This window comes from Pelmatolapia mariae, linkage group LG16_19, assembly GCF_036321145.2.
Source record: "Pelmatolapia mariae isolate MD_Pm_ZW linkage group LG16_19, Pm_UMD_F_2, whole genome shotgun sequence".
NCBI classification, from domain to species: domain Eukaryota; kingdom Metazoa; phylum Chordata; class Actinopteri; order Cichliformes; family Cichlidae; genus Pelmatolapia; species Pelmatolapia mariae.
In genome coordinates, this window is record NC_086241.1 from 28,023,279 (window position 1) to 28,310,142 (window position 286,864).

The 286,864-nt window shown below is 40.0% G+C and overlaps 4 protein-coding genes and 1 pseudogene across 9 annotated transcripts; all 5 read right to left on the reverse strand.

The window, feature by feature from the left end:
* Window positions 1-10,480: 10,480 nt before the first annotated feature.
* man1a2 (mannosidase, alpha, class 1A, member 2) lies at window positions 10,481-144,707 on the reverse strand. 4 transcript variants are annotated; one of them, XM_063497087.1, is made up of 14 exons: window positions 144,460-144,707; window positions 142,469-142,979; window positions 113,817-114,078; window positions 94,300-94,396; window positions 79,209-79,327; window positions 66,554-66,634; window positions 44,387-44,481; window positions 38,469-38,592; window positions 38,141-38,234; window positions 29,145-29,260; window positions 28,303-28,522; window positions 26,772-26,944; window positions 18,008-18,123; window positions 10,481-14,274 (listed from the first exon to the last, which is right to left on the reverse strand). In XM_063497087.1, exons 2-14 carry the CDS (start codon window positions 142,780-142,782, stop codon window positions 14,139-14,141), a joined length of 1,947 nt encoding a protein of 648 aa, XP_063353157.1. In that variant the 5' UTR covers window positions 142,783-142,979; window positions 144,460-144,707; the 3' UTR covers window positions 10,481-14,138. The 4 variants fall into 4 exon arrangements, with proteins under 4 accessions (XP_063353157.1, XP_063353158.1, XP_063353159.1 ...); XM_063497088.1 differs by lacking the exon at window positions 144,460-144,707 and adding an exon at window positions 144,281-144,405; XM_063497089.1 differs by lacking the exon at window positions 144,460-144,707 and adding an exon at window positions 143,814-143,985.
* A 32,570-nt stretch (window positions 144,708-177,277) lies between these two features.
* On the reverse strand, window positions 177,278-193,963 carry trim45 (tripartite motif containing 45). Its single transcript, XM_063498712.1, has 8 exons — window positions 193,264-193,963; window positions 190,959-191,247; window positions 190,541-190,686; window positions 189,226-189,542; window positions 181,475-181,604; window positions 180,549-180,663; window positions 179,240-179,366; window positions 177,278-178,601 (listed from the first exon to the last, which is right to left on the reverse strand). Exons 1-8 carry the CDS (start codon window positions 193,749-193,751, stop codon window positions 178,447-178,449), a joined length of 1,767 nt encoding a protein of 588 aa, XP_063354782.1. The 5' UTR covers window positions 193,752-193,963; the 3' UTR covers window positions 177,278-178,446.
* Window positions 193,964-196,628: 2,665 nt separating this feature from the next.
* vtcn1 (V-set domain containing T cell activation inhibitor 1) lies at window positions 196,629-199,789 on the reverse strand. The gene is made up of 5 exons (XM_063497585.1): window positions 199,758-199,789; window positions 199,145-199,209; window positions 197,481-197,831; window positions 196,973-197,224; window positions 196,629-196,747 (listed from the first exon to the last, which is right to left on the reverse strand). The coding sequence occupies exons 1-5, from the start codon at window positions 199,787-199,789 to the stop codon at window positions 196,629-196,631; spliced, it is 819 nt and encodes a 272-aa protein (XP_063353655.1).
* Window positions 199,790-242,571: 42,782 nt separating this feature from the next.
* Window positions 242,572-260,615, reverse strand: LOC134644232 (MAGUK p55 subfamily member 4-like). 3 transcript variants are annotated; one of them, XM_063497058.1, is made up of 21 exons: window positions 260,251-260,412; window positions 258,759-258,816; window positions 257,672-257,793; window positions 257,505-257,582; window positions 256,950-257,033; window positions 256,705-256,836; window positions 252,740-252,821; window positions 252,217-252,302; window positions 251,848-251,919; window positions 251,386-251,582; window positions 251,022-251,080; window positions 250,474-250,491; window positions 249,598-249,639; window positions 249,462-249,482; window positions 248,405-248,443; window positions 247,944-248,111; window positions 247,349-247,429; window positions 246,819-246,912; window positions 246,523-246,631; window positions 246,262-246,396; window positions 242,572-246,116 (listed from the first exon to the last, which is right to left on the reverse strand). In XM_063497058.1, exons 2-21 carry the CDS (start codon window positions 258,778-258,780, stop codon window positions 245,931-245,933), a joined length of 1,827 nt encoding a protein of 608 aa, XP_063353128.1. In that variant the 5' UTR covers window positions 258,781-258,816; window positions 260,251-260,412; the 3' UTR covers window positions 242,572-245,930. The 3 variants fall into 3 exon arrangements, with proteins under 3 accessions (XP_063353128.1, XP_063353130.1, XP_063353129.1); XM_063497060.1 differs by lacking the exons at window positions 256,705-256,836; window positions 256,950-257,033; window positions 257,505-257,582; ... (1 more) ...; window positions 258,759-258,816; window positions 260,251-260,412 and adding an exon at window positions 253,882-254,079; XM_063497059.1 differs by lacking the exons at window positions 242,572-246,116; window positions 246,262-246,396; window positions 246,523-246,631; ... (10 more) ...; window positions 252,217-252,302; window positions 252,740-252,821 and adding exons at window positions 253,963-255,131; window positions 255,578-255,872 and having other exon boundaries at window positions 260,251-260,615.
* Window positions 260,616-264,909: 4,294 nt separating this feature from the next.
* Window positions 264,910-265,839, reverse strand: LOC134644499 (olfactory receptor 52D1-like; annotated as a pseudogene).
* Window positions 265,840-286,864: the final 21,025 nt, after the last annotated feature.

The window sequence follows — 286,864 nt, forward strand, 5'->3', positions numbered from 1 at the left end:
AGTACTAATCTGTATGTAGCTTTAGACACACTAAAAACTAATCGCTAACAATTTAAATAGACTAAATGTGAGTTGCAGAGGGTTTCTGAAATCAGGCTGCAGGTTGATTGCATTCTGGTGGCATTGTGTTGACATGTTGAAGGCTGTTGAGCAACATTGTTGAGAACGGTGTAACGGACGTCTAGGCATTTAAAGTTTGGACCCAAACCTGTAAATCAGTCTTCCTGGCTCTCACTGAGTAAAAAATGCCTGATTCTGATTCATATTTTTGTCCTTAAAGATAAAAATCCAGTTTTTTCTTTTAAGGAGGAGTGACCATGTCACTGATTTACGTGACTCTTTTCTTCCCCTCCTGTTTTTCAAGATAAACGTCACTGTCCACATTTTAATCCTCATTCATATGTGGATTAAAACAGAGGATCTGCTCTCTGTTTAGTCATTTCTGTGGTTAATACTTGTGTCAGAGCGCCACTGATGATGTCTTTCATTGCTCATGCACACACTCGGCGTCAGCTCGCTCACAGTTGACTGAATGAACTCCAGCCTGCCCTGTCTGGAGCAGGGCGTAGGTATTATTAGTATCTGGGTGTGTTTCACTACTTCAATGCTACAGTGAATGAGGTAGGGCAGAACTGAAATGTGCCACACTGCAATAACCCCATAAAATCAACACCCTAACCACTTCAACTGGTTTCCACCTTGAAATTGTTATAAATTATTTAATTTAATCCTAATTAGAATGGGTCACTTTGTGCGGCACCATATTCATTCCTGAGTGTACTACAAAATCACAAAAGGACTTTTATACTTTACTCATCTCATTCAGTAAACAGAAAACAGTCTGAACACGTGACATAAAAAAAAATTAAAGATCATGCTCTGATAACTGTTCTCATGCATGTTTGTATAAATCATATCTTTGTTTTAGCACTTTTTACACTCATCATTGTTTTCATCGAGTCGTCTAAAAAAAAGAAAAAGCATATTTGTTTGGATCATCAGTGCTGTAAATGACAAAGACTGATGGATTATTGGTTTTTAATGGGATGAAAGTGACAGAGGCCCATTTTCACCAACCACTCCTCCCACATATGAATGACACATTGTCTCACTTGCTTCCAGTTTAAAGTCTTTTTGGGTTGTTTTGTTTTTTTTTTTCCAAGTTGATTCATGCTCACACGGGCAGAAAAGCAAAGCGAGCGCTGCGCTGACATGGTGGCGTGCTCCGGTGTAGTTCCTGCACAAGGAAGGAAGAGACTTCAGAGCGAAATCTAAGACTGCAATGTTTTCATAAAGCGAAACAAGAAGCTACAGCCATTTTTGGAAAAACAAAAAGCGTTAAAACAAAGAACAGCTCACCTTTAAGGGAGCGTGGCAACCACTCATACTGAACACCAAAAATCTACAACAGACTGTCAGTCAAGAGAGGGACACTGAAGAAGAGCCACAACAGAACTATCATCCAAAGCAAAGTCAAAATCCAACATGAGCTAGCTAAACAAAAAGTAGCAAATGCTAGCTAGACGATAAAAGGGCTAAAGAAAGCTTTTTTACATTTAAGCATCAACTTCTTCCTCCACAAAGACATTAGATGGCCTCCTCTGTACCCCTGATGACAGGTTCTGACACTTTCGCATACATCAGTAAAGATGTGGTTTGATGAGCATTAGGATCATCATTGAATTAGGCACCGAGCTCAGGGCTAAAAGGGAACTGACAACTGTTGCTTCTCAAGAGTGCTGATTCCAAAAGCAAGTCAGTCCACGTAAAACGGTGTTTAAAAAAAACCTTTCTTCTGTTATTGCTTGGACAATTTACAGCTGTATCATAAAGATAAATGTGAGAAAGCAAAGCAATTCTTTTGCAAAGCACTTGAATGTTGTGGCGCTGCCAGCTGAGGAGCTACGGGAAAGTTAAACTGTGCAAATAGCAGCGGTGAGTCATGTTTGTTCATTTTCCATTACAGCAAAATGCCACCGGCAACACTTAACTACATGCTTGTTTATATCACTATCTTGACTTGCCCGTGTTGTTTTATTGCATGTGTCACATCCAGTTAACACAGTACTCCCTGCACTCTGCTTGCATTGTTTGTCATACGTACAGTGCCTGTTTCCTGCTGGTGAATTTATTTAAATGTGCTGCTACAGTGATCTGATTCTTATCTTAAATTTATATGAAAAAATGGAAAGTTTCTCAGTTTTTGTGAACCACAGCATTAAAAATTACTATTTTAAGAAAGATTTTAATGGCAGCAATACATCAGGGCCATGTTCGCCACTGTGTAGCATCACCTTCACTCAGGCCATAAAAGTCTGGGATCTGAGGAGACCCGCTGCTGGACCTCAGGGAGAGGAATGCTGTCCAAAGGATTGCTCAACAGTCCTGTGTCTCCTTGTCAAAGTCCTCATTTCATGATGTGCCAAATAAATGATTTCATTGGGTGAAAACTGTGGACTGCAGGTGAGTTCAGCACCCAGACTTTTCTACTACAAAGTCATGCTGCTGTTATAGATGCAGTTATGCATGTCCTTGTTGAAATATGCAAAAAAGAAAAATGACCCAAAGTCATCTGGATGGGAGCATGTATGAAAGCTCTATGTATCTGACAGCACTGATGCTCCTTTCCAGATGTGCATGCTCCCAATACTGATGCACCCCCATATCATCAGAGTTGCAGGCTTTTGAACTGATAACAAGCTGAACTGCTGATAACAAGCTGGATGGTTCCTCTCTTCTTTAGTTCAGAGGATGTGGCGTCCATGTTTTTAAAAAAGACTTTCAAATTTTGATTTATCTGACCACAGAACAGTTTTTCACTGTTCTTCAGTCCATTTTAAATGAGCTGTGGTCCCTTAAGATGAAGTCACATATGACCGCTTTCTATGATAGACCTGCATTTTTGGATGGCACTGCAAACTGTGATTTCTGGAAGTGTTCATGCACCATTTTCCACAACAAAATCATGCCTGATTTCAGGGTCTAACACAGGGGAACAGGTTTTAGATATCACCCTGGGTCAGCACACCTGAATCAAATGATTGGTTCAATACTAGGCCTGTGGAGAACTTCAAGACATGTTGTAATTTAGCCATTTAGATCAGCTGTGTTGGATCAAGGACACCTGCAGGACACCGGCCCTTGAGACCTGGAGTTCCCCACACCCACAGTCTAAAGATTTTCAGCGTGTCCTTTTTTGCAGTTTTCTCCAGATTCAGAATCCTTTGATATTATATGCTGTGCAGACGAGAGATTCAAAGTCTTTTTACATTTTTTTTATTCAGAAACCAGAAATTTGTGCACAATTTGTAGACACAGACTCCAACATCCAGTCATGTTACTGACCTGTTGTAAAATAGCCTAATTAATGATCAATACGATGTTTAGGGATTCTTCATCACAGATTTGTAAATGTGCTGAGATTACTGATTTCCATCCACACAGCTTGTGGACAACCTTTGGGATTTTCTAAGTTAAAAATATTTGAACGTTACTTAAAAAGAAATTGTCAGTCCCATCAATCGTTATCTGTTAATCACTGAACACCCACACATACAGCCATACAGTCGAAGAACAGCAAAGCGTGGATCATCCGGTTGTTACCACACACCTGCAGACATGCAACAGGTGAAAATATTGTAGTCAGGTTTTGACAAGTTCAGACCTAAATGTTGATTCACATGCCACCTGCCAAAGCTAGAAGCTGCTCTGGTGGTTACATGGTTTTGGCATGATTTGGGCTCATAACAAGAAAGCACATTTAGCTTAACAACAACAACAAAAGGAGTTACAGGGAACAATCTAAAGTGTTGCGAAACTTCATGGCAGAAAAGAGACACTTATTTGTGAAATATCTTGGCACAATAAGGACATCTGAAGTTCTCACAGTCAAAAGCAGCTGTCAGCTAATTCATGCGAACAAACTGTTTACTGTGCACTGTTTGCGCTGCTCTTTCACATCTGACTGCATGTATGTGGTGTTGCATGTGTAACAACAGGCATGAGTAATGTGATGCATTGTGCACTCTGTGTATCCTTGAGCTCTGAAAACATCCACAAAGTATCATTTCCACCCAAGGTTGCAGTCAAATAGTCAGTTTTACCTCCTCAGGAAGGCTCCTAACTGAGGTTTTTGAATGGCAGCCATGATAAGAGCTCAGTGGATTCTCTGCTAAAGAAAGGTGCTTCAACAAAACTTGAAGTCACCTATAATCTGATTGCTTACGAAAACAATCAACAGCTCTAATGTGATTGTCAGTCATTGTTTCTGCTGTATCTTATGCCATAACTTGATAACATCTAAATATGCTTATATGTCTACAGAGTTCACAACCATACCAGGGCTTACAAAGAACTATTTAAATGTGGTTAAATTGTACATTGTAAGTTGGAAGATCCAATCTTGTGTGCTCTCAGAAGCTAAGAAGGGTCAGGCCTGGTTAGTAGTTGGCTCGGAGACAGCCTGTGAATATCAGAGGCTGTAAGCTTGAGGTGACTGTAGCTCAGGTTAGCTGTTAACTGGAACATTGATGTTTTGATGCCTGGCTGCTCCAGTCTGCATGCTATTGGACTGTGGATGTTAAATAGAAACTGGTGAATGAGGCATGTTGTATAAAGCACTTGGATAGACTAAAAAAGTGCTATACAAGAACCAGCCCATTTACATGTTTTAAACTATTCTGCCATGAAATGTAGTACATTTGGAAATGTGAGTTGAGCTCTATATGATTCATCAATGATCAAAGTTAAGTGAAGGGCGTGTAACTTGGTTTGCAATGGTTATTTCCTCATTTTGGGTGTTCCAGCTTTTAGGATAATCATTAATTCTTAGATGTCAGAGATGCTGAAAGTGGATTATGTCTTCAGTGGGAAAAAACAGGAGTGGACAGCAGGATGAGCAACATTTGTTAAGGATTCATTTCATTGTTGAGACTGTGAGCCCTTTGTTTTAATAAAATGCAACACTGGTACTAAAGTCATTTTTCTCCTTGGTGGTTAAAACTTATACAAGCTATATGAAACAGCATGGCAAGAACTCATTGGGTAAAGAATTTAAGATGCACTTTTTGTAGTCCAATGAGGAAACTGTAGTTCAGGTGTGGCAGAGTCACATCAACAACAGCAATTATGTGAGGACAGGAGTGCTCTTTTCCAGAGTCGTTATGAACTCTCCTTCATCTCATTATGCTTCAGTCCCACAGCAGTGCAGACTGCTTGGTGATACACTGCTAACAGTCGTTAGGGAAAAATCTGTATTCCCCAACTGGTTGACAAGTGGTTGTTAGAAGCTGCTAGCAGTCACTGTCAGTCACAAAGAGGGTGCTGCTCTAAAAACCTACATGTTAATGCTTTGGTTGCTAGCGGTTTGCATGGAAGTTGCCACACTGATACATTTTCATTTGAAAACGCATCTTTTTCTCTCCGTTTTGGCCTTCTTTCCACACTGAGACGGCGTTTTCGGTCAAGGAAAATGCAGCGTTTTGAAAACGCTCTCCAACGCGGATACATTTGAAAACGCAGTTTTCATGTCGCAGTGTGGACAACAAACCCGGAGCTTTTTCGAAAATGATGACACATTTTAGTCATGTGATGCAGTCATGTGTCCAATTTACCTAAGATAGCGGAGGGCATTATACAGCAGTTTTATTTGCGCTCAATTTTGACAGCCCTATTAAAGATTAATATCAGTCTGTACATGCTCCAGATAGCTTTTCTTCAAATTCTTTAAATCTCACTCCCTTTGGAACTTTGTACTTTTGTGTTACTCGCAGCAACAACTCCACCTCATTGTGAGTCCATTTTAAAAACTCTTTTCCTCGACATTTTGCCACGACGTTTCAAAGAGCTGGAAAGTAAATAAACAGCAGACAGAAATGAGGCAGGTCGAATCTTATTGCGTTTCACGCATGCGCAGTACTGGAACGTAAGCGTTTTCGGCCGTTTCAATGTGGACGCACAACTCTATGAAAACGACTGAAAATGATAGTGTGGACGCGGAGCGTTTTCAGATGAAAATGCCGCTTTCAAATTTATCCGGGCTAGTGTGGACGTAGCCTCAGGCTACCGCCTGAATTTACTGACTTTTCTTTAATCCAAACTAATTTAATTGGGCCACAGGACACACAGCTGACAAATATACATGACTTACTGTATGAAACCCCCCTACCCCATTTCATATTTATGCTTACAACCAACAAAACACAACAGAGAAGAGCTGTCTTCTTCCCCAACTCAGATATCTGACCGTCCCATTGATCCTTACCTAGGAATCACTGAACACCCACACGTCGAGTGTCGAACAAGTCAACCATAAAATACATTTTAATGAAAAACAAACAAGTGGGGATGATCGTACTGTTTCCAAACATCCACATATATTCAACAGATGTTTGGAAATGTTGTTGAGTCAAGTTTTGACAAGTTCAGATCTCAGTAATGATCCTGTCAGCTGTCAAGCTCAAGCTAGTAACCAGCTCAGACAGTTAAGTATTAACTTAACTTTAAGATCAATAAAAATGTGTCACAACAAGGTTTTGGATATGACTTAGATTTTTGCCTAACAGAAGGAACAATCTAAAGTGTTGCAAGATTTAATGGCAGAAAAGACACTTAGTTGTGCAATTTCTTGGCACAGTAAGAATATTTTGTCTGGTCAGAAACTATCTGCCAATGTATATCCACAAACATATCTAAGGTGACATTTGATGGCGTCCCCTGTACCTCTGACAACTGAGTATGTATCAATAAAGATGCCGGTTGACAATCATTAGGATGGGTTCTGGGTTTTAGCCCTAGGAAGCTGCACAAGAAGAGGCCTCCCTCAATTGATGATGGACGCCCAGTCATTTTGTTCTATAAGGCCTGAAATATGACAAAAAAACCACTAACTTATAAAAAAATATTTCTTTCCTGTGCACTGTTTGAGCTCCTCTTTCACATCTGACTGCACAGTTTGTATGTGCTGTCATTGTTCCACGTGTAACAAAAGCCAAATGTAATGTGAAGCATTGTACTTCGTGTTATCTTGAGCTCAGAAAACACTCAGTATCATTTCCACCCAAGGTTGCAGTCAAATAGTCAGTTTTACCTCCTCAGGAAGGCTCCCAACTGGGGAATCTGAGTGGCAGCCATAAGAGCTGGATCAATTCTGCAGATTCAATGTTAAGGAAAGCACAACATGTAATATTGTCCACTCACCCTCTTTTGCTTTGAACTTTTGTTTATGTCTAATTGGATGTGTTCAATTAGCTGTCAAAAGCTCTAAAGAGTTGAAACTTTTGTCAGCTGGTTATGTCACGGCCTCAATACATCAATAGAAAGATTTAGTTTTCTGCACAAGCAAAACGGAGGATGTTTCAAAACCCAAACAAAACTCTTCTCCAAGTTATGCACGTTGGAATAAAGAAATTATACTTGACTTCTCTATGGTATTTGGCTTTGTTTTAACAAGGGACGAAATTCCCACTCAACCATTTAGACTCCCAACCGCTGGTTTCTTGTGAATATATAATCAATTTAACTTTCCAGGACAAACATGTGGATGAATGCAGGCTTGTGCCAATATGCAACAGAATCAATGTACCAAGGAAATTCTGAGTAACAGTCAATAAACAGGGAGTGGTTTATCTGATGTGTAAGTGTGATGAAGCATACTTGACGCTGGCCACACAAACCAAAAACCAAAAAAAAAAGCACGTCTGAGTTGCTGTGCACGTTTAGCATGCACACAAGCTCTGGGATGTTGAAAGCTAAGAAGTCCACTTTGATGTTTGGTCTGCAGTGCAGGGATCTTCTGCCTCAGCATTGTGGCATGGGGCTTTTATTGTAATCCTCTGTTAGTAAGAACTGTGTGCTGTATGTACCAACTTCCTTTTTTGACTTACAAAAGCAGATTCATAGTTTTGCAAGATGAAGTGAGTGTTGTTGCTATTGTCGCTGGTCATTTAGAAATGCAACATTATAACAGGGAAGTCGGGGCTGAAGGTCTGATTTCTCTTTGTGCTCAGACTCAGATAGCAACCAGTCAGGCATGCACTACTACTGCCTGCTTCATATGATTCCTAAAAGGTAACTGGAAAAGGAAAAGAGGAAATAACACAGCATTGCTCTCCACTTCCAGTTAAAGCTTTCACTTTCTGCTTTTCCTCTGAGAGATGATTGAATCTGACTTTTCATGTAAAACATTTCATTTTCTCATTTCACAATTGATTTGATTTTCAGTTTTTGAACATTTTATTGTGAGCTTATTATTAAAAAAAGAAGATGAGAAGGAGGAGTGGCTGTATGAGAGTGTGTTTGGCAAGGTGGTGATCTGAGCTAAAAGTTGTTGCCGCTATGCTGACAGGACAGGTTTCTACTTGTCACCGTGAGGTCGTGCTAAACAAGTGCAGCTGAGACTACAGTCTGATCGGTCTGCAGGTTTCTGGTGACTTTCTATTGATTACATTCACATTTTGATCTGATGATGGTGCCAGAGGAATAGTTCAGCGATCACCAATGTGAGAGGAACAGAAATGACCCTTCCAAAGTTGAACCTAAATGTATATTTTGCTTTATACTGGGCCTTGATGTGTCCCATTAGTTAATACTACGTCTGAAATATAGACAGTATAAAAGATGGAGACAGCGACTGTGATGTTTGGTTAATAAAATCAAAGGTTTTAAAGTCCTGAGCTGAGCGTTGTTGTTCTGGATTTGAAGAGAAAAGGCCAGATCTGAGTGTTAACCCAAACACACCGCCTACTACTGATAAGTGACAAGTCCTTAGTCAGTAAGCATATGCTGGATAATCCTTGCTGACTCTTCATCATTCATCATACAGTTTTGTCTTTAATATGACCTGAAACCAGTGACTGAGCTCATTAACCTCAGGGGTGTCCAACTCCAGGCCTCAAGGGCCGGTGTCCTGCAGGTTTTAGATCTCACCCTGGATCAACACACCTGAATCAGATGATTAGTTCATTACCAGGCCTCTGGAGAACGTCAAGACATGTTGAGGAGGTCAGTTTGCCATTTAGAACAGCTGTGTTGGATCAAGGACACATCCAAGACCTGCAGGACACCGGCCCTTGAGGCCTGGAGTTGGACACCCTTGGCCTGTGACGAGTTGAGCGTTAGGGGAGATCTAATAAATGTGCTAAGCACTACATGTGTATAAAAAGAAAAGCATTTTAGGTCTAGTTTTAAAGCATCAGTGCAGAAGTTGAGATATTTCAGTCTAACCATAAATATGAGCTTCACATCGTCACTAGAAGAAAAGTCAGAGAACACATGGCTGTGATATATGGGGATGATGAAGACTTGATAAGTGAACAATGTAACCTGCTTGCTTTTGCAGTATCTTTCTCTCAAACCAATGACTATGATGTAAACACTTCTACATCTCTATATTCAAAGTGAAGTGTATTACTTGACAACAGGTTAAAAACATTGACCTCTGCCGCGGGTGGCTGTTGTTCAGGGGGTAAAGCAATCATCTGCTAATCAGAAGGTTGGTGGTTCAATCCGTGGATGCTCCAGTCTGCTTCCAAATATCCCCAAGTTTCTATGAACGTGAATGTTAGACAAAAATCTAGAAAGAACACATCACATATAATTTGATTCGCATGTCACTAAGTGAAATAAGTATTTGATCCCAACCCAGGCAGGATTCTGGCTCCCACAGAGTACTATCAATCAATCACTTACCATGAGGCATGAGCTCCAGGCTGAGGACAACAGATGATCATTTCACATGTTCATCTAATTTTTTTCTGCATTACTTCTGGCTGATATTCTGTCTCCATTAAACAGTGAACAAACCTACAAATTCAGCAGAGGATCAAAAAATTATTTCCCTCACTGTGTATGAGGGGACAGCTCGGACGCTACCACAGTGAACCATCTGAAGGAAGCAGACTCTTCACTTTGGACACACTCACATTTACTGTAGATTAGTTCACGTTAATGACACTGATGCTTCAGCATCTTATTAGCTTTATAAGTTCCATAGTTGGAGTCGAGCAGCTGGCCCCCAGTGACTGGTTCTTGGTTATAGACACTAAACTTTGAACAAAATATTTAATGTTTCCACCTACATGGCAGAATTACACACTAATCTGTGCATCTATAATCAAGCACAGCTCCAACCACTGACAATGGTGTTGTCTTTGTAGGTATTTATTATTAAATAATGATCAAATTCAACTTTTTGGTAAACTCAGAAGATCAAAGTGACTGCCCAAAGAATGTGAATGTGTACCAAAACTGAACTGGCCTTATGATTTAAACTTCCACCCCAGCAGCTACATTTCTGGGGTGACTAACAAAATTCTGAGGTCAACAAAGAGACAGTCATTAATGAAATATCCTTTATGTTTAACCAAAGTGAAGTATACATGTCCGTGATGGTTTTTTACTTTCTAAAAGAAACTGCTGCTTAAAGTATCATGACAACATGATCGAGTTAAAGCAAAAGAATAAATGTGCTCCTGGTTTCCGATCACTTTTCATAACATCTTTATTGAATCTGTGTCTCAGTTTTAAACATATTTACAGATAGTTTCATTTCATTTTGTTTTTTCGTTTTTTAGTTCAGTAAAAATACAAATACAGAACACTCAGTTTTCAAAATCAGCGCCGCTCCCAGCGACTCGATGGCCGTGCAGGTTTCAACTCGGGCTTCCTCCTGGTGACATGTAGGTGGTGATGATGTCAGTGTGATGTCAGAGACTGCGCTGTAACTACGGACTCTTAATGGACACGATTGTTGAATGAAGGAAAATAACACGGAGGAAATAAAACGCAGGAGGAATGAAACAGTCTGACTACGACCTGATCAACACCACAGGAATGCTCTGAGAGGCCTCTCTGAAATTTTAAAGGGGGAAAAAAACACGATGGCTGAAATTTTGCTGCATAAATAAAATAAACCAGAATAAAAGTTACCAACATTTCTACTTCTGCGTTACATTTTGTCCAAAAACAAACAAACAAATACAATTTTCTAGATTGATCAAACATGAGCAGCGTTACGAAGAAGATCGGCTATGACTGTCTGACATCACATTAATGTAATCCCCGTTGTCTGCTTCCACTCCCAGTGTTAGTGATGCTAATCGACTCCTTCAGCCGACATCTGTCTGTGTTTGTGCTGTAAAAGCAGCAGGAGCTGTTGGTTAGCAGTCCCACATCACACAGTATGGCTTTACTGACAGACGACCAGCAGATCTACAGTCTGCAAATCCTACTTTCATAAAAGGAAATGTTTGTTTCTTACATTTTGGCGAGAGGAGGACAGGGAGGAATACGCAAAGCTGTCACAGCATTTAATAAATGTGGCTCTTTTTGTGCTGTTATCTTTGTGTCCCAGCAGTTCAGGGTGATTTCTATAAGAGTCTCCATAATGTGTGTGCCATCACAAAACCTACTGACCTATTACAAAACAGAAGACGAAAGCATAAATGCAAAACATGAAGAGCTCCTGGCTAACACAAAATGACGTGGGCTCTTTAGCTGTTTCCTGTTTCTGTATGGTGCTTGGCTTGTTGGTATGTTATGTCTGATGTTTATGTAAAGACTTAGAGCAGGGGAGTCAAACATAAGGCCCAGGGACCAGAATCACACCAACAAAGACTCCAATCTGGCCTGCTGGCCTGCTTTGGAAAATGGCAGACATACATTTTGGACTTTTAACTATATTTTCACAAGTTTCACACCTTCTCCTGCTGACATTCCTTCATGGCCATTCATACAACACCAAAGTAATTAAGTAATAGATAAACAATTAAATGACAGAATGTTTTCTTTCACTTGAGTCTACAGTAAAAGAATTTTGTGTGTCATTCATTTCTTAGGTTTCCTTCATTTACTACAGCTGCACTTTTTACCATGTAGATCAATGACAAACTTTCGTGAGTGAACTTCCTTTCTTATATTAAGATATCTCTGGGATTAAATGTGCAGGTAAACGTCTTTACACTGACTGAGTCCAGCCCACTTAAGATCACAGTGGGCTGCCTGTGGCCCAGGATGTAAAATGAGTTTGACATCCCTGCTTTAAAGCATCTAAACAAGTCTGTGATGTTTAATACTGCTGTTGTCTTTCAGACGCTCTGCAAATGAACCAAAGCAGGAGCGGTATCTGGTTCTTGTGTGTCAGATAATCGCTTGCACTAACATTGCTATGATATGAGACAAGCTTACTCACATGTCTGCTGCCCTTTAGGACTTTTTAATGAGTCAGAGAACGGCCTTTAAAGGTAGCAGATCACATCAAACGTTTAAACCCTTTAGTCAGATTCACATGGGAGAACTGTATCATTCTTTTTTTTTTTCCAACATACCATTTTATTTATTTTTTATTATTTTGCAGACTGCATTACATTATCTGAGCAACCCGAGCAGTAAATCCATCACGCTGCATTAGATGTAGCACAAGGAGCTGCGTTAAGAGTGATAACTGGAGGCACTGCTGTGCTGCTAACAGAGCTGCACAAACTTCCATAAACAAGGTCAAGATCTTGACGCGAGTCAGAGTAGGGAACGAGCCCTGCTGTGACTTTCAAACCCTCACAGAGAACAATGGCTCTAAAATCTGGTCAAAAGATGTGCATCTGGAATGAAACGCATCCCTTTACTGGAACTTCAGGCTTGCCCCTGACCTCAGGCAGCACTTACAAGTCTGACTCTGATAAAGTAACACAATTGCAGCTACATACAGAAAGTATTATGATCTAATATTAACTGAATAGCTTATTGTGTATGTAGTGTAGTAACTCAAGCGGAACATGTTTGATTCCTTAAAAATGCATGTTTTTAAGAGTCCGACCAAAACATGTGCTTTAAGTATGAAACTGAAGCAAAGATTTAGGTGGCAAATGAAACGCATCCAACTTATGAGGTGGGGTGGGTGTAGATATAGGATGCCAGCAGGGAGACCATAAGGTATTCTAAATTTATTCACCTTTCTCAGTGCCACTCCTCTACCAACCTCTTCTTCATAGTCTTCCCATAAAAAATGCAAATAAATGATTTTCACCAGGTTTCATATTAACCACAAAACAAACATTCTTATACATAAAGCATGGTTACCCCATCACAAAACATAAGGGCCTGAACATAATGTGCCTGATTGATGAAAAGCTGGAAAATAAGATGAGACAAAGGTTTACAGAAGCTGCGAGATGATGGGGGAAAATGTAAAGGACAGAGATTTAAAAAAAAAAAAAAAAAAAAAAAAAAGCAGCATCGAATCCTATAGCAGCAGAATGTTTTTTTTAAGGAGGGGAAAGCTGTGGCTGTGTCTCTAAATGGAAGAGGATCAGGACACATGTGGAGTGGCGAGAAAAGGGGAGGCCTGCTGTAGTCCTTGTCTAATTACTTCCACTTATCATGGCCATTTTTTTCTGAAAACTGAGGATCAGAGGAGGCGGTGACCACTGCCACAAACTGCCCTCGCTTTGATGATGTGCCCATCTGCTAGCAGTTCCAGGTTGAAGTTCATCCGATGGAGGTTAAACAGGAAGTGGATTTGGGTGGGAGAAGCTGAGGGCTGTGATTCAACCCTGTGTCCCCAATATTGATTTGTCCAAAAGGAAAAGAAAGAAAAAAAAAAGTTGTGTTAACAGACCCTGTAAAGTCGTGAAGTCTGTCTGCTTGGAAGCAAAACAAAACAAAACATGACACTTTCATCAGTTTAAGTGTCAAAGTGTTTTTGTAATCCTTCATAAAATCCCAAATGGACTGTCAGTGTGTCAGCTTGAGTCTGCATTGGAGTTTCTTCAAATAAAGACTAAAAGTGATAACAAAAAAAAGCTAATCACGCCTCTGGTTTGGAGCTCTGTCCTTCAGTAAAAAGAGTCGATTCAAGCCAAACACGAGGCTGAGCAGCACACCCACCATCCTTAAGATTCGAGCAGAGAAGACAGATCGACAGAGTCAAAGAGTAAAACATAGAAGTAGAGCGAGTAAAGTAACAGGTCCTCTCCGCTCTGTAGTGGTCTCTCCCCACCCCCCCCGGTTGATGGTCTCAGTTAGAAATCAGTTGAGAGTCTGAATTGTAAGTTTGTCTGGTGTTCGTGGGTGGGTTTTTCTGGGTAGGCAGGCAAACAGGCGCAAGCCCCCTGGTGCCGTGGTGGACAAAAAAAGTGCCAGCCCATTTACCGCTGAGCAGGCTCGCTGCCGGGCAGGGTGATGTTTCCCAGGTGGAGGACTGGCAGTGGGTGAGCCTCCGTGTTGAAAACCCAGTTCTCCAAGGGCAACAGGTCATCGCTGGAGAACAGCAGGTACAGATACCTGAGAGAGATGATGCGGGTAAGGGGAAGGACGTGTGAGGGGTGGTGGGTAACGGGGTGAGGAAGAAGAAAGAATTGAATGAGTTAGGTGAATATAATGTCAACAGTTTCGTCATATCAAAGTGGGAAGTGTCAGCCTAAACCAACAATTTAAATCCTAAATCTGTTTAATTTAGTGTTTTTACAGCTGTTGATTCACATCTGTTGTCATGGTCAGACAAAAAACAGCCACAAAACCAAAACAATTATTATTATTATCACACCCAAACAGCACAAACTGCTCCACATGTTGCAGGAGAAAACTGAAGAAATACACAGAACGACTCTATATGCAGTATAAAGAGTTTACTGCAGGAGGCTGAGAACTCGGTCCTAAACACAGTTTACACTGTGACTGAGAAGCTCTCAATTTCATTAACATCTAAGATTAATTAAATTCTCATCTAATTTTTTTTTAAGATTTCAACTCGCTTGTTCGCTTTTTAGCTCCTAAATTCTTAACATAAACTCAGACGCTGGATATGTGTGACGATCAGCGTGACTGGCAGCCAATCAGCATCCTTAGCTGACACTTAGCTGCTGTATTGCTTTGACGCGACTGGCTTGAAGCCAGCAGAGACAAAGATTGAGAAGAGACAGACACCAAAGTCTGCATAACACTGAACCATTCAAATGTCATCCTCTCAGAGTTAGCAGACAGTGTGGCGTGTGACCTTTAACGACTTCTATACCAAAGACGGATTTTATTGGCATCTGATGCTTTGTGGGTGTTAATTTTAAACCGGTTATACTTGCAAATGAAGAGCTGATAAATAGCTTCGTGTAAACACGAGCTGACAGGACCGGCAGTAAAACTGAGCTTGCTTTGTTTTATGATTTTCTTTGGCCTGTCAGGCTGTCTGAGTGACAGTCACAACCGAATTACATCAGGTTATAAATACTGAACATTGTCAGGAGGAGATGGCATTCAAAGAGCAGCCAGCAGAGGGAACCAGAGAGCTACATCAGTATTCAGTTCTCCCACTGTGTACCAGCCTTCAGTCAGAGCCTCTTCTCCCTTCATCCATCAGTGACCACGATGTACCACAGAGCCATGGCAGCTTCCCTTCACGTTAGATGACTTTATTTATTTGTATGGCTGTAAAAATATCTTGATACCTGTTCACTGTGCCCAGAGAAAAGAAATCACAACAATAACCTGGTGAAATGACTGGTTCTTTGTGTAGGAGCAAAAACAAACAAACAAAAAAAGCGAGTCTCTCTTGTCCATACTATAGACAGTAAACAAAAGTTGGATGAAGCCTCTGAGTCTGAAAAGTGAAGCCAGCTAATTAGTGCCTTTAACCTGCATAAATACCTGTAGCTGCAAAAAGACGTCTGGGGCTATAGATGTCTATGGGAACGTGTCCCTTTGTCTGGATGTCTGTAAACACTTTGCTGTTGAGTTTATGCCCTCAGTGGTCACTCTGCAGTGCATTTGGAAAGCATTCACAGCGCTTCACTTCTTGCACATTTTCTCATGTTACAGCCTCACGCCAAAATTCATTTTTCACCTCAAAATTCTACACAAATCCCCATTATTGAGAAGATGAAAAAAGTTTGCTTGAATATTGTTTAAATGTATTAAAAATAAAAAACAATTATATAACATTTACATGAGCATTCACAGAATTAGCAACAAAACTCAAAATTGAGCTCAGGTGTATCAGGTGTTTCTACAACTTGACTGGAGTCTACCTGTGGTAAATTCTGTTGAGTGGACGTTGTTTGGAAAAGCACACACCTGTCTATATAAGGTCCGACTGCTAAAGGTGCATATCAGAGCACAAACCAAGCCATGAGGTCCAAAGAATTGTCTGTAGACCTCTGAGACAGGATTGTACTGAGGTACAGATCTGAGGAAGGGTGCAGAAAACAGCATTGAAGGTCCCAGTGAGCACAGCGGCCTCCATCACCTGTAAGTGGAAGAAGCACCGGGACTCTTCCTAGAGCTGGCCGCCTGGCTAATCTGAGTCATCAGGGTAGATGGGCCTTAGTCAGGGAGCTGACCAATAACCTGATGGTTTCTCTAACAAAGCTCCAGCATTTTTCTGTGAAGCGAGGAGAACCTTCCAGAAGGACAGTCATTTCTGAGGACTACACCAATCAGTCCTGCATGGTAGAGTGGCCAGACAGAAGCCACTCCTCAGTAAAAGCCACATGACAGTCCGCCTGGAGTTTGCCAAAAGTCACCTGAAAGATTCAGACCATCAGAAACAAAATCGTCTGGTCTGAGGAAACAAAGATCAAACGCTCATCACTGCTCATCACCTGGCCAATACCATCCCTACAGTGAAGCATGGTGGTGACAGCATCATGCTGGGATGTTTTTCAGCAGCAGGAACAGAGATTAGTTGAAGTCGAGGGAAAGATGAGCGCAAACAAATCCTGGATGATAACCTGCTCTAGAGCGCTCTGACTGGGGCAAAGGTTCATCTTCCAACAGGACAATGACCGTAAGCACACAGACAAGACGACAAAGGAGTGGCATCAGGAGCACTCTGTGAATATCCCAGAGTGGCCCAGCCAGAACCCAGACTTGAACTTCTTGGGGGAAATCTAAAAATGGCTGTGCATTGATGCTCCCCATCCAATCTGATGGAGCTTGTTGGCTTCTGCAAAGAAGACTGGGAGAAAATAGCCCCCCCCCCCAAAAAAAAACCAAAAAAAAAAAACCCCCAAAACTTATTACAGCCTGTCTTTGTGTATCATACTCAAAAAGACTTCAGGCTGTAATTGCTGCCAAAGGTGGTTCAATAAAACATTGGGCAAAGGTTTGCAAGAATTTCAAGCAAACTTTTTCACTGTCATTATGGGATATTGTGTAGAAGTTTGAGGTGAAAAATGAATTGAATCCATTTTGGAATAAGGACGTTACATGACAAATATGGAACAAGTGATGCAAATACTTTTCAGATGCACTAAAAGTATCAGTAAGAGGCATTATTAATGGTATGCTCATTGGCCAGCAAATTGTTACTGACAAGTCGGTAGCCAATGAGCACGTGGTCACACAGTCAATAATTGACCTCTCTTTCTCACATTTGGTTTTAAAGCGTCAAGATGGAGACTGCAAAAATGTTCCATGCCTCTTGGACTAAGACATCGCAGTAGCTACAACTATTTTTGACAACCTAGTATGACCCATACAGACTCTGTAGTGATTTGATAATTTTCTAATACTAACGAGAACAAAATCAACCATTTTTGTTCTGAGCAAATAAAAAATTCAGCAGTAACAGATGGGCAAATCTGCTGGTTGCATTCAGCCCCTTTCGCATTCAGTTTGGTGGGTGTTCACTGCACCAAACTATTTCTGAGGCAACACAACCACAAGAGCTTGTAGAAATGCTGCAAACTTTGCAGGAGCTTCACTCAATGTGATTGAGACTATTGATGCAACTGAGAATGAACACTTTGAGTTCTGCCTCAAACTTACCACATGTTTCTACAATGACCAAATAATACTTTAATAAATAAATAAGCAAACATCGGGTTAGAAACTGACTGCTTTTATCTTCTTCCACTTCTGTTTAACAGATAGTTTAAAATAACTGCAATCACTTTTCTCTGGTAAACCCCCTCAGTCAGCACCAATCCACCCACACTGAATTAATCATAAGAATCATTAATTAAAAAGCATATTGACTATTTATAGCTTCTGCCAATTGATCTATCCATTAAGACAAACTTACTTGAGTGTCTCGGCCAGGAAGAAGCTCTGCTGCACGTCGTCATAGGTTGGATTGGATGAGTAGACGTCCTTCACTCCCGAGAAACCTCCACTCACCCTGCAGTACTTATCAATGGCCTGGAGAAGACGGGGAGACGGGGGGAGGATGAGAGGTAGAAGGGGGAACAGAAGAGGAATGAGAAAAAGATGGAAGGCAAGTTGTAGGATGAAGTGTAGAGCAGAAACAAGGAAGTTGAGGAGACAGAAAACAAATGAAGGCAGAACAAAGAGAAAAAAAAGTGGACAGAAATGAGAAAATGGTAGAGGGAAGGTTTACATGACAGAAAAGCAAAATGAGGAGAAAGCATTAGAGTGGAGGAAAGGTGGGGGGAGGGGAGTACAATTTTAATAAGCTTCTAAAAAGCATGGTGTAATTAATTTCTTTGCGTGTGACAGATTAGAGAGTGTCCTGCGGTGACATACAGGAAGCGGCGGCTGCACAAAATGTGAGGAAAAAACAGATTACCACAACTGCTGCCTTTCTGTTTTTTATACTTCATTCAACTTTTGTGTTTTGTTTTTACAAAGCAGTTTCATAATGAAGGTACACACTCATTTGGCTCCTGTTATCCTTCACCCGTGGGAGCTGGAGTGCAATGACAAAGGAAACGCTTTCTTACGGTGAAGTAAAGCCCGTGGCCATCCCACAGGGGTATTTACAATCTTATAATCAGGCTCTTTTCACCTTTATCTGCACATTTCTACTGAAGGCAGATTTACTGTTTCAACTGGAGATATTTTTTGTTTTTTGGGGGGTAAAAATGTCTTTGTTCTCTTTTTTGCCTGTGCACGATTCCTTTCGAGACACACGGTTCTTTCAGGACAAAATGACAACACAATCGTAGGTGGTTGGGATTGTGATGTAAATCCCCCGTTTGCTCACTTTCGAGGGTTTATCGCCGATTCTTCAACCGTGAAAGATGTGATGTGTCAGTGTTTCAACAAGCGCAAAACAACAAACACGGAGAGCAGCCGGGCCGACAGCAGCAGGAGAACCGGGTCTATTAAATGATCTGATATCTGAGTATTGTGCACTGCGACTCACACAGACAGCCGAGTCACTCAACACTTTGAGTTTAAACTGTCGCCAGATTCTGATTTCCATTCTAATCACGCTCAACTTACACAAGTTATGCATTTATAAATCAATCTCTTGAGCGCAGGGCTATTAATGAGTCCTGTTTGTGTGGATTCAGCAAGCACGCTCAGCAAGTCAATTCCTTTTCATTCCTTCTATCGAACAAAGGGATCCAGATTAGAAAACAGAGCACACTTTTGTAATCCTGCTTCTCAATATTCACATCTATTGACGCAAAACAACAGCAGCTAACACATATTCCACATATCACAATGCTTTTCCAGACAGCTTAACTGGATGATTCCCTACTACAAACAGTTATGGCTCATTTGCGAGCAGGTGCTTTCCCTGCCTGCACACACAAACCAGAAATAGCTCATTAGAAATGCAGCAATCATCCAGCTGGCGATACACACAGTCCATTCTTACCTGCGCGCTCTACTGATTTGTGACACTGAAAATTGGTGCTTCTGCTCATGTCTTATTGACACAGACAGTGCATGGAATTCAAAGTGTGATATCTGTCCTTGTCTTTCAGTTTGCCCCTGTCTCACTCTCTCACTCTCACCTACACACACACACACACGTTTCTCTATCCTGTCCTCGAGTGACCGTTTCACTGTCAGTTTGGACCATAATTCCAGATTTTCACGGGCTGCTGCGCCCGGCAAACGTTTGCCCTTCCTGATCTGCACTGCAGTGCCCTGCAACAGCCAGTGTGGCACACGAACACGATAATAACAACCAGAGTGTATCATAGATTAGGTCCAGGCACTTAAAAGACACATTTAAACACAAGTCACATAAACACTTGAGCTAAAACTCAACAGTCTGGAAATTTCAGATCTTTCATATTTTACACAATGGTAGGGGTATCTGCACCCAGAAACATAAAAGACACATGCGCGCGCACCCACACACACCCGCACATACACCCACCCACACACCTCAGCACCATCTGTGCTATATAAATTATCCGATAAAAAGTCTACCTGTAGGGAATGGAGTGCAAGGCGGAGCAGTGTTCCTGCCACAGCCAAGTGAGGACACACTGCACATAACAGCAGCTGGGCTTCACCTCTGCATGCATACACATGCACGCACGCACGCACACAGGTAAAAGCCAGCCAATGTTAATAGCTGCTGTGAATAGAGGAAGCGTGACAAACAGAGGCAGGTTTGGTGTACCAGATGGATGCAGCTGGGGTACGGGTGTGTGTCTGTGTGTGTCTATGTGTGTGCGTGTGAGAGAGAGAGACTGAGAGCAAGAGGAAAGGAGGAGCTGAACTTTAAGGCAACAAGCAGAGAAGAGCACAGGTGTTTGTGAAGAGTGGTTGCTGGGGTTAAGAGAGCAATACAAGAACAGAGTAAGGTGAATGAGGAAGGAGAAAGCCTGAGGTATTACGTCAGAAAGAAACAGGTTGAGAAAAGCAATAAGATATAGACATGGTTAAATACAGGCAACGTGTAAATATTAAGGCTACGTCCACACTACTGTGTTTTCGTTTGAAAAAGCATCGTTTTCTCTCCGTTTTGGCCTCCCGCCCACACTGAGACGGTGTTTTCGCTCAAGGAAAACGCAGCGTTTTGATAATGCTCTCGAAAGTGCATACGTTTGAAAACGGTGCTTTCGCGTCGCAGTGTGGACAGCAAAAACGGAGACTTTTTGAAAACGATGACACATTTTAGTCATGTGATGCAGTCAAGTGAACAATTAAACTAAGATAGTGGAGGGCATTATACAGCATTTTGACAGCCCTATTAAAGATTAATATCAGTCTGTACATGCTCCAGATAGATTTTCTTCAAATTCTTTAACTCTCACTTGCTTTTGCAACTTTGTACTTTTGTGTTACTCGCAGCAACAACTCCACCTCATTGTTAGTCCATTTAAAAAACTCGGTGCTTTTCTTCGACATTTTGCCGCAGCGTTTCAAAGAGCCGGAAAGTAAATAAACGGCAGACAGGAATGAGGCAGGTCGAATCTTCTTGCGTTTCACGCATGCGCAGTACTGGAACGTAAGCGTTTTCGTCCGTTTCAATGTGGACGCACAACTCTGTGAAAACGACTGAAACGATAATGTGGACGCAGAGCGTTTTCAGACCAGGCTAGTTTGGACGTAGCCTAAGAAACGGAAACTCAAAAAGACAGCATGAAATGAAAAAGAAACTAGATATAAAAGAAGGCTCTTAAACCACCCTACATAAAAACTCCAGACAGGTGTTAAGTATGCGGTGCTTTTACACAGGAAAAGTGAGAGTGGAAAGTAGTGCTGAAAACTCCAGTATTTTGTTAACAAGCATTGATTCAGGTTTATTATGAAGGTGCATATTTAACATACTCAATTAACATGCAGCATGAAATAACAGATAAGTATGGTTGAGCAAATGGGGCTGACACAGAGTGGAAGAGTTTCAGTATGCAAACAGAAATGAAACTCTGAGGACTCTCTCACTATGTGCGCTGGTTGCCTAAGTTAATGCCTGTGTATAATATTCATATATATATAATATAATATAATATAGTTCATTACACTTCTGATGCCTCTAAGGGCAAAAGATATGATAACCAAAACAATGTATAAAACACAACACTGTATAAAAATTAGCAATTTAGAGCATAAAAACTTCATGCAGAAAGTCAACCTCTTTCTTCCGCCCACATAATTTAAAAACACTTGCTAAACATCACCATTCATGATTAAGCTTAAATCTGTCAAAGTAAAAGTATTTTGTTCCACATACAGAGAAAATGTGAAACCTTGACCACTACTCAAAGAAAGGGGATGACAGCTCTCTTTTGCTGTAGGGCATGTCCATTTATCCGTGCAGGTTCTCAATCATCCAGGTCACGGTAATCTTAAGTACTTGATTCTTCTTCTTTTTCAGATTCAAAAAGATGTTTCACCTCTTCTTCTGTTCCGACAGCTGATGGGCAATCCCAGGTCTTTAATCACAAGTGGGGTTGTCACCTTGGAGGTAGTCCTGAGAGTCAATGACATATGCTGTCATTGTGTCAGTCAGTAAGGTCACATGGGTCAAAGTGTAAAGGGAGGTTCAATTGCTTCGGAAGGAATCTCGAGACTGGGCAATAGTGGCTGCTAATTGGTGTCATAGGCCACCACAACACTGTTCACTGATGGTCGTTTACACTGGACAAAGATGTCTCCTTTACCCCTCTGTCAAACCATCCGCCTTCTTGGTTTAAAATGTGCACAAGTGTATCTTCATGTCCTTTCTCTTTTAAGTGTAGATGTACAGCTGAGTCTTTCCTGGCTTTACTACACTGGGACATGTGTTTTTGGAGTGGTTGTGTGGCCTTTCTTACATAAAGGCTCAAGCATTCTCCACTGCACTGCACATTTTGCACAGCTCATCTTGAGTTAGGATAGTTTGTCCTTGGAAATAACTGGTTTTTGTCTAAAGGTTTTGTTAGGTCTGTACACTTCTCAGACAAACTACCGTAATTGTCGGGCTATAAGCCGCTACTTTTTGCACAAGCTTTGAACCCTGCGGCTTTTAGTCAGGTGCGGCTTTTCTATGGATTGTCCATGATTTTTATCATATCGTAAGACGATTTGTTTTGTTTGTTCCGCTGTTGTACGGCACTACGTTGCCTGGTGGAAGGGCATGTGATCAGACACACAGTATCGGGGTTCAAGAGTGGTATGTTGGTCACATGTCCATCCGCCAGGCAACATAGTGCCGTACGAAGTAGCGCGAAAAACAAACTTCAAAGTAGCGCTACGCGTTCAGCGGGAGGCGTGGATGACGAGCGGCGATAAACTTGCGAAAAGCAAGTTATGCTCAACTCCACCGGTGGATTCTGACAGCGTGGAAAAGTGTGAAAACATCCATGACCACCAACGGATTTCGAAGGGCTGGACTGCTGCATGATGGAGAGGAGGACACCGCCACGGCCCTTCTGAGGGTGTTCGACTCAGACACTGACAACGAGGATTTGTTTGGTTTTGAAAGTGACAACGAAGGAAAGAAGCTGAGAGTGGATGATGTAGCCATCCTGAGCCTGTTCGTATCCGACACTGGAGAAGAGGACTTTGGTGGTTTTAGTGCGCAGGAAGATGGTGGTGAATGACTGACTTTTCTTCTTGTTAAAGCCATGTCACTGCACCTGAGCCTAAAAGGTTGGCTGAATCTATTTTTCTGGTGTGCTGTAGGTTATTGTTATGTACTACATTTGTTATCATTTATGAAGCACAGCACATGTTTCGTACTTGTAATTACCGGTACTTGTACATATACCTAAAAAGTTATGGAAATATGTACCCCTAATTTGTTTTTCAAAATATTAATAAAAGGGGTGTGTCTCCAAACAGCCTGACAATTCCCTTTGTGCATATTCTCTTACATATGATAAGTCAACATTGAAACACCTGCGGCTTTTACTCAGGTGCGGCTAATGTATGTACAAAACAGGATTTTCCCCTGAGTTTAGCTTGTGCGGCTAATATTCAGGTGCGCTTTGTAGTCTGGGAAATACGGTATATTAGGAGCAATAATGTTGTTCCCCCAGTTGTTCTGTTTCTCCCCACTTAATGTCTGACACTCACTTAACCCCTTAGTGGGAAGGGTCACAGCAAATCAACACAAGTTTGTTAAGAGTGATCACTTTTATCTTAAGATGACACATTTCCATCTTGTGGGAGTGGTCTCTTCCAGGACAACAATGGTCTTCTCCAGAGAGTTTGAGGGGGTCACGGTTTGATGAGGATGATGATGTTTTGGCCTTCACAATTTCCAGATCTAACCTCAACTGATCGCCAGCTTGCCATTGGCAAAGAACACTTCAGCTCAACTACTTTTTAAGCTACACAATATCTGAAAGCTGTTACATGCTTGTTTGTAGTTTCCCCCCTTTCATCTAAAATATGACATAACCACAAGACAGAATCAAAACAATCTAATTAACAAAAAACAATGTTTAAACTGTTTATTTACCTGTTACCAAAAACTTAACTGAAACTTCAGGATATTTGAATCAATAAAACTTCTTGATCAAGGGCAGTACGACGTAAATAAGCTGTCATATTTATTAGCATTGCAGGCTGTATATGCATTATTAAAAGAGAGGCAAAGATGAGCCTTTCAGCACCAGCTCTCTTTAGTGTCAGTCACACCGAATACAATCACACTTCATAAACACACCTGCTAATAGATTTGTCTGAAACATGAGCTCGAACACACTTCCTCCCACTCAGAAAAACAAAGAAAAGGTGACAAGAAGATTGGCAGGACAAAAGAGAAAAGTAAAGAGGGAAAAAAGCAGTAGCTGAAGATGACAAGCAGGCCAATAGAGATTTATACATAGAAGACACACCGAGTCCTGTATAGCGGGTGAACTCTTTAATCCTCTGTCAGAAGAAGTGGAACAGAGGGGTGAAATGTATAGAGACACTTTCATTTCTCTCCCATTTCCATATTGAAACACCAAAGGAAGAAGATCTAATAACACATCAAAACATCCCACCAGTACATTTTTCTCCACATATGGAATCAAACTGAAATGCAACAAGACATTTCTGTCCAGCTGCATGAGCACAAACCAACCATTAGTGGTTATTATGGAGACATTTGTACACGGTGTTTACTGTAAGGCCAGGACCTCACATCCTCGTACAACACTCTACATTATGCATCAACTTGAGGAGACAATCAAAGAAACCTGCGAGATGTCAATTTAAATCCCTTCATTGTGCTCTTTGAAGTTTGGTGAGACCTGCACTGCTTTCATTTCACATATTTAAAGCTTAAAAGAACAGTCTACCATAGGTTGCTGATGATGCTCTGTTAAAAGCACAGGCATGGTGAAAATGGTTTGAAAAGACGCATTTATTCCGTCGGTGACATGCTTTTAGATGAGAGGCAAATTACTACTAATAGTATAGCACAGTCTGACCTTCTGACTCAAAAGTCGATATTGAATATGGTTTCTACTGCAAAAAACAAGCTCTGTTTACTGTTTCAATATGCTATTTACCTTCTAATGGACGCAAAGCAAAGAATATTTAAGCAAAGAAAGAAAAATGGAGAAAAAACCCTGCAATGGGAGTACTGTTAGTTCATAATGAACAGCTAGACAGCTGGAGAAAAATGGAGCATTTAGTTGAGATTAAAGATCTGGTTAATAACGTTAAAAAATTCAACAAACCTAACTAAAAACTAACTTTGAAACATCTTTGATAAACAGTACCGTTTGCTTCGTGAGTATTTGCAGTCACCTACCTTAACCACTCACACTCACGGTTCTTCTCACACCGGTTGTTGGTAAACTTGCATCTTCCCACTTACTCCTTTTCTTGTCCATTTTCATTTTCATCAATTAGCTTTCACATGACGTCATTATTGGCGAGCCCACCAGGAAAGGAGAAACAAGACTTTTCTCTGGTAACTTCCAGTTATTTTTACCAAGTTTGTTTCACCAGAATTTACGGTTGCTAGCAAAGCATTAAGTATGGCACTGTATGTAACAACATTTATCCTGACTGGGGATTTTTGCTTCAGTGGAAAATCTACACCATAACTATGTCACAACCGCAAGCCATCTGAGACCCTACAACGTAACCTCCCTAGAACTGTAACTACATATCGCGCCGACGCAGCAACTATTGTGATTGGCCTGTTCAGTAACCACCGTCTCCACAACAAACAGGGCTGACAATGGCAGGTCAATAAAGTGACATGGAAATAAGTTTTGATTAGACTGATGTTATATAAATGACCCAAAATGCTCCTGTAAAGATAAACGGCACGGTGGTGCAGTCGTTAGCGCCGCTTAACTTTCCATAGTCCATGATCAGTTAAGTGGTTATTCTAAATTGGCCAGAGATGTGAGACAGATAAAGTGCTTGTATAGCATAAAGTGCTGCATGCAACATTAAAGAGCTTTGAGTCATCAGTAAGCCTAGAATAGAGTCTAATCTTGCTGACCAGGACACCAAATTAGTGAGAACTAAACTAGAAAAACAAGGTGACAGTAATGAATGAGCAAATGAAAAACAAGAAGGAAGAAGAAAAAGAAAAAGAAAAGCAGCTCCAGCTCCAAATAAGACAGTTAACGAGACAAGCTGTCCTCTGGCTGGGAAACCTGTTACTCAACCTCCACTTGTCCAACTTTCAAAAGTTGGCTGTTAATTGTCTGCATCCAACAGAGCTGTGACTAGTGCTGCGAGGCACCAGTGCCAAAGGACACCTTGTGCTTATCAGAGACATGAGCAAAATAAACGCTGACAAAACAAAAATATTTAGTCCCCCTGAGATGAGAACGGGTAGAGAAAGCTGCATAAATCTTTGGTATAGTCTAACAGATACAGAAAAAATGAGTTTCATTTTGTCTTCCGTTGTCTTTTATTAGGAACCACGCTATGCACTACAAAGGATTCTTCCCAAATTAATAACACGTGCATGAATCCAGAGGGACAGCGTTTCTAATTGTTTGCACGTTTGTGTGTCTATGTGGACTCCACGTTTTCACTGTATTCCTGTTTCAAGGATAAGACTCAATTTAAAAATGCAAAAACATTTTGTTCCACATCCTCTCCAGTAAGTCTTTAAAAACTGCCTGCAGGTATTAAAATCTAACCAAAATGATAATCAAGACTAAGATTTATGCAAAGTCTAATCTCTTTACCTGTGCTGCTTCCCAGCCCCACTGTCGGTACTTGGGGTCATGGGTGAACCTCCACATGTACCAGTAGGTCTCGATGACCTCCGGCCGCAGGATGTAGTACTTCTCATTCTGCCGAACAGCCACCGCCTCCAGGCCACTGTCGAACTTGAAGGCCTCTGGGCCGAGCTTCAGCACTTAAGAAAGAGAAAGAAAGGTGAAATGTAAAGGAAAGGCCAGGAGGTAGAAGAGAAGGGAGTAAAGGTAACATTGGAAGAGAAAAAGAGGCAAAAGGGACAAGAAGAAAACGACAGAAAATAGTGGAATGAATCAAGGATGTGATAGAACAGAGAGAGGAAGGAAAAGAGTGATCAAATAATTAATGGTTGAAAAGAACAGAGAGGAGATAAAGATTATCTTTTGCTCCATGCTTGTCTTAATATGAAATAGTGCCTGTGTGTGTAAGCAATAAAAAGCATCCCACCCCACTGATTTTACAGGCTTTTCTTCTTTTTACAACCACTGCTTTCTGCCAATGAAGTGTGATAGGCATTAAGAGCCTGAGTGGAAAATTACAGAGGCTGACAAAACAGTGACAGGACTGTCCCTGAAAGGATTAAACACACTGACATGCATACATGTGTGTTGACGCACACATTTAATAGCTCCCATTAATGGCTGCTTATTAAGAAACAGGCCAACTTTAGACAGCCTGACCACAGCTATCAAATTCTCACTCTCTCCTTTTCTATTCTTTGTCTCTTTCTCCATCTTCATTTGTTGCCATGGTAACCCCTCCTCTCCTCTCTGTCAAGTAAATAGTATATTTTTATGCTTGAAGGAAATGACAATAAATGAAGCATTAATAATAAAAACGAGCTGAAAAACAGATACTTTACTAACTGCATAGTTTCCAATTAGAACAAGCAGAATTAATTGTTGGTTGAGTCACTGGGAGGATTTTATAGATGGATTTACTGCATGGGCAATCTCAGGGCCTGGTGATAAGATTTATTTTTTATGTGTAAAATGTATCAGTGTATATAAAATATTTGAGTAACTGGATCTTAAAATACAGTATGTGTGTAAAATATTTTAAATGATTTGTAAATTAGTTGCTTAAACCATAAATAACGATTGGATCAAGTCAAATGGAAATTGTCAATCTGCTAGCAGGAGTGGGTGATTTTCCGAGCTATAGTTCTGCCTCCAGTGGGTGACCTGAATGCTAATGCTGCTAGCCCGAGTTTACAGGAGAACAAGTGACAGTGATGCTAGCACTACCAGGTTGTGCTAAGAGGGAAACTATCTGTGTCCTCTCACATCTACTGTAGAGGATAACGACACCCATTCAACATTTTCCTAACGTATATAGTTAAGACTATTTAACACTACCTGTCAGCATCTGATCCACACCAACATGTAAATATTTAGGATATTAGAAAGTCACTAAAAAATAAAAAAGACCCTTTAACAGTCACAGTGATCACTTTTCTCTAGCCTGTATACTTGTGTATATTGTGTTTGTGTATGCAGCACTCCACTGCTTCCTCACCTGTCCTGTCATAGGATTCGTGGCAGGTGTGCGCGATCTCAGCTCCTAGCTGCAAATAGTGTCCGGCCTTGTCGTCAGGTGAGCCATCGGCGCCCAGTGCAAACATGCCTCCGGCGAAGCAGGCCAGGTGGCCCATCTTCCTCTCCAAGTGGCCATTCTTCCACTCGCCAATGAATGTTAGGCCACCATTGGATTTGCGTACGAGGTGGCGCTCGATGGCCTACAGGAAGAGAGAGCGTGCAATTGTGGAAACAGCAAAGCTCTAATGGTAAGTGTCAACATTTCAGAGAAGATGAAGACCCAGAAAAGTAGAATATAGCAGTTTGTTTTCAGTAACAACATGCCTGTATATGAGTGTATTTAACAAGATAAGGTGGGAAACAGGAATGACAATATTAATACTGGTATGTGGACAGAAAAAGGTTACACTGTTTGAATGGGGCATTGACATTGAGGGCAACTGCTTGAGGGTGAGGAGGGTCAAACAGAAGAAAACTAAACATAGCAGTGACGGTCACATTTGAAATCCAGCCACATTCTTCACCCTTTGCTCCGCAGCATCTGCTCTGCTCAGTCTCTGACGCTCTTAATGATGAGTAGACAGCTTCATTAACATCTGCTTTCTACTAAATCCACTCTTAGTTTACTTGAAAACAAAGCAATGTCTTCCCTTTGCAAAGGTGGATACTGAAGCTGGTCAGCGGGGACTCTGTGGTTATTAAAAAAGAATAACTGCTGACATTTCCAGTTACAGCTCTGACTCATCTGCATGCAGTATAAGATTCTTCATAAAAGAAAACAATCTGTATTTAAACTTTGCAGCATAAGTCACTATTCTGTACCTCGATGGCGTCATCGTAGGTCTTGCGAGCCTCTGTGTCAGTCTTGTCTGACATGAGCCAAGCCTTCAGCAGGTACTCATAAAAACTGTCCCCGAGTCCTCCAACAGACGTGTGATCTGCAGAGAGAGAGAGACACAAAGAAAGCTCCAAGTGTCACCGCGTGAGCGAAAGAGGAAAACCAGCAAGAGCCAAACAAATGAGAAAGCCAAAGTGAATTATTTATTTTTTGACTTTGCCTCAAAGTCCTTGGCAGAGTGTAGCATATGGCATCAAAAACATTTTTTTTTTTAAATCAAAACCTTGGGCATTTTTCTTCTCTACATCCACAATATATCAGCAGTGTGCTTCCTCTCTCGTCCCATTTTGTTTACCCTCTCCCTGATGTGTGCGCTCACATTTCAGTGTCCCCAATCGTCCTCGTCAACGTTTACACAGCTTTCATGTCTGCCCTAATTTGCAGGACAGCACAAAATGAAAATAGGATGCCAGAATCTGGCAGTCTGGGATCACAATAAGAAAATAACCCCCTGAGAGCACTCAGGGCCCACTCTGATGGCACTTTGGTCAGTTTCAGAGGCAATTTTACTGACCCACAAAATATTACTAAAAAAAACACGGGGCTTGAATGACTGTGAATTATCCCATATATACTGACCTTTTCTACATTGGTTTTGTGAATGACAATACTGCAAATGAATTGGTGCCTCAACCACTTTTGCACAGATGAAATGTTTATTCAGCTCTGCCTTCACTCGGGGAAAAACTAGAATATTCCTCATCCTTCAGCTCTGTGTAATCATAGCTGATATTTGAGCAGATGCTTTTTGTCTCATCATCAAGGAGATTCTTTTCTTTACGTGATTAACATGCCCGCAGGTAAATGGAGGGATGCACAAAAGACGGGGAACAAGGAAGATGAAAAAGCAATCTAAGCAATGAATTATTCATCTTTAGTCCCAAAGAGTGCGCAAATCTCACAAACAACCTTGAAGACATTACCGAGGCCAGTGTGGGCTGACGCATGAGTTTTTGTCTGGATTTCACATGTGTGTGCTTGAGTCAGTATTTACACAAAAATGACAGCAAAAAGCTGAGAGCTTATGTCTATGAAACTACTTAAAAATGAGCACAGTCAGGTAGTCAGAGCGTGGAGGACCATTTCGAGGGTTAGATGACAACTACTCTGATCCCCCAAAGAGTCTGGGCACTCTAACGTACATGACAGGGTGCAAAATGAAGACTGGAGCCAGGGGAAACAAAGTGGACTCACATTACAAGCAAGTCCACTTTATGTTCTAGCGTTCATGTTTGGGGGCATAACAAACAGCATGTCTGACCTTTAGGAAAATGAACCTCAGATAAAGTAAACGATCAATGTAATGTGGTATTTTGCTTACAAAAGAGGCATTTGAGATGGTTGACACAAGTCCTCTCTGTCCTTCTAATGCAAAGACCCACTTTTTAAAAAATTTGGTTATTGATGAATCCTAAACTACTGATAGCTTTAACAAACTATGTGGACAAATGATGAAAACTGCCAGATTCTGCATATATAGGACTTCCGTATATCTCTATTAACTGCTATTTCATTGTTAATTATTAATCACTAAATAATTATTGTCTAATTATGACATTTTGCTCTTGTTTAATTTTGTGACTATTTGAATTACTCTGACATTTGGAGGGATAGGTTGTCTGAAAAAACAAAACAAAACACAACAAAACTGGACACTACCACCCAGAAACATACGGTGTGTGCCAAGTTCAGTCCATTTAACTCACTGTTTGTGCGTTTGAGACAACTGAAATGTAATATCTTCATGAAAACATCTGTCTCACTGTCCTAGGATCAACCATTGTTTTTCTTACATTTTCTTGTTTTTAAGAGTCTAAATAAAGAGCTGAGCTGTTTGGAAGTTTGGTGAATGATGAGCCAAACCTTTTCATCTGCTGTAATTAGAACCCGACTGATATATCGTTCGATATTAACTCTTTGCAGATTGCAGATTTTGGAATTTAAAACAGCCAAAAATAAAAATGTAAAAAAGTAAGAAAGAGATGAAAGAAACACTGTGTTGTTAGTGTTGATGTTGCATAGTTTCTTCACCAGATGCATTTCGAACTTCATTGTTGGTAACACATATTTGACATTCTACAAACACAAAAATCAGCTGATTCAAGCAGTGCTGGGGAGAGGTTAAGCAAGTTAATCCATAACTTTCTATTTTCAGAAAACTTGACCTCTGACCTTGACCCTGAGGTATGGTATCAAATAATTTACCATCTACTTATCTACTTTCAAGGGAAAAAAACAAAAATAACATTTAATTTGAAATTAAATTTCTTGGAAAAAGGGTTGTACAAATTAAAACACGCCAAGCTCTATCAGTCTTTTTCTGTTTTGGTAGTTTTATTACAACTCTTTACTCATACTCTGTTTTACTGTCACCGCTCACACTTTTAACTTAGCATCCACCCACATATACTCCCTAAGCTCCCATCTCCATTACTTTCTGTCAATCAAAGCATCTGGGTCATGCAGAGAGGACCTGCCAATCAAAGGCAGGGTCTGCTGAGGTGGCAGCTTCAAACACACAGACAAAGGCGCATGTGTAAAAAGACGCCTTCACAAAGCTTCACACATTCTGTTTCAAAGCAGAGGTCAAGGACACAGGCTGCTGGGATAACACAACATCTTTGCATCTTATCAAAAGCGACAGTATAATGATTTTATGGGAAGGACCCGAACCAGCAGAGATTTTTTTAAAAAACTGCAATAACAATATATCAAACAACTGTCTTTGCATATACAGCTACAATGAAAAGTGGGAACTCTTTAGGATCACCAGGATTTCTGTACTAATTTCTCATACAAAGTGACTGATCATTATTTATTTCACAATTACACATTGTTGTCTGTAAACTGTTGTACTTTTCATGACTTTATTGAACACAGAGTGCTCACTTATCGTGCAGGCTGTTAGTGCACTCTTTAATTTAGCATCCTTTAAAGCCTTCTTTACCATTTCAATTTAATTCAATTAATTTTTTTTTTAATTATAGAGCGCCAAATCGTAACAGTCCCCTCAAGGTGGTTTATATTGTAAGGCAGACCCTACAATAATACAGAAAACCCCAACAATCAAATAGCCCCCTATTTGAGCAAGTACTTGGCGACAGTGCAAAGGAAAAACTCCCTTTTAACAGGTAGAAACCTCTCACAGTCTGAAAATCAAGACCGAGCAAGTGTTTACCCTTCTCCTCCCCAGAGGGTTCTGTCCTCCTTAGCTCACCTTAGGACACCTGTGTTACAGTTTAACAGATTTACCACCAAAGTCAAACTTCCCACCGGAGCGAGTTGCACTGCGCTTCACACCAGAAGCGAGAGACCACTCGGGGCTCTCCTCCTCGCCTCACTGTAAACTTCAACTGTAAACTTTTGGTGGTTTAAGATTTTGGATCCTGAATTTTTTTTTTTCAATTAATCATTATTTTAATAACATCTTTACTGATGTTCTTTGGGTCTTGCTGCAGCATCTCAGTTTTATTAAAGCCAGCGAGTCTAACTTGTTCATTTCAAAATCTAAGTTTTTGACCCACTCCACGTGCTACTCCTGCAAAGCAGCACAGAGGTACACCCCCCATTCGGCACTGTGAGAGACTCCTCTGTGTTTTTAAGAAGGTGAAATAAAGTATATCGATTTGTTATGTCAGGTTGTGTCTATAATTGTGAGCCAGATTTAAATTACACCACAGTACACCCTGGAATTCTTTGTAATTGTACATAAACTGTATATAGAATATGGTCGAGTTATACTGAAAATGATGGATAAATTGTGGCCACATTATGGACTTCAAAAAAACGCAGTTCACAAACTAGTCGGCAATGTTCCATTAGAACACTGTTGGACTCGGCACCACAGTTTACTTGGCTATGATATACGCTCAGCTCCAAGTTCTTTAAGCAGTAGTGACAGCATCAGAAACAATGGAGCCGGAGCCACACAACTGGATGATCCCAAACAGGTTTTCCAGCATTATATTGTGTGTAAAACATTTTCACGTAACAGAAACATTAAGGTGACACAATGTAACTACTCTTACAAGAGGTAACCTGTTCATAGACTAGACTATTTTGATCAAATAAAGAATATAGGAGTCAAAATCGAGGTGGCGGTTTTCCTAAAAAATTCAATGAATAACCATTTGGGCCAAGAATAAAATGTTTTCACTCATCAACATTCAGTCTTATTGAAAGGAGGAGAAAGGGAAAAAAATTACAAAACATAAATAGGCTTCTTTCAGTGACTCGATGTCAATTCAAGATGACATCAATGAGAATGGGAACGTTATTTTCTTGTACACGAGCCAGAAAAGTTGCAAGAAAACTGGCAACAAGTGCAGAAGCAGTCAACATAGCTGCTTTATCCAAGCTGCTGTACACTGCATAAATAATAACTTTTTAAAAAACAATTTAAAGAGAGCTCTGAATAAAGAGTAGTCTGGCAAAATGCCAGCCAAAATAAGTAATAAAAGAGTTTTAAAACTTTTATCAAGCTGCAGAAAGACACCGATACTGTTGGCAAAAAAGTCTTTATAGGTGTAAAGGCAGTTCTCTTAATCTTCAGGTTGTTTCTTGCCTACACTCCATCCTTTGGGAGAAAAGAGTAAGGACTGAATAATAAATTTGCCAACTTTTACCTGTAGCAGTGTGTACAGCCTGTAGATACTGAACCTATGTAAAACACTATTCTCCCAATGACGTTCTGTTTGGGCTATATTTAACTCTGATACATGAAAATCTAGAGATGAAAGACAAGGACTGTATACACAGGAGCAAAGAAGAGTCACTGCGAGGTTCCAAAGAGGGAGTGGGTGCTGTGTGTAGATAGGTAGCACTGTGTTACGCTAAGACAGAACAGTGTGTGGTAATAACACTGTCAGTCACAGCTGGATCTCATTAAGAAAGGGGAGCTCAGACTCATTCCTCATTAGTCTGGCTTAACTACTGTCTACACACCTACACATTAACATACACGGGGCAACACTGCACATGCTGTCAACACACGCTTCCAATCTTCAAACGGTCTCATCCAATACCAACATTGGCAGTGTTCATAATTCAAACAGAGTTATTGCAAATAAACCCCCATCACAGAAAAGAAAGGTGTTTTTCATCCTGTCTGTTACAGTTAGTTTCACCCTGAAATAAGTACAAACCAATTAAGCTTTTTAGGAAGATAACAGAGCCTCCAAATAGTGGTTGTCTACTTGTCACAGAAGATAATACGGTAAGAAAACCCTGCAGCTGCACAGATTTTAACTCATGGTCTCTGTTAGGTTTGTTTGCTGATAGCGGCACATGGTATTAAAGAGAGAGACAGCCTCACTGCCTCTCTGTTCTGAAAAGCTCATTCTCGTAATGAATTAAACAAATGTATCTCGTCTCTATTTGACAATTTCTGTCTCCATGTTCTGTTTATCTTACAGGTTTTCTAAATTACACAAAGAACAACCATATTTGACTTTATGGCAATTTACTTTAATTTAATCTTAAACATAATTCAATAGGTTTTTTAAAAAAAACCCACTGCTGTAAAGAAAAGAGTTACACACTCGCGCCAAAACAGAAGACAGGATAATAATCAGTTTAACTTAATTAACTAGAGGCAAAATTCGCCTTTGGTGTACCTATCAATAAATACACATTTAATAAACAATAAGTGATTGCTTCCAAAGTTTGAAAGTGACAGTAATTTTATTGTAACAGTGATCATTAAAGATCGATTATATTTAAGAGTTTGTGTGTGAGAGAGGCTTTTATTGGATGATTGAGCTAATACTGATGGCTCTGCATTTCCTTACAGGTACCCACAAATATTCCACTGTTGATAACCACTTATTTATCTACAGTTAGTGTTTATCAATCTCTGAGCCATAGCTAAGCCTCGCCAATAATATGCTATAAACCATAAAACAGAACTGTGCAGTTTAAAGTGCATTTAATTAATTCAATACTTAATTGTCCCACGAGGGGAAATTAGATTAGCATTGATACAATTAGAAAACTGCTTAGACCAATAAAACATGCTTAGTTTGTCTATCAGTCCCTCCTACACATTGTCTGGGCCAATAGAAACCCTGGTATGATGGTAACACATTATGTCATGTTATAACGACTTTGCTCACTTCCCCTCACGGTTCACTGAGCCTGCTGTTACATAGCGTGGCTTATTAGCCAGCTAGATATCAGGTGAGACATGAAAATATTTTAGTTACATTGTGAAGTGACACTAAGCCGCAGCCAGCTAAATCCCTGTTAGGATTACGAGGAGGCCGTTGGAAAGTTTTCTTTCCTGCAAGTGCTCCTCAGTCCCAAAAGGTTTCAAATTCCTGCTATAGATGACTGGACAGCAACATTTTATAGCTTCATGGAAAATGATGACTGAAGTGAAAATACAGTGAAATCACTCATACTTTTTTTAAAATTTTATTTTCCTATATTTTATTTATTGTATTGTTGCTGCTGTTTGTACTATTGTAAGATGACCTTGAGGGTCTTAAAAGCGCCTATAAATAAAATGTTTCATTATTATTATTATTATTATTATTATTATTATTATTATTATTATTACTTTGCAACAACAACAACAACAAAAAAAATCACCAGTCAAGGATGTTGCTGCTCAAAACTACTTTCATCTACCTGAAGTTTCATATTATATTAATTACACTGCTCTCACATAACTCCCTATAATCAATAACACTGCTAAGGCAACAAGGTCAAATAGCAGCAAATTAATGTGGCCTGGCCATAAAAATCACGACGCAGACACACAAGGAGCAGCATGCAAGGGTGAGCAGGAAACAAACTCTGCTCATATATGCAGACTGATCTACACTGAAGGCACAGAAATACACATGTGAAGAAAAAGTTGTTGTTTTAAACATTTTATTTCGCAGGAAGGTAAAGAAAGGCTCATTTCCTGACTCATGCATGCCCAGAAGCAAACATAAAACATCCATCATCACCTGCCTAGTCCTCCAGCTTGCCAGTTGACTATCCATCTGTTAATGCATTCATTTATCCATCAATCAATCTGCCCACCCTCCATCTTCAAACCATTTATTTCTCCCTGCTTTTGGCTCATAGTCTGTGCACTTACAAGTGCATCAGTCTGACTGCCAAGCCACCTATCCATCCATTAATGAGCCTCTCCATTTATCTATCTGTCCCTGAGTGCTCTTCATTTGTTTTGTCAAGTAAAACAAATAAAATGGAGACTTTGAGTGGCACCATCACCTCATCTGTTTCTCTTTTTTTCCAGTTTCTCCATCTTACTTTGGGTGCTGTAAAACTGAACAGGCTGAATATGGCACTCTCTTACCATGGCAACTATACCTAGGACAAAAAACCCAAACACTATATATTCAATTTGAAACAGATTTCATCTTTTCATTTCCTCTCACTGAACTAAAGAGCAAACCCCGAGCAGATTGTCATATCTGATCTTCAGGCAAAAACTATGGTGCTCCATAATAAAAGTGTGCACATCGAAAGGGAATATTTTAAAAACCACAATGTTTTAATATTCTGTTGGAATTCCTAGATAACAAACACCAGACCCATATATAACTACATATCAGTCAACTAGCATCTAAGTCTCTGTAAAATGCACTCTCAGGTTCTAAAGTCCTGTGAAAGACATGCTTAAAAAAATGAATGAACAGATAAATAAACAAAAAGAAATATTTAGTAGTCCTTTATGAAAGCTTGGACAATAAACTGAAATACTCTTAAGTACTGTTAGGGGTCAACGTGCATACATTCAGGGCTGTGTGTGTGTGTGTGTGTGTGTATGTGTGTGTGTGTGTATGTGTGTGTGTATGTGTTTAGACATCTTTGTAAGGGCAGAAAATTTGCACACTACTATACTTGTGGGGACCAAATGTTGTTTTAGTGTCAGGGTTAAAGTTCGGTTATAGTTAGGCTTAGGCTGAGGATTAGGCATTCATTTTTGATGGCTAGGGTAAGCGGCTAGGGAAAGCGTTATGTCAATGAGATGTCCTCACTAAGATATGAAAAGGAGTGTGTGTGTGTGTGTGTGTGTGTGTTTTAACCAGCATTACATTTACAATCTGCAGAGTTACTGATTATAACAAGACAAAAGTTTAAATTAATACAACACTCTGTTGGCCTTCTGTCCAGCTAAAAAACACTTCTCCTTACTGCTTGCTACTATAAAGAAAAAAAGCAACAGAAAACGGTCGAGTGACTCACTTTGTGTCCAAACCCACATTTGAGTTAGCATTTACATTGCCTCAATACAACAGCAATCATTCTTTCTATTATTATTTGTGCTTTACAATGTATAATTCAAAACTTGATGTGCCCCTGACTAATGCTTGCTGTCTCTGCAGATCATTTTTCCAGCAGAGATATAATTAAAGAAATGACTGCTTTCAGAGAAAGAATAGTTGCCACTGCATGCCTAACTTTACTTCAAGAGTTCTTCATTTCCGCTGGCTGACTGCCGAGTGTAATCGATATACTGGGAATACTACATTCCCCTTCTTCCATTTTCTTCTACTCCATTCAATTTGTTCTCATTAAACAAGATTCATTATACTTTTCATCTTTCCTTCGCTTAGTGTTAATCTGTTCTCATTCTCTTCATTGCTCTCCTGATTCCATGATCATTTCAAGCTCACAAGAACATCGACACTTCCTAAATGCAGCAATGCAGGAACTCGAGCATTAAATCATATTTAATGCTTAAAAGAAATGCTTCATTACAACACTGGAAAAGCCATTTCACCCTCTAAATGGAACACTGAAATGTATGAACAGTTCAGCAAATACAGGATTTAAGCTAATGTCTAATCATGAAAAAGTAAAACATCAAAAAAAGTCATAAATTAATGCTAACAACTAAAATGCTTTAATGAGAGCCCTGAAGCTATGCGATAATGTCAACACAAATACATGTACTTACGCTGGCCCCAGCGGCCCGTCCGGGGGTTCAGGTAGTTTGGGTAGAGCCCGTTGGGTCGGTCCATTTTGGCTAGTAGCTTTCGGATGTGCATCACCTGAGAGGAACACCAGTCGGATCGGTTTTAATCCAAACAGGAAATGTTCTCCTTTTTAATCTAAATATTTCAGCACTTCTATTTTGAATGTGGTTTCTCTTATTTAAGATACAAGGCTATATTTTTTTTCCTCAAACAACTGTTGGCATTTTCTAGACCGTTATCCGCAGTTAAATAACAAATCAGCACGCCAGCATGAAAATTAGGACATATAGTGTACATTCATACTATTACCTTCTGATAGTAGGCTGGGTTTCCTGTCAGGTAGGTGAGGTGAACAAACTCCATGTGGAGGGTCCCAAACTCAGCCAGGATGCTACTGCCTGCTGACGCCCAACCCCAGTTACGGCCGACCCCACTGAAGAAAACAAGAACAAAGAAATGAGACTTGGTCATGGTGGCAAAAGACAGAAAAATATCGGAACATAGAGGGAAGTTAAATAAGTGATAAAGATTTTTATTGGCTCACTGTAATATTTCTGTGTAGGCTAATTGGGTTTCAACTTAAACCAATGATGGATGGACAGTTTGCCTGGTTTGAAGTTTGAATAAGGATTTACGTGTCAGTTTTTAGGGCAAGGATTTTCAGATATCTGCCTTATTCACATTATCAGAGCCCAACAAGGCTAGCCAGGCCTTCATTCTTATCATCATCATGGTTTCCTCTAATGTTTCTTCCCTTGGATCTATCAAGGAATTTGTATGACCAAGACATATGCTAACCATTTCCCTACTGTTGCCTTTAACAATGCGAAAAAAAAGACAATAAACACATTTCTCATGTCTCATGTGACCAGAACTGCACCACATCATATCATCAATGGCAACACCAGATTAAATTAAACATGATATAAAAGTATCATGCCACACATTTTAATTCCACGCTGTGCACACAAGACGAAACTCCCAGGAACATCTGAGAGCCAGAGCCACATTTCAGCCTCTGTTAAGGATTTAGTATTTAAAAAGGAAGCTACTTAAACTACCTCCAACAGAATACGTAAGAAAACAGTTTCTGCTAAAGGTGAAAACAACAAACTTATTTCACTACTTGAGGCAAAAACACAGTCAAGCACAACCAGACTGTGAAGGCATGCATAATACCAGCAGCTGCAATAAACGTTAGCAAATGACTCCACTCATCCTTGGAGCTCTCGCTAGCTGCACTCCATAAGACAGGAAGAGCACATGGTTCATGGAAATTATTGATGCGGTTACACTGAAGTAAAGAAGGGTTTAAAGATACAACATGCCGGAAAAAACACATTTTCATTTTCAATTTAATTACGTTGCAACCGATTTAAAAGCTACAAGGTTGCACTACTTTTGTCACTGTTAAACCAAAGTGTTAATCAGTCATGTTGCACTTTTACTTAAAATTAGAAACCATGCAAACTAAATTTAAGAATGTTTTAAATTTTTCATCTTCATAACAACCATATAAATCTGCTAATATGGTATATAATCAATTTAAATATCTTTTGGTCTAGGGAAACACAGCAGAGCTTCTGGCTGTTGATATACTCTGAAGTAAGAGTTACAACCAGTAAAACATCATCTTTTCTCAGTCATGTGACGCAGGAGGTGGATGGGAATGCTTCAGTTTTACATGACAGGATGCAACATTAATAGGCTGTGACTTGTGTGTTTGTGTGTAAAGCACCTTATATAAACAGGTTTGTCAGTTATTGTTTTTTCTGGTTTGTTTAAATTCCTCTGTGTACAGTTCCCAAGAGTATTTCTGGTGTGTGTGACTGTGTAGCTATGGGAAGGTGATCTGTGTACACGTACACGTACATACACACACACACATAATAACTGAACATGTAGCGACCAGCAATGATGTAATTTGATGTCATTGTTTCATGCTAAATAAGAAAATGTAAACTGATAATAGAGAGGGCAGGCTAGGACAGGAGAGAGAGTACACATGAGGCATAAAACTGCACAAAGTTTCTCATTCTATGCATGGGTGAAATGAAAGGGAGGAGGAAAGAAAATGAGAATAGAAAACGCTAACAGGAACAGAAAGAGATGAATGTTACAGTGACATACATCAGGCAAGCAGACCACTGTTAGAACCTGCATTACAAACAGGATGGCTGCATGTTTCTAAAAGTTGAATTTAACACTGGTTCTGGATTTTTTGCAGCTTTTTATAAAACTAATTTGCACAACTTCCAAAAATTTCCCTCAAGACTTGGACTTGGCTTTATTGAGATGCACACACACACACACACACACACACACACACACACACACACACACACACACACACACACACACACACACACACACACACACACCCTTTCTGAGTTTGGAAGACCTAAAAAAAAACAAACAGTCAAAGCCAACTTTTAAATACATTAAAAGCAATGATTTTACTTGTGAGGTCCAAGCAGCAAAACTGTGAATGTGTTTCTACCTTTTATTAACTCTTTCAGTGGATTCATCAGCACCTTAAAAATGTGTATGTTGGTAAGATAAAACACTGCACTAAATACTCAGTGTCAGACGGTATTTTTTCTACTCTTACATCTGTATGATATCGCTCACAGGGGATATTGCTAATACAGTTAACATAGACACACAGCTCTGGCTGTGAGCACCATCTCCCTGCTGGTCAAACCTTCTGTCTGCAAGGAACTATAAATCACAGCAAAGCTGACCGAAACTGAGAGGCAGGGAGACTAAAAAGTCTAGTGTTTAAGATACTGGATAAATGATCCCAGTATTCCAGAGTCCAAAAAATTTGCATAATTAAGGTATGCTAAGAGAGATTTAAAAATACAGTGCATCTTTCTTTGTGTACATTTTGGGGTAGTCTTGACTGCTAAAAAGCAAGCAAATGTGTGTGCTTGTTCTCTTGCACAATTGTTGAGGTGAAGTTTTATTCTCACTGAAGGCATCAAAACTATGAATGAACACATAAAGAATTACGTAGTAAACAACAAAGTGGGAAAAAAAACTCCAAACATGTTTTATATTTTAGATTCTTCAAAATAGCCACCCTTTGCTTTGATTACTGCTTTGCACACTCTTGGCATTCATGAGGTCGTCACCTGAAATGGTTTTCAACAGTCTTGAAGGAGTTCCTAGAAATGCTGAGCACTTATTGGCCCTTTTGCCTTCACTCTGTGGTCCATCTCATCCCAAATCATCTCGACTGTGTCAGGTGACTATGGAGGCCACGCCATCTGGTGCAGAAATCCATCACACTCCTTGGTCATATAACCCTTACACAGCCTGGAGGTGTGTTTGGCGTCATTGATGATGTCCAACTAAACGCAAACCGGATGGGATGGCATGTCGCTGCAGGATGCTGTGGTAGCCATGCTGGTTCAGTGTGCCTAAAGTTTGAATAGATCCCCAACAGTGTCACCAGCAAAGCACCATCACACCACCTCCTCCATGCTTCACGGTGGGAACCATGCATGTAGAGACCATCCATTCACCTTTTCTGCGTAACACAATGACACGGCAGGTGGAATCAAAGATCTCAAATTTGGACTCATCAGACCAAAGCACAGGTCTTCCACTGGTCTAATGACCATTCCTTTGTTTATCTTGGTGAAAACAAATCTCTTCAGCTTGTTGCCTTTCCTTAGTCGTGGTTTATTAGCAGCTATTTGACCATAAAAGCCTGATTTGCACATCTGGGCTCTAATCTGAGGTACTGGAAACTTGCGTTTTCTGAGGCTGGTGACTCAGATGGATTTATCCTCAGCAGCAGAGGTGACTCCTGGTCTTCCTCATGTGAGCCAGTTTCATCGTAGTGCTTGATGGTTTTTGTGATTGTACTTGGGGACACACACAGTTTTAGCAATTTTCCAGACTGACTGACCTTCAGTTGTTAAATTAATCATGGACTGTCGTTTCTCTTTACTTAGTTGATTGGTTCTTGCCATAATATGAAATCTAAAATTTGTCAAAAAGGGCTGTCAGCTGTGCACCAACCTGACTTCTGCACAACACATCTGATGGTCCCAACCGCATTAAGAAGGCAAGACATTCTCCAAATGAACCCTGAAAAGGGACATGTGAAGTGAAACCATTTCAGGTGGCTACATCATGAAGCTCACTGAGAGAAGGCCAAGGGTTTGCAGCGCTGTCAACAAAGCAAAGGATGGCTACTTTCAGGAATCAAAAATGTAATGTATTGAGAGTTATTTATCAATTTTTCCTTTACTACATAATTCTATATATCTTTCTTCTTATATTTGATGTCTTCAGTATGTATCTACAATGTAGAAAGTATTAAAAATAAAGAAAAAGCATTAAATGAGAAGGTGTGCTTTTTGACTGGTAGTGTATGTACATTGGAAAACCATGTAGCCAGGACTTGAATTATATTTTAGTTGGCCAGTTAACAGAATAGTTACTAAATATGAAAAAGTGACTCTCCTGCCAATCTAGTTCTATCTACATCAGTACAGTCGATACAATAACTTACTGATAAAGGTGTTAGTAGACAACCTGTCACATTATGACATACTGTATGGACTAATTGCCATTCTTTCACCTGCCAGATTTAAACAAATAATTAATGTGTGCCTGTGTCCAGACTAAAGGAAAACAGCAGTTAGGGGAGTTGAATACAGCAATGGGAAATACACTTTCAGCAGCTACAGCCCTGACTTGGAAGAGCTGGACAGTTTCCTTCGTTCTGAGCTCAGACTAGAGCCTCAAGCAATCATTTTAGAGGAAAGTGTGCTTCCTAAAATAATGTTATTTAATAAAATAACTGTTTAATTATTTTATTTTTTTAACATGTCTTTTTAATTATTTTTTTTAGAAGGGGTCCTTTTCCAGAGTGGAAGGATTGTGGAGAATACATGTTCACTGACATTAGAACAAGAACTGAGCGCACAAGTTTGAATTTGTTATGGATCGTCTCCAATTCATACAGGGTCAATGGTATACATAAACTCCCACGAGCATTTGGTTAAAATTCCCTTTTGGTAGCGATCAACACGCTTCTGACATAACTCTAGCTTTTTTATAGGATTGGTTTAAATTAACAATAATGATAATAATAATAATAATAATAATAATAATAATAATAATGAAAATACATTTTATTTGAGGGCACCTTTCTAAAACCCAAGGTCACCTTACAAAGAGAAAAAGATATCAATGAAACATAAGATTAAATTAAATGAATTGGTTTCCCTGGATTTTAAGTGTTCAATTGGGTGCTCAATAGGGAAGGCGAGAAGTTTACCATTTGCCTGCTTTATCTATTCCAGAACCGGTGCGTGCTAATGCTTGTTTGGGATTATTGTCCTATCAGAACACCCTCTCAGCTAAAGGTGATAAACTGGCTTCCCTCTGAACTATGACGTTGGTGTTCCAGGTCATGACAGGCTTGAGTCTTCATGGCTTCTAGGTTGTTCCTTAAACATCTTAACCAATTTCTTCTGATCTGAGGGTGAAAGTCTGGCTCTTCTTTCAGACAAAGTGGTGGCACATCTAAGTAACATGTACTTAGTTGTTTGAACTGATGCTCAGTGTTTGTAGTCGTTTAGAAATTACTCCATCAAGCTTCTGGAGTGGTGTTTCTAAAGCCCCAAACTCAACCATATTGAAAATGTTTCGACTACGCTTAAATGACGGGTCAGTGCCAAGACACCAACCATTGAACTCTACCCATTCTGCCAAGAAGAGTGTCAAATATCCAGACAGAATTATGCCACAAACTTGTTGATGGCTATCTGGTCAAGATTCAACTTCCAGAGTGGTTTTTAACCAAATATTAGTGAGGTTATATGTATGTAACTGTGTCAATTAGAGATAATCCAAACCAAATTCAAATTTATGTGCTTTATTCTTGTTTTTTAAAGTCATTAGAGATGTATGCTGCCCTAGAAAAAGAACACTTCAAAGTAATCAATAAAACACCAAAATGACCATGACATTCGTGCTCATGATGACTGGATGTAAACTTCCAACCACAACTGTAGTTGTTAAGTAAAGCAAACTGATATCTGTAAACTCTTCATTAGTATTCTGGTGAAATCTGTTAAATCTCGCAGTGTAGTCTCAAAAGAAAACTGGCATTTCTGATCGTGTGGAATTTATTTCATACTCATTTCAGCATTTAAGAGAACCTAACAGATGATGGGATGGTTTTTAGTGGTAGTGTCACTAACCTCTTAAGGTTGACCATGGCCCAGGGGATACCAGTGGGGGTGTTGAAGGCAGGAAGCAGCTTCTCAGCTAGCTGGACTGCCTTCAGTTTGAAAACCTAGAGAGTGTGAGAGAAAGGGTTCACTTTAAACATATACGCTTCATTCATTTCCCCGGCTAAATGTTCAACTCAAAAACCAGACAAACACAAGCATAAAACAACTGCCAACAACCAAACAAATGCAGACTGTTGGATACCGGGAGAGACATTATTGCTAAATGACGGCCACAGAGCTGAGCAGATTTTTGGAGAATACAGAAATCTTAATATATGCAAAACCTCCCTTCAAACTGTGCTGCAGTTTGAGAGAAATACCGATATGTCTAGGGAGAAAACCTTGCAGGGCATAGGACACAGTCTAGATTTCTATTATCATGACTGGCGTCTAATTTCTACAGACTGATGCAGAGAAATGGACATGTGTTCGTTTGGAGATTACACAAGTTCTGCTGCTAGTTTGACAGATGAAGGCTCAGAAGCCCTCGCTGCAGCGCTTGTTCTTTTCTCAGCTTGCCAATCAAAGAGATAAAAGGAAACTAAGGTTATTCTGCTGCTGAACTAACTGAATACAAGCAAATGCTGAAAGCTGAAAATGCCACTGTGGATGTTGTGATTCTGCTCAGCAGCGACTGAGACGACAACATCTACTGAAAAGACCTTTTTCCAGCAGCAGACGTTTACTTTCATCCGCGGTCAGTTGACATTCTAATAAACCATCCTACACATTTTACATCATATTTGAATAGAACAGAAAGAAGACGGCTTTTGTTTCCATTCTGAATTGCACAGGGCCTTTTTTTTGCTTTTGTTTCTGTCACACATACTGTTGCAGCATTGGAGTCTCATATTCAATACTGGGTTCACTTAATAAGGTCAGAATCTGTGGAAGTAACTCTGCAGACAGCAGTAAAGTAATGTCTGTTTGATGTCAGTGAGATGGGATATTCTTAATATGGTCATCTAAAGGACACGGATCCAGCTGTGAGCACAGAAGCACACCTGCAGAATGGGTGGGTGGTTGTGGTGGGAGTGTGGGGAGAAAGTGGTGGAGTGTTGCAGGAATGCCAGTGAATGACGATGTTATGGCCTTTCAATAGTCAAAGTAATGAGTGAAAGTGATTTATTGTTTACTCTAATTTTCTCTTTTATGCAATTAAAGTAGTACAATTACAAATCCTCTTTGGGGGTTGCGTCAGTAAGGGTAAACTCTGCTAAATCAAACACGCGGTGCAACCCACTGAGGTGACCTCCTGTGGCAGGGAGGAGCCAAATGTAGCCTCTTTATATATTTTATTATAAGAGTCATAATAAATTTAATCTGCCTTGCAATAGTTTTACATCATGTTGTATGTTCACATATAACTGACACTAGGAAGACAGACATGTTTTGGTGTGCACGGGTTTATGCACACAAGTTCAATCTCGTGTCCTGACTGATTTTTAAGCTACTTTTAAAAAAAATTTTCAAACAGCAATTTTTGTAAGGCAACATAAAACATAGATGTAGCTTCTGGGTTGAAAAAATTAAGCCAATGCACAAGTGCCTAAAAACCTGCATTCTATCTGAAAACCACCACATGCCGATAAGAGTTATTACCAACCCCCAGTGGTTGGTAATAACTCTAATAAACATTAACACAAGAGAAGAAGACACCCTACAATGAGTTGAAACATGAACTTGTTATTTATTACTGATTCAAAATCTTAGTTGGTTTTCATATGTACCCATTTTCAGTGATATCTACTTTAATAGCAGGAAATTAACTAGGCTTATAATTCCTTTGTCTCTCTCTTTTCCATATTTTTTAAGAAACCTATATCTGACAACTGCATAATAAAACGCGAAATTCTGTTTTTGGTGTGCCACCCCAATATTTTTAGTGCCCCCCCATATGGGAATCCCTAAGAAATAATTCTGGAGGCGACGCTGATCATGTCTGCTTTTTGCAACCAAGATGGCGACTGTGGAAACGCTCATCTCCAGGCTTCAAACGGAGCCGTGAGAAACCAGTGAGTGATCATGCCACCTACATATATGTCTTATACTGTCTATGGCCGAAATCTTGGCTGCGTGTAAGGAAGACACGTTTGAAGGGGTCAGGAGACACAGGTTAAATTTATATAGAAGAAAACAAACAAATTGGACAATATTGTAGAGCTTATGGTCTGAGTTGAAAAGATACAGTAAATGTAAGGACTTAATACAATATTATATTTTCAGTTGATATATGCCCACTAATTATGGTAAGCTACATTAAAAATGCTGTATAACAAAAATGAACTGTTGTGCTTTGTTCTTTTTTTCTTTTTTTTAAACCACACATTGTACATTGTGGAGGGTGGCTAATAGCATCTGCATGATTACAGTCATGTACAAAAACTATCATTCACTGTTACATGCCATGATAAGTGGCACTGCTGCTGTTCTTTTTCTCTTGTCTTCCAGGTGTAGAGCTTCCACCTACTGGTCCATTCAAATTGAACTGGTACGCATTTATTGGCTGATCTGAGCACAGTAAGCCAATTACATAACATTCAGTATATTAAATCGTGCAAAGTTAGAACAGTTAATCATAAAAACATGATTACTGAACATGTGTGCTTATAGGAGGTGGAAAAAATATTATCACAGAGTCAATAAATGAATTAATAAATCAGTAAAGTTCATGGAGTATTTGCACTGAGACAAAGAAATCCTATGAACTTAACAGAAGTTTCCACAATAATCAACAGAATCCATGACATGAACTGGGAGGTCTGGGTGATTGGATATGGACCGACTCAAATCTGATCTCACTGCAGCACTTTAGTAAAGTGTGAATGGCAAACATGTTGCCAATAAAAAGAAAATGGTTCAAGAATGCCAGGCCTGTACAAAATTTCAATTTCCAGTTTTGCAATGTGTATTTCACTCATGGAGGACAGTTGTGGGACAAATGCCCAAAGAGGCCTTTATATAACTAGTAGACAGCAGTGCCACAGAGAGAAGTGGTTCAACACAGGGCAGACGGAGGCTGATTCATCAACACAATCTGTCAGGGCTGAACAGTTTTATAGAGAGACCAGATCTATGGAAAATTCCTGCTGTCTCACAAAGTAAGAGGGAGCAATAACACATGCTGGTGTTTGCAGAATACTTAAGCAGCCAGGGGACACTGTACAGAAGACTTGGAGGTCAAACTGTGGAGTTAAACATGAAACAAATAGACAGAGACAAGGGGAGGGAGAGCGGGAATGATGCCGTCAAGCCGATGCAAAATAGGCCTGCATATGAACAAGATATGAATTGCATGAAAGGGAATGAAGAAAATTTACTCAGAAGGCTGAGAAGGGATGAAAGAGGCAGAGAGAAAAAGAATGATGAAAAAGTAGGCTGGTATAGACGGGACCACACCCAGGACAAGACTATCACATCTCATCTGAGGACAGATGCTGTCCAACCAGTACTAGTGGGATTTTTATCAAACAGACTGAATTATCTCAAACCAAACACACACACTACAAAGTAAAGGAGGACGGCTGACAAAATAAACTGAGACCCAGCTGAGCAACACTTATGTATATATGCAGATTTAAGATTGTCTCACAATACAAGTAGCAACTTAAGTACTTAGAGGGGAGTGAGAAACTGTACAACTGAACCATGTTTGTTCTGTGTGTCTGAAAGCTTTCTTCAGAGACGTTGCACACTGTAAATGTGAATTTTACCTTCCACAACAATAAAGACTATTAAGGGCAACTTTGCTATTCTATGCCTCTTCTATACACATTAATATTTTTATAGATATACTGGTTTATTTTTAAAACCCCAAATAAAACTATAATTTCAAGCAGGTACACTGTACACTTTAGGAAACCTATGACACTAGCAGAAAATGATGGCAGTGTTGTTTCACTATGCACGGTGTGTAAACAGCCGGTTAACTGCTGGGAATCGCTTATAGAACTGTGGGCGTACGTGGAACTGAAAAGCTGTTTCTTCACGCAGTGATAATGGCACGCCTATATTAGCAATTCCTATGGAGAGATTTGCCTTTACCTTCTGAACCCGACTGACTTTTTTTTTGTCAGGTTGTGAAAGTTGCACTGTGCATGTACTCAGCCGTCATAAACCTTTCCATCTATCCGTGGCCTGTCAGCTGGGTGCACTGAGGCCCTTGACAAACTTTTATTGGCAATCTTGCTGCTGATGCCATCAAGCAGGAACAGGAGCCAAACGACCCACCGGGGAAACAGTCAGCCGCGTTCACAGATAAAATTGGACTCTTTATGATAATCATTTCCCTCCACTGCCTCCATTTACATGCAGAGCTACAGGGAAAAAAACGCTAAGGAAAAGCAGCCAGAAACCAGATAGGTTTACTTTTCTAACGGACAGCACCAAATAGAATCAGAGACAGATGTAGTGTTTCTGCTTAATAACTATCCGTACATTTGCCTGACTGAAGCAACGCTACACTTAATACATGTGATGTTTGAGCCATTTTACTTGTTTTGAGGCAATTAAGCCTGATTTGAATCAGTCAATGTATGACTGCATTATTTAGTGAAAGTCATGTGGACATTTTTGGTAATAAATTTGTAGAAAAGTATGACAAGTGTAGCTTGATTATCTATTTATCACTTACAGTATACGAAAAGTTGTTGTTGTACCAACAGATTACATAAATGGGGCCTGTGTTGCTCTTTCCCAGCTTCATATTTTTAACCTTAGGTTCTCCCAGAGTTAGTAAAAATGATCATACTAAATACTACATGACTTCCAAACTTCTTGATGCATGCTCAATCATCCAGGTAAGTAAATCTCCAAAGTTGATTCTGTTCATCTGGACGTAGCGTTTTGTGGGAGAAACGTTTCGTCACTCATCCAAGTGACTTCTTCAGTCTCAGCTGACTGCAGTTTTCCCCAATCTTATTAACAGTACATTTGCATAATGACTGAAACCAGCCCACTGAAGGAACAATGGGCTGGGAGGTCAGTTCCTTAATCTTAATTATGCAAATTCTCATGACCATTGATCAACAACCACTGACCAAAACCCACTGATCAAAGCCCACTGATCAATGGCCATGAGTACCATTCACAGAGAGTTGGGGAATCACAGCATTGTAAGATGGCGAAAGATGTACCCTTAGGCCCCCTCCTCGATTCAGAGATGGTCTTTCCCTTTTCACGTAAATGGCCTCCGTGACTCCACGCTCAAACCAGCGTTCTTCCCTGTCCAGGATGTGTACATCCTCATCCTTGAAAGAGTGTCCACTGGCCTGTAGGTGTAAATAGACTGCAGAGTCCTGGCCTGACGAGGTAGCTCTTCTGTGTTGTGCCATCCGCTTCGCCAGAGGTTGTTTGGTTTCCCTGATGTATAAATCCTGGCAATCCTCCTGGCACTTAACAGCGTACACTATGTTACTCTGTTTGTGTCGGGGGACCCGATCCTTGGGGTGGACCAATTTTTGGCGCAGCGTGTTTTGGGGTTTAAAAGCCACAGAGACCCGGTGTTTAGAAAAAATGCGTCTCAACTGGTCCGATACTCCTGACACATATGGGATCACTACAGGTTTTCGCTTGGGTAGCGGTTGTCCTTCTCTCCTGGATCGGCTGGAGCTTTCTTTTGGCGCCTTCCCAGCTTTGACAAAAGTCCAGCTGGGATAACCACATTTACTCAGGGCCTTCTTGATGTGCTGTTCTTCTGCCTCCCTGGCCGCTGTGTCAGTGGGGATGGTGTTCGCTCTGTGTTGTAGCGTCCTGATGACACCCAGTTTGTGCTCCAGTGGATGATGAGAGTCAAACCTTAGATACTGATCCGTATGTGTAGGTTTACAGTACACGTCAGCTTTTAGATGTCCCCCATTACTGATGGAAATCTCACAGTCTAAGAAGGCTAACCTTCCACTTTTCATATTCTCCCTGGTGAATTTGATGTGTCGGTCCACCGAGTTAATGTGATCTGTGAAACGTTTCTCCCACAAAATGCTACGTCCAGATGAACAGAATCAACTTTTGGAGACTTCCAAACTTGCTTCTGCCTTATATACTGCATTTCCATTTTTGCTTGCATGTTTCATTTATTCACACATAGTTGCCATTTCCTAGCAAAATACAAAAAAACCAATGAGATGTGACTCAAGACCTTTGCGCAGTACAGAAAATAGAGAGCATAATAACAGGTCCTCTTCAACAGAACAACAGAACAAAAAGCCTCAACATTAAAACTGCCCTCGAACAGGTTGCTGAGAGATTTGGCATTAAGTAGCTCCAAGAGCGCGTCCTCATTTCGTATTCTTCGTGTCTACTGAAAGTTATTCAACCTCGACTTTGACATTCTGTCCTATTCTCCAAATGATTACTTAATTGTGAAATGTACCACTGTTACATCATCAACAAACCAAAAAGAGAACCCTGCGTCCTCACTGCAGCGGAGTACCCAGAAGGCCTATGTGCATCTATTCTGTTGACATCATATTTACTGTAGCAAGGAGACAAGATTAGGATATTGAGAGCTGTGAGGTAAAATCCTTGGGGAGGATGAACCCAGACAGTGTGTTGTCTGGCGTTTCCCAACTTGTTTCTGTCATTCTCCCTCCAGGGCTGACAGCTTTAGGGTCCGGCCTTTTAAAATGCATTACAGAACGCCTGGAAAATCGATCACTGAAGGATGTAGTCATCCAATGAACACACATGCGCACACACACACACACACACGCAGATGTGAAACACACAATCTATAGGGAAAAAAAGCGCCAAGGTCAGGCAGTGAATTTAGGTCTGGCACATATATTTTGTACCTGAATATAAAGCTGGAATGGCACTACGCTAATTTGAACTTATCACTGATCTAGCCTTTGCTGTATGTTAGTTGCTAAGTAACAAGGCATTGTTGTACAGCAAAGATATGGGACAATGTGGAGACAGTGATGCCATTACATAGTTAGGTAATAAATCCTGGGGATCCTTAAAAATACTTGCTGGGTTAGTAGTGGCCTGAGGATGTGTGAATGTTTGTTTCAGTGGGTCAAATTCGCAGAGAGCAGGTTCACAGTATGGCAGGAGAGGCTGGAGGTTTATAGGGGGACACCAGCTGGTTTTGTGGTCCTCGTGATAGACATTAATGCTGCTTGGACGAGAGGTTTCATTCTTACTGGGACCAGCTGTGCTAAGCATGTGCGCAATGGTCCTGTATGCCCATTTGAATGAAACTACCTGCCAAATGGGGCATCTATGTTACATCCTAGGGACTTGGAAAGCCGCTTCCACCACTCAAACACGTCTTGAACTCTGTCCGTGATCCAGTTATTACACGTGGGGATATCAGTTGTAAGCTGCCGGCAGCTGGAAGAGACTAGCATCACTGCAAAGCACTCTGATAGGAGATATCAGAGTACAGAAGCACAGTGTGCACAAGTACAAAAAGGAAAAAATATAAAACATATACACAAAAACCATGAACAAATACACAACGTATAGCTTTAACTTTTATATTTGCAATTAAAAAAATGCAGCTGTCATCGACAGGTGGCAAAATAACATCTAGAACCAACAGTTAAGCCATTAGAAAAAACTGGAACCACCCACTAGGCCGAGGCCTTTCTGTGCAGAATTTACATGTACTCCCCATAGGAGCTGGTTACGTCACACAGCCTGGAGACATGCTTGTTAGGTTAATTGGTGACTCTGAGCTGGCCATAAGTGTGGATGTGGGATTGGATGTGGCGACCTTTCCACCTCTAACCCTGCCCCTCGCCCTGTAACCACTGGCATAGGCTATATTCACCGACCATAAAGTGGTTAAGCAGTTCAGATTGATGACAGTAGCCCATCCCTTGAGAATAATAAAACAATGCTAATATTTGCGCAGTATTCCTGCTAGACTTTTTATCCACTGCAAAGGAAAACGCTAAGTTAGACATCTGTGTTGGTGGAACAATCTTTGCTATTTCAACATAAAAGTCTTTAATCTGATGAAGAAGGACCTTAACTTTGTGTCCAAGCATTTTGAAGGAGACAATCTGTCACATTACTATGAGTGCAATGAAAGCTCCTGATGGCAGGGAAGCTAGTCTTGCACAAACAATTCTGCTGATGAAAATCACCCCTGCACTGCCTGAAAAGCACAGGAGGACAGGCTTTGACCCAGTCCTCCTCCTGGCGATATCAATAAGGCTAAGTGAAAAAAGCTAAATGTTCCACTCCATGCAATGTTGTAGCAGCTGGTACATGAGCATTGCCTCTGAATTAACTGCCCTACATCACAGCAGGGTCTCTCTGCATTCCTCTTTCCTATATGTTCCCCATAAATATGAACCAGTGATACTTGCCCACTTAAATGTGATGTATGGGAAATTCCACTGCAAAAAATAAATGATCAAACTGCCCTGTGAAGATTAACTCTTCATTTAGGTCCTTCTGTAAAAGAATAACTACACATCACTTACAATACTAATGCTATTATAACAAAGTAAAATAAAACTGTAATTTGCATCATTCAGCAGGTACCGGTATGATTAATTATATTAAGCACCAACTCATTCCCCAGAAATCACTCTGTGAAAAGAGCTACTGTACAATTAAGTGCTTGCCTAAATGACTTAATAAGATCAACATTTCTCATACTGCGATACATACAGACACGCACTCGCTATATGCAAGAAGATGCACACGGTCTCTGGTGTAAGCAGCGGGCCACAGTTGACATGTAATGGAGCCTCCTAAAGGGATTAAGGGGTAGACTGTGAAATGTGCTGAATGTGCCTGTTTGGTAAGAAGGGGCCTGGGGGCCAGCAGGAGAGACAGGATTAAGTCACCCCCACCCCATGTGTGTGTGTATTTGGTTACAGTGTCATTTCCATACTTTGTCTTGCCACTTTGCCATCACTTGATCCATTTGTTTATATTGTTTCGCACCCAATGGGCCAGGATCAAAGGCAGGAGGCACAAAGATGAGCTGCTGCGGAGAAAAACTCAAAGGCCATCATCAAACTGGCTCCATGACAACTTCATTTGTTGCCATCGGAGTGAATCAAACAGACTGCCGTCAAATGTGACACATTTCCCGTTGAGCATTAACTGAAATGCTGCGCTAATGCCTTTAAAAAGAAGGTATGACTGATGAGTTACTCTGCCTTCAGCGGGTCTTGTTCTAGTGTGTCGTCCCACCTGACACGTTTAAATAGTCTCCACTGTATTTAGTATTTAGCTCCAAAGGCAATTCTTTGTCAAATGTTGCCATATTTCCCTGGAGGACAGCTAAAAATAGAACAAAGCTGACTTGTTTTTCCTATACAGGAAAACACTGAGTGAAAATCAAAATGTCAGAAAGCCACAAATAGCTGTAACTGGATGTTATGGTTACGTGATGTTTAAATAAAGCCAAATTTCAGATAAGCTTCTCATAAAACTGAAGCACAACTTTCATATGAACTGTACACCTGCAGGTCTTCACTATTAATTCATACAGACATATCTTTCCCCCCCATTTCCCATTCTACATCCTTCTCTTCTTTCCCTCATTAACTTAATTCTTTTAGCCTCTATCCTCTTTCTTTTCCTGTCTTCACAGCATGGTCCATTTCCCCACATCTTTCTGCTTGTCATCTCTGCTACCAAAATCTCTCACTCTTTTTCTGTCCTCTACCCCTCTTTGCACCCATTTCTCTCGTGTCTCCACAGCTCTCTGGCTAAATCTCATTTGGGCCAACCTTGTTCTCCTTCTAGCTCCCCTCCTCTGTTTGAGGTTGCGCTTTTCCCCCCTCACTGATTTGCAAGTTTTGTTTGCAGAGAGAAATGCGTGAAGCTGTATTCAAATTTAAATTTCTCTCCTGTTTGTTACACCATCTTGGTTTCCCTTCCCCTCCCCTGAAAGTGTGCGTGCCTGCCTGCTGGCACAACAGCAGCCAGTTACTGAGCATGTCATCACAGCAATATCTGCAACGGAGAAAAGGATTCTTGGGGGAAGCTAGACAACTGCTGCTAGAAACAGCTGGGGTGGCCTCGATATGCACTGCTATCTTATGGTACCGAACGTCAATATTGATGCTACTTAACTTGAATCCAGTATATCTGCAAAAAATATATATTGTAATCATTTTTTAAATCAACCTTTTTTCAGTGTTTTACTATTTCTTATCATATAAATGTGTATTCCATGTGATTTTGTGCAGAGTGCATTATGAGCCCCAATAATGTCCATACATGTGCTGTCCAATAATAATGACAACTGTATGGCATTATGACATAGTCATAGATCAACGTCTGTAAATGAAAGATGGCTACAGCTACTTGGTTTGAAAAGTAAAGCTGGTGCAGAAGTGCCTCAAACTTGGCTTTGCTTGTAATGACCAGCAGAGGGCGACTCTTCAGGTTGTAAAAAGATGCTGACGCTGGGTGAAATCACCTGCACAATGCTGCACTAAAAAACTCATTGTAATTGCTTTGGTCACAAACAAATTGCAGTGGTTGCCGGGGGTTTGCATGGAAAATGGTGATTTGTTTGCAAACACTCACTACTGTACTCTCTGAGCTATAATGAAATTTGGTCAAGTGGAAGACACATCCTTGCAGCTGCAATCAACACATTTCAAAAGTGAAGCTTTTACGTTTAGGTGAAAATTCTCTGTTTCTGATTTGCATTGCACTTCACAGTCTCATGACTACTTGATGAGCAGTTTGCAGTCAAGTTGGTGTCTTCTATAAAACCACGGGCAAGCACGGCAATCTACCAACCTAAAGTAACCACAAGCAAGTTTTCAGTGCAGCGCTGTACACCTATTTGTGATCAATTTCACAACATTGACTGTGACTATGCATTTCCATCCAAATGGTCGCTAACCAGGTTCTAGGCCTGCCTGCCTGACACCTAATGGGACTGAGTGACCTCATCGAGGCTAAAACCATGTTATAAGTCTACAAGTTAGTTTGGTAAACATATTTATCCCAGTTTGACACGGAGATGAAACTTCCAAATCTCACGGTATGCGGTTACAGCACACATACATACATGTACTGGTCAATTCTTCTGTGTAAGTCTGTGCGTGTCCATTAGTCTCAAAACTGTTCATTCAGTATGTCACCTAGAGCTGGGCGATAAAACGATAACGATATGTATTGCGAAATAACTTTTTCTCGATAGAAAAATTTAACTATTGCGATAGGCCTCATCTCTCTTGTCCTCTTAAAAAAAACAAAAAAACAGTCAATCCAAATTGAGTAGCGCAGAGCCGAACCAATCACAGTGTCACGTCACGTGACTTGTTACGTACAGCACAAGTGCCAAGCCGCACGTGTGTATTTGTTTGGGAAGCAGGCAGCCGCGCCGCCCGGGTAATGAAGGAAATGAGTTTGCCGACTAGAGAAAAATCAACCGAGAGCGTGAGCGAAGGTTACCGAAGAAAAAACCGATGATGGTTCTAATGCCGGAGAGCTTATCGAACGGAAGGGCCATAGAAGTTCCATAGTGTGAAGGTATTTCAGCTATTTCAAGTCGAGTAGCGCGCACTGTAAATTGTGCCGAAAGCAAGTCTGGAAATACAATAAACCGGTGCATGCTCAATCTCTGACTGAAAGCGCTAATTCGTCATTCGGCTTTTGTCAGACTAAAGTAACTGTTACAACTGTTTGAAAAGCTAAGCTATACAATAAGGAGAGATTGAGAATTTCCTTTTAGTTCTCAGTTTATTTGATATTGACAAAAGTTAGTCAATTTTGTCTGTTCTTCTGTAAAACGAACTAAGATTTATTTTTAGAATGAAAATTTTGTTTCTAAGTGGAATTGACAATTTAGTAGTCTGTTTTGTTTGTTCTATTTTGAAACTTAAACGCTTTAGCGGCTGCCTTTTGTGTAGTTTGCAATATTTGCCTTTATTTATCTGAAACTGAAGTCTCATGTTCCTTAAGTACATCTACCCTGTTGAACTTATTATGGGAAATAAATATTTAAATCAAAACAAGCAGATTATTTCACATTTTACTCATGAGCAACGGCACATTTAAATCTTACAAATATAGTTATTTGGCTTATATTGTGATATATATTGTTATCGCTTGAAATGAAAAAAACATATCGTGATATGAAAAAATCTTATATCGCCCAGCTCTAATGTCACCATTTGAACAGTGCACTCAAATCACATTTAGGCTATGTCCACACGTACACGGGTATTTTTGAAAACGGAGATTTTCCGTTTTCGTTTTAAAAAATAATCCCGTCCACACGTAAAGGCAGAAATGAAGGAAAACGCTGCTAGGAACATGCCAAAGCAGCAGGTGGCGCTATATTCCTAACCGTGTAGAAATGTTGGCCAATCAGAAGTCTAGAAGCCTCGGTGGGAAACAGTAAACAAAGCTGGGGCATAGAAGCAGAACTGAGTCGTATGTGTGGAGGGACAGTAACTGTGTGTGTATATGTAAGCATTTAAACACTGCAGAGAGTACAATTAACAGTAACAGTATTGTAGAAATTCATTTCACCGAAACAACAACGTGGCGCACACTGTGACGTCAAAAAAGGCGCACACCTTTGACGCTGCGTTTTCTCCGTTTTTCTCGTCCACACGTAAATGCAAAAACGGAGTTTTAGAAAATATCCACCCTGGCCGGAGTTTTTAGAAATCTCCGTTTTCAGTGACCGAAAACGCCGTTTACGTGTGGACGAAAGGTGCAAACGCATAGAAAAATCTGCGTTTTCAAAAATACCCGGGTACGTGTGGACATAGCCTTAAAAGCAATGTTCCTCTCAATTTAAAAACCAGACAAAGTAACAGCACTCATCAAAATTTGCAAGATGCAAAAGTGACTCCTCCTAACAGCAAGTGCAAAAACACACTGAACTTGTAAATGTGTAGTTGTTTTTAACTAAATCTGAAATTTAGATTTTGATGGAACTACTGTGTTGTACAAGGTTAGCATGCTGTTGTACCATACCTTGCCTCTTAACGCCAAGCATAACTAATGTGTTATTGACAAAACCACAACAACCTCATTATATTAAATGTGGCTGTCCTAATAAGCTCTTTTTCTATTTTTACCACATCATCTGCAACCTCTAATATTCAACATTAATGAAAGGAGGTTGTTGTTAATGAGTGTTTTTTGTTTGTTTTTTTAATTTTTAATCTTAGACTCACCTGATTTCAAGTTTGCTGCATTTGTGCATCTCAGTGCCAAGTACTAAGATCAGGGCAGCTCGTTCCTACAAAGTCAAACAAACCCTCCCTCTCCAGTTGACCCCCTGTGTAACCAACTCCCCTCCTGCTGGGCAGCACAGCAACAGCAGCCATTCACGGAGAGAGAGATGCCCCCAATTTGTTTGATGGGTTAAATGAGGTCAAACAGGCAGCCTATGAATACTGGAGTCTGCAGAGCCTGGACAAGAAGCAGCTTAGCTCTACATCAGTGTGCAAACAGAGAGTGAGCAGGAAAGAGGTGAAGACTGGGGCAATGGTGGAGAAATGTGAAAAAACTGGATGAAGGAGAAATCTTGCAGGGATGACGTCTTATTAGGTTTAAACTAATGCGTCTTGGTTGCAGATACAAAATAAACAGTATGTATGTAGGCACATTTGTTACTTGTCTCCTATCCATTTTTAAGTTTCTGTCCCCTCCACACTTCTTTTGCCTGTTGTTTTTCTTGCCATCTTCTTTCTGCCTCCATTCTAGCATTTCTTCTTCATTTGTGATCTCTCTCCATTCGAACTCATCTGCCTTCTTCCTTCTTTTTGCCTGTGTGTTAGATTTATCCTTTGCCCCAAAACCAACCATCTCTCCTTTCCTAAACTTCTTCCCTTCCTCAATTTTCTTCTTCTCTTCCCTGCTTTTTCTGCCCTTACCATCATTATCTCAGCCCCTCTTCTGTCTCCACCACCCTCAGCTTCATTTCATGTTCCACTGCTGTCATTCTCCATCTCTTTATCTCTTTCCCCTCCCTCCACCCATTCGCATGTCCACAGGGTGGCTATGGCCGTTTATGCCTGCAGAGTCTTCGGCTTTTCTTTTGGATGCTCTCATCTCATTATCCTACATTACAGTGCTTTGCTTGCTACCCCCTGACCTTCTCCCTTCTCTGTGCAATCTGGTGTTCCTTGCTCAAATCATCCCAGTCATTGGACTTTTCCCTCCACCCTCTCCCACTACATTCCTTTATACCTATATCACCTCCACTTTTCAATAACATCTAATCTTTACCTTTACCTCTTTCCTGTTAATTCCAATTTTTCTTCCATATGACTTCATGTTGGTTTTTGTAATGTATGCTCATTTAACTGAAACTCTTGCTACCCAGCTTCAAAGGGACAAGAGAGAGTAAGTAAGAGGGAAATAGTTTTCTTTAAGAGGACAGATTTAAAAAGGTTAATGGAAATGAGTTATTAAGTGAACAAGGAAAAAGAGGAAAAGGGTTTATAAAGAAGGACACATGGGCAAATTATTTACATCCTTTTAAACACAGTAAAGTACTGCATTTAATTTTATTTTACAACAACAAAGATATTATATCCTATTGAAGGCACAAGTAAAAGCAGTTAACTTCTAAGTCCTTACCCTGCTTTGGTGCTTCAACCTGTTAAATGATTAGCAACATAAAGAAGCAATCTAGAACTACAACTCCACTATTTCATGATTTTATGAGGGCTATATTCTCAAAGTCCTAAAGAAACTCAAAGACATGACAGAACTTGTACAGTTGTAAAGAGCATTGGAGTCTCCATGACAGATATCACTTTCATCGATAAAATCTTTGATCTAATCTTGCCTAACAAGCAAAGGATCTCTGGTTCGATCCCGGGAGGAGGCATGAATCCCTTTGTGCATTCATCGGGAAGGGCATCCAACCTAAAAATCTGCCAAATCAAATATATATGAAGCTACACACTGTGGCAAACCCTGATGAATAAGGGAGCAGCTGGGAAAAACTGCCCCGTCTAGGAGATACCAGCTGTAAAAATGTCTGCCTTCTCTTAACTATAACAGAATTGAAAGACGCTTGCCATTTGGCTAAAATATCTGTCTTCAGACATCATGAGCAATTTAGTCAAATAAATAAATAAATGAATAGTTTTCTAAAATCTATTTTTTCTACTACCACACTTAAGTTACACCCACCAACTAAAAGATGCTAGCTAAGGCCTCAATCGCATAGAGAACAGTTAGCGACCGATTACAACAGGAAATAGACAATGGTCACCTTCAAAGGGAAAATTGTGCATTACTGCAGACTATAGTAGCAACTTCTACTTTAAAGGTTTTTAATGCAGGAAAACGCTTCCTGCATCAGGTGGAAACAACAAACTTGTTTCACCATTTAAGGCAAAAGCAAAAAAAAAACAAAACACACCAGGCTATGAAGGAGATGCTAGCAGCTGGTGATGTGCAACCCCAGAAAATAAACATGTGAATGCACTGGGCAACAGTTTTTCTAAGTCATCAGAAATTACTCACTTGAAACAGCACAATGTAATTTTGAGGCTACCACTTAGCGAGTAGTCTGCAAGTGTTTTCAAATAATGACTGGCAACCACAGAAATCTACTTGAGAGCATGTAATTGCAAGGATTTTTCTCAGTGCACCACCAGATATGTCTTTGTGACCCATTTCACCCAGCAACCTCCAGCAACCACTCACTAGCTGGTTGAGGAATATGCATCTTTTCCCTAACAATGCCTGACCAGTGGGGTCACTGACTGGTCTCTAGACCTACATGACTGGGGATCAGTCAATCACCTAGCATCTGTTAGCAACCACGAGCAACTTGCAGCTACTCAGGGAATACTCAGTTTTAATAAAATAAAGATTTTTACGTTTACTTTAGGTGTTTGTAAAAAATGATCAGATGATCATATTTAATAATTTTAACCTTCCCTGAACTACACTTAGAGACAGGATGAGGAGTGCATGTTATTGAACTATGAATGACTTCCCACATTTCACCATCCAGTGGGTCACACTGGACTCTTTGTTGGACTGGGCCTGCAGGCTGTATATTTACACCCTCACAAAGAAAATCCAGAGGAGTAAACATTACTACAGGCCAAAGGGGAAAACACACATTTGATTTTAAGGTGAACTGGCCTTTTAAGTTCCCCTTGCTAAATCAGGTGCAAAAAATTGTTGCAACACTCACTACAGGAGCAATGGGAAACAACTTTGCATAAATGCAGAGACCACTGACCTGTTTCAACACCACTATAACACATACACTACACAGTTTATTTAACTGACAGCAGAGGCCAGCACCAGTACTCTGTTACGCCATACACAGTCTCTAAAGCCTTACATATCCACTGTAACAACCAGACACTGTGTTTTTTGGCAGGTATAATACCAGGCAATTGTCATTTTAGTGTGAGTATAGATACTATGTTTCAGTGGTTTGTTTTCTTAAGTACAGTAAAACTACCAGTGCACTAGGCAAGTTTGAGAAAAACCTAAAAAAAATAAATATTTCATACATAAAAATAACTCCAGAACAAAGTATTGTGTTTGAATACAGCCATATCTTTGTTCTTGTGTTCGAGCCTTTTATTTTCATACTACTTGCCAGTGAAAGTAACTGATGCCTTTGCAGATTTATTAGCAACTTCACAAAGCAGAGGAAGAAGCTGTCCTCTAACTGTCAGCAGGGCTGCAGCCATAGATTATTTTAGTAATTGATCTATTCCCCCCAAATAAAGGCCTCAAACAATTCCTTCAACCTTAGTATTGAAAAATACTGGCAGCCGCCAGTGCCGCCCTTCAGCCTCTTAGTAGAGACACCTTGAGCTTGAGGTCGAGTTAAAGTTCACTGTGATTCAAATTTGTCCAAGATATTTTAGTGGTAACACCTATGGTAGCAATTTTAATCCTACTTTCTCGAGTTATTGCATTCACAAACTTGGGTGTCCAAACTGCCTGCCTGGTGGGGTGATGACTATAGCCCATGAGCCTTTTATGGCTGAAGGGTAAAAACCACCAAAAATACCAAAATGTATTTTTCTCCTCTTTCATGAGCTGAAAATGTTCAAATTTATATCCAATTATAAAAGGAGTCTATGTGAAAACCGCTGATTCAATTGTTTTTACACTGGGCTGGGGTATTGCTGGATACATAAGGATGGGGCAGTGTCCAGTCTCAGGAACATCCTTAGATACCATGGTCACACCAAGGGATGCTGACAGCATGTTCACAACAGTCCCAAGCAAGGTTGCCTCACTAAAGCCCTTTTTCTATTAGTACCTACTCGGACCTGCTCGACACAACGTGAGGCAGTACGGCTTGTTTACCATTACAATTGAGTACCACTGAATGTGTGTAACTCATTATAGCAATGTAGCCAAACTGACATCATTTGTACGCAACATGAACACTAAAACAAAGGTGGCAGTTGAGGCAATTTTATACCTGCTGCTCGGTTTGTGGCTTTTAGTCAGACTCAGGGGCATTGGGATTGCTTGGAAATCCTGTTGAGTAGGTACTAAAAAAAGTACCTTGTGCCAGGTACTATGACCTAATAGAAAACCCTAAAATGAGTGTCGGGCCGCACCGAGCCAACCTGAGCAGGTACTAATGGAAAATGGCTCTAATTGCAGCCAATTCTAAACGAAAGTGTACACAAAATATAATTTATATCAAATTCCTTTAGAAGAACAGACAAACAAGAGAGAAGCGAAAGATTGTGGAGACTATTGCAGACAGGCGTTGAGTAGAGTAGGACAAAAAGAGTGACTAAAGACAGGAGAGGAGAAGGTTGGAGGACATAAGAGAAAAGGAGTAGAAAGAAGGAGAGTCTAAAAGAATAAAGCTGGGGACAGACGAGGAGTAAACACAATCCATCACTGCTGCACTGTTTCCACTCTCTCAGGCAAACACCTTCTGAATGTTGATCTCCAACCCTCCTGCTCTTTGTTCTTCTACATTTGTCTGCTGCACCTTCATTTCTGTCTTTATCTGTTTCTCCCTGGCTGGCTTTTATCACTTTGGTTTTGCTTTCTGTCCTTTATTCAATCTTCCTGAGTGTTTTCTCAGATTCTCCTTTTGTCTTTCTCGTTCCCTTGTCTGTGTTTATATCTTTTGGGACTGCACTGTTGGAGACTGACAAATACAACCAATAACTAGGAAACCTTATCTGACGAGGCTGCCCTTGGTCCTCTTCCACATATAGTAAACTCTGTGTTTTCCTCATCTACATCGGTGGGTGTGTTTTGTAAATTGCTTGTATTGTTTTGGCTTTCTCTACTAGAGCTTCTTGGAAATTTAGAGATTAGAAATTTGCACATGGAGGTTACCCAAAGAAAAAAGAGCCAGCATGGTGGCTTCTGAGGAAACTTCAAAGCTCTCAATGTGACAGAAAGCTTCTGCAACACGACAAAACCAAATTCAGCTCAGCAATGTCTTACATTCTCGCCAGCTGTCCCAAGCAGCAGCATGCGTTTCTAATATCATTACCCTCTCGTTTCCTGTATGGCCCAGTCTTGCCGTTCTGTGATGCAAGGCAGACTCAACCTGAAGCTGCGAGTCTTCATACCTTACTGGTCTGAAAATAAAGCCAAAGTGAGCATGCTTTAAATCTGCTTTTTAATGGCCGGGGGGACTGCTGTGGTTTTTACAAAACAATGTCTGAATGTATAGAAGTCAACAGGAAAAAAAGACTCCTTAGATGCCCTGATCTATGTCCTCAAAAAAGCCAAAGCGCTCATGAGCTTAATCGCTATTACAGCCATACTCAATGTTTTTTTTGTAAATTACAGTCCCCACTGGTGTCCAAAGTGATAATAATCCTCACTGCCACCCCAAACCATGGTTTCCAAAAAGCTAAGATGGCAACAGCAGACGCTCAAGGCTTCAAAAACAAGACGCAAACCAGATGATGTCCCAGTGGCTATAGCCATCATTTATAAACAGTATGTGGAACTGAACAACAAACACTGGTTTAACGTCCAGTAAGAATTGTATTGTATATGAAAACAGAGTTTGAGTATTCAAATTCTGTGTTGGAAGCTGTGGTAATATTAAAGTCTGAGATTTGCAATGAGCGAGATGAAAGTGTGTACAGACAGATAAAAAAATAGAAATAACTCTCTATAACAGTAAATATATATGTTGTGAAGCTGTATTCTGCGCAGGAATATACAGTATGTAAAAAAAAAAAAGAATTCTTAATATAATCAAAAAGGAGAAAAATAATAACTGAGGTACTAGTGTCCATGTTTGCGTACTCACTGAAGTTGAAATTAAAACAAAAAACGTATTTTTTTTTTAAGTGAAAATAACTTAGTTTTGTATAGTTAAAGAGCCATTATAGAGGCAGTGAGCTCTGTAAACGACCTCTGGAAGATAAGTACTTCTGATCTATAATTATGCTTATTTATCTATACATGTGGGCTCAGATTAGAACAAGCAAAATGTATACAAAACCAGAACATCAGTGTTTCTATGCATTTGTTTGGAGCCATGTGTTTTCTTGCGTTAACTTTAAATCTATCCATCACTATCTGTGACTGTCCCACACGCATACAGCTTCACTACAAGGATATACTAACATCCAACATGGGATAGACCTTTAACGCCCAGTTCATCACCAATCCTAAGCTGTTGTTTTTTTCAATCATCTGTTACCACTTTTTGTTTTTATAACAATCTGTATTTATTGTACTGCTGCCTGATTGGAACAGTAGGAGGGTTAAATGCCTTGCTCAAGGACATGTTCAGTGAGAGTGAAGAATGAATCAGACTTGCTTTTTCCCCCCCTGTGCCATTCATCATCCTCACTCCCCACTCACATCTCTTTATCTGTAACAATCACCTCCAAACACCCTCCACTCATTTTCAGTGTCCCATCGCACAGGTTTCTCCACCCTCTCCTCTGTTACCTCCATTACTGTCTCTCCTCTAAGCCCTCCCATGCTCGATCTCCCTCTTTTTCCACCTCCCACTGCTTCTATTATCACTCCAGTGGGCTCTGATGAATGACTGAGTTTGATTTGGGTGGGGGAAGTGAAATTGAGCAAGGGAATTGGAGGTGAAGTGCAGTGTGGGGAACAAGAGTGGCATTAAGTTTTGCTTGTGAGCCACTTGGGCTTCTGTTGTTATTCGCAGTAAATTATCACAATGTTTATCGGTTCCATAAATCCAACCCACAACCTCTGGACACTCAGTGTGTCTGAGTAAAGTTTGTTGGGCATTTTTCAGTGAGTGGGCAGAACAAGATTGTTTTTTTGTTTCTTTTTAATCTGCTTCTGAAACATTGCAAATGACTAATCTGTTCTCTTCATGGCTTTAATTACTCAACAAAACAAATGTGTTACTTTTAGGGTGTTTAACAGTCTTTTCAAACCAGTTTTCTGGATTTCTCCTCAGCTGTTAACCAGAATCTAATTGTAAATAAGTGTTAGTTTATGCTTATGCTTTCTACTCTCTCCACTAAAAAAGAAATACAAAACTTGAACTTTGAGACACTCACGTCTATATTTACCCTCTTTTTAATTCAGCCACAACTTCCCCTTACAGCAGGGATGTCACATACAGCTCACTTTAAACTTAAGTGGGCCAGACCAGTGAAACTGCTGCCTTACCTCTGTGATATTATTTTGATCTATTGAACCTATGTAAGGAAGCTTTGGCGACATGCAAGCAACCAAGTGAAAGCCTCCAGGTCTGAAATGAGGCCAATGTGGAACTGCCATCACTTTTTAAATCGCCACTTGAGTCCGGTTCTAAAAGTGAGTCAATGTACCCAGCATCCCATAATACAAAAGCCCAACTTTGCAGCATTAAAAAGTTCGCTAACAGCCTGGTACAAACAATAGTTTTGATGTCTCTGCTACATAGTACAGTTAATGATTACATTTATTAGAGCCATACAGTTTAAAAACACATTTAACTAGCTGACAAATTAGCAACCCTGCCTCTGATCTATCATTTATATGCAATCTATAGCAGGTACAAGGCCTTTATCAAGAGCAAAAGAATAACTGCAGTTATTGAAATGCATTTTAAAACCACTGGCTATCATCTGATTGAGCTTTCGTCTTAGCAGTTAAATGACTGGCTCACCCCACACACATTCTTTGACCAGATGCCTTCACTGCAAAAATGTGCTCTTTAGACATTAGCACAGCAGACTAAGCTGATGGTTTCCCAGAATGAGCACAGCATAAAGGGCAAGAAAATGCCACAAATGTCTTGACCACTAGCATCAAATTAATGTGAATGGGGTGTCTGCTACTAAACTGATCTTATTTTTCACAAATGTCACTTAAAAGACCGGATTTTTTTTTTCTTCAGACTACGTCTTGATGTACATGAAAGGTACGAAGAAAACAATATTAGTGACAGGACAAGACAATAGCACTGTCTTTACAAAAACAATCTTCACCTTTAGATGAACCACAGCAGCCTTCATCTAAAGGTGTGGCCCTATAATCAATGCAAAATGCCTACTCAGCCTAGCGTGGTTTATTTTGAGAACTTCACTGGCTGTCTACTCGCACAAAACACCGCTTGATTTCTGTATCTTCAGGGTGTACTTGTAGGCACTTCTGACAGCTGTGGTTTGAGAAACAAAGACTAAAGGAAGGGAAATCAGGATTTATAGGAGACAATATTGAAAGTTAGCGACTGTGTCAGAGTTGTATTTGTGGTGAAGTGAAAAGGCTAAGAAAAGCACTGATTTCTTTCGAGATCTGTTAGCCAGCAGTAAACCCCCCCCCCCCCAACACACACACACACACACACACACACAAAATATTCTTGGGAGCACAGTCGTAGTCGTGGAGGTTGTGCTGAGCGAGTTTGATGTATTTGCTCCTATTATAGAGGGAGCACTGCTCGGCTGGGCATGAAAGTTGGAGCGGATTGGATGGACAGAGAAGAGGTGGAAAAGAAAAAGAAAAAGAAAGATGGATGGTTGGATTTAATGTTCACCAGCTCCTTAAACCAAGAAGCAAAATTTGCCTGTTGGCTTTAATAGGAGAGGAGAGGAGAGGAGAGGAGAGGAGAGGAGATATGAAACAAGGACACATGCAGATCATTTTTGAGGATTATAGCCCAGGTGATTTGAACTAACATCTATTTTTCATCAATTTTCTATTCAATGTAGAAAAAAATAACATCAAAAAAATTCTTACACTCTCATATACAACACACACAAGCAAATAAGTACTTACTTCCTGTCCAGAGAGGTAGTAGGCAGCCAGCAATCCTCCTATGAACCGAATGTTGACCTCAAACACTGACACCTCAGCATTCTGGAAAATTAAGGCAGCACAAAAATCATTAAATAAAGCAGCTTGCTACAGGAAATGGCACAAAGTAATCACTAATACCCAAGATCTAAACAGAACAGGCAAAACCGCAGTCTCCTATTGGCTCTATTCTCTGGTGACACTGGATGAGTGTCTGTGAACAGTATTAATTTCTGGCTTTGGTGAAGCCCAGTGGTGCTGTTTAACAAAACACTATGATCAATGGCTTCTTAATGTTATTGCTGATTTGCATGTCATGCAGCAAAAGATGCAAAGTGGAAAGGTACTTTCAGACAGATTAGACAGTAAAAGCTGTCCAAGTAAAACAAAAATCTTTGAATCATTAGCACTGAGCAACAAGTCAGTAACCTGCCAGCAGATATGAAGTGGAACGTGTGAGAGCCACAGGAGAGAAAAGACGTCTTAAGGATTAAACACTGAACTAAAGCCACCACGAGTACACAAAGTGGTTAAGGTGATTTCGCACATTATTTGGGTCTAAAGTTGTTACCATGGTTATTGTTTGCCAATTCGAATTAGTTGGCTGCTCATCCCAATTAATGTGCCTCCAAAGGAGAACCTAATTAAGACTTTCATGTACACACTTGACTGATTTCACTCTGTGCAAAGCTTGTATTGCTGGCCTTGCAGCTTCCTTCAAACCACAGCATTCCTCGTGTTCTTGGGAAATTGGAATACTGTGACTGACAACATGGTTGATGACACAGCGACTGTGATGCAGAAATGTTATTCACCTGGAACGCCTTTTGGTCCTGTACATTCAAATGCTGAGAGCTCCTTGCAATTTACAACATGACCTTGCACTATTATTTTCACATTAGAAATGAAAACATACCAAAGATGAGAGAACTCTGCCTACACATTTTTTAAAGTGCAGGCTGAATGACCTCTGTTTACAGTAAATGAATAGGAGAAAGAAGCAGAGGAGTGCAGGAACATTGTGTGGCTATAACATGTTAAGATCAGCCACAGAATGGTTCAAATAAATACATAAAATATTTATGATTGAGCCTTACTGATTACAGTACTCACAGTTTACAGCGCTCTCTTCTGCAACTTGATGAGGTAACTCTAACCTGGAGTCAGGAGCACAAGTGAACAAGAACATTCAAAGACTGGTTGTGATGCTCAGCCCTGAACACTCCACTCCACTGGTCAGCACCGGTACTCACATTAGCACAAATCTGGCCCTGATGTCAGCCTAGCTTCATCTAATCCACTTAATTCATTCAAGAGCCTCTCTCGGCTTCTTGCATTTCCTTCAGTGCAAAGAGCTGTCATAACCTGTCAGATAATGCTACTGCTGGGAAGTCTTTTCAATAGAGCTAAACAGGGAACAGTGAGCCTTCTTGGCATGCCTTCCCCCACAGGCACATTTCCCTAAAGAATGCTTTTCTTATCTACAGAGGCATACAGTGTTACATCTAGCTGTACAATACTGTGGTTCATGTCTGAAAATCTGAGCATCTTTTGAAGGTAAACCCCACAATCTCTATAGTATCTCTTGATCTATGGGCTGTTCGCAGCAGGGTGGATTTTGGCCTCTCAGATATAACAGGTCTGATTTGCTCCTGAAATAGCCCTACCATTGTTGAGGCTTTCACTCGAGTATAAGCAAAAAAAAAAAGAGAGAGAGAGAGAATGTAGCAGCCGTACACTCGATGTTGAGTTAATTTTTATTTTGCAAGCTGTTTGAATGTGTCTTAGAGTACCAGAGTTGCTTCCTGCCTCAGATCCCATGTGTGGATTAGTGCTGGAAGGGAAAAGTGTTGAATACTGCCTGCATAAACCTATTTTCAACTTGCACATATTTTCTCTCTGCACCCAAAGTTTTCAGACTAAGCCCAACTAAAAAGGTTTTCATTTTTACCGGCACACAATCAGCACTTCACAAAACACACTGAAAAGCAAGACGAGCTACAGGTTTGTGTTAAACCTGATGAAAGGCGGCGACTGGGAAGCTCTCATCCAGCTGAAGGTTGGCATCCGTCTACAGCATCAGTCAGCCTTTACTTGTTAGCCATTTACAGTTGCAGTTTAGAAGCACTGACCCCAATGAAAAGCAGGAATAAAACAACCCTGATTTAAAAAAACAAACAAAAACAAAACAAAAAAGCCTGAGGTGAGCACAGAGGGGGAAGTGGGAGGCTACGTCCACACGTACCCGGGTATTTTTGAAAACACAGATTTTTCTATGCGTTTGCACCTTTCGTCCACACGTAAACGGCGTTTTCGGTCACTGAAAATGGAGATTATTTAAAAACTCCTGCCAGGGTGGAGATTTTCGAAAACCCCGTTTTTGCGTTTACGTGTGGACCAATGACTGTCTCCAATGACTGTTTCTACAGTTTGACGTCACACTGTGCGCCAGGTTATTGTTTTGGTGAAATGAATTTCTACAATGGCGGACTTAGACAAAATACCGTTACTGTTAATTTTACTCTCTGCAGTGTTTAAATGCTTACATACACAAACAGTTACTGTCCCTTCACACATAGGACTCAGTGCTGCTTCTATGCGCCATCTTTGTTTACTCTTTCCCACCCAGGCTTCTAGACTTCTGACTGGCCAACATTTCTACACGGTTAGGAATATATCGCCACCTGCAGCTTTGGCATGTTCCTGGCAGCGTTTTCCTTCGTTTTTGGCTTTTACGTGTGGACGGGATTTTTTTCCCAAACCAAAACGGAAAATCTCCGTTTTCAAAAGATACCCGTTTACGTGTGGACGTAACCGGAGTTACACAGGTTGTGCAGTGAGGCATGAGAGCGGCACAGGAATATACGGTTGGACTGAAATCATTTATTTTGTCATGTCACTGTTTCTAACATTTTTCTATTTATATCCAACATGTATCAGTGTATCAGTATAAACAGATCTGTCAGCTCTCGGTCAGCATTTATTTTTTGTGCCATTTTCTGTTATTGATAATGAAGGTTTGTTTTAAATGAGTCTTGAATATTCTTGATAAAAAAATATATTTTAACCAGCTTTATGCTTTAAGGAAATGTAGAGAAGGCAGTGACAGATTTGCTATTTGCGACAGCTCCACATGCCCCCCCCCCCTTGTAATTCTCAAAAGTAATTGGACAATTGACTCAAAGGCTATTTCATGAACAGGTGTTGGCAATTCTTTTGTTATGTCATTATCAATCAAGCAGATAAATGCCTGGAGTTTATTTGACTTGGTTTTATTTTGCTGTGGACAGACAACATGCAGTCAAATTAGCTCTCCATGCAGGTGAAACAAGCCACCCTTAAGTTGCGAAAACAGAAAAAAAAACCATCTGAGAAATTGGTACATCCTGAGAAAGAACTCAGGATGTACCAAGAACATAAAAAGACCTGGATGTCCAGTCCACAGAAGACAACAGTGGTAGATGATCGCAGAATCATTTCCATGGTGATGAGAAACCCCTTCACAACAGCCAATCAAGTGAACAACACTCTCCAGGAGGTAGGCGTATCAATATCTAAGACTACCATAAAAAAAAGACTGCATGAAAGTAAATACAGAGGATTTACTGCAAGGTGCAAGCCACTGATAAGCTTCAAGAATAGAAAGGTTAGATTGGACTTTCTATTCAAAAAAAAGAAAAAAAGAAAAAATCTCAAAAAGCCAGCACAGTTCTGGAGAAAACATTCTTTGGAAAGATAAAACCAAGATCAACCTATGGAAAAGGCGCAGAACAGCTCATGATCCAAAGCGTACCAAATCAACTATAAAACACAGTGGAAGCAGTGTGATGGCTTGGGTGCGCGTGGCTGCCAGTGGCACTGGGACGCTAGTATTTATTGATGATGTGACACAGGACAGAAGGAGTCGAATGAAATCTGAGGTGGTCAGAGACATACTGTCAGCTCAAATCCAGCTAAATGCAGTCAAATTGATTGGGCAGTGTTTCATAATACAGATACATAATATAGCATGCATTTCACTTGTTGAAGACTAAACCCATTGCCAGCAAAAGGTTTTCAACCAAGTATTAGAAATGAAGATTTTATTTTTAGTTACTGAATTTGTCCAATGACATTTGAGCCCCTGAATTAAAGGGATTGTGGTAAAAATGCTTTAGTTCATCACATTTTTATGCAATCTTTTTCAACCTACTCAAAGCCTGCACTTCAACCGCATTGAAGTTATTTCCTTTAAAATTCATTGTGGTAATGTGTGGAATCAAAATTAGAAAAAAGGTTTTCTCTGTCCAAATATTTACTGACCTAACTGTACATTAAAGCGTATAGGCATGTGTGCCCCCATGTGTTAATATGGGAATTATTAAATCCTTTATAATCAACAGTGGCTTCAACTCTGTAAACGCACCATAAACATGCTACATGTGTTGGTGTCATGTTCTCAGTATTGTCTGCTGTCTACTCTGTTCTGTACACTGAAAGCAAAGAAATAGCCGGAGCCCAGTTCACACATACTTGTCAATAAAGCTGATTCTGAAAGGTTCTCTATTAGCTGGATTCTAATCATTATATTAACAATAAAAGATAAGAGACACACAGGTTAATGTTTCACACCTCCATGAATGTATATTTGTAGACTGTCGATTTTAACATCTCTCCCAACCCTAACTGCTGTTTATTCCCAGACCTTTATATGATGTTAAAACGTCCCTGGTGTAAGATCCTTGGATGAAACAACATATTTGAAAACATTATGTTTTAAAAGCTCAACAATAAAATTTTACAATGTATTTTAAAAAAAAAAAATCAATTTACAAAAAAATATTCATATTAAAACCTGGAATCTCAACAGCTGGTGAGAATGCATCTTTTTGTTTGTTTGTTTGTTTCATTCACAGTATGTGATTTCACTGAAGTATTCCAACAAATCTGATGACAGACCTTCAAATTTGATAAAACATGTCATCCAGACGATTCAGCTAAAATATTAACGTCTGTCATTGGAAATGACACGAGAGGAGCCAACACAGTAAGTCACTGCTTTCACCTTCAGTAAAAAGGCTTCTAGAAGAAGGAAAACTGATGGGAGAAGATGTGTCTAATCATGCCAAACATGACAGCTTAAAGTGAGCAGGACCACAAAAGCTCAGCAATGGTATAAAAATTTTAACAGCAGAGTGGCCTTTTCTACCTTGTCAAAGACTGTGAATCATGTCTCTGCATTTCTTATTGCCAGAAACATCATATGAAACTGCTAGGAAAAAAATCTGAATAAAAAACTCTGCATAAATGAATCCAGGAAATCAGACTGGGCTCAAAAACAGCTAGAATTAATCAGTATTTCTATCTCCTTGTTGCATGGGATCAGATCAAATCCTCATTTTGATTGGGGTTATTAATGCATTAGTTAACAAAGTCTATTAGTTTTGCTGGATGTTTGGGCCTAGCATGGATGCAGTTCGCATGCCGACACATCCATCATCTGAGGGCAAGCTGCAATGCGGGGGTCTAACCAGGACACTAGAGAGTCCAACAATGACTCACTGCTTGGCTCAAACTGACATGGCAGCTATTTAATCATTCATTAGTGGTAAAGCTGGAGCTGGAGGATGTGTTGGTGGCAAGTGGGTGGCTGAATTGAGAGGTAGATGAGCGCAGGTGTAACATATGCAATAAAAATGTGCATAAATTTGCTAAAAGCACACAAGAACCACACAGTTACTTTTAAGCAATAAATACTGTGTGTACACACAGACACACAGAGAGAGACCAATTTACTATGTTTAAGCAAGATGAAGACAAGGGAAATAATGTCAGGACTCTGCAATCACATATTTCAAAAATACTTGTTATTTTCTCATGTATGGTATGCAGTCCACTTCAAAACAGCTTACAGCACAATTCAGCTTGAGTTTTTGATAACTTGGATCTTATTTTCATTGTTTAGGCTAATGACTTTATTGCTCACTAAACTAACTGGGTTCTAGGAACAGGGCAACATGTTACAAAGATGTCAGGTCATTCAACTTTAGAAACAAAATGGTAAATTACACTCTACATATTTCTAAAAGACTAAAGATTACAGTTAGAACTGAACCATCCACTAGTTTTGATGCCACAGGCTAGGGCTGCTCGATTATGGCAAAAATGATAATCACGATTATTTTTTTACTGAAATAGAGATCTCAATTATTTGACGATATTTATTTAACAATAACAATGAATGGCTAATACATCGGGTTCCGTGTCGGCTCGTAGCCGAAAAATAGCTTTACTTTGTTGTCTGGGTCAAGTTTTAGAGAGAGGATTTTAAAGGCTGCTCCAACGGAACTTATTGTTTCGGAGGAAAACACGAACACGGTGTACAGTCGAGTCTTAATAGCGTACTTACAACTGGGCTCATCAGGCACTCTTCTTGGCTGCAGTGGTTATTATTATATTTACATGCTTTCAGCTCCCGTTTCTGCTTGATGACAGCTCGTACTTTTCCACTCTCCTTTTTCTCCCTCCTCGCGCTCACAGACACATAACGGGTATGGCAGTCCATTCTCCCTGCAGTATGGACTACACTGCCCATGAGGCTACATTCTTTAGGACTATGCCTGTAGCATTCTGCCTATTAGATTAGCACAACAACAACAACAAAAAGGCGCTCTCTCACCCAGGAAACACACAGAGAGAGCGTCACCCTGTTACCATGGCAACCGTAACGCTGCCGCCTGGAACAACAGAACATAGCTGTCAAACAAAACCCAAACAGTCCTGACCCGCGACAATATGAAACAGGAAAATACCGCCGTGTAATCCATTTATTTCAACAAAGTAACTGTATTCTATATACCACCTTTTTAAACGGTAACTGTAACGGAATACAGTTACTCATATTTTGTATTTTAAATACTTAACGGCGGTACATGTATTCCGTTACTCCCCAACACTGTTTGTAGTGTTGCTCTGTGGTGCAGCTACGACACCGTAGCAAAGTTTCCACACTATGTCTACTTGATCTACGTCTGACTCCGCGAACCCATAATGTTTCCACACCACTGAAGTAGTTTTACCTCGCTTTTCAACCAACGGCATTCTTTCTTTAGCAGCCATTATCCTCTCCTCTCCAAATAACATCTGCTTAGCTTTCCTCGGGTACTCTTAATTGATGTGACGCGTGTTCGAAACGCAGAGAGGTGCGCTCGATTTGCCACCTCGCGAGAGTAAAGCACGAGGGAGGTGCTAATAATCGGCTCAGTCATTTTTAATGATCGTTGAAAGCCCAGATCGTAATCGAGATTAAAATTCGATTAATTGAGCAGCCCTACCACAGGCACATGTTCCTGTGTATTGTTGCATGATGCACTGAACTCTTCTCCCCCGCATATCAAACTAAACTAAGAAAAAATGGAAGACAACATCTTTGGATGAATTTGGAGTTGCAGGAACTACCTTAATGAATGCTATGGAATAATGAATAGCAACTATTCTTAGTACAGTGGCTATAAAGGGTGTACACATACCTCTTTAAATACCAGGTTTTAGTGAGGTTAAAAAAATGAGACCACAATAACTCACTGACAATGATTTCAAAACAATTCAATTATTTCAACAAACATCTGTTAGTGGGTTTTTTTTTTTTTAACAATCAGCTTTTTGCATAAGTCGGCACACCTTTAAACTAATACACTGTTGAAGCAGCAGACAGCGTTCTGTCTTCTTGGGTACACACCTGCTATCAATTAAAGAGACTCTGATTAACCCCAAATAAAGTTCAGCGGTCGGTCCTAGCAGGACCTTCCTGACATTTACTTAGTTGCCTGCTGCATCAAAAGCTGTGGTTCACAGAGAGCTTACAAAGCATCAAAGAGATCTCACTGTTGAAAGGTATCAGTCAGAAGAAGGGTACCAAAGTTTCCACAGCACTGAGTATACCAGGAACACAGTGAAGACAGTCATCAAAAAGTGACACCGCAAAGAACTGGATGTCCCCCAAAAACTGATGAAAAGACAAGGTGAAAACTAGCTCGGGAGCCTACCAGAGGATCTAGAGTAACACTAAAGGAGCTGCAGGAATTTCTGGAAAGTACCAGTTGTGTACTATGTAACAACAATCTCAATATGTATTTTCCATTTGTCTGGACTATGGGGTAGGATTGCAAGACGGAAGCCTTTCTGGCAAAGAAAAGCATCCAAACCCAAGTACAATTTGCAAAAAAAAAAACCAAAACCAAAAAACCCCCAAAACAAACCAACATAAGCATAAATTCTCCCAAAAGCATGAAGGAAAATGTGTGAGACTGAACTTTAGGGCCACAATTCCAAAAGGTACTTTCGTGCAAAAACAACACTTTCTTTGTTGCATAACCAAAAAGAACACCATACCCACAGTCAAGCATGGTGGTGGCATTCTTACACTTTCAGGATGCTCTTCTTCAGCTGGAACTGGGGCTTTAGTCCCATATAATCCCCTCCTTAAGTGGATGAGATTATACCAGTCAAATACCAATCAAATAGCAAAAGTGCCAGAATGCTGCAGATGAAGAGGACTTATACCATCCAACAGAACAATGACGTCGATTACACATCCAAATCAGTAATTTGGATTAGACCTAAATCCAACAGAAAAATCTGTGGACTGACCTGCACAGGACTGTACACAAGAGATGCCCTCTCTAGCAGACAGATTTGGAGTGCTTCTGCGAGGAAGAGTGGCCAAATATTGCTAAGCCAATAAATACTGTGTACACACACACACCTATCTAAGAAGACTGAATGTTGTGATTAAACCAAAAGGTGCCTCAATAAAATACTGGTTTAAGGATGTGCACACGTCTACAAGTAGCTTATAGTACTTGTAGTACTATAGTACAATGATGGTGCACACACAGAAGCAGCTAACCTCAATGTAATATTGGGCAACTTGCACTCCTATATGCACCGGAAAGTGATTAAACTTGACTAAGAGTGATGCATTTAATCTCCCAAATGGAAATGCAGACTATGGCCTGGTTCCAGCCTCAGTGCTCTGACTGGGGAGGCTGGGTACAGCTGCACTCTTTAGGTTGAACAAATCTTTGATATTCACAAGGGCCAAGTTTAATAACACTTTTGCTGCCAATTACACTGCCAGGCCACTGCAGGCTTGAAGAAAAATATGGCTCACTCCAAGCTGGGATATTACCTGTTTTGTAAAAGGCCCATGCAAAAGCCAGAGTAATGCCATGACCATATTTCTAAGGTTTAGCCTAAGCTAGCTAAACCTTTCCTGAATGTTATAGTATAGCTGGAAGCTTATGCCTGAATCCCTTGCCTAATGCACACAGGTATAAGAGCATCAAACCAGGCTATTAATGAAAACACAGCGACACGCCTCCCTCCTCCTCTCACTTGTTAACAACAGCAGCTTCAAATCTCATCCTCTCTCTTCTTCTCCTCCCTCTAATCTCCACTTTCCTCTCCCTCCTAAGTAACCAGAGGGCTCTCCTCTCCTGCCTGATTTTTATTACTTCACACGAGCATATTCGCAATTTTGTTTCCTCACGCTCTTATCTCCATGTCACTGTCATTGCATTTGTTTTACATTTAATAATTCTCCATCTTTTTCATAAGGCACAAATATCATACTCATGCTGCTAAGGGAACTTTTATTACATTAGCTGCTCCAGTGGGTATTTTGGATATCACTGTGCTGGAGAAGACACTGCTACTTTTATTTAATGAACCCAAATGGGACAATTGTAAGATGACTGGGCCAATTTTCATCTCTTTCTGTATCCTTTTACTGTTTTCTCAGGGTTAAAAACTATAAAATCTTCTGTTGTATCTCTCTCTCTTTTCCTCTGTCCTTTTCACTTCACAAATATCCACCCTTCTTAATCCTATATTTCTGCCTGATCATATAGACATGATCCCTATATTTAATCATTCATACTTCTATCACGTACCTGCCATGTCGACTGCTGATGAATGTCTCTAAATCCTCTTAAAAATGCTTTATATAAACGAGTTGCCCTTATGGACTGTAAATAACTTGTACCATATAGTTCCATTAAATATGGTCCAAAATGCAACAACAGCACAGTGAACAGGCCCAGTTCAGTCATTTAATTTAGCAGAGGTGAGGCCGAGTGACTCTCAACCCAACGCCTATCCACAGAGCTTGAAATAGTTTGTTTTATCCGGGTCTGATGCAACCCCAAACTGATTTGTTTTTACTACTACAGAGTCACTACTATATCTTTATGTATAATTGTCTTTTCTCCCCATCTTTTCTTTTCTTAACCCATATTTTTTCCTCCTTCCCTTGCCCATCTATTTTACCCATATTGCGGCCATTTTGTTCTCCCCCCTAATCTTCCTCCTTCCATTCAACTAAACTGTGACTGATCTTCACCAGTTTCAGTTTCTCTCTCAGTTGCATTTCTCCTAACCCAATTTCACCCATGTCCTCCATGCAATCTAAGCCTTTCTCCTCTCACTCTCTCCATTCCTCTTTTCTCTGCAGAACCACAGTGATCCCGAGGTTAATTAGCCCTCCAAGGGTCAGGCTGTTAGATCCCCTCTACCTACCTGCTTGGTGTCCTGTGATTGGCTCAGTAGGGGTACTAACAAGTTTGGGCACCAGAGTTTGGTGCCGGTATAAAGACAGGAATAAAAAGAGAAGAGGATTGCCAGAATGTGGACAGAATAACTGAACTGAATTTAGGGAAAACTGATTAGAATAAACAAGACTACATGTAGATTCACATTATTTAGAAATACAGAGGCACTTTTAAAGGCTGAGAATGCACCGAGGAGCGAGTAGTGAAAGATGGGGAATGAGTGACCTGCTTTGGCTCAGGATGTAGAGCAGCTCATCTACTAATCGGAAGGTTGGTCAATTCCTGCTTCAGGTAGCATGCCAAATATCTTCAGCAAGATACTAACTCCCAAGTTGTTTTCCAACTTCGGGGGTTATGTACGAATGTTAGATAGTAAACACTTAGGTAGGAAAAGCATAGAAAAAAGTGTTTATGTCAATGTGTGTAAATGGGTGAATGAGGCGGGTTGTACGAAGCACGCTTAAGAGTAGAAAATGCTAATAATGGAGTATATAGGAATATGCGAGGAGAAGGGCTGCAACAATTCATCGCATAATTTGAATAATTCAATTACAAAATAATTCTTAACACAAATTCTCTGCTTCGATGCTTCCTTTAACACATGGCTCCGTAGCGTGCCACTGTCACCATGGAAAGGCGAGCCACGTTTGCAACTAAAAACAGACCTGCAATATAAACGCATTTAGGAGCAGCGTGACAATAAAACTTTGACATTAAGGGCACACACACTGATAACACAACAGCAGAGATGATGATGATGGTGTCAAAGTTTAAGGTGGAGCCAGAGTCTGTTTACACAACGTGAAGAGCAAAGCGGCAGCGGCAGCGGCAGAGACTGAGTGAAAGAAAACATGTTTCTAGCATCCTAAACAGCAGCACAATTCCTGTGATCACCACTACAGGTCAATTTATATGCCTTAGGTTAGATTCCATGTATATCTTATTTTATTTTGACTTTGGCTGTATTTGAAATTATTTATATATTTTTGCATTTAAGAAAATATTTTCTTTAAAAAATGTAATTTGATTGTATTTACGTGCCATTTTAAAGGGTTAAGTTGTTTTCTTTTTGTTTTTTGACTGCTGTTCGCTTTAAAAAAAAAAATTGGAAACCAACGAGTAGTTCATTTTGAAAAACCTGTGTGTTCATTAATAAGAGAAAAGCATTTCTTATCCAATTACTCGATTAATCGATGGAATTATCGATAGATTACTTAATTACTAAAATAATCAACAGCTGCAGCCCTAGGAAGCAGCACAGAAGAAAAAATATTAAAGGAAGGGGGTGATTGACATCTGAAAGGAAGGAAAGAAAAGCTGGTGATGGGAGAGGAGGACTGAAGCAGAGGAAATAAATGAGGGGAGCTGCTGAACTGATGGACAAGACATGGAAATGAGAAACACTTAACAGAAAAGGCTATGAGGAGAGGAAGGGAGAAGAAAATGGATAGAGAGGACAAAGTCACGATTGTGACTGCAAAACACAGCCTGAATGAAGCAATGTTTGAAATCATTATTACTATAATGTTCGATATGAGGATAAATACTGAAAATATTCTCGAGTCTAATAGTTTCCAACAGCAACACTGGAGTGATACAATCTAGATGAATTAATTGGTGACAATTCAGTGCCAACATTCGCAGGGAATTTGAGTAATGTTTGCATATTATTTATGGTCTAATAGTGCTGATGGGCTGATGAAAAATCATGTCAAGAAAGCATGCATCAGATCAGCTCATTAATCAGTCAAGGCTCTATCAAAATGATTGGGCAGATTAGGCATATTGCTATTTTGGATTCTTCAAGTCTTTCTTCTATTTTTCTTTTTCAGGTAATCAAACTACAAACTGTTCAATCCTGAAGTTTGGCTCAGTGAGCACTCCGGTGATATTTATTTAAGTGCAAGTCATCTCTTATGACAGCAGTGCATTCTTAAGAGCATTATGTGGACAAGCTGGAGACCATCATTAAGATATTAATAGAAGGCTTAATTATACCCAAGTGTTCTTGGGTATTTTATGTGTAGAGAGGGAAGGTGGGTACACACCACACTGAAGTCCAGATTCTGTTCAATCCACTCCTGGCCATCCTTGAACTCCTCGTGCAGACCCATGATGTACAGAGTATCTACTGCATCCACGATGGTTGCCCCCAGTTGAGAACTACCTGTACAACACACAAGATCAAACAATTGAAATTCTTCCATCAGTTATTGCTCATATGAATATTTATTTATGCAATTAACAGTGACATTGGTTTTACATCCATCAGAGGCTCTCCCAAAGACGCATGCATGGAAAAAGCTGCAAGCTGCATTGCTTTTTTGAAGAGACGCACTGAACTTAAGAGAAAGTGAAAAATCAGTGCAGATAACAGTTGGATCTATTTTCTACAAAGATTTAGTCTGTGCAATGTTATCCCTCTAACAACGATGATTTACCCTTAACCTGAGGCTAAGCACGTCACATATCGCACTACCCAGTCCAAGAGGCCTGCATGTGTGTTTCTGTTCTTTGCCTCTGTTGACAACAGCTCATCCAATCCACTTTAAACTTGCTTTACTGATTATATTGTGTTTTTGGAGTGTAAGCCTGTGTACGTCTTTGACAGGACATTCACTGATCACATGGTCAAGATAATTTTCTCTCTGATTAGCCACCGTCTCATTTGGCTTTACCATTGTTCTTCAGGCTCGCTCAATGGGTTCGTCTTTATTAGCACCAAACCTTGTAGCTTTCCTTTTTCCAAAGTACTAACAATTTGTGTGTCTGGTGGCTTTTAGAAAAATTGAGTGTGTGGCGTTAACTGAAATTTGTCAAATATAGCTACAATTACACACTCTACTCTCTCTTACAGTTGCTTATACTGTAAATTAGTGTATTTAACTTTAATATAATTATTTATTTATTTATTGTAATTTATTTATTTATTTATTATTACCACATAAACCTTCTGAACAACAAACCTAATAAAAATCCCTCTCACGCAGTTCAAGATGGATCTTTTAAAGCTAACCAGAACTCAGATCATGAAAAAAAAAAGACCAAGAAGCCAAGGAAGCTGCAATCAGTGCATTTCTAATAAAAAAAGAAGGGGGAAAAAAAAACAGAACTTGAATTAATATTTTCAGAAAGATGTGGAGTGGCCAACCAATGGGCAAAAGGTAGCAACCCTCTGGGATAAAAAAACATCATCAGTTTGCAGCCACAGGAGCAGCTCTGTGTGTTTGTCTGTTATTCAGTGACATTTTAAAATGTTTTTTCCTTTGCTAATGTGTGTTCATATAAAGCATGTCACAGTAGGACTAATTCAAACACATTGCCACATTTCATTGCTTTTTCCATTCTGAGGAGGAAACTAGTAATCATAAGACATTACAGGAACAGGGAACTTCTTATTATAAGTTATTAAAACTGACTTTATGCCAGTAAGGTTCAACTTTATGTAAATCAAAACCCTCCTTAGAAATTTAAGGAAAAAAAGGAGTTATAGGATATTATAGGAAATATCATCAAAATGACTATTTCATCAGATCATCTACACCCTTTCTACTATTGCCTTCCAGTTTGCTTTAGTTCAGCTTGCATACATTACCACCATATTTCAGAGGTAAAAGTCAGTGGCACTGCCCTTTAAATCCGTCCCCATTTCATATCAGAAACTGCGTGAACAGCTAGAATTCCTGAGTCTGCTCGCCATCCCTTCTTATCTATGAATCCATTCAAAAGGAGAGTGTCTGGCTTCATGCAGGAGCTGCAGTGTTATTATCATCATAGACAGGAACCTCTAAATCACTCTAAAAATACACTGCAGTCAGGCGGGCGGAGCTGATAGCAAGATGCCCTGGCTGCCTGCCGGATCTTGACAGATTGGCGCGACCGTTGGTAGAGCAGAGCCCCTCTGCTGCACCACACAACCCCCATCTCCCTCCCTTCTGTCACTTCCATCACCTACAGGTACGCTTGAGGCTCCCATAGCAATGTGACACTACTGACGCAAAGACAGAGGCCTGTCAAAGATACCGTCTCAGAATACTCCTCTAAAGGTTTTGTGCAATAGCTCCTAAATGCAGTGCTTCCTATGTGTTCACAACAATGACACCTCTGCTCTGTCAATCATTAACACTGTTGTGTTATGAAGCAAATGAAATGTGACACTAACATTTTATATATGGACCTGTTTTCTTCTAAAACAACAAAAGGGTAGTATCAAACCTCTTGTCTATCATCCAGAAAAGAGGATTTTAATACCAAAAGGAGTTTTGGTGTTTATCAAACATCTTGAACGGAACCTAGACATCCCAGACAACATATGTTGTGTTAAAATGTCTTGGATTTAAAGATAACAATTTGGGTATTGATCCAGAAAGAAATAAAATAGCCCTTAAAATCCTCTGTAAGTGATTATTCAATCCTTATGTTCATGAAAAAACCTGCAAGTGATACTTTAAAGAACTGGAAATACTGTAGAGTCTTTACCTTACAATATAAAGCACCTTGAGGTGACTGTTGCTGTGAATTGCTAACATATAAACAAAAAGGATTGGACTGGATTAACTGATTGGGGACAAATTGCCCTTCTGTATGTAGAGCAGAAGCTCTTAGTGAAAGGCTTTTTTCTTTTCAAGTAGTGAAGGTGTTCTCTGGGTTTTTCACCTTGTCCGCGTTTGCCAACATGAAAACCAATGACAGCGGAGCATTTCTTTGGCCAATCCAATCTAGCAGCAACCTCATCAAATGAATCACCCTCCAACTTCTAATCCCAACTCCAAATTCAAAGCAAAAGAAAATTTAAATTTGCAGATTACTTATGCGTATCCCCCGGACTCTTCTGGGTGTGTTTCTCTAACCTTGAGAAATTCTGCTCGCTCTCATCTTTGGAAATAACCTTGTTATCACACCTGGAAAGTTTCTCTCTCCAGCTCAGCCTCCATCTTTTCATCTGCCCCTCCCTCGTATACCGAACCATCTGCTTGCACTCATTCATCACTGTCTTGCTGCGTTCTCCCTAATCTTTCCTTGATCGCTCCATTCAGAACCCAGATTTGCGGACACTCCATTCACGCTTTTTTACATACATATCTCATTCAAAAATGCAATTTTTGTTAATTTGACTCAACAACATCTTTACCTACGAACGGTCACCATGCATCTTCCTGTATCATCTCTGGCATGTTCTGTTGCCATGGGTTTTCACGACCTGACTGCTCTGCAGCCTTGATATGAACAATACCAAAGGCATCACATGAAGTTGAATTGGCGCTTCCAGGAGTTGATTTTAGGGTTGCCAGGCGCTGCTTATCAGAGACAAATTGGCCGGGATGAGGTTTATTTATTCAGGGAATTATTGCCACTGCCTCGTGCACACAGACCTCGCCAGCTGCAAACCAACACACACTCTCATCAGCTCTCCTGCTCTTTTAACATAGATTCATGTACTCTCCCTTTCCTTCCCTTTGATACACCACACAGCTTCTCACTACTTCAACTGAACTCCACCCCCCACTCTTCAACATGCTCTCTCCATCTATCACAATTTCACACACCTCTCTCTCCCTCTCCCCCTCCATTATCTCTCTCTCTCCCTCTCTCGAACACTCACACTCTCCGTCCCAGGCTCCGTGCCGGTTTCATTAGACGACAGGTTTCAGAGGTATGAATTCACACGAGGCACGAAAACGTGATGCCATTATTCAGTCTCCATTCTCCCTGTCTTGTAAACTGTCGTCTCAGGGAGAGTGGGAGATGATTGAGAGCTCAGTTGTGTGTGTTTGTGCGTGTGATGCATAAATTCGGTTGGTTTGGCTCTGAATTGAATGAAAATGGAAGAAAGTGTAGAGGTGATGTGTGGACATACATGCAAAGCATTTGTGTTTCAAGTGTCCGTGTCGTGCCTTGTGTTTCTTATCATGACCTCTACACAACTCTGTGGACGTGCAGGTCTAGTTGCAAGTCTACTCTTCTTACTCCTGTACAGACTATTTCTCCCTTACATCCAGGGCTGCCCTCCGAAAGTTGAAGTCAGAGATCCCAGATTTAAGTTGCAGTGTGTTTGAGGACGTGTGATGAAGCTGAAATCTGAGGTTTAAGTGTTACCAGAAGAGCCGTTCCCTTTAACAAATCTCTGTATGATGCTGCGTTTACTGACCTACAAGAAAGTAAATAAAGGCCTGGTTCTTGCCAAATTATGAGACCCTTCCTCCCTTCAGTAGAGAAGAGCTGATCCAAACAGAACAAGCTGACAACGTACCATGCTGCTTGAAGCCTGGTACATTTAAATTTCGGAAAAAGTTTTAAAATTCTAAATGCAACCTCTGAGGAAGAGCTACTGCTACTACTACAACAAACAGGAAATGTGTCTAGTGTTCTACACTGCTGAAATTAAATAACACGTGTTATAGGTGCTTGTTATTCCAGGAACTCATTAAGATAGATGGACACATCAGCCATCTATTTTAATTAACGTTGCAGCTAGAGAACTGCAGGTCATTAAATATTAAGCCGTGGAAGTGCCGATTGCAGCCACATGTAGAACGAGGCAGGTTGCAGGCTGAGCAAACAGAGCACTGGGGGAACTATAGGTGAACTGAATAGAGAGTCTAGAGTGTGGAGAACTAATCCGAGCAAATAAAAAGTAAAATTCAGAGCAGAGCAGCAGGATTATGCAGGTTTCAGGACTGAAGAGCAGAGCTGAAGATGTGAAGAGCTGCAGAATGAGGTGGATCAGTGTGAACAGTGAGAGGTTGCAGACAGGCATAGACAAAATCAGAAACTTTAACTTTTCTAATTTGTAAAACGAATAAATCTTCTAAACGTTTTCTTAAATACCAGTGTTTTAAATCTAACTTATAATTTGGAAACTATTGTAAAAAGTTATGTAAAATTAACAATTTTACATTTACAGGAAATGCCTTTTGTTGCCATTATGTCTGTTGTTGCAGGATGGGGCCAAAATCTTTCCCGTGGTATCAAAAATGATATTGAATATCAAGTATTTTTCTGGGTATTAGCATTGAATTTGAAAGTAAAGTATCATGACAACCCGGCTCCATTTAAAGAACCAGTATTTTCTCTGGAGTGTTCAGGATCCAGTAGCCGAGTTCAGTTAGTGTCACAGGGATTTAATCTACTATCTAACGCGATCATAAATGGCATTGTTTCTTCACAAAACGCTGCAGCTGTTACCAGCAGAAAAATAAATTCCTAACATATATGTGGTGCAATTTTGGGAGACGTGAAATAGGGGTGGGCGGTATAAATTGTATACGGTAGAAACGATATAAATTTGGCCAACGGTAGAGATTTTGACTATACCGCTCTACCACGATAGCGCATGTTGATGGTGTCATCAAGCTGCGCCTGTTTTGGTCGAAAGCATTGCAGCGGCTAAAAACAACATCATCTGCAAATTATGCCTGGCGACAGTAATAGCAAAGAGACAAAGCACTTTTGGAATATGGGGAAAGCCAAAAATTGCGCTTCCTCCACTTCCGTACCATTAATTCATTAATGCTGAATTCTCTCGCAGCTGCTCTGTTCCCATGTTGTTGCAGTACATTAATGACTAACCTCGTATTGTGGATGGATTATCTCAGTTGTTCTCCTAACTGAGGTTTGGTCCGTTTACAGCATCCTGCCATGCAATTGCATTTGTCCCTAACCATCAGGAACCTTCACGTTAACTTTTATAGAGTGGAAAAAAGTTAGATTCTGTTTTCATGGATGCCTGGATGTTAAACTTAATTGTTACACCTGGTAAAGCAGCAATGCTGATCATTTTATTAAAGATGAAAGAATTTAGACAGTTTTTAACTCTCAGTGACCCTGCAGTGTTCGTTTGACTTTGGGACCTGAAGCAGACGGAGTTTTGGACCCAGTTTTGGATTACTCCGCAAGGCTCCTGACTACGGCAGCCGTAATGCTCCGGCAATCCATCAAGCGGTACGCCTTCATAGCTCTCCAAAGTCGTACTAAAACATTTTTTGACAGATTTCTGTGCGCCGTGTAACACATAAACTCGGTTCGAGGTCAGTAAGCACAACCAGAATTCATACATAAGGCACACTGTCGATTTTTGAGAAAATTCAAGGATTTTAAGTGCGCCTTATAGTGTGTAAAATACATTATACAGAAGAAAAGAATATATCGCGATTTATATCGTTACCGCACATGCTTCAAATTATACCGTGATATGGATTTTAGGCCATATCGCCCAGCCCTAACGTGAAATAAAATGAGCTGGCGTCACCAAAGTCAAGATTACCATGATGCCTTTTGCTTTAAAGCCAACCTTTGTTCCAACATATCACTCAGTTTAAAATTTAGCAAGCACAGTTAAAGCATCCTGCACAGTTCTGGACTGTTTCTCCTCTTCTATGGACCCAGGTCCTCTGTGGCCCTGCAGCCTGTCCTGTAATATGCCCAGTGGCAATTAATGAAGCCAAATCAAACTCCCCAGGCCAATTCAGACCAGCCTGGCTGGCAATGAGTAAGTGGTTACCAACTTATCTGGCAGCAGAATTAAACATCTGCTGTGTTCTGTTTTCTGCCTCAGAGTGTTACTGGTCAGACTGGGCTTTTCAGCTCTACACGAGCTCCCTGGCTAAACCTCAGCCCGGATGCCCGTTTCCAGGCTTGGTGCCAAAGAGCCTCAGTCGGCACTGGTCTTAGTGTAAAGGTATTTGCTGGCATCCCCTTGCTCCGTGTGCAAAGAAAATGAAACAAATAACTTTGACAACAGTGTCGGTTGTGTTTGCAAATGAAGAGATGAATGGTCAAAGGATTTCAGCTCAGTTAATGATGTCACAATCGAATTAGATAGGCCAACATTATGAGATTATATGACAATATGTGCAACTAAATGCCTGCACTACGGGCGGAGCTAGGATTATAGGGTTACTGTGAATCCCTATATCACATATATATCCCCACATGGCTACTGTGGCTGTTTGTTTTTCACCCTAAAGCCTAGTTTGAATACAAAGTTGTAATAAAACTGCTGGTATTATTTTCTGTAATTTGGCCTGGCCTGGCCTGTCATGGACAGAACATCACAGGTCTGTCTAAAAGAACACTACTCAGAACTGAATATTCGACTCAGAAGAAAAACGAAAACAGATTCAGCAAATTTGATCTACACTACATTTTCCATATCCAACAGACAAGTTATACAAAGTTTAGATAGGTGTCTATGCTCTTTTGGTGACTGTGCTAATCTTTGTGAAAAATAATTTAAAAAGGTAATAAAACAAGAGATGTGAGATGTGAACAATGTTCCTTAGCACTGCAATCAAGTTAAAAAAAATAAATCTTCTTGTCAAGAGGTAATAATCTCCCACAAGGACAATGGAACCAGAAAAACATCTGCAAAGCGTATTTTTCATCACTCCATGTTATTAAATCTTAATGACTAAAAAGGTCATCTAAATGATCCATCTGCTCAACTGTAAAAAGAGAATATATGGGCGTTAAGCGGGTTACTAGGGCAATTATCGCAGCCTTTCTTGTACAAAGTTACTGCAATCTAGCCTTTCAAAAGCTCAATTTATGTTTCATAAGTCAAAGTGTCCTTTGTTTAAAACACAAAGCATAATGTCAAATGTGGGTCTTTGTCACTGACAGACAAAAACAAAACAAAAAAACGACAAAGCTGAGGAAAGTCATCTGTATGAAAAGAGAACGTTGGCCAAGATGTGTAAGTGTGGGCAATGGAGAGGAAAGAGGAGTGTGACCTTTCCTGAAGTATTTTAGTTAAATAAAAGGTCAGCAACTCCTACAAAATCTAAATGGTATGCACATGAGATTTGCTGGGAGACAGAACTATACAACCAATTTATCTGAAACAAATTCACATCAAAACAACTGGGCCGCCGAGTACAACTTTTTCACAGCTTTGCACTGCCACCAAACCTCCCTGCACTGTACTGAATCAGATTAACAAAAAGTAACAACCCGACTGGTTCCAATGTGCCCAAACCAATTATTCAGCAGCAGTTATACAACCTTGATCATCATCTGCTCACATAGATGGCAGACAATAAAAATGCCAAAGCCTGTGGGTACAAACCTACAAGGTAATGTTTTGTTTAAGAACCTTCCCCTTTTTCTTCTCTGTTTGAGAGGCTTATGCACATTCCTGCTGGACTCAGCAGCAGGCAAATCCTTCTGTTTCCTGCTGTCCAATTTGGCACTGGCAGCCCTGCTGAAAGTTTAATCTGAAAGGGAGGCCCACGTCAATGTTCTGAAGATTTGATGCCTTGTTTGAGAGCAGAATTCAGGTCTTACTCTTCACTCTCTTTCCACATTGTAATTGTTCCAAAGCCTGTCAGGGTAGGAATTATGTAACAAGCTCAGTCATAAATAGAAGTACCAATTAATTCTAGCAGGTACAGATCAGATCTGAAGTGGTGTCAAGAGGTTACAATTACTAATAATACATTTTTAGAAGCCATAAAAAAAACAACTGTACTTTGCATTTATAATAACCTTAACCACTAATGTAAGCATTTCCATTTGCTTTCATGGTTATGTTTCACTGCTATCAGATTACAATATATCCAATAACTTACTAATAACTTACTTCCAACTCGGCAAATCAAGTCCATTTGGCAGGTGACTCTGTGGAACATAGTGATAGTTACTGCTGTAACTACAGCCTGACATCATGAACCTGTGATTCCAGAAACACCAAGAATTTCAATGAGCAAATTTGCTACCGTTACCACTGTGAACTCGAAATGTGCAGACAAGCATGGCAACAGTAACTAAGAGGCATGGGGCTTAATGAAGCATCAGCTGGATTTCTCTCTGTCTTCCCCTCCACAATCCCTGATCTCTGCTTCACTCTCTTCCTCTGCTTCCTACTCTGCTGCAGAAAGCAGTCTCGACTCTTTGGGCCATCATTAGGAAGCAATCATCAGGCAAACCTTTCACCCCACTCCACTCTTTCTTACTGTCTCAGTCATCAACACATCCAAGCGTACAATGTGCAAGCTTTGGGAGAGAAATGTTCAGTTAAACAGCATGGCTTCTCATCCAACATGGAAAATCACTTCAGTTACTAAGTATTAACCAACAAAATATTAGTTTCCCATTATTTCCAAAATATGAGATGAATAGGAGTTTCCTTTTACAAACAAACAGAATAAATGTTTTTTTTTTTAAAAAAGCTTGTGTTATAAACCCTCGGCACTGTCAAGTAAAATTTTCCCACTTGAAGCACACATAACCATGGACAAATTTTCAGTAACCTAGTTAAACTGTGGTTGTTTGGAGGTAAAACTGATATTTTGTCTCATTAGAACCTGTACAAGAGAGAAGTGTCTGCAAATAAAATGTAGAAGGTGAGTGATAATGACACCCCGTCATCTGAAATGTTAGGAAGGTATTTATGTATGCAAAACAGATCTAAGTTCGGCAACTCACCTATGAACAGTAAGAGTTTAGCTGACACTGTTTTACACTTACTTGTCAATGAAATACGAGCACCAAACAAAGACTATGATAATAGTGTCATAAGATTTCTGGAATCAACCTTCGTGAAAAAGGCAACAACAGTGAGGAGTTTTGGATAACAGCTTACAGCTGACATCTTTTTATGGATGCAGCATGCTAACTAAGGAAGTACTAGAAGTAGGCTCTTATTCAATATCTTGCGATCAATGCTGACAATACACCTAGAGCGGAGTAATATGCATCGCATTGCTTTTGTTTGTATACAGCTCCTAACCCACAGAGACTTTATGGACGTGCACAAATACTCTAACATATCATGAATACCCCAAAAGGTGTAGTCAGTTCATCTGGACGTAGCGTTTATAGTGGGAGAAACGTTACATCACTCATCCAATGTGACTTCTTCAGCTGACTACAGGCTTCCCCAACCTTATAAACAGTACTCATGGCCGCTGATCAATGATCGTTGATTAATGATCAACGCGCTTTGATCAGTGGTTGATCAATGGTCATGACAATTTGCATATTAATGATCAAGGAACTGACCTCATAGCCAAACAGTCAAGGCACACTTTGGTACAAGAACTCAGTTTATGGCACTAGATATTACTTATTTAATATCTGCACATAAATATGTTATTTTGCTTACTGATCATGAAACCATCACATAAAGACATGTAAGCAACAGGGTCAAGTAAAGTTACATGACACTGAGTGAAAGTGAACTTCATGGTCATTATATCATCCACACAAACCCTGCACAGATAATGTGAGAAGGAATGAAAATCCAGTAGCTCTACAGAAGATTACATGGCTGAGTCTACTGATTAGTAAAGCTTGAAATCAAAGTAGGGTTTGATCTGGTATTTTTACAGGATTCTGAAAGTGACCGAAGCCAAAGAGAACCTACTGGTACACAGAGGGCCTGTAGATAATCAGATGTAGATTTCTTCTTACCCCGCCCCAAAATGACTCGTATACTGAAAATCCTGTAATAATTCTTTTTGCTTTAGTTGAATGCAGTAATTTACGAGCTTTAATGCCATTAAGAAAAGCAGCAAAACAAAGATAGAAACAGCACCAAATGCTTTTGAGATTACAGAGAGTGTGTTGTTGAAAACTGAGTTTAAAGTGACAGATCATCTCTGTGGGCAAACAACCAAAGTAATCTTGTAATGGAAAAAGCATGCCATGAATAATGAGGCAGCTCTCTCCAGTACTGAGCTGACAGTGGAGCCAGGTGTCCAAGCCTCATCCCCGCTTTGCATCATCCCCATCGCCTCCAACCTAACAGGCCTCTAGCAACAACATGCCTGAGGCCTTCTGTAATATCATTTACTGTGAGCGTGTCAAACTGCCGCTGGGAAAAAGCCATGGGGATGAGATGTGAGCAAATCTCCACTTGCAGGTTTAGATGAAAATCGCTGGACTCCAAAACCAATAAAGCAATAACAGCCACTAGACAGAGTATGGATGGCAGGCCTCAGACTCACCACTGAACTCCCTCGCATGTCGCAAGATGAAACTAAAGCCGCTGAAATTGCTTCAAAAAGCCACAAATTAAATCTACAGAAAGTAGCAACCCTAAGAAACAACACTCCTCAACTTCTACTGCAAGTAGGGCTACAACGATTCATTGGCATCATCGATGACGTCGACTACAACAAATAATCGACATTTACATTGTCAATGTGTCGTATACTAATACCACGTAAATGCATGTTTGTAACTGCAATACACTACAGGAAGCTATGGGGGCAGTATCGCCTCTATCGTCTGCCAAGACTGAAGTCAAAACTAATGAAAAAGAACGCACTGCAAACGCAAAGCACGAGGACGGAAGAAAATAGAAATAGTGATTTTAAAAAAATGTGACAAATTTCACAGAAAACATTAATATTAGCATATATATATTTTAAATTTCTAATTCTGTTTTGTTCTGTTTTAGTAGTATTAGGCACAGGCATATACTAGTTTAAAAAAATCCAGTGTATTTGCTACTTTTATCTTACAGAAAGGTCATGAGTTATAGTGGCTTGAACTGTGTAGCCTCAAGACAAAGAATGTGTTTGGATCTGAACTCAAAAATCAACTCAGCTCATCTCAACAGAATAGGGTGGAAAAATAAACGCATCAGCATCAGCGCGAGGCAGAGGAGACAAGGTTATCTGAGGCACAATGGGAGCCCTGGTCCACTTGTTACCATTCCGGCCAGCCCTCTTCTCTCAGGACAGATTAAGGCTGAGCTGGAAGGCATGCAGTGAGCACAAAGAGCTTTACGCATTTTCTTTTTTAACAGCTGCGTGGAGGGCATGTTAAATAGAAGCAAGCTGTATACAAACTGTTGTGTATGTAATGCTTTTGTCGGGAACAGAACGCTTCTCAGTTCTAGCCTGACACAGGACGACGCTGCGCTCGCTTGGTCGGAGATGAGAAATCTTTCCACATTGCCCTCCAGTCAAAAAGTCAGGTTCAGAATTCAAGTTTAAAGAAATGCAAAGGGATACTTTTTATCCCAATGTGCAGTGCATCAGGGTCTAGCAAAATATGAACGTGGTTTAAATCCATAACTCGCACTATTTTCATCCAGTCAGCCAGACTTTTTGGATGTCTGAGTCCCCGTGTTAAAAGCAGTCAATGTTAGTAATAGCTAACACAGCAGGAGGTCCACTGCATCTCTCAAATACTGCTTTTTCTTTTTTGCATTCTGCACTCTTTCCAAACCACACCAAAACATAATCAATACCGCCTGTAAGAAGACAGGATACGCCTCATCAATAATGGAAGTGTGTTTTGTGAGGAGCGCAATGCTTGATTTTGCCTTGTGTCTTGCTTGTATTTTATTGGCCACCCAGTGAATAATAACGGCATCTATCCAGAGTCAGCTATTACAAGGCAGCAGGGGAAAACCACCCAGACAGACACAATGATAAAACACAAAAGGACATGCTGCAGATGAACAGTCAGACACACATGAATACTAACAAATGGAAGTGCGCACACACACAAGCAGCATCTATCTACCATTTAGCAGCAGCTCATAAAATAACAGAGGCGCCTCCGGCCAATTTGCCAGACGGAACGTTCCAATTTGACACAAACGCCTCATAAGCATGCGCCCTCACACCACACACACACACACACGCACATAAACGCACACATCCAGCAACATTAGCACCAACACACAAGTCAAGCTGGCAACTCAAACAGATAAACAAGCACAAAGCCACATTTTCACAGGTATAAGCTCACAGTATCCAATGACTTAAATGAGATTTTGCGTATTATTATTGGCAGTGATTATTACTAACACATCTATCGATATTAACCATAGCTCTCCTTATCTTTTCACCATTTACTTTCGTAATTCAAATGAATCAAACACGACACAAAGGCAAAGGCTGCAGCCTACACAGTCATTCCATCCAGCTATTGTTTAGCAGGTTATGTGCTAATTGCCTCTTCTTTACAAAGCTATGACGGAGGGCTGTATAGCTCTGGATAGCTGTGTGCCTACTTCATCAACTCTGCAAGCCATAGACCACAGACGAAGACATGCAATTGACTAACAACACAAGAAAAAGCTTGGGAACCCTTTGGAATAACCTGGATTTCTCTATTGATTACTGACAGAATGTGGCCACCTAAGGCAAGTGTGGACATGCTGTATCTGAAAAAACTAATAGCACACAGGCAGTTTGAAGTGGCCATAGCAAAACTGTAGAGATGCAAGAAGCCTGAAAATGCTACACATATATTTCTAACATTCTGGCTGCAACAGAAACATATTTCATTTCTAAAGCATGGTAGAGGCTTGGGTTTGATTTGGGTGGCTTTCAGCACTGAAGAGAACACTGAATTACGCACTGCATCAAAAAAGCTCAGGGCCACCCATAGTACACAAATAAACTACTTTTCCAGGATCCACCATGAGCACCAAACTGTTGCTGTTACAAGTTCAATCTGATTCACATTAAGATCTGACCATTTTTATACGTATTAAAATGAGAGATCTTCATAGCTCCAAAGGATTCACAAATGTACAAATGCTGTACAGCAACATCAAATATGAGCACGTATGAAAAACAGCTTTGCTAGCGCAATTATTTTGCCCATTTATCAATTAAGAGAAATATTTTCAGAACTTTTGGTTCATAAAGATACCAGTAACATTTTCTATATCACAAATTTGGACAACCTTGCTGACAAAAATTCCATCTTAACTGGGCACTGGTTATTTAAAACTACTATTATTTCTTCACTTCAGCAGCTTCTGTTTTTTTAAAATGCCTCAGCCACGAGCTAAGCCAGGTATAAATATTGTATTTGTTACAAGAATGAACTCAAGAACCTTTGTGCTCTCTGAGCTCTCGGGGAACTGAGGACTCAGTTAGCTGGGCTGCACTCGTACTAATAGATTTACAGTGTATAACCAACAGGTCAAATTAGCCAGGCAACCCGACCAATCAAAGCAATCTGTGCTTTTAGGGAGGAGGTTTTTAAGAGACAGAAGCTAAAACTGAGCATTTCTGGTACAGGATATGAAGAGCTATTGCAACAGACAACAGAAGTCAAAAAAAAAAGAAAAAGAAATTCTGAACAAGCATCCAAACATATCCCAAAATAAAATGATAAATCTGCAACTGAGCATAATACGAGCACTTAAAGTTTGCATAGTTATGAACTTGCAGACTATTCACAGCCAAAATTTATCAGCTCCCATTTGCCCGAAGGAGCTTTGCAGTGAGTTTCGGCCCCCTGCATAGCCTGTCTAGCCTGCAACTTTAGTATTTTGGTTAATTGTCGCAGTTCTTAGTGGGCGGCCCTTCTCAGTCAATAAGTTCTAAAAAGCCTCTGTACACTTCAGACTACACAGCAAGCAGCAGACAGGCAGAGTGGAGCATTAGCTGCTGAAGAGCCAGATATTTTTGTACAAGTGCTGGCAGAGACCAAAAAAGAAAGACTTCACAGACTTCCAAACATATAGATATATAGATAGAGATAGATAGTTTAAGCCATAATTCAGTCATTTTAACATTTTATATGAATCGTTTCTGTAAAACATATTTAACTTGAACAGCAGGTAATGTTGTTAATGTTTTGAAAATGTCCAAAATGTTCAACTACAACGAGTGTAGTGGCTGGATCATTGTGATCATCATAGATGGCAAATAAAGAGGTGCATACCAATAAAATCCCGATTGTCTCTCCTTGTACAAAAAAGAATTTCTCACCAAGCATTATCAGCTACACTGTCTAATTTTAAACCTAACACTACAACTTTACTGTGATAAGGCTGACACATTGGAGTGTTAGCCCAACAGTGAGATTATTTGAGTGTTTATTGCTCACTAACAAAGTGCAGATCTATGCACTAAATAAAGACTTGTTAAATATCTGCAGTATCTCAAATACATTTAGATTTCTCCTGTTCGTCACGTGCATCCTCTTGTTGCAGCCTCAGCGATCTTATGCTCGTGTTTGCAAACATTTTTTTCCCCTAATGTGATATGCATCCTGCTGGAGGCACTATCGCATGACCTTGTCCACAAGAGAACGAGCCGTGTGTGTTTGTCTGAGTGTTAGGAAGATGGTGTGTGTGTGCACATCACGCATGCATCCAAGTGCGACTTATGACTGTGTGAGCAAACTGCCGATGGGTAGAGGCGGCAGTATCTGGCTTACCAAAGATATTTGTGGAATGTCCTTTCTTGGCGATGGGCTTTAGCTCGTTGTGACCCCAGCCGTACTGTCTGTAGCTGTCCCAGGCATGTTTCATCATCTAAAAAAAACAAACAAAAAACAAACAAAAAACAGTATGTTAGAAGAAGCAAAGTCCTTTGACATGTGTGACATCACTGTCACAAAAAAAACAAAAGGGACACAATCATACAGTCATCATGGTGGTATGATTTCAAGTTGCACTGATATAATTTGCATTTGAGCATTACATTGGTTTATTTACAGCAGCTGTTGTAGCCTGGGTTAGTTGTCATAGGAACGTGAAATCCACCAATCAATTCAATGCAAAACAATAGTGTTTTTCTACACACAGGCCCAATGGCAAAGCCTCGTCTTCTCTCTATATATATAAATCATTATATTGCATTACTTACTTTCAACCAATCATACAGACATCGGTCTACTGGACAGAGCTGAATAAGACTCTACTTTTCATATGAGCTTTGAAAAGAGGCTGGAAAAGAGGAGACTCAGGGAGGGGAAGGAGGATAAAAAGAGCAAGAGATTGGGAGATGAGCCCTGACATGGAGGCTGATGCTGTGAAGAGGCGCTCCAGGGCAAACAGAGAAGATGACACAGCCAAGGGAGGAAAGAGTGCCAGCTTTTACTGAATCAGTGCTGCTCTCTATCCATTTCAAAACACCTCCCCCCCTTCGCAACTCTTACACATGTGGCATCGACAACCGAAAAAAAAAGGCACATTTCCTGTCCATGTGGCCGTGTATTGTATATCACAGTCTCATTTTTATGGATATCTGCTGATTTCTTCCCCTCTGTTGCAGTCTGTCTACATGACTGTTACCTCATCATCATTTCTGGTTAATGACGATCTCGGTTTTGACAAAGTGACTAAGATGTAGAGCTCTTCCCAATACCAATTGAAAACTGGGGTTTCCCCAACTACAAGCTACAAAATTTACAAAAATGACAAAGTGCATCCCTGGCCCATAAAATATAGACCTGTCATTTTACGGCCACCAAGCTACGCCAGTTTCCCTCTCTGTCCAACAGCCTGCCTCTTTATGCTACCATGTGCAGATGAGCATCCAAATCCTCTTCCAACTTTCTCTCTCCTTGGAGCAGGCATGCAGCCAAGCTAATAAAGACAAGGGCCAGGAGTTTCATTGTGTTCTTGGCTTTGTGGCTTTCCATGACGCACTCCGTTCACGCACCGAGGATTATAAATCAAATTAATACGCACCAGGACATGGACACTTAAACGTTGGCTGACTCCCTCTGATATGTGTTGATTGGACGCTTCATCAAATTCTGATTGGCCCATATGCCAAGGACAAGCGCTGCAGTGCGGGGAGCTTGACAATGTTGACAAACTGCTTATTTAAAGGACCTTGGAATACTAATTGGACATTAGGCTACAAAATTCAGTGATTGATTCTGACAGCTACCGCTTGCCATCACAGTATCTTGGGAGATACATGCAAAGGATTGGGGGGAAGGGGGTGGATTGGCTTGCACTGACCCAGTGGCTGATGCACTCTACAATCAGAAGTAAAGCTCCTAAGTAATTTGCTGCAGAGAGGAATTAGCAGCCAAAATGAACACTCCTGTGACCTGTATTCATCAATATCCCTATGAAAGGGCACTGCAGGATGCTAGAAGGTGGCTATTAGCACCAAAGATATTATTATTATTATTTGGCTTTATGTTGTACTATGTAGTTCAGAGTAGGGAGTAGGAAATTCTGTTAAATTATCCATGTTCTTGTTCCACACTTCAAGTGTTGCTGGAATTAATCTGTTCATGGACATCTTTATAAGAACTTACAAGTATCACAAATACCAATTTCATAACGGAAAACATGAAAATGTTGTGTGTTTAAGCCAAACTGAACACAAAGCATCTGACACCGTGATAAACTGTGCAACAAAGGGTATGTTTAAGTTAATAAACCGTGTTCACACCCACACTGCACCAAAGATTCCTCCACAAAATGTGCCGTGACACACGTCTTTACCTCTAGTCAGTGCTGCTGGTGATTACTTCTCTTTTCAGTTAGTACCCACTGTGAATTACTACATCTCGGAGTGTGGAGACATCCAACAGCTTGTGGTGTAGGATAAAGGGAGCCTGTTCAACTCTTCAGAGAAGCACCAGTAGAAACACAACGCTGTTGTTTCACATGATTCATCTTTTCTGTGGCAGCTGCTTATACTCATTATTATCTTGCATATACTTTTAGTTTTAAAATCCCACTTCTATGCTATTTTGCTTTTCCCCCCCTCCAACTCCTCAATTTGAACTGTAACAAATGGACAAGCTAATGTTTTCGTAAGTTCTCTTATTGGACAATGGCATTTTGCTTAAACCATTACTTACAAGAAAAGAGGATTTTTTTTCCCCTATAAAAAGTATAAAGTTGTAGCTTTCTCATTTGGAGTCTAGGCTGAATCTTACTATCTGCAAGTCTCCCAGATCCTGCCTCATTAGTACTTGTCATGACTTGGTAAACATCCTACTGCTTTTTTGTTCTGCCAGGTCTGAAGAACAAACTACTTCAGAAAATGCAGAAAAATATAGCATTTATCCAGGTATAACAACCTGATGTGTTTGTTGTTGCATTGTTTTTTCCTTTTTCTGCTGAAGACAGAAAACTGAAAGCTGCAAGATGATGCAAGGGGTAGTACATAAGCGTTTTATTTATTTATATCCGTTATCTGTCCAAGTATACATCTCACAGATTAAAAATCTCTTTTTCCAAGAGTGGAATGAGAGCGCAGCAGAGTTTAGAAACGAGGAGGAAAATGTTTTGCGTTTGTCACTTGGAAACAGCGAATCAGAAAATGTCTTCACTCACGATCAATTATTATTGCGATTTTTGCAATATGCTGAGTATTGCAACAAGATACATTGCAATTTATCAGCTTTTTAAGCTGTAAATTATGTCCTCAAAGTTAGACTGTCAATATTTCGTTTATCCAATAAAATAAAGAGATAATGTTATCTTACTTGGTTATTTTTTTTGCTACAAAATGGCATTATCAAGTATACCAAAACTGCAACCAAAACCTGCCATAAATGTTTGTCATAGTCTGCAACTAATGAGGTCAAGTTGGCAATTATGTGCAATCTGTTTCTGATAATTCAGCAATTAACTGATAACTCGTTGAAGCTAAGTGTGCACAGTGTTGGATGCTCTTTGAGTCGAGCCGATTTCTTGCAAGTCTGCTCAACTAACGTCATCTCAGGATGACTGTGCATGGGATGAGCCCTCTTGTTCATAGTATTCATTCAACTATTTAAATGTATTTTTTGAAATCCTGATATTTGGTGTATCAGCATCCCTTGACATGTATCAAGATATGGCACGTTAATCCAGAATACCAATATAGGAAGACAGTAACACTGTCAAGGAATATGAATATGTCTTTATGTTCATAGGCATCTTTTGTTTTGCAGTTATTATTTCTGAATGGCTACATTAGCCAGTGATTGAAGCGCTCACTTGTAGTATAGAGAATTTTTAGAAACAATCTCCTGGCAATTTCTCCTTATTTTTCCAAATCCAGGCCATTTTTTAAAAATTAAAAAGTCATTAGTCATAAACTGGATCATCATCAATCAGCACACTCGTCTCAGTAAGGCAGCCTGTCCCCATTTCAACTGCATAATGAAACACACATTCACACATGGTTTCAGTGTCTGAAGACCAACTTAATAAAATTGTGTCTTGTTGTGTTCTGTGCCTAAGGATCGAGAAACCTGTGACTGAAGGTTTTTATTATCGCCCTCTACAGTGTTTTGCTTATTTTCATGCTTCCCAGTTTCTATACTGCAACTGCAAAAGTATTAATCATGCAACATTATACACTCCAGCTCACTCTGGAATGAACTGGCAGCCCAGGAGTGGCCCTGTGTTATTAAGGTCAGAGCCAGAGAGAGATTAAAAACCTCTCTTTCCCTCCCACACCCTATCAACTGATGAGCTCGAAAGTAAAAAGTGAAGTCTCACACACGGTGAAGGGTTCGATGGAAAAGGCAGTGGTATTTCTCATTTGAGGAATTTATTTGGCCAGCCCACAAAAAAGATTTGTCTTTCCATTTTGGTTGAGGAAAAAAAAAATGTAAAAAGCAGTCCGAAGTGTAAAAGGATTTAAAAGGTTAAAGCAAATGGTGAGAAAATGTTCCACTGTGAGATACATTACCAGTCAAAACCTTCTAATTTAATGGTTTTTCTTTACTTTTACTACTTTCTACATTGTAGATACATACTGAAGACATCAAATATAAGAAGAAAGATATATGCAATAATGTAGCAAAGAAAAAATTGATAACTCTCAATATGTTCTACGTTTTAGATTCCTGAAAGCAGCCACCCTTTGCTTTGTTGACAGCACTGCAAACCCTTGGCCTTCTCTCAGTTAGCTTCATGATGTAGTCACCTGAAATGGTTTCACTTCACAGCTGTGCCTTGTCAGAGCTTATTTCTTGCCTTCTTAATGGGGTTGGGAGCATCAGTTGTGTTGTGCAGAAGTCAGGTTGGTGCACAGCTGACAGCCCTTTTTGACGAATGTTAGATTTCATATTATGGCAAGAACCAATCAGCTAAGCAAAGAGAAACGACAGTCCATCATTACTTTAGGAACTTAAGGTCAGTCAGTCTGAAAAATTGCTAAAATTTTGAATGTGTCCCCAAGTACAATCGCAAAAACCATCAAGTGCTACGATGAAACTGGCTCACATGAGGAAGACCAGGAGTCACCTCTGCTGCTGAGGATAAATCCATCCGACTCACCAGCCTCAGAAAACACAAGTTCCCAGCACCTCAGATTAGAGCCCAGATAAATGTCACACAGAGTTCCAGTAGCAGACACATCTCTACATCAACTGTTCAGAGGAGACTGGTGTGAATCAGGCCTTTATGCTCAAATAGCTGCTAATAAACCACGACTAAGGAAAATCAACAAGCAGAAGAGATTTGTTTGGACCAAGAAACATAAGGAATGGACATTTGACGAAAACCTGATGGAAATCTGTGCTTTGGTCTGATGAGTCCAAATTTGAGATCTTTGGTTCCAGCCGCCCTTGTGGGACGCAGAAAAGGTGAACGGATAGTCTCTACATGCATGGTTCCCACCATGAAGCATGGAGGAGGAGGTGTGATGGTGTGGGGGTGCTTTGCTAGTGACACTGTTGGGGATTTATACAAATTGAAGGCACACTGCCACAGCATGGCTAAAACAGCATCCTGCAGTGACATGCCATCCCATCCAGTTTGCGTTTAGTTGGACCATCATTTATTTTTCAACACGACAATGACCCCAAACACACCTCCAGGCTGTGTAAGGGCTATTTGACCAAGAAGGAGAGTGATGGATTTCTGCACCAGATATCCTGGCCTCCACAGTCACCTGACCTAAACCCAGTCAAGATGGTTTGGGATGAGATGGACCGCAGTGTGAAGGCAAAAGGGCCAACAAGTGCTCAGCATCTCTGGGAACTCCTTCAAGACTGTTGGAAAAACATTTCAGGTGACGACCTCATGAAGGTCATCGAGAGAATGCCAAGAGTGTGCAAAGCAGTGATCAACGCAAAGGGTGGCTACTTTGAAGAACCCAAAATATAAAACATGTTTGGAGTAATTTCCCACTTTTTTGTTTACTACATAATTCTTTATGTGTTCATTCATAGTTATGATGCCTTCAGTGAGAATCTACAATGTAAATAGTCATAAAAATAAAGGAAAACCATTAAATGAGAAAGTCTGTCCAAACATTTGACTTGTAGTGTATGTAATAAATTACTGCAGCTTTGTAGGAATCTCTCAATATGTAATGCATTTAATGCTGCTCCAGAGTCAAGAATGCAAAATAAAACCCTGATCTCATGGTAAATAGGCATTATTAAGACTGAAATGTGTGAAAACAGTCAGCAACCAATTTGTATTCTTATATAGAGATAAAATTGTAAATTTATCCCAAAGACACGATGTCTTCTTAAATGTTCTTTATTCACAGAATTCAGTTCCCTAAATCAAGAAAATTAGCTGTCTTAGTCAGAAAGGCAGGTTTGGCTCCATCTTCATGGGGCTACACAATGTGTTAAACGCTATGACCTTCACAATGGCAACCTGGTAGGCTGTTTGTGCCTGCCCTACACAAGAAGCACAATGTGCCCGTGGCCATTTCTTACCCAAAGTACCAGCAGCCATCATTCAGACACCCTTTATGGCTCATGTGCCGCAGTCTCATACACACAAACACAATTACAATGTACAGTCATGGACAACCACAGGGCAATGAAATATTCGTAAATCTCTCTCTAGCCAGCGGCTGCAACCAAGGCCATTACTTGGGGAAAAAATAATGTATATTAAAAAAAATAATACAAAATAAATTATAAAAAAAAAAAAAATCAGCTCAGCTCACACAGAAGCGGGACACAATGACAAGCTTTTGGAGGTTTGGGGAGCTGGAGAGTTATGTGCTGCTTAGAGTGACCTCCAGAGTCAGTCTGACTGATTTAAAGCACCCGTCTGCCTGCCCTCATCTTTCTCATCTCCTTCCAACTCACCCCATGGAGGCCTCCTATCTGGCTTAACGGAAGTCCTTTCAGAAGACGCATTAGGGTGGTAAGAGTGTGACATCTGAATTGCCTCTTGCAGTAAATACATTCATGGCACTTAAGCAGAGGGTGGCAATAAATTCCCCATGAAATTGAGGCAGTAAAAAAGTCAAGATAGGCTGTTTTCAAACAGCTCTGAAGCCAAGAGTTCAAGAGATGGTGGCTCATAATATGGTTACCTCTGTGTTATGTATGGAACCTCCATCCAAATCAAACAATTCCCCCCATCATGACGACAATCCTATCAATCTCTGGACAAAAATCAACGGGGGCCATGTTTCCAGGAGACAATGAGCATGTCTCAGAAGCCATATTTTAATCCAAGTGGTGATTGCAAGTTATTAAAGGCATTTATCAACAAGTAGAGATTACTAAACTCTTGCCTTATCTCTATTATAGTGAATTAAATGACTATCAGTGAGAGTAAGGCTTCCAGGTCCACCGGGAAGATAATGGCACCCTCTCACAGCAGCAGCCTCCCTCAACAAGACAACAAGCGACAATCCAAAAGCTTTTCCTGAACAGATTAAGGTGCTGATCTTGCCAAACTCCAAACATCTCGATCTAAGCAAACATCCAAAAAATATACTAGAAAAGTCCAAATCACAGAGGCCCGGCACCCCAGGTTAACCACAGAAGTTCTGTGTCCACGAGTTGTAGTTTAAAGACATAATAGCAAACTGCAAATTATTAGGCAGCTAGTTTTAATGTTGTGACTAACAATTGCATATGGAACTACCAATGAGTAATGGCCTATGAATAACTAAACATATGAAATAACTCACAGTTTCAAAGGTAACGCATCATATTGACATTTTCAAGTCATAAAGAAGCTGCAATGTTTATGGATTTTACACTGATAATTTTTATCAAAGCTAAACTAGAAGAAATGACTAAGATTACAGGTGAGAACCAAGAAGATGATATTTTCCAGTGAGATATTTTAAAGGGAAGAGGATGACTCACCATAAGTATTAAGTGCAGAATAGAGTAAATATTGGACAAATAAATCAGGACTTTTTACATTATCTAACCATTTTTGCATTTTTTTTTTTTTTAAATCAACCAAGTACACAAGCTAAACAAGCCTAAGCTTTACCGCATCAAACTTGGAAAAGAACTGTGTGAACTTGACACTGTTACCATTTATGATAAACTTGGAGGCAAACATTTTCCACTATTTGAACATGGACCTCATTTTCACATCCAAAATATTTACTACATACTGCTGACATAAAGTGTTTTCCAGGTGGATACATGAAAACGAGCTGTAGCCTTCAGTCTCTGAATAAATGTATGAAAATACAGTGAAAAACATACTCTTTATTTAACAGTGTCTTTAGCAAGAATAAAAAGCCTGCAATCAGTATCTCAGACTAATCAAATTGAATGTACATCACACAGAAGAGGTCAGTCATGGAGTTGTTGCTCATGATTCAATACCAGTTCACAGCATTTTAATATCTCTGCTTTGTGTTTTTGTATTGACTTAGAATTTCATTTCCTTGCGACACGAAACCTGGTGATTCATTACTCTTGATGGTTTTGGGAGCAGGTGGCTGAAAGTCTTTTAAAGTGGGCTCTGTTTTGGTTTAGTGTTATGGGCAAGAATGCACTTTGCACTGGAAATGTTGAATCATCATCCTGTTCACATTTAAATGCAGTGCTTACAAAGTGTTCTTAAAGAGCAGAACTGCTGAATAAATATGAAAGTTCAGGTAATCACTTGCACTCTGGAGCTTTGTCCATGTAAGCAGATGTCTGCAAAGCCAATGCAGTGAGGCCCTTGAATGCATAATGATCTGCATAGTGTATTGTAACAATGACTTGGATAATGGCTTTCAACCTGTATTTTATCTGACTACTGAGTGATTTGTAGCTGCTATGATAAGCGTAACTACTAAACTTAGCACAAAAAGTAAGGAAATGTGTGTTTTATTGACTATTTCTTTGCTCTAACAATGCTTCTTGGCAATAAATGTTGTAGTGCTGGAAAACCTGTCATTTCCCCTAAATGGTGTCACATTTGCATTTGTGGGTTGAGCAGCAGAGTTGAGTATGCGAGTTGTGCCCAAGAAAAACTTGCCAAATCTTCTCTTTTGATGCCAAACAGCTTGTTCTGCTATTGGCTTGTTTTGTGCCATTTACTGGACTGAATGATTAAAGACTGAAAAAACAATTGGCAATTTAACAGTTTATTTATTTGATAACCAGAATCATCCACAGCCACAACAGCCTGGCATTTGTCACAAGTCTGCCGGTGTGATTGTTCTGGTAACTCTGGCACAAACAGAACGCCCAGGCTGATCCCACAAGAGATCAATGGGGCTGAGGTCAGGACTGCAGGCAGGCCATTCCATACTCTCCACTCCCAAATTCTGGAGGTAGTCTCCGATAAACCCTGTCGTGTGTAAGCGAGCGTTTTCATCCTGAAGGACAGAGTTTGGCCCCAGACTGTGGAGATATGGGACTGACACTGTTTGTAGAATCTCATTCTGATCTCTCTCAGCATTGAGATTGTCTCCAATGATGACAGGCCTCATTTTTCCCATGACTGAGATGCTGCCCCACACCATCATGCTGCCTCCACCAAGCCGTTACCCTAATGGTGCAGCAAACAGCATGGCCTTCTCTGTGTCGTCTCCATACTTGTGTTTAAGCCACTCTTACAAGCCAACTGCTGTAGGCAGAATTTGGACAAATCACCGAACATAATGTTCCTCCACATGTTCAGATTCCAGTGCACATGTTGCTGACACAAGCACAATTGGGTCTGACGGTGAACAGGAAGTCATGCCAGGCCTCCTGGTAGCCCGATGAGACTAGAGATTGGCTGTGTGCAGTCTGTTCTGGATTCTCTGGGTAGAGAGCCATCAGCCATATCATCCTGCAAACTTTGATAGTAGATCTGTAGACGACTACCTACACTTCTTAAGTGCAGACAGAGTGAGGAAACTGTTTTCTTATGTTGTCAACTTATTGTACATCCTCCGTTATATGGAACTTGGCTTTCAATTTGTAGATGATACTAGCTCTCACTCCAAAAAATGCTGCGTGTCTTGGTTTTGCAAAACTCCAGGCTGAAGTTGCCCTATGGGCCATATTAAGATCAGTCAAACGTGGCAGGGTTTATGCTCACAGGTGCTGCTAATCACGTGCTAATCAGGCACCTAATAGTCAGCACCTGGGATATAGAAAATCAAAACAAGAGTCAATGACAAAATAATCTGTTAATTACCCCACAAATGCATTTTTCTTACAAATGTGGCACCAATTAAGGAGAAGAAGCATTGTTACAGAAGTAACACAGAAGTTATCCAAACACAAATTTTCTTACTTTTTGTGCAACGTTTATATAAAATATTCATCAAATAAAGCATCCACTGCAGAAAGGTTGTTTTGGAAAAAAAACATACTTTCCTTCGCTTGAGCAGTAAGAAAATATCTAATATTTCTTGGGGACAAAATCCATAAAATGTCACTTGCTGTAAATTTATGTTATAGGTTTGATGTGAACTAGCAACCTTGTAGTGCTATTTCTATCCCCAAGAGAGTATGAAGTCAATATTATTGTGAACAAAGCCAAGATAAGACTACAATTGCTTTGCGATAAAAGACAATTACTGGTGAGTGGAAACTTTAATTATGAAGTAGCAACATAGATGTGGTAGTTTGCCCTGGATTCAGGTGCACGCTTGATTACAGCTGACACCGGAGCTTGAAGGAAAACAGTCAGATTTTTCCATTCATGTTTCTCTGATTGCTAAGCTTTGAGAAGGACTGAAGAATCACAACCTAATTCAATCTTTTACATAGAGGAGAACCACACAATTCCCCCATGAGAAAGCACTTTGAGACAGAAACTGCAGTCCAATTGCAGCTTTCTACCTCTCTCTTTCGTCAATTGAGCCAGTTCTGAAATGTCAGACAGTTTCCTGAAAGTACAAAAAAAGTTTTTTGCCATTCTTGCTCACTCTTAGGGGGAAAAATGCAGTTTGATGTATGATGCTCATCCGTAAAAGCACAAGATATCCACACAAAGACAAGTGATCAAACACACATACACAAGGCAGGCAGATATTTTGTAAACAGACAAGATAAGGAGGGGGGGAAATCACATGACTGACAGTGAAAAACAGATTTCACTGTCAGCCCTGTGGTTTTACTGGAAGGGAAGAGATGAAAAGATTAAACTGCTGTCATTTAGACTTTTCTATTGTTTAAATGATAGGAAAAAATATTAGAGATAGAGCTGTTGTACTTTGGCAGCAGCCCAAAGGGATAGATGACCATTTTAAGTCGAGCCTGTCCTCTGACACTTTCAATGTCTCTCTCTCTCCATCACCTGAGGTCTAATTGAGGCTCATTATGCCTGTCCTGTACTTAAAACAATCAGGATGCTCTCTGCCTTTCACCCGATAAAGGTATTCAACACCAGCTCTCCAGCAAAGTGCAGTTAAGCTCTTAGTTTTGGCTGACAGACATGCTCTACCATCAGATATTTCCAGAGGTATCAGCTAATGAATCAGCAACGCGAAACAATATACTACCAGCATTGGCTACTCCTACACTTCCATTTAACCTTCTTCAGAAAAACTGTTTACAGCATATTAGCAACCCAAAAGAAAGAAAGAAAAACCCTGTGTAAGGTAAATAACAGACCTCCAAAACCGAGGAGCCTAAACTGCAAAAGCCTGGTTGTGTTTAGATTTTAAGTGTAAGTTATCAGGTTCCTGTCCGAGGAGCTCAGGCAATGGGTCTCCATTTAATAGGCAAATGGAGGGGGGAGGAGGGAACAAACAATTTACCAGAACTTACCAGAAACAAGTACAAGTGAGATTAACAAATGACAGAGGAAAACACACACACTTAATTTTTATTCAACCAGCTTAGGATGACAGGGCACATGGCAACATGGCCAATAACTTTAAAGCTGTTGAGACAACGTTCAGTAGAATCTGAATGTTCACTCTGTAGGGTTAAGGCTACAACTGCTTTGCGATAAAAGACTATTACTGGTGAGTGGAAACTTTAGTTATGAAGTAGCAACATAGATGTGGTGCAGCAGTAGATTTTTTTTCCTTTTCTATATGTGAACAAATCTCAAAAGTACCCTTTCTTGAGAAAAACTCTGAGCTTCATCTTACTACTTTAAATTATTCTTTTCACACTCATCTGGTAGCAGGACAGTGAACAAGTACGAGTTAGAGCAAAGCAATACTGACAAGTGGAGCTGGAAGGAAGAAAACAAGGTCATCGTCAGGGATCGTCATGGTTACTCTTCATTTTTTCAGTAAGGTACAGTACCTCTAAACTACAGTACTCTAAACTATTCTGTGTACATGCACAGTATGTAGACATACCTGTATGATATTTTTAATTACTGAAGAAAGAAAAGCCTAACTTTGAAAAACAAACGTTGGCTAGTACCCAACAAAGGTTTGTGGTCAGGGGTTTGTAACTTGATGATCTAGGTGTGACAACATAGCAATTCCTTTACTTGCATTGTTGCACTGTGATATGAGTGACTGGACCTCAACACATTTGACACAAGCTGTGACAAAATACTGCTGTCTCATCAGATCTCTGTTCCTCAAACTAGGAGAGGGTCCCGTTGGTGGGGAATAGATCCCCATGGTGGAGCATGGACTACCAACAGAAAATATTGAGTGAAACTAAACTGAAGGACACTATTGTGCAGACATACATTTCAGAGCCTTTTTAATTTATTTTTAATAATAGACTCAAACAAATTGTTTTGAGGGTATTACCTTTTAGCGTGCTTTAAAATGACGCACATCAGACAAAGTTTGAGAACTTGACCTTCTCATGTGATTGAGAAACTTTACGTAAGCAAATACTATGAAGACATGAGATAGGAAGAAGGACTTTTTTCCAGGATAAAACATCAGAAATATATGGAAGAGGATTAGAGCCACTGAAGAAAAAAGTGGGCACGTCTTTTTTTCTTCTTTTCCAGAATTCTGAGAAAAAAGTCAGAATGCTGAGACAAAAGTCAGAGCATTCTGACTTTTTTCCTCTGAATTCTGACTTTTTTCCTCAGAATTCTGACTTTAATCTCAGAATTCTGGAAACGGAAAAAAAAAAAAAGACATGACCACTTTTTCCCCAGTGGCCCTAATCCTCTTCCGTAGAAATATCTAAGCCAAAAAGATGAAATGAATGAGTGATTTCTGTACAAAACCTAAACAAATGACAGCAGCAGCAGCAGCAGAGTAATGTTACTTACAGGTGCAAATCAGGAAAAGGCACATGACAATCAAGGCAGTACGGACAATATTGACCAAAAGGAAGACACACACGAACAAAAGAGGAAAAGATGCAAAATGTCTATGTCCCTGAAATAGTTTGACAGAACCTTTGGCCTTAAAAAAAAAAAAAATCAAAATAGGCAGAACCTCTCCTCCATTTCTATTTCTCAAAGGCATGTCCACCTGTGTGTTTAGAGTTGCCTTCAGCTATGGCCCTGGACCTCTAACACTTGTGCTTACTGCCAATACGGTTCATCGCAGTAACATCCAGATAATGAAGCAGGGAAAAAGCTCTAATTATTCCAGCCTGGGAGCATTCGTGTATATTCAAAGATGGTTACCTCCAGTGCTAACATTGTGCTGTTGAAATAATCTATGCTGTGAATTATAATATAAATTATGTTTCTTGCTAATGAGCTCTGCTTTCCAGACGCTTGCTTCCATTGTCCTGACAGGAGATGATTCTGCAACTGGGGAATTTAGATTTTATGTTTTACTATGTTTCAGTTATAGAAGACAAATGGCTTTAATGATCAACACTCTCCCCTCTGGATTAGTGTTCTGTTTTTCAGAACCTTTCTTCTGCCCTTATTATTTGCTTGCACATATCATGTGGATATTGCTGCCTTCTCCTGAAGGGATGGATTGTCAAATGTCACCACTTAACCTCGTGCTGCAAAAGGCTGGTTACAAGAAAGCATTAAGCCTTACACAACCAAACATGATTGCCTCAAAGAAAAAACAAACAAACAAACAAAAAAAAACAACGCTTGTAGCTCAGCCACAATACATGCTCTAAAGGAAGTAAAACACAGATAACACTTAGCCTGTTTATATTGTGTAGATTCTCTCTTTCCCTGTAGCCTACTTGTTGTGTTAGATACAAATAATACACAGTGTTGTCTGAAGATGAGAAGTGCCCGTTGTTCAGCAAATCAATATGGAAATCATTATGATTTTATTAAGACTTGTAGCTACCAGTGAGGGAGAATCCTTCGAGGGGACTTTTAAATAATGCTGAATAAAGGAGCTGAGTGTTAAGGGGAAGGATTTAATAGTAAGAAAGAGACTGAGGTGGAAACAAAAATAATTGAAAAGAATGATAAGATCAAAATAGAAAGAGAGAATGAGGGCTAAGAGCAAGAGGAGGGGAAGACTTGGAGAGCCAGAGAGAGTGTGAAACAGAATGATGAAAGCTAAGCTGTGCCCTACCCCGGAGGCAACTGTGCTACAAACACACACACACTTGCAGTATAGACCCGGTGTGCAGACAACATATGAGGCCATCTGCCAAACACTATTAGGGCTTCGAAAACACGACTGGGGGAGGACACCTGTGAGAAAGAAAGAGATTTGACACAAGGGATGGAGGAGAGGACACTCATGGGTTCAACTGCAGATTTTTCACGTCTCCATCGGAAACCTTTTCTGTGTCTTTATGGGCCGATGCACCTGGATAGCGGCACCTTTTAGACAGCACTTAAAGAGGGCTGCTTTGGTCATTGATTTATCTGGGCTTTACAGCCGCAGTCCATAGCTCTGTAGGGAAACACACACAGGTGCTACCTCCAATATCAGCCACAAATCTGTAATCGTTTGCTTTTGCTCTGCAGTCACATTTGAGCGACTGCTAAGCCAAGTCGCCAATCGCTTCTATTCCCCTCAGACAGTACATTGTCTGCTGATGATCCAAAAATACTACATTATTGACTGAACATTTTCATGTTTAATCTATTGTCCACTTAGATTAGAGCTTCTGAAAATAGAACCTGTATTAAAATGGGCAGAATTCCTAAATGCTTTGGACTGGACTTCAAGCCTGGAAGTCTGCGCTTCAATCACATTTTAATTTTTTGATATCAAATCCATTGTCCAAATACTTACAGGCCTAAATAGAGCTGGGCGTTATAAGATTTTTTCATATCACGATATGTTTTTTTCATTTCAGGCAATAACGATATATATCACGATATAAGCCAAATAACTATATTTGTAAGATTGAAATGTGCCGTTGCTCACAAGTAAAATGTGAAATAATCTGCAGCTTGTTTTGATTTAAATATTTATTTCCCATAATAAGTTCAACAGGGTAGATGTACTTAAGGAACATGAGACTTCAGTTTCAGATAAATAAAGGCAAATATTGCAAACTACACAAAAGGCAGCCGCTAAAGCGTTTAAGTTTCAAAATAGAACAAACTAAACAGACTACTAAATTGTCAATTCCACTTAGAAACAAAATATTAATTCTAAAAATAAATCTTAGTTCGTTTTACAGAAGAACAGACAAAATTGACTAACTTTTGTCAATATCAAATAAACTGAGAACTAAAAGGAAATTCTCAATCTCTCCTTGTTGTATAGCTTAGCTTTCCAAACAGTTTTAACAGTTACTTTAGTCTGACAAAAGCCGAATGACGAATTAGCGCTTTCAGTCAGAGATTGAGCATGCACCGGTTTATTGTATTTCCAGACTTGCTTTCGGCACAATTTACAGTGCGCGCTACTCTGTTTTTTGTCAGACTTGAAATAGCCGAAATACCTTCACACTACGGAACTTCTATGGCCCTTCCGTTCGACAATCTCTCCGGCATTGGAACCATCATCTGTTTTTTCTTCGGTAACCTTCGCTCACGCTCTCGGTTGATTTTTCTCTAGTTGGCAAACTCATTTCCTCCATTACCCGGGCAGCCCGGCTGCAAAAACAAATACACATGTGCGCCTTGGCACTTGTGCTGTACGTAACAAGTCACGTGACGTGACGCTGCGGCTGTGATTGGTTCAGCTCTGCGCTACTTAATTTGGATTGGCTGTTCTTTCTTTCTTTTTTTAAGAGGACAAGAGAGATGAGGCCTATCGCAATAGTTTAATTTTTCTATCGAGAAAAAGTTATTTCGCAATACATATCGTTATCGTTCTATCGCCCATCTCTAGGCCTAAATGTAAGATACTGTAAGCCTTTGTATGTTGAGCACTGTGTTAGCAACTCTCTAACAGTAACATCTCAGCACATAGACACTGTGACAACATGTTAATATCACTTAACAACTGGAACTCACATCTGTGCCCGTCTCTCATCTCTAGCAGCTACAGTACTATAGATTAAGAAGCTAATCGTGTTTTTCACCCTTTTGCTTTAAAGTGTTCATGACATCCTATTCTATAACATGTCTAGAGGCACTAGTGTTTTTTTAATATTATTAATGTACAAATTTTAGTACTCCTTTAAGTGAATAGTGCCTTTGAGCCACAGTCTATTAACTCCAGCCACCTTATTTCAACAGCTCTGGGCCAACAATACCTCATGATGTGACAGGAATAGACGGCAACAGTCAACAGTCAAATTCATTCACTTCTTTTTCTTTCCATCTCCAGACACAGGTTTAATGGCTGCTGATGTCTGGGTCACATAATTAGCTAAATAGCTAAAGAGCCCAGAGCTCTGAGCTACTGGATGTTGGGGTGGGGGGATGGGGGGTGTCAATGAAATATGCATTTGGAAGTCATAAAAGCAAGTTCTTTTCTATTTCTGCAGCAACAAAGAGCCTGAGCAGCATGACAGGTCAAAAAAACAGAAAAATTACGACGTTGGAGCTGACTGATTTCTCTGACTGCCAAACCCTGAGCTGGACAGCAAAAGCTCAAAATTGTAGTCTTTAGCGTTAACCAGTAAACACCATGTTATTTCCAAATTGCAGTGCTTATGGAAATTATAAAGATCCTTTATTTGCATTTTTTAAAAGTACCCTTTCTCGTCTATTAGATTTGGTTTTAATAATCTGGTATTCCTGTGCAATGAAGCACCAAATAATATTAACCTTCAGCTTTAGTCTGTCTTAAATCTTCACATTTTTGTCAAGACCAGCAATTAACAGAACACAAATCCATAATACAGCGCCTGCTGATGAATTATAAGTGTGGCAACAGCTATGGAAAGCCAAAAACAACAAAAAACTGAAAATGAGCATGTTCCATCTAGGAAAGCTGTCGCCTGTCAATACAGAGCAGAGGGAGAGAACTGAAACCTATAAGTACATTTAAATACAGCAAACGATTTAGTTTACTTTTATAAGTGGACAGATAACCGGTGAATAGGTAAAATACTATTAAGTTATAACTTTTGTCTCATTCTTTAATCCTTTTACTACACTACAAACACTACAAGACACTGAGTCTTGTAGTGTTTCCAAGTCGTTTAAATGTGTAAACAGTGAAACAGTAGGCAAAAACTTTGTATGTTGCTTTTATTGACGAGTGTTTTATGTCGAAGTTCTATTTTGTGTTGGCTGGTTTTTGTGAGTAAAAGAAAACATTATTAGAATATAATGTGCTTACATTTGCTTAGATGAGAGGGTCCAGTAGTAGATCAGAGGAATAGGGAAGGATTTGTCTGTGTGTTTTAGTTTGGTTTAACTGTAGGCCTGTGAGTGTGTGTAATTGTGTAGAGGGAGAGGAATTTATTGACACTGGGGGTCTGCCTGTCATAAAAGGAGACAGGAAGTTACAGTTGGGGGATGTTGATGCTGATGCTTGTCCCTGAATGTAATAAAAGCTCATAATTGTCATAACTTAGAAGTAGGTTTGCAGGAGACTCTCTACATGCTTAGCTGTAAAAGTAAGATAACAAGAGGCCAATGGCCCAGTGGATGCAGAGTGGGGGTCTCAGTGCTTGTAATATGTTTTGTATGTTTTGTAGAGGAATTTGGTGTAACTTGGCTGAGGGGAGATGGACTTTTATGACCGACAGGAAGTCACACACCCACACTCACTCACGTGCACTCACATACACACACAGGCACTCACGTGCTCGCGCATACATACACAAACACAGAGTTTACAACACACCATGTGGGTTTTACGATGGGGTCGCTTCTATAAAACTGGTTGTAACAAACAAAGAAGTGAAGATCTGCAGAGGGACACCGGCCCTGTACATCTCCCCTTTAGAAGGTGCATGCGTAACTGAATATGAATAAAGGTTTTGTGAAATGACTACTGAGTCCGGTGTAGTCTCTGGAGGCCTGAGGAATAAAAAAGAACCGGGGTGAAACTGTTTTACGTAACATTTTCAACAAATATATATTTAAACCACAAAACAAGAAACTTTTATTTTCTTACAAGTGGTTGCTTGAGTTTTGAGACAACTTGTGCTTACTGCCAGACAACTTCTTACCCAGAAAACAATCCAAACTGATTATACAACCGGAAACAATCATTTGCAATCAGTGATCCTTCGCAGCCACGGACTGAGCGCAGATGTCAATTTGAAGCAAATCAAAATAACTTCGAAACTGATGCAGGAGAAACACTCAGAAAAAAGGTCAGGCGGTTGAAATAACGCCATGTAATCTGGGTGGTAACAGCCTGCTGACTGTCTACATACAAAATGAACAATGACAAGAAGATGGATGCTGAAACATCTCTTTGGACTTGAATTCATGGCAGCAAAATGCAGGCCAAATGGCTGCCTCTAGCTGGGATTTAAAAGAGGAAAAAAGAAAAAGCTCCAGCTTCACAGTCACAATTGTTTTGCAGAGTGTGATTAGACTTTCTCCTTGGAATCACAAGGCAATCAGGAAAAGGGGAGTGTACTGTGCCGTAGCCCATACAGCTGCTACTTTCTTGCTCATTTGGGAGTGTTCGGCATTCTCTCTGAATGGTAATTATGAAAGGAACAAAAAGGGGCCTTTACAGACAAAGGCGGGTTTGGAGTGAATGGGCCCTGCTCCCATACGCCACGAGTGTTCTGACTCCAAGTGCTGTTTCATGGGAGACGATATGAGGCAATTATGCAGGAGAACTTGCAGGGGGCGAGAAAGGAAGAGGAGCACAGAGAGGGAGATACGCTGGGCTTGGCATAGAGAGCGGGACCAGATAGCACCATCTGCATTCTGCACATGCACTGTCCGTCTGGCTCGCTGTTGCTTTCAATAAAAGCTGGAGCTCAGGCAGACAGGCAACAGAAAAAGTATTCAAATATACAGTACAGAGGAGGACTCACTGGGCCGCACATACACCACACACCAATCCTGTACTTTACTGCAAGACTGGGCTTCATGGGATTTAATGGCATTGATTTAACTATGTTAACCAAAGCTGCCACAGTGAAAGGATATAATATCATAAGTGGTATTATACTGTAGGTCCCATGCTGGCAAACGCATACAATGGCACCTGCGTTTCTCAACACACCAACAAATCTCCATTTCCTGCAAATAAAATCTTTAGCAAAAACTAAGATAAGATGTATTTGCTTAAAATGGAAATATGTGATTAAAAGTGCAAATGTTTTGCAGCGCTGCTGTCAAAGAACTAAAAAAAAACAAACTAACTGTATGTAACAGCTGAGTCTAATAAGCTATGAATATGAAAACGAGTTCTTTCTTCTTGCTGCATTAACATAACCATATCAAAGCAAAAGGGCTTGAAATCGTTTTCATCTGAATTTCTAGATCACTGATGTGCACTTTACATTTTTTTCCACCTTTCCCTGCGTGGGAGGGCCATTTTTGTTTTTGCTCTCAGTGGGGGGTTGAGAAACAGAGATGAGTTCTTATTTAAAATGAAATCAAATCAAGAAAAGAAAGAAGAGACTGATCACGTTACCTCTCTTATCTTGTCTCGTTTCTCTTTGACGTCGGGTTCTGGGGGCTCGCCGTCACTCACGCCCACCACCTTAGGCATGGGTACCGGCGGCAACGGTTTGGGCCCTACGTCCTTCTTTTTCAGGTCCTCCATCACTTTGTTCTTCTCCGTCTGAATCTCGGCCTTGAGCTCCTCACGTGACTTTCGCAGCTTCTCCTTTGCCTCCTGCAGTGCTCGCTCGTGGTCTGCACGGATCTTATCCCGCAGGCTCTCCTCCTCTTCCCTACAGGAGGAAGGAAAAAGATAAGCTTTAATTCTTTATGCTCTGCTTTGATTCCCATTAGACCTCACAAGTCGGTTGCTCATCCCCACAGTGAAATTAGAAGGGTTACTTTAACCATAGCTAACACGCACACAAAAAACATTTGGGGAAGAAAGGTGTACAAAGGGACTTGTGCTTGAAATTAATTAAAAATGGGCATTACAAACAAACTCTGACCCTCTAGGAAGTTGATATTTCATTATTTTTGGAAAATAAAACTAAAATATTTAATGTTTACCTTTTTTACATTGATATTTAATAAACTATTGAATTTCTTTAGGTCAGCAGGTTGAGGATCACTGCAACGAACATCTGCAGGAAACCATTTTACCCAGATGATAATGAAAACACAAACAAACATCATTTTCCCACGAGAAACCTAACCCCAACCCCATTAATCTGCAGTTACATCAGCTCCAGGAAATGGGACAGGTGTGGAGGAACACAATGAGGAGACCAGCAATGGCAGAATGACAAACATCATCTGTGGTTCCACATGACGGTACAAGCCCTAGGGGTGTTGACAAGGCTCTACCCCGCGAGGATGTGCTTCAGTAATGAAAAACAAACATAGTGGGGAGCTGAAGCAAAGGTGACAGGAGGCCGACGACACTTTGCTGTTCTTCTGTGGTCACTGAAGTAAGGAAAAACTGAAAGAATTTCTTTGAATCTCTCCCTGCCCTTATCCGGATTTATACAAATATAATTTCAGCCACATGTCAGCTGATATGCAGCAGAGGTTAGCTCTTTGAGCTGCTGACAAATGAAGACACAAAATGAATGACCAGTTCAGCTGGAAATAACTAACCACCATTACATTTATGAATAAAAAAGTATATTTCTTACATTTGAAATAACAAATTTCATTACAGTAAATTCTAGCTTAAAAACAGCTTTTTCCCTTTATATGCTACATTATTTGATTTTTGTTTTACCACATTACATGCTACTTATCAAATATGAAAGAGATATGACCCATCTTGAAATCAAAACTAAAAAAAAATATATATCTGCACATAGGACACACACTACAGACTCATTGCCTTGACACTTGACTCTAATATTTTCATTACTCCTTGATGCACTGCTTTAGTTGTCAGTGTCCTAAATGCTTTAAAAAAACACAATAAATAAGGAATCTTCAAACAACTTGCTTGCGCTTCATCTGACTGCAAACACGTGCGACTGTTTATTAATGACCTACAGTGTGACAAACACAGGAAATGTGGGAGGAACTGATAACCTGCTGAGCTCCATGTGGACTCAGCTGCAAGTCTCCCCAGAGTTACAGTTCAACATCTCTAAGAAGATGAGAAAAACAACTCACTGGGTGTGTGTGTGTGTGTGCGTGTCCATGTGTGTGTTTCCCTATCATGGAAACATGCATATTAAAAAAACCTTGAGCCTTCAACACTACACTATGTATTAGTTTGATTTCAAATAAAATCAATAATCCTGTAAAGTGCTGCAGCTATTCTACAATGACTACGTTACTTTACTTAAAAGTCTGGTGAACAGCGTTTAGCACAAATGATGCCAAAGAATTTTCTTAAGTGTTTGTAGAATGCTTTTTAGTGTTTTCTATGTCAGCAGTTAGGCCATGAATACAAATAGGTCACGAACAAGAGAAAAATAAAAACCTAAATGTTCTATATGCGGTTGTGTTGTTTGTAGACCTGCGCGTGCTCATTAATTTCCTTATTTATTAACTTGTAATGTTTCAGCGTCCAGTTCTTAGCCCGTGTGGTTTCTTATTTGTTATCAATTTCCGGTCATGACTTGGGTATTTTTCCCTCTGTTCAGGTGTTTTTCATGCACGTTTACATGCTGGCGTGTACATCCATTCTCAGCCTGAGACTAAAATTACTGCTAATCAGAAAAAGAAAGAAATGGTTAGCAGAGTGAGGTGTGAGACAGCCTGCATTAGAGCAGATGTCTTTATTGTACACCTGGTTGATAAAAGGTGACGATATAACGTGAGCTAACTTCACAAAGAGAGGAAGCCTGTCCAGACCCACAAGAGCAATATAAGGAAAGAGTTTATGTTTAGGTTTTGGTCCTGTATGAGAGCCGCCATACTGCATGAAGCCAGACTTATGCTCCTTGTTTTGCATCCATACCAAAGATTTAAAAAGAATAGAAAAGAAAGAAAAGAAAAAACTACTGACACAGTGGTAGGGTTGCTTCATGGATGTGCTTAGGTTATTTCTAAGCATTAATCACACACACACACACACACACACACACACGTCACATTAGTCTGCTAAGGAGGCAAATGTCAGCAGTGCTAGCACCAGCAGCCTTTTTTCCTCCTCCTGTGCAGAATGCAATGCCTAATGAGAAGTGCAGACAATGGCTGACAGTTTTAATTGTTTTCAACGTTAGGTTTCACTCCACTACAAAGGGATCCCCCTGTCTTCCCTGTTTCTGGGGCTAAGCTAAAGGACCAAAACAGCACAAACATGAACAAGAGCAGCGCATACACAGGTTGTTAAACTAGATGTTAAACACATTTTTGACTCTGCTACCAGGTGCAAATAAACTGCTACTCCAAAGACTGAGTGTCAAATATGGATGAATCTATGTGCACATATGAGTTGCATGCCTCACTGCACGCAAGAGAATAGACTGCGTACATCTATGGACACAAAAAAAAAATTGAGGCAAAGCTGAAAGATCAGATGGACATGGAATAAAGGCAGTAAAAAAGAACAAATGTATTAACCCTGTGATGGACTGCTGACCTGTCCAGGGAGTCTCCCCTCACTCTGTGACAGGTGAGTTTAATTGGACAAACAGTTAAGAAAATAGGCAGGTGAAAAATTACATAGGAAAAAGAACAGGGCTATAAGACAAGGCTGGATAAACCCTGGCCAGTTCAGTATATCCCACTGTGTGGGTAGGAGGGAAAAAAGGTGCAAAAGATATGTAGAACAATAACAAGCAAACAAAGTGTGAAGGAAAGCAACGAGATAAGAGTCTGTGACAGAAAATAAAATGTTTTATACTAATTATCCTTCAAACGGCACAGTGTGCATCCATTTTCTAAGTCTGTCATGATGCTGGATGTGTGGCCAGCAGAGACCAAAATAAACAGCTCCAAGTTATGCAACATCGCCCTGGAAACAACTCATAAATATTCATTATTGTAACTCAGCGTGTCTTGACTTTAATTGATAGAAAACACATTTCGAAACAACAACATGGCATTTACTGTGAATGCAGGTGAATGTACACATTGTTAGGGATGCTTCAAATGTGCTGCTTTTGCTTTGTAGGGATTTCATGTATGTATTGTACTTGTACAGACTATAATCCTGCCTGTGTGTCACTATATTATCTGTGATTTGTGTGGGTGTATGCGTGCACATCTGCTTCCTTTATTTTGGGCTCTTTGATTAGGTCTCAGTGTTACAGAGCCTGCACTCTTGGATTTGGATTTTGAGTGCACGTACAGCCAAATGGATGACAGTATAGTCAATAGTACAAGGCTTTTTCTGCACACAAAGAAAAGTTTGCCTCTCTCAGGATTGTGGTAGCATTTTTATATGGGTTTTCATTTTTCAGGAATAAAGTTTTTGTATCAAATGGCCAGAAATTCTCCAAATAATAAGGAAAAGTGCTTCAGTGGCTCCTTTATTGCCTTCTTTAGCTGAAGATACAGTGTGCCATCCTTTATGAAAGGAGTCAAGATAATGCCATTATCTTGACTTGATAATGCCATGTCAGCTCTAAACACTCAAAATGAGGACAGACCTAATATGTTCCTCCTTCTTTAAAATTCCAACTTTTGCAATGAGATGTTATTTTTTTAAACAAGTTGTTCTGTTCTGCATAAAATAAGGTCAAATAAAGCTAGGGTGAAGTAAGTTTCACATTTTGTACTCAGTCTTCTAGACACTGTAGTTTCAACAAGCTTAAGCATAGTGTTAAGGAGTTTTCTGTAAGTACAGTTGGATTCTCTGTGATTCAGATTTGTCATGGTAAAATGGCCTGTATTTGTATAGCGCTTTACTTGGTCCCTAAGGACCCCAAAGCGCTTTACACGCTCAGTCATCCACCCATTCACACACTGGTGATGGCAAGCTACATTGTAGCCACAGCCGCCCTGGGGCGCACTGACAGAGGCGAGGCTGCCGGACACTGGCGCCACCGGGCCCTCTGACCACCACCAGTAGGCAATGGGTGAAGTGTCTTGCCCAAGGACACAACAACCAAGACTGTCCGAGCCGGGGCTCGAAGCGGCAACCTTCCGATTACGAGACGAACTGCCAACTCTTGAGCCACAATCGCCCCTACTTGTCAGCCCTTGTCATTTCCTAAGTCCTCGTCTTTTCCTTGATCTCATGATGTTTTCCATCAAAGTCAAAGAAAAGTTTTTAGGGTAAGGAATCATTTTGGGACTTCTGAAACCTACCAACTGCACACAATTTGAGGGAGGAACATCTTGCTACAAGTACGTAAGATTGTTAAAATGTATTTGTCCAATAACACAAAAATAAGACAATAAGACAAAAATAAACGTGTTCATTAGCAGTGATGGGAATAACGGCGTTACAAGTAATGGCGTTACTAACGGCGTTACTTTTTTCAGTAACGAGTAATCTAACTAATTACTATTCCTATCGTTACAACGCCGTTACAGTTACTAACAAGGAAACGCGGTCCGTTACTATTTTTCAACAAACAGACGGTTGAAGCTGTGTTCAGCTTACCGCATCTTATATCAGTTGCACGGAAGTAGCTGACTACGTAAGTAATCTGGATGCTACAGCTTTAAGCAGCTGCGCGCGCTCCCGCGGACGGTAATCATGATCAGTTTTGGCACAACACCTGGAGCTAAGGGGGCAAAACAATCGCATGAGTGCTGCTGTTTGACTGAGGAAGAATAAAGTAGTCGTGGTAAGCCAATCACATGACCACTTAAAGACAAAGCAACAATGTGATATATACCAGTTTATAAATTGTGTTGAGGCCACGTAAAACCAGAGTCATGATAAACAATATATGCAGTGTTTTTTCCTCAATAGTTTCGTCACGTTTACTGTCTAAGGACAGCACTAACAAGCACTCTCTGCTTATGAGCAAAAAAACAACAACAAAAAAAAAAAAAAAACAGGAAGTTTTAGGAGTGATGGCGAGAGAGAGAGAGAGAGAGAGAGAGAGAGAGAGAGAGAGCGAGAGAGAGAGAGCGAGAGAGAGAGAGAGAGACAGCAGAAAAAGAGAGAGAGCGAGTTTTGAGATGTGAGAGATTTGTGACGTTTAGCGTGTTTGGAGTGTGTAGTTAATGTGTTGTCTTGTGTAGTTAGTGTGTAGTGTTGTGGATAGTTTTGTGTTGTGTGTCAGAACAATGAGGTGACTGCTGTCTCCAGGTAGAAAAAGGAGTGATACACCTGCTGCTGTCAGACCTGCAGGTATCAGGCTGTGATGTTCTCCTTTATAGTGGACAGAAATAATTTTTTGGAGTGGCACAAATAATTTGTGTGGCATCTTATTGAATGCAGAACAGCTGATTGTTCTGTAAATAGTTTGAAATGGTTATTTAAATGGATGCAAATAACTTTGTTGTTTGCAAAACTTGTGCATAGGATTTTAAAATTGACAATTTATATTTGCATTTAAAGTTATGAAATATATATTTCATTAAACATGTTTGTGGTTGTTACAGTAAAAAAATATAACCTTTTCTACTCTGATTTTATGTTTTTTGTCTGATTTTAGATCAACTGTGTTAATACAGTATGTCAAAATGAAAACATAACTGTAAATTCAGACACGTGAGGTTGTGCTGAAAAGGATGATACCAAACAAGGCAAAGTAAATAGTTTTTAAAGGGAAAATGTGGAGAGAAAATCAAAAGTAGTTAAAAATGGCCAATTATACCCTGGACCCCAGAGGGTTAAACGTTTTTTTTTAAAGTAACGCAATAGTTACTTTTCAAGTAATTAATTACTTTTAGAATATTGTAACTCAGTTACTTTTTTGAAGTAGTAACTAGTAACTATAATTAATTACTTTTCAAAGTAACTTGCCCAACACTGTTCATTAGCATGTTCTACAACTACGCATATGTAAAATTGCATAGCATTATGATTTCAGTGCAGCATGATCAGTCTCTGACTACTCCAACCAGAGCACTACATGCTAACTCATGTTATTGACACAGTAAGCCCAGAAAAAATTAAGCACACATACCTACTTCTTCACTATAACTAGTAGGTAAGAAATTACCTCACAGAAGAATCTGTTGTGAACTTCAGATGTACACACGGATCAGAGGCCGAGGGCTCAATGTGAACCTGGGGCAGGACAACAATCATCTTTGCCATTACCCATACATTTTTTATTTAGCATTCTTTGATGAGACATCTCCCTCCTATAAGTCTCTGTTTAAACTGGCACCACCTCTGTTGGAGTAAGATTCTGCTCCATGCGTTTGCAAACACAGAAAGTCAGAATGCTGTCCCTGAGGCACAAACACCAAAAATTACAGACCAGTGCACACCACCACTTCTGCTGAATTCCTCCAACACAGACATAAGCCTCCTGCAAACTCCTATCCCTCCCTGTGCATACCCCTCCTCCTCCTCCAAATTTCCTCTCACGCCACTCTTTCCTCTTCCTGAGCCATTATCAAGACTCACTCTAGCATCACCGGTGAATCCCTTTGAGTCTCATATAATGTCAAACATGCAATTAAGATCAAATCAACAACTGCCTGACTCAATAACCTCAATTACCTTGAGAAAGACAAGCACGGACTGAAGATACTGTGTACCCAAGTGACCGTGCTGTGCCTCGCCTATAGTTTTACTCATCTGCTCATGTTTCTCGCCCCAACGCCTTAAAATATGAATGAATGAAGGCAGGCCCCACCTCCCTGATCAGCTGTTGCGCTCATGTCAGCCTAATCACTTCCATATATCACCAACCTTCCTTGCTGTCACTGAAAGTTAATCTTCAGTGGCTTCATGAAATCTGCTGCTCAGCATCCTTTTCCATGGCAACTGAAGAGAAGCAGCAGTTGTCCAACTGCCTGGTGGGGTATCTAGGACAAGTTTTTTTTATTTTCTTTTTTAAACTGAGGAAAGACAAGGTTCTGGGGAAAGCAGTACAGGCTACAAGCCATGTTTCCATAGTAACACACACACACACACACACACACACACACACACACACACACACACAGCAAGTCAACACTTAATTACTTAATTGACTCATTTATTCATGGGACTAAGACTGCTGGGCTATTAGTGACTGCACAGTGCCTGTGCAGCTGCAGGGGGAGAAATAAATATGAAGACTGCTTTTAAGATGACAACTAAGAGTTGCAGGGGATTATAATCAAGCCAGATTTTACCTTATCAGAGCAATAGATTATGTATTGATACGGCTGGGCAATAAAACAATAAAAATAATTATAATGAAATCTCTTTTCCTGATTAGGAAAACCAAAAAACAATCATTTTTATCATCTGAAGTTATGCCACCTTTGTAAAATGCAAAGCACACACACAACACTAGACTTTACAGTCCCAGATACTTTTCCCTCTCACACCTAGCCATGTATATTGATAATGTGAATTAGTTAAATCATATTTATTGAAGTAATTAACCCCCCCCCCCCCCCCCCCCCCCAAAAAAAAAAGCAGCAGCTGCAAAATATGCAAACAGTATGTGTGCCACTTGCTGAAAAACAAGAATGCAACAAGCAAGACTGAAATCCTCTTAGCTGGCTGCAGTGACAGAGTTTCATTTAACACCATTAAATGAATCTCTGTCACTGGAGCCAGAAAGTGACATTGTGAAGGAGGTCAAACTGTCTATGAGAAGACAGTTTGACCTCTTTCACCGAGCGTGACCTGCTCTATGTCAGCTCGTGTTCATCCTACAGTTCATCCCTTTCATGTGAGACTGCAGCACAGATAACTCTTCAGTAATTACTGTGCAGAAACTGAAGGCTCCAGCTTTAGTGCCACACACATCACTGATAAAAATATTGCACTGCATTAGATATCAAATAAAGCACACAGAAAGTTCAACTGCCTGGAAAGCCTAGTTCTGTATTGCTAGAGAAAAACCAACTAAAGAAAGCACTGAGTGTGCACAACTGCAATATCACACAACTCCACTAACATTCCACTTAGGGCTCCCTGACTTTACTATGTGGTCTATGGAAATCTGACATATTTTACCTGTGTTAATCAGAGAATCAAATGAGTCTTTTTTATTACAATAAAAAAAGTTAAATGAGACTGTACAGTATTGTGCAAATCTGAGTTTTTAGAATTCTAACATTCTTGAAATTCAACATTTGGTACGATCACCTTTATTCCTTGTTGTGAAACCTTGCCTGATTTCTTTTAGGCAAGGTGTTAATCTCGTTAAAATTAATTAATAGCACTAATTTAAACCCAAGTGGGCGTTGACCCACTATTAACCATGTGCCACATCATATAAGCCATGGTAAGGAAAAGGGGCATGTGTCATTACCAACACGGGTTTAGGGTGAAACCACTGTGAGACCTTGCCTCCGTACAATTACAATGAGTAATGAGTTCTCACTCAGATTTTGCCAGACCAAACACAGAGCTAATCACGTTTTCATAGTCCCTTGTAAATAAGGGAGCATGAAAAGAAAAGAATATGACGTGCCATCTATCCATCCATCGCTCCTCTTCCACTTATCAAATTCAGGATAGCAGAGGGGCTGGAGCCTATTTCAGCTGCCATAGGGCGAGAGGTGGGGTACATCCTGGACAGGTCGCCAGTCTGTTGCAATGAAAGCAGGGAAGTGACATTCCCTACAGATAGGGTATACTGTCGTTCTGGAATAGACCACACCCATCAGGATAGAAATGTTTCAAATCATAAAAAGTAATCACTCAGAACAACTTTATTTTGATTTGTAGGGACCCATGCCTCTAAAAGGGTCAAGCTGACCCAAACCAATGGTTCTGTTTTTTCCTTTTAATTTGTCACCCATCGCTATAAGCATAAAAGAAATACTTCTGAAATAGTCTTTATAAAGTCAATAAGTGACCATTCTTCCTGGCCTTTTCGCAAAAAGTTAACCTAGTTTACCAAAAGTATTTTCATGCATCTACAGTTAATACAGTCCTGTCAAAATGTTGGCCTTACTGAGATACATGCACTAATGTGCTCCCAGATGATCACAAAGACACCAAAGCCAAGGCCTCTGATGAATAATTCAATCTAACAAGCCCCCCCTTCTGTTCACATAGGTGTTAGCTACCTGACAACCCAAGGAAAATCTAAATCAACTGCTGGCTGCTAGAGATCAGAGATTCCACAATAGTCGCTAAGCTAGTCACTCATCTGCATCAGTCTACTGTGTGCACAGACAGAGAATGGTGTTAGTGCCATCTGCACATATTAAGAGTCATATCTATTCTTCAAAGGAGAGAAGATGAATAGAAAGCAGTTTTGGGGAGGGATGTTTTTAAAAATGTTGAGATGCTCTGGTAGCTAGAGGTGCACACATCTTTACAGACTGAAAGTTTCAAAAGAAGAAATTATATGAAGCTATGTTGAATCATTTAAAAAGAAAAATGCATATCCCTCCCATATGTAACTATATTTCTGGGTTTCTGGTATTTCACTTCAACCAACTTCCAGGTAGGGCTGCTCGATTATGGCAAAAATGATAATCACGATTATTTTCACTGAAATTGAGATCTCGATTATTTGACGATATTTATTTAACAATAACAATGTATTGAATAATGGCTTTAAAGATGTCAAAAAATAATATAAAATAGTGTGCAAATACTGATTACAGTGCAAATGTTTGCAATATAAAAAATAAATGAAAAATGTAAACATCTATGTTTAGTGAACTTCAAAATACTGCATAATACTGGTTGTTCACTGTATTAATTGAGCAGTGGTCTTTGGCGAGGAAAACGTTACCGCGTTTGTCATCTCCTTGTGTCTCTGGGAGCTGGTGGGATATTTAGTCGCGTTGTACAGGGTAGCGTGAATGGAAGTCTGTGAGGATGAAGCAGGTGTCGTCAAGAGTTTTTTTCTCTATGTTCCTTCATTGTTTGATCGTATGTAACTTTGTGAGCGGTCTTCAAATGATTGAATAAATTTGTAGTGTTGCTCTGTGGTGCAGCTACGACACCGTAGCAAAGTTTCCACACTATGTCTACTTGATCCACGTCTGACTGCGCGAACCCAAAATGTTTCCACACCACTGAAGGTTTTTTTTTTTTTACCTCTTTTCAACCAACGGCATTCTTTCTTCAGCAGCCATTATCCTCTCCTCACCAAATAACTTCTGCTTAGCTTTCCGAGCTTTCCTCGGGTCCTCTTAATTGTTGTGACGCGTGTTCGAAACGCAGAGAGGTGCGCTCGATTTGCCACACGGAGCAGCGCGAGAGGAGGAGCTAATAATCGGCTAAGTCATTTTTAATGATCGTTGAAAGCCCAGATCGTAATCACGATTAAAATTCGATTAATTGAGCAGCCCTACTTCCAGGTAAGTCAAACAAATAACCTCTAGTTTCCCTTTTGTATTAACCCAACAAATATCTAGTCTGGGTGTATAGGAGTAGACCTAAATCATTTTTTGCCATTCACCAAGGAGCTCACTTAAAAGCAGAAAAAGTCTTAAAGCGATACACTGACTCAGAACACATATCTTATAATATGCAGTCATTTCACATGATATGCACCCTGAATAGAAAAGTGCATCCAATTAGCAGCACTAAGAGAAGTCCGGACCAAAGGAATTTCAAATAGTTACTTCAGCTTCCTTAACCCTGCATTTTTATAAATCTGCAAGTAGTTTTCCAAGCTTTACTCCATCCAAGGGAAAGGCTTGACACTGCCACTGAACACATCCTACACGGGACAAACAGTAACAGTGGGCTTAGATCAAAGTTAACACTTTGTGTGGGCAATTCAAGTCAAGAATCTCTTCATTTCTCCAGTAAATTTTTTTCCATCTTGGACACAAGAGTAGAGAGTACACACTTCTTTTCAAGTATTACTACACCAGAGTCCTCATGGGAACAGTGCCTGTGAGCTTCAAATGATACTTCTACCTGAGAGACAGCTGTTGGGAGCTTGTGGTATGGCAGCTGAATTTTTGTTTCTCCCCAGTTTTCCTTCAACATAAACATACATACACACTTTACTTGTCCTGGTTTTTCCCATGACCCACTTGGCTCAAATGGAGGCTGTATATGTAACTGCTATCCTAAGCTTAACTGTGGGTTTGTAATAGCATCCTCTCCCTCTCTTACTCTTCAAATTCTCTCTCTGCCCTAACAACCATATAACAATAGCTACAATCTCTCAGCTGCAAACATGTGAGCACACACACACGCACACAGCCTTTATTTCCTTAAATATATTCATATTCTCTTTCTGCTGCTCTTGCTCTTACTCATATCAGCCATCTTCGACTATCCTAGCCTTTTTTCCATCCTCCTCATTTTCCTCCCCCGTGTCAAGTGTTGTATCAATTAGTGTTCAGTTACGTTCGTGCTATGGCAGTTTATCTGCCTGAATGCATGTTCTTATTCTCCTTTCTCTCGTCGTCTTATTTCTGCATAACTCCTTCATAAATGTCTGTGCAGTTATGATGTATTCTTGATAGTAACTGCATCAGGTGAACACCTGGGCACTCTAGCTCTACCTTTGATGACCTGCATCGTGTCTGTCTGACTCATATCGCTATATGAAACACAGGTGCCCGTCTCCATCTCAGCTGCACAGGAAGCAAACACTACAAATGGTTGCATGAGCCCTGTGAGACATTGAGTTCTTTGGTGTGAAAAAGTGTGATGATGCAAGTGATGCAAAGTTCAATCACCAAGCCTTTGAAAACATGGACTCTTTTTTTTCACTGTAAAAACTAATGCACAACAGCAATTTTGTCAACAATAACAGATAAATGGTGTTGCATTACTGTCATTCTGTTTACAGTGCACTAAAAGGTAGAGATGATAATAAAATGAAATCAGGACAATCTGAAAGTAGCATTACAGTAAGAGAAAATGGGAGCTAAATTTATTTTATTATTGGTCTGCTATGGAACAGCTACAGCCTCCATCTTTTCCCTTGGTCTTCTTCGTGCTGCAAAAATACACTCTGCACAAACAAAAAGATGTTTCAAATTTCCATGCAACTTCAAACCCTTATAAGATGCTGTGCTAGTTTAAACAAAAATAGAAATTAAAAATAAAAAAGGAGGGGTCTAAGCTCCCTTATTGCGCCTGATTCTGTCCAAATTTAGGACAACATCAAGGTATTCCAGCAAATCTGCACTGACTCAGAAATCACCTTTAGAGCAGAGATTACATTCCCCATCCCGAAGCAGATCATAAATCCAGGAGTTCTGTTACAGGGCACAGCACATTATTATCAAGCTGGTACAGCTTTGATACAGCGAGCTGAGTTTTGCAGGTTTTGGGGAAAAAAGGGCCTTAAATCACATCTTAATTCAGAACGGTCTTTTTGAAATTCAAGCCTTTGGAAACCTGAGTGCCAAATCTTAATTTGGCGTCACGTGATCCCACTTTGATCGCATTGCTGAAACTGACAGGGATTGTGGAACAGGGCTGCCACTCCAGTGTTTGGCAGGAATGGGACTTGGTGTGAAGCTTTGTAGTAAACATGGCCACAACTACAAGGACTACAAGGCCTCATTCTCCCTCTTTACGTACTTTCGTATTTTGGGGTTTTTTCCCCCCTCTCTTTACTAACCTGCTGTGCTGCACTCATGAAAATCAATTCAAACAAGTATCTTTCTTTTGTCTTTCAAGAGGGCTTGTAACCACTGCCACACTCCAAAGTGACAATAAATGTGAGACAGAGTTAGGCACACTCCACTGGCATTCCTTGGCAACAAAGACAACACTTCATCTAACTTTTTCTTATTTTAATTACCTATTTTCAGCACTAGTGCTGGGCGATATGGAAAAAATATTTATCACGATATGAATTCTTTTATATCACGATAACGATATATATCACGATATACCACCTGACCTGTGGTCATCTGGAAAGTATGCAGTCTGTAAACAGGGAGTGGAGAGGGTGCAGTCTTTGTTTTGAGTTACCGTAAAGCATGTCGCAAATCCGGGTGCACGTAAAGCAGCACCATGTCGCAAAACCACAAGACAGAGTTTCTTTGCGAAAAATATCATTTTTTTATACTTTATTTTCTCTTGCATAAAGTTCAGAGTATGTATAGTGAGAAGACAACACTAATATATTTGCCACAGGCTATTTAACCCTTTAAGACCTACCACAGAACCAAGTCCGCCAGAGCTTATGTTTACATTTTACATGCTGTAGTGCCATTTGTGGGAGCATTTCAAGTTGCTATACATCAATACAACCGTTATAGCCCAAATTTTAATAATATGTATGCATTAAGTCCATAGAAACTACATAAATTGCAAAAAAAAGTGCAATAAACTACAAAAAAAATTGAAAATCGTTTTTGTTCTGTTTTTTAGATATATTTCTAGTTAGAGAAATTTAAGAGGCTTATCCCTCAAAACTGTAAATACAAAAAAGTTGCACAAAATAGTTGCCAACCACAAGAAATTTATTTTGAGTGTCTTCATAGTTTTATGTTTGAGATACACTAATTTTAATATACTACAGGAAAAATGAAAATAAATATCATAATGCAAATTTGCAAAAAAACAGTAAATAAATAAACTATTTTCAACAGTGTAATTTGACTTCTAAGCATCCCAGAAACGATACAGAAAAGCATAAAGTCAAACATGACTTTTAAAAACACCAACATAGGCTTTGAAGGTAAAAAACTAAATTTTCCGCGAAAATGACGTCACTTCCGGTTTCGGACAGGTAATGGCGGACATGCGATAGTTCGCGCTGACTTATTTTCCAACGTAGGAAGTGTTTTGAACAGCTGATCGGATCGGCAAAGCATGTTTCTGGAATATTATGTTTTTGTTGCTGCAAGTCTGGAATATTATGTTTTTGTTGCTGGAAGTGCTTTTTATGCAATTTTTGCAAAGCTATATGTGGAAGGAAACCGTGACCTAGGACAAGCTAATGGAATAAGATGTAAGTACAACTCCTACGGTTTCATATGCAAAAACAATTATTGGGCTACCTTACGTGGTTCCAGTTCTACAGGGATTTAAAAATAGTTAGGCAAAACGGAGTGTGCCTGCTCCGACCGGTTGTAAAGGGTTAATGATATATTTTATGTAATAATTTATAAAATTAGGGTTAGAAACAATAGAAGACAAATGGCACGATAGACACTTTTCTATCGTCCACACGATATATATCGTCATATCGCCCAGCACTATTCAGCACTATAACATTTTGTCCCCCTTTCATTCCAAAGTACTTCCTCCATTCACTTACAAGTTACCATGCAACTACAGCAACCAGCACACCAATGCATCTCAAGAGCTGCATTACTTCTTGGGTCTGTTCCCCATCAGTGGATATCAATTCAAGTTTGTTCTTAAATTATATTATTCATGCTACACATCAATAACAATGTGTAAAAGCCGTCACTTTAGACAAATACCAAGCTGCTATCCATGCAGGTTGGTATTTATAGTAGAGGTACCTCATCCTGAAAAGTAATTTTACTCAGAGCAGTGATTCATAACAGCTTGCTTTGTCCCGTTACGCCTTTCAACATCCGCAATAACTTTCAGAAATCTGAAAAGGTCTCCCTCAGTTGCATTGCCTCTGAGCGATCACAGAGTGGCTTCAAAGAGTAAATGATACTGCAAGAAGACATTTCTACATCTCTTTCACACACACATGGTGAAATTATAAGTCAGGAGTTCACATTACAGTTTGTTGCGTCACAGCAGTGAAAACCCACACTTTTAACATACTCTTTAACAAAGAAAAACTCAACCTGTTTTTTGAACTAAAAAAAAAAAACAGCTATTAATTAAATTTTGTAATTAACATGTTATGATATGTTACAGGAGGAAAAATAAATAATAAATTACTAAACTCCTAATTTCTTTCCCGGAAAGTTTGCATGCATGATTGATGAGTGTTTGCAATCTTCTGCTGAGTCTCGGGAAATGACAGTGCAAAAACGATGACTTCTGTACAGATTAGGGGTAAACTATAAATGCCTCTCTGCAGTTGCATACTCCTGCCCATTAGTCAAGTTGTAGTTTATATTATGGTCTGTCTAGACTCATAATATACAGTAAGCAATGAAGACTTTATCTTGTGGGTACACAATATTATTTCGGGGGGGGATTCACAACAGACTGACAACCAGAAACAAACACCAACCTCAAACAGCTACTAACTATAGCTTTCCCAACAACTTGGATTCTATCTGTGTTTGGGAAAAGGAAGTATACTAGTGTGTGTTCACAACAGGAGGATTTCTTTAATGAATTATTAAAAAGCCTCAAAATTACGTCAGCACCCACCCACTCCGTTATCGCTTGCATCATCACTACAGGTAACTAAATTTCACTGACACTCTGTGGTATCGTATCGTTACACTGCTGCTACTCTCTCCCTATGTGGGTGCTCCTTAAGACTGGCCATCCTGCTCCTCCCAACAGTTCTCCAGAGAGGAATGAGGACTACCGTCAGCAGTTTAAGTCCAAAATGGGGGAATATGTGAGAGTGTGAAGAGACACTGAGAAAGGGGCTGAATGGACAGCTACAACAGCAACTTGGCCAAAAGGAAAATTAACTGGCGGGAAAATTAACATGAGAAGGGCAGGTCTGGTTATTCAGCACTGATTGAACTTTTATAATAAAGGTGACAAGAAACATTCACAATTAAATTAACAGATGCCGCTCTTCTCCTTCTCTCTCTTTTTTTAAAGGCTAAAATAAGTCCACAAATAGGCCATTCTTGTACTCATGAGGCCCAACCACGTGAAGTCTATATGTCAGATTACAACTTAATCTGCACAGGTTTGAGTTATATCACTACAACATAATTTCCACAACATTAAAATGGCCACTCCAGCTTTTGCCCAGATGCCTGGAAATTTTAGGCTTTTGTACCACGTTTACTGGAGGAAGGCAGAACTTTTCATGTCACAGCAACAGATAACCTAGAAGCTATCTGACTCATCACTGCAAACTCTCCTTTAATTCCAAAAGAAAGACAGCACCTGTAGCAGAGTTCCCCTGTAAGGACATAAATGTAGGTCCACTGGCCACAAACACATCAGCGCAGCTAAGAAGTTGGGGAATGAGAAGTGTGTCTGCATTATTAAGATGCTATTGGAACCAGTGATACTTGCCCAGTGATAAATACTGCATTTAAGATCTTGCTGATCAAAGTCAAAGACATGTTTTTATAGAAGCTGTACCTTTGGGATGGCTTTCAAGCACTGGAAAATAACACGATGTCTGACTGCCACTATAAAACTTTTTATTGATGTTGTTTTGTTTTGTTTTTTAAAGGGAGGGGTGGGAAGACTTGTAAATCATTATAATACATCATTAAAAGACACACGAATAATGTAATTTAAGAACAAACTTGAATTGATATCCATTGATGGGGAACTGACCCAAGAAGTAATGCAGCTCTTGAATTATTTTGAGCAATTAACACTGATCACATCAAAGAAATATCTGGAAAGACCTCCAACACGCACAAACATTTGACCACACATCATGCAATCAATTGGCAGTATGTAATGTCTTTGATTCCCTCACTCAGCGATGACTCAAAGCGGAGCCAGTGAGAATCGATACCAAATCGAACTGATAAGTGATATTGATAATTTAATCCAAATAAATTCTTATCAATTCCCATCCCTAGTAACCACTGCCCCACTGTGATGCTGAGCTGCACTTAATGACAGCAATAATCGCCAGTCTGTCTTTAGGCATCAACCTTTTTTTTCCCCCATTTTCTCCATTTTTTTAAAAACACATTCAAAACTCAAAACCAAAAGCTTATAATTAAATTTATCATTTTTACCTAACCAGCTCCAGATGTACACTCACACACAGATCCGTACTTGCCATAAGGAGATTTTCTAAGAGGACACCTAATCCACCCTTTGTAAAGCAGCCCGGTTCTTAACGTGGGGAGCCATGCAGTTACACTGGATGCACACACTTATCAAAGATGATGGCTTGCTGCTAATTTCCAGTGATTTACCAGATTCAGTCTGGGAGTTATTCCAGGAAAAATCTAGAACAGAGCCATCAACAGTTGAACTGCCTGTTAGTGATCAAATGTCGTTGTTATCATGTTGACTTTGTGCAGCATCAGCTACATGAGAGCCACCAAGAAATGTAGAAACTGGTCGAGAAAAAAATAGAAGAAAAAAAAAATCTAGCCCATACACCATCTGTATCACTTAAAGAAATGCTGAAAATGCCACTACAGAGGTGGTGAAGAGAGAATTGTCATTTGTGAGTCAACTAGACTGTATCAGTCAGACTATAAATCAGTTTTACCTGGTGTGTGATTCAGAGAAGACACACACACACACACACACACACACCACACACACACACACACACACACACACACACACACCACACACACACACACACACACACACACACACACACACACACGTACACACGTAAAGGCTAATGCCGTGCTGTTATTACAGAATAATCATATAAACATCGATGTGGGGTGTATAACAGTCTACCGTTAGCTAAGAGACATTATTCAGCCCTGACTTAAAACACACTTCTTACTTCTCCTGAACTCTGCCTGATAAATTCCTCTGCTTTGATTTATTAAAAGCCACTTCTTTTTTTTCTTTTTTCTTTTTTTCTTTTTTTTTAAATGCACCTTGTATGACTTACTCTTGCCAATATGAGGCTTAAATCAAAAGCCCACTTTAGCAAGAAAAATGCCTTGTTTTTTCCATTCAGAAATTACTATTAAACATTACAAAATACATAAAAGGTTCAAAGTTGTCTGGATTCAGTCATTTAAAATAAAATTAAATAAATACAGTGCAAAATCATCTCATTTGTTACTGCAATTGAGTGATACGTGATGGAATCATTTTAATATAACTAACCATTTATTTCATATTTCTTAATACTCAACCTATGCCAGTGAGTAAATGCATGTATTCACTGACTTGCTCCTCCTGTTAACTTAAGGGATACTACACAAAGAAACCACACGCCGTGTTTTTGGCACGTAATGCTAAAAAGTTATATGGAAAAACTGGTTTAACAAACAATACAGAAACAAGGCCTGAAATCTCTGTTTCACATGCACAGCTGCAGCCCTTCAATCAATCTGAAGGGCTGCAGCTGTGGTCTACAAACAAAATATCATTATGATGATATGAAAAATGGAAAATTAAAAAAAGAAACAAAGACAGAAAATGTAATTTACACTAAGCAGGTCTGACTGTTTTCCTTTTCTAAAGCAACAGTCTCATGTTTGATGGAAGTCCATTGTATTTCTGCAGTCTAGTCACTTCTTAATACAACTAGCAGATGAAATCTATGGACAACAGACAAATCATTTGGCATCAGCATTCGTCAACATGGATCTCAAGGATGGACTTACATTTGATAGAGTATTCTGCATGTTTTGAAATCTATTCTGAAAGCAACAGGGTGAAGACATTAAAGGGGAATAGTAACAAGAACCTGTAAGCAGAAGGGTCTACGGGTTTAAAGTATTTTCTTGACTTTCTTGAAGGCACATTTGATACAGTAAAACAATTCAGACATTCAGTTATTTAACTGTAACTTTAATTTTTAATTTCATCTTATATGCACCAACAGTTTTTTTATATAAGGGAAATTAAACATTTTCAATGTATTCAAAAATGTTGAATCTAGCAAGCTGGAATTTGAGAGCATGTTCGAGTTACTGGAAATCAAATATACTGGCTGCAAGGCAGCTGCTACTGCAGTGATCATTACTTTTAAAAAAGGCAGTACACACCACAACCACACTTAGACTGAGAAAACAGTCTTGCAAAACCCTTGTGCTAATGTGCTAGCCAGTGGCAAGAGGGTACTCACGCCCTAATATACTGGTTTAGAGTATACTAAATAATACTAGGGTTAAAGCTTAATGCCAATACCTGGGGGGAAAAAACACCATGAGGCCAACAAATGACTTTAGAAAGATTAGATTAGAAAGATGTACTTCCTGACAGAAACCTTACAATTATCTGGACTTGAGATAGCACTAGGAGTACACTAGCCTGTGATACCTTAAGGCTGGGGTTGTGACTATCACGTAATTTCTAATGTTTAAGTGGCTATCATCAGCTTACATAGTATCTGAGAAACATTTTTTTTGACAACTATAATTTTAGACAGAAAGGCAGAATTAGCAGTTGCTCTAACCATATATAACAGCTTCTAACATAACTGATAGGCCAAAACAATATCAATTCTTTCATCTATTTGCAAAACAAGCAGGGCCGTTTGCAGCTGAATTTCTGACTATCATTCAGCTACGGTTGTTGAACTTCTTAAAGCAATCAAAATATTGGAAAATTACACTGATGGTAAAGGCTTAAGGCCATTATAGGTCCATTTTTAGCTTCAAAACTTGAAGCCCCATCGACTTGCTTTAGATCTAACTTTTATAACTGTTCTACATTGTTTACTGATGCGTAAAAAACCCATTTTGTCTTGGCAAGGTACTTTGCTTTCCTTTTAGCTCTAAACAACAGAAGCCACTATTAAATAGCTTCACCCCTGTTAAATCCACTAAACAGTACGGATGGTTTCACGAGCTTCTGCAAAACTGCAGCCCCTAGTTTTAACAGTGTATGTGCTCAAGTAAGTGATAGGTGGGCCTGCAAATACAAACAAGCACGCCTTGATTATCACCAGGCATAAACACACGCACACATACACACAAACAAAAGAAAAATAAATAAATAAAACTACCTAGATTTACTTTGCAGCTGACAGGGAAATTAAGCATGAAGACACAGGAATGATATCACACTAAATATGATAAATAAAGGTGCTCCTACGTTGGCTTGGGCTTTAAATATGATCTTCTGCGCTGCTATGTTGATTTATGGCCCTATCATAGTGCAAAAGCAAAGCTACGGCCCTGCAACACTAACAATAACTGGCAACGTAATAAGTAGCAAAACCAAGGTACTAGTGGTCACATGACTAAAATCCATTGTGGGAGGGATGCAGTACAAAAAGGTTGTACCTGTAAATTTTCTGCTACTTACACGTGTGCCTGAATCATAAACTCACTTGTCTCATCACACTGTTCACAATTAAACTACTTGTGTTGTATTTGTATTGTTGTACTATTTCATTTGAAGAATTGAAACAGAAACTGATGCATAACACTAACAGAACATCAGGGAGTGTCCATAACAATGGTTTCACATCAACTTTAACTGTAAAAGTAATGACATATTAAATAAAACATTCACCACCAAACTGAAAGACAATTTAATAAACTTAGTCATCTAATACAAAGCATTCTGAACTTTGCTTTTAGCTTCAGTTACAAGAAAAGGTTTATGTTCCTATAATATACTAATAATTACACTGGGCTAATGACACCCAAGAAGTTGTATAATAAATGTATTTACTCAAATCAATAAACAATCCAGACTCCAGAAAGTACAACTTCACTGAAAGTTAACTTCAGTGATACAAGTGGGGATTCTGAGGTTGAAGGCATGTACTCCTGTTTCTACAAAGTTTGGTTATTCACAGAGCCTGATCATTTCAGACAGTGCACAAGAACAGACAATGCTTCCAGCTCCAGAATCTAATAAGAAAATTCCTTACATTTTACTTCTGCTGGCTGCAAAAGAGACTTCCAGTATAGAAGTTTATGGGGAAATGACCATCAGCTCCCTTTGCTCTGTGACTTTAATAAACTCTTTCCTGATGTCCTTAAGGGATTATTCACTAGCTTCAGGTCAACTGAAAAAGGAACATTGTAAATTGTAGTCCAAAACAAAAAATAAAATAAAACAAAAGAGGATGAAGCTGACAGGGAATGAATGACAGTTGACCAATGAGGTGTTTATAAAGCCACAATAAGAAACAAAGGAAAATCAGCAGGCACACTGCTCTCCTCAGGGGTCGGAGTCCTGCAAAGATCACAGGAAGAGAACAATTTGACCTCTTAAATGAGGTGAAGAAGAGCCAAACACCTGCAGGAATCTCTACAGCCGTTGTAACCACTGGTTTTCTGTCCTCTATGGAAAAAAAATACTTTATATTAAAGATTTAAGGCAATACATCTGAAATTTACAAAGACTCTTCTGCATTTTGTAAGTAATAATTTTTGTTTTGTTTGTTTTTTTTGTTTTTTTTAATGTCCTGGCCAATAGGGCTGCCAATTATAAGAGGTAAAAATTATTTATTAAACCTATCTTTTCAGATAAACAAAATTAAACAAGCTACAGCCTTTTCTGGACTGAATTTGATCAAATGGCCTTAACCCACCCAGTTACCCAACTCTAAACCATGGTGAAGGGAGCATCATGGTTTGTGGGTGATTTGCTATGTCATGACCAGTACATTTTAAAATCATTGAGAAAAAGAAATGAACAGGTCATAACTGTATGAAGACATTTTAAAGCAGAATGTCAAAGCAGCAGTCCAAAATTTTGTAAACTGGAAAGCTTTGGTGCAATGTACAATGATCCAAAGCACAAAATGACATCAACAATAATGGTATGGTTGGACAAAAACAAAAATTCAAGTTTTGGATATACCAATTCACCCAACTGAAATGCTTTTCGATTGTTTGAAAATGCTGTTCAATCAGTAATATTAATAATAAAGTTTTGTAAGTTTTGTAAGGAGTGGTCCAGAAGTGGTCCTCACTGTTGCAGAAGGTTCTGTGAGTTACTAAATTCACATAACAAGGTCACATAATTTTATCAGTGTTTTGAAGTGTGCCCTGTTGGTGTGTTATGAATTCAGTCTGACTGCATCTGTCTATATTTGAGACTTGAAGGTGAAGATTAAATCACAATTTAAGAGGAATCAAATCTTAAAACCCAATAATTCCAAAGTGTACAGAAACTTTTTCTTGCAACTGTGTTTGGTGACATGGGGATATGACACTCATGATGTGAGATTAGTAAAGAAATGACATCTTCCACTGCGGGAGAGGGAGATGGAAATAGTCCACACAGATGGTGCACCTAATACCTCCAGACACAAGCCCTTTTTATTAGTTTTTATATAACACTTTATGGAAAAAGACAGGAAGGTGCCAAAATGCATGTGGATGCCGAGGCAGGTTCACTGAACCACAGAAGGAGCTACTGATAGATGATCTGATATTTACCAGACCATAAAGGCAAATAATCATTCAGAGGACAGGATATTGCAGTATTGACTTCGGCAATTCCCAAACTACAGGAGGCCTGGATGGACCAGGCAGAATTCAAATCTTCATTATAATATAAAAATGATGCCTTTTTGTCCAGGTGAAAGAAAATGTGTTGCTCTAAGAAAATATAGATACACATTATAAACATTTTTCCTCATAAATGTTTACTGTAGATTCACTAAAAAGTAGAAGACCACAGCCAAATAGAGGTTAAAATTGGTGGCAGATGGCATTTCTGTCAAACCCCACTGAACACCCTGGTAAGTATACAGTATGAATGTTCATGTCCAAACCAGGACAACACAATCATATTATTACTCACACCAAGTCTAAATGAATAAATTTGTTGTTTCAGTCAGAGTGGACGAAACTGTTTAACTTTGGATTGGGATGGCCAATAAGGTTTAAACTGATCATATGTAATAATAATAATTAAAAAATAACAACAACAAAACAATAAGGTGCAAACTGATAATTCATTATTTTTCATTATAAATTGTTTCAACTAAAATGTCATCACAGTTTCTTCATCCCTTCTGCAATATTTTCAGTCTGCTTTGTTATTCAACCACCTCTTTAAAGTCTAAACACATTCTAAATTTGTCTTGTAATACCTAAAACCACTATCCATCCAGTCAACACTAAATACCAACCAGGATGTCTGTATATGTGATCATAAAAGGTTAGAATAAGGATCATTTTTCTCTGACTTCTACATTTCTACTGTAGCTGATAAAATGTCACTGCTTCTGCCAACATGCCCTCTTGTCCCTTTTACAGATTACAGTGCTGCACCTGGCTAGTCCTATGTTGTTTGAGCCAGAACAGAACAAACCCAAGGCAGGATCATTACTGGCCTCACAGTATGTTGAGCTCAACTGAGCTTTATAGCCGAGCATTCAAACGGCAAAGTCTAAGACTTAAACTTGTAAACATCCATTCTGATTTCAAATGTCTATTTACCAAAAGGATCTTTACATAAGGCAAAAGATTTAATTCTCAGGTATTATGGCATCAATATAATAAACCAATATAATAAGCAGCCATGGTATAAGTCAGAACAGAAATGCAAAGAACTTCCTTGAATGTTCCACCAATCTAATAACTCCATTTTTTAATGTCTGCTAAGCATCTTGTTACTTGTCTTCAGTGTAGTTTTAATAAGATAACAGGTGGAAGCTCTAAAATATCTTCAGTTTTAAAAGCCAACTATTTCAGTGCTGATCTGAAAACCTCAGCAGAGAAACACCCTCTACTGTTCAGGTAGAAAACTCAAAATTACGCTGAAAGATGCTAAATAAACACTGAAGCATCATACTAGCCAAAATACAGACGCTTGACCAGAAAATAATGCCTTGCATTATATTCAGTGACACGTATTTACAGCAACAGAGCAACTTTCAACTCTTAAGTGGGTTATTTTATTATGGGCTGTTTTTATTTTCAAAATGTTAGAAACTTAACAAGTTTTTCTTATGTCTCTACAATAAACTCAGGCATGCCAGAGTTCATCAGTCACATAAGGGTCCAGTTAAACCAATTTAACCTGCAAACCCACCTACTGGTCATGCTATGTAACTACCAAAGCGAAAAGCATCAAGTAAACTAAAAGTTAACTTGTTTTTGAATAAGCCCACAGAAACCAAGGGAAACCCTGGAAGCAGCACAACTCCTCCTGGGTGTTTACAAAAACTAACACTCAAAACTCAAAAAGATGTTCAGTCCGGCACCATGTGAGCAAGGCTACACATACCTCTTCCCCGTTACATTTCACTTCTCCAAAAGTTCAATGGCTGGATACTGGCATAGATTAATAACCTTTTCTCCCTCATAAGCTTTACAGGACTATTAACAGGTTGAGCTCGTGAACAAAGAACTGGTTCTGTGGGGGTTTCTGCGGCCGAATAAAGCAAAGGTGAAATTATTATGAGCGTGTTTGGGTTCCTGCGGGTCTCTTTAAATGCTAGCACACCTCATTTTCCTGAGGCTGTCTGAACCCCGAGTCCTCTGGAGCACACAATAACCACTTTAAGAACAGCTGAGGCAGCTATACCAACAAGCAAACTGAACAGATTTCAATAAGCTGTTATAAGAAGGGGTGGAGAGGATAAAAACACCTCACATGAATGCTTGTGTAAGGTTAAAATACACAGAGCACATATTCCTGACTTTGAATTTGCATAAAACTAATTTCCAGACATCTCTAAGGTTAGGATTACTCTTCCTCTGTAAAACACAGTGACATCTCAGTGGCTGTATTTTAATCACATTTCATATACTCCTCTTAATTTCCGTCAAATGTGAAGCTACGTATTTATATTTTTTCTGTCCTTGGTATATCCTTGAAAATGGATGGCAGTGAAGATGCTCATAACTGTGTAGCTTTTTTCCCCCCTCTCACAGCCATGTTATTAATTCCAAGGAGTTGCTCACTAAGCAATTAAAAATCCATGAATCTGAATACAAAGCTGAAAAAGGCTATAAAAAAATAAAGAAATATAAAAAAAAGTATTCAGTTCATTAAGAAGAAGAAGAAGAAATGCCTTCTGCCATCTGTGACTGCACACTGAACCTACTGGAATCTCATTTAAACAACTTGCCCAAAACATGAAGAGTACGTTGAATGGGATTTATTTCAAGCCTGCAGCGTGGAAGTTTAAAGCAATGTTGCCGAGCCCTTGTAATGCATATCAACCCATTTTTTGAAGGCTATAATTCTTCCTGCGAATGTCAAGTTTCTTTTTCTATCTAACTTTCTCAGAAGCTAAGTTTATCCCCCATGACGATAACCTCAGTTAGTATACTGCTGTGTGTGTCTGATGCTACGTCACGTTCCTCTGTAGCTCTGGAAAACCAATCGCTCGCAGCTGATTTAAAATTCATCCAGACCGACACACCAGTGAGGAAGCGTTGAAGCAGACATCAGATTTCAAAGTCTGATTTACTAAAACATACTGAAACATACTGATATGTATAACATAAGGTGATGAAATTTGAACTATCCAAACTACTAGTTCAAATTAGGAAAGGCCTAAATGTAACACACGTTTAATTATATGTAAAACTCCCATGTTCCAGCTTTACAGTGACACAGATCACAAGATTAACTGCGTTCACACTAGGCATGTGCACGGTCAACAAGACATTGAAACACTGCTACTCTTGCTAGTAGGCACCAGAAATACTAGTCGGTTAAATCTATTATTGTTGTTTTACTAAGTTACCTGCTGGTTCAAAGATGTTACAACGCCACCTGAGACCAACTAGCGCTGCAGCCCTGACAAATGCCTGAGACCCCCTCGCTCTCTGTGAGGGAACTTGAAATGAAACAGATTGAAAGTAAGAAGATGACAGCTGCGTGAAACACCACAGCTCTGCAGTACATTGATGAAGAAAATGAACTTTTGTATGTTGGCTGTGTGAGAGCAAACTGGCATATAACCACACTGAAGTGATCCAAGTAATTTGTAACCACATTATGCACAGACGTGTGGATGCTAGCCTGCCAGAAAAGGGGCTACTGCTGCTAGCAAACATTTATCAAACTAATCTGACACTGTGTGGCCCCAGCGCTATACACAGCACAAAGTACTACACATTTCACCAACATTCATAACAAGATTTGAATGTTGAGGAATCTGTTAATGGTCTCAAATGGCTCGTAAATTCATACACAGTTATTCTAAGGTCAGTGTTTATCCTTGTCTGTTAGATTGCGCCCAGTGTCTTCTGCCTTTTACACTAGTTAACTAGTCTGATTTTTGACTCGTAAATTAGTCCCCAGGAACATCCTGGGGACCCCCAAAAAGTGCCCAGAAATGAAATATAGGAGTAGAGTCGAGAAGGACTCAGTGACGAGTACAGTAGAAGTATTTGAAGCAAAACATGACTGCCACCTGTGGCGAAGCAAGAATAACTCCAAGCTTCCCACCTCCACATTTCAAAAAAAACAAAAAACAAAAAACTTGATAATACGCAGCACCATTTGAGCCCAGCACTGCCTGTTCTGTTTGTCTGAGTCGTTGGACAACAGCAATTACGTTATTTCAAGCAGGCAGCATTGAAAGAAAGGCTTTCAGAATGAAAATATGAACAGGCACCACAGGGAATAAGGAGGCAAAATGCAACGTTGAAACTGTGGGACAAACTGCTTGGTAACACCCTGCCAAGATTTCAGATAAACTAATGACGTCCGTTACCGGCGTGCAGATGACCTTTTCTATGAAATTGTTCTTCTCACCTGCCCTTTGGCACTCATGCATGTCATAAATATTTTGTGGCTGCAAAATAATATGCATGTGCTACATGATTCATATGTGAATGAGTTATGCCAGCGAAAGACCACTCCAATAGAAGGACAATAACTACTATTAGTTCTTTGGCTACACTGAAAGCACAGTAATGTTTGTGGAACATATGTGTAGCCGAGCTTCTTAGTGGATACACCTGAAGAGCACGTTCTACTTAAGATTATGTTAGTTAACAGGAAAACAAGACTTGAGGATTTATTTCATGGGTTCTGTTTTGTTTTAGCTTTTGAAAACAGCACAGCACTGTGGAACTGTCACTATCTACTGGCTGTTAACTGGATTTTGGTGTCAATTCCTCAGACTGGTCTGATTTTGTGATTGCTAAATAGATCTCCGCAGCATATTCCCACTTCTTACACACTACTTTTATGCAAGGTGTAGCCACTTTGATTGAAACAGTGAAACTGCACCATTGCAGCATGTGCACTGGAAACTGCCTACAACTGTTAGACAGTTGTTCGGTGTAGTGTAATTTTGAAACAGCATGTTAAAAATGAATCTATGTGCATTTTCACTAGCTTGTGTTTTCTGTCCATTTTAGCATGTTATTCAGTAAAGGAGGATCACAGCTGTGCTTGTTGGGTAATTTACCTGGAACTCAGCAGAAGAAATGCTAGTACTCTCATGAGAACAAGCCTGCCATGAGATCTACATACATTTAGTGTTGTATGGTGTCTTTCCATCTTAGTTGGATGAACACTTGTTGGGAAACACTTGGAAAACCACTTGTCATTAACCTGACTAACTCCATCTTCACTTCTGGTGTTGTACTACGTGTTCTACTCCACCCTTCCCACCTCATATGTACACGTACACAGTGAAACCCACAGATTGCAGCCTGGTGACAGAGAGAAATTATGAGAGAACCTGGCGTGACTAGAAATGAATGCAGCAGAGGCACTCACACTGCTCTGAAATGAACACAGCAGTACAAATTAGGTAAATACAAGGTTTAGTTTCTTTTCTATCATTTAAATACTGATTTTAAAAAAGTAAATGTTTCTATGTCAGTGTTCCCGAGTCAGTTGAGATGTCATTTGATAGGTGCACATGAACCTTGTGCAGAGCACTGCATTCCAAAAAGCACAATACTATTAGAGATGCCAAACACTGACCCTGATTTAGGAGGAAGAAAGCGCCTCAGAACGATAGGTGGACAGAACAAATGATAAATGTCAACACTGAAGCCCAAAGTGACCAGTATGTAGCTCACTGCTGACACTAATTTCCAAGCCTGTTTAAGCAGTTACTAAGGCTTTTCAAACAGCCTGTGTGTTCTAGATCATCAAGTTCAACAATGTCTGCCTGCGGGACAAAACAGCAAAACTCAGGCCAAGGTGATAAAATGCCTGCTGTTAAAGAACTAAAACCATTAGACCTAGTGGAGAAACAAAGGGCGAGAGAGCACAGAGCACACTCAGCTGTGCAAAGGAATACGGAACAAAATGAAAGGAGCATTTGTGCTGACGTGTATCACTTGGCAAACAGTAACACACACCCAGAGGCGTCAGACTGTTTGAAAAAACGTGTCAAGACACCTGGTTGAATGACATAAGCTATGTAAAGAACCAAAGATAAACTAAGTACTTACTAATATGTAAGAAAACCAGTTGTTTCTGATCTCCTTATTCACTGTCAAATACACACAGAATATTTTTTTTTTTTTAAATTAAGACACGCTAGCTCTTTCTTTTCTACACTTAATAACACTTCTGTGGGCCCTTACCTGTGTCTGTGCTCATCGTGTCCTCCCTGTCCATGTATGATCACCTGTCCTGAGGCGTGCTTGCCCTCTTTGGGTGTGTCAATATGAGGGATAAGCACATCCTCCAAGCCCAGGTCAAAGCGCTTGTGCTTGGAATTGTCTGGGAGGAAAAAGAAGGCCCCGAAGCATAAGGTGATGAAGGCACTGAGGATGAGGAGGAGGATGAACTTCTCAGAGAGCCTCAACGTGGCCCTATGGTGCGGGAAAGAGGAGGCACCCGGCGACAGAGTGGGTATCCTGCGGCCCGACAGCGGTAGTAGAGCCGGCGTCGTCATCTTTTGACCGTTTGAAATGAACTTTACTAGGGATGGGGTAAGGTGGGTTTCACAGGTGCCACGGGTTGCTGTAGCGGCATGCACCGACTGGTTGACTTTATTATCTCATCCCTGCTTTGGTAGGTCCAGAAACCAAAAAAGGCAGAGATCCCTCAGTAACAGGGTGACTTGTCAGCAGGAACATGGTCATGATGGTTCTGAAAAAAAGTACACAGAGGCATTCAGTTAGAAAAAAACAAACAAAAAAAAAAAAAATCAAATGAGAGCGTATTTAACAGACTAAACACCATTGTAGAAAAACCTTGCCTTTTCCTTTCTTCGTTTTTTACCATTTTTTTTTAGATAGTCAATGCTCTCTATGCACTGGCAGGATAGAAGAGTTGATGTCCTTTATAGTCTTTCCTTCAGTTGTCATTTCTCCACCTTGGCAGCATGTCTTTTGTAACCACTAGTATCCTCTCACCATGCACTCTCCCTGACAGGCTTCTACTGAGCCAAACAGCTCTGAATTACAATCAAAAGCAAAGTGACAGCTCAAGTAAATGGCATGTCATATATCAAGCAAGAGCTGATATATTAGAGTAATAAACAATCCTCTTGGCTTGCTATGGTGATTTTAACAACATGTCATCTGGAAAATAAATACCTCAGGATGTCTCTCGCTCTCTTTCTTTCTCTTTCCACAAACACTCACACAAAAGACTTAATCCTTTGGCCATGAGAAAAATGATAGATTTTCCAAGAGGCTTAAGGTATCAAGAGTTTGTGCAGTATCTGTTCGATCAACTGTCCTTTACGCATACTGGCTTTAGTGCCACTGCAGAGTGAGCACATCTTTCTTTCTACAGTTTTATCTTATTGCAGTGGTGTATTTCTTGCTACCACACATGTATCATGATAAAAAGCACAAAAGTGACCCACAATGCACAGTTGTGTTCCAAACCCTAGCCAAAAAAAGGGAGTAAGCCGCGCTTGCTAAGTACATTGCATGCCTGTTTTCTGTGCTGTATTACATCTGAATATCAACCCACCTATTAAACACCCGTGGCTATACTGGGAAAGATAGAGGTTTTATTCCCTCGTGCCGGCAGATGTGGAAAGAAGACGTGGGGCAAATGTCTGATTCGGCTCAGCAGCTGCTCCAAGTGCGAATGTAAAGGATGGATGTAAATGAAGCAAGTACCCCTTTAAAGACAAACATTGCTAATCGTACTAAAGCCTGCGGGGTTGGAGCTAGACAGTGTTAACAGAGCCCTTTTTTCCTGTACTTTTCCATCATGTTGGTATGGAGCTGCGTCTCCACGCAGAATACCAAGTTCATTCTGTGACAGTGCCAGCCTGTGTGAGGTGATTAGCCAATACAAAACGCTAGCTAACAAGCAAATGCGCTAACTTACCCGGCTAATACTGGCTAGCAATGGAAAGAAAAGAGGAAAATAAAGTTCCTGTCAACGCTCAGGGGGAAACCCACACAATAAATAAAAATACCCCGACATACGCGTTTCGGCCCGTTGACATTTGAGCTATCCCGGAGGTTGTAAAGACAGAGCTTTAAAACCCTCAGCCTGCCCAGGTGCTAGCTATTTGGCTACAAGGCTAGCACTAGCTAGCTGGCTGACTGGCTGCGAATTGACAGAGGCGGTCTCTTGTGTGGAAGCCACTCTGCTGCATCACCACCTTTCTCATATGCTCGTCGAAAATCGATGCCTGTCGGGATTCCCGGTCCACGTTTTGAAAGGAGTCGCTGTAGCAGGTGTCCTCATGTCCACAAATGAAACACCGTGGTGTCGTGCCGTGGCTGAACCGCTGACCGTCAGCTCAGACCCACATAGCGTTACAGCTCCGCGGAGAGGATGTTGATAACCGGTCGCTCTGTTGGACTGCAGCGACGGACTGAGCGCGAGCTGCTGCTGCTGCTCGGCGATTCAGCATCAACTACTCTGCCTACCCGAGTTAGGGACCGTCTGACAATTTCGCTGGGCAGAATTACTGTTCTGTATGTAAAACAAGGCACATCAACAATGGCACACCCCCAGCCTGCTAGAGGGCTAGATTCTTCTTCCCTATGATTCACCTCTGTAAAACTGAAAAACAGCTGCAGCGTGCATAATACTACATTTGTGCAAATTATGGTCCAATCCTTCACCTCAATTATTTTTTTCTAGCATTTGTTTGTTATATGTTACTTAAATTAGGGATGCACCCTTTTCCAGCACAGATGTGACGATCCTATTGCAGTGTTAGATTAATATGCTGTATTCGTCAGACGCAAGAGACGGAGAATCATTTATTTATGTATTAAGGCAAAATCAAAGGTTGATTTAAACACTGTTTTCCTGAGTTAAACAAATAAAATATAACAAATAAGTGTATATAATAAAATATTATAACCCAGCTTATATAGGTGCCAATATTTGGTGATAAATCAACCTATATTTTTTTTTCTTTTAGGCACACAAAACAAATAGATTTCCATAACATTAGTTATGTGTAGTTATTTATGAGTCCTTACTAGGACAAACTTATTTTTTGTATCATCACAACTCATTAATGGTCTGGTTGTTGTATTTGTGGAGTATGTGCCCCCTGATGGACAAACTATGCAATGTCAGCACTTGTAGCATGGTTGAGGGGTGTTTCTCCCAGTGCAAGGATATAAATGTACTGAACTGGTATGTCGTAGTAAAATAACACCTGACAACAGGACCAACATAAATGAAATCAAAATGAGAGAAAGAAGGTATTCACACTTATTCACCTTCTTTACTTTAGTTTCATTTCAGCTGTGTGAGAGTCTTTTCTGAACGCTAATATCATTTACAGTAATGCTGGTTTCTCCTTTCCTTGCTCTGGCTGTGAGTGTGCACATGGAGTGGAGCTCACAGAGAAAAGCAAAATGGATTAATAACTGAGTTCAAGATAACAGCTTATGTTATCCTAATAATGCAATAAAAGTTTCCCAATGTGTGTTAAAGTGAGGGAAAGCATTTTAAGTAGTGTCAGCTTACTTGGGTGCAAGTTCTTATTATTAAAAAACTACCCCAAGTATACCTGGAAAAGCTGATGGAGTAGAAAGCTTGAAATTCCTGCAAAGCTTCCTCTGTGCTTTGTTAGTTCTTAGGCTGGTGGATCATGAAGTAAAAAAATAAATAAAATAAAGATGGACCTTTTTTAGAGATTAGATATTAAGGGGTAGTTGTTTGTTTGTTTTTTAAAGAAATGTATCCGATTTTGGGTCAGTGCTGGGTCGATATCAGATCCAAATAACAGATCAATGCAACCTTAAGTTGTGAGTAAAAAGCTAACAGTTCAAAAATGAATAATTTTACTGCATTGCAGTCTGTTTGGGGTCATTATCATACTGAAAAATGATTATCTTGCCAATCAGATGTTTTTCAGATAAAAAAAACTGATAGTACTCTTCTATATTCATAAATTCATTGTTGTGTAAAAAAAAAAAAAAAAGATTAAAATATGGATTCATCATTGTCACCGATTTTCAGTCCAGTTCTTATGTCATTTGTCATAGCTCAATATATTTGTGATGAACACTGAATGGACTGAAGGAGCAGTTGACTCTCAGGTCCTGTGTCAGGTCTGCCTGGGACTTTCTTCTCATTTCTTAAGGACATGACTTTAAGATACTGTTCATCTGCTGTATCGAAATCAAGCTTTATTAACAGATATAATTCCACGATTACACAGAAAAAGCACAGCATATAAAGGAAAAAGGTGAACATTAACTTCCTTAAAAGTGCTTTAAAAGTACAAATACCTGCAGTTACACACATCTGACTGGCACTCCCCCCTCTTTAAGATGACCACAGGGGGCAGCATAGAGTGGTGTGCAATATGCTTTAAACATGCCACTTTTACTGGAGCAGAAACAGTGCAGTTGTGTTTGCCTGAGCATAGAGCTTACAGCATTGTCTGTATATATCATCATCATCATCATCATTCATTTGATCAGTAATAAAATGACCAAGGTATTTCACCTTTTTATAAACTTCAAAAACATTATTTGACAGTTTAAACACTGGAAAATGTAGCTTTTTTATCCCGCTTGGCTCTACATAGAAAAATAGCACTTTCACCTGCATTGTACTTTATACCACATTGCACACCATATTCAGTGCATATATTAAGGAGCTGCTAGAAACCAGCACTACTTGGACTGAAGACCACCAGGTCATCTGCAACATATAAATTAAATAAATCTGGAGACAAAATCCCACCCTGTCTGACACCATTGCTAACACCAATGGGGCAGGAATACTGCATTCCCATCTAACCTGCATCTTCTGATGAGCATTCCAGTAATGTACCCAGGAAGTCACCGTCGTTTTAATTTAACAAAAAGTTTCCTGTGGTTTACTGGATCAGAAGCATCAATAAAACACATGAAGACTGATTAATTTTTGCCCCATACAAGTTCACCATTTCCTCAAGTGCATATACACATGTCAGTACCATGTTTCGCTTGAAGCCAAACTGATTACCCAGGGAAGAGATATACACACTGACTCTATCCAATAGGATTCTTTCTAGAACCTTAGATGAAATACTGGCTTATAATTATCCAGACAGCTTACTTTTCCAGCTTTGTCCTTAATAACTGGGACAAGCAAAATACACAACATCGAGTCTGGTAATATTACATGGATGATAAAACCAGTGAAACAGAGCACTAAAAGAGGAGCTAGCCTTAAACTAGCATTTTTTAGATGTTCTGCAGTAATATGATCCAAACCACAGCCTTTATTATTAAATAATTTATGAATGGTTTCATATACCTCATGTGTATGTGTATCCTTATAGGTTTATCAGCAATGTCAGAATCATCCACATAAGGTTCACTTTTTATACAAGTGAACAATGTACTGTAATGCTGTCTCCATAATGCTGCTATATTATCTGTCCAAGAAAAACCTTCAGCTGTGCACGGCAGAGTTATTTAACAATTATTAAGAATTTTTACCACTTTCCGAAAATCTGCGACATTATTATTCTCCATTTTCAAATCTGCTTTCACAACTTGCTCGTTTTTAGATGTAAAAACAGTATACTTATATCTGGCATTTGCAAGCCTTTTCTGTTCAAACTCTGGGCCTTTCTTAGGTCTTCCAGCCCAAAGGTTTATAAGCTACATGCGTTTCATCCTGATACATGGCTAAGTGTTCTTCCCAACCAGGCCTGATATTAGGTTTCTTATTATCCTTGCATTGTACATCAAATGGTTTACCACTTTCATACAAAGCAGTCACTGTATCATCATACATGGAACAAAGTTTATGTCTATGCTCAAGATTCTTACATTTGACACCTTTGCACAAAATAGCTTCTTTAGGCAAATAAATGTTGTTTAAATATTTATCTGTATTATTATAATAGGCCAATAAGCCATCTTCACTAAATTCTGACAATTTACACTGGTAGCATTATTAGTTACATGATTATTTCCAATTGTTGCTGGCAGTTGTTACACATTTACAGTAAAAGTAAAAGGTATATTGTCTGACACAGCTACCCCATACTTCATAGTCATGTTTCCTAATGCTGCCCACAGTGTTGGGAAGGTTACTTTTAAAATGTATTCCACTACAGATTACAGAATACATGCCCCAAAATGTATTTTGTAACGTATTCCGTTACGTTACTCAATGAGAGTAACGTATTCTGAATACTTTGGATTACTTAATATATTATCATGCTTTTTACAACTACATGAATGTACTATTGCTGTGTGATTTATTACTATTACTGAAGGTCCGCGGCTCCGAACCATAGTAAAGGGACCTCTGGCTAATATGTCGGTTCCGTAGCCGAAAAATAGCTTTACTTTGTTGTCTGGGTCAAGTTTGAGACAGAGAGAGGCGTTGAAAGGCTGCTCCAACGGAACTTATTGTTTCGGAGGAAAACACGAAAACAGTGTACAGTCGAGTCTTAATAGCGTACTTACAACTGGGCTCGTCAGGCACTCTTCTTGGCTGCAGTGGTTATTATTATATTTACATGCTTCCAGCTCCCGTTTCTGCTCGATGACAACTACTTTTCCACTCTCCTTTTTCTCCCTCCTCGTGCTCACAGACACATAACGGGTATGGTAGTCCATTCTCCCCGCAGCACGGACTACACTGCCCATGAGGCTACATTCTTTAGGGCTATGCCTGTAGCATTCTGCCTATTAGCTCAGCACAACAACAACAACAAAAAGGCGCTCTCTCACCCAGGAAACACACAGTTGCAGAGAGAGCGCGTCACCCTGTAACCATGGCAACCATAACGCTGCCGCCTGGAACAAGAGAACATAGCTGTCAAACAAAACCCAAACAGTCCTGACCCGCGACAATATGAAACAGGAAAATACCACCATGTAATTCATTTATTTCAACAAAGTAACTGTATTCTAAATACCACCTTTTTAAACGGTAACTGTAACGGAATAAAGTTGCTCATATTTTGTATTTTAAATACGTAACGGCGGCAAATGTATTCCGTTACTCCCCAACACTGGCTGCCCAACATCTGTACATATGCAATGATTTAGTCATAATGTAGCATGCCAAGCTTCACTTACATATGTGTAGCTGTCTTGGAGCGATAACTCTTCGCTTGACAGAATAAGATCATTATCTTCCCCAAAACAGATTAAGTGGATAGCAGACCGAGAATTGCTGTGCGAAAGATGAGCATTAAAACCACCCACAACATATATATTATAAGTACTTTTATCTTAAATAAAGGCATTTATACGAGCCATCCTACTAAGATATTCCTAATTTTCAGGAGTTCAATAGGGAGTATAAATTATTTAAGGATAACAAATCTATTGTTATTCTGTGTATATTGTATACCAATACACCAGTGTACATCCAGTCTAACTGGCTTTATCATAGCATGAATTTTTGATTCATTAGATTCAGCAGTAACCTTGAAAGAGCTCAATTTTCTTACAGGTGGCATCAAGTTTCTCTTTAAGATACAGATGATAAAGTGTTTCTACATCTACAAATTTAGGGCAAATTTAGTTGCGAACACACTTACTAGTTTAGTTTTTACAGCTTTTTATGGTACTCATAGCTCCAGTGCCAATGATAGATACAATTCCAGGCCTCTTGTTGCATCCAGTGTTCGCAACATAAACTTAAAACAACCTTCTCCAGCTTCAGGTGAGGCCTGCCCTTCTTCACAGTTTTGATCCATTGTGGGGAACACGTGAAGAGGAAGTCAGACCGACACTTAAGAGCAGTCACACTTGGGTTGACTTCCACAGCGCCAGCCTCAACTTGCTCTCAAACATCCACCTTGACTACACGTTTCAACGCACCCACCTCAGTACACAGCTGGTCCAGTCACCATAGTAAACAACATCCAAACCGGAGTATGTAACAGGCGGCAGATCATCCAGGTGATAAGAGACAAATCTAGGGAAATTATCCCCACATTCATTCAGCACCTTAAGGCAGGGTTTAATATTGTTGACAGCTTTTTGCAGTCTTTATATCCAATGCTCCACTGTGAGGTAGCAGGACACAGCCCAAACAAAATGTTTTTGGTGGCTTCAGTCCCCTCAGAGTCAAATGTGTTCATAGCCAAGAACACAATTTCTTCCTGACTTGAAGTTTTAATTTTTATCACATGGAAATTAAGTAGTTCATCCTCCACAATTACCCTGCCATCAGTCGTCCTTTATCTCTTTGTTTTTATTTGAGACCGTTTACAGGCAGGATCTGCAACACCACCACCTGCTGCACCCAAGTTCACTAAGTTCACTTTATTAGTGAACTATAGTTCACCTATATACAAGTATATCCAATTTGTATATAGTTTGCTAGGCCTGATACTTCTTTTGTCCACAACTTGTCTGGTTTCCTCAAATTTTTTAAAAGTCAAACTACACACCATATCAAGATATGCCAAGTTTGTAGCTAATAGCTCTTTGGGAATCACCTTGTTGGTGCAAAAATACAAAAATGCTACTTTATGCCTGTAAAACTGTTGTCTTTGGCATTTTTTGTAGATTTAACTACAGAAATGGGAACAAATTCTATATTTTGTGACAGCAACAGAGGGCCTAAACATAAAATTTAAATAGTGTTTTCTGCTAAGTTGTCTGCTATGTGTAGACACGTTGGTTTATGTCTTGTGTTAGGTATCTTTTTATGTTTGAATAATTCATAGGTCACTGTTGTTGTTGAGTGTTTTAACAAAAAAAAAACAAAAAAACAAGACGACCTCTGAAAATGATACAGATAAAGGTACAGGGACTAGAGTTAGTTCAAAAGCAGCCAATGTCCAAAGAAAAACTTTGAAAGACATTCAGAAACCCTGGAGAATTATGGCTCAAGTATTTTATAATAAAGTTGGTCAAGGTGGAAGAAATTGAGTACGGTAGCAAGTAAAACCTCAGCACTTAAGCCTAGAGTATAATGTACACTTAGTTACTCTACACTAATTTAAAGTGGCTGTGAAAATTCTGTATCACTATAAAGTATTTAGCAACAATACATTGTTTAAGCACGTCATATTTAAAAACAATGGTTAGATGATGAACTAGCACAGCACCATGCTGACACATAGTTTAGTTTTCTTAAGTTATCTCAATATTAAAACATGTTATTCACGACAGAAAGTCTGCCCGGATTACTTCACAATTACGCTGTGCACAACAAGTCATGTTGCTGATGTTAATCAACTGGAAATTAAATGGAAAAATGGGAATGTTTCATGAGAAGAGCATGTCTTGTTGAGAGAGTTTCCAAAAGAAAGGCACGATCATTCATCCTGAGTCCTAATGTAGACCCCTACTTAGGAAATCTTATTATGTTTTAAATATTGTATGGGACACACAGTTGAGCAAATACAGAGAGACAAAGAATTCATACTCTTAACCATTTATTCTGGAAGGCCACTAGACAGATGAAGGCGGGGTGGCTGTGTCATATCTTACAAATAAGGCTCACATTTAGGAACAACCATGAAAATACTGCAACATTTTCTCTCTATGGTTATTCTGTGAATTGCAGACCGCTTGAGTGAAATGGGACAGAATAAAATAGAGAGGTATTTCTAACTCTCATTAGACTAATAAGCGTTTCTCAGTGCTGGCCTCTTAAAGAGATTTTTATGAAACAACAGGACGCAGGATGTCCTCTGGTGCCATCCTCAATCCCCAGAGCTCCAAAGATGAACAACTTCATTATGCAGAAAATAATGGAAAGAGACCTTAATACGAACATTTATTTAAGACAAGCACAGATTATATTTGTAAAGCAGTTAAGCAAGGGAATATATAGCCAATGTTTGCTTCGGCAAGGGAGAAACATTATCTGAGACCATTGTTTCTCAACAGAAATTTACATAGGGGAAAAAAAAGATGCTGAGAAAGAAAGACCCAACATTAAAAACACTCATAGTTTCTTTCTTTCTTTCTTTCTTTTTTTTTTTTGCTGCAATATATCCTTTAAAAAATATCATATCAGTGCAAGCAGGACAGGGATGTCAAACTCATTTTACATCATGGGCTACATACAGCCCGCTTTGATCTTACCCGGGCCAGACCAGTGAAACTCTCCTTTTCTGTCAGTTTAAAGATGTTTAACTGCACATTTAATCCCTGTCTTAATATAAGAAAAAGAAGGGAAATTCCAACACTACATCTCAGTTTTTATATATTACAAAGGCATACAATTACAGAAAAGGTTTGGTAGCTCATTGCCCAGACTATCCTGTATTTATAAAACAAGATAGTGGAAAACAGGAACATTTTGTCATTTAATTGTTTATCTATTACTTTAGTGTAGTATGGGGGAGGTCTTTATCAATAGGAAAAAATATATAACATGTGAAAGTACAATTAAAAGCTCAAAATTCATCTCTCCCTTCACATTTTCCAAGCCTTCCAGTGGGCCGGATTGGGGTCTGCTGGCTGTGATTCTGGTGATCCTGGTGACTGGGCAATATCAGGCTCTGATCATCATCACTGCTAAAAGTGTTTACATGTGGAGGTCAGTTTCGTCTTCTTTTGTCTTCTGTTGCTGTGAAGGATCACACTATTGTGGTGTCATCTGCACTCAAAAAAAAGGAAATTGGATGGTTGTTACATTTACAAAAGTCTAACTTGTAATTTGGACAAAATAATTTCGTGTTTCTATGGTGGACATAATTAAATCATGTAGGATCTGTATGAAATTCAACAACTTAATTTGTTCTTACCGAGATGACATGATACAATCTAGTAAGAGTGGTTAGTTATCTGGACTCACAAAATTCACAAGCTCACATGAGATTCCAAACCAGGGGCGGATCTAGAGAAATTTTCTTAGGGTAGCATGAGGGTGGCAAGGAAATCAAATGGAGTCGCAAAATCAAAGCCTTTTTTCCCTCCAAACACATATGCAGGTGGTTACCTATAGTTAAAATGATTCAAATGCAGTAAGTATACACGTTTTTCATATCTATAACTTAATTATTTTCTGTAGCCCACATAATTAAACACGTTAGTTACATAAAACATGCGAATTTTGATTTTATGTGGGCTAGCTTGCATAGTGGGCTAAGCCTGTATAATAAATAAGTATGTAGCACAATAAGTATAAAATCCAGAAAGCTACACAACATGGGGCGGTTGCTTTACAAACACAACTTAAGTTTCACACTTTTTTTGTTAGAAAAAAATCTAATTGTTACATGCTTAAATTTACACAAAATATCAGAAATCTGCACTGTCATGAACAAAAATTTAAACCTAATTATTCATGATTTGTTGGGTTAACCCTCTGAGGTTATTGGACATTTTTGACTCCTTTTGATTTTACATTTGTATTTCACCTTCAAATTGTTTTATTTTACATTTTTTCCTGCCTTGCTTGTTTTCATTCTTTTCAGCTCAACCTCACGTGTCTGAATTTAGATGTTTTTTTCATTGACATACTGTATTAATATTACTGATCTGAAATCACACAAAAAAACCCATAAAATCCTAGTAGTATTTTTTTACTGTAAAAATCACAGACATGTTGAGTAAATTATTTTTATAACTTGAAATGCAAATATAAATTGTACATTTTGAAAACTTATGCACACATTTTGTAAACATATACAACTAGTTATCTAAAAAATGCAGCTAATACACCTGCCGTTTTTTAAACTTTGTACAACCATTTAAAAATATTACTATGACTAAAATGAGAGAACAATCAGGTGTCGCAATAAGATGCCCCACAAATTATTTGTGCCAGTATAAAAAAAAATTGTTTGTCCGCTACAAGACAGAGAACACCACCACAGGGATAAACCAATGACTGTCATTGGGATAAACCCTGCAGGCCTGATAACAGGAGGTGTATCACTCCGCTTTTCCGCCTAGAGACAGCGTTTACATGTTTACATCTGCCTTTGTGACATTCGTTAGTGCCCTCACTGACACACAAAACAATGACTACACAACAGACTAACTACACACTCCACGCTAAACGTCACAAATTTCCCACATCTCAAAACTCTCTCTCTCACTCACTCGCTCTCTCTCGCTACCGTCACTCCCAAACTTTCCCCTCTTCATAAACAACCAAATCCCACGTGTTGACTTTTGTTTTAAATTGGTCGAAATGGTACATTTCTCAACCAATAGGAAAGAGGTGGCTTTTTTTTCTTTACTGTTTTCACGCTGTCCTTTGAAAATGCTTTTTTAAAAAACAAACAAACAAACAAACAAACAAAACAAAACAAAAAACCTCGTGAAAATAGTATTTAGAATATCTATCTATCTCTCTCTCTATATAGATATATATATATCATCATAACTCTGGATTTAAAAACTGGTGTATACTTTGAAGTCCGAATTTTCAACACGAGCTGAAAGACTCAGCGTGGCTGCACCTTGTTGCTATGTCAGCTTAAATCAGTCATGTGGTTTGGAGGTGCAGCGTGTCCCGGAGGGTTAACACTCACCTTCATTCCATTTCCAGAGTGTAACAACCAACCACCTGTGTGAAATCTGAAATTCCCATGGTATTGTTCAAAATGTGCTCTGGCACAATCATAAGCATCGGTTGCTACTGAAAACAAAAAATAAAGCCGTTCTGTCGTATGGGCTGAACCATTTCTTAATGGTGGAGGGGGGTAACACTATGCAATATATTCAGTTTAAGAATTTATATTCACTGTTAACTGTAATTAGGCTCAAAATGTTAATCCTATCTTATTTTAATAAACAACACTGTCATATGCAAAACTAGGGTGGCACTTGGGGTGGCAAGAGATCATTTTAGGGTGGCACATGCCACCCCATGGCACCCTTCTTGATCCGCCCCTGTTCCAAACCACAGGAAAATCATTGGAGCTATAAGAGGCAGAGAACCATACACACACCACATGTATGCTATTGCTATTTATTGTGGTTTAACCTCTCTGGGTACTCTGGTTTCTTCCCACAGTTAAAAGTCATGCAGTTATTAAGGCTAGATTAATTGGTGATTCTAAATTGCCCATACATGTGAGTGCAAATGGTTGTTTGTCTCTACATGTTAGCCCTGTGATAGACTGGTGACCTGTCCATGGTCTACTCTCTTACCCTATCACATCTGGGATAGGCCCCTGCAACCCTGATAAAGATAAGTTTTTATGTTAACCAGACTGTAGATTTTGTTGAACATTATGCACTCTAAGAAATGACACACTGATGTTGGTAGCATTATGTAAATGTTTCATGTTAAAACTAATGCCACCAATTGATTTTTAACTTTAAACACAAGTATGTTGTTTTGAATTTAATTAACAACATAATATTTCAATACAACAAAATGCAGTAAATTAAATCCAGCGTAAAAAGTTCATTTAAAATGAAGAGCACTTTAATTTAAAGAGGATTGTCCTAATAGGCTCTCCATACTTCTGAGTTTGCACATGTGCAGTGTGGAAGTTTGATCATCCCCCATTTTCAACTGATGCTTGCATATGCTTAGTATCCTGGATAGAATCCATCGCCATCTGAGGATTATTTGGTAAGTACAACAATTTAAGGATGACAAATTTGATTAATGTATAATAACTGATAAACATCTGACACTTTCGGGAATACTTTTGCATTTTTTTTAAAGAAATGATGCCTGGTAAATTTTTTAACACTCTAGCTTGTATTCCTCTCTCACGTGTTAGAAGTATGAAGACATTTAACAAATATTGTTGAACCTACTTCGGTGTAATTTTCCAAAATCTTTTGCGATTCCTGTTAAGTTGAGACTTGCCTACTAAGACTGACAGTTTTAAAATTACTCCCAACATCTACCGCACCTGCTCCCTGACATCAGTAATGACCACCGGGAGCACCAGCGATCCTGTAGTTTGAAGAATGAAATGAATGTGTAGTGTATTTTAGAAATGTGCATCAATTAAGTTGCTACATTGTTTAAAAGAATTCGACTCCATGTTGATTTCTGGTTTAGTGTCAAACGCAGGAATTTAAGCGCTTAACACTTTGATTTGTAAAGTATAAGACATGCGTTCATCTGTTGTCATTGAAGTGCAGAATAATGTGTAGTACTGTTATATATAATGCATTTAACTCCTTGTATCAGTTTCCATTGGTTATCATCGCTACCGAAGACAGGAAATCATCAAAGACATGCCATTCATTGCAGAGGTCAAATACAGACGGCCTGCCCTGTTTTCAGAGACTGAGGTAATTCTTACTAACTTTGTTATTGCAAGTCATTTTCATAAGAACTTGTATTTGAAGAAGAACAAAGTACTGTAAATTGTTAATTTTAAAAGAAACAAAATGTTTGACTGAAAGTTGTAACATTCTTGCATGTGGCCTCTAATAAAATTAATAGAGAATACTCTCTAGTTTCAGGTTGTTGCAGAGTTCACTCGCATCACCATGGTCCCTTTGTTGTCGACTTTCATGGCCAAGCTGGACCACTACGCTGACCACCTTCTTGGAGTGTTCAAAAAGAAGGGGGGAACAGCTAAACGCAATATCAACTTAATCATGGCAGCCATGGATGGGGTATGTATTTTAGTTGACCTTGATTGAGCTCTGAAATTATTTGAATGCTTCTTCAACTTCTGTGTCTGTCATTAATCAGAATTTTTTTTCAACTGAATATGTGTATATTTGAATATTTTGTAGATACATGTGAATCAGTGACATGCAGTCAAGTGAGGCACCTTAATGAGAAGTAAAAAACTAACAAAAGAGAAATTTAATTTGTACACTAGATTTTAAATTTGCTTTGTGTGATTTCAATATTTTTATGGTCAAAATTGCTGTCATTACGGATTTTCTGTTCAAATACAAGGTAAAACGCTGAGAGGAGGTGATGATGCTGTGTCTCACCGCGGACACACACATGCGCAATCCCACTGCTGTTTCTCTAAATTGCCAACGTACATGTTTGATTACACATGCAATACAGATGATGACTTGATGTAGACTACCGCATTTATTTGACGAATGTGTGTTACATGTTTAATGTTATTGGTCATAAATGTGCTGCAAAAATGCATGGAGTGAGGCTGATGGAGGGCAGTGCTGAACCCTAAAGGCAACATGTATAAGAGGTACACGTATATGGATTCACAGTGTAATCACATTACACTGAGAGCGCCATTGACACAGTGGATAAAGCAGCGCACTTAGGGAACATCAGTAAATTTCACAAAGGACAAATTGAAACCAAATCAGTCCTAAGCAATGAGACGCACCAATTTTATTTCAATGCATCTCCTATTTATAAATTAATAAATTGATGTAAAATTAATGATTTTTCTATAATTGCTTCCAGGTCATTTGACCAATTTATTTACTACACACAAAAAATGAGACACACCAAACCTAAATAAATTTTAATGCATCTTCTGTAGGGCTGGGCACTTCTTGCATCGCTTATCAATATTGTGATAACACACGTCCTATGTGATTAAAATGATAGACTGCTTTCAAACCTCTAAAAAAATATGATAATTTAGTTGAAACTATTTCCATTAATGTCAAACTTATCATCAATTCAACAAGATAAATAACTGCTGGTTTGTCTAAATAGCACATTTGCTAAGTTTAATTTGCAGTATTTGTATTTGTGAGGCTGCATTGATAGATTTATAGGCAAAAATACTATTATGATCTTTTATTGTAACTCTTATTGTTAAGAAGCTTGGAAAGAAAAGCGTCTGGACTTCTTTAAGTTGCTTGAAGACGTTTCATCTCTCATCCGAGAAGCTTCTTCACTTTTCTTTCCAAGCTCCTTAGACTACGATGACCTGGATGACTGAGAACCTTCACAGACTTATTGTTATCGCAAAAAATACCACAAAATGTCGTGATAGGATTTTAAGTCCATATTGCCCAGTTCTAATCTTCTATTTAATTTTAATATTTTTAGGGGCACAATTATTAAATATATTGTTGAACAATCTAGAATTGATTAAAGCAAAAATGAAAGCTTTCACGTAATGTCAAAATTGAAAAGCTTCGATTTTTGGGTTCATATATTTGTTGATCTGACTCAGAGGAGTCAGTGCCTTACCAATCGTGAACCTCACTGCACGTCACTGATGTGAGTTATGAAACATTGCTTAATCATTTACCTGGATTATGTGTTAATATTTTTGACTTTGTTTTGTAAAGAGGTTGAAAGGAATCAAAATAGGAAACTTCTCTCATATTGAGTTCTTATCTCCACCAGAATCCCAGCGTTGATGTTCGACGGGAATGCATTCTGAAAGCTGTCTGTGTCTACTTAAATGAAAAGCCAGATGACCTGTTCAAGGAAGTTAAAAAAGGAAAACGATCAGTTATTTCCCTTTTTTTAATTTGGGATTGGAAATGGAAGGTGGACTTACTTGTCCATATGTATACGTATGCAATTAACTTATCTTTTTCTTTTATTTTTATTTAAAGGATGTGGATCTTGATGCAAGCAGAGAAACGGAGCAGCTGACTTTGGGAGTCTATGTTGTCAGACATGAAGGAGCAAACTCTGCAGATACACCTGAGGACATTGGTGTCATCATAGGATGCACTGTGCTGCAAGCTCTTAGTGATGTGGCAAAGGGTTGTGCCCTCCTGCTTGGACTAATCTACAGTCTAAATCTGAGCTACCCAAAGCACCTGAAATACACATTTGAATTTCTTCAGAAGGTGCTGATGGAGTTGGATGGGAACAACCTATCCATGAAGGTGCAGGTTCTGAAAAACAAACTGCTTGAGTGAAACAGCCTGCACTGAACTATAGAGGACACTGAACTTTAAGGTTCTCGAACCCTTCTCCTTGCACTTCATAAACTGTTCAGTTTGAATTGCCACAAGGCCTTTCACTTTTCTGCGTTCTTTGTTCTTGAACCTTTACCAACATCCAGCTACACTGAAAAAGACTGCTCCTAACTTTGGACTTCAGTTTAAGTTTTGAAGCAAAAGTTATTTTTCTAAATATGGACAAAAATGACGCTAAAGTATTTTCTACCTGCTGTATTGTGGGCTTTTCATTGTAGCCCAATCAAGTTTAAACTAAGTCATGTTAATGTTAAAAATGTTGGAATCACAACACTTTCCAGTTTTAATCATTTCAGTTTAACATGACATTCTGTATCTTGTCTTCCTGCACTTAAAATGCACTTGAATATATGTAAAGATTGTTTAGGAAAAAAGATCTAGAAGCATTTTAATTGCTCAAAGTGTGCTTCAACAAGTATTACACAAAGTGTTATTAAAGTTAGGTTAACTGAATAAACTTGTTCGATTTTTTTAATTTACAAACTTAAATAGAGTAAGTTGCAATTCTGTTAAAGTGATTTAATCCTATAGTTTCAGTAGAGCATGTTTTGGGTGAGTAGATTTATCAGATTTACTTAAAATTTCTTGTTCAAATTAAATATATCATACATTTTATATTTCACTAACCCAGTTGTGTGGAACCGGTTGACATAACTGGGTGGAGTAAATACAACATGTTATTTCTCAAAGTAAGTAGAGCTTGTTTTGGTTGAGTAGGTTTTATTTAGTCTTCTCAATTTAAATCAACAAGGTTAGTTAGATCAACATTATGATATTCAGCTAATACAACATGATTCTTTTGATTTGCATTTAATTATCCAAATGTTATCATATTTACTTAAAATTTCTTGTTCAAATTAAATGTATCATACATTTTATATTTCACTAACCCAGTTGTGTGGAACCGGTTGACATAACTGGGTGGAGTAAATACAACATTTTATTTCTTAGAGTGTGTAATGCGAAGACAACATGAAGTATTTAAGTGACCAAGTAGTAATGTGGTAAAAGTTATTGAATAGTGTTGGAATAAAGTGAGAAAATTGTGAAGGATTAAAATATTCCAAGAGCTCAACTTACTTCATCTAAACATGTTTCAATCACACTTTATCAACACAAAATGCACCAGTTTATTGAATACGAATAAGTTGTGTTGATTTAACCCAGTTGTTTAAGTTGCTGCCAAAGCAAAACATTTGTGTGCATCTAATGTCCACTATCAAATTAAGTAAATCCGACATGTTCTTTTTTTCAGTGTGGGTCATTTTAGCTCAGGGGCTTTAAAACATGAAACCTGTGTGAAGACGTCAGAGAGACTCCAATGAAAGGATGCCACCAAGCTGAGACTAGTTTGCCTCCATACACCGCACACCTTACGTCACAAATGGTTGTTTTTAATGGTTATTTTTTCAATTTTTAAACATTTTTTCCTGTCAGGCAGTACAGGACTCAACAACCTCAAAATAACTGGATATCACTGGCCTTCTGTGGTCTCTGCATACACCCTCTTCCTTTGAAGACAGTGATTAAGGAAATTACATTTAGGGGAACACATGCATAAACTGTATCCAACATCAGTAGTGACAGAAATTTGAACCATACAGTTTCTTGGCATAAATATGCAAAAAAAAGAAGAAAAAGAAAGATGCAGCAGCAGCTCTATTCACTGCCCTTCCTGAAACTGTATATTTACATATGGCCAGTGCACAAAACTGAACAATCTGAATAAAAATGCAGCATTGTCTGTGTTGCCCGGAACGACACAATTTATCCATATTAGTCCCTCCGGTGTGTTCGGAACGTCTTTCCTATTTTGGCCACCAACAATGAGTGATCTGTCTTCTTTTTCAAAGGAGGGACACCACTGAATATGAGACAGGTGTCACTTTGCTTTCAGGAGCGTTTCTTGCACTCTCAGAGCAGTTTTCCCCTCACCCCGGCCAAGAGCATGCTCCCCGCCAAGAGCTCGCTGAGCTTTCTCCACAAGTGAAGGGTGTAATTTGTTAGGGAACCTCAGCGATGACACTTCTCCTGCTGCTCAATAGCTGGCTTTGCTGTGGTGTGACTTGGGCGGGGGCCATAAACCTGGCTGAACCGCAAACTCTCACAAGACGAGCCACCGGCTAAAGGTGACCATGATTTGCTCTATTGTGGCATGCATTGGGTCATCAAACTCTGGTCTCTCGCTCTGGTGGAACAAAAGTAAAGTACAAGGTGACCACATAAATATACAACCCACCATTTCAACATAAGTGCACATTACCCAGAATTGGATGATGGAAAGCAATAAGTAGGTCTGCTGAGCTTGAACAGTGGCTGTGCAGTACTGTAGCACGAGTGTGATCATCTCTGTAAAGATTTCAGGGGGACTCTTTCTCTTGTACAACTGCGTCTAGAGTGAAAACAGTTCACAGTGAGGTCTGTGGATTATCTACAGTGCCTGAGGCATTGTTTCTAGAAAGAGTTTTTGTGTTTCAGTAAGACTACCGCTTCATTCAGACCAAAATATCTCAAAGAAGGCATTAATCTTGTGCACACACTCATGGATAAAAATCCCCTTACTTTTCCTTTTGCTTCCCTGTGAACTTGACAGAAACTGAGCGTGGCATTAGTTCAACCAGGCTTCAGAGTCAGCTCAGCTGCAAATGAGCAGATGAAATCCAACCCACACCAGCTCATATCCTTTTTATACACTATATTGCCAAAAGCATTTACTCACCTGTCTAAATCTTTGAATTCTGATGTTGCATGCAGGCTGCTTCTACAAACGTTTGTGAAAGAATGAGTCGCTTTCAGGAGATCAGTGAATTCCAGCATGGTACCGTGACAGGATGCAAGCTGTACAACAAGTCCAGTTATGAAATTTCCTCACAACTAAATATTCCACATTCAATTGTTAGTGCTTTTATAACAAAGTGGAAGTGAATGGAAGCAACGGTGACTCAGAAGTGGTAGACCACATAAAATCATAGAGCAGGGTGGATTCTGAGATGCATATTGAACAGAGTCAATTGCTACAGACCTCCAAACTTTATGTGGCCTTCAGATTAGCTCAAGAACAGTGCATAGAGAGCTTCATGGAATGGGTTTCCATGGCTGAGCAGTTGCATCCAAGCCTTACAACACCAAGCACAATGCAAGGTGTTGGATGTAGTGGTGTAAAACATGCTGCCACTGGACTCTAGAGCAGTTGAGACGTGCTCGAATCACAGTTTTCTGTCTGACAATCCGATATATGAGTTTGAGATTGCTGGTTTCCAGGAGAACGGTACTTGTCTGACTGCATTGTGCCAAGTGCCAAGTTTGTTGAAGGGAGGATTATGGTGTGGGGTTGTTTTTCAGGAGTTGGGCTTGATCCCTTAGTGTCAGTGAAAGGAAATCTTAATGCTTCAGCATACAATTTTGGAGACAAGACATATTGGACAATTCCATGCTCCAAATTTGATTTGCACAGTTTGGGAATGGTTCTTTGGTGTTGCAACATGACTGTGCACCACCAAAGCAAGGGCCATAAAGACTTGGATGAGCGAGTTTGGTGCTGAAGAACTTGACATCTTGGCATGTACAGAGTCCTGACCTCAACCCGACAGAACACCTTTGGGACGAATTAGAGCAGACATTGCGAACCAGGCCTTCTCATCCAACATCAGTGTTTGTCCTCACAAATATGCTAGAATGGTCCCAAAATTCCCGTAAACACACTCCTAAACTTTGTGGAAAGCCTTGACCAGAAGAGTTGAAGGTGATATTGCTGTATATATCACTCAAGTTCATATGTGTGTAAAGGCAGATGAGCAAATACTTCTGGCAATGTTATACAACCAGCTTGCTATCTCATATTGGGCATGCTCTTTAGGTTGCTTGGGCCTAAAAACAATTGTTGTGCATCTGCAAGCATCTTTGTAACCCACATCCACCCCAGTATCTCCTTCCTGTGCTTTTTCGGACTTTATCAGTTTCTTTCTTTTCTTGCTCGGGTCTTGCTGCTGATCTTCCCATCTTTCATAGCTGTCCATGTAAGGACACAAAGGATGTGGAGCTCTGTTCTCTCCTCCATATGATTCCATGCATTGTTGTGAAAGGATAGAGATGTGCCAGAACAGAGCCCATGCCAGTGAATGTCTGCAGATGGAAGTATTGATCTTTTGATCAATATGTGGTCCTGACTGAATTTTGTTTTGAAATGAAATTACTAACCCTAGTATGGCTTGCCATGGCTTTTTTTGTAGGTGTCCATGCTCAGGTGTCTTATTATATGTAAACACATTATATTGATTAGCAGAAAGATGATACCTTGAATCCAGGTGCAGACCTATCTGATTTCCTCAGATTTGCTTGTGATGGCAGAGCAATTTGTCCTTTTAAACTTGAGTAAATTGAACTTTTAGGTGTTAAGATAATATAATAATACTTCTGATTTATAACACAGTATCGATCGCATCAGTAGACACACACTTCAAATACTCCACAGCCATTGTCTTCACCAAGGCTTTGTTTGAAAAGAAGAACTGTATTTCTTATGTGTCACCCTGAGGCCACTCCCTGCTGCATTAGAGCTTAGCAGGCAGTTAGTCTGAGCTTTGGCAGCACCAGCTTATATGCCAAAGTGAGATCCTCTGTGACAGGCAATCTATCCACGTATAGAGTCCAGCCATAAAGACAGTCTCAGTGTTTTGCTGAGTGTGGAGACAGCAAGCAGCCGAGTCCGTCAGCTGGTCCTTGAGCTGCCACCAGTGGCCTCACTCCCCACAGCAGCAACAACGGGGCCACTCTGATTTACAGGACACCCCTCAGTGAGTGAATTAGTGGCAGTGGTGTGGTGTGCAGTGCCGTAATCGCTGCGAAGGCCTCCCGTAGGAGAGAGGCATCCCTATGAGTCATCCTTTCTCCTGGTTAAATTTGATGCCAGGGCTGGTGTGAGAGCACAGAGACACACTCACAAAAAAAAAGAGCTGAGCAGACACAAAAAGGCTGACAGTTTCCAAATCACAGCCAAGTTCCAGAGATGGAGGGTGTGTAGAGAAGGTATGGTGTCCTTTGCTTCAATGCATCTTTGATTATCATTGTCATGGGGATGGATTGCTGGACTGGGGAGGATTTATCACACATTTCACACCCACAAAGAACAATGCTGCAAAGGCGAAATGCTCATTCTATCCGCTTTGTGTAAAGGAGGCGGAATAAGTAGCAAAACAACACAAAGGGGACACAAATGTTTACAGGAGGTCTTGGCAAAGCATGAGATGTTGTATTCCAGCTTGTAAATATGCACCAAAGCTTCCTGCCCTTCAGCTCCTCGCTTGACAAGCTGAAAGGGCGAATTATGACAGTTTCACCCCTGTGAATAATGTGCTGCACCACAGAACCTGCCTGTCAGTGCTCAGGCAAGGTCAGCAACAACCACTGACTCTGGTGGACAGTGGCATGTGCGTGCATGTCTGTAGAGGAATTGTGTGTCTAAAGTGCTAATCCCATGCTCCGGTGGCGACAACTGCATATATTGCTGAGAAGAGACTCCACTTCACATATGATATTTGACATTCCAGTTAATGGTGCGACGCAGTGCCTTCCCACACTGCTAACAGAAGTGATGCTGAGACACTGGAGGGAGTTTGGCATAGACAGAGCTCTGTTCACATGACTCTGTAGAGCACATCTTCTTTATGTAGTGCTGTATGGATACTTAAATATCTACCAAATAAAAGCGGGATAATTCTCCAAAGCAACTTCTCTATATGTAGTGGTCATAGCGTTTATGTTCTGAATTGTACGCAAATCTTTCTTTAAAAATGTTTCAAAATTTGCTTTAAAGTCAAGTTTTAAAAGATTTTCACTCACTGGGACCACATTGGCAGGTGGAAAAAGCCTGAATTGAGGTTGTGGATTAAGGGAAAGCCTTAGCTGGCACTGGCATTCTCTGCTGGAACATGGAGATCCCAAAGGAAGGCATCCTATAGAAGCAGTGATGATTGAGCGTTATAAAGGTTTTGAAGACTGTTATATATAACTGGTAGGGTTGCAATGACCAGCGGCCCATGACCTTGACAGTCAGCGAATGTGAAGTATGTGTGAGGACCTGGTAGCAACATAGCCGGTCTTTGTGATAAGCAGAGGGTCTGAAGATGAGGGGTGCTGGGATTTTCTAAGGTTGAGGTAATGGGCTAATAATTCATAGGGGCTTAGGGATGAGGTTAGTTTTAAATAAAATAACAAAAGGGGGCTGCCTGATTGGTTGGCTTTACTTCATTTTAAAGAGAAGGTAAGGTATTCTTTGGAGACTGAGTGAAGGTTCCTGTTGCAGAGATAAAGATTTATTCTGAATTTGACTGTGGAAGAGTTAAACTCTGAGCAGTGCAGGAATCCGAAGAAGAAACATGGACTTGGACCTCGAGTGTGCCAGGTTGTCAAAAGCATTGAAATGGAGTGTAAAAAAAGAGCAGGAGAACAGATCCCGAACTAAAGGGTAGATGGCGTGGGGATGGCAAAGGTGTCTGCCGTTGGAGTCATTTGATGAATATTGAGAGCTGGCATAATGTAGTGACCGATGTGCGTATGATACAAAGCTCGACATTGAACTGATGGTTGGGAAGAGTAGATTCAAGTGGTTAAAGTGGTAGTGGAATCAACAAAATGCATTCCAAGCAGTCCAGGGATGGCGAGGCTATTTTCAGGAGCTCTGATTGGTCACTGAGCAGTGATTTCATAACTGATGATTTCACAACGGTTACGATGGCAGTGTACCCTGGTAAGAACTGAACCATCTTCCCTGGTACAAGAAAACCAGGGTTAACCTTAAAAGTTACCTGGATACAATCCTGCCTCTGATAATTCTCAAAGTTTTACAAAACAACCCCTAAAAATCTATCAAAGGTAGAACTGAATGAATCTAAAGCTTGGTTTATGCTTGCCTTTGCCCTTGCCTTCCCTCACAAAAAAAAGCTGGAAATGCACAGGAGGTACTGAACAGTTACAATAGTTGTGAGCTGTGTCTGTCGTGGTCCTGGGTCCGTGGCCCATTGTTTTTGTATTTGGACAGTTTCATTCTGGTTTAAGTAATATTTAAAGTTGAGTTGTTTTCTGCTTGTGTTATATTTGCAATTTCTAGTCTTTAGGTTTCTGTTACTGTGCCTCCCCCATGTTCCATGTTGCTCGTTTAGTCACCCTTGACTTCATGTTAGTTTATCTGCAGTGTTCGTGTACTGTGTTCCCGCGTCAAGCCCGTGTGTCTGCGTCTCAGTGTGTTTCCTGTTTTATTTTGACAGTCTCTCATCCTGTGTTCATTGGGTCCAGTTTCATTTCCTCCCATCATGTTATGTTTGATTAGTTCCACCTGTGTACTTTCCTGTTTCCCATTCTCTTGTTATCCTCTGTGTATTTAAGTCCTCAGTCCCCCCTCTGCTCGTTGTTGCGTCATCCACGTTGCTATGCGTTTCCCTGTGCTCCTCGTTTTCCCTTGTAAAATTCCTTGTCTGCTCCCAGTTCCTAGTTTCCAATTTCCATTGTTAGGTTTATGTTTTCTTGTGTGTTTGAGTATTTTGTGAATAAAAGCTGCCTCCTTTAGTTAATTCATTGTCTCAGAGTCCTGTGTTTGGGTCCAACCACTGCCTGCCACACAGGGAATCCGTGACAGCGTACATTTTCAGGGAGAAGCACATCATTACATGTTGTAGGGTTTCAGAGAGGTTTGCGGTTACAGAAATCCTCAGATACACCACACTTTGGCGTCATCTTGGCTTGTCATGCACCTTTCGATTTGTATAACCTGTCACACAGGCCATTTCTATCACATATCCGTGCATGAGCTCAGAGTAAAAAGAAGGAGATATTGTAATACATTGAAAAAGTGAGACTTTAGGAAAAAAACTTTGGAGAAAAGTGGAAAATAAAACAGCTCAGTGATTTCCTTACTTCCTCTTTCTTCTTTGACTTCTCCAGCAAAAATAATATGGAGGGTTTGTTTCTGACTGGCTAAACCTATCATTCAGGAGAAGACTGCAGCGAGTCCAGCATACTCTTAAGCATCAGTTTAAACAAACAGTGACAGGGCTCATTAGAGTGGAGAAGGAAGATAAAGCAGGGTATTCCTTTCATGTGAGTGACTCATGTGAGTCACTAGCCAATAAGTGTTTAGCATTGCTCAGTCCGATCTGGCCCACAGATGACATCTGATGCTACACAGACCATCATTTGAGTTCATCCATATAAAATATATGGTAATTCATGAAAATGACCAAGTGTTTGTTCATAATTAACATGTGTGAATGCTAATATGTTGATTCATTTACGCATTTTTGCACTCTAATGGTAAATGCTATTTTGATGAATGTAAATCATTCTGTCTGATTCCATATGTATCACGTAATACAGTGTGTTTCATCAGAGACCTATGCAGTGATGCGTATCAGACAATTAGCAAGATGTAGGCTAATTAAAAACCGATAGAGCATGTGGATTGCTTTAAGTAGTTAATCTTTTTAATTGTAACCTCAGAGCACAGCAGATTGATGCATAAAGATGGAAAACACTGTCAACAGTTTAGCAGGAAGTTTTACGCTCACTTAAACACGCCTGTGTATCGTGCTTAAAATCAGTACTAGAATACTTAATCTTCACCAAAACTTCATAACAGACATTATTATTTGAATATTTCAAGTAGGTTTTTCATTTTGCTGTTGATAGCAGTCATGTTTTACAATAGAACTCACACAGAAACTCAGGTGAGTGTGGAGGTGAGCATGAAAACCAGAAGATGGAGATGCAGCGTAGAAAATATTCAGTATATTTTGTATGTGAAAAGCAAGAATGGCAGAATTCAGGGAGCTCAGAAACAGTGACAGCACTGTATCCTCATATTCACTGCTGCCAAACAGGCTTCAGTCTGGCTGACAACAGAGTTCACATACTGTATATTAAGTAGCAGACTGAATGACCTCACAGGTTGAGCGAGGGCAATTTTCAAAAAGTTGTTCATTTGATTTTAAGGCTGCATGTTGAAGTATTTTGTCCCTTAATCTCTTTTTAAATGAATCCTACAGAAGCAAACAATAATCCATGACACTGTTTTGCCATACTGGTATGGAAAGGCTATTTATCCTTCGATTGAGCAACGCCAATATCCTCTTTTTCCTGTTTATTTCCAACCTATTTTCTATTTATCTGCAGTGTATTGATAAATCCAAATTAATATACATCTGCTCCTCAACACACCAAAAAACATCACTATGGGTTTCGATTTTCGGCCCTATTAATCTAATCCCGGTCTGTTGTTTATCTTTGATTCTAAATCCTTTTCTCCTATTCCGAATGGGCGTGATCAATCATTTCTGTTGCTCCGGAGTTCTATTGGAAAACAATACGTATCCATTTGGACACACATCCTCTTCTATAATATCACCTCTCAGTATCTTTAAAACAGGGGACCTTATTTGAGATAAGGTTGCTGTCTTGTCAGTGACATACGGCTTTACAGGCCAGCAAAGTTAGAATGACAAATTACGTTTGATTTCATTAGACTGAGTGCCTTTTGTGTTTACTTGCACTTTCTGGAGTTTTTAAGCCAGCAAGTTTGTCTTGTATTCAGTCCAATTAACCCTACAAGATTACAATATTCTTGCCAGCTGTAAATTTTAATTCATTTACATAAAACTGTAGAGCGAAAGCTTCTTTTATTGTAAGAAGATGTACACTGTTTTTTAGTTTGCATCAGGGGTGTATCTACAGAGGGGAGGGGGGGACAACTGCCCCCCTGCTGTAAAGCCTTGCCCCCTTAGCTACCCCCCATCTTTTATGTCCTTAAAATACTTGTAAAAACTAATTGCTTGCTGTTTTTATACTTTAAAGCTTGTAATAAATCACCTCCGCTTAACCATGGCGAGATGATCATCTGAGCAATCCAACTATCTTTAGCATAAAAAAGCAGCGTGCAAAAGCAATAGATTTTAATGTCTTTGTGAGACGTTATGCTGCCCAGCACATCAACCGTTACCTTAAGCCTAAACCTCCAAAAGTTGATTCTGTTCATCTGGACGTAGCGTTTTGTGGGAGAAACATTTCGTCACTCATCCAAGTGACTTCTTCAGCCTCAGCTGACTGCAGGTTTCTCCAATCTTATAAACAGTACATTGCATAATGACTGAAACCAGGCCAGTGAAGGAACACTGGGCCTAAACGTGATGGCTGAAATCAGTCCTGTGCAGTTATTTAAGCTCTTTTTCTGTATTTTTGTTCTATATTTATTTATTTCTGTATTTATTTTGGGGGACTTTTTTTCTCATTTATTCCTAAAAATTTCCGTGTTTTTGTAGAAGAGACAATGATACAATAAACAGTTTTGTGTTTTTGTGGATATTTTGTTGACTCTATTTACACATACTTCACTGAAGAGGTGTGTGTGCCACCCTGCCTAGACATCTTGCCCTTCTTTTGCCCCCCCATGTATAATTTTCTAGATCTGCCACTGGTTTGCAGCTCCAAGCTAAGAGCCTTCCACGCAGCTGCAGTAGCACTGGTTTGTGTGTGGTAGCCTTTTGTTGCTTTTCAACATTGGAGACACTTTATTTTATAGTTATGCTGAGGATTCTTTTTGTTACTGTTCAGAGCCTTCGTGTTTTATCTCCTATTTATATTTCTGATCTTTTCACCTCATGTTCTTCACCAAGACTGCTGTGGTCAGGCAACCAAACGCTGTTAATAGTTTCACAGCCGAGGCTCAAGAGAAAGGTGGATGGTGACTGTTTTATTTCCAACAGCTGAAACTAGGTCAGTGCCACAGAGGTGGGAAAAAGCTTTTTAAAACCTATCTATACTTACTGGAGTATCTTTTTACTCTTTTGCTTTTTTTCCTGTAACTTCTTCATTTTGGTTTCTAGTTTTTGACATTTCTGAACGATCATTTTACTGGAGTTTATGATACAGCATTTTCATGTGTCCTTGCACAGCACCTTGGACCTACATGGTCTTGATAGTTGATCTTAAACTTTGCCTTTGCAGTTTAAGTCAATCAGTGAGTTTGTAAGACGCAAAGTCCAAAAGAGATGTAAAATTATTTTTTACTGGTTATTCATTTTTAGCATACAGATTTTCTTCATACATGTATTACAGCCTTCAAATGTCAAATGAACTAGTTGATCAGAATTTACAACCATGACCAAGGAATCATTTTTCTTATTTAGGATTGACTTGCTTCAATACAGACAGTAAACAGTAGGAATGATCAGGATGAACAGGATCAGAAATGAGTGTATCAGAGTGACTGTGTAGGTTCTCAGTCATCCAGGTTGTGGTAGTCTCTAGAGCTTGGAAAAAAAACTACTTTAGGTTTGCGAAGATGTTTCAGCTTACACCCAAGAGGCTTGTTCAGTTCTAAAAACAAATGGTAGAGAGGCCCAGATATTTAAACCCTAGCGGGGGTTTGGACAAGGTGTGATAAAAGGCACGGGTCATTACCATCACCAGGGATTCAAGGTGGCTGGTGGTGGTTGAGCTCACCTAAGGGAAAGGTTTGAGAGGGGAGGTTGAAGCACTCAGGAAGGGACCTCAAGACTGCACTGTAGGTGGCTAATAGTTTGTATAGTTAAGCCACCACCTCTGTTCATTGAGGGTCCTTCACAGTGGACAATGGACTTCCCTTTTATTAAACCATCTGTGTTTTTGGTCCAAAATGTGAATATTGGCATCCTTAAATCAGTGAACTGTGTCGTTTAGGTGCAGATGTACAGCTTGTTTGTTGAAGTTGGAAGTTGACGTTGTCCCATAGAAGACAACAGAAAAGAGTGTTTATGGAGTGGAGTGGAGTTTGGTTTCTCCAGTGTAAAGGTATGAGCACTCCTCACTGCACTGCCTAGCATACGCTATGCTGCTTTGCTTGTGTTTGGAAATTTTGTTCCTGGGATGAACTAGTTTTTGTTTAAGGGTGTGGTTGGTTCTGAAGTGAACTGGGATATCATTCACCATCATCATTTCTTTGATAAACCTGCTACGTAAGGGATGGCAATGTTGTTCCCTTTGTCATTCTGTTTCTCCCTGGGTGGTGTCTGACCTTCTTTCCAGTGCACCTTTAGTGATTTGATGAAGGCCCAGTTGGGAAAAGCACATGTTAAAGAGCTTTCTTTACTTGTGTGTTCCTTTTTTAAATTTTTCCTTTAAGGGAACATTCTCTGTCTGGTGTTGTAGAGTCCTGATGATCCCAAGTTTGTGTTCCAGAGGGCGGTGGGAGTCAAGGAGTAGGTACTGGTCCCTGTATGTGTGGGTTTCTGGTAAACTTCAAGGAGGATACCAAATAAAATAGGCTACAGTTCCTGGACTGTGCTGTGCTCACTGAGGAGGTTGGAAGCCTCAACACTGAAGTTTACCGGAAGTCGAACTACATCTGGCATAAAACTAACATCATACCAACAGTAAAACATGGTGGTGGTAGTGTAATGGTCTGGCTCTGCTTTACTGCTTCAGGAACTGAATGACTTGCCATAAATAAGGAACCATGAATTCTGCTCTCTACCAGAAAATCCTGAATGAAAATATCCAGCTAGTTTGTGCACTGAAGTTCAAACCCACTTGGGTTATGCAGCAGGACAATGATCACACCTTTAAGTCCACTTCTGAATGGGTCGAAAAGGAAAAACAAAATTATGGTTTTGGACTGGCCTGGCCAAAGTCAGTACTTAGAGATCTGATTGAGATGATTTGACATGACCTTAATTATCAAGCCATTCAAAAACCCTCCAGTGTGTATGAAATAAATTATTCTGCAAAGAAGAGTCGGCCCACATCACATTCCACAGTGATGTGAAAGACTCCTTGCCAGCTATTGCAAAAACTTGACTCCACTTCTTGCTGCCAAGGTTACACAACAAGTTATTAAGTTTAGGGTTGTTCACACAGGGCCAGATAGGATTGGATAACTTTTCCCTTTAATAAATTCAATGATCATTTCATATCTACTCAGGTTATCTTAGTCTACTATTAAAAATTATCTTGGGTTAGGCCAGTGTTTTCTTAAATATTTTCTCACTCAGCATTCAAGTACATGTTAGAGTAACAAAAGCCGGGCTTTTTACAGTGTCCCTGTTGCCGGTCACATAACACTTTGTCACTGATCTCATGTTGCTGCAACCTCTTTATATGACAATTGTTATCAATTTGAAAGCCATATGGTTCTCATATTGCTCCATTAGCAGTGTGTTTGTGAACTTAGACTTCAGTGGCTCAGTAGAAAACAGGCTTTAATGGCTTTTACCAACTCCACTTCTTTTCACTGGGAGCTGGTTAGGCTCCATTTAGAACCCTGTAAGTATATTACTGTCATGACTGTGGCCTAACCTCCTTGTCTATAATCAGGTTACACAGTGTTCAACTTGAAAGACCTGCAGTCTCAATGGATTACACACTGGTGTGCTTGCAAACATACACACACATGCAAACTAAAGTGTGTGCATTTTTCTGAAATTTAAAGAGAGCGAAACCGAAGCTTGCAGGTTCAATAAATGTAGAAGGAATACATCTGTGCTTTGAGGTTGTTCAGACTGGAGGACTTTTCTTCCGTCGTAACTTGCTCTGGAGATAAGATTCTGTGTTCCCACTGAATTATTGACACCGCACTCGCTTTAACATAACAAGATGTATTATTCACATCTTGACACACAAGGATCCTCCAACAGTATGCATTCTTAAAAAAAAGTCCTCCCCAGACTTTGTTTCAGGTGACCTTCAGTATACAGTGTGTGCACGAGTGTGTGCATGTCCTGACAATGATGGAAGCTAGTGCTGCTCTCATGCAGCCCACAGATAAAGTGTCTCTAAGAGAAGGATGTCAGGTGCTGTCACAACACTGGATTTAAGGTGACTTGATGCTGTGGTAGGTTATGAGCATCTCCATACTGAACCTGAGTTTCTCTTTTTTTCTTCTTGTCTTCAAACACTGTGTATCATTTTCCCAGATTGCGAAATGAGAGGATGACTGCACCACTGACACCAATTCTGGTCTCTAAAAAAAAACTTTTACAAAGGATTCAGCTACAAAGGTAAATAAACAGTTGGTACCATATGGCAATCTGCAAAAGGAACATAATGAACTGATCCCAAATATATCTGACCTATTTCTTTATTGCATTATTTGCATTTGCACAGAAGCTCAAGTAAAATTTGCATCAGAATGCAAACAAAACTAAACAACAGTTTGTATCTGCTTAATCTCCTGTCCAGGGAGGTTGAGGAGATACTTTCAATCTTCAGCTAGGCCTACATTTGTGGGGTAATCGATGAGAGAAAAGGGTTTGTTTGTTTGTTTGGCAAACACGCACGTGCAAAGTTTAGATGAGAACTGCAAACCAAAATGTTAGGGTATCAGTCCATGATCTGAAGCTTAGAGGTTGGGTGATACAACAAATTGCATGTCCTGTACTTGAACAGGACAGATGCAAATTGTTTCTTTGTAATAAGAAGAGTGACTATATCCATTGACCAGCTGGAGGTCAGATTTTCTGCATTTTTCTCTTTGACTCAGGGAAATACAAGTTTAGTACTGTAAAGACTGACCCGACACACTGGTATGTTGTTCATGTTTGAGGAGTGTTTATTGGAATATCACACATGTGTCGTTTATATGATTCGGCACCCGGTCCACCAGCTTTCCAGCTGATCTCCAGCACACACTCCTACTCTCTGGGCTCCGGCTTCGCTATATATCAGGGACATACCCCTTGGGCTCACTGCACTACCCCTCCCCTACAGCTGAGCCAGGGAGCACGCCTCTGCTGCAATTATATTACAAATAACTGAATCTTTATTTTAACAGTCATGGAAAATGTCCTGTTTCTTATTCAAGTTCAGGTGGTGGGAGCAGCAGTAGGATGCCCAACCACCTCCTCCAACTCATCTGGGGGAATACCAAAGTGTTTCCAAGCAAACCAAGAAATATCCCTCCAGCGTGTCCTGTGTCTGCCCCGAGGCTCTCTCCTGGTAAAACATAATGAACACCACAGTTTGGAGGCATCCTAATCACTCCTAACCACCTCAGCTGGCTCCTTTCAATATGGAGGAGTGGTTGTACTATGAGCCCCTTCTGAATTATCAAGCTCATTGTATCATTGTGTATCATGTAAAATGATTTCAATGATACCATGAAATGATATGTAGCATATGGCCACAAAAAACCTACATATTGACACCTAATGTTATGTAAAATACATGATATGTTAACTTATTCTGTTTGTTAAAATTGCAATCACTCCTTCTCAATGACTTGGATGCTGAAAACCTGATTCAGGCTCTGAACTTAGAGCTGAACTTTGAATCTCTCTATCGCTCAGGGTTAGATTAACTGGCAAAGCGTGAGAACATAAAAGGGACAAAAGGTAAGAGATTAAATATGAGAAAAGATGTCTCTCAGCTGTGAGACAATATTGTACCGTGGTCACTGAGTCTCTCAATTACAAGGTACATTACTTGAGAGCTCAATGATGGGTGAAGGAGGTTTATGAGGTCTGGCACAAGTCCTTCTCAATGTGCTTCAGAGGACTGGTGAGTATCCTGCCTTTTACTGTCATTGTTCTAACTTGGTGTGAGTACGCTCAAGTTCTTTTAGATTGGGTCCACTGAAAGTACAGAGGCTGAGAAGGAGAGGAATCAATAATGATGACAGGTTTTGAAGCACTTTAACCCAAAGCTGCCCTCATCTAATGTGTGTGTGCATGTGTCCTTACCTGCAGTGTCCTAACATTTCCGGCCATGACTTCTCTTCCTGAGCGTTAGGATGAACATCAGGGGATCGTTTCCAAGTTGCTGTTAACCGACTGATCACTGTGTTTAATTAAGCAGTGTCACTGCTGACATCGCTGATGTAACTTCCTGTGAAGTGGCTTTTAGTGGAACAGATCCCCATTCATCAAACTTTCATAGAAAGAGAGTCAGTCTAAAAGCGCTTTAGACATTTTCCAATGATAATGCAGTATTTATCAGCTCTCTGGGGCTGCGGTAAAGACGGCTTGTGAAAATGCTGATTATGAATGATTTGTAGGAATAAAGTGTGGAAAACTTGATGTCAGACGCAGAGGATCAGGAGTGTTAGTTCTGGAAGACCAGGGCAAAATAAATAACTCTCTGCTGCGACCTAGTGGTGGGAAGAGGTATTTCTATGAGGTATTTACAAAGTCAGTGAGGGCAAGGTTAAAGTTTCTAAGAGGCTTTGTGCAAACTAAGTCTTTATTTCTATTCTTATAGGAATAAATCATATTCCACAGTGTAGTGGTTAACACATTCACCTTGAATGAGAACAGCTCGAGTTTGAGACCAAGGGGAAACAACCAACCTCAGGGGATCATAAGCTAATCGACCTCCAGTACCTTTGGAATTATAATCTGTAGCTTTATTTTATTCCAAAAAAGGAAATACCCTAAAAAAAAAAAGGCAAAAAATTGGATTAAAAAAAAGAGGTGGATGTGATCCTTACCATACCCCTATACGTAAACAGGACACCAGGTAACAGATTAAGACAAAGAATTTGGCATAAACTTAGCTTAATGTTTTCTAAAATGACTTACAAAGATTAAATGTTAATAATGAAGGAACGTGGCGCAGACCTGGCCCTCACTATGAACATTAAGGTTCACACAGATTACCAAGTATTATGCTTTCAGGCCACATTTTAGACAGTTTTCATCTGGAAGGTGCCACAATCCTTTACAACAATATTTGGGCCATACTTACTATTTCAAATGTGGGCCACAGTAGACTCACAACCTAATTAACCAGTGCACAGTAGTGGGCTACATTTGCTGTGTTAGACTAGGGCCACTTTGGGGTCCCATCCAGATTACTCAAAGCTTACTGAGCCACAGCTTTTCTAAAAGTGGCCACATGTGTTTTATGATAAACTGTCTACCTTTGATAAATTAAATATAGGCCACTTATTGATGTGGCGTATATTTGTCTGTTGCACCAGGTCCATATTAACCATTTACCATACGGGCCACTTTAGGGCACAACCAGACCACACTATCCCAAAAGCACCACATTTTCGCCAAAAACAGCCCATCGCTGCTTGAATGCATGCATTCTGTCCAGACCAGAAGGTTGTTGCTGAATCATTGCCATCCACTGCCCACCCTCCCCTGTTATCAGCCTTTGCCTTTACAATCTGCTGCACTGACCACAAAACAAAAAAGTGACCTAAGAAGCAGTAGCCCTCTAAATTAAATAATGCAGATGTATTATCTGCAAAACAACATATTCATTCTTTATATGATTCTATATGTAATTTTCAAAAAATAGATGAAGCAGGATTTGAGAAGTGACAAAAAAAAACTCTTTATTAGATGTAAACAAATAATAAAAAAAAAAAAGTAATAATAATACAGCACCAGGACAAGTCACCTGCTAATACATCCAGATGAATGTGTAAGTCAGAGTCTGATGGAAACACTTCCAGATCTCAGTGTGTGACAGCTTCTCTGTCATTCTGCAGATATTGGCCCACAAGTAGAAAAATTAGTTGTAAATTTCATTTTTACAACTTCATATTGAGCACATGCTATGTAAAAATCATCATGTTCCTTCCACTCAAGTGGAACATGCATGTTGCATTCTGAATACAGAAAAAGTGGCTCATTATAAGGCTCAGAAGAAAAAGAAGCCTGTATTCTAAGCAGCGGCTGTCTGCGCCTTCATGGTCACAGTGCTTTCCAGATAAAGGCTTGAAGCTTGCAGGAGTTGAATTCCTAAAGACACTTGAGGAAAAAACCTTTTGTGTGAATATTTTAATGAGTTTCTTCGTTGTTCCGGTAGCACTAACAGCCATTGGATGTAAAATTGTTCACATGCACACAGGACAGGACAGATGCTGTGGCTTGCAAAAATAATCAGATGTTTGCATTTGGAACAGCAGAGGAATTTACACTTTGGATTGTTTCCATGCAACGGCCTTTCCTGACCTTGTGGATTAGCTTACAAATTAATCATTCAATCAAATGTTGTCGAACAAACATATTTTTGCAGTACTTGGCACTACATTATACATATAATGATTTCCTTGTAGCTACACATAATTTTTTATTATTATTTTTTAACAAAAATGTATTTATCTACCTGATTTAATACTTAGAAATAAAACTTGAGTAGGCTGTAATATGTAAATTTGTAGGAGATAGTTATGAATTATTAGTAATGCTATGAGTAATCACCTGTTTTGTGACTATTACATACAAATAATCCAGTAAATGGCACAATTATGACTAAGTTGTTACTAATGAAGACACAGTAGGTATTGTTATAATACACAACTAACTGGAACTCAAGTAATTACTCAATGTTTTTATGACAAATATTCCTGTTATTCAAAATTGATCTTCAAGCTAGCTTTTCTTCTGATTGGCTACCCCTCGTAAAGAGCAGGTTTGAACAGCATGGGGGCGGGGCTGCTGTGCTCGCAGCCAGAGCCACATCCATAGGAGTATCTGCTGTCACTGACATCATGCAGAAACCAGAGTAATAAAAAACCCTGAAGCTTTAGCTTTGGCTCACATGATCAGTTGCTCAAACGTTGATCTCATTATTTAACATAAGTGTCCATATTTGTAACAGCACTGTAAGGAGATGCATAAAAGCATTTCTTGACACATAGACTGTTGTTCCACTACCTTATACCTCATAACAGTTACAATAATAGTTACATTATTTCAGAACTGAAAGAACAAAGGAACTATAAAGAAAAATCCATCAAAATTTTATATTTTGTAAAAATAGCATTACAGTCATTTTTTGCTGTCTACACAGGCAAGGTGCCATGTAGGGAGTGGTGGTGTGCCATGGCTATATTTAAGAAACTATATTTAGGATTTCTTCCTCTGACTGTATTGTATAAAAAGACATAAAATATTCCACAATCTGTTGATTCTGGCTGTTTTTTTTTTTACTGACCATTAAAATCATGAATCAAAAATTTATTTTAGCACCTCAGAACTTCTGAGCAGCTTAAAAGGTTAAAAACTTGTAAACTGTCAGCTGTTGCTCCGCTTCCTTTCAGCAAGGCTTTAAACACATTTCTGTGCTGCTGTGATCAATGCTTCTTCTTTCTCCTTTCTCCTCCAGCGTAAGCATGATAAGCTGACACATAAAGGCACTTTTACAATGAGGACTACACGTCCCGCTTTGGTGTCTGTGTCCCTTGTTAGTCTCTAACAGCTGGCTGGATACTGTATCACATTAAGCCCGACATGCAGTGACTCTGATGTCCTGCCTCACTCGGTTACTTTCACTTCCCTTGTCTGACCTTTTCAAGTTGGTCCAAGGTTTACGCCGACAACCTCAAGGTTACTTCCCCGCAGCTCTAACCTTTCCATTTCTGGCATCTTTTTATGAAACCGCATCGTCCTGACAGGTCCCGGCTCTGCGTCGCCTCAGAGCTCCACAGTTCGCAGGTGGCTGCGAGGGGAAACGGCAGCCAGCACGCTCTGGGGCAAACACTCCGACTGCTCCGTAGTGCTGCCACAGCAAGACCAGTGAGGCTTCCCGGGATGTCCTTTATGACCATGACCGCAGCCTTTAAATCCTCCTGCAGTCAGACGGACATGTAGGAAGACAGACATTCGATGGCAGATGAAATGATGAGAGACAAAATACAAAAGACTGATTTAAGCTCGGCCAACATTTTTCCTCATTCGTTGCTTACAAGCTCCCTTAGACAGAGATTTTGGTGGTGAATTATAGCAGGTGTGGATAGAATGATTACATCTGTACCTTAATTATCGCCAGCCCAAATGAAAATTTGTTTTTCCAGTTTATCAGTCTGTAATAGATCTACGTTTACCTACATTTACCACAGTAGCTTTGAACATCTTTCAGAGTGTAAGTAAATGCAGAGAGAAACAATGTTTTCCATAGTGACGGGAAACATTTCAGTAACAGCAACTGTCTCTATTTAACTCAAATTACACACAAAAGACGTGTGATGCTAAGGAACTATATTTCAAACATCTGCCACTTTTATGAATCAAATAACCTGAAATATAACAGAACACGGAGAGTGTAAGGAAAGCTGATTTAGCTTAAAAACACAAAGTGCACAGATGATGGTGCCGAGATCCTGTGAAAATCTTAACTTCATTTTCTTCTTCTTCAGTGTTCCCTGAAGTTTGTTCACTGTACACCTGCTCCTTCAGACAGGACATATGAAAGTTATCTTCTGCGTACCTGGCATGGTTCCTGGGCAGCCACAGCGAGCCTCTTTGGCTCCTCCGCTGGAGCAGAAGGAGCAGCAGTGAAACGTCCCTCTGTGACGCCTGAACTTCCTCTTCACATTCAGAACAAATGGAGAACCCTGCAGAGACAGACAGCACAGAGGCAGTCAACCAGTGTCGGTTGGCACAAGAGCCGTTACAGGGATTCTTCTTGCTTAAGGACAACGTTGTGCATAATAACTTGATTTGTCAGGAGGATGTAGAGAGCCCTGAAGTGACGAGCTGTGCACTGCTAGCAAGGCCACGGCTCCGTCTAGCAGTCAGCTTATTATTTCAATAATTCATATCTCAACTGTGAAATGCAGCCACTGTTGTCAAACTGTTTCGACTGCGGTTATATTTTTGTTTCGACATGTAAATATTATATAAGGAGGAAACTAATTAGACTCTGCAGGTGCCTGGCTGCGAATGGTGTGGCGTACAGGTGACCGACTCCAGCCTGAGGACGCCACCTTGTCCTGGTCATGGTTTCCTAGACGAGACAGGGGCTTGTCCTCTGTTTTTCTTGCTTTGCGGTTATTTTGTGTGTGGGGTAATTTTTTCTTTAGATATTTTGGGGGCAGATTTACTTACTATGGCTATTTTTTGTGACATTCAAATGCTCTGTAGTGCTTGTAAAGCAGAGCTGAAGGCCCCTCTGTGTGCAGAGTTGGTGGACAAAGGCATCCGACCTTCACAGAAGGAAGCTGCAAGGCGGCCTGAGGAGGTCACAGCAGAATAAGGGTTGTCCACGAGGCCGAACCAGGGGCGGATTCGAAGGTTGTGGAGGTTGCTGGCATCCTTGCTGCTGGTGTCTGTGTGGAACCTGTGTCAGGTATATCTAGTGAACATCTTTGGGTAATCCCTTTATATAAAGGAGGTGATGGCCTGCATCTCTGTATCAGAGCTTTTGAGTTGGAGATAGACCTGCCAAGTTTGGACATCTCTAAATATCTAAAATCGCTCACGCCATTTCATAAACTGAAGTTGATTGTCATTTCAATGTTTTCAAGTGTACAGCAACTGCACTGTGTTGGCTAAAGCAGTTTTAGCCTCTTTTGTTATAGTGTAAACTTGTAGGCAAACCCCAGGAAGTGAAAGTGTGTACCCGTGTGTCAACTGAAGATGGCCTTAATTATGAAACTGTGAAAAAAACTGTGGCTGCTTGAGTCTTGGGTAAGTTTGGTGTCCCTATCTCATTTTGTGTCCCGGCCCCTTAGACGGGGCGTAAGAGAAACAAACTGAATTCAAACTTACAGTCTCGACACTTTAGTTTAAAATACCTTGACATGTTGGGCTTTGACACAAACCCACACAGAGTACGCTCCTGGCTGCTGCGGTGTGTATGACACACTGTAGGACCCGTCACTGTTGTCAGTCACAGTTGTCTCCACTTTACTGATGGAAAAGAAAAAAACATTTTATTAATAATATAAAATATCACTTTAAAACTGCAACTGATAGCACATAGATGTAACCTGCTCTTCCTGATGCATCTGTTTTCGTGTTCAAAACATCAGTGCTGAATTCTGAATCTGCTCATTCTGAGAGCATGGATGACCTGTCCGAGCTTTGAGTCATACTCTAATGTATATCAGCCTCTCAGTCTGAAGGTTAACTTATTTCAGACATCCAAAACACCAGTGATCACACACACGTGCTGACTTTAGGTAATAACTCAAAGACATTCATGCATGCAGACGGCTGTGCTGGCAGATACTAAACAGATACTAGCCTTCCTGATATTGCTGCCCTTGTTTTCAAAGTTACACACTGTTTGATCGTGAATGTGAATAAAAATGATTCATGTGATGTTACGGAGGTCAATAAGAGTACGCCTCTTTCAACCCAAGTAACATAAATAGCACAGCACTCAGGCCTAGAGTACTCTGTTGACCTGTTCTGAGCAGCCGGGGGTGTCACACGGACAAAAAAAAAAAAAAATCTTCAACAGTCTTGACACTGAAGCTGCTGTGTGCTGCTGGCAGCGGCATCTCCGTACTGAGAGTTTTAAAACCTCACATCACTTCAGTCACATGATCAGTTTTTTTTTTAAAATTAGGTCCTTGCTCCGGGACACTTCAGCAGTTAAGTTTCAAAAAACTTTTTTCTCTTAACTAAATGTGTCTTCTGTATGATTTGCTGAGTCAGAAAAGCTCAGGGAGTTAAAATGCTGACCAGGCACGCCACACGCTGTCCCCCCACTCACCAGTTTTTCTTCTCTGTGTGAACGACGCTCACGAGGACGTGCTCTCCACCTCGCGCCAACTGTTCTCCAGCTGAGTCTCGGCACACCAGGGTGAAGTGGCCCAGCTGGCCGTCCGTGCCTTCCTGCAGGCCTGTGACCAACACAGGGTTAAAGGTTAGAATCCTGAAGACTGCGCTGAGTAACAAAAAAAACCTACCGCTTGACTAAAAGTGCACCACGGTTCAACACAAGGCTGAGTCCTGAGGTTGCTGAAAAAGCATGGCCGTCCCAAACTGCCACAAAGTTGCCTGCGTCATTATCATTTACCTTAATTACAGCTCAGAGATGTAGCCCATTAGCGAAAAGAGCACCAGGACAAAAGTACGCAGTCATAAGTTGATGTAGGGATCTTCCATAAACTGTATATAAAAGATTACCACTGTAACATAACACACTGGTTTTGGACTCAGCATTCTGAAGCCTGTTCACTGTTGTTACTGCTGGAATTTATGTGTATATATATTTCTATATTTTTAGACCTAAAAGTTATCGTATTTAGAGGAAAGAATGGTGCTCTAAGTTATCAGCTAAGGCTGTACGTCACAGCGGTCATATTTTTATAGATTTCTACTAAGAATCACCACAAGCACAATGCAGAGGTCAGGTTTAGGGGCTCACTGCTGGCTCAGCCACACTAGAATAAAAACAGAATGGCAGTCTGGTTGTGACTAGGAAACAGGGCTGTGCGATATGACCGAAATTTCATATCCCGATATAAGACATTTATCGTCCTGACAATGATATATATCACAAAAATTTTACATTTTCTGTAAATTCTGTTAATCCTGGGCAACTCGACTCGCGTGAAGTGTTTTCAGCTGGGCGTCGTGTACCTGGAGTCGTGTTACATAAGTTGAAATGGCCACAATTTTCTTTGTGAGTATTTATTACACTTGACAGCTCTTTCTAGCTTCTCGTCTGTAAACACTCTTACAAACTATTTCATGTGATTCAGTTTATTTTGAAAAATCTCAACAGGATCTTCAGTTTTATTGTGAAAGGTTTATGTAGAAAATAAACAAGCGGACAGCAGAGCCAAACAATGGTTTTACCGTCGTTGTTGCTAATGGCAACGCATAAAAAGAGTTGCTTGTCTGTCCGTAGTGTGGTTATATTAAATATAAGAGAAAGATAGAACTTTAAGAAATTCTACACAGTGACCATCAAAATGATGAAAAAATATTGCCGTAAACAGTTTATTTTGTGACACCATGAAACAAACGATAGTGTAATATGAAACGATAGACGTTTTTATATCGTCATCCGATATATATCGTTATATAGAACAGCCCTTCTAGGAAAGGTGGTTAATGGTGATGTCATTTAATTGTTTTTTTTTTATTCAGTGACCAACTACAAATTGATAAAGCAGATGACTTGTGATCACAAGCTGGCTACCTGGTGGGAGGCAACAATGCTCTGCAGTAACTGCTGTCGAATTTAGAATGGCAGACAGACTGACACCACTCTGTGATCAAACAGTCAGTCTGGGCTGATGAGCACAACTTGTCTGCATCTCTTTGCACTAGCGGACTCAACTGGTTCTATTCTGGTTTCAGTCCTATATAAAAGCAAGGACGCCGAGCACCATAGTCACATTTATCATTTTGCCACTGAAGTGCTGTCCTGAAGCAATTACGTCACTATTTGTCAAGGAAATGTACGAGCTTCTGAGTGGACTCTAAATGTAAGTTAATGTGAATTCTGTTTAATGCAAATTTCTCTTTATGTTCACAGGAACAGGTTTGCAACAGGTGGGAAAAGATTTGTGATTTATTACAGTTGATTGCCATTTGATCCCAGATAGATTGCATGTAGTTGACAAATAGACCCCATTCAATCAAAACCTGACAGAGAGTAGACTCTGACTCTCTCTTCTTGCCATTTTATTGCCATCTTGATGGACCACTGCTGCTTTGAAGACGGCAGCTGATGGTGAGCTGCCTTTGAAATGGTTGCTTTGAAGTGCAAAGCAATATATTTAGCTGCGCTTCAGTCTCCAACTACTGTTTTCCCTAGTGTGACTGTAGCATGAAGCCTAGGAGGCAATATTCGAGCTACAGCGCCTGTGTCAGCACACCTGCCAATGGCCCAAACTATCCCGGTATCCAAATGAATGAACTATAAAGAAAATCACCAACCATACAATTTCTATGAGGGTTTAAACAACCTATCAGACTGTAAACATGCTTTTTCATGCTGGTACATTGGAACATTTTAACCTGGGAGTTTGGAGGCATGGTGTTTATCGGTTTATTTATGATATGTAAAGTTTAAATACATGGATACAACCTCTTCATATGCAGAGATTTCACAAATGGCAAAAGCACACAGACACACAAACACCCAGAAAAGATGTTTCAAGGTAGAGAAAAGTTGGTAACAGTACAAAGAAGGACGGAAAAACCTACAAAGAATAAATGAGGCACTTTATCATTCAGACACACTACGACATTGAGACACCTGGACATTTGTCTTGTGCCTCTACAGGTTTCAGTCACACAGATGCACGATCACAATCTCAATACAGCCCTCTGCTGAGCGCTTACGCAGCTCAGTGTCCAGATGAACGAACTGCATGTGGAGGGGGACTTCAGGTGCAGCTGGACTTCAGCATTGTCGAGTTTCTCAAACACCTCTGCGTCATTATTTAGCATTTCATCAACTTGTTCCGCTGTCTCATTCAAGATATTCATCAGCTGTTTCTGTCGTGTTACAGCGCGCATCACCTGTGTTCACTCCAATGATTAATGCCGCTTTGCGCCTGCTCGTCAGAGTCCATTAGCAGTTTGATAACAAATGATCCCACGCTGTGTTTTCATTTGTTATTATTCAGTGTTTTCCAGCAGCTGCAGGGAGAGCTGTTTGGATGCTAATGGAACTAACTCCAGCGGCTCCTTCACTGATGATGAATGGGAGTACTGGTTAAGGGGACGAACTGTCGTTAATAACGGTGCAGCTCTATTGCGTTACGGGACTCCTGCTGAAGTTGAAAGGCGCTGATTTTAAATTTCTGCTATATATGCGCCATACCAAGAAGACACGTGTGCTCTCTAAACTTGATGCTCTGACACAACATTTAGATTCTTCTAATTTCACTCGCAGAAAGCTGCTCGAGGTGGACCCAAGGTGAATCTGACTAACACGACAGGGTTGTGTGTGAGTGATCTCATGGTTACTTTTCATGTTTCAGGCAATTGTCATCTGTATTGTGTACAGATGACTTTTGCAATTATGCCTAATCTCAAACTGGAATTATTCATCATTTGGATCATGATGATCACACGCATGTTTACGTGCCCCCTCTGGCACTTGGGCCCGTACGCTAAGCGTGTGCAGCAGTGGGGCTGAAGTTGACGACCAAAAGTACATTTATTAACAAGATTTCTCAGTTGAGACGCTTTAAGCAAAATGGACAGGCATTCAGCAGACTCCATTTCTCAAATATTGATGTGATGCTTTTCCACATTTTAAATATTTGTGTTATTATGTTGGTCAGGAAAACCCAATTACTTAAAGACTTCAATGGACACCTTTTAAATTGTTTTAACCAACGAAAATGACAAAGAGAATTCATGAATACACACACAGTGTCAGGGTTTTTCCTGGCTCAAACTGGGCCTTTGGGGGTGAATACACAATGGGAGCATGACTGGTCTGCATATACAGCAAATATACAGTTTTCATAAGACTCTATGCAAAAAGTAAGAACACTGCATGATTCATTAGCTTCTGTCTGACTGCAAGGTCAAGGAAGCTCAGATCATCACCCCTCCACCATCGTGCAGTTCCAGAAGACTTGTGGTCTTTTCTGATGAAACTTTGCAAACCTTCCAATAAAGTCATACTTGTTTACTCTTTTTCTAATTGTACTTTTATGAATTTTGACATGTTAGCTGAGGCCTGAGATGTAGCACTTGGGTTTTTTTTCAATTTCTCCAAGCAATGCACGAACATCCTGGGAAAACTGGGAACTGTCTTGAATGTTTTCACTGCAAAATGATTGACTTTGAACTGTTTGGAAATACATTTATAACCCTTCCCAGAAGTACCCAGCACTTCAGACTAGTAAATTGCCCAAACCTCTGCTTTTCTTCCTGATGATCAGTGCATTAGATTAGCAGCCCCTGGTTAGTATGGACCTTCTTTATTCCTATGGAAACAGTAAGAGTATACTTAGCTTTTCACATTACTGTAAGAGTCTGTGCTACCTTACTGATTCCTTGGTGAAAGGTGAAAACCTCTTCTGGGGCGCCAGAGTTTTTATCTGCATGCAATATATTTAAATGTCTTTACGTTAGATTTTCGCAGTTATTTTTTTAAATAACATCTTCCCATTTTAACCTAAACACTGCATTTCAGTGGAGCCTAAGTTATATATAGCTTAGCTAATATGAGCTGATACTGGCCTATTACAGATTTTTATCATCATCAACATATAATTATTTCTGATGTGCACCAATATTAAAAGATTCAATGCAAATAAAATAAATAGGGAGTGCTGAGAGGGTTGTTTCATCCAACCTTTCAGCACTCTCTTCAGCACATATAAAGTGGCATCGGCGCTGAGCGGACAGAGGGGTAAGTTAAGTGCGTCTTGACAGTAAATTGATTGAACATACGGTTGCATTATCTGCGAATCTCTGTTCGTCTTCTTGCTAAGCTGAGTACTAGCAGCTGTCACCACTAAAGACACAGCTCTTCTCACCCACAATTCACCTGTGCTGCTCGGTCTTGCGGTCCATTTCAACACTTCAAATCTTCTTTTCGCACAAAGAGGGGATAATCGTTGGTAAGCCTCTGTGATGTCCACTTTCCTATACTCAAGACTGAAATCTGAACCCCTAAATTGAGAGTGTCACACTGTGTTAAACTGATTGCAGTCAATTTGGGAAGAATAAACAACTTAAAGCTGGAAAAAGCTGGTTTATCTGATGCATTGATCCTCAATCTGGAGAAAAAAAAAGTAGAAGCCTTAGCAACCAAAGTCAGCCCAAAGTAAAGCTGGATAAAGGAAGAGGTCGCTGCAGGGACCAGAGAGCTGTGTACGGCTCTAAATCTAATGCAGTGCACACGACTTTAATACAGACTCAAGCAAGCCCCCACACAAACGGACTGCCTGACATCACATGGCGGACTGATTCTTTGGCAAACATTGGCAGCGGCTCTTGGATACCAACGAGATTCAACAAAGAAGTCCAAATTTGCTTTGGTTTCCCATTTATCACAAGTAAACACTGCTTTAATCCGAGCTCTGGGACAGAGAGAGAAACGCTGCTACAAATCTCCTGCTTGCTGCGTCTGCATGTGTGTGGTGGAAGGATGGGAACTGTGGCAGTACCTGGGTGCTTTTTTGAGTAATGAATAAGGGCTGCAGTTTGCATAATCAACTGATGCGCAAATGATTATTTCTACAATAACAAACGAGGTGATTTAGATCACACAGACTGTGACAAGAAGAACCTTTGGGCATATTTCTGTCTCCTCACATGAGTTTTCTGATTAACTGTTAACTTACTAAGGACAGAAGTAGAAGCAACCATTTAAACAAAAGGAAAAGCAAGCAAACCTTCCTCGTGTGCATGCTTCTCCTCTATTATAAAACATTTTAACACAAAAGGAAAGTCGTAAATATTCTGTCGCTCAAAAGCTGTCCTGTACTCTTGCTGATCCCCGTTCCTCCAACACTGCATGTGTCCCTGTTATGTTTGTGCACTGCCTGCAGGCCTCTTCAGTCACCTAAACATTCCTTCATTCCAGAAGGAATTTCTGCCTTTAAGCCAAAGTCCCCAGAGACAAAACAACAGTCTTTATGTGCTGCATGAGTCTGTACTGTCGTCTCTGCCTCACACTAACCTTTGGTCTCTAAACTAACTGATGTGGCTAGAAAAACAAGAGTTCTGAGTTTAAATGAAATTGCTTTTGTCACTGTTACACACTCTTTTAAAATATTACTCAATTCATGTGACTCTCAGCTTCAGGTCATCTGGTTCCTTGAATATAAAAACAGAAATACCTAAAGCTGTTTGCTTTAGGTATTTCTGTTGCTAAAAGCTAACTCGACTCTTTTACAAATGACTGAAAATCAGATCTGATGAAGCGGTGAATCTAAATGAGAGATTATTGGTTCAAATGGTCGTCACTATGTACAGAGGAGGTCGGAGGAAAGCTAAAACAGGGTGTGCTTACAGGTTTATGACTGCATTTCAGCCAGTGGCTTTTGGAAACTTGTGGAAATGAATGGAATTATGAACACCGAAAAGTATCATCACATTTCTGATCCCCAATGCAGTACAATTGGGAAAGCATCTGATTGGCAACAGTGTCATTGTTTAGCAATGACACAAACAGTGCAAATTAGGTATGCATAACTGCATAGAAAAACATATGATGCATCACTATCAGTCATGGATGGGGCTCCCCAGAGCCTGAGCCTCAACGTCACTGAATTTCAAGCTTGTGAGAATTGCACAAACTCTATTTTTGCCTTACATACTGTATTTTCAGGGGTATTTGTATGTGTTTCAATAAATCACTGTACCTATTTCCTATTTTCCTAGCAAAACCTAAATGTAGGATGACCCAAGACCTGTACATAACATACTTACAATAAAAAACAATGGTCATAATGATGATGTATTTGGGTAAGAGGGCGGGCCAGGAGATAGTCTGGTTAGCATGGTGTTTGTAATTTACTGAGACATTATGTGGGATCTGTCCACCTAAAACATGCTTTAATCATATTTACTGTCTTTTTAAAAAAAACTGAATACGGAATGATGCGACATGTCACCCAACTATGACTCAAAGCAGCCTAGTAAGGCACAAATTTGAGCTTTAACACAGTTAAAGTGGGTGACTTACATAAAAATTCACCTGCGTGGTTGTCATGAAGTAAAAAAAAATTGCCACAGAGACCAAAACAAGTTTTTGTGGCATGCTGTCAACATGTTTACTTCTGCTCTAAAGATGGGCATTTTAACATGGAGGTCTATGGAAAGTGACTCATTTTTGGAGCCATCCTCAAGTGGCAATTTGAGGAACTGCACTTTTCTGGCACTTCTGTGTATGCTGCATCTTTGAGTCTTGAAAGTTGCTGATATGGTTTAGGGCAGGGGTGTCAAACATCTGACCCATGATACAATTATATCTGGCCTGCAAGATTCATATGTATATATGTATATTAATGACCTGTCAGTATGTGGGAGCCGAATATTCAGCCCTACTGAGAATCTATGCAGGCAGGGGTCAGACTTTATTTTGATGGGGACACCATGCGGCCAATAATATGCAGACAGACAAGGATCATACCATTATGTGAAATAACGAAGCGGGGCAGATGTTTTGAACACAGCAAGTGGTACAGGCCAGGTACACAGGGTGTCGAAAAAAGTGAAGAAATGAGTGCAAATGTAAAATAAGCAACATCTGGCTGCATTTCAGTGATATCGGAGACCTCAAAGCTCAGTGAAGAATTTATAAAATTAGGAGGGGCTAAAGCGATATTGGCTTTAATTTGTGGAGGAGAAAAGGTGTCAAACTTGTCCATAGCACAGACCAACAATTGGTTTTATCGGCGGTAAAAACACTTAAAAAAATATAATATGTACACATGACCCTGAAAATAGTTTGCCGTGATTTATTTAAGAGTGTTATTGTAGTAAGTATGGATTCAGTAACCTTCTGTACACATGGTTGAAACTGTCTTTTACCTTCCCCTTCAATGGTGCACCTGCTGACATCCACCGTCTTAGAGTTGATTACCCCAACCACAGGGTAGCCCTCCACCTCTCCTGCGGGTTCCCTGGGCATGAAGGATATACTGCTGCCATCGTCAGGGGCAACGGTTGCTGGGTGGGGGTCATAACCCCTCTCTGCCAGGCTGGTGAGTCTTCTCAAGGTCACTCCTTTGGCACTGAGGATCTCAGCATCAGACCCGCAACTCAGGAGTCGCTCTGCGAACTCCACACCGCCTCGGATGTCCAGCAGAGCCTGCTGAAGCTGCAGCCCCTGTAAGTGGAGGTGGTTCCTGATGAACAGAGAAGTTAGACAAGCAGAAGTTGAAAGCATTTCCTCACTATATTCTTGGTAGACCCTCTGTGGTTTTTGGTATCTGTGGCACGGCAGTGAATAATTACTGTATTACAACATTCAAGAAATGAATGGATTGCTTATGCTTGTTTAATTCTGGTTCATTTTTGTGTGATTAAAAGGTTATGATCATTTTAAAACATAACACACAGAATTAGCTCTGTTTCAGGAGATTTCAAACGCGCTGGGGTGGCGGTAAGTCAACAGCTTCACAAAATGAGAAACACTTTTAAGTCCAGTGAAGACAACATCCACTTAGAATCAGCTAAAAAGAGCATTTGGACATTAGACAATAAGACAACAGCATCGATATCAAACACACTGCCAGTGAAACTGCAGCCGCTCAGCTTATTGACTTTTTATATATACTGGCACAAAAATGTGTTAAAATGGATCGACGAACACTTAGCAGAAGATTTCCTGGGTTTTATTTTCTGGGTCTGACTTTATAATCTAAACACTGATGATGTTGTAATTGTAAAAACAAAACAAAACTGTAATAACCTGTTAATCTTAACCACAACTTTGGCGACTCTATATCATAATCAGTAACTACTCGGTAAACGATTCAGTCCTGGGGTGGTTCATTCATCTTTAGGTAGTGCGAGGAAATTGATTCATGAACAGCACTGTGTCCTGCTGTGGCAATAAGCTCCTGTCTCCGCTTGAGAAATAGCTTTGGGAAAGGTAATGATATGCTAATTAGCCATCTATGCATTTTGCTTTCTCAACTAGCCATGTGGCGCTACGGTGGTTAAAGCACAGTATTCTGATGAGAACTGAATTTTCTAAAAACTATGAGGTAAAGAATGCCATTGGAAAAACATCAAAATTTCATGTTTTATTCATAATCTAATGTAATGTGGGAAACCCAGGATCTAGAGAATCGTCAAATCCCCGCTAAGTTTAAGCTGGTCAGTATGCATGTTTTCATACCTCCGTTGGACTCGGAGCTCCTCCAGACGCCGCAGCAGAGACAGGCAGTGGGCCTCCACTGCGCTGGCGTAACCTCGTGCGAATGCCCTCACCTCATTGGCTGTGGCCTCAACTCGTGCCTGCAAAGTCTCCTGAGATGCTTCCACCTGTGCCAGTGGAAAGTAATATTAAAGTTCTAAAAACAGATACCGGGCATGTAAAATAATAAGCTTAACAAACTGTGCCAGAACAGGTTTTCAGAACAAGTATGTGGCTTTTTTTCTCCTCTGAGGTGACAGCAGGGGTGCCCTTTGTTTAACTGTGAGCTATCCAAATTTCATGCAACTTGTTGTAAACATGAAGCGCAGGCAACGACAGAAGGTATTGGGACACTGGCTCAAAAGTCTGAATATCTTCCCAATAAAATGGCAGTCTTCACCTTCTGCAGTGACTCCTCCAGTCGCTCGAGTCGGGGTCGAAGGTGCACGTTAACCAGCTCTCTGATGCGGTCCCCATGGCGATCGATGACATCACGTGTGGGGCAGCAGCAATGGTCGCGGTGCAGCGTGGCGGCACACTCCAGGCAGACGGGTAGGTCGCAGGGCTGACAGAAAAGACGCAGCTCCTGTCCCGGGTGCAGGGTGCAGAGGACAGGCCGGACCAGACGACCACAAGCCTTCAGCTCCTCCAGAGCCTGAATGGAGTGAGATGCTGTTCGCTTCTGCCGTCTGAGGACACACAGACATATGAGCACATCTTTAAGTCAGAACACAGATCTGGATTTCCCAGGATGTCTGCTACTGTCTGTGCAGACAGTGTTAGTGTGTTAGTGCAGAGAACGGCTCAGAATCCAACCTGAAGACATACGTAAACAAGATCAGTTAGTGATGAAGAAGAACAGAGTAAAATACAATTTAAACCTCAGTCTCTTCAAAGCAGAATACATATTTTTTAAAAAACCCTCAAATTTCCACTGTAACTGACTGCAGTGCACTAGAGTAGCACAAAACAGCCTTTAATAAGTCACGCCTAACCATTAGTGTTGTGCCACTGTTAGGACAAACACAAAAGACAAACAAACAAATAAACAAAACATCCAGTTGAATAAAAGTATCTGAGAAAACCACCATCAGTTCCTAATATATACAAAGTTTATGGTCTCAGCCAGTAACTCCAGGGGCCTGTCTCGATATGAGTACTTGTGCGTACTTGCGTTCTTGTTAACTTGTGATACGTCATCAGTCGGAGACCAAGTACTGTTCCAATTCAAAGTACGCATCCAGCCGAGAACGCGAAAAATTTCCGGATGTGTTCTCGCTCTGCCTGTTTTATCGAGCATGCATCGGTGGTGACTTGTGTGTACTTGGTAAAGCTAAATATCCCAGAATGCATTTAGTCCAAACCCAAATGCAGCAATGGCAGAGGAGTGCAGCTAAAAACTTAATATTACTCTTTCTGGGTCACAAAATAAAAGTTATTTTCAAGCGAGAATGTAGCTGTGTAAGCTTCAAATATCTGCTCGATTTATCAAGATATCAAATATTTCCAAACGTGATCCGATTTCGGAGACGTCTGTTACCCACCAGCTCCATAGCAGACCGGGAGGTTGAGGATCACAAGAGCTGGCGAGAACAGCGGACTCCTGGCACATCGTTTTCAACCCCCCCGCGGTCTTTCGCTACTCAGGTTAAACATGATATATAAGTCTCTTAGATAACTTCAAAATGTTAATGTTTGGTTTATTTCAGCATTTTATTTGTTCCTGAGTACATCGGTTTGGCTGAGATATATTTCAATTCAGGAGGAAACATTTTCACCGGGAAGAAAAACAGCATGTTAATACGTGGAGATTCTGAAGGCTGCTTCAAAATGATCAGATTATATTTTAAATATTTATTCAGTTCTCTTCAAAACCCCAGCAGCTGTCTATTGTAATTTTTGAGTGTACACTAAAATAAAAATAAAAGCCCTCTAACATCTCACCTGTTTGTTTTTATTAAGGCATACATGTACATGACTTTTATTAATAGAGATTTCGCTACTGAGGTTAAACATGATATATAAGTCACTTAGATCACTTCTAATTGTTAGTGTTTGGTTTATTTCAGTGTTTTATTTGTTCCTGGGTAAATCGGTTTGGCTGAGATTTAACTTAAGCTTCATAACATATTAATCACAGTTAAATTAAGAGGGGACGGCAGTAAAAACTCCTGACCTGAGACATCATCAAGTACGCTGGTGTTCCAATTGTACAAATCGCGTGTCCGTGCTCGCGTTCTTGGCAAGTCTGTACTGCCGTGCGCTCTCGGCAAACCCAGACTTGCGTACTTGAGAATTGAGAAAGGGCCCAGGTCTTAATGAATAAAACATGCTGCATAATTTGCAAATTTTTGTCACCAAACAGCAGAGTGTGCTTTTTGACCTCTCAGGGCCACCGTAGCCTAAGATGCACAGCCTGACACTTTTAAAAGGAGATCTCAAAAAGGAATGGATGACGTTGTTGCAATAGCCATCTTCCATTTACAGTCTGTGGAACAGACTCAAACCAAAACCAAACAGATTATCAAGCAGTAGAAATAATAGATTAATTTTTTTAAACACGGTAAAAACCTAATTTAATACATTAGACAGCAAAAAACAAACAAACAAAAAACAGTATGTGCGATGTACGAAGGGATAAAGAAAACTGAGCTAAGGCATAATAGCAACACAGAATTAAAAACTAGCCTCGGAGCTAACTGTACCTATGCGCTTGGCAGCAGAACTCGCACAGGTTGACGGAGCACACCTCGCAGCGGCTCCCAGCACCTCCTTCTCCGCACAGGTCGCATCCCAGCGGGCCGTCCGTTTCCAGGGTCTCCACGAATACTTCGTCGAGCGCTAAGTGGTCGGTGCTCAGCCCGACGGGCCCGGACGGAGGGAGGTCTACCTCTGAGTCACAGTCAGGGCAGAGCACCGTGATAGTGACGGCGGGTCGGTCTGCCTCCAGCGCTTCGTCCCGCTTACCGCCCTCCGGAACATCCCGTTGGATACGTGAAGACGCCGAAAACGGCTCCAGCTGAGCGATGCAGTCAGAGCAGAACGTGTGCAGACACGGCAGGATTTTAGGGTCCCGGTACAGGCGCTTACACACCTTACACACCGCTCTGGGATTCAACAACACGTCGCTCTGCTCGCGTCCAGAGCTCTGTGCTCCCTGCTCCGACGTTTCTTTCTGCTCAGACTGCGACATTGTTCAGTTTGGGTGATTTCTGGAGCAAGAATGAAGGAAAAAAAACCCCCCCAGCGAGTTCGAAAAAGTTGTCAGAGCTGAAGGAAACTTCTGTATAATCCCCTTTCTGCATAATAAATCACATGTTTTCTGCACTGCGGCAAGAAAGTATCTTAATCCACCCCATCCATTAACTAAAAGGCCATTCGAAAGCTCCACTTTTGATCATGAGAAGTTTACTGCTCCATGGGACATATGACACCTCTCTCATTGGCAGACCAATAGGAAACCTGTCCCGGGCTATCCGGGGTGGTCCAAAACTTTACAGAAGTCTTCAGCACAGTGTGGGACTTTGACTGCCCCCATCTACCGGCGGGACGGTGGAAGATATATCCACTCACTGCCTGCATTTAAACCAGCGGTCCCCCGGGCCACGGACCGGTACCGGTCCGCGAGTCGTTTGGTACCGGGCCGCGAGAGTTGATGCTCGGGTGTGAAATTTACGGTTTTCAGGTTTTTTATCGTTAACTCGGTTTCCCTGGGTCTTTTCCCGAGTTGTAGTTGTGCGACCAGAGAACGTTAAGGGGCAGAGAGGAGGACGTTACTCTTAACCTCCTAGGACCTGCCGTCCACATATGTGGACATCACATTTTGGGTTATTTAGACCAAAATACTCAATTTTGCTCTACAAGGGCCTGATATCCACTTACGAGGACATTTTACTGCTACTGTTCTATCAAAATTTTAAACGAATATCCTCATATGTGGCTCTTATTTTTCTTAAAAACAAAAATAAGGTAAAAAAAAAAAAATCTGGTCATTCTTTGTTTTTACATTCATCGGGCCCCAATATGCCCAAATATCAAAGAGAAATTAAAAATGCATCCTGTGGAAGAGTTCGGGTCTTAGGAGGTGTTGTTACACAATTACACTGTGAATTCGCGTTTATTATTTACAAAATACCATAGATTTTGTCTTGGTTGTGTCAGTTTTTTTGATGTATTTATCCGCGAAACTTTAATGGCCGGTCAGTAAAAATATTGTCGGACATTAAACCAGTCCGTGGCGCAAAAAAGGTTGGGGACCACTGGTTTAAACTGTTGCAAATGACCTGTTGTCCTATAATCTGTGAAACATACGAAATCACCTTTTGGAACAATGGCATCAACACAAAAAAATAGCGGGCTGTGTTTACAGCATGGCACCAGCATTTCTAACAACTGATTCAGTTCAACTGAAGAAAAACATTAAAGAAGCATAATTACTGAGAAAAGAAGAAGAAGAAACCACATTTATCGCAAAGGAGGAAAAGGGAGGAGAGATTGTGAACAATGTGTGAGCCAAGTTTGTTCCAGTTTCGAAGTGCTGTTGCTAGATTACAAACTAATCTTAAGGAAGTGTTGCTCACACTTCTCCTTTTCAGTCAGCCTCAATAAGCTAGTGGAGATGTGCGCGATTCCTAAAAATCGGTGTGAAACATGGATGTGTGAAAAAGTTTTGCACATGAGCGGAGATCTTGCTGAAACACAGTAAAGCCGAAATAAAATCCAGGAGCAGATAAATCAACTCAAATATTGGAGATATCACTGAGGTAAAAAGGTGACATATGCACATTTAAGCAGGTGACAAAAGGCACAAATCCAGCCGGACACCAGACAGATACATAGATGATACTATAATAATAAGATAATACTAAAAGAAAAAAGCTGACAATACCAAATACTTGAAAAGCAATACGGGATGTGACTCACTGCATTATGTTGAACTATTGGCTGATTTTTTAGCTTTGTGTTTTCCTTTATGTAAAAGGTTTTTCATCATAAATTGATGCAGAAAACACGTTTGATGGAAGACCTCTGCAGACCAGAGAAATTAAACTGACACCTACCACCAGGGACAAACCTTTTGTGCTGTGGATGTGGAAAGGACCCAAATGCAGACTTCTAATCAGGCAAAGTTAGTGTCACTGCAGACAGGAGGACACAATCATCAATTCCCAAGGATTTACTTTCAAAGGTTTTAAGTTAAAAAATACATTTTCAAAGCAACACTATCACCCTTGACATCACAAAAAAGCATTTTTCAAAAATAAAACTTTAATTATTTAAAATTCTGTCATTAATCAGAGTGTCATTGGGGTGAAAATATATTTGTTGAAAGGAATTAGAACAATAAGCATTTATAAAAACATTATCAGATGATGGAAATAGAACAATAGTATAAATCGAGTATGAATAAACAGCTGCAAACATCATCCTCACAAAATCCAAGAGGAATCTACAGATTTTTGTAGACTGAGGTGTTTAAGGTTTATTTGAAAGGTTCAGAGTACCTGAAACCAGTTCTGCCATGGTTACTGGACACTGTCTGTAGTTTTTAGATTTAAATGAAAGGTGTAAGGTAACTCCAGAGGTAGAGCTTTCTAAATAAATAAATAAAGTGAGTGCTTCTATAATTAGACAGTAAAACTGTCACAGAAAATGTGCTAAAATGTCAACGTTTTTCTTGTTTTGTTTCTATATTTCTGTATTTCATTATGTTACATGTCTGCATTAAAGTAAAATTTCAAAGTCAAGATAGCTGAATTTTACTGACATAATTTAAATGGAACCCTCAGTTCACACACAGTAAATGCATTAGAGGATGTAAAAATAATATTAAAAGTTAATAGATAAATTATTAAAAACATCCAGCACAGAGTTAAATGGTATTACACAACTGCAACACACGCAGTAATAAATTACATTAAAGTAAAGCTACACAATTTTCAAAGAGGATGGCTTTTGTGAATGTCAGTCTTTACTTCGGACATATCCTGACCTTAAATGCAACACATGAACACACATATGCAGCCAGGGGAAGTATCTGTCTATTTTTATTTTTGTGTACATTAGTGTGTCACAAGGTCACATAATAGATGCAGAGGAAACTGGTCATAATAATGAGATAAAGTGATCCAACTGGACGAAATGAAGCAGCACTGAAGGTGAAATAAGTCCTCCATGAAACGTCCGAGCCTGAAAAATATGAAAAATAATTAGTTTTTTTTAACCTATAATATTATTTGCCTAGCTATAGATATATTAATACATATATTTGCTTTTATTTTCTGGTAGATTTGATTTAAATTGAAGAAATATTCCTCTGACTTACTGTTACACCTCCATAAATAAAAGGATGAATTTTAGTCCTTTAGTACAAATGTGTTTGGTATCAGGTTTATGTAAAAGTATATAGACTACCTGATATAGTTGCCTCAGAAAGAGCCATCACCAAGTTGTTTTCAATCCTGAAGCTGTAGGTGTTACTGACTTGGACCGACAGCAGTGTGCTGAAGATGCTGAATATCCCCTCAGAGTTTTCTGTGAAAGTGGAGCTTCCATTCAGGATGTTCTCAGTTTGGTTTAACCATGAAACGCTTGGTTTAGGGAACCACCGGACTGCCTCAGCAGACAGGGTGCCATTTGAGAAGGTGAAAGTGGGCGCTGAAAAAGCTGATGTAATAAAAGAGGGAAGAAAAAATCCTGAATTAATATTGCAATCAAGAGTGAAGCTTCACTCAGTACTCACATTACTCAGAACAGCACGTTGGTTAAAATTCCCAACATTACAAAAACTAGGAATACCCTTATACCATCTTATTTCAATGTGTTGCAAAAAATGCATTAAATACTGCTATACTGCTAATGAATGCCAATAAAGAATGTTTAGATAAACACACAATTAATCTTGAAGAGTGAGTCATCCTACCTGCTGTTCTGAGTTGAACGCTGACCTCTCCTCCACCTTTAGAGGAGCTGATGCTGCATGTGTACTTCCCCTCATCACTGCGTCTCACGTTCCTCAGCAGCAGAGAGGCATTGCCTGTGACTACAGCCTGAGGGAAGAGCTGAGTTCTCCCACTGAACTGTGACGCCTGATTCGTCAGATCCGGAGCTCCATTCTGATAAAAGTAAACTAGGCCGGTCAGGTCCGTCTTCTTCCAGGTCACTGTCACTTTGTCTTGGGAAGTTTGTGTGTCAAGATAGCAGCTGAGCAGCTGATCCTCACCAAGGTTGGCGACAGGCTTTGTACTGCTGCTTATCACATTGGACTGGGGCTCTGTGTGATGTGAACATTTTATACACATATTATAGACTAGCACATTAGAGTTAGAGCACTGTTGTCCCATTTGTTGACAACTTAATAACATATTTAAATGATTTTTAGTTGTTTGCTTTTGGCAGTTATACAATTTTTAACAGGATGATTTTAAGGACAAGTTCACATTTTTCTCATTCACATGTCCTGAGAGAGAGAGAGAGAGAGAGAGAGAGAGAGAGAGACTGTGATTTCAAGAGATAGTTCAGGCAAAGCTATGACTATTTAGGGGTCTGAGTTAGTAAAAGTGATTAAATTCTAAAGCTACAGATAGATAGACTGTATATAAAAGATAGTTCTAGCATAGAGGTCTGAAAAACAAAGCCAGGGTGGAAATGTCCTATACCTGTTTTCTTTCTACTGACCAGCAGAGGGCAACCATTGTAGCTGTCTAGAAAAGAAGTCTACTTCTCACTTGATTTATAACCTCAGTAAATATTTTCCTAATGCCTTTATGATCTCAGTCAGTAGTATTATGACTTTATCATGTTTAGTTTGGAAATTATCGTGCCATTTATAAAGATAACCCGCTTGAAGTGCGGTATGCTTTCTACTCTGTGACTGATGACTCACTACTGTATGAGCATGGCGTGTCCTTTGGTTCACAATCAGATCTTTTTTGGCATTCAGTTAAACTAAAAAAAAGTATTTTTTTTTCAGGTAACAACATTGTGCATATTTAATAGATTTGTAACTTAATAAAACTAACATGCCAATTAATCTACCTTGAATGCTAGCTAGCTAGCTATCAGCTTCACATGTTCTTCTAAAATATATTCACGCCCACTTTCAAGACATCAACAAGGTTATGGCCAAAATACCAATTTCACAGGTTCATATAGGACAGGATTCCACAGTAAAAACTCAGATGCACCATGTTTATGAATGAAACTATCAAATAATATTTAAAGTCAATATTCCCTTAATACCATGTTAAACCTGCACCAGTCAAGCATACCTAAACACACACAAACATTTTCTCAAGGAAATGAAACATGAATATAGAGTATATGTGTTACTTGGCTATCAACATTAATTCTCTCAATTGGAAAGTCAGCCTCACAAATATTTACAGATCATCACACATGGAGATACAAATGAATATTCACAGTTAAACACTCGATGCTGTGCCGTGCCGTGTTACCGTCCACATGGATTAACTGTATTTTAGTTAAGACAAATACAGCACGTGGTGAACACACCCATGTATCACCCCAGGCCTCACAGAGCCATCACTAATGACAAGAAGATCCAAACAGATCTGTGGGTCTTACTTGAGAAGGCCAGGGAGAAGAAGAGGATGATGAAGAAGCTAAGTATGACGATGATGACGAGCATGCTGTACAAAAAGAAAAACACAAGTGCAATTGTAACAAAACACATAGTATTAGTTTTTGAAGATTAGTTTCATAGCAGTTCTTCAAATAGCTTCTATTACTCTTCCTGTAGCTGTAGGGTTTGGGCTCCATGCATTGTGTCTTTTGGGTCTCGTGATGATCAGGACAAAAAACCCCATTGCAATAAGAAAGCTGGAAGCTGGAGATTGTTTTCAATTCTTCTGTAAGTGTTTTCTTTGTGGTTCAAAAATTTTAATATTTTGTCCTGACAGAGAAATATTTCTTTGACAGACTGTCAGCAACTTTTATTTTGTTAGGGATCACATATTAAACTAGTTGTGAAGCATAAGTTTAATCTTTAATAACATGTTGTTGTATTATAATCTGAAGCTTTAAAAGTAATCAGCAACTACAGCTGTCAAATAACATCAAAAGTGTTTTCTTTCTCTGCTGGTGCAGTAAAAGCAAACATACTCGGTTACCACTGGAGACACCTAAATATTTTCAAAGTTGAATGACAACACTAAATATTCAAACCTCATGGTCGCACCTGTAGAAGATGATTTGTCCGAGCGTGGCCATGGCTCCTGATGAAATCTCTTAAGACCAAGAAAAAAGGCAATTATTTATTCTTTATCCACTTTTTATCCAAGTAATATATTTCTGCTGCTGTCTGTGAGCAACCTGCACAGAACTGTCTGCTCAGCCTCTCTCGGAGCACTTAGAAAATACAATACAACACCATAAGTAAATATTACTGTTAAGGTGTGTTCTTCATTTTGGTTGACAGGTCATCATCCAGCTCGTTTATCTTATCAAAATAAAAGTTCATGTGACTGATTTACAAGAGAAAGAGATTATTTTTGTGATGTTAGTTAAGCTTTTACAAAGTGAAGGGATTACATCCAGAAAAGCATTTTTACAGTAGTTATGACAGAGAATATGTTTTTCATGTATATATGTATAGCATGCAGTACCGACTGCTGCTGGTTAACATTTTATTACGGCAAATGCATAATATGCATACAAGGAAAAAGAATAGCACCCTGGGCTTGGCAATTTACTCAAGGTGGACAAAATTTGATCTGTTGATGAAAAAGAGCACATACGTAACACTTGTTTATTTATGAAAAGGACCAAACATTGTTCACTAAAATAACAACAGAAAAAATAGATGATGAGAATCACTGGTGATATTTTTGGTATTTCAAAACAGACGATTAGTCTTATTCATACCAATATCTGCTTGGACTGAACTACAGTACCGAAAGAAATGTGGCATGCAACACTTGTGTGACAAGTGAAGAGACTCCCAAGTCCTCTTGACCACTGAGAAATTCTGCCAACCTCAAAATGTGTACATCAAACTGAAACTTAAGCACATGTATGTCACATCATATGATCTTATGAAACAAGAAATATTTTCTTTTTCAGTTTTTATTTTAATTTTGCAAGAGATGTGAGCATGCAACTATGAAATCTAGAGTTTTTAAACTGTTAAGCCATAAAACAAAATGAAGCTCTTAGTTTTTGCTTTGTAGCAAACAACAAACACATATATTCTTGGTGCAAGCATTTCAAAGTAGATAACTGCAACCAAAATCCTACTTTGTTGACAATCCTTGTTAAAGATTAGTGTTAGAAAGGTGCGCATTATGTAAAATGTTTTTTTGCTATAAAAATGCATGCTCAAAATGATCAAATTACACAAACATACATGAAATTATAGCACACAAGCCACAAACCATTAAAGCAAATCTTTTTTTCTGCCCTTACCTCAGTTCTAACAAGCTTGAAAGCTAACAGTTCGTATGTCCGCCTTTATTCTTCAACACAGCCTCAACTTATGCAAGCATTCTTGTAATTTTCAGATGTCTTCAGGACTAGTCCTCCATGATTCTGGAAAGATAGTCAAAGCTCTTTTTTGGAGGCACTTGGGAGGCCAATCCATGACTGATAGTGCTCCATTGGGAATTTTTCTATCTAGCTATGCTTTTACTGTATTGACAGTGTGTTTGGTATCACAGTCATGCTGAAAAATGAAGCCTTTTCCTACCAGGTGCTTTCTAGATGTTATTGTATTGTCATGCATGGTCTTACTTGGTGCATTTATTAGGCTGGATGACTGTGATTCATCATTGTCTAAAAGTTCTTTGAAAAGCATTCGGTTGATCAAGAACGCTGCAGTGAAAGTACTGACAGGGACTAGAAAGAGAGAGCATAATTCTCCCTTCTCTTCACTGGCTCCCTGTTAATTCCAGAGTTGTATTTAAAATCCCTATCCTTACATGCAAGGTCTTGAATAACCAGGACCCTTGATTTCTTAAATAGTACTGTATTATTCCAAGTATTTTGCTTTCAGACTGTCAGCTTACTTGTGGTTTCTAGAGTTTTTAAAAGTAGAATGGGAGGCACAACCTTCAGCTCCCAGGCTCCTTTCCTGTGGAAAAAGATTCAGGTTGAATTCAGGAGACAGACACTCTCTCTACAGTTTAGATTAGGCTCAAAACTTTCCTTTTAGATAAAGCATATAGTTAGGGCTTGATCAAGTGACCCTGAATCCTCCCTTAGTTTCACTGCTATAGGCCAAGGTTGCCTAAAGGTAAAGGTGTTTCTTCTTCACACCTATATTTTTGGTCTCCATGTGTTTATACCTCTAAAAACTCAATTTAAACTCTGGGTCTCTCCCATCCTTTGTCCTGTCTTTCTCTGCTTTTTTCTTCCCACCCAACTGGTCGTGGCTTTAAAAAGGGAGTTTTTCCTTCTTACCTTGGCAAAGTGCTAGGTGTATCTCTCACATCCTGTGTCAGTTAATTGCTGATTATTTTTCTATTTCTCTAGAACATGACTTTCAGATACTGTCCACCTACTGTAGATAGTTTTTTTAATACCTACCCTTTCTTAGTTATAAGTTTTCATCTTATTGCAAAAATACTGTTTTATGTCAGTTAAACTGCTTGTTTTATAGATTAAACTAAAAACATGTGAATAAATGTGTTTTTACAACAAGCTGCCAGTCACAAAGTGCCTTATGATACAGTTTACAATTGCTGTTATGTAACAAGTTGTTGATGTAGATACAACACATTCCTTGAGTTAGGTAATTTTTATTACAGGTCACAGTTAACCAACTTTAACCTGATATCTTATTAACCATATCACTATGTTGTTTGAATAACTTTAATGTGTATTTCCTGAAATTTCTCCCCGTGATGTTGTTCATTAGTGAATAGAATCTGTCTGGAAAACCCTAAAAATGTATTTGAGAAGTGAAAACCAAGATTTGCATCATTCTGAAAGTGCTTAAAACAACCTCATTGTGGTAAACCATGGGCACATAATGTATTTAAAGGCAATATAATGGTAGTATATGCTTTATGCTTCAGAATCATTTTTCATTTTCACTCAGCCATTGAAGGAGGAACATTTCAAAAATCTAACTTACTAACTTAAGACATCTGATACTATTTTCATCCAACATGGCATTTCTTGATTTTACTTACAAACTTCTTCAAGTAATCAGAAATTCTGTGGGTGTTTTTGTGCTCATAGTCATCTTCTACATCCTGCAGTACATTTTTAACATGCATTTTTTATGCTCATGTGAACCGGGCCTGCATCTAAATGGTGTACTGTACATGGTTCTGCCTCCTTTGATCCTCGCCTTTATTGTCATCATTGTTGAACCTTTTCACCAAAGAAAGATTTTTTACTGGTGTCACTCTCTCTCGAGATGTGCTATGTGTGTTGGCAGCTATGTCTGTAAGGTTTTCATTAAGTGGATTGGTTTGGCTGCTGTATGGATATCTGCCGTTCTTTTTGATGGAGACTGGTTCGTTTGCCTAAAGACAAACTTAAACAAGAACCAGACTGGAATTCCATGCAAACAAAATCTGACCTATGAGGAGCAGCGGATTATTGGAGACTATATGACTCAATCACTTGTAAGTAACAACACACAACAATCATGCAACATCAATTTGACTAACATTATTTTTAAACTAAAATTCATATGTTAAAAAATGTAAGACAATGAAATTTTGTTACATTTAAAAGCATTTTAGTTCTACCTCCATGTAAGGAAAGTATCACAATGTTTTACTTAGTGCGCTCAGAGCATCAAGTGGATGCTTCCGCAAAATTCAAAAGCTGTAAGTCTTACTGACAATAGAGAAAGAAAACATCACTTTAACAACTGTCCATGCTCAAAAGACCTTTATGTACTGCCAGGTTATTGGAAGCTGAATGTTAAGAAATGCGAAAAGAGTTGAAATAAACTTGAACTTGACTAAAAGAACAAACCTACATTTAAAACAAGTATGTGAATTGTTTTCAAATTGTAGCTTTTTTTTCATGTCTAGGATTATGGCCTTTTTCTCATCTGTGGTTTTTTATTTGTCTGGACGACCTGTGAAATTAGAAGACTGTCTTGCAGCTGTTTTAAAACAAGGCCACGCTGTCAGCCTTACTACAGTGTAGTATTTGAAGACCTTCTGGCAGAGGAAGTCAGTATTTACCTAAACGACAAACTAAAAAAAATGGCAACAAAAAAAGCAAAAAACATCTGTAAGCCCTACCTTGAAGCTATTAAGGCTCATAAGCTGTCAGGAAACGATGATGATAATGACGATGCAAACACTGCTGCTTCTGAAGCCTGGGAGAAAATTTCCATCCCTGGTTTCTACTTGATGGAAGATGAGGAACAATAAACAGCTGGAGAGACTGTAGCAATATTTTAAATTGTCATTTGTTAGAACCTTTACATCTATAAAAGTCTGTATCTCATATGTACATTTCATGTGGACATTTTATTTAGTCAGTTATCTATTTATCTGTTAATTTAGAAGACGTTTTACAAACAAAAATCTGTGTTATAACCTTTTGATAAGTTTTTCCTATATATTTACTAAATAATTTTACTTGATTTTGTCTGGTCTTTGCAATAAAGTTTACTACACTAATTTTGAGAGAATATGACAAGCAAATTATTGTTTTCTATTTATTTCTGTCAGAAAATATTGTTCAACATTAAGAAAACTATGGAAAGGAAAGAACAGTTCAAGCAATAAACTTAAATGTAAACAAAAATGGAATACATAGTATTTTTCACTGGAATTAAAATGTGCATATGATTCTTTTGAGTATAATGTACTTAACATTGGTTTTTTGTTTTTGTTTTTACATTAAAGGAACTACAATTCAGCCATGAAAAGTAGTCCAATAATAAAGGAGGTGTATTAAGCAATAATGTTCATGTTCCAATTAAATATAATTTTACTCTTGAGGACATTCCAGTCAGCGAGTATTCCTGCTGTTGTCTTTTCTGGATGAAACTTGCATGCAGAAGGAGAGCCTGGTATTGGCAGACTGGGACTGCAGAGGGCACACTGCTGGAGATTCCACCATTGTGAATGTGACACTTACAAATGTATGGTCACAATGTGGAGATGTAATTGCATGGGGTCGCCACAAAATAATCACAATCACAATCAGAATACTTTATTGATCCTTAGGGGTTCCCTAGGGATTGGCTGCTGCAATGCTCCTGCACCTCAGATGAGGAAGAACCTGCAGACTGAAGGCAAGTCATCATACACTACCAATCAAAAGTTTGGACACACCCACTCATTTAATGCTTTATTTTACATTGCAGATTTTCACTGAAGGCATCAAAACTAGAATTAGAATTTTTTTTCATTCAGAACTGCCTTACTTCTTTGATTTAAAAATGTGCTGGAAACATTCCTCAGAGATTTGTCCCACACTGACTTGATAACATCACATAGTTCCACATCCATGATCTGAATCTCCTGTTGCACCACATCCCAAAGGTGTGCCATTGAGGTCTGGTGACTGTAGTATTTCATTGAAACATTTCTTTGTTGCTGATAAATGACAAACAATGTACTGCAATGTAAGGTGTTAGCGCCATTTATAGTTATTACATGTTTTATTTTGAAAAGCCTGAAAGGGATATGGTGCTTTTGTTGTGTTTAAAACAGCCTCTTGTCCATCCAGACTCTTATTTTAGATATAAGAAAAATAGAGAACTCCAAGAAGAAACAAGATAGCCGCTACATTAAGTAAAACCATCATGCTCCCGAGCGAGTTGACTGCATTGCTATGAGATTGTACAAAGTTCGATACAGCAACTCAGTTAAGTGTACAGAGCTGTGTGCATGAAGAATCTAAGAAGAGAAGAAATAAGCTTCCATGGATAAAGTTTTGGACTATGATATGCTTCCAAGCTATAAATTGTGCCAAAATTGAACAATTGCGATACTCAACTTCTTACAAATAAGTCAGTGACAGTGTTGTGGTCTTAAGAAAGATGACATTCAATACGAAAGCCTCAGCTTTGTGTCATAGACCATTTGTTTCATGAACACTTGTTGAACAAGAAGTTGTGTAAAAGGAGCAGAGATGGCAGATAAAGACCCGCAATGTCCCAGGCCCAGGGCACAGAGCTGCAGTAGCGGGACTGGCCACAAGAGGGCACAAAAGTACACCGAAAGAGGTTTGGAAGAACAGCTTGGCAGGCACATAAACGCAAGAATGTCCAAGCTGTCACAATTAACTTCGAAAATGAATAAAATTAGCGGACTGATGAAAGAGAATGAAAGCCTTGACATTGTTGATGAACATTTAAGTAACTTTTCAAAGCTGCATGAAGAATTCTTACGGGCAAATGATGATGTACTGTCGCTGTTGCCAGAAGATGAAAGGAATGTGGACCAGATGCTCTGGTTCAATCCAAAAAAGGAGCAGTTCAGTGCGTTTATGACTGAAGTTAAGAAATGGATCAACTCATCGAGGTCGTCCAGAGCTTCATCAGTATCATCTGTACGGCAGAAAGAGGAAGCAGAGTGCGCTGCCCTGCTTGCACGAGCCGGATCCTTGAAACAGAGACAAGCCTTGGACATTGAAGAACAACTTGAAATTGAGACAGCTATTGCTGCTTCAACAGCCAAAATAAAAGTGTTAGAGGACTGTGAATATGAGAGCTGTAAAAATGATGTGGAACAGTGTGAATCAGCTGTTAAGCAGTTCAGCTTCCAAGAACCAAAGGTACAAGGGGAACATGATGAGCAGTCAAAGGTAAACGGTCACAGTGTAAAACAAGAAGATGACTTACACCAAACTGATGCCAGTGTTATTCCAGTGAATCTATGTGAAGTCATGTTGAAACAAAATGATATCACTGAGATGTTAGTCAAACAACATAGACTGTCACATTTGCCTCAAAGAGACATTCCCATCTTTAGTGGTGATCCACTGGAGTTCATACCATTTATAAGAGCTTTTGACCATACAATTCATGACAAAACTGACAGTGACAGAGACAGGTTATATTACCTTGAACAGTTCACCAGAGGTGAACCCAGAGATTTGGTAAGAAGTTGTCAGCACATGAATCCTCAACAAGGCTACAGTGAGGCAAGGAAGTTGCTGTTTTGTCATTATGGTAATGAACTGAGAATTGCAACTGCCTACATGAACAGAGCATTCGATTGGCCACAAATAAAAACAGATGATGCAAAGGCTCTTCATAGCTATTCACTGTTTCTCACTGGTTGTAACAATGCAATGCAAGACGTCAGTCAACTGCAAGAAATGGAGATCCCCACGAACCTCAGAGTTATTGTCTCTAAACTGCCATACAAAATGAGAGAAATGTGGAGAGTCTCTTTTGACATTCAAGAAACAAGTGGAAGGAGAGCAAAGTTCTCAGATCTGGTCAGATTCATAAACAGACAAGCAAAAATAGCTGCAGATCCTTTGTTTGGTGACATTAAGGATGTTGAAGATAAATCAAAGTCGTCTGCAAATGTGAGAATCAGCAGATCATCCAGGCAAAGGGGAAGCACATTTGCTACAAGTGTAACACAAGCTGCAAATGAAAGGCCACCTGAAATTAATAAAAGTGCTTCTTTTCACACTAGCAATGCTTTCCAGAAGCCATGCATATACTGTGAAAAACTGCATACACTGGCAGAATGTCAAAAGGTCAGAAACCAGCCTTACAAAGAAAGACTAGAGTTTCTTAAAGCAAAGGGTCTGTGCTTTGCATGTCTGACACAAGGTCATCTGAGTAAGGACTGTAAGAAAAGATCATTGTGTGAGTACTGCTCTAAGAGACATCCGAGTATGCTTCATTTGACAAGGGAGGAGGACAGTAAGGCAGATGATTGCATCCAGAGAAACGTCTCTGACATTTCCACGCCAAGTGATGAAACACACACTTCAGGCAGAATTTGTGGAGCCACAGGGGCCGGAAAAGACATTCATGTGTTATCGATCGTTCCTGTGTGGGTTAAGTTAAAGAAAGGCAATAAGTTAATTGAGACTTATGCATTCATGGACAATGGGAGCCAAACCACATTCTGTTCAGAAAAGCTGATGAGACAACTTGGTGTAGAAGGTAAGAAGACAAAATTCATGCTTCGCACAATGGGACAGGAGTAAATGGTGACAAGCTACCACCTGTCAGGATTAGAAGTGTGTGGTTTAAATGAGAACACCTATATAGATCTTCCTGACATTTACACTCATGCAGACATTCCAGTGTCTAGAGAGAACATCCCTACACAGGATGACCTAAAAAGGTGGCCACATCTTTGGCAAATCAAGTTCCCACATTCAGATGCAGACATTGGACTTTTGATTGGATGTGATGTGCACAAGGCTATGGAACCATGGGAGATTATTCATAGTGAAGATAACGGTCCATATGCTGTTCGAACAGTCCTGGGTTGGGCTATCAATGGCCCTCTCAAGAGAGATTCTTGCTCTACTTCTGATAGAGAGCTGAGTGTTTCAGTAAATCGCATCTCTGTCACCAATGTTGAGAATCTTTTGATGCAACAGCTCAACTAGCAGCTGGATAGTGTAGTGGTAAGACTACACACCTTCGGAGTGGGAGTCACAAGTTCGATTCCCACCCGGTATCCAGTAAGGGCCCTGGCTAGACCCCCCATGCTAAAAACCAAGCCCTGGAATGGCGCGGCTATGTCTGCAGCCTGTCCGCAGCTCGGACACAAGAATTTCACTACATGCTGTACTCTGTATAATTGTGTATGTGACAAATAAAGGTTGTTTGTTTTTCAACTATGATTTTCCAGAGAAAGCTTCTGAGGAAAAACAGGAAATGTCACGAGAAGACATCATGTTTATGGATTCTGTCAATGGCACAGTTGAAAGGATTAATGGTCATTATAGCATAGGTCTTCCTTTGAGAAACAAAGCTGTCAAAATGCCAAACAATCGCAGTGCAGTAATGCAGAGGGCAGAGAATTTGAAAAGAAAATTAATCAGAAACACAGAGTTTCACAAGGGGTATCAGAGCTTCATGTCTGACTTGCTGAATAAAGGCTACGCAGTTCAGGTACCAAACACAAAGACTACCCCTGAAAATAAGTGAGTCTGGTACATACCACACCATGGGGTGTACCACCCCCAGAAAAGAAAACTCTGTGTAGTTTTTGACTGTACAGCATCCTTTCAAGGGAAATTACTTAATGAGGAACTCTTGCAAGGGCCAGACCTAACAAACACACTGATTGGAGTACTAACAAGGTTTAGGTGGGATCACATTGCCTTGATGTCAGACATAGAAGCTATGTATCACCAGGTGCGAGTACCTCCAGAGGACAGTGATCTTTTGCGTTTTCTCTGGTGACCAAATGGGAACTTGAATGAACCTCTGCAAGAATACAAAATGATGGTGCACTTGTTTGGGGCAACATCCTCCCCAAGCTGTGCAAACTATGCACTGAAAAAAGCAGCAGAAGATGCTAAAGAAAAAATGCCACTAGCAGCAGTTAATGCTGTTCTGAACAACATTTATGTAGATGATTGTCTTCTATCAGTTTCAGATGAAACAGAGGCATGTACTATGGTCAGGGACCTGACTGCATTGTGTGAGAGTGGAGGATTTCACTTAAAGTGGATGAGCAACAGCAGAGTTGTCCTTGCTTCCATTCCTGAAAAGGAAAGAGCAAAAGGGATTAAAGATTTGGATTTGAGACATGATGCATTACCAGATGAAAGAGTCCTAGGAGTGAACTGGTGCACAGAGACAGATCTATTCAAGATCAGGATAAATGAAAAACCTATGCCAAAGACTAGGCGAGGCATACTCTCATTTGTAAGTGCAATATATGACCCGCTGGGCTTTCTGTCTCCTGTCATTCTGCCAGCAAAAATCATCCTGCGAGAGCTATGTGGCAGGAAGATCTCATGGGATGAGGAAATCCCAGCTGAACTGGCTCAAAAGTCACAAGTTTGGCATTCAGAGCTTTCAAAACTTCATGGCTTTACCGTCAACAGGTGTTTGAAACCTGCTGGATTTGGAGTGGTCATATCTACACAATTGCACCACTTCGCTGATGCCAGTGAGAGAGGTTATGGAGTCGTTACTTACCTCCGTATCACAAACCAGAAAAGAGAAACTCACTGCTCATTCATTATTGGCAAGTCCAGAGTGTCTCCTCTGAAGCAGATAACAATTCCACGTCTCGAGCTGACAGCAGCTGCAGTTGCTGTAAAAATGGACAAGCTTATGAGAAAGGAGCTGCAAATGCCACAAGAACAATCTGTGTTTTGGTCTGACAGTACCACTGTTTTAAAGTACATCTCCAGCGAGAACATCAGATTTAAGACATTTGTAGCAAATAGAGTGTCACTTATTAGAGACAACACAAAACCAAGTCAGTGGATGTATGTGAACTCTGAATTAAACCCTGCTGAGCACGCTTCAAGAGGAATGAACACAGACACATTTATGAAGTGTTCAAACTGGATTGCTGGGCCAGAGTTTTTGACAAAAGACAAAAAAAAACTGGCCAATTCCACCGGACATTAAAGAAACACCAAAAAATGATGTTGAAGTCAAAGAGGTGATGAGTGTGGATGTTACAAAATTACATGAAAATCCAGTAAATAAACCGATCTCTCACTATTCAGACTGGTACCGTCTGGATACTCATGTTCAAAGAGCTGCTTCGCAAGTTAAGTGCACATCGGAAGCTTCTCATGTCACAAGCAAGTGGCTGTGAAAGCAGCAAAAGGAAAGCTGAAAAGGTTGCAGGTCAAATGCAGCAGTTCAAAACATGTGTTATGGGATCTTCACTCACTACTGCAGATGTTGCAAAGGGAGAAACTGAGATTGTTAAGTTTTGTCAAAATCAAAGCTTCGCAGAAGAAATTGCAAGTCTTCATAAAGGTGACAAGCTTAAAAGGAGCAGTCACATTGCAAAGCTGGATCCTTTTATCCAGGATGGAGTTTTAAGGGTTGGCGGTAGGTTGCATGAGTCTGCACTACCAGCCGATGTTAAGCATCCAGTGATTCTTCCTAAAGGTCATCATGCTTCTACTTTGATTCTGAGACACATTCACCAAGAAACAGGTCATGGAGGAAGGAATTACACATTATCCAGGCTGAGAGAAAGATTCTGGATTCCACAGGCAGATTCAGCAATAAGAAAGATCCTGTCAAAGTGTGTAACATGTAGAAGGACATCTGCGAAACCTGGTGAACAAAGAATGGCAAACTTGCCACAAGATCGCCTGATTCCTGACAAACCTCCATTCACAAATGTGGGCATAGACTATTTTGGGCCTTTTGAGAGTTAAGCGATATGGTGTATTGTTTACATGTCTTGCACTTAGAGCAATACACATAGAAGTTGCCCACTCACTTGAGACTGATTCTTGCATAAATGCATTCAGGAGGTTTATTGCAAGACGAGGTCAAGTGTCTGTCATGAGATCAGACAATGGCACTAACCTTGTGGGTGCAGAAAAGGAAATGCGTGAAGCAATCAATGGATGGAATCATTCAAAAATCTCAGAAATGCTCATGCAAAAAGGCATCACCTGGATTTTTAACCCCCCAGCAGGGTCACATTTTGGAGGAATTTGGGAGAGGCAAATTCACTGAGTTAGGAGAATTCTTAACCAGATCCTAAAGCAGCAACCTCTGGATGATGAATGCTTGCGGACATTGCTGAAGTTGAGGCAATTGTCAACGGCAGGCCGATAACAAGAGTGTCTAATGACCAGTGATGGGAATAACGGCGTTACAAGTAACGGCGTTACAAGTAACGGCGTTACTTTTTTCAGTAACGAGTAATCTAGCTAATTACTATTCCTATCGTTACAACGCCGTTACAGTTACTAACAAGAAAATGCGGTCCGTTACTATTTTTCAACAAACAGGCGGTTGAAGCTGTGTTCAGCTTACCGCATCTTATATCAGTTGCACGGAAGAGCGAGCGAGAGAGAGAGAGAGAGAGAGAGAGAGAGAGAGAGAGAGAGATAGCAGAAAAAGAGAGAGCGAGTTTTGAGATGTGAGAGATTTGTGATTTTAGCGTGTTTGGAGTGTGTAGTTAATGTGTTGTCTTGTGTAGTTAGTGTGTAGTGTTGTGGATAGTTTTGTGTTGTGTGTCAGAACAATGAGGCGACTGCTGTCTCCAGGTAGAAAAAGGAGTGATACACCTGCTGCTGTCAGACCTGCAGGTATCAGGCTGTGATGTTCTCCTTTATAGTGGACAGAAATTATGTTTTTGGAGTGGCACAAATAATTTGTGTGGCATCTTATTGAATGCAGAACAGCTGATTGTTCTGTAAATAGTTTGAAATGGTTATTTAAAAAATCAAGGTAAAAGGTAAATGGATGCAAATAACTTTGTTGTTTGCAAAACTTGTGCATAGGATTTTAAAATTGACAGTTTATATTTGCATTTAAAGTTATGAAATATGATTCATTAAACATGTTTGTGGTTGTTACAGTAAAAAATATAACTTTTTCTACTCTGATTTTATGTTTTTTGTCTGATTTTAGGTCAATTGTGTTAATACAGTATGTCAAAATGAAAACATAACTGTAAATTCAGACACGTGAGGTTGTGCTGAAAAGGATGATACCAAACAAGGCAAAGTAAATAGTTTTTAAAGGGAAAATGTGGAGGGAAAATCAAAAGTAGTTAAAAATGGCCAGTTATACCCTGGACCCCAGAGGGTTAAACGTTTTTTTTTTTTTAAAGTAACGCAATAGTTACTTTTCCAAGTAATTAATTACTTTTAGAATATTGTAACTCAGTTACTAACTCAGTTACTTTTTTGAAGAAGTAACTAGTAACTATAATTAATTACTTTTTCAAAGTAACTTGCCCAACACTGCTAATGACCCCAATGATTTAGACGCACTTACACCCAATCATCTACTTCTTCTTAAAGGGCAGCCAGTACTGCCACCTGGATTGTTTCAAAGAGAGGACTTGTATGCAAAAAAAAAGGTGGAGACAGGTGCAGTACCTGTCAGACATTTTTTGGAAGCGTTGGACTAAAGAGTATTTGCTGCTTCTACAAGAAAGACAGAAGTGACTAGGAGAAATCTGAGACCAACTATTTCTCATAGTTGATGACAGTGCACCAAGAAGTTCCTGGTTAATGGGAAAGGTTGAGAGAACAGTTCCAGACTCACATGGACTTGTCAGACGTGTGTTTGTCAAAGCCAAAACTAGTGTTTCGGAGAGGCCTATTTACAAGTTATGTTTATTGCTTGAAATGGAGGCAACAGTTTGAATCTCAGCCTCATGTGTAACAAATTTATGTTCAACACATATGACTTATGTTTCATATAATGTTTGGTTAAGCCAGTTAGATTCTGAGTGTTGATATTAAATGACGCTTTATTGTGTTAATATGTAACTGTTATGCCTTAGCAGTAACAATTAGGGGCCGGAATGTTAGCGCCATTTATAGTTATTACATGTTTTATTTTGAAAAGCCTGAAAGGGATATGGTGCTTTTGTTGTGAAAGGTTTGTGAAAAATAAAACAAGCGAATGGCGGAGCGACACGATGGTTTTACCGTCGTTGTTGCACAAACCGACGCGTAAAACAGCCTCTTGTCCATCCAGACTCTTATTTTAGATATAAGAAAAATAGAGAACTCCAAGAACAAACAAGATAGCCGCTACATAAGGAAATGCATCTCAAAAGAAGAAGTAGAGATACAAACAGGGAAATTAAAACCAAATGTCTGAAGTTCAAAAACCACAAGCTCACGCTACATATGCAAATTCACAAATGGCCAAAAGAACTGCAAATCTGTAGAAAGCAAATGATGCAGGGTGGGCCATTTATATGGATACACCGTAATAACATGGGAATGGTTGGTGATATTAAAGTCCTGTTTGTGGCACATTAGTATATGTGAGGGGGCAAACTCCTTAAGATGGGTGGTGACCATGGTGGCCATTTAGAAGTCGGCCATCTTGGATACAACTTTTGTTTTTTCAATAGGAAGAGGGCCATGTGACACATCAAACTTATTGGTAATGTCACAAGAAAAACAGTGGTGTGCTTGGTTTCAGTGTGGTACATTAAAGATTTGACTTTTTACTTGAAGGTGGGGGGCACCTCACATATACCCCAGAAGGTAAACTATGATATGATTTATGTAAAGTGAACCGACTAAGGCAGGATAGGAAAACTGAAACACCTTTAAAAGTTCATTAGCTGCACTGAGCCCAAAACTGATGACTATGGAGTGGAAGTTGTTTGTGTTATGACTGGGAGATTTCAGTATGTAAAATTACAGTAAACCCAGATTTTCTCCTTTCTTCTCCTTTTTGGTTTGCAGCTCACATTATCTAAAATCTTGTGCAGGTTGAAGTGCTCATCATAAGTGATCACACTATATATGAGGTTTAATGACATTAATTGTTTTATTATTATTAATAACAGTATGATTTGAAGTTGAAGAACATTCCAAATGTCCTTTTCTCTCTCTTTAGGCTGCAATCCAAACATGTATTGATGCAAATTTATTTATGTAACATGCTCTCTCACATATCCATTTCAGATGTTTATCACAAGAGATATCTCCAGTTATGATGTGGGCACAGTCCTCCACCCCAGTTCTTGAAAATCCACCTCCATTATCAGGTTGTCCATTTTTCCAGTAGCTAATTGGTAAACAAAGTGAACAATAATGATATGGCTGTCATCTGGTTTATTGTTGTTTATCAAGGAAATGCTTCCATGACTTCCAAGACACATTATGCTGTTGCTGAAAGTGCACTTAAAAATAATCAATAATAATAATAATAATTTAATCAGCAAAACATTACGCAACTTTCAATAGAAAATAATACCCCCCCAAGAAACAAATGCTCCTGATGTCGAAGTACACTGAGAGAGCTGTGCAGTAACTAAAAGTAAAAAGAGGGAATTCATAACAATGTCTTTCAAACATGACGCATAATTTTGATCTCTTTTTTCTGCTGGTTCAGTGAATTTTGGTTGGAGAGTGACAAAACCTGCAGCATCAGAATCTGTGAGATGTCGGCTTTCAGCACCCTGACGTGACATCGGGTCAATGATCCGCGCTTTGTGTTTTTGCGGAATCCATTTACCTAAAATAGTTTTGTGAGCTTTCGCCTGAGATTTATATTGACATTTAGTATAAATAAATGTCAGTATTTTGACATATACTGACATTTATATTTAAAAATTAATTCAGGATTTAATGAATGATATCGCATTAGTCAGACTAAAATCAATTTGAATCGGGAAATTGATTTTTTTAAACCCACCCCAAAGACAGTGCAGCATTGACATGACTACAGACATTGCCTCAAACTTCCCAAGAGATAAACTGAGAAAGACTTAGCCATTCACTTTCACCAAACATACCAGTTCCTGTGGTGGTTCAGTGAAAGATCACTCTTTTCCTGTTTTGTTACAGAATGAGGGCTTGACATGAGAGTTTACTCTGGAAGTTTATTAAAGTTTAAATAGACATTCATACTTTAAACAATTTGTTCCTCTGGAACAAATTAGTGTTAGTGTCTAAAATTATCCAAAATAGAGAAATTCAAGACCAAACCTTTATATTATAAAAGTATTGTAAAATTTTATGGAGCTATTTTATGGTTTTTGGTTTTACCTGTTTTTATAACCAATGTTTCTAGGTATTAATTATTTTTATTTTTAACACCGTTTTTGTGGGGTTTTTTGTATTTATTTTTGTCTTATAAATCAACCTTTTCCTCTTGGAAGTTGATAAATTTAAATTTATTTTGAAACCAGTTTATTTACTAAAACAATCGAAATATGAAGCATTTTTACTTAGGTCTAATTCTGAAAGCAGGATGAAGCACTTTATAATGTGGTACTTACATTTTTTTTGTTAATTAATCTTGTACACCTGCGGTCTGATCAAAGGCACCACATCACCATCTGCTGGCGGTCATGGGTATTTTTTTATCTTTCAAAATTGTGTGTAGTTTAATTTTACATGCTTTACAGCAGGGGTGCCCAATCCCAGTCCTCGAGAGCTACCGTCCTGCAGCTTTTAGATGGATCCTTGTTCCGACACACCTGAATCAAATGAATGGCTTGTTATCAGGCATTTGCCAAACTTGATGGCATGCTGAAGAGGCAATCAAACCATTTGATTCAGCTGTGTTGGAGTAGGGCTGCATCTAAAAGCTGCAGGACAGTAGCTCTCGAGGACTGGGATTGGGCACCCCTGCTTTACAGTGTATTCTGAGCTAATTAAATAGATTTTAAGTTTACTTGTACACGTTGTATTTATCTTGACTACACTTTATTATTGATACTGGAAGTTCTGATCTTTCCAATTCTGACGATTAGTTAAAAATTAACTTTGCTTTACCTTTCAGACAGTTGAGCTCCATCAATCCATTTCCATTTGCCCTCTTCTTCTCTGTCAGTCAAACCAATCCAAATGTGGGTATCTTCCTCAATGAAGTCAGAGAGGAGCATCTGTTCAATAAAGAAGGGGAGCAAAAATGTACGGGTTTAAATTTTAATCATATGACATCCCCAAAGCTGTCGGTAGTTTTCTTCAAAATTGTAGAAGTAATATGTATGTATATGTTTTTTAAAAGGAATTTCTTGATGAGGTACCTTGTGCGATTGCATCCAGATATAATAGAATAAACATAGTAAACACAGCAAAACATTATATTATATCAGGCACCCACATACAGAATCTCCAGACATTAAAATATTTGGTAATAAATGTAAGATGAAAGTTCTAGATGAAACATTTATTAAGATTCCAGCACAGCACCTGTTCATTAACACTGTTTATTATGACAAGATTAGCCTCTCTGTTTGTGCAGTCCTGTCTGCCCTTTTCCCAGGAACCAGTCCCATAAGAGAAAAAATAACAGGTATGATTGGACATCATCCATCCTGGAGGGCATGTTCTCTCTGGAAGAAACAAGGAGCTTTTAAGTGAAAACAAATCATCATGTAGAATATAAGATACATGTGGACATTAAATTTAAGATTAACTGCAACTTAAAGTGTCCAGTTAGGGCACTTTAAAAGTTGTGATTGACAAGCCCTAACTGTTTGCAACTAGACCATGACAAAGGAAATCTGCCCAAAGTGTTATGTCAGTAATCCCCCCCCCCCCCCCCCCCCCACACACACACACAAAAAACCCCCAAAAAACCCCCTATGGATTCTAAAGATATTTTGTTTTTTAAATTATATTTAGTTTTTAAATTAAAAACTCTGGAAATACTATGAAGAAGAGGCTTAATCAAAAAATAAATCAATAGCTGCCTCACATGTTATTTTGTGTACAGTTGTGGTGCTAAGAATCGGAATGAGTCATGATAGCACATAGCTGACAACACCCTTAACTATAGATTTGCAGAAAAGAAATTAACACGTTCTACCACATCATCTATTATTGTTTTCACTTTGTTGACGCTTATTTCTGCAGCAGGTAACACTTACTTAGCTTAAGTGTTAACTTACTTTACCTCTTTCAGTGAGACTGGCATTCAGCTATGGAACGCCAGGACTGCCATAATGAATTACTTAAATACACCATTAAATAATTAATTAAATGTGGCAATAATTAATTAAAATTGGAATTAATTAATTAAATAAATAGTTATGACACATGTAATTAATTAATTATTGACACATTTAATTAATTATTTATGTATTTCACATTTTAATTAATTATTGACACATTTAATTAATTAATTATTGACACATTTAATTAATTAATTATTGACACATTTAATTAATTATTTATGTATTTCACATTTTAATTAATTATTGACACATTTAATTAATTATTTAATGATATATTTATTTATTTCATTTTGGCAGTCCTGGCGCCTGGCTCTCATCATGAATTAATTTTATCTGTCAGCCTCACCCATCAAACTCAGGGGGCGGGGTTAACGCTGATCGACTCAAAACCATTGCTTTGGCCTGGTGGCCATTGTTTATAGCCCACAACAACTGGCAGAACTGAACTTTGAAAAACCCTGTTTGTGTGTCACCAAATACAGTTTTAATATTTTTTTTAGTCGAGAATGTAGTGGTTTAATCTTCATATGTGTGGTCGGTTTGTCAAGATACAGCCTCTTTGCAAAAGTGCTTCGATGATTTCGGAGATGTCTGCCCAGTCTCATGGCAAAGCGTGGGATAGACCCGCTCCCTCGCAAGCAATCAGCTGTTATTACCGCCGACAAAGCGCAGGCCCCGGTACACAGCTGTAATAATCCCCGCTGACACGGACTTCTTTTACTGAGGTTATATTTATCGGAGTGTTATTTCCTGATGTTCGCATGTGTCCTACGTGTTTCAGTCGCCAATTCTGAAGTATAACTAACATTAAAAACATGTTTAAGGAGGAGAGAGAGCAAATAAATTCGATTAACAGCTGATCTTTGGGTTTCTGTTCAGTAATCTGCGTGACCTGCGTATACAAGAGATAACGTTGGTGTTTCCGTCGTGTAGTAACTGCTGGCTTTAACTGTACAAAGGTTGTTCGACACTATGAAACACATAAAGACTTCATGATGTTCGGCTAATATTTTTATTGTGAATATTAATCATGAGGGTAAACGGCCCTGTACACCACGGAGCGAGGTCGGCATCTCCACGATATCTTCAGCTCTCTGAGTTAACCCAGAGTTTCCCAGCTGACTAACTGTCATCTATGAATATGTCACGGGTCATATCAATATGATTTTACAGAAAAGCATCCTTATTACTGCCAACTATTCCAGAGACTTGAAAATCTACAGCATAAAGAACACAAAAATATAGCAGTCTAACGCAACACTGTAACAGAGATGAACCGTCAGTTTGTCGCAGATCAAAGTGGAAAGAAAGTGATTGGTTGAACAGGTGTTCGTTATCTGTGTTTTCTGCATTTTCATCTGTGTAAGACTCAGCAGCAGATTAGAATAACACTTATACATTTAATAAATTACCAAATGAATCCACGCAAGAAACGAGCAAACCTGTTCCGACAGTTTGAGTTTGTATTCCCTCAGCTGCAGACTCGCTGCTGTTTAAATGTTTGAGAGGAAGATTAGATATAAAGCAAACGTCAAACATAGACTCAGTCTGCGTTCACATTTGATATGAGGCCAGCACGTAAAGTGGCTGTGTCCTGTTTTAAGATCATACATGTAAAATTGTTGTCCAGCCGCTCCGAGTTAACTGAAGTTAACTTGGATAAATTATAGTTAAGGAGTATCACAGATAACACCCACGTGAGCTGTGTGACTGTTCACCAGAACACTGAAATCAGTAGGCTATTACTGAAATACACGTGCTATTTCATATAAATAGGGAGGTCCTATTAACATGTTTAGTTTTAAAGGACACCTTCCTGCCTTTAGTCTCATTCATGAGCAGTATTAGTTTTCTTCTAACATCCAGAAGTCTGCACGATGTGTTTCATAGTTTGTAACAAACCTTTGACAGTTAAACACAACATGACCGAAAAAGCAAAAAAAATAAATAAATGAATAAAAAGAGAGAGAGAAAAAAATCACACAAATTATATGTTAACCTCATTTATTTTTAGTTAAGTAAACTCTAAAAATTCTAACAGATAGCTGGTGCTTATACAGTTGAATAACTATTAAAAAACAGATGATATAATATTTCTGTCCAGGTTGCAGTCTGCATTATGAACATGTAGTTGGAAACTCTGCTCCTCTCGGTGGAAATGCGCCTTCTCTTTCCTCTTTGTATAAAAACATTTTAAAAGTGAGTTTAATCTCAAAATTCACTGTTAAATCCGAAACACACCAAATAAAGAAAAGCGAATAGTTCAGTCTAACACATGTGCCAGTGAACCATTAAACGTCTGTAAACTCTGCAGTTATGAAACGTAACTTTAACCTCAGCCAAACCGATTTGCTCAGTTGTAAATAAAACAGCGAAGTAAACGTGACCCGACAGACAAAACCTGAGTGAATTAAGTCCAGCGTTTAACCACTGAGAGCTAAAACTCAGGTGAGGTTTCAAAGCTGTGTGCGGTGATTGGACATCAGCCGCTGATAAAGTGGCTTCGCCTATAAAGTGCTCTGTAAGGAAACAAGCTCCAGCAGCTCTGCGCTCGGGAGAAATACTATATTTACTTATCTTATGCAGAAAAATGCGCTGACATTGCGTTATATCGAGCACCGGCTGCCCAGTTAAACTGTGACGATCACCAGGTAACGTGGGCGTGTTTCTTGAATTAGCAGCAGGTGTTAAACAGCTGACAGGTGAGGAGTATGCATGCAGGTAAACTGACGGTCTGTTGAGCTGATCGCTGGTGTCGTGAGAAACATGTCAGCTCGTTCTTTATGTTACAGAAGCACAGACACACAAGACCAGGCGGAAAGAGACGATCGTTCGGTGAAAATGAGAATCTGCAATGCAACATGTGGAACACGGAGAGTGGAATATGTAAACAAACCGGTTGACGTAACCCCCTCGGTGCACTCTGCATGCTGACTGTTAGCAGAGCAGTGAAATCTCTGAAAACATCTGAGCACTTTTGCAAACATGTTCTATGTTGACAACCTGACCAGACATGTGAAGATTACGGCGCGACATTCGTGGCTAAAACACTGTTAAAAGTGTAGTTGGTGACAGAAAAACGGGGTATTTTAAAACTACACCACCACCATTGCTGCCTGTGATTTGAAATGCATTCTGGGATACCTGGCTGCCTCAAGTCTACAGAAGCAATCGATTATCTAGGATCGACCTGTTTTGACTTACTTTGCACGGCAACCAATCAAATGTTAGAGAAGCTGCATGGGCAGCGTTAACCCCGCCCCCTGAGTTTGATGGGTGAGGCTGACAGATAAAATTAATTCATGATGAGAGCCAGGCGCCAGGACTGCCAAAATGAAATAAATAAATATATCATTAAATAATTAATTAAATGTATCAATAATTAATTAAAATGTGAAATACATAAATAATTAATTAAAATGTGAAATACATAAATAATTAATTAAATGTGTCAATAATTAATTAATTAAATGTGTCAATAATTAATTAAAATGTGAAATACATAAATAATTAATTAAATGTGTCAATAATTAATTAATTACATGTGTCATAACTATTTATTTAATTAATTAATTCCAATTTTAATTAATTATTGCCACATTTAATTAATTATTTAATGGTGTATTTAAGTAATTCATTATGGCAGTCCTGGCGTTCCATACACTTGTGATTTTTAACCTCTGACTATATGTATTCTACATGTTTTTCTTAAAATTTGATCAAACTATTAATCATTTTCATTAAAATCTACTCAATATCTGAATTAGAATCGTTTATAGACAAAAATGATGCTCTTAAATGCATCAGACTCAAAAAGGGCACTGACAATGATGAGCCCTGCCAGCAAGAAAAAACTCAGTAGGCCCAGGCAGAGAATTAAACCTGCAGGAAATCTCTGTGAGCTCCTTGGACCTAAGCAGAGAAAAATATGACAGACAAACAAACAAACAAACAAACAAACAAACAAACAAACAAACAAACAAACAATAATAACTGAGAACAATTAGATGTATTTACACTAAAAATATTTTTACCTCTCTCACTTAAAGCAGATCTTGACTGAGTAGTTTGACAGGCTTAAGATTGATATAGATTTGCTCCATTGTTCATGAACGGTGTTGCAGAGTGTGCTATTTAGACCACTGGTTCAATTTCTCACTGCTAAAGTGTGACATGAACGGAAGTTGCATGTTGCTGAAGTGCTAAGGTCCTTCAGCTGCTTTTTTTTAAAGGAATGTTATCAGACACACTATGTTAAAATGACATAACAGAAGCCATTTATATATCCACTGATGCTGTGCCTACAAGTGCACCTCTTCCTGATTTCCTATTCCTGTGTTTCAGATCATCAAACAAATGTAAATATTAGGTAACATAAAAAGGAAGTTTCTAAATGAAGGTGTTTATTATTAAGGGGGGAAAAATCCAAACCTACATAGACCTGTGTGAGAAAGTGATTATTGGTCAGCCAGCCAACCAAAATTACCCCAAGAGTGCAGCAATGACTCATGCAAGAAGTTACAAAAGACAGCAAACTTCACTTGCCTCAGTTAAGGTCAGTGTTCATGACTTCACTATAAGAAAGAGACTGGGCAAAAATGGCCTTCATGGCAGAGTTTCAAGATGAAAACAACTGCTGAGCAAAAGAAACATAAAGGCTCGTCTCAGTTTCACCAGAAAACATGTTGATGACCTGCAAAACTTTTGGGAAGATACTCTGTGGACTGACGAGACAAAAGCTGTAGTTTACATTTGTTACATCTGTTGTGAAAGTAACACAGGATTTCAGAAAAATAACATCATACTAACAGTAAAATATGGTTGTGGTAGGGTGATGTTCTGGGGTTGTTTTGCTGCCTCAGGACCTGGAGGAGAATTTCCGGCCATTTGTTTGTGACCTCAAGCTGAAGTGGACTTGGGCTCTGCAGCAGGACAATGATCCAAAACACACCAGCAGGTCCACCTCTGATTAGCTTGAGGAAAAACAAAATGAAAACTTTGCAGAGGCCTAGTCAAAGTCCTGACCTGAATCTGATTAAGATGCTGAGCTTAAAAACGAAAATCCTCCAATGTGGCTGAATTACAACAATTCTGCAAGATGAGAGGGACAAAATTCCCCCACAGTGCTGTGAGCGATTTATTGCCAGTTATCCAAACCCTTGATTGCAGTTGTTGTTGCTGCAAGGGTAGTATGTGAGTCAATGTGAGTAACAAAGAACGATACTATATTTATACTATATACAGACATGGCCAAAATAACCTACTGAACCAAGTACCAGAAAGGGGAAGAAAACTGGTGACTTGTGAAGTGTGCCAGGCAGGCTGGTCTGAGTATTTCAGAAACAGCTGAGCTACTGGGATTTTCCCACACAACCTGAACCGAATAAGTAACCCAGTGCCAACCTGTGATGATGATAGGGAACAGATGTATTGTGTGTTTGCTCTTAGAGCTGTGTCTTCAATCCACATATTTGACATACAAGACTCAGTACTACAGGCAGAAACATGGGTGTGCCATGGGTTCCCCAGTGTCACCCACTGTGGCCAACTTGTACATGAAAGAAGTGACAAAAAAGGCTCTGTTACAGAGACAGGACTACCTCAAAATGCAGCTTTATTGCTGGATTACAAGGTACATGAAACAAAACTGGAAGAAACTAGACTTAAGCTAACAGGCAGAACACACAGCTAGGGAATGAGGGAGATCATCACAAGGAACACAGGAGAGATGCACACATAAATACACACAAGGGCAAATAAGGGAACAAACAACAGGTGGGAACACAGCTGAATGTAATTTAACTAATAAAACACGAGGCAAAACTGAACATGCTGCACACAAGACTGGAGACTGTCAAAGTAAAACAGGAAATATGATGAACAAACACTGAGATGTTGACTAGGACACACAATTCGACATGGGAAGACAATAGCAGACACGACAGACAGATCCATAAGACAGAGAGCAAGAGTGGGGAACCGAGAGACAGAAAAAGCGAGGGACAGAGAGCAAGGGACACAGAGGGTGAGGGAGCGAGGGAGAGACTGGCAAATAAACATGGAGACAAGATTGACTAAACAGGGAGACACTGAGGGAAGGACAGAGAGATGAGAGAAAGGCATGAAAGGGACCAAGTAAGAAATAAGACAGCCTAAACTAGAAATGCAGATAAACTCAAGAGCCGAGGAAAACTAAACTAGCAAACATAAGTGACACAGAGAATAACACTAATCAATAAACAAGAACTCAAATAATCCATAAAACTAAAGACACTGGGCCAATGACCCAGGTACCCTGACAGAAATGCTCTTTCTCCAAATACCTGCTCTCTGTGACTTTCAAACCCCACAACACACTGCCCCAAAAACTGGAACACCCCAAGGATTGGGTCCTCAGCCACAAACACAGTAATATAGTATATGCAGTTAAGTGCCAGGATGATTGCCATGATTAGTACAGCAGGGAAACCAAAAAACCTCTGGTTAAGAGGATGACACAACACGAAGAACTAACTCATCGGGCCAGGACTCTGCAGTCTATTTGCAAATATAGAATGGTTGTCAACAGTCCGAATGGCTTCTGAGTGGAAGAAGCTGGAGGTGTGGGACCTGATTGACTTACCTGGCACGTACCAGCGGGCAGGAGGTCATACAAGTGGTGCAAGGGGTCACCTGCAATGGCTCTGAGGCAGGATGATCAGTTTGACAGTAGGACAGCTTGGTGCTAAGGGTGTCTGGGATTATGGTGTTGAATGCTGAGCTGTAATCCACATAGCTCTTCTGTTTTCCAGATGGCTCAAAGTTCTGTGAAGGGAGATTGTGATGGCAGCTTCCATGGACTGATTTGCACTGTAAACAAACTGGTATGTGTTGAAAAAGGGTGGTATGATGTGATGTGCCAGACACTATCCACACGAAAGACTTAATGAATACAGGCGTGAGGGCTTTAGGTCTGTAGTCACTGAAGCTTTCTGTTCTAGGTTTTTGGGGATGGGAATGACGGTGGAGGTTGGAATGATGGCATTAGTCAGAGAGAGGTTGAACAGCCTGGTGAGGGTCCCTGCCAGTTGGTCTGCACAGGTTCTCCTCTGGCTGACAGGCTCGCCGCATTGCTTGTGTTGTGGGTGTCCCGTGATGAGTTTTATATCACGTCTCAATCGGAGCAAAGATGTTGTTAAGCTTGTTGGCATGTGTGAGGCTGCTGAGGGGGGCTGGGGAACTCTGGTCTTTGAAGTTGGTGAAGGCTCGTATGCCTCTCCACACCTGGTGGGGCTTGTTGTCTATGAGGAAGCCCTATATCCTCCTTCTGTAGGCCTCCTTGGCCTGTTTGATGCTGCTCCTCAGGTTTACTCTGGCAATACTGTGCAGAGAACTGTCTCTCAGCCTGAAGGCTGAATTATGAGTTTTGATCAGAGCCTGTGCTTCACTCATCATCCAAGGCTTCCATTTTGGAAAAACCTGGATGGATTTGCTTACTGTTACATTCTCTACACAGCACTTAGTGTAGAAAACAGCAGACTGAGTGAAGGTCTCCAGGTACTGCTGTTCCAAGATGGACCAGTCCGTCAGATCAAAACAGTTCTGTAGCTGGAGGCGAGCATCCTCTGGCCATGTTTTAATCAACTGGGTTCTTGGAGGGGTTTGTTTCCTGAGGGGGGTGTAGGAAGGGAGCAAAAAGAGGTGGTCACATTGTCCTAGGTGGGGGAGGGTGTCATTTTGTAGGCCTCCTTGATGTTACTGTGCACATGGTCCTGTCATGATCCTGGGTCTATGACCCAGCGTTTTGAGTTTATTGTTATTATTTTCCAGTTTCTGCTGTTTTGTAATTGTTCTTAGGGTTTGAGTTGTGTTTCTATCATCCCTACCTGTGTCTCTCCTCTGTGTTCTGTCGTGTGCCCAGTTGGTGGTGTAAAACAGTCTGTGTGTTTCCTGTTTTACTTTGTAGGTTTGTGTCTCGTTATGTCCATTAGTTCCAGCTGTGTCCCCTCCTGTGTGCTATTTCCTGATTACCTGTTGTGTGTATTTATACTGCGCCTCTGCTTGTGCTCCTCGTTGCGTCGTCTGTGTTTCTCTGTGAACCTCCCGTGTATTCTTCATTATTCCATGTTTCTCCGTGTCTCTCTGCTCCTCGCTCCATGTCCTCCATTTTGTGTTAGTTTTTCCCAGTTTAGGTTTTTGTTCGGTTCTGCCCACTCCTTGGTTATTGTGCACTGTAAATAAACCCACCTGCATCTCCGCCACTGTCTGCTTTTGGATCCTCCTTTTTCACCTCCACACGACTACCAGCCGAGTTGTGACAGTACGACGCAACCACCAAATGGATCCAGCGGACTCACGTGTTCAGTATGTCGCGCAGCTGTGGGATTTTTGCCGGTGCGTAATCCACGCTAAGGACACTCCCAAGAAACTCACCCAGGTAGTCTTTTTTGACAACTTCTTGTCGTCTACTACCTGCACAGTCAGATGGTTGGACATTAACAGATTAAAACAAATAATAACAGCTCTGAGAGCCAGGTTCTGTTTCGAACTATTTGGCATGGGCAGTCCGGGCAAAGAAGATTCTGCTGCGCTCCTGGAAGCCCTCACCGCCTGGTATTCTCAGCCTCAGCATCATTTCCCGTCTATGCTTATGTCCAAATTGCTCGATCCATCTTTAAATAAGAAATCGTACCCTCACCATTGTTACTCTTCCTCACCTCCACTCTCTCCTGCGGTATATACTGGAGCAGTTATGATTTCCTCACCGCATTCAGCTCAACCTTCAAAGGACTGTTTTTCAACCATAATTTCTAAGCAGAGAGACAAACCTGTTCGTCAAAAGCTGGCAATATTAAAGACTATTGCTTGCTCCAGGGCTTCCCCAGAGGCTGGGTTGCAACCCTCGGCTAACTCTGGACCCCTGGAGGCCAAGGCGCCAGCTAAGGACTGCATGCAGCTGTCACTGCCTGGACAGGGTCAGCGCTCAGTGCAGCTGCAGTTCTCCTCATGTGTGCCAGAGGCGGCCGTGCCTACTGGTTTTGAACCTATTTTCGCTGGGGGGACCGTGGAGCCCGCCCAGCCTTCACCGTCATCAGCAGCTTCAACTGAGGGGTCTCAGGAACCGCTTCAGCCTGCTGCTTTCGCTGGGGGGACCGAGGAGCCCATCCAGCTATCACCGTTGTCTGCAGCAGCAGCTCCAGCAGCTCCGTCACCACCTGCAGCAGCAGCTGCAGCAGCTTCATCACCGCCTGCAGCAGCAGCTTCATCACCGCCTGCAGCAGCAGCTGCAGCAGCTCCACCACCGCCTGCAGCAGCAGCTGCAGCAGCTCCATCACCACCTGCAGCAGCAGCTTCATCTCCGTCTGCAGCAGCAGCTTCATCTCCGTCTGCAGCAGCAGCTTCATCTCCGCCTGCAGCAGCAGCTTCATCTCCGCCTGCAGCAGCAGCTTCATCACCGCCTGCAGCAGCAGCTGCAGCAGCTCCACCACCGCCTGCAGCAGCAGCTGCAGCAGCTCCGTCACCGTCTGCAGCAGCAGCTTCATCTTCGCCTGCAGCACCACCACCTGCGGCTCCCAAGCCGTCGCCTGCAGCGCCTTCGTCTCCGGCTTTCACGCCGTCGTCTGCAGCGCCTTCGTCTGCAGCGCCTTCGTCTGCAGCGCCTTCGTCTGCAGCGCCTTCGTCTCTGCCTTCCATGCCGCCGCCTGCAGCGCCTTCGTCTCCGGCTTTCACGCCACCGCCTGCAGCGCCTTCGTCTCCGGCTTTCACGCCTTCGTCTGCAGCGCCTTCGTCTGCAGCGCCTTCGTCTGCAGCGCCTTCGTCTGCAGCGCCTTCGTCTGCAGCGCCTTCGTCTCTGCCTTCCACGCCACCACCCGCAGCCGCCATGCTGCCGTCTGGTCCAGCCTCCGTGCCTGCATCCTCGTCTGGTCCAGCCTCCGTGCCTGCATCCTCGTCTGGTCCAGCCTCCATGCCTGCATCCTCGTCTGGTCCAGCCTCCGTGCCTGCATCCTCGTCTGGTCCAGCCTCCGTGCCTGCATCCTCGTCTGGTCCAGCCTTCGTGCCGGAATCCTCGTCTGCAGCAGCAGCTTCGGCCTTGCCTGCTTCGGCCTCAGATGCAGCTTCAGCCTCATTCTCCTCCTCATCCTCACCTGGTACTGCTGCTGGCATGCAGCCATCCGGTTCGCATTGGTCCCAACATCGCCGGCCATTTTCTAGGCTGCTGGCTGGTTATCATCGCCGTCGAGGACGCCCTCCAGAACGGGGTTGTTGCCGCCACTGCCTTCCGCGTGGCCGGCCTCCGGACCTCTATCGCCGCCACTGCCTTCCGCGTGGCCGGCCTCCGGACTTCTGTCGCCGCCACTGCCTTCCGCGTGGCCGGCCTCCGGACTTCTGTCGCCGCCACTGCCTTCCGCGTGGCCGGCCTCCGGACTTCTGTCGCCGCCACTGCCTTCCGCGTGGCCGGCCTCCGGACTTCTGTCGCCGCCACTGCCTTCCGCGTGGCCGGCCTCCGGACTTCTGTCGCCGCCACTGCCTTCCGCGTGGCCGGCCTCCGGACTTCTGTCGCCGCCACTGCCTTCCGCGTGGCCGGCCTCCGGACTTCTGTCGCCGCCACTGCCTTCCGCGTGGCCGGCCTCCGGACTTTTGTCGCCGGCATTGCCTTCTTCAAGGCCTTCCCCCTGAACTGTTTCATCCTGGCCTTCAGTGCTATCGGCCCCCAGGCCGGCCTCCTGAACTATGTTTTGGACTCTGCTCCCCTATGTGTATTTGGGACTTTTTGTTTGGGACTCTGGGGCCTCCGTTTTGGTCCTGGTCCGGACCCTCCGTCCTGGGCCTCCCACCGCCCGCCCGGGCTTGGTGGTTCTTTTGCGTTTAGGGGCTGTCGGGAGCCAGCCCTTGAGGGGGGGTTACTGTCATGATCCTGGGTCTATGACCCAGCGTTTTGAGTTTATTGTTATTATTTTCCAGTTTCTGCTGTTTTGTAATTGTTCTTAGGGTTTGAGTTGTGTTTCTATCATCCCTACCTGTGTCTCTCCTCTGTGTTCTGTCGTGTGCCCAGTTGGTGGTGTAAAACAGTCTGTGTGTTTCCTGTTTTACTTTGTAGGTTTGTGTCTCGTTATGTCCATTAGTTCCAGCTGTGTCCCCTCCTGTGTGCTATTTCCTGATTACCTGTTGTGTGTATTTATACTGCGCCTCTGCTTGTGCTCCTCGTTGCGTCGTCTGTGTTTCTCTGTGAACCTCCCGTGTATTCTTCATTATTCCATGTTTCTCCGTGTCTCTCTGCTCCTCGCTCCATGTCCTCCATTTTGTGTTAGTTTTTCCCAGTTTAGGTTTTTGTTCGGTTCTGCCCACTCCTTGGTTATTGTGCACTGTAAATAAACCCACCTGCATCTCCGCCACTGTCTGCTTTTGGATCCTCCTTTTTCACCTCCACACGACTACCAGCCGAGTTGTGACAGGTCCGGTGTCCTGTCCCCCCTCGTAGGACACTTAACATGTTGAAGGAATTTGGGTAGTACAGATTTCAAACATGCCTTAATAAAGTCCCCAGCAACAACATGTTTGGGCTCTTGGTGCTGTCTCTGCTGTTTTTTGACAATGCGTTGGAAGTGGTTGAGAGCTGAGGTTATGGTAGCATCGGGGGGGATGTAAACAATGTCAACTATGGCTATCGTTAGTAGTTACAAGGCCTGCAGTGAACGAACATGGCCTCTAAGTCCGGTGAGGAGTGACTGTCTATATCAGTGCAGTCCTACAGTAGATAAGCACAGAGCCCACTGCCCCTTCCCTTACCTCTACGTTGCGGTCCTGGCAGTGTAGGATCTGGCCTAGCTCTAATGAAGCATTGGGGATTTGCAAATGGTGCCAGGATTCAGTTAAAATCAGTAGAAAACATGATTGCAGCAGTTGTAGTAAATCTGTGATTATAGCTCCTCTCTTTTGTTTGTGAGGGATCTCACACTGGTGAGGAAGATGGATGGATGTGGGGATTTATGTTGTTGTTTTTGCAGCTAGACAAGATAGCCAGCTCTGCAACCTCGCTTTTATTTCCTCTCCCTCTGCAATCTACGACACTTGTTGTTCCTGACAATAACCCACAGAGCGCCTGGCAGTCTCACAATCTTGGGTGGGGTACTGCAGGTCCAAGCCGAAGTAAAGTCTGGGTTCAGGCTGAGGCTAATGTCTATCACTTGCTGACAACTGAAAGCGAACAGTGTGTTGCAGAAAGATACAATAAAAAGCACAAAAAACACAAAAAAGTGCACAGGAGTGCTGTGCTGCGGCATACCTCCGTATGTGTTGCCATCTTTGAAACAATACCCTTTAATCAGTGGTCATGACAATTTGCACACTAATGATCATGAAACTGACCCCATGGCCCAGTGTTAGTCAGTGGTGCTTCGTTACTGTTTGTTAGGTTGGGGAAATCTGCAGTCAGCTGAGACTGAAGAAGTCAGTGGATGACTGAAAATGTTGCTCTCCTGAAACCTCCAGGTCGAGATGAATCAACTCGTAACAGTAATTTTTGTGACTTTTGCTCCATTTCGAGCAAAAGTCACAATGACTGTATTCAATCAGCCTCATTCAAACATTTGCATTCCCTCCACTAATATTTCTCGTTTGGCTTTCAGCGAAGGCGGTCGCACTTTTCTCCTCTCCTCCTTCCCCTATCTTCCCTGCTTAGCCCCTTATGTCCTTGTCTTGTCTCGTGTTTTTCTTCTTACTTCCCTGGAACACTGTCTCACAGTCTGTGTCTAAAACCTAAAGAGAACTATGGATTTGATCAACTGGTCTCTGAATACTATTGACACCCTCTCCTCAACGAGAAGTTTGGGCTCGGGAGAGCCTGAGTGCCCTGGAGGGACTTTCCCTGCTGGATACACGATGGACGGGTGGCAGAAATGGAGGATCATGTGCCTGGCGGCACTGTCGATCGAGGACGCTGAAGATATCTACCTATTCGGAACCATGATAACAGGGTTCTTGCTGATCGGAGCTGGCTTGGCCCTGGCTTATCGGAGAATTAAGACAGCGGAACCGGCTGCTCAAACCCCCACAAAGCTGCCCGCTGAGATTGAATTGACTGGACGAGGCGCGGCTTCTCAGAAAGGGCTCACAGACGGGGACATGGTCAAGAGCTTGGAGGCGATTGCGGCTGCAGTGAATACTCAGAATAACATCTCTGAGCGGATACTGGGTCACATCAGGGAAGAATCAGCTCAAATCAACAACTATGGGCGGAAGCTGGAAAACATCACGGATCAGTTGGCTGCGGTCGTGAGGTCTCAGAATCTGCTCTGTGAGCAAAAGATTGACAAGACCACGGAATTGAAGGTAAACAACACCATGGAGAAACTGGCGGCTATCCAACGGGAGATGGAGAGACCAGTGTCGGTGTGCTAAAACAAAAACAGCTCGAAATTCTCATGAGCTGTTGGAAAGAAATCGCCATCTTAATGCGGCTACCCCTCCGGCGCCAGCTGCGGGCCCAAGGCTAGAGCCGAACAAAACAATCCCTGATAACGACTGTGTTGACACTGTTCCTCCCCATTCCATGCAAGGCCACCTGGGTTGGCTGGCAGACTGTTTACTTAGCCTGGCAGGGCGAAGGACACTGTCTCAGCTGAACTATGGACACGCACACACATACACTTACACTGATGACCACACACTCATCCCCCTCCCTTTCCAAACGCCTTCGATGCTTGTTTCCTGTGGGGGAACACGGCGGGTCTACGTGCCGCGCTGGATAAGATAGCGCTGTGCGAGGCGGCTACTGGGTTCGCTTCAGATTACTCCTTACCCATCACCCTACCGTGTGGCTTGTTATGTCTTCCCAATGTTGTGTTGTGGACATTTATGTGCTTTTTTGTGCAGAGGAGTTTTTTTGTTTCCTGTTCTCATGCTGTCCTACCATGGAAGCACAGCATGAGAAGGGGTCTCTTTTTTTCCTCTTGTACTTTCCCATTGTAATGTACATTTCAATGTTCTTTCTCCAGTGCTACCAATCTCCGACTTGTATCCCCATGTAATGTCTGTGTGTGTATGTAAGGTCGGGGGGGGTCCCATTTCACTGCAGGGCAACCTGCATGTGACGAATAAAGTTTTGATTGATTGATTGATTGATTGATTGATTGATTGATAAGATGTCTAACTGTGACCAGAATGTTACACTAGTTCAACAGATAACAGCATGACTAAGGACTAATTATACTTTCTGCCTTATTTGCCCAAGGATAATACGGATGAATATTAATTTAAATGGTCATTATTACAGTGATGTAATCATCTGTACAACTCCTGAGTTAAGGATAAAGTCAGGGCTGATGTATGCACAGTCTACCTCACTCAACTTTTGATTATCACAACATTTATTAGACTGACAAGATAACTGTGTGGTGTGAATGAGACACGGCGGGTCCAGGGATCATAGTTTTGAGCCATTTTATTTAAATCAAATCAAACACCCTGTGTTTTAACTCGGTGGGCGTGATTAAGGATGCTGTGCAGGTGCGTCTGCCCTCCCTGCACTGCAGACCACGCCCCACCACATACCCCCATTGCCCGATTGAGGCTGGGGAGCCATCCGGCCGAACCTAATCCCGCACCGCGAGTGGAGAGGGAATCAGCCCGTACCGTCGGCGCCCCCAGGCCCTGGCCAAGCGACGGGGAGGTGTGAGTTCAGGTGGCTGCCCACGAATCCAGCGGGGCCGGCGAAGCTGGTTCGGAGGTCGGCCGTGTGGCAGGTGGACTCGGTGCGGGCGGCATAGTCGTGAGCCCCAGCTCACAGGCGGCTGGGCAGATGTCCGGCGTGCACCGGCCTCTGGTGGCGGTGAGGCTGGTCTGGCGAGCACGCTGATCTCAAGCATGGCGCACGCCTCGTTCCAATCGAGCAGGTTCCCCTGGCACGGGGACCTCTGTCTCCTCCGTCACCGCTGCCGCTCCCAGCTGGAGCAGCCCATTGCGTGGCTCCTCTTCCTCTGGCCGGTGCAGACCCTCGCACGCCTCGTCCGCCGCCTCCAGTTGGAGCAGCTCCTCCATCGCTCCCGGCAGGAGAAGCCCTTCACCCGGCTGTTCCCCCTCCTCCGGCAGGCGCAGATCCCCGCACTCCTCATCTGCCACCTCCGGCTGCTGAGGTGCCTCACGCGGCTCCTCCACCGCTTCACCGCTGTCGGGACACACCTGTCGGGTTGGTGCCCAGGCCCAGAGCAGCGCTGCCAGCTCCCCAATCCTTTCCAGGTGGCGCTCGGTCTGGTCCTGCAGCTCTCCTGCTGGCGATGCACCCCCGCCGCCTGCTCCCACTGGGCGGCCACCATTTCGGCCGCCCTCTGGGCCAGCTCTTCTCTTCCCTGGCTCCAGTAAGGACCCGCCGTGCCGTCTCCTGGGTTTCGGCACCAGTGTGGTGTGAATGAGACACGGCGGGTCCAGGGATCATAGTCTTGAGCCATTTTATTTAAATCACATCACACCACCCCTGAGTCCCCGTGTTTTAACTCGGCGGGCGTGATTAAGTATGCCGTACAGGTGCGTCCACCCTCCCTGCACTGCAGACCACGCCCCACCACAAACTGGGACACCAAACACAAAATTTTTCTTTTTTTCCCCCTTTTATTACAACAGGTCAAGAACAAAGTTTTCAGCAATCATCATCTATGGAACATTTTTTTTGCAGTCCGCAGGTTGAGTGAACTCATTTCATAATACAGGGTCCAAGCAGTATGTAGCAAGGTCATCATTAGGCTGGAGTCAATCACTTGTATGCTATTGGCACACCAATCAAAGCTAAGTATCTACAGATTCAAGTAAGCAGAGCACACGCTCACCCCCTTTACGTAAAGGGAAAGAACTACAACATAGTTACAGAAAAAAAGAGACACAACAGAAATAGCAGGTTAAAACTGTTACTTTTGTTTTAACGTGGTCATTCATCAGTTCTTCATCACTTACCAAATTCTTTGTTGTTTAATTATGAAGCTGTCACCTTTAAATGGCATAACAAAAGGGCATAACATAATATGGACCAAAGTCTGACAAGTATTTGTACTACTCTCTTTAAAAAACAGAATATATAAGTACAGTAGAGTGCAGAGATTAACGAATACATGCCTTGCACTTGCTCAGTTCCCAGCTTCACTAAATGGCACCTATGAGTCAGACCTTGCTGTATTTTCTTAGAACTCTAGGACACATTAGAAGATCTGAAAAGGGTTATTTGGAAAATATAATGAAAGCCACAAACCAGACACTTGCCAAATCTGCTGCTTCTATAATCAGCACAAGTTTTCAGCTGTGACATGACAATGATCGGAAACCTAACATAATACGTTAGCCTTTGAATGTGCTAAATGTGAATTAGGAACAATGTACCTATGTATTCCTACATAGATATACTATCAAAACATACTTACAGTAAAATGACAGGGAAACATAGAAAAGAGGATTACTTTCACTTAGTAGAAATGTGAGAATATAACAGCTTATAATAGACTTATGATAGTTTTCTAAAAATTAGGACAGCTTTTTGTTTATTTTCTTGAGTTAATGGGGGCCTCATGATTACTTAACAAATATACTGACATCTTGAACTCTTCTACCACTAACCTGAAACCTTTTTAAATCTAGCCTAAAAACATCTGCTGCCTTTTCTGCTAAATGTGCATATTTACTCTTAGTATATTATCTCTAATTTTGTAGTATAAGCTCTATATCAAAACAAAATAGAAAACAGAAGTCACACATTTCAAAGGTGACATATCAATATTGTGCTTCACATGGCCACAAGAGGTCCTCATAGGCTAGCATGTATTTTCTTTTAAAACACTGAGGCTGCGGTCTATCTTAGATTAATATATGGATTTTATTACCTTGCTCAGTGGTGTGTTTGTGTGTGGCTTTTGGTGTTTGTGTTTGTGTGTGTGTGTACAAACACATCCATTTTTTTGTAATAGAGGACTACCATGTCGTTCCTCATTCACCAACCATGGACTAGAAAACTGTCGGTCATGCTTTAAAAGCTGTTTTAAAAGTTAAAATGAAAATCAAGCTTAAATTACGTGAAAGACCTTCCTGTGAAGTTATTTTATTTCCAGACGTGACTGATAGGTGTAGGTGTAAGCTCACACTCAGTAGAGCCCTCTGCGGCATCGAGCCAGGATTTTACATGGTTTATGTGTGCTTGACTGGTGCAGGTTTAGTATGGTATTAATAGAATATTAACTTGTATATTGTTATGGCCCTGGCCATAATTTGTTTTGGTGGCTGTGTTTTCTTTGTGTCTTTAAATCTTTGCAGGCCCTGATTGGATGAGCTGACGGCTGCTGATTGGTCCGCGGATCATGTGGCCGCATTCAAAATCCATCACCAGCAGTTGTCCCGGGGCAGCCACTGACAGCAGCAGCAGACCCGACCCTGGCCTCCAAAACCCATGACATTTGTGCCTGTGACTTTTTGCGGTTTTCTCAGTTTTGTATATAGTGTGTACATTAGTTTTCATTGTAAATAGCACTGGAACCGAAGGGGTGAGCTGCCTATTGTTTCCTTGCACTGTTTTCTCCTGTTTATCACAGTTAGGGAGTTAGGTGTAACGCATGTCTTTTGTTTGGTTTTTGGTTTCACATAGGGTTTAGATAGCACCTCCTCCTGACTTAGCTTGTTTTGTTTGTTATTTTGGCCTTTGTTCACCCCTGAGCTTCTTTATTCCAGTGTAGTAAAAATAAACCACCATTCATAAAGGAATTGGTTTTCCCTGTGTATGGTTTTGGGGACCAGGGCGGGGTCAATCTTCTCAAACTTATGTTGCGTTCCTGTACCCCTAGACTGGGGCGTAACATATATCATTTGATAGAGTTTCATTCATAAGCATCATTTTATTTACATGACATGGTATTTTTTTAAAATGGCACTTTCCAAACTAAACATGATAAAGTCATAATACTACTGAATGTGACCATAAAGTCATTAGACCTCATTACTGAGGTTTTAAATCAAGCGAGAAGTAGAGCTCTTATTTAGACAGCTACAAGGTTGCCCTCTGCTGGTCAGTGGAAGGAAATGACAAGTATATGACATTTCCACCCTGGCTTCATTTTTTTAACCTGCATGGTGCAACCATCTTTTATATACAGTCTATCTGTCTTTATGTTTGGAATTTTACCTTTTTTTTTTTCTTTTTTTTTTTACCAGCTCAGACCCTTAAATAGTCATAGCTTTTCATGAAGTATGGCTTTTCTACTTGAAGTAAAGATTTTATCTCTTGAAATTACAGTGACTCTCTACCTCTACCTCTGGAGTTACCGTACAGCTCTACAGACAGTGTCCAGTAACCATGGCAGAACTGGTTTCTGAACCTTTCAAATAAACCTTAAGCTGATAGTGTTGCTTTAAAAATTAGTTAATTAAAAGATCTGAAATCAAATCCTGGGAAATTGACGATTCTGTCCTCCTGTCTGTAGTGACACTAATGGTTCTTATAAACTCTGGACGTGTTAGTTTTTATTTGTGATTCTCTTCACAGTAATCTCCCCCTAGCCCTCAGTATTGTCTTATTTTCCTTTGAGCCATATACAGCTTTATGCCTCCAAATTTGTTCGTTAACAATTAGTATTTGTTTTTCACTTTGATGGTTTCATCATTTGTCTTATTCCTCATCATTCCTCCTTCTCTGTCGATCTTTATATGTGGGGATTACATCTACTTGTACCTTGTTCCCCTCTTATTTCTCATCACCCCCCCCCCCCCCCCTTCTCAGTTTATACCCTGTCGTGTCCAGTTCTGTCTTCTCTTTTCTTTCCTTTGTTTGCCTATTAAGATGCTTCCCTATCTTTGTATTGCTGCATTTATTTTTTGCTCTTGTTTCAGACTGTGCATTCAGTCTAATTTTGCCTGCTAAAAATTATGCAGTTTGGTCCTCTCTACTCACATCTGATGTTTTTTCTGCATCAATTTATGGTGAAAGAATTTTTAGTAACACAAAGCTAAATTATCGGGTAATAGTTCAAATATAGTGGAACATAACGCAATGAGGCCCAGTCACATTCTGTACTGCTTTTAAAACCTTTCTCTTTTAGCATTATCTTGGATCTGAATCACTGCATATTTAGGCAGGATGCACTCTTCTTTCTTCATGTGTTTACCTGGTTTCAGAACTAACTTTTTAGCAATAGAAATTCATTTTTGAGATAAATTATTGTATTCTAACATTTAGAATAGCAGAATATATTTTAAAGGACAGAATTACTTTAATGTCAATGAACCAACTTTTCTGTGTGGTTTATTTGATGATTATAAACCTAATAAAATGTCATTATCAAACTAGCTGCTCCTTGCTGTTGTCCTCAGGGGTTTACTTATAAATATTCTTGATAAGATGGAACTGGCACTATGACTTTCAAAAGCATGTAAACATATAGCTCAGTGCTAAGCCAGTTTCTCACAGATCCACCTCAGAGCAGCATCACATGAGCGGTCATTCCAGTTTTCTTCTGTATCCTTTCCAGTTCTAATATGTGCACAGTCTTCTTCGCCCCACTTTGGATCACCACCACCGTTATCAGGCTGCTCAGCCTCCCAGTACCTAACAGGTTTAAGAACAAGACAATGGTGACACTGTTAATCTCTAATATTAAAAAAGTTTTCATGATTCACATTTTTGTACACATTCATATTTTATTCTGTACTGAGCCTAAAAATGATAACTCCAGTAACACTGATATTTGTACTGCACAAAATAAATCTCTGGATCGCTTGTGGTATTTTTTTTTTTTTTTTTTTTGTGTGTGTGTGTGTGTAAGGCACCTCCTCTGCTTTATGGGTTTAGCAAATCTAAATGATTTAGTCTTAATTAACAGAGACATCCCAAGTCATTATTTAATCTCAAAGTTCTATGTATGATGTATCATACAATAAAGGCTTTAAGTGGCATAAGTGGTTGTAATATGCCCACATGTAGTATGGTGGTTTAGTTTGGTTAATGTCATTTTTGTTCTAGTGCACAGGTGTCGAACTCCAGGCGTCGAGGGCCGGTGTCCTGCAGGTTTTAGATGTGTCCTTAATCCGACACAGCTGATTTAAATGGCTAAATAACCTCCTCAACATGTCTGGAGGTTCTCTAGAGGCCTGGTAACGAATGAATCATTTGATTCAGGTGTGTTGACCCAGGGTGAGATCTAAAACCTGCAAGACACCGGCCCATGACACCTGGAGTTCGACAAGTATACTTTTTTAACTTATTATTACATTTTTTTTGACAGTGATTCTAAGGTTTTGTCTAGAAAAGTTTAAAGGTTCCTCAGCTATTTCTGCAGAGTGCCAAAAACACTGGCCTGTTAACGATGTATGCTTGCTGGTATGTGTCAAAATACTGTCAAGAATTCCAGGATCAAATATAAATATTTTGGAATTCCTGTCAGTCATTTGTGTGTTGTGGTTCATCGGCATATGCCATGGTACATTTTTTCATTGATATGTTTTAACTCAGAGGCAGTTCTTGGCCTGCTTGAATGCCGCTCCAGTAAATTATATCAAGTCTCTCCCATAAAAGGAATAGAAGATCATGCTATTTGCCTTTATCATGTAAATTACTGCCACCTTGTGGCAACAGTTGAGTATTGTCTGTGGAAACAAACTGAGCAATGAGAATCCATCTATACTTTCTGTTGTCATGTGGATTTCAACGTCCCATTATCAAAGGCTGGACCTGGATCACTTTAGAGCCCAGCAGAATTTTGTGGTTATTTGCAGACGCACACCATGGATAAATCCATGTTCTTTGATACAGACTGATGGAAGACCAGAGTGGAAGCCAAGCAGAACTGTGATGTTTATGATCTGTAGGTGATTATGCACATGCACAGATTAGTGCAGCAAATAAATGTACAGTGGTAGTTTCAAAGTGTAAAGTTAATACTTAGAATACATGCGCGATAAAATGTGGGTGGGGCTTAAAAATCAAATGTGATTCTTGACAGATTCTTTCTCTAAAACCATAAACATGTGCGACAAATAAATACAGAACATTCTTTGCATGCTGGGCAGCCAGCATTGCTTGTGATATCTTATGATCTGCCCACAATGCAAGATGTAAACTAATCTTTTTCTTTTGTTCAAAATGGGATACTCTTCAAATGCAAACGTGATAAAAAAGAAGTCAAAAGAAACAGTGATTCGTGGTGATTTGCATACTTTGTAAACATTTTTAAAGAAAAACATTTTTTTAAATCAGTAAATTTCTCCACAAATTTTTTTTAAAATTTGATTTCTTTCTCATTTAATACGTGGTAAAAATTATATTTAAGAAAAGGAAAAAAAAGGAATAAAATAAAGAAGGGCCTGTAACCTTAGAGTGAGAGAAGATCCATCAACCCATTTCCAGGTTCCCTCATTGCTCCCATCCATCAAACCAATCCAGCTCCATGTTTCTGACTTTGTTAACTTCGAGAGAAAAGTCTGTTTTTAATGATAAAAAAGATACAAATGATATTTTAAAAAATGAATCATTATTATAAAATCATTAAACAGAAAGTGAAGCTATTATACATTAAATTATATTAAGGGTATTGTACCCCATTTTGACCTTGAGACTTAGACCACCATAGACCCCCGCCTTCAGTCTTATGCACAGGGCTTGTTCATGTGCTGCCATGATTAGAGCCTCTGTGCTGTCTTTCTGTCCAACTTTGTCCAGCCACTGGTAGGATTTTTTGATATCAGCCACTTCTTCTATCTGCCCATAGTACATACTGTGCAGGGGCCTGTCCTTCCATGATGTTCTTGCTCCTCTTTTTTTCTCAGGTTTCTAATGCCTGAGGTATTCGCCAAGCACAAATTAATTGTGGCCATCTTCCTGATGTACCCATTTTTGTTGTTTCATTCTGGATGATGGTTCTGACAATCACTAGTCCTTGGTCTCCTTCCTTCAGCTTCACATAAAATGTCAGGGTGCAGGACGTGGGGTGAAACCCTTCATACATGGTAAAGAGCTTTCTTGTCTTGATGTCAGGGACTTCTATCTTCTCCTTTGCCGAGCTGGTTATCCCAGTAGAGTATATGATGACTGGCTGGTTGTACGTGGTGATTCAGCAGATCTTGTTCTTGCCATTCAATTGACACCTTAGGATTTGACACTCTGCTGGTATTTGGTTGTGGCTTTTCTAGCGGCCTCTTCATGTTTGCCATTTGTATATTTCTAAGGTACTTCTAGCTGTCCTAAGTGTCTGCGATGTAGCCTTCTGGTAGTGCAGTCTCCTCAGTTCTGACTAACTTCCTTCTCTTTCTCCAAAATCTTACTATTTGGCATCAACTCACCCCACCATGATTGGAAGAAGATACATGCTGAGTATGACACAATGAACACTAAAAACACCAGAAAACTATCCAGTTAAAAACAAACAAACCCACACACGGCTTTCCATTCAACTAAAACAACTTTAAGAATGTCATTCTTAAAGATCATTGGACGCAATTCGATCTGTAGTTGCTGTGTTTATTTACTTACACATTATTATGATTATGGTCATACCCTTAACTAAGCAGTCTGGTCAACTATTAGGGAAGTACCTGCTCCTTGTTGCAGTCAATGACAACTAGATCTGCTCCTTTGTCTTTGCAGTCCTGTCTGGCTCTTGTCCATGAACCAGATACATTGGAGAGGAAATAACAAGAACTACTAAATATCCTCCATCCTGCTGGACAAGTTTTCTCTCTCTGTCTGGTTAAAATTAGTTCTTTCTTTAGCTCAGTGATGCTTGAATTCAGCAGGTCTCTCTCTCTGATCATGAATGACATCGCATTAATAGAGGCCTGGAGATGCTCAGTCAGGTTGTTTTTGAGAAAAGAGAAATGTGCAGATTCACTGTGATCTGGAAATAAAAACATTTAAAAATGTCATATTTGTGTTTATTATGTTAAGGACAAAACTAACAACAGAGTTGGTCAATACTGACAGGCTTTGTTACAACATATGTTACCTATGGCATTAATATTGTGCCTCTATGCTATGAGTGCAGGTTAAGAAAAATTAAAAAATGTGCAAGTGCAAATGTTGCATTTTGAGGAGAAAATTATTTTGAGTGAAGAAACGTTTAATTGGAGCAAACAAAATTCATTGCTGCGTGCAAGAAATGTATTTCAGTGTTTTCTATTATGCATATACACACACAATAACAGCCCCTCTTGCTCAGTTGTTGGCTGCTCTCAGTGTGACGTTCGTGCTCACAGCATCTCTGCTCCGTGCACGCTCAACTCTCTGTACACCATTATAGGTGTGCCACAAAACCAACCAATCACAGACTTGGATGCGAAAATTCTGATTGGCTGTTATGGTCTCCAATCAGCTTGCTAGCTACTGCATTCCAGGAAACACGTCCAGAATGTAGCCAAATCCATTTTCGGTTAGTATGTTTAATTATTTCATTTTAAAATATATAATTTTTTAAGACCACTGTTGGTTTTAATCTAGTTTAAGCTACACTTTTCTTCGCTCAAAAATAATTTTCTCCACAAAATGCAACATTTGCGCTTGCAAATTTTTTTTTTTACGTGCAGTTAGAATAGAGGCACAAAAATAACGCCATAGTTGCCACCTAAGAAAGACAATGTCAGTTAATATTAGTATAACGAGGTGCCTGCAGCGTGGTCCTTTCAGCAACTGAAATTATTTTATGTGTACATATGTTCAAGTGTACTTTACACGTACACTGTTTAGAAATACATTTGGCCAAACAATGTTTAATGCAGTGGCACTTTGGAGTCACTGGAATCCATTGTCTTCCGTATCTGTAAATAAAAACAGCTATTCTAATAGTGCCTATAATTTGTTGCTTTCTCTCATACAATGACAATGAAGCTAGTGGAGAAGAACAATAAAAATCTGTTGTTATTTTTATTTGTTTGGTATTCATGAACAGCCATTTTTTGTTATTATTTTCTAATTATATACAGTGATGTAATGAAGTTATAAATAATTAGATGATAAATTAACACACGACTGTGCACTGAAGGCTTGGCATAAACTGCTCATATGAATATGGAATACAGAATATAAAAATGATTAAAAATGAATAAAGCTAAATGTGAACAAAACTCACAGTGAAGACCAAGGCCAATGAGCCCAACCAACAGGGAAACACTCAGCAACCCCAAAGTAAGAATAACAGCTTTGTGAAACTTCCCGTCAGAGCTCTTTGGTCCTGATAAGAAAAAAAAGTCAGAGATGTCTTTCACATAATGCAACTTATGCAACATAATCTCAGTTACTGCGGTACAGTAAGTCTGGAATGGTTCTAGATAATGATACCACTGTCTCTGATAACATACTCTGATTAAGCAGCTCTGTTAGTCAAGTACAGTCAGTCACTCCCCTTGTTTCCCTTAATGATCTGTGCACTTGGTGTTACTGCTACTAAAGTAGCAGGCCAAGAAATAAACGCCCTAAGCGACGGTCAGCTTGTGGGCTAGAGCAACCTCTTAGAAGCAATAAAAGCTGTAATAGCCATACACATATTTTAACCTTTACCGTTTAACAACACAATTCAGACTTTAAATGCAGGTAAGATATTTATTTAAATCACAAAACCCAATTTCTATAAATCACTTTATAAATCACCAGGACTAATCATAATAGATGAAATGGGATAACTGCCACTAAATACCACTATGCTGTCCTAGTTTCTCCAAAGTCCACAATTCAACATCGCAAAAAATTTGCAGCAAAGAAAAGACTTGTGGCTCCAATTTTTAGATCACAGTTGTTTGGCCATAATTAACCATCTGGAACACTCTGAAATATTATATTGCTGAGACTGCTCCAGAGACTCCAGTTTCACAACACTTACAACTTGTTTTTAACTATGTACATGGTTACCCCGCTGAGTTCCTATTTATCACATTACTTCAAGTCCTAGATTGATGCGGTTTGGGGGATTTCAGTCCTTTGACAATCTCCATCGAACTGGACATTCTTACCTGTTTGAATTGCTGAAAAGCTTCTGTTGACTGACTTGCCATGTTGAACATTGACATAGATTTCCTCCATCTCTCCTGAGATAGTCAGCTTCCCTTTAGAGAGTCAGCTCTGCAGCACATGTTACTTGAAGCATAAATGAGGAAGTTTTTAGCTTAGTTCCTTCTTGTCTTTTACAGAAGTTTTATCGGAAGTCATACTGTATGTGTTGAACCCAGAAGTGTCACTTCTAATAACACTTCTATAACTCAGTTTAAGTTTGAAGGTTGAAGTTTCCTGGAATAGTCTGAATGACTAATGTTACATGAAAAGACAGATATACAACAAAATTCAAAACTCAGCAGAAGGTCTAGATCATGTCCCTTGAAGCTGCTCATTACCCACTGTGTGGATCATAAAAGTATAATGAAAGTGAGCAGGCAATCTGCATATACATTAATCTCACAAAGATGCACTGAAATCACCAATGAATCACATTCCACTGTGTCCAATGAACTTCAATTCAAAATGTATTTTTATAGCACATTTAAAAGCAACAGAGTTGACCAAAGTGCTTCACAATCAGTTAAGAACAAGAGAAAACAATAGAGAAACAAATGCAGATAAATGAGAAACAAATACAGATAAATGAGAAGACAATGTATTAACATTAAAAAACAGGTCTGAGGTTATTCAAACAGAACTTGAGTTAAAAGCCAATGTTGCTGGGGGCAGGGATAGTTCAGTAGGTAGAGTGATCTCCCCATGATGGGAAGGTCGGGGACTGGAATCAACCGAATCCAGGCTACCCTGAGGTACCCTTGAGCAAGATACCATCTCTACACACTGCTCCCCAGAGCAAGTGAATGGGTTAAATGTGGAGGACTACAAAATTTCCCACGTGTGAGACTATAAAGGGTTTAAAATTTTAAAAAAAGGGGAGTTTTAAGACACAATTTAAAAGACTGAATAGACTCTGAAGTACAAATATCATCTGGTAGATTATTCCAGAGTCCAGGCGTTGCAACTTGGGCAAAGGCCTGATCTCCTCTATGCTTCAATCGAGACCTCGGTTATACTAAGAGCATCTGGTTAGACAATGTCAGTGCTCTTTTGGGGTTATAAATGTTGAGGAGTTTGCTTAAATAACTGGGTGGCATATTATTTAAAACTTTAAAAGCAAGTAAAAGAATCTTAAAACTAATACAGTATTTGAAAGGGAGCCAGTGTAAATGTGCTGAATCTGGAGTGATGTGTCCATACATTCTAACACCTGTTAAACGACCTGCAGCAGCATTTTGGACTAACTGCAAGCGATGAGTGTTGAAGACCAAAATAGAGAGAATTGCAGTAGTCCAGTCTGGAGCTGATGAAGGCATGAATAAGTGTTTCTAGGTCTTTTGGAGGAAGATAAGGCTTCACATAACTGATAAAAACTGGTTTTAACTGTGGACACTTGCTTCTGTAATTTAAAAAGAGCTATCTAAAAACACTCCGAGATTTCTTACAGTGTGAGAATGATGACAAGCAAGTGAACCGAGGGTAACAATTAACTTATCCAAAGGAGAATGACTTCCAAAAACCATAACTTCAGTCTTATTTACATTTAGGGTGAGAAAATTCTGTGTTAACCAGTCTTTGACATCATGTAGAAAGTTAGGCAAAGAATACAGTGGAACAGAAACACCCAGTTTCAAGGGGAAGTAAATTTGGATGTCATCAGCATAACAGTGAAAGGGGATGTTGTAATACCTAAAAATAAATCCCAAAGGTAGCATGGATAAGGAGAACAGAGTTGGACCCAAAACAAACCCCTGAGACACACCACAACAAATTGGGGCAGAGGAAGAGGAGTATTGCCCAATAGTAACAGAAAAAGACCTAGATATTTAAACAATGATAAAACTGTGCCTTTAAGACCAACAATGTGTTCAGGTCTCGATAAAAGAATGTTATGATCAACTGTGTCAAGGTGGCAGTCAAATCTAAAAGGATTAAAACAACAGAACAACCTGAGTTGTTCTGTTGTTTAAACACGGCAAATAATAAAAGCTTCTGGAAAAAAGTAAACACACTGGACAAAAAGATGTGTTATCCCCTTGTGCAGTGAATTTTCCAAAGTGGAAAAAGCTGGACGTTATACAAAACATCACAGGAGAAATGTAAGCTGTCAGTTTCAGTCCATCATACAGGTACAGTGAATACTTTATATTTTGCTTCTAAGAAGGTCAGGTAATTAAACATCTTAATTGTCTGCAAAGACGTTTTAACACAATGGAACACAATGTGATGATCAAAAGCAGTTTCCTGTTGATTTAATTTTAAGTTTTGGTAACTTTTAGGTGAAGGAGTGGGACCAGTTTGATGTTAATGTAACAGCAGTGTGCAATTTACATGACAGTACAACAGTTTTTCTTTTCACTGTTATGATTATTTGTAACATTTTGGTTTTAATTACTTTATTGTATCATATACATGCAAATGCAATGCCATTAAAATACAATTGCTGTGATGAAACATTTGTACAGTGTTAATAAGACGTTCTACATTCATTGCAAAAGCAAATTATTTTCTTGACCAAAGAGCTACAAATAAAATCAGTCAAGCAAAATGTTTCTCTCAAGGTCTTGTTTTATATTTATTCAAGAAGGAAAAGGCTAATCACAAATGAATGCCATTTTACTAACTGCATTACACCTTTAAATCATCAGAATTTGATGAAAAAGATTCCTTGGCAACTGTTACACATAAGAGTGTAATTGTTCTGCTATGATGCTTTTGTTGCAGTCAGTGAAACATGACAGACTGCTGAATTAGTGGAGATACTACCAGCACATACTGGGTACTGTGTAATATAGATGTATGTCACGTATCTTCACATGAATGTATTTGTAAGATATTCTCATTGTGTATTCCTTTTGTCGTCTTAGATATTGTTCTTTATTTCTTATTATTGAGCTGAAGAAGTGGCAATTTTGTCTTTTCGACATTCTCAGTCATGTCGCTGGGCAAGCAGGCAGCATGGACACCTAAGTTTGTGAATGCGATAACTTGAGAACAAGGCGACATAGGATTTTGAAATTGATACCATAGTTGTGTCTACCAAGAGGCTGAGCGGTAACACTGGTGGTCACCATTATTTTTACAAAAAGCCAACAAGTTATTGAATTTGCCTACAGGATAGCAAGAATATGTAACTACTGCTGAATTAAATATCATTTAATTGCTGTAGCTGTTCCTGCTGGTAACACTTTAAACTTTTAACTGACATGTTTGATATGTAAAATCTGAATATAATATTAACACAAATAACAAAGACTTTAAGTGAATGTTGTGGTGTATGTCTTTGAAATGTTGTGAAGCAAAAGCACAAAGGTGACCAATTTGGAAATGCTCAAGTAAAGTGCAAGTACCTTTATATGACAGTAACTGTACTTAATTACATTCCATATGACATACATTTCAAATTAAAAATGCAGCCTACTTAGCCTCTAAACCACAACATACCAATAACATACCAATAAGATATCACTACAGCACAAAGAGGCAAAGACTGAAAGTAAATACATTGAACAGCTGTCACTGAAAAAAAAAAAACAGCATCAAAACTGGGAGTGATTATATGAAATATAATTAAAGTGCAGTGTTCAACACCATACAACAGCATGTAACATGAAACAAACTGTTGCTAGGGTTACCAACCACTGGATACAAATACGAGTTTTGTTCCCAATTGCAAAGATATGACATCATGGATAGTGTCACATCATAATCACATGACTGATTATCTGTTCATCCCTTATAAATGTATTATCCTTATGTTCTGCTCTGAGAATTTCACCATGTCTTTTTATATATTCATTTCTGCCTGTTTCTTCTTATTTCACTTTCACATTGTCATTTCGCATCTCTTTAAGTATTTTATTCTTCCCCTGTGCTAATCCTCTGCTCTGCCCCAGCTTACAGGTATCCACTGTGGTTCATCCTGTGCCTGCTGAATGATGGAACAGAGCTCTATGCAAGCGTCCTGTAGGTCATCGTTCACCAGGACGCTGTCAAAAAACTGCTTGTACTTCACTTCAATCAGCTTTGATGTCTCTTCAAGCTCTGCAAAATCTTCCTCCTAAAACGACATTATTATTACTGTCAGTTTTAAATAACATTCATTCTTTTGCTTTGTCTCTCTCTCTCTCTCCCTCTCTCTCTTACACACACACACACACACACACACACACACACACACACACATCATTTTTTTATGCTCTTACTGAGAAAACCCTGTTGATGGCATAATTGGTGATGATTCGAGCATCTCTCCGAGTTTGCCTGAGTCTGTCTGGGCTGGGTGGTTTGATGAAAATCACATAGGGTTTAAATTTCTTTGTTCGCAACAGCTGGATGCTCTGGAAATAAAATACTATATTAACACCAAAGCTTTTTCAATCATATGCAAACAAAAAGCTTCACAGAAAAATTAGAGACTGTTCAGAATGCATGAAATAAGTGAATCTGTGTTAAATCAAACTCACATGGGGCTCGGCGTCAATGATACACATCCGCCCTCGTTTTAGCACCTCATCAATGGCATCAGTGCTAATTCCATACAGCTGACCTTTACTCTCTCCATATTCCACAAATCTGAACACATGTACACACACATTCATACATCCACACGTACAAAAACAGCATAAAATTAGAAATAAATAAATAAATAAATAACAAGCTTATAGAATTCACTAAAATCTGAACAAAAAGCACAAAAAATCATGCCAATCAACACCAAGAACATTAGCAAAACATATATGGTAAATGAATAAAATCTTGCCTGTGGTTGCAGACCATGTACTCAAACAGTTCTTTGGTAACAAAGTGGTACTCTCTACCGTTCTGCTCTCCTGCTCTGATTGAGCGAGTGGTGTCTAGAAGAACAGACCAATCAGAATGTATATATTAATAATTAGTCACATTGAAAAAATTAGTGTAATCATATAAAGCAGGTAAAATCACTTTCATGACTTTACTACAACCTCCGTCATTGAGCTAAATTGATTTTTTCAAGAGTGTAAAAGCCAGTAAGCCATGCTTCTTATCTGGAAGTCACAGGACACTTCTCATAAGTAATTATACCAAACTGGGCTCAACTGCAAACCAACAGGTGACATCAAACCTCACAACCGTCTTCACACACAGTCCATGATAATATTCCAGATGGTTAAAAACAAACAAAACAAAAACATATATTTCTTTTTTCTTTAAATGTAGAGCCGCCTTTTTTATTGTCATTTAAAATGAGAAGAACGGGTTCATTTGATTTCTGTAGGAAAACCTCACACGTGTTAAGTAAAAGGCACATACGAGGCACTGGTCCCTGGAATGTCGAAGGATTCAGTTTGATGAGTCTCTTCCTCAGTTCATTTACTCCAACTCCTGAAGCACCTGTGCAGAAGAACAAATAATCGACTGGTAGGAATCTCCTTCAGACTTCCAAAGATATACAGACAGAGACGGACAAGAATGCTGGAGAATAAACCTTTTCAAACAAGGAGAAAACAGCAGGTGCTGTTAACAGTAGACGTGAAATGATTTCAAACATTCTCCTGATACAAGGATGAGACCAGTGTGTTGAACAGTACATAAAGTAAAGCATTATTTATTGTATGTATTATAATTAGATAAGTACTCCAGCTAATAATTCAAAGGACTACTGTACTTTTGCCAGCAATTCAGTGTTCAAGAACCAGTGAAAAATCTAAGCATACAGAGAGGCTTCGATTACAGAGGGTCTCAAGATCAATTGATAATCTCAGATTTTGTTAATCTTTATTCTGTTCAGCAATTTTGTGCTGCAGTTGTCTTTTGACACGAGATGGCAGGTCTATTTGAATAACTTTACCGACATTCCATAATTTCAGGGACATTTATGTGTTAATAATGCAGCTATTCGTCTCACCGACGAGGATGATGAGGCGGTGGTTCTCCTGAGGAGGGCGCTGGTACAAAACCACTTCCTCGTAGGGAGTGGACAAAGCATTGGTGTTGGGGGAGCAGGTGGTGCACGACTGTCGTCGCTTCCTGTAGGAAGTCCTCTTCCAGACACGGAAACTTCGACGGAAACCAGCTGGTGAGGTTAAAGAGCACTTTTAGTTTCGCTTAATAAACTTGACACACTTTTCACACACACTTCTCCTTATAAGGTGAAAGTTACCAAAGTTTAGAGACAGCAGTTAAAGGATTTATTATTGATAATATATATTTTCTATAGATATGATTTCATTAGATTGTAGCAATTTATTATTAAATAATAATTTTTCTTATTAAATCCATCCTTCAGTATAGATTTTATTATCAGTGCTACCCACTTAATGACTACTTAAATACTACCTAATTATCTGAATAACATATATGTCTTACCCAGGTAGATTCCATCAGTAACATCAGATTCTGCTTCATCTGAAGGAAAGAAACATTCAAACTCCTAAATTTATCACCAGACAGTACATTTTATGTTTTGTTTGTAAGCCTGACCTTAATTTTCATGGTCATTGTTGGGTCTAACTCAGACCCCACTAATTCTAGAGACTTATTCCCGTGAAAGAAATACAAGTCAACAGCAATCGATCGTTTTCACTTGCAAGGGAAGTATCGTCTTGTGTCTCACACGAAAATGACCCCCGACGATGACCTCCTCCTGCTGCCTTTTATTGAGACACACAAGAAGTAACGCCCACATAGTTCTAAGACAAAGCTTTGTATGCCATGTGTGAATTTCTATATGTAAGTAGGAATGTGTGTGTGTGTGTGTGTGTGTGTGTGTGTGTGTGTGTGTGTGTGTGTGTGTGTGTGTGTGTGTCCTCCTGCTGACCAAAGGGTCGTAACCGCAGGAAGCTTACATCAAAAGACCTGTGATAACACACTTCAACCTCGCACCCAGAACCTCGAGAATCTGGGGAGGGGGAGAGTGGAATTGTTTTCATCCCACAGTTAAACTATATAGAGATGGATGGTCAAGCATAAAAATGACAAACATTTATCAATTCACTCTAACAGTCATATTAAAAATGCACCTAAATTACTACCATTCAAAATTTTCATTAAAATAATTTCATCGAATTATGACTCAGAATAAACAAGTACATATACAAAAAGGACATATATATATATATAAATATAATACATATATATTTTTGTTTGTTTGTTTTAAATAATTTATCTTTTAAACTAGCACTGTTCATATGAGGCACAACAGTTTTCTGCATCATTGTTTTTATGATCATTTGTGATTAGTTTTTTTATTCATGTGTAAAGAATTTGTTGTTTGGTTCTCTGTCACTCTAAAGTATTGATGAGAAACTCAATGGACATAAATATGAGAAAAAAACCACTAAGAATTAGAAAGGAACAGCAATGAGCGTCATGCAATCAAAAGGTTGCACGTTTTACACATTCATCACTGGACAGACTTACCTACCAAAATTTATTTCCTCCAGATCTGAAAAAAAGAAAATAAAATAGTGACATTCAATGGGTTGTTGAATAACGCATAGCTTTCGTATATAAAAACTAAATATTTAAAATATATATGAATATGTATTTATTATGTTCACCTGTTATTGCATGTTTCTCATCAGAATTTGCAGGATTTTCCTCTGGAACAAAATAACATAAAAGTTAGTTAAAGCTTATTATCACATACATGTAGCTGGGTTTAAATACGCCAACAAAGACAACATACTGTATGGCTGAAAGGCACAAAAAACTATGTTTGTTTGAAAGTGTTAATGTGACAGACTGTAACACAACATAACACACTTCAGTTACTGTGAAAGGAGCAGCCTGGCATGATCTTAGCTCTTGTTTCTACCTTTGAGATCTCTGAGAAGATGAAATAAGCAGCTGCAGAAGCAGCTTGATTAACACTGTAGTTTAATTGGTGATTCAAAATCAGCTGTGAGTGTGAACATGTGTGTGAATGGTTGTATTTCTCTCTTTGGTAGATTGGTGACCTGTGGATAGGTTTCTCATGGAATTCTCATCGTATGAAAGCTGTGATTGGCTCTGGATAAGTATGCATGCATGGATGGCTGGTTTTGACTCCTTTAACTGGGTATGTAACATTTTTCTACAAGATATTTCCTAACATGATGAACAAGTGATGTTTGGGAGATATTGTATACCGGTAGTATAGATTATTGTTTCTGTTAATAGTCTCAGAGACCTCAATTATTATAGTTTAAAAAAAAAAAGTCTTCTGTGGTTTCTTGTTTTTGTTATTGGTGGTTTGTTATTAGCCTAAGCGACACCTCTCTGTGTTAGAAATGAACTGACAGGTTAGTGCAGATAACAGTAATTAGTGCTGAATAATAATAATAAAAAGGTGTCATCAAAACAAGCTAACAAACAAGCACACTCAGAAAAATAAAATGAACTAAACTACGACATTAAATGACTATTATGGATGATGTTTCACATGTCACACCCACCGTTAGCAGTCAGGGTCACTGAGGGCAGCAGGGTCAACAGAAAAAATAAACAGCTGTCAAAAGCACTGCTCATTTTATGTCACATTTCCACAGCAGGTAGAGATTTACACACAGGTGAGAAAAAATAAAAAAAACTTTAATGCACACACCGACATAAAATAATATTTTGTTTTTGTAGTGACTGACTTATCTTTCAAATCTTTTAAAGACTAATATATTGTACATATATTTATTACTTTCAGATTTAGCCATTCTTATATTTTGCTTTTTTTACGTTATTGTATTTTTGCACAACTCTGTTGCTTGTGAAGCTCGCACACAAGAATTTCACTCTCATGTACTGTACCAGTGTACCTGCACATGTGACGTGACAATAAAAGTGATTTGATTTGATTTGAAAAAGTGCTTCATGTAATCACACTGGTTTGTAAAACTTTAGGCATTACTGAGAAATATCCAAGTTACAAACAACTCTGCAATAAATGTACATATAATATATAAACTATTAAATAAGCACACGTTTAATAATAACAACCATGATTCCTCACGTGGTCTGATGCAGGTATGAACCTGTAAGGGCTGACACCACCATTGTTCCCTCTGTTTACTGTAGAAAGAGAAAAAAATTGCTAAATGCAACCAATGTATTAGAGTCTTAAGCTAAAATCATGGAGCCAAACTGCAAACATATTTTCTTTCTGACATTATTATAAGCTAACTTTACCTAACAGTGTTAAGGCTTTGCCATCAGTTAAATGTGCAGAATAAAAGTGATGTAGCCCTTTAAAGTTACTTAGAATTATGTTATAAATGTTTTCTTACTCTCATAATGTCAGATCTGTAAACTAACCGCTCCCTCTGGCTGCAGCCTGTAAGTTCGTCACATCTTCACAGTATGTGAGTGCGTCTCACCTCTTCAGCATGCTGGCAGAGGGAATCAGACCAGCACAGGATGTAGCACAGGGCAGTTTCCTGGCCTGCCACCACTGTCCATCTGACTGGTCAACCACCTGAAGAAGGTCTCCTCTGCTGAATGCCATTCCTGCATCTGGACATGGGATGGAAAAATCCTGCAGAGGGCAGTAGTCTACCATTGCCCTCATACATACCTGGAAGACAGACAGATAAACTTTGTTTCTTTGCAGATTAAAAAATGAATTAATCAAAAAGTGAAACATTCACAGATGTACTGAGGGAAATCATGTTTTTAAACCTGGAACACCGGCCTGGAAAATAACAGTCTAATATGACCTCAATCAGTGAATCATGTCAGTAATTGTACAGGGATTTTCCTGCTTACAAGTTCAATGTCAACAAAATGTGCTTTTACTAAAGTGATACTGGAGGTAAAGTGATAAAGTGTGTGTTTCTTACCGGTGTCTGGCTGTTGCATGCCTGAGATGGATTTGGAATGACTTTAAACAGGATAGTGCCTTGGGAATTGGCCTGACAGGGAAAGTCATACAAAAGAAGTAAATATGTTGAGAATTATTTTTAATAATCAGATGTACACACCTTCACCAAGCATGTTGTCATACTATCATTTATACATATTATTAATACTATAAAGCTATAAAGCTTGTGTTTAACATTTTCTTTTTCTTCTTTTTTTTACTTTGAAGGGCTTTTGAATGAGGTGGTAAGAACTGCCTTTAATAGTTCTAAAATTTATACAATAGCATTGATAATAGTATTTTCTTTTTAAAATGTTTTGCTTATTTTTAGCAGATGCTGATAACATACCAGTATATGGATGACCTGTTCTGGTTCCAGGCCCACCACTGGGTTTCCATTTACCTCCACTAATAGGTCTCCAGGATGTAGAAGTCCTGATACAGGCAAAAACCATATTTATTAAGACATATTATTGCTAGGCTTGATGTTTTCATCTCTCACACACAGACATAAGCAAAAATGCACATGCACACACGCACACGTGCGCGCACACACACACACGCACACACACACGCACACGTTTTCATATCTTAGTGAGGACATCTCATTGACATAATGCTTTCCCTAGCCCTCAGCCTAAACCTAACCATAACCTAATTGTAACCCTGACACTAAAACCACATTCACCTTCAAACTCGGACGGACATTTTGTCCCCATAAGCGACTGTATAAGTATAGTGGCATGCCAATTTTCTGTCCTCACAAAGATGTCTAAACATGTAACACACACACACACACACACACACACACACACACACACACACACACACACACACACACACACACACACACACTTAAAATACTTGTATACCACTGCGGTCAGCCAATCCTCCATGAATCACCCGGGCAATATAAATATCTCCTGTTGCCTCATCCTTCCTTATAGTTGCACCCTAACAGATAGAGAGTTGTTCAAAATTTAACAACAAAGTAAAAAGCAAGCAAAAATAGTGACAAGAGACCTTAAGGCAAAGGCAATATGTCTTCTAACATTAGCAAATGGAACATTTTGACTAAATTAATTTTTAAAAGTACACAATTTTAAAAGTAAATAATAAATACTTTGTTTAAACACATTTTCTCTTCATGAGATCCTCATTAAAAATATCAGCAAATTAAGTAAAAGCTCTACTTGTACACCATTTAATTTTTTTTTTTATAAGGCCTTCCATTTTTGTGCCATTTTGTGAGGAATATTAATATACACACTAACATAATACACCCAGCAGCTGAACATACATTCAACTCAAAACCACACAGTTTAGTGCTGGTGGTAGATCAAACTTAAATAGATAACTAAAGGTTTTTTTATATATATATTTTAATGCTTGGGCATTTGATATTAACTCATTACATTGCTGTTGCAGCATTTTGCATTACATCAAAATATCATGGGGACTCTAAAGGTAAACACTATCAACACAATACCATGTCCACTACAGGCCATTGCTAGAAGCAAACTGGTAGCCAGGGCTCATGAAAATTAAGGATAACTTTAGTAGTCCTGCAAATTTGCTACCATAGTTTTGGGAAATGAAAATGCTAAATTATTTAAAAAAATGCAAATTTCATAAGTTCCAACAAGGCGCTAAAACAGTGCTCATGAAAATTTATTTTGATGTTTCTATACGTGGAATAATGTAAAACTTCTTAGGTGTTTCCACAGGGTTTTATTGCTGTATTTGATGTGCAATAGATACCACGTAAATGTACAAACAATGAGTCAAGATGAATGCAGTTCAACATGTACAAAATAATCCATAGCAAATATTATTAAAAATAAATGTAACCCTAAACATTTTCCTCCTTTTTTGCTCAATGTATATTCAGACCATCATAGTCAAGAACCCAAAATAATAAATCAGAGCTGATGAAAAAAATGAAAGCTGTCATACTTTCTAAGAATAGTTGGACTAGATGAAGAAAATAAAACAGAAAGAAATTGCTTTATACCTTTATATTGTTTGCTTTTGTTCCTTTGAGTGATCGTTTGAAAAATCGAAAAGTCTTCAAATTAAAAAAAAAAAAGTCCATATGTTGTTGTAGCTGATATTTCTTTTTAGACTAAAATATTAGGTATTTTTGTCACTGTCAAAGTTTTTCCAGTACAAATGTGGAAAGAGATGAAAAGGTTTGTTTTTAGTCTAGTTACACTTTCTTTTTCTTCTTCTTTGTTTTTAAGCAGCCTGTACTCTTACAGTCTTGTTGGTCCTCCAGAGGAGCTCTTGAAATGGTTCCAGTGTTGAACCTCACTTGTCCATTATTACCACCCCTACCTGCCCTCTGAGGAGCTGCCACCATCCTTTTGGATCCACCATTAATTTGTGTTGGACTCCTAGATGTTGTAAAGTCATCCGCACAAGAACTTGTGGATGAAGAAGAGGAGAAAGTAATGGAAGAGGATGGTGAGAGTGGGCCTGGGTATGGTGTTGGAGATTTGCGGACAAGTTTTGGAGATAATGAGGAGACCCTTGGAGGAGGTGAGGGTGGGTATTGTTGTGTCTTTCTCTGTGGAGGAGATGACTCGAGGTGATTTTTGGTTACGATTAGCCCCTGAAGCTTGTCCACCACCTCGGCGAGCAGGTTAAGTGCCTGGGCGTTCTCTTCCACGCTGTCTGTGATCATCTCTGATGCTGCCACCATCCTCTCACCAAGTTGGCGTACGTCCTGACTATTGTGTTCAATACTGCTGGCCACCATCTGAACAGTGGACCTAAGCTCTTCCACACTGCACTGTTTGTTGAGTTCGGCAGGCTGATTATGGTGTCTTGATTGCTGCTGCTGCGCATTTTGTTTACGTTTTGATATGTTCTGGCATCCATTGTGACGAGGAGCTGTAGCGTAGTGGAACATTAATGGATGATTTAAAGACTCTTCCTGATGTGTGTTATGAGGTCTGGTTTGAGTGGTTTGACAACCATCTCTTCTGGAGATAGTGCTGACCCCTTGTTCCCGAGTACTCCTTCTAGTTGCAGGACTAGAAGGAGCAGTGCGAGATCTAAGAGGGTTCATGCCACGACAAGAGGAGGTCCTTCCAGGTGTGGGGATATTTCTTGACTGTCCTCCTGTAGAATTTTTTTTGTACAACACAGGAGAGTTGGGAAGGCTAAAACTGTAAGCTGGGACTGGAGGAGGTGGGTATGAGTAGTCATCACTGCTCTCTCTGGTTGAAGCACCATCTTTCCCATTGGGTTTGAGTTCCTCTGAAAATGAACCACCAAATAAATGTGCAGTTCAATAGAACAGAAAGACATTAGCAAACTATGTCTGAAAAGAAATGTAATGGCAGGAAAGCCCAAAAGACTTATAGACTGCCAGATGATGGCAGGTTCATGAAGAAATGAACACTTGGTTGCACTGAGGAATGACACCAAGATAGATGAAGTGGTTGCTGCCTTTCATTGCCATTGCTAGACATATGAAAATATTTGCCCAGAAAGTAGCAAATACTAGAATGATTAGATACAAGAAGGAATGAATCCTCGATTATGATTAGTGAAGGTACTGATGGATGGCCTGCGTTTCTATGATATGTTGCCATTGTTTTTTATATTTAGTGGCTTAAATACAGACAAAGAATGATCAAATGAAAATGGTCAGATGATTGGTGATTGCATGGACTGTCATCATCTGTTCTTCCTCCTCTTACCGGTGCAGGTAGCAGGGTTCAAAACAGAGGGAGCTGACTGATTGAGTCCTTTGTTCCCAAGTCGTACAGTTGGCGAGCACAAATAGCAACTTCCTGTGGACTCATAGCGAGGGAGAAAGGGATGGGACCTGCCATCTTTATGAACAAGGGGAAGCTTTGCTTCACTTTCGGGCACTCTGAGCTCCTCCCCTGACTGAGCTCTTCTTGCAGGGATGAGGCGTTCCAATGTAAAGCGGCGCAGGCTGCTCCAGCGGCTGTGAATTTCTCCTACACTCCTTCTACACTCTTCTCCACTCTTAATGAATGAAAGATGAGAAACTTTGAGTTTTTAGGGTTTAATAGAACATTTTAAAGTTAACATAATGTAATTTATAGTTAAGCAATTTAAGACTTAACTACTGTATGACTAATCTGAGGGCACCCTGCAAGGCTACCTTCAGATTTGTCATAGAATCTATGAAGTCAACAAGCCATCTTGTTGACTTCATAGATTCTGTTTAATAAAAGTGATCATTTCTGCATCCCTGTCTTCCAGGAATATATTACTAATTTGTTTGGTTTGTTTGAAAATGTGATCACTTTCTGGATTGTGCTTATAAGCAATGGTTTTTTTTGTCATTTTTTTTCAGAGAGTTTTGGACGACATAGATATTGAGACTAATTACGCCATGTAAATAGAAAGCTAAGCTACCTTAGCTTATCTAAAACAAAAAACAAGTACAGAAAATGACAAAAACACATATATGTATATTTATAGGTTTCTATAGCTGACAGTTTAAAAAAATACTAATAGGTCATCAAAAAATTATTGTTGGATGAAACACTGGTCTTGAATGATTCATTCATCAACTCACTCACATACTCTCAAAGGACCTTTTGATCAAATTATTCTGAGTAGTTGTACACGAATGTACACCTCTGCCTGCTAGGGATTCCTGACATGGGTGACTGATTGCACTAAAGCTACCAGGATTTTTAACTCCTTTTACTCCTTTTACAATTTAAAAAGCAATATAAACTTATAGGAAATATATACATAAGGTCCTTCATGTAAACTCAAGAACTGCAAACTAAACTGTATTTCAGAGCAAAAGTTTACATTTATGAGGAAAATGCTTATGTCTTACCAGAGGCTGGTTGTTCTTTACAAGACACACAATCCTCATTGCCTCCTCATCCTCTGGTATTTCATCAGGCAGAGGGGGTAAGACAGGCTCATAGTCTGACTGTGCAACACTGTCATGAGATGACAAGAGAGCCTGATAGACAGAGAGATAGATAATCAGTAATGGGTAACCAGAATAAGTTAAGAAAGGCATGCCATGATGAACATGGATTCTAAAATGAATATATAAAACGAATATATATGTACCTGGATATGAGGTGAGCTCAGGAGGCTGCACAACTCTCTAGCTGGAGCTGAAGGCGTTTGAGCTGTCAGTATTGCAGTTATGACCTAATGAAAATTTAAGAAGATCCCCGAATTAGATGTTGAATTACATTATACTGGCAAGACAGAATACCAGACATATTTAAAAGGAAAGCAAGAGACCTAAAAACACTTATTTCTATGGAAATATTTCTAGAAGAAACTTTAGATCCAGACATAATTTTAATGACTTTAAAATGACTATAAACTTTTTCAAAAAGGAAATGTTTAAATCTAAATGTAAATGTAGAAAGGGTGTCTCCTGTTGTGCTTTGTATTATTTACAGAAAGCAGACATGTTCTGGTTGGTTTCTTTATTGATTACATAATCAGGCTTACTTAGTTTTCATTTTGTTACCTTTTGCAAGATGCAGGATTAACACTCCAATTGAATAAGCTGTGATAAAGTGATATTTTACAGAACACTAATGACTGATATTTAGGGATCTAAATATTTCATCTATGGCTGCTTGTTTGCTGTGTTGTATATATACACACCTCATGTGAGAGTCCTGCAGCATAAGGCAAAACGGGGCTTGGTGTCAGTCTCTGGAACTTTAACAGGCACTCATAAATCTGGAGACACAAACACCAAATGATAACTTTTAGTTTGCAGACAGATGGTAGATGTGAGTCTTTTACTGCAGGACCTTTGAATCATGTACCTTCAGCAGGGCACAAAGCCACGGTGCACTCAGTAGTTCATGCAGAAGCTGAGCACCATTAATGTTCCTGCTAACAGCTTGGTCAACATCCTTCACCACACTGGACAGTACCTCACTGACACCTGAACACATGTGCATAATTTAAAAAAGAGAAAAACAAATGATGACATAGGGAATTAGGGAAGACACAGGGAATTCTTGGTAAATGGACTGGTAGTTATGCACCACCTTTCTACACAGCTGAGAGCTCAAAGCACTTGCAACTAATTCATCAAATTACACACACAATCATATAGCACTTATGCCTATGCAGCAGTTCAGGAAGTGCAAACTGGACTCCAACCAGCTGCTGACCTTCTACCGCTCGTTCATTGAGAGCCTGCTGACATATATCACAGTATGGTACGGCAGCTGCACTAAGCCAGATAGAGTGAGGCTTTAGAGTGTAGTCAAAGCAGCACAGAAGATAAATAATCGTACAAATCAAATATTTGCTTTAACAAACTGGAGACACTGCTATCCAGTACAGATGCCGAAGTGATCCTACGTAGCTAATTCAAGTTGGTTAGCTTGGGGAACAAATTTGCATTATCTGAAATGTTGACATTAAAATGTGGTTTAAGTGCTTAGAGTAAAACCACATTTCCATATTATTTTATTTCACATTGGTACAATAATATCAGTGGAGAAAGTTTTTTAGTAATTGAAAAATAAAAGTGCTCTCATATTGTCCAAATTTGGTTTGATTACTGTATTGTTCCAGTGTTTGCTTAACTGTCTCTTTATCTTTCACTTAGTATTGTCAGAAATAGTTAGAATTGGGGCATTAAAGCTGTGGTACTGCATGATTAATTACACTGTGACTGACAGATTCCAATGAATGTTGCCTTTAATATCACAGCAGATGTTTGAGGTTTTACATTTTTCCTGAGCAGAAGGTGAAAAGCAGACAGAACCAGACAGGATTAACATTATAGAGAAGCCCTGAACCTTCTTTTATAATAAGTCTTGAAAAGACTTACTCATGACTGAGACAGGTGAATTCAAGTCTACTGAATTTGTTTGTATACGTGTACGTGCTTCTCACCATCCTCCATAGCTTGTTTCATGGTAATTGTTCAGAAGAGAATGAAACGGTTATTCCACTGAAAAGATATGGAGAAAAAAATAAAAAACAGATTTATGTAACAACCTCATGTTTTACATATTAAAAATAAAACAAATCTACATAATTTAACAATCTTTAGTTAGTACCCATGTCATTATTAAACATAATTCAATTCAATGTTGTGTGTGACTACGATCTTGCTTTATTACAACAGACAAAGCAAGATGACACATTTACGTTTTCATTCCAAAAGCATTTCACCTTAGGCAGAATATCAGGTTGATCTTCATGTTTTCAAGGCATTAAATACTCAAAATTACTACTTGGTATGGATATAATCTTCAGCGTTTGGAAGTTATGGCTGATAACCATGATTTTAATTCAAAATTGATCAACAACAGACCTTGATGCCCTGGACAATTTGACTGGAGCTGGATAAAATAAGTAGTTTTTAAGTTCATTTTACTTCAAATTTCAGAGCCTGTAACTTTTGAGAGATCATAGCAAAGTCTTACTATTATGATTAAATGTTATGGCTGTAGAAAATAGGTGTATCTTTATACCATGTTGTAATACACATTCTACCTCAAATGGTGTCTAAATAATTAACTTAAATCGTGCTGTGATTGTTTTTATTTTTTATTTTTATTGTGTAGTTTTGGTCATTATTAGGGGTTACTTTGAATAAATACAGAGATTACAAATAAAATGTTAATGTTAAAATTTATTTTTAAAAAACAACAAATGATCAAAATTGCAGAGCAATTTTTAAAAATCATGTTCCTTTGAACAGCAGAGAGGGAAACAGTGAATGAAGTGAATGTTTTAAATGCAGCTTATGCTACTTTAGGACTTCCTGTTACAGCAGCAGGTTACTAAATGTGGACTAATTTCAGGTTACGGCTATTCTTCAGCTGCTTATCTCGGCTCAACTTCCGTTTCCACTTACACTGTCCGGGAAGAGCTTCCATTAGTCATGAAACCTTGGGTTCTGTGAAACTGTGTAATGAGCTTCTTTTGGACTATTTCTGTTGGTGTCGCTTATCAATCATGTAAGATACATATTATCATTAAAAAAATTAATTGAATCCAGATCTATATACACCAGGGAGAATTTTGTTGCTGTGCTATTGTATATAAAATACGCAATATTTTATTGTGTCTACATTATGGCCAGGAGGGCCCCATAGTGGATGGCAGCATTTTTAGTATTTCTTTGTGATTATTCTGTATGTGCTTAAATCCTTCATCCCTCATCCATTCAAGTTCTTGGTATTTCAAATGCTGTGCTACTAAGCAAACACAAAAAGGCATATAAAAAGTACAGTGAGCGAATAAGCACTCAGCTAAAAGGACAACTGTAAGTAAAGCCCCATAGAGCAAGTAGGAAGGCTGTATATGCTTAGTCTGATTTTTTTTTTTTAATCAATTGCACCACAAGAGTCAGAAGTGTCAATAAAGGTAAACTTACATTCCCTTCCTGTGGTCCAATTTCTGCTGCAGTGATTGTTCAGTGTGGGATTTCTCAGTTGAAGTGAACCAGTAGGGCGAGTGTGTCAGAAGCAGTCAACGCCAACAACATGAATGTGAGTTTACTACCAAACCTGAACTGACACTAATCCTCTCTGACCCGACTTAATCCACCAACCACCAATCTCCCTCTCTCACTCCCTTGCTCTGTCTCCTGCTCCCCCTTCTCTCTTCCCTGTTTGCTGATATTTGCAATTTTTTAAAAAACATTTCGTTATCAGCCTGAAGTTTTTATCGCTAACCCTGTCAGTGTTCCCATGTCCATTTTTATTCAAGTTCCTGCTTTCTCGTTGTATTCTTCAGCCATCCTCATCTCCTCACTCTGTCATTCACTTTAAGTAAGTCATCAAATCACAAAGCTTCTTAACTCTTCACTGCTTTTAGCCCCCCCCACCCACCCACACACACACACACACCGTATAATCACACATGTTTGTATAGCTGTCTTTGTGAGAACCCTTTGTGGCATAATGCATTACCCTGCCCTTTATCTTAATCTTCCCTTAATTCCAAATCAAAGCCTAAGACAGAGTCCAAAGCCTCAAATAGCCGTGACAAGCGGCAGGTTTGTCACGATGTGAAGATCAACAAAATGATCCTTTATCTTTAATGTCCCTATAAGCGGAACATTGGTCTTGATTCTCACAATAACTGTTGGCACATACAAACAGCAGGTCAGCAAGCCAACCAGAGTCAGAGTGGCAGCACAGAATAACAGTACTTCTGGTGCATTAAATCCCACTGCAACATCTGGGTGAGGCCAGCCTGTATCTGCTTTGTGTATGTGTGTGTTGGGGGTTATTGCAGGGTAATGGTCACTGGGTCACCTCCTCCAGGATTATTCTGCTTTCTGAAGGATCAGTGGTAGACAAAAACACAAAGAAAGAGAGAGAGGACATATAACAAAACAAATGCAAGAAAACATGGAAAAGTAGTAGCATGTTTTCTTGCAGCAACTCTTTCTCAATATCTGACCAGCTACAGTTCTTTGCAAAATTCACATAACAATACCCACATTAAGTGATCAAGTGATAAATTAAGTGATAAATTAGGAATATAGATTTTGTGTCATGACTAATATAAAGGGAGATTATTAGGGCCATATAAGGGCCTCTGTGATTTTGACCCAGTGGGTGTGGTCTTGCTGTCTTTCCAGTCTTAGACGCTGGCCTTCTTTACAGCTGATTCTATTTAGCAATTAGGCCGGAGTACGTAAGTCCAAGGAGCAAAGCGTTCCAGTGCCAGAGGAACTTTTTGCTTTGCATACTGTTAGGTGGCTGTGTGCCTGTTTACGCTTACTCTGTGCAAAGTTTGATGATTTTACCTTCTTAACTTACTCCATTGTTTAGTAGCCAACTTCTGTGTTTTCTTGCTTTTGATGGTTTTGAAGTTACAAGTAACTTTTTAAAACTCTGTTTTCAGATGTTTATAGAAAGGGAATGCTACACAGTAGTGAATGTCCCAAATTTCTTGAGACTTGTTGCTGCCATCAAATTCAAAATGAGCTAATATTTTTCATGAAATGTGGTTAGCACTGTTGCCTCACAGCTAGAACGTCCTGACTTCAATTCCAACATCAGGCCGGGGTCTTTCTGTGTGGAGTTTGCATGTTCTCCCCGTGTTTATGAGGGTCCTCTCCGGGTATTCCGGCTTCCTTCCACAGTCCCAAGACATGCAGTTAGTGGGGTTAGGTTAACTGGAAACTCAAAATTAGGTGTGAGTGTGAATGGTTGTCTGTGTCTATGTGTTAGCACTGCATCTCGCCCTAAGACAGCTGGGATAGCCCCGCCCCACCCACCCCTCAATAAAAATATAGGGGGGCTGTCTAATAACCCCATATTTTATTGTGAATAAAATATGGGGTTATTATACGGGACAGGGAGACTTGCAAATCATTGCATTCTGTTTTATTTACATTGCCTTATAATTATTTTCATTCTGCATGAATGCTTGTGAATCTCCACAATATTTTTATAGTGGACAAAAATATAACTTTTTAAAATAATTTGTGTTATTTCCTGAAAATGTACTGCTTATGTTTTTTTTAAAAGTCATTATTACCTAGAAACATCCAAGACGGATGGTCCGGATGGGCCCATCCGGATCATCTGGTGGGTTCCAGGGTATGGGGGTGTCTACTGGGGTCAGCCGGGGAGCTGGCCCCAGGGAGGGGCCACTTGCCCCTCCCTTCCTTCCCTCCCCATCTCCAGCTGCCTCCCTCTTCCCACTCCACCACAATCACTCACATATGCAGGGCCTTGGGGTAAAGGTGTGTCACCAGGGTGCAGGGGAGGCATCCCCCCCTCTGTCCCCTTCTGTCTGCCTGTGCCTCAATTTTATCCCACATCTTAGGCATTCACATTACTCACACTCTCATAACACATACATATAGGACATTGGGGCTGGGCAAGCTACACGGCATCCAGAAGACCATCAGGGTGTACAACCTCACCCCTGGCGCCGTTGCCCACCTTTCAATTTTAAATACATTGAGGCTGGGAGTCGGGGCGGTCTGCTTCTCTCCACCCCAGGGAAGAGGGTAACACTACCTGGATCTGGGTGCAGTTTCCCCCTCTAGGGGCAAGGGTACCTAGACCTGGGGTATAGAGTACGCTTGGGGAGTGTGATTGTGTGTACAGTGTCTATTTATGTCTGTCTCCATGTTGGGTGAGTGCTGAGTAATTGCATATGAGAGCATAAGGGTGGGAATGGATGTTTGTATCTGTGTGTGCCTGTTTGTCTGTGTCTATATGTCAGGTCGGGTATCAGACGCCACCTCTCTGGGGACATCTCAGGCCCTCCAGGGTATGGAGGCCTATCTCCCCCCACCACTCCCCCTGCCAGTGGCAGACGCCCTCAGACATCGGTGCATTGGTGGTTCTTTGTGTCTGGGGATGGGCGTCCAGGTACACACTGGCTCACTCCTGGTGGCTGCTTGTTGGGGCCTGGAGCCTGGGGCTCGCTCGGGCCCCTTCGAAGGGTGGGGGTGCCCTCGGCCTCTGGGCCTGGGGCTCGGTCACTCTGGCACAGCTGGCTGCCGGCGGAGCTCACGGGCACGTCACTGCAACCCCCCCTGGCTTCTGCTCCGTGGCTGCTGAGTGACCCCTCATCTTGGGCTCTCCTCAGCTCTTTCCGGGATAGTGGCACAGTTGCCCCTCCGTTGGTCTTCCTTGGTCTCTTGTGCTCTTGGGGCCTCTGGATGTCTGGAGCCTGGATCTCCTCCATACCTGCTTCATGCCCTGGAGGACGGGGCTATGGCTCCCCACACCCTCTAGCAGATCATTACATGAGGGAACCTTTTAAATACAAGCGCGCTCATGCTCACAGGTGTACACACGGGTGCTCACACACACAAACTACACCTTTTTTGGCTGCTACCTCAAAGCACACTGTGCGCTGTCGATCCCACGTGCTGCACAATAATATTCATAATTTAGTATTTACTGTTATATTCACATAGATCAACGCGATGATGTTGTTTATTATGTTGCTCTCTTTTTTTTGCTTGTTTTCTCTTTTTTCTTTCTCAACAGGTGATCCAGGTGATTGATATATGTATTTTTTGTCTGTTTGTTTTGTTGGTTTTTGTTTTTTGCCCTTTATCACCGTTTTTCTTCCCCGCTGTTTTTCTTTCCCTACCTCTCTTTCTTTCTCCCTTTTCTTTCCCCCAGTCATGTCTGTCCCGTGTGTAGCAAGTGAAAATAAAATAAAATAAACAATAGAAGCAAAGGTGAATCAAATAGACCAATACGGCAAGGCCCAGATGGTCCATTTGGTAAAGTAAATCTGTTGGGCATCTTTCTTTGCCTTTAGACAATAATTCTGATGGCAAAAGAACCAAACGGGACAGGCGGGAAAAAAAAGAAAAAAAAAACATTCAAGACAATAAAATTAGACAAAATAAATGAAAAAGGGAAAAGAAAATCAAAACACAAGGCACTATAAAAGACCCATAAACACATTTTCTAAACACTAAAACCAAATTGTTTATTCTGCTAACAGTTTGGTTTCTGTCTTAGGATTTTCAGCGCTTCAGGTTTCATAGAGGTACAAACTCTTTGTAATTAACTTTAATCAATGAAATCAAAATGACCAAACAATAATAAGTAAGATGAGCATTTATTTATCAATTTATCATTTTCTCACTTCCGTGTATCACTCTGCTGATTTTGTATGCAAAGGACAACAAGGAAAAAAGTTAAAGTGGGCTTGTTTTGCAAAATAAAATTTAAATTTAAAAGCAATTGTTCACAAATTATGAAAATAAATATGATATGTAAGGTACATTATGGCATAAAGATTAAATTTGACCTCTATATTAAAATAACTCAATGGTTAAGGGTGGTACACGCAGGGTATGGCTTTGTTTTTTGCATAAGTTTTCTCAAATCACACACACTTAACCTGAACCTCTTTTTTTTCAAGTAATTTAAGTCAAGTCAGAATCTTAAACTAATCTATAAACAATGGACTTACAAAGGCTGTTACTAGTGTCATGTAACACTAAACAGTGGTCTATTTACAATTTAAGAAAATGTTTTAATAAAGCCTCCATAGCTTCTGTTTATCACAAGTAACTGATAAGGATTAAAAGAAAAAGTCAACATCTTTTGATATGAAGTGTAACAAGGATTCTGTTACGGATCTTTGTTAGTTTGAATCCATAAAGTAAAGGATTCATAACTGGAGGAATAAAGAGAACAGCTATAGCAACAAAGTTTTGAAAACTTTGAGGTACATCATTTGATGCAAATCGCATGTGCATCAAATCAGAAATCACAATTACAAAAAAAGTAAGCAAAGAGATCAAGTGGGGCACACATGTCTGCATAAACTTTGCTTTGTCCTTTTTTGATTGCACACATGATTTAACAAGATAGATGTAAGTCCAAACAATAAAAATCCAGTGAAATATGTAAATTGAAAGCGTAGTATATGCAAAAACACTATTGACAAGAGTGTCCATACCAGGGCAGGCAACTTTAACAATCAGCCAATTAACACAGAACAGTCTCTGAATGTCTGTACCACAGAATATCAGTCTGTCTGTCAGCACAATGTTAATGGAGAAAATGCAGAAAGGTGTTAACCAAGAGTAGCATACTAGTTTGGAGAGCTTCTTCTTTGTCATGACAGAGTGGTATTGAAGTGGCTGGCATATGGCCAAATACCTGTCATAAGCCATGACTGCAAGAATAGATGTGTCACTGCAAACAAAAGAGTACATTACAAATGCCTGACAAAGACATCCACTATAAGAGATGACCTGTGAAGATGAAAGGAGGTCAATGAGGAACTTGGGGTAGAAACCTGTGCTTCCATAAAGCCCATTGAAGCAACACACACATACTAAAATATACATAGGTTCATGTAAGCTTTCATCTAAGACAATAATCATGATGACTGTGACATTAACAAATACAATTGCAAATTAACACACTAGAGTGACAGAAAAGAGAGCAACTCTGTGATTAACTGTATCATTGAATGCTAACAGATTAAAAATTCTCACTGTAGAAACATTATCCATTGTGTGAATTGAAAACTCAGCTTCTTAACTTGCCACAACTTAATACTATTCCGAGCTACCACCAAAAAAGTTCAAGTGGATCATTTGTCTTGTGGTGCTGCTGCATTCCTGAAACTATGTCTCCTTTCAGCACCACATATTAATATCCTAGCTGACACACTGGGGATTTTGATCATATGCTTGTTTGTAGACGTGTTTGCAAAGATTGCCTCATGTAGTCATCTCCACCAATGGAGAGGCGACTGAACTGCGGAGTGATAGAAAAAGTTGGGCTTTGGGTCAACTGGCTCAGTAAGCTCTGGAAAAATGGAGTACAGTGGCTCAATGAAAACAAACTCCGACAACTCTGGACCTACTGGCAACCACTGATATTTATTTATTTAATTTATTTTTATGTTGTTGGAATTAATATCTATCCATTTTCTTCCACTTATCCAGGGCCAGGTTTCAGGGGCAGCAGCTTAAGCACAGAAGCCCAGACCTCCTTCTCCCTAGCCATCTCCTACAGCTTGTCTGGGGGAACACTAAGGTGTTTCCAGTCTAGTCGAGAGATATAATCTCTCCAGTGTGTCCTGGGTCTGCCCTGGGGACATGCCCAGAACCCCTCACGCAGGAGGTGCACAGGAGGCATCCTTGTTAGATGCCTGAACCACCTCAACTGGCTCCTTTCAATGTGGAGGAGTAGCAGTGCTACTCTAAACCCCTCTCAGATTGCTGCACTTCTCACCCTATCTCTAAGGGAGAGGCCAGCCACACTTCAGAGAAAGCTCATTCCCACTGCTTATATCCGCAATCTCATTCTTTTGGTCATTTCCCAAAATTTGTGACCATAGGTGAGGGTAGGGATGTAGATCAACCGGTAAATCGAGAGCTTCGCTTTTACGCGCAGCTTTCTCTTCACCATGACGGACCAGCAGAGCATTACTGCAACCATCTGTTGATCTCCCGATCCCTTCGACTCTCTTTTGTGAACAAGACCCCGAGATACTTAAACTCCTCCACTTGGGGCAGCAACTCGGCACCGACCCAGACTGGGCTTTCCAACCTTTTCTGGCTGAGGACCATGGCCTCAGACTTGGAGATGCTGATTCTCATTCCCACCACTTCACACTTGGCTGCAAATCGCTCCAGTGGAAGCTGAAGGCCACCACCTAAAGCCAGCAGAACCACATCATATGTAAAGAGAAGCGACAAGGTTCTGAGACCACCCAAGTGGAAGCCTTTCATCACTTGGTTACACCTAGAAATTCCATCCATAAAAATTATGAACAGTATCTGTTAATTCCTCCTGTAGAGTGATGGGCCTACAGGAGGAATTAATATTTTATTATTTATTATATTAGAATTCTTCCATGGTGTCGTTTACGTTTTCTTCTTTTTGAGATTACGGTTTATACAATATTCTAAAATGTAGTTCATCTCCCTAGTTTTGGTTCTTGTTTTGTTTAGTATTTGTCGTGGTCCCGGGACGTTCACCCAGTGTCGGTGTTTCCTGGCTTTATTCATATCCTTGTGTTTAGTTTTAGTCATGGTGGTGTGCTGTGCCTCCACTGTGTCCCTGTTGCTTATGTAGTCTCTCTCTTGTGCACGTTAAGTTCTGTTTCTGTGTTAAGGCAAGGCAAGGCAAGGCAAGTTTATTTATATAGCACAATTCAACAACAAGGTGATTCAAAGTGCTTTACAGAGACATTAAAAGCAAAAACAAATAAAAAGCATGATTTAAAATTGATTAAGACAAGCAAACAAACAAACAAACAAACAAACAAAACAGTATTTAAGATCAAAAATCAAAACAGTAGATAAAATCAGAACAGTAGATAAAATCAGAACAGTAGATAAAGTCAGTAGTTAAAATGTAAGTTTTGAAATTTAAACTTAAAAGTGTGGATTTGGTGCTTTATTCAAATGCAGCTGAGAATAGGTGAGTCTTCAACCTGGATTTAAATAAACTGAGTGTTTCAGCTGATCTGAGGCTTTCTGGGAGTTTGTTCCAGATATATGGAGCATAAAAGCTGAATGCAGCTTCTCCGTGTCTGGTTCTGACTCTGGGAACTGATAAAAAACCGGATCCAGATGACCTGAGGGATCTGGAAGGTTCATACTGGGTCATAGTGCTGGGCGATATGGAAAAAATATTTATCACGATATGAATTATTTTATATCATGATAACGATATATATCACGATATACCACCTGACCTGTGGTCATCTGGAAAGTATGCAGTCTGTAAACAGCGAGTGGAGAGGGTGCAGTCTTTGTTTTGAGTTACTGTAAAGTATGTCGCAAATCCGGGTGCATGTAAAGCAGCACCATGTTGCAAAACCACAAGACAGTTTCTTTGCGAAAAATATCATTTTTTTATACTTTATTTTCTCTTGCATAAAGTTCAGAGTATGTATAGTGAGAAGACAACACTAATATATTTGCACAGGCTATTTAACCCTTTAAGACCTACCACAGAACCAAGTCCGCCAGAGCTTATCTTTACATTTATTTATTTTGAGTGTCTTCATAGTTTTATTTTTGAGATACACAAATTTTTATATATAAATGAAAATAAATAAATGCAAATTTGCAAAAAACAGCATGTGCATCAAAATAAACTATTTCCAACAGTGTAATTTGACTTCTAAGCATCCCAGAAACGATACAGAAGAGCATAAAGTCAAACATGACTTTTAAAAACACCAACATAGACTTTGAAGCTTAAAAGACTACATTTTCCGCGAAAGTGACGTCACTTCCGGTTTCGGACAGGTAATGGCGGACATGCGATAGCTGACTTATATTCCAACTAGGAAGTGTTATGAACAGCTGATCGGATCGGCAAAGCCTGTTTCTGGAATATTATGTTTTTGTTGCTGCAAGTCTGGAATATTATGTTTTTGTTGCTGGAAGTGCTTTTTATGCAATTTTTGCAAAGCTATATGTGGAAGAAAACCGTGACCTAGGGCAAGCTAATGGAATAAGATGTAAGTACAACCCCTACGGTTTCATATGCAAAAAAAAAAAACATTATTGCACTACCTTACGTGGTTCCAGTTCTACAGGGATTTAAAAATAGTTAGGCAAAACGGAGTGTGCCTGCTCTGACCGGTTGTAAAGGGTTAATGATATATTTTATGTAATAATTTGTAAAATTCGGGTTAGAAACGATAGAAACGATAGAAGACAAATGGCACGATAGACACTTTTCTATCGTCCACACGATATATATCGTCATATCGCCCAGCACTACTGGGTCAGGAGGTCACTGATGTATTTTGGTCCTAAACCATTCAGAGCTTTATAGACCAGCATCAGAACTTTAAAGTCTATCCTCTGACGGACAGGCAGCCAGTGTAAAGACCTCAGAGCTGGACTGATGTGGTCCACTTTTTTGGTCTTAGTGAGGACTCTAGCAGCAGAGTTCTGAATGAGCTGTAGTTGTCTGACTGATTTTTTAGGTAGACCTGTAAAGATGCTGTTACAGTAATCAAGCCTACTAAAGATGAATGCATGGACTAGTTTTTCCAGGTCCTGTTGAGACATCAGATCTTTTATCCTTGAAATATTCTTGAGGTGATAGTAAGCCGATTTTGTTATTGTCTTAATGTGTTTTTCTAAGTTTAGGTCTGCATCCATCACTACACCCAAATTTCTCGCCTGGTTTGTGGTTTTTAGGTGTATAGATTGAAGTTCTCTGGTGACCTGTAATCGTTTTTCTTTGGCACCAAAGACTATTACTTCAGTTTTGTTTTTGTTTAGCTGGAGAAAATTGTGGCACAACCAGTCATTAATTTCCTCAATGCATTTACCAAGAGCCTGTACAGGGCCTCGGTCTCCTGGTGACATTGTGATATATATTTTTGTGTCATCTGCATAGCTATGATAGTTTATTTTGTTGTTCTTTATAATCTGTGCCAGTGGGAGCATGTAAATGTTAAACAGAAGGGGTCCCAAGATGGAACCTTGGGGAACTCCACATGTGATACTTGTCTGCTCAGATGTGAAGTTACCTATTGATACAAAGTATTTCCTGTTTTCTAAGTATGTTTTGAACCAGTTTAGTACAGTTCCTGAAAGTCCTGCCCAGTTCTCCAGTCGTTTGAGTAATATGTTGTGGTCAACTGTATCAAATGCTGCAGTGAGATCCAGTAAAACTAAGACTGACATTTTTCCACTGTCTGTATTCAGACATATGTCATTAAACACTTTGGTCAGAGCGGTTTCAGTGCTGTGGTTCTGTCTAAAACCTGACTGGAAGGCATCATAGCAGTTATTCTGTGTTAAAAAGTAATTGAGCTGTTGAGAAACTGCTTTTTCAATGATCTTACTTAAAAATGGGAGGTTTGAGATCGGCCTGTAGTTATTCATTTGTGTCTTGTCAAGATTGTCCTTTTTCAGTATAGGTTTTATTACAGCAGTTTTTAGTGGTTCTGGAAACACACCTGACATTAAAGAAAAGTTGACGATCTGTAACAGGTCTGACTCCAAAGTCTTTGAGACCTTTTTGAAAAAACTTGTTGGCAGGACATCTAAACAGCAAGAGGAGGAGTTCAGTTGACCTAAGATGTCCTCCAGGTCTTTGCTGTTAATAGGGTGAAACTGTTTGATGGTGTTTAAACAGTTTTTTGGTGGACACAGTACATGTCCTTGATCTGCTGTTGATGAACCAATTGCTTGTCTAATCTTTTGGATTTTTTCTGTGAAGAATTTGGCAAAGTCATTGCAGGCCATGGTCGAATGAAGTTCAGCTGCCACTGACACAGGAGGGTTTGTTAGCCTGTCAACTGTAGAAAATAAGACCCGAGCATTATGACTGTTTTTAGTGATGATGTCAGAGAAGTAGGACCTCCTTGCACTCCTCAGTTGTAAATTATAATTGTGAAGTTTCTCTTTATAGATGTCATAATGAACCTGGAGGTTTGTTTTTCTCCATCTGCGCTCAGCTTTCCTACACTCTCTTTTTTCATTTTTCACCAGTGTGGAGTTTCTCCATGGAGACTTTTTCCTTCCAGAGATAACCTTCACCTTAATGGGAGCAATAGTGTCCATTACATTTAACATTTTAGCATTGAAGCTATTGACGAGCTCATTGACTGAACCTCTGGACAGGTCAGGTGTTAATGGGAAGACCTGGTTAAAGATCTCACTACTGTGTTCAGTTATACACCGTTTTGTGATCACTGCTGTTGATATATTTGTGTGGGCTGAGATTTTACTTTCAAAGAAAACACAGTAATGATCAGACAGGCCCACATCAGACACAGTAACCTTTGAAATGCTCAGGCCCTTGGAGATCAGTAGGTCAAGAGTGTGTCCTCTATTATGTGTGGGCTCTGTTACATGCTGAGTCAGCCCAAAGTTGCCCAGAGTGTTACTCAGGTCTTTAGTCCCTTTGTCCTGAGGGTTGTCCACATGGATGTTAAAATCCCCAACAATAATTACACAGTCGAAATCAACACATATCACAGACAGCAGTTCACTGAGGTCATTAAAAAAGTCTGTGCAGTATTTGGGAGGCCTGTAAACATTAAGAAACACAACTTTGGATGGGGCCTTCAGCTGTAACGCCACATATTCAAAAGACTGAAAACTTCCAGGAGATAGCTGCTTACATTGAAATGATTCATTAAATGTAAATTAATTGATCTGTTTCCCTGTCGTGTCTCTCGCTCCCCCCTGTTCTTTGTATTTAGTCATTCCACATCTTAGAGTGTGTCTCTTGGTTCCTGTTTTATTTTCATAGTCCTTTGTCCTGTGTTCATTGTATTTAGTTTTGCTTCTTCCCTATGTTGTCTGGTCTGATTAGTCCCAACTGTGTTCCTCCCATGTCATGTCATGTCATGTCATGTCCAGTTGTTAGTTCTAGTTTATCTTTTGTTAGTTTCTTTAGTGTTCCCCTGTTTTTGTTTAAGTTTGTTTTTCCAACAACAAACCTGCCGTATTCAGTTAAGTTTTTGTCTCCGAGACCTGCGTTTGGGTCCAACCCCTGCCTGTCACACAGCTCACCATAATACATGGCTGTTGTTTTAAGGGAGTCCAGCAAAATAAGAATTTTACTATACAGTATAAACCACATGTGTTTATTTACAATAAAACTACAGTGAAATTACTGCAATTTCCTGAGAATACTGGATCCTGATTCACATTTTAAAATCTCTTTGGGCATACATGAAGTGGTCAAGACTCGTTCAGACTTTTTTGACTATCATAACAATGTGACAAAACTCACATCTTCTCCACTGATACTTTCTGGTTAAGTTAACATAATATTTTTCAGTTTTACTGATCTTTACTACGAGGTTACCCTACCAGCACCAGCCCTCTAGAAAGGAACTGCAAGGTTCATGAGACTAAAAGTCATAAAGAACATGAAACGCTGAATGTAATTTATACACAACCTGTAAGAAGAATGATTTTTTAATTCTGAAAGAGATATTGGCTGTAGACCTGTGGAAAGTCTACATTTAAAATTTAAGCTTCACTCTCTTCTGACAATCAGAAACATTTACTTGACTCCTTAAACTTTTGGTGCGTTTGCATCATTACTTGTTTTATGAAACAGAAAACCACTATTATAAACAGTACGTTTGTTGTTGTTGTTGAAGAGCTCGTATTTGTGAGAGTTAATACCAAGCTGCATTTTATTTGCTCTCTAGAGGCAAAAGACATAATGACCTGTTGACCACCACAAATTCTCTTTTATAAAAACCCAAAGGTATACTGAGTGGTTGTTATGAAATAACACATTAGATCAATACCACTGCTCCTTCTAATTACAGAGGTAAATGGGAGAACATCCCATGAGCTCATTGTTGCCACTGGGTCATAATTAGAGGTTTAGAGACTGGCTGTAGTCAGGCCACTCCTCTGAGGCCTGGCCTGTTGTTTTACACAGTGCAAGTGAGACAGATGCAGAGGCACAGTATAGGTCATTAATGTCTCATTAAAGTATGCTTACATCACCGGGGGGCAGCTTTGTGTAGCCAAATGTTAAAGTCATGAATTCGCCTTAAGGGGCCATGTTGATATTATGAAGTAAATTGCATCATACAGTTTGAAGTAACTTTTTTCATTCTTCTAAGGCATATGCGGGTGCGCACGTGTACACACACACACACACACACACACACACACACACACACACACACACACACACACACACACAAGAATGAATGAAAATATGAATATTTTGATTTCCTAAATGTCACAGTTGTACAGTAATAACTCCGATAGTGTTATCAGTTCATCAGTGGCAAATGGGGAAAGGAGAAGAAAGTAGTTGCAAAACAAATACATCAAAAGAGTATTGATTATTAATCGCGAAGCTCTGAGAACTTGGTAATACTCTACTTTGCTATGCATATGTGTTTGAGGAGCTTTTCATCACTGTATCCACAGAATGGCCTACAGGTAAGACTTAGTCACACAAGGAGAAAAATTAAAATGAAAGCCGTTGACTCAATGACCCACTCGTGGATCGTGGAATGCATAGAATGCTAAGAGTCTTCATCATCAATTCAGTGGGGATGTGGCGAACAACACTAAAGGCCAACTTCAAGCTAGAGCAAGTTCTGAATAGTCAGTTGAATGGGAAGAACAACATCTCCATGTCCATGCTGCAGGGAGAATGGACTGCAATACCCGTTATGTGTCTCTGAGCGCGAGGAGGGAGAAAAAGGACAGTGGAAAAGTACGAGCTGTCACTGACCAGAAACGGGAGATGGAAGCATGTAAATATAATAATAACCACTGCCACCAAAAGGTTTTTGGCTACGAGCCCGACATGGAACCCGACGTATTAGCCAGAGGTCCCTTTACTATGGTTCGGAGCAGCTGACCTGTTTTATATACGCACGGAATAGTTTTATATACTAGATTGCTGCAAAAAGTGCAGCCTTACCTAATTTTACTCATTTTATATTAAGATTTGAAAATCTAGTTGGTATTGGTATGGAGAGTAACCTTCAGTATTAGTAATAAATCACACAGCAATAGTACACATGTAGTTGTAAAAAGCATGATAATATATTAAGTAATCCAAAGTATTCAGGATACGTTACTCTCATTGAGTAACGTAACGGAATACGTTACAAAATACATTTTGGGGCATGTATTCTGTAATCTGTAGTGGAATACATTTTAAAAGTAACCTTCCCAACACTGTCTGCTGGTGATCAAATACCCTGCTGGGATAATAAGCTAGCCAAAAAAGGAAATAGAAGCCACTGACATCAAGACAAGAAAGCTCCTTCTCATGGATTGAAGGTTTCACCCCTAATCTCCTGATTTAATGGCCACAACTCACAGCTGCTTATTGAATACCTCAGGGAGCAGAAACCCAAGAAAGAAGAGGAGCAAGGAGAAGAACCATCATTGACGGACAGGCCCCTGCATGTTATGTATCTATTCATCTTCCTCACCAATGCAAGATCCTTCACAAAGAAAACGGAGGAGCTACAATCACAACCTACTATAACAGATTTGTCAATGAGTGTTGTTTACTGATTGTAACTGAATCCGGGCTCCATCAAAGCATCCCAAATGCCTCAAGGGAGTTACTGGGCCGCATCCTATTCTGCCAGGACGAGAGGAAGAATAACCTGGACCAGAAGCTGCTGCTGGCCTTCTACCACTCCTCAGTGGAGTGCGTGGTCTCCTACTGCCTGGGTGTTTGGTACAAAGGGGCCACTACTGAGAACAGGAAGGCTGTGCAGAAGGTAATTACACTGCAAAAACAGTTGTCCCACGTTATAGCGAGGGACAACTGTACACCCTTTAATGGAAACCGTATTCCCTGGTAATGTGCAGGATAATGTTCCCTGCCTTAAAGCAAAAATGGTTCAGGAATGGTTTGATGAGCACAATAATGAGTTTGAGATGTTGCCTTGGCCTCTAAATCCCCCATATCTCAATTCAGTTTAGCATCTGTTAGATGTGCTGGACAAAAAAGTCCACTCCATAGAAGCAACATAATGGTGGCATGATAATTTTATGCCTGACATAACTCCTATATAAATACTGCTGCATTACATGCCCCATTATTACAAATGGATGGATGGATAAACTAAAGGGTTAGAAATGTTAAGCTTCTGCTTTTTTATAAGCTCAATATGTAAAATCTGATTATTACTTTTCATGATCTGCTAATCTGTCTTAAATAGTTCAATAGAGAGTTAAAACATTTTTTATAATCAAATATGTATTTGACACACTATACACTGTACACACTACCATAGTTGTAATGCATGCATATGTATCTTATCTTTAATTTACAGTACTTGGTGAATTAATGGTGGATTTATTTGTGTATGTAGCAAGAGGCATGTCGCACACCACAGCATTTATAACCTAAGCTGTATTTGTTAAAGGGAAATATTATCATGTCATATAATCTCAGTTAAGCCTCACAGTAAAATGTGCCTTTTTACATGCCCTATTTTCTACTGCAACTGATAGCTACAAGAAAAAAAACAATATATTCAGTAAGTAATTTGAAAACATAAAAATATAAATGATAATTTCTCAAATAAAGTTGTATTAAATCCTGAATCTGATTTAGTTGATCCAAACTACAGCAATGAAGTCCTTTTGTTTCACCATACAGAGAAAACCTGGCCCCAGTTCCAAAGTACCTGACATATGTTTGCCTGAAGTTTTTTATTTCATTTTTGCCATGTTTAACATAGCTTTCTGGCCACCCAGCATTATACATAGAAATATAGACTTTTTAATCCCACACTGGGGAAATTTACTTGTAACAGCAGGAAAAGGGGCAGGAAGAAAAAGTTGAATTACAGATATACTAGAAAACAATATAATAGAAAAAAAGAATAAGAAACATAGTGTACAAAAAAGACCAAGTACTATACTATGTACAGATGGTTACTTTGTACAATAAAATACTCCAAGATTCTCCTTATTTATATTTTTCTGTGGCCCTAACAGTCTACTGATAAAGGAGGTGCTCTGGGCCTCCACAGTCTCATGCATGGGCTGAGTGTGCACAGTGGTAAATGGCCTGTATTTGTATAGCGCTTTACGAGTCCCTAAGGACCCCAAAGCGCTTTACACATCCAGTCATCCACCCATTCACACACACATTCACGCACTGGTGATGGCAAGCTACATTGTAACCACAGCCACCCTGGGGCGCAGTGACAGAGGCGTGGGCATGAGCTTGGCTTCTCCTTTCACCCTCCTCCTCTATGAGATCTATGAGAGTGGTCAGGACAGAGGTGGCGCTCTTTACCAGTCTATCAGCCTGTTTCCTGTCCCTCTCTGTGCTACCACCTACAGGGCAGATAACAATATAAAAGGTAGCAGAAGCCTTCACAGTGTCATAAAAGGTCCTCAGCAATGTCCTGCATAGCCCAAAATACCTCAGCTTGCCCAGCAGATGGAACTTGTTAAGGTGAACACCCAGGAATTTGTATGTGTCGACCAGTGTTGGGTAAGTTACTTTAAAAAAGTAATTAATTACTAATTACTTAGTCAATATTGTATTTAAAATACTTATCTAATTACTGTGTCAGAAAAGTAACTTAATTACTAAATAAGTAATTAAACTAAATACTTCTTAAAATCCCTATAAATCTTGAGTGGACAAACAATAGAAATTAAACTCTTTAAATAATAAATTTTTTTTTTTAAAGATGGAGACTCTACAGCAGCGGTCCCCAACCTTTATTGCGCCACGGACCGGTTTGTGCCCGACAATATTTTCACGGACCGGCCTTTAAGGTGTCGCGGATAAATACAACAAAATAAAACTAGTACCGGTACCGAAAAAAAGAAGATTTATTCATAACACACGTGAAAAGACCCAGGAAAACAGAGTTAACGAAAGAAACGATAACAAAATAACGCTAAAAACCGATCAAAACCCTGAAAACCATACATTTCACACCCGAGTCTCAACTCTCGCGGCCCGGTACCAAATGACTCACGGACCGGTACCGGTCCGTGGCCCGGGGGTTGGGGACCGCTGCTCTACAGTACGCAGCGGTAGCATCTCTTCCACAATGTAGCCTGCAATCATTTTTTAAGCTCACCTTCAGACGCTTTCTGTGCTGCTGAAGTAAAATCAAGTTTTGCCTGCTTAGCAGGAGTTGCCGCGTTGTTATCCATGGATGATGAACAAGGATCACTCAGAAGTGTTCGTCTATGCTCTGGTGTCAGGCGCTTCAGCAGATTACTCGCGCTATTAACAGCAGCCGATAGTTTTTTCTCCCCAGGACATAGCTTACATATTACTGTAATATTCTTTTCTGCTTGTTTCAGAAAAGTGAAGAGACGGGAATATGTCCATTTCATAAAACAGCCACTCGCTTCAGCCGAGTCCGACATCTTCCGCTTTAGAATACGACTATGCAGCAAACTGGCGCGAAATGATGTGCACCTGCACTACAGCGATGTTAAAGCGGCAGAGTTTACTTCTATGTTTAGAAGATAAATTATTGAATTTAAATAATGATATTCAGCGAGTTTAATTATTTTACAATGTAACACAAGTACATTGTAACTAACTGTAATTAAAATACCTAAAAATGATCAGTAATCAGTTACTCTACTTTTTCAGTAGAAAAGTAATTTAATTACAGTAACACGTTACTTAGTAATGTGTTACACCCAACACTGGTGTCGACCACATCAATATCCAAACTATGGATGTTCACTGATGCGATGGATGGTGGTTGGTTGAGTTCACACCAGATGATGAAGTCGGTGATGACCTTCCTATACTCCAGATCGTTCCCCTCAGACATCCATCAATGACTGTATCGTCAGAGAATTTTTGGAGGTGGCAGTTAGGAAGGGAGAAAAAAAAAACATGACTCTCACAGTGCTTCCACTACTCTCCAGGCGTGACAGTGATCTGTGCAGGAGGTACATGACTGCATCATTCACCCCAATACTAGGATAGTAAGTGACCCGCAGGGGATCCAGCAGTTTGCTCACCAGAGTTGTGAGATGTTTGAGAATGAACCTCTCCAGGGTCTTCAGGGTATACTATACGATTAACATGCTATCTCCCTTAAGCATTTCCACATTTCCATAAGACCTGGATTTGTAAGCAAGCCCATGGTATAGACGCCCATGGTGAATCTTCTATTAGGAGAATATCAATAGTGACACTATTCAGACAGTTCTTTATATAAAACAGGAGAGTGGCTGTGTAGTTCTCTATGTTTTCTTGTGCAAAGAGATCACAGTAATACCCCTTTTCAATTAGTACATACTCAGATCAGCTCAAGGCAACTCAACTTGACTCAGCTTGTTTCCATTACAATTGAGTACCACCGAGTGGGGTTTAACAGCGATGCTGCCAAATGTCCCCTGACATCATTTATATGCAACACAAACGCCACAAGAAAAAAAGGAAGTCGAGGTGATGGTATACCTCGACTTCCAAACTGGATCTGCTGGGGATGAGTTGGAATCAAACAAATTCCAACTCATTTGTTTGATCTCTGAGCATTCTGGCACTTATGATTAGGGATGGGTACCGGTATCCGGTGCCATGATGGCACCGGTTCTGACATAAACGGTAGTAACCAGACCGAAAAGCAGCGCACATTTCGGTGCTTTATTTCGGTGCTTTTTTTCCCTGAGCTGTACACTTTAGATTCTAGCCAATCATTTTACGTTTCCGAGGATAGTAGGCGGGCCCAGGTATGTACGTTCTTTTAGAGCAGAGCTACAGATTAAAAATGCCCAAGACGAAGCGGTCAAAAGTCTGGCTGTACTTCACAGCAAAAGATGCAAACTCAGCAGCCTGCAACAAGTGCTTTAAGCTGATACTGTGATACTGTGCAAAGGAGGTAACTCCTCGAATCTGATCAAACACCTGGCGACGCATAGCGGGGTTTTTTTTAAAGCCGAGGGGCAGTGGTTGTTTATGGAGAGACTTCTTTAGTCGGTTTGTATTCTGACTCTGTAGCCCTGCTTCTGTTTCCTTGCCTCTAATAATGTTGGTCACTTTCATAAGTTATGTCAGAGTTTGATCCACCATGTGATATAATTTAGAAAATATCTAATTAGCAATGGCTGTCAATAACCTGGATTTTTTATTTTATTTTTTTTAAAAACAACAACGAAAAAAACAACAACACTGCAGAACACTGTCAGTCATGGACTGGTGTCCACAGCACCAGGACCTCAACATTACTGGTTTAGGATGTCCTTCAAGAAGCCTGGAGAACTATTCCTGAAGACTATTTAAAGAAATTCAGTAACATTTGCTCAAAAGAGTTCAAGCTGTGTTGAACACATATTGACTTTCAAGCTTGTTAGAATTGCATTAAGTATTTTTTGCCTTCAATTTAGCATTCAACATAATCATTCTCCAGCAACTCATTCAGAAGCTGGATCTGCTGGGGATCAGCACCTCACTCTGTAACTGGCTACTAGATTTTCTGACAGGAAGACAGGAGACAGTACAGGTCGACAGCAACACCTCATGCACTAGAATGCTGAACACGGGGGCTCCCCCTGCATGTGTGTTGAGCACCCTTGTTTTCACTCTGGTGACCCATGACTGCACACCGTCACACAGCTCCAACCTATTCATCAAATTTGCAAGTGACACAGCTGTGGTAGGTCACATCATCAATGACGTGCAACAACAAGCTGTCCCTAAATGTGGAGAAGACTAAGGAAATAATCATAGACTTCAGGAAAACTCACACCCTGCACACCCCACTAACCATGAATGGTGCTGCTGTGGAGAGGGTTAGCGGCACCAAGTTCCTAGGTGTGCACATCTCAAAAGATCTCTCCTGGCCAAAAAACACAGCATCACTGGTCAGTAAAGCCCAGCAACAACTTTCTCCGCAAACTGAGGAGAGCAAAAACTTCAACCCCCATTATCAAAACCTTCTAGAGAGAGAGAGAGAGCAGCAGAGAGGATCATGGGTGCTTCTCTGGAGCTCTACCATCGCCCTTTCACTGAATCCCCCGACCCACTTGCATAAGAACTCTTGCCCACAAGCACTCAGATTGTGTTGGACACTTTTGTTTATATAAGATTGTTTATATAATTTCTGCACCTTTTGGCAGAGTAGCTGGTCATTGTTGAAAACGTTTTCTCTCCCATCTTTCCATTTTTGCAATTGTGGCATCTTGATAATCTAGTGGTTAGAAAAACAGACAATGTGCTCAGTTGAAGTCAGCAGCTCTCCACCTGCACTATACACAACGCATGTAGAGCACCGCTTTTGAAGAAAGATGTTGAATCTTTTTAATTATTGTAGAAAAATAATTGATTTCTGTGCATTTGTTTTACAAATGCATTCAATTAAAGTCGATTACGTCGAATAAGCATTATGAGGCGGAGGGTGGGGGGTGGTTCCCTATTTTTTTTGCTGGGTGTTGGCAATCCTATTAGTTAGGTTGTTTAATATTTCTGCTAAGTACTCTTTAAAATACCAGAATAGAGCGGATGGTGTAGGTTTAAGTTTATTAGACTGATCAGAATTGCTGAACAAAGAAATATTTTGGGTGCAGTGTATTTTTTAATAGCTTTAGTGTTTTGCTTTTTAAAACTTCACAAAATGCAGCAAGATATTAAAAAAAAAACAACGTTTTATTGATTATAAAATACACTGTATCGTATTCATATCAGTATCGGCTGATATCCAAATTTATGATATCGGTATCGGACATAAAAAAAAGTGGTATCGTGCCATCTCTGAAACCCACCCCAGCCCGCCACCTCTCACCGAGGGCAACTCCAGACTGAGACAGAGTCCAGCTCCTCTCCAGGAGAATGGTTCCAGAGCCCAAGCCATGCGTTGAGGTGAGCTCGACTATATCTGATCAGTATCTCTCAGCCTCATGCACTAATTCAGGCTCCTTCCCACCAGAGAAGTGACGTTACATATCCCAGTTGCTATTCTTGGTAGCTGGGGATCGCTACGCCAGGGCATTGCAATACTAATTTCAGAATTTAGTTTTTCAAAAATATGTCTTAGTAAGTCTAACAAAACAATTCAGTTAGTTGATCACTGGTAATTGTTACACTATATCAAATTATTGAGAAAGTTATCAAAGATTTTTGTGGTTTGCAAGTCTTGTTGCTGGACAGAATTTTACTGCACTGAGTCTTTTAGACTCAGATGCAAAGAGCGGCTCTTAGCTTTTTGTAATGTGAACAACGACTTCTATATGTTCTGCCAGGTTCATGTGACCTCACTGGCTGACAGATAAGTTGCTGTTATGAGTTTTTCACATTGTTCAATGCCACTAGCAGTCAGAAGGGAATAATATGAAATGGAAATCTCAAAGATAACCACGGTTCTTTGTAACTTCAGACATCTGTGACAAAAAGTTGAGTGGATTGTTGCTTTGCCATTCCTTTGTGGCAAAAGCCCACACTTTTCTGCTAACTTTTCCAAGTGTTCCGCTCTCTACAGTAAATTAATGTAAGAAATATAATTCTCTTAAAATGCATTAATTATTGTTTTCTTCCCACATTGCACTGTGGTTCACAATATGATATTATATGAAGCCAAAAAAGGAGAATACTGATTTTGCTATAGATCTACATCAAATTGTCTTATTGTGAACAATGAAAAAAAAGAATACTTTCATTATATAGTTACTCCTGCCTTTCAACTTATTCTTAATATTTTTTAAAAATCTATCCTCTTTTCATTTATTTTGTTTGAGTCTTGTTTGATTATTAATTTTAAAAATCCCATAGACATATGGAATCACAAAAACCACATTTCAAGTTATCTTTGTCAATATTTAACCTATTATGATAGACAAATAATATTTGTCTTTTCCGTTTTTATTATTTTTGTGGCCATACCAGCATTTTCTGTAAAATCAGTGACGTTGTTTGCTATTGCATATGCTGTTCGCATATGAGCTACATGGGCCGATATGGGCCTGTCCACTTAATCTTTAATCTTTTCATTTATTTTGTTTGAGTCTTGTTTGATTATTAATTTTAAAAATCCCATAGACATATGGAATCACAAAAACCACATTTTAAGTTATCTTTGTCAATATTTAACCTATTATGATAGACAAATAATATTTGTCTTTTCCGTTTTTATTATTTTTGTGGCCATACCAGCATTTTCTGTAAAATCAGTGACGTTGTTTGCTATTGCATATGCTGTTCGCATATGAGCCACATGGGCCAATATGGGCCTGTCCACTTAATCTTTAAGGTGCAATAAAAAAAAAAGATTTTTGTTTGACAAACTACAGGATTACAGGCAGCATTTTATAAAGTATTGTTGATGAAATTTTATGGTTCCCTGTGTTTATTGAATCTTGCATACACATTGCATTATTTTTTTCAAGTAGAAAGTGTGGTTAAGAAAGATCAAAAGATTGTATTAAAACTAGAATTAAATGAGATAATTAATAAAAAAACAAAATTCTTAGTACAAAGACTACGCTTACAAAATTATGAACATAGTAATAAATCCGGTCAATTTCTAGCAAACCAGCTAAAAATAAATAAAGAAAAAACAACTATATGTGCTGTTCAAGATTCATCTGGGAACACAATATATGAACCGAAACAAATAAACAACATCTTCAGGGATTTCTATAAAACGTTGTATTCACCACAAATAAACCCATCTAAAAAGGAAATTGATCAATTTTTAGACAACATAACTCTCCCAAAATTATTAGACTCTCAAGCAATGGCACTGGATTCGCCACTGACATCAGGTGAACTCCAGGAAGCCCTGATAAATATGCCCAATAATAAGGCTCCAGGTCCAGACGGCTTTCCTGCAGAATTCTACAAAGAATTCTGGACGATTCTAGCACCAGTTTTTTACAGAACGTTGTTGGAAATCAAAGAAAATGGCAGACTTCCATCAAATATGAATTCTGCAAACATTAATCTCCTGCTAAAACCAGGCAAAGACCCTGTATATCCCTCAAGCTATCGTCCAATATCCCTTATAAATGTAGACCTCAAAATAATCTGCAAAGCTCTCTCGAAGAGACTAGAGAAAATAACCCCCCTCTTAATTCATCCTGACCAAACTGGTTTCATAAAAGGTAGGCACTCATCAACTAATACACGTAGATTACTTAATTTGATAGACTACTCATACAGTAAAAACCTTGAAACTACAATATTTTCTTTAGATGCAGAAAAAGCATTTGACAGAGTTAACTGGAAATTTCTCTTGGCAACTTTACACAAATTTGGTTTTGGATCTTCTTTCATCAACTGGTTAAAAATATTATATAATTCCCCAACAGCTTGTGTCAGAACAAATGACCAAACATCCTCCAGCTTCTGTCTCCTGAGGGGCACCAGACAGGGATGCCCACTCTCCCCTTCACTGTTTGCAATTTTTTATCGAACCACTAGCAGCAGCAATTAGACAGAATTCAGTAATTAAGGGCATAAAATGCAAGAACGTGGAACATAAAATCAGCCTTTATGCGGATGATGTGTTACTCTTTCTCCAAAATTCACAAACCAATATCTCTGGGGTGATTGAACTGATAAACTCTTTTGCAAGAATATCAGATTACTCAATTAACTGGTCAAAATCTACAGTCCTTCCGATTAATTGCTCCTTTCATAATTCCTCTTCTACTCCACTGCAATCGGGAAATATAAAATATTTAGGTATTAATGTTTCTCCCAAGCTTGCAGATCTAACTAAATTAAACCATATCCCACTTTTAAAGAAAGTAGAAGGTGATCTGGCTAGGTGGAAATGTCTACCCATATCACTCATGGGAAGGGTTGCCGCTATAAAAATGATGGTATTACCAAAAATAAATTATTTATTCTCAATGATCCCAACTAAACCGCCACAAGATTGGTTCAGATCTCTAGATTCATATACGTCAAAATTCCTTTGGAAAAATAAGCCCCCACGTATAAGCTTAAAAACACTACAAAAGACCAAGGATAAAGGAGGATTAGAACTACCTAACTTTCAGCACTACTTCTTAGCCAACAGGCTTCAGTTTATCTCAGGATGGCTAAAACATACCCTCTTAGATGAACCTTGGCTAGATGTAGAACAAGCACTTTGCAATAATCTAGAGATTTCAGATCTACCATTTATCAGCTCAAACATCCAACGACATGAATGCTTCAAAAGCGTCAACATTAGCTCCTCTCTGACAGCATGGTGGGAGTTTCTAAAAATGACAGAGTCCTCATTAATCCCATGCAAACATACACCTATCTGGAACAACCCTGACATATTACAAAACAATAATATGATAAACTTTTCAGATTGGAGTGGTAAAGGAATCAAATACTTAGAACATATATTAGAAGGAACAGAATTTATTTCATTTGACAGACTAGTTACACAATATGGGATCAACAAGAAAAGATTTTTAGAATATCAACAAATTAAATCCATAGTAAAAAAGAAATTTAAACCGGGTCAAGTTGAACTACAAACACCACCAAGTGTGGTTCAATTTCTTGCTCTTAAAACCCCCAAATTACTATCCAAAATATACAGAATGCTTTGTAAAACAGATGAATCAATATCACTTCCTATTGCAAAATGGGAAGCGGATTTATCAGTTAGCTTAGACCAAAACTTCTGGTCTCAGATTTGCTTAAAAACCTTTAATCTAATTAGAAATCCCAGTCTTCAATTAATTCAATACAAAATACTACATAGAGTGCACTATACAGGTCATCGGATGTTCAAAATGGGCTTTACCTCTACCGACAACTGCTCACACTGCCAAACCAATTCACCGGACAATTACATCCACGCTCTTTGGTTCTGTCCACCAGTTCAGAAGTTTTGGCGCGAGATATGTGAAGACTTATCAAAGTGTCTGAAATGTAACATTCCAACTTCTCCTTTAGTATGTTTGTTGGGCAGCTTAGATAATGTCACTACAGAAAAGAATATAGCCCATATGGTTTTCACTGCCCTATGCATAGCCAAGAAAACAGTCCTCATGAACTGGAAAAATAAAAATAATCTTAATTCTAACCAGTATAGAAATTATCTATTAGATTACATTAGTCTTGATACAGCCTCTGCCACCACATCAGATCAATTGCTCTGGGCTCCTTTGATCAGCTCCATCACCTAGTTGGGGTGGGGGGTCATAGTTTGGTCCCACCTTCACTGTTGTGATTGGTGTGGGGGTAGGGACAGGCTTAGGGCGTCGGGGGGTTCCCCAGGAGCATCTTCCTTGGGGGGCTCAACCCGGGGTAGCGGTCATGGCCAATTAGGGGCTCTGTCGGCTCTTAGGTGACGGTTTCCTCGTGGCTGCGTGCAGCGGGGCTAGGGGAGGGTCTGTGCTGACAGACGTGGGTTACTGACCTGGTAGCCTGGCTGCCCCTGGGTGGATCCGGGACGGGCGTGAGGTTCTGGGGGCGCTCCGTCTCTGGGCTGGGGCCCTGGCCGGGCCTCAGGGGTTTGGGTCCTGGTTGGTGTGTTGCCGGGGTTGTGGGCGGGTGGGTGTATGGGGGCCCAGCCCTGGCGCAGGGTGCCGCCGGTGCATCGAGCCACCTGGGGGGCTCTTCAACTGGTGGGGGAGGATGTCACATCTTGCAGGAGCTTTCCTCTCCTCAGGAATTCTCTCTGCAGGAGGGGGAGATACAGGAGAGGTGGAGGAAGATCTCAGCCTGGGCGTCTATTGTCTTGTGTAGTCTGGAAGATGAGTGGATGATGGGGTGGGTGCAGTTTTCTCTGTGGTGGGGTCGGGTGGACTGTCCCGGGCTCTGTGGGGCCGGGCGGCACTGCTGCACTGGGCCCCGGTCCGGATGGGCCTGGGCCCCCTTTCCCTGGCGGGTTGCGGAGTATGGGGGTGCCTACTGGGGTCAGCGGGGGAGCTGGCCCCAGGGAGGGGTCACTTGCCCCTCCCTTCCTTCCCTCCCCATCTCCAGCTGCCTCCCTCTTCCCGCTCCACCACAATCACCCACACATGCAGGGCCTTGGGGTAGGGGTGTGTCACCAGGGTGCAGAGGAGGCATCCCCCCCCTCTGTCCCCTTCTGGCTGCCTGTGCCTCAATTTTATCCCACGATTTAGACATTCACATTACTCACACTCTCATAACACATACATATAGGATCTTGGGGGTGGGCACGCTACACGGCATCCAGAAGACCATCAGGGTGTACAACCTCACCCCTGGCGTCGTTGCCCACCTCTCAATTTTAAATACACGTAGACATTGAGGGCTATCAGGAGGGGCTATGCGCTTACCTGCTGCTCTCTGGCAGGTAGCTCCATGCCCTCCTGGGTTTTAAATGCACCTTAGAACACACATACATCAACACTACATATGAGCGGGCGGAGGGAGGTTTGGAGTCTTCTCACACCCCCGTTCTCTGCGGCCTGCTGGAGCGGGGGGGCTAGGAGGAGGAGTTGGCCGTCCGACTGGGGTCTGGAATGTGGGGCCTCCCTGCTGCTGCGGAGTTGGGGCGGTCTGCTTCTCTCCACCGCAGGGAAAAGGGTAACACCACCTGGGTCTGGGTGCAGTTTCCCCCTCCAGGGGCAAGGGTACCTAGACCCGGTTCTTAGAGTACGCTTGGGGAGTGTGATTGTGTGTACAGCGTCTCTTTATGTATGCCTCCATGTTGGGTGAGTGCTGAGTAATTGCAATTGAGAGCATGAGGGTGGGAGTGGATGTTTGTATCTGTGTGTGCCTGTATGTCTGTGTCCATATGTCAGGTTGGGTATTAGACGCCACCTCTCTGGGGACATCTCAGGTCCTCCAAGGTTTGGAGGCCTATCTCCCCCCACCACTTCCCCTGCCGGTGGCGGACGCCCCCAGACATCGGTGCGTTGGTGGTTCTTTGTGTCCGGGGATGGGTGCCCAGGTACACACCGGCTCACTCCTTGGCGGCTGCTTATCGGGGCCTGGAGCCTGGGGCTCGCTCGGGCCACTTCGGAGGTGGGGTGCCCTCGGCCTCTCGGACCGGGGCTCGGTCACTCTGGCGCAGCCGGCTGCTGGCGGAGCTCACGGGCACGTCACTGCAACCCCCCCTGGCCTCTGCTCCGCGGCTGCTGAGTGACCCCTCATCTGGGACTCTCCTCAGCTCTTTCTGGGACA

Excerpts from the sequence above, each read along its gene's own strand:
- trim45 (XM_063498712.1), bottom strand. The coding sequence starts at position 193,751 with ATGTCGCAGTCTGAGCAGAAAGAAACGTCGGAGCAGGGAGCACAGAGC. Across the intron at positions 191,248-193,263 it reads TTCTGCTGCCAAGCGCATAG|ACGGCAGAAGCGAACAGCAT; the intron begins GTACAGTTAGCT and ends GTGTGTCCTCAG. Across the intron at positions 180,664-181,474 it reads CACACAGAGAAGAAAAACTG|TAAAGTGGAGACAACTGTGA; the intron begins GTGAGTGGGGGG and ends CTTTTCCATCAG.
- man1a2 (XM_063497087.1), bottom strand. The coding sequence starts at position 142,782 with ATGACGACGCCGGCTCTACTACCGCTGTCGGGCCGCAGGATACCCACT. Across the intron at positions 94,397-113,816 it reads AACGAGACAAGATAAGAGAG|ATGATGAAACATGCCTGGGA; the intron begins GTAACGTGATCA and ends TGTTTTTTTTAG. Across the intron at positions 29,261-38,140 it reads GACGGGCCGCTGGGGCCAGC|ATCACACGTCTGTTGGAGGA; the intron begins GTAAGTACATGT and ends CTCTCTCTGCAG.
- vtcn1 (XM_063497585.1), bottom strand. The coding sequence starts at position 199,789 with ATGGCCACGCTCGGACAAATCATCTTCTACAG. Across the intron at positions 199,210-199,757 it reads GGACAAATCATCTTCTACAG|CATGCTCGTCATCATCGTCA; the intron begins GTGCGACCATGA and ends CTTTTTGTACAG. Across the intron at positions 197,225-197,480 it reads CGTTCAACTCAGAACAGCAG|CTTTTTCAGCGCCCACTTTC; the intron begins GTAGGATGACTC and ends TTATTACATCAG.
- LOC134644232 (XM_063497058.1), bottom strand. The coding sequence starts at position 258,780 with ATGAAACAAGCTATGGAGGATG. Across the intron at positions 248,112-248,404 it reads TACTGATGGAATCTACCTGG|CTGGTTTCCGTCGAAGTTTC; the intron begins GTAAGACATATA and ends TAACCTCACCAG. Across the intron at positions 247,430-247,943 it reads CCGCCTCATCATCCTCGTCG|GTGCTTCAGGAGTTGGAGTA; the intron begins GTGAGACGAATA and ends TCTTCTGCACAG.